The 288,358-nt window shown below is 43.2% G+C and overlaps 1 protein-coding gene across 1 annotated transcript; it reads right to left on the bottom strand.

The window, feature by feature from the left end:
• Positions 1 to 78,395: 78,395 nt before the first annotated feature.
• On the bottom strand, positions 78,396 to 257,142 carry NTF4 (neurotrophin 4). Its single transcript, XM_073602823.1, has 2 exons — positions 256,774 to 257,142; positions 78,396 to 80,330 (listed from the first exon to the last, which is right to left on the bottom strand). The coding sequence occupies exon 2, from the start codon at positions 80,307 to 80,309 to the stop codon at positions 79,602 to 79,604; it is 708 nt and encodes a 235-aa protein (XP_073458924.1). The 5' UTR covers positions 80,310 to 80,330; positions 256,774 to 257,142; the 3' UTR covers positions 78,396 to 79,601.
• Between the last annotated feature and the right edge of the window lie 31,216 nt (positions 257,143 to 288,358).

Below are 288,358 nucleotides of genomic sequence, written 5' to 3'. Positions count from 1 at the left end.
TTCTGTATAAGAAGCTTACTCTGTTCTAAGTAGTCTTCTTTTTTTGTACATGTACGCCTCAAGCGACAAAATTGACCATAGGGGACGTTTTGTATCCACCTTGGATGGCAATTACTTTTGGCATATAGGTACGAATTGCCTCCACTAGGTTTAAAGTGGGTTCTGGAACAGATGTCACCGTCGGGATCTCCCTGGAGTTCTAGATCTTAAAAGACCAAACACTTGCTATCTATAACATGTGTAAATTCTATGCCAAAGGAGTTGTTCTTACAATACTCTAAAAAGTTATTAAGATCATCATCTAACCCGTCCCATATGATTAAGATATCATCAATATACCTGGCACCAAATTGGCCCCAAAAGGATTGTTTTTCCATATATAAGTGTTCTCCCAAAGGCCCATGAAGATATTGGCATAACTAGGGGCAAACCTTGCCCCCATAGCTGTGCCCCTAGTTTGCAGATAGTATTCGCCCAGAAAAGAAAAATAATTATGTGTAAGGGAAAACCTGACACAGTCCAACAAAAATTTGGCTTGTGAGGGATTGAATTTATCATCCTCTAGTAGAAAGTGATTCATGGCTCTAAGGCCATATGTATGGTCAATGGATGTGTACAAGGAAGCCACATCTAGGGAAAGCCATCTATAGCTAGGTTGCATTTTTGTGTGTGCATTTTTTGTATGCGTTTTTTTTTGTGTGTGTTTTTTTTTTTTATATATGTATATGTGTATACAAATGGTTACTATGGTGCTGTGTCAGGGCCCGCCTCTTGACTGCCCACTTTATGGGAGTGGCTCCTAGGTCAGTTTGGTCTGTGCTCCCTTGATGAGCACATTATTTAAGGTACCGTAAGAGATGGATACTGTTAGGCTCTGAAGAAGAAGGTGCTACCTTCGAAACGCGTCAGCCAGCAGCGGTCTGCACGTCTTGTCCATAGGTCTGGAGACTGCTACCATCATTTGACTATTATGCGTGATTTTTATCTACCCTTGTGAGTAGTACTTTTACGTTTTCTGTTTTAATAAACCTTTTTAAAGATAATGCACAAGGCCGGTGCGCCCTCTCTTTTCTGTTTTTTGTCTGTATGTTAGGATTTCCCTATCCTTGAGGGCAGCAAGGCTGAAAGCTACCATCCATCGAGAACTTTGAACTGTCGGGCTTATACATTTATGCGCAAGAGTTTTTGTTTTGTTTTGTTGTATTGAAGAATTAAAGTAACTTCAAGAAAATAAAACCTGGACACTCACAGAGCTCCCTCCTAACCGCAAAACTATAGGAAGTAAGTGGACTTTCAAAGTAAAGTCAGACGCAGAAGGGAATATCCACAAATACAAACCCAGACTAGTTGCCAAGGGTTACTCTCAGAAATTTGGTGAAGATTACGATGAAACTTTCACTCCACCATCAGAGCACTTCTTAGCATTGCAGCCGGAAAGGGCATGCAAGTGAAACACCTAATCGTAAAAACTGCTTTCTTATATGGAGACATTAAGGAAGATCTCTACATGGAGCAACCGCCAGGATTTGAGCAAGGGGACAACCTTGTGTGTAAACATCAGAATAGCATCTACGGTCTTATACAATCTGCAAGGATGTGGAATGAGAAAGTGAACAAAGTACTTACTAAAGAGGGATTCTCAAGAAGTAAAACAGACCCCCGCCTCTACTCCAGGAATCAAGAAGACAGATGGATATACATCCTTATCTATGTTGAAGACATTATAACCTGTTTTGAACAAGAAGGGGATTACAATCAGATAGTACACAAGCTGAAAGAAAATTTTGAAATCACAGAACTTGGAAACATTAGCTACTATCTAGGTATCCAAATATAGAGAGAAAAAGATGGAAGTTATCTTCTCAGAAAATCTCCGAAATCTTGCAACAATTCCATATGCAATATGCAAAGGAAGTGAAAACTCCTATGGAACCAGGCTATCAAAAGAGCAATGAAGGAGAAAACTTGCTACCCAACAATGATACGTATGGCAGAGCAATTGGTAAGCTGCTATATGTTGCCACTGTGACAAGACCAGACATAGCCGCAGCAGTGGGATCCAGTGCCATCCTCACCTCGCCATCCCCAGGTTTTTTCCTCTCTCACTTCAAAGACATTTCTCGCTTTAGTGGTGCAGTGGTGAGCATAGCTGCTTATCCAGTAGCTGACCCGGGTTCGATTCCCGGCCAACGCAATTGCCAACATGGCTGCCTCAAACGCTAACTGCTTTGTGTCCCCAAGGAAAAATCTGCTGTACAAATTAAATGCTGATGGAATAAAATTTAAACCAAAGGGAATGTGTTTATGTATGTATTTTGTTAAGCACTTTTGAATAATATATTTTTTTGCACAAGAATATGATTGTTTTGTATTCTCATTTTCAGCCAGTAGGTGGAGCACTCAGCTCCTTTTCAGGTATTTTCTAGGCTATCCTTAGCAACTTGGCTGAAAAAAAGCTTGCTGTTTACTATATAGTATTTACTATATACTATATAGCTCTCTCTAACACTAACCCTCCCTGTAACCCCAATACTATCCCTCCCTATATCCCCAAGAATAACCCCCTCTGTAACCCCAATACTATCCCTTCCTATATCCCCAAGAATAACCCTCCCTGTAACCCCAATACTATCCCTCCCTATATCCCCAAGAGTAACCCTCCCTGTAACCCCAATTCTTTCCCTCCCTATGTAGCGATGTGAATTGTAACCAGAAAGTTTTGCACCTTCCAGTGTTTTGAATATTGTTGGCCCCGTGATTATTCGACAGCCAATGACCTCATACCTGTACCAGCAGAGTGAGTTTTGGGGCGTATAGTCCTTCTGGAATCTGCTGTTATATATTCCCATACTCTAAGACTACAAATCCCAGGGACCCCTGCAGTGGCCTGAAGGTTGCCTGGGAGGGATTATAAAAGTAGCTTATGAAGCCCGGGCATGCTCTCTTCCTCCTGGGCTTGACGTAAGATGGAAAAAAAATTAGGTTTACAAATATGTTATTATTGCCTGCTCTCTATAATAGTTTTGCACAGAGCGGCCGTGATCCTCCCCTTCTTGGGTTCCCTGCTGGTGCTCCTGGCTCCTCTCCCTTGCCCAGTGCACCCCATAGAAAGCCGCTTGCTATGCGGTCCATTGACGCACGGCTCGGCCCCACACCCTGCTCACTGGCTGTGATTGGCTTCCACTGCTGCCTCTCTGTCCAGTGAGGAGAGAGAGAGCTACTGCTCTCAGGCACAGCGCTGGATCAAGATCGAGTTCAGGTAAGTATGTGGGGGGGGGGGGGCTGGGGGGAGCTGCATATAGGTTCTTTCCACCCACACTCCAAAGACATGACTCGCAGTGGTGAGCATAGCTGTCTGTTCAGCAGCTGACCCAGGTTCGATTCCCGGCCAACGCAATTGTCAAGATGGCTGCGACGACTCGACTGCTAACTGCTTTGTGTTCCCAGGGAGAAATCTGCTGTACAAATTAAATGCTGATGGAATAAAATTGAAACCAAAAGGAATGTGTCATATGTATTTTGTTAAGCACTTTTGTAAAATATATTTTTTTCCACCAGGATATGATTGTTTTGTATTCTCATTTTCAGCCAGTAGGTGGAGCACTTGGCTCCTTTTCAGGTATTTTCTAGGCTATCCTTAGCAACTTGGATGAAAAAAAGCCTGCTGTTTACTATATAGCTCAACAGCTCTCTCTAACGCTAGCCATTCATGTAATCCTAACACTAACCCCCCCTGTAACCCCAATACTATCCCTCCCTATATCCTATCCCCAAGAGTAACCCCCCTGTAACCCCAATACTATCCCTCCCTACATCCCTAAGAATAACCCCCCTGTAACCCCAATACAATCCCTTCTAATATCCCCAAGAATAACCCTCCCTGTAACCCCAATACTATCCCTCCCTTTAGCCCCAAGAATAACCCTCCCTGTAACCCCAATACTAACCCTACCTATAGCCCCAAGAGTAACCCTCCATGTAACCCCAATACTCTCCTTCCCTATGTCCCCAAGAGTAACCTTCCATGTAACCCCAATACTATCCCTTCTTATATCCCCAAGAATAACCCTCCCTATATCCCCAAGAATTACCCTGCATGTAACCCCAATACTCTTCCTCCCTATATCCCCAAGAATAACCCTCCCTGTAACCCCAATACTATCCCTCCTTATATCCCCAAGTGTAACTCTCCCTGTAACCCCAATACTAACCCTCCCTATATCCCCAAGAATAACCCTCCCTGTAACCCTAATACTATCCCTCCCTATATCCCAAAGAATAACCCTCCCTATATCCCCAAGAATAACCCTCCATGTAACCCCAATACTCTCCCTCCCTTTATTCCCAAGAATAACCCTCCCTGTAACCCTAATACTAACCCTCCCTATAGCCCCAAGAATAACCCTCCCTGTAACCCCAATACTATCCCTCCCTATATCCCCAAGAATAACCCTCCCTATATCCCCAAGAATAACCCTTCATGTAACCTCAATACTCTCCCTCCCTATATCCCCAATAATATCCCTCCCTGTAACCCCAATACTATCCCTCCTTATATCCCCAAGTGTAACCCTCCCTGTAACCCCAATACTAACCCTCCCTATATCCCCAAGAATAACCCTCCCTGTAACCCCAATACTATCCCTCCATATATCCCCAAGAATAACCCTCCCCATATCCCCAAGAATAACCCTCCATGTAACCCCAATACTTTCCCTCCCTTTATACCCAAGAATAACCCTCCATGTAACCCCAATACTATCCCTCCCTATATCTCCAATAATAACCCTCCATGTAACCCCAATACTAACCCTCCCTATATCCCCAAGAGTAACCCTCCCTGTAATCCCAATACTAACCCTCCCTATATCCCCAAGAATAACCCTCCATGTAACCCCAATACTCTCCCTCCCTTTATCCCCAAGAATAACCCTCCCTGTAACCCCAATACTATCCCTCCCTATATCCCCAAGTGTAACCCTCCCTGTAACCCCAATACTATCCCTCCTTATATCCCCAAAAGTAACCCTCCCTGTAATCCCAATACTAATCCTCCCTATATCCCCAATAATAACCCTCCATGTAACCCCAATACTCTCCCTCCCTATATCCCCAAGAATAACCCTCCCTGTAACCCCAATACTATCCCTCCTTATATCCCCAAGTGTAACCCTCCCTGTAACCCCAATACTAACCCTCCCTATATCCCCAAGAGTAACCCTCAATGTAATCCCAATACTATCCCTCCCTATATCCCCAAGAATAACCCCCCCTGTAACCCCAATACTATCCCCTCCATGTAACCCCAATACTAACCCTCCCTATATCCCCAAGAACAACCCTCCCTGTAACACCAATACTAACCCTCCCGATATCCCCAAGAATAACCCCCCTGTAACCCCAATACTAACCCTCCCCATATCCCCAATACTAACCCTCCCTATATCCCCAAGAGTAACTCTCCCTGTAATCCCAATACTAACCCTCCCTATATCCCCAAGAATACTCTCCCTCCCTTTATCCCCAAGAATAACCCTCCCTGTAACCCCAATACTATCCCTCCTTATATCCCCAAGAATTAACCTCCATGTAACCCCAATACTAACCCTCCCTATTTCCCCAACAGTAACCCTCCCTGTAATCCCAATACTATCCCTCCCTATATCCCCAAGAATAACCCCCCTTGTAACCCCAATACTATCCCCTCCATGTAACCCCAATACTAACCCTCCCTATATCCCCAAGAATAACCCTCCCTGTAACACCATTACTAACCCTCCATATATTCCCAAGAATAACCCCCCTGTAACTCCAATACTAACCCTCTCTATATCCCCAAGAATAACCCCCCCCGTAACTCCAATACTAACCCTCCCTATATCCCCAAGAATAACCCTCCCTGTAACCCCAATACTAACCCTCCCTATAGCCCCAAGAGTAACCCTCCATGTAACTGAACCCAGTGAATCTGGTGAGAAGGGAGGGTTGAGCCCCGAGTTCGGCTTTAATAAACTGGTTTGTAATGTCGGCATCTATAATTCCTCAATAGCCCTAAAACAAACCAATGGTCACATCATGAAGTGAAAGCTCTCCATGCTTGAAAAGAACTTTCCTGACACAGCATGACAGCATATACGTATGGGTAGGTTCTGCCCCCTGCCCTATCACAGGACCGTTTATACTATAAGATTAGGTCTCCTCTCTACTTGCAGCATTCTCTTTTTTTTTTCCTCACAGCTAACAGCCGGTTATGCTGCTGCTGAAAGAGCAGGATTTTTAATTTTTCCCTCACCTTGTCAGACACTTCTGACCAAACCGCACAGGTTCGAGCCTCTCCTGTGTCGAGGCTCCCCGCTCTAAAGGCTGACATGAACGCCTATATGGGGGAGACCCCCCTTTCAAGATCCAGATAAGGGGGGCGATGGTATCTGGTCTCTAGAGATTGCTCCTTTATCATGACGCCATGGATGGACATTCATTGGACATGAAGCATGCAGGTGGTAAGGCACCACAAGGTGCACAAATCCATACTATTCAGGTACTACTGCAAGTACGTGGTTAAGCTTGCATCTCTGAAGGGTGTTGGTTGTGTCTGCAAACTGCTAATGCTGATAGCAGGTGTGCTGGGCTGAAGCCTTCCTATTAACCGAACAGGCCTGGCCCTACAGTCTTGACTTATTTTCTGCAGGTATGCTGTTAGTTTGCATTTCTGAAAAGCATATATCACACATGCGAATCTTACTGGCTGCCCATATTGCCACTCTGTTGCTAATGTTTCACAGGTTGAAATCTGTGTCTGCAGTATTGCTTGGACTGATAACAGGTGATGCTGAGCCCTTTCCTATTAACGCAGGTCCTGGCCCTGCAGACTATGCTCACTGTGTATTGATGCTTGGTTGTGGTATGATCCTTGGCGGTACATGTGTCTAAGGTAGGTTAACCTGCTAGTGCTAATTGCCAGATGACTATTATCAGCCTTCCTAGAGACCAGCAACTTTAACTAAGGTGAGGGCAAGTAGGTATATGCTATAGCCTAAAAGAGTGCACATTATGGGCATAATGAGTGTAAATATCTCCAGCCCTCAACACCAACACCAGTCAACCTGCCTCTGCAACAAGGGACAGATGCTCTTCAGCCCTGAAGGAACCACTATGTAGTTCACTGCCAGAAGAGGCACATCAAGAGATCTCTACAGTAATCATAGTGGTCTGGTGGTAACTGGTGTGTTGGCCAAAATGCAAAACAGTTACAGGCCAGAAGCAGTGACAAATGGACAGAGACTGAGAAGGCCTACAGCATAGGTGTGCACCCCAAAGCTCAAACACACACGCCTTTCTCTGTAGCCTCCAGCTGCACTGGACAGTGAATGAATGGGAAGTGCTCTGTGCTGAGCAGCTTCCTGTTCATTCACAAACTGAAGCATAGTCAACAATGTTGACTATGCTTCAGTTATGAATGAACTCAGTGAGTGTGTTCACTGTGTTCATTTAGACATGACATATTTATAGGCTCCGGAGGGTTAAATGAAGCTCCTGCTACATTACAGCAGATGATGGATGAGATTATTAGCCCACATCAACACTATTCTGTAGCCTGTATCTAGATGATGTGGTTATTTGGAGCACAGACTGAAGAAAGTCACCTACCCAAAGTTCAGGCTGTCATAAAATTCCATTGGAAATGCCGGCTTAACCGCAAACCCAAAGAAGTGTGCCATAGGGTTAGAAGAGGCTGGGATACACCATTGGGCAAGGGCCTAATCAAACCCAAGTCCATAACGTAGAAGCCATTAAAGACTGACTTGCTCCTGCCACCAAGAAACAAGTGAGAACCTTCCTAGGTATGGTTGGGTATTATCGGAGGTTCATCCCAAACTTTGCTACAATGGAAGCACCCTTAACTGACCTCACCAAAGGCCAAAGCTCCTGTGTAGCGATTAAGTGGAATCCCGAGGCTGAAGCAACTTTCCAAAGTCTGTGTTGGTGGCCCCATACTTCAGAAAAGTTTGTGGTCTGGACCGATGCCTGAAGTATAGGTCTGGGGTTGTCTTGTCACAAGTGGTAGGTGGAAAATAACACCGGTGGTCTATTTGAATCAGAAGCTGCCCCTGGAAGCTGAGGAAAGTTATAGTATTGTGGAGTGAGAGTGTTTGGCCATTCAGTGGGCCTTAGAGACTCTACGGCACTACTTGCTGGGACGCCCCTTCCAACTCGTAACAGACCATGTTCCCTTAAAATGGATGGCCCAGACTAAGGACCATAATGGAAGGGTTACCCTTTTGGTCCCTGGCACTCCAAGATTTCTTTTTTACAGTGCAGCACAAGGCGGGAATGTAATAATCCCCATATTGGTGTCAGTGGAAAGAAATGAGCCCCATCATTGATGTCAGTGTAATAAAATAATTGTCATTGGTGCCATTGGGAGTAAAAATAAGCCCCATTATTGGTGTACGTGTGATAAAATAAACCCTGTGGTTGGTGTCTGATATAAATAAGCTCCATATCATTGGTGTCAGTGGTGGCTTTCCTTATCACGGTGTTTACCTCTTATTGAAGCCGCAATTAAACCTTGGCTACAGTGCCAGGCGCTCTGCATTCCCCTCACCCATCACCCCACTGCCAACTCCATACTCAGGACACCCTGCAGGATGCTGACCTTTTCAAACAGCGTCCACAATCCCTGGACTGTCCGCGTGATCCGGGATGCTTGGCAGCCATGTAGTAACCCATACCAACTAATCACATTTCAGGTTACTATAGAGAACTCAGTATGACTTCATTCTATGAGTTAAGGCCTTTGCCGTGCTTCGGGAGCTTCACAGTGTGCCAGAGGTGCCTATCCCCTTTAAATCAGATGTATGTATCAGATGCAGTGGCGGCTGGTGCTCAACATTTTTTTTTTGGGGGGGGGTGCAAATGAACTTAAAAATACAGAAAAATACTGAAACAAAAACATCAATTGCAGCAAAATGTGCCCATCATATGCAGCCACTGTGCCCATCATATGCAACCACTGTGCCCATCATATGCAGCCAACCGTTCCCAAGATATGCAGCCACTGTGCCCATAATATGCAGCCAACTGTGCCCATCATATGCAGCCACTGTGCCCATCATATGCAGCCAACCGTTCCCATCATATGCAGTCAACTGTACCCATCATATGCAGCCCACTGTGCCCATCATATGCAGCCAACTGTGCCCATCATATGCAGTCAACTGTGCCCATCATATGCAGCCAACTGTGCCCATCATATGCAGCCAACTATTCCCATGATATGCAGCCAACTGTTCCCATGATATGCAGCCACTGTTCCCATGATATGCAGCCAACTGTTCCCATGATATGCAGCCAACTGTGCCCATGATATGCAGCCACTGCGCCATCATATGCAGCCAACTGTTCCCATCATATGCAGCCAACTGTTCCCATCATATGCAGCCACTGTGCCCATCATTTGCAGCCACTGTGCCCATCATTTGCAGCCACTGTGCCCATCATTTGCAGCCACTGTGCCCATCATATGCAGCCAACTGTGCCCATCATATGCAGCCACTGTGCCTATTATATGCAGCCAACTGTTCCCATGATATGCAGCCAACTGTTCCCATGATATGCAGCCAACTGTGCCCATCATATGCAGCCACTGTGCCCATCATATGCAGCCAACTGTGCCCATCACATGCAGCCAACTGTTCCTATGATATGCAGCCAACTGTTCCTATGATATGCAGCCAACTGTGTCCATCATATGCAGCCACTGTTTCCATCATATGCAGCCACTGTGCCTATCATATGCAGCCAACTGTTCCCATGATATGCAGCCAACTGTGTCCATCATATGCAGCCACTGTTCCCATCATATGCAGCCACTGTTCCCATCATATGCAGCCACTGTTCCCATCATATGCAGCCACTGTGCCCATCATATGCAGCCACTGTGCCCATCATATGCAGCCACTGAGCCCATCATATGCAGACTCTGTGCCCAGCAAATGCAGCCAACTGTGCTCCAACAATTGCAGCCTTTGTGCATATGCATAGGGTTGCCACTTTTTATTTAAGCCAAACCCTTTAACACTTTAGCGGCGCACAGTCAATTTATTTTTTTTAACATACACTATAAAATTGTAACAGACCTGGGACACCTTTGGGCGCTCCAAAGAGAATAGTAATGTGGCGTGCATAGTGCCCCTTCACCCTCCTATGGGGCCCTGTTCTGAGCCACATTCCTGCCTGAATATTGTGTCCGGGTTTCAGGTGGACTGAAACCCGAACACATGATTCAAAACCCAAACTGTCCGGAAGAATCCCGGACAGGTGGCAACTCTACATATGCAGACTCTGTGCCCATCATATGCAGCCACTGTGCCCATCATATGCAGCCACTGTGCCCATCATATGCAGCCTCTGTGCCCATCATATGCAGCCAACTGTGCCCATCATATGGAGCCAACTGTACCCATCATATGCAGCCAACTGTGCCCATCATATGCAGTCAACTGTGCCCATCATATGCAGCCTCTATGCCCAGCAAATGCAGCCAACTGTGCTTCAACAATTGCAGCCTTTGTGCCCATAATATGCAGCCACTGTGCCCCCCCTGCCCGCCTGCTGTCTGCCTGGCACTTACCCCATCGTGGTGGTGGGTCAGGCAGCGGGACAGGCGTGTGGGACGGGTAGTGCGGCGATGGCTCTGTGTCCTCCATGCATGCTTCCTGCTTTGCTAGGCGGCCAATGAGCTCGCCTCTACCTTCAGCTAATCAGGTGCCCGGTATTACATCCCGGCCTCCTGATTGGCTGAGAGGTGGTTCTGTGTCAGCAAAGCAAATATTCATTTGCTTTGCTAACACACCTGGGTGCACTGCGAGCGCGATGCTCTGTCACCTTTTTTGATGCCTATTAGAGCCTATGGCTGTAATCAGGTGCTTCAAACCCCCCCCTCCGCCACCATTGTAATTCAAGCGCCCGAAAACAGAGAGGGTGGATGGAGAGAGGGGGCGGAGCCCGAGCGCCCCTAATAGACGAGATGAGAACCTGCGGGCTGTGAAAAACGCACAAAAAAAATCTATCTTCCATTATAGTCAATGTTAACGGCAACAAAAAAAAAAGCAACACGCTTTTTTTTTAGTGCGCTTTTGGCGTCACATGTCCCCCCCCCCTCCCCCCCCCCCTAGGGGACCATGGAGAAAAAAACGCATGAAAAACGCATAATGCGTTCGGTTGAATTTTAACACAACACATAACACAAAAAACGCAGTAAAAAGGCAATGTGCGTCTCACAACACACCGATGTGAACGGCCCCGTAATGCGCTCCGCATTACTGAATAAAACTTATTTGTCTAATTTGGTTGCTGAATTTTTACCAAATAAAAGTGACAAACCTTCTTTTTTTTTTTTGTCTTCCATAAACAATCAAATAACAATCTGTAACCAAATTGATGCAAAATCAGTACTGAATGTGGACAATCAGGGGTTAAAGTGTAAGAGGGCGTGGCTGTGTCAGCTGACAGGTTATCAGGTTGGTTCTGTCACGAATAAAGATGGATGAAAAAAAAAAAAAGTCTGCTTTCCATATGAATCCGCCCACTTGTGGAGCCACCCGCCCTGCTGTCCTCCAGCACGTGACTTGCCGCCATGTTGGTTTGGTAAGTGAAGTCTGGTGAGGTTTACAATGTGGGGTTAGAAGCTCCGGTTTGTGTTTATTTTTCCTGCACTTTGTTTAAATGTAACAAATAAATGTTCCAATCCGAATGTGAAATCTTCTAAGATTTCCTATGAATTGTGTTCTGCTGGGGCGGCCTTAATGCTTTGTGTTCAAACAGGTGATCTACACGACAGAGATCGACTCCAGAGGAACTCCATGAGAAAACCAATCAACTGCTGACCAATGGGAAGCATCCATTCCTCTTATCACTGCTGGTGACCAGGAGACATGACTCGGCTCTTCCCCGCTGGCGATCGATTGAATTTTCTTTAGCGGGGGATTGTTGCATTAATAGCTCAGTGATAATTGGGGCTTATTTAATATCCAGTACGATGTATAATGTCCTCCTAACAATCACATGACTGCTGTAACACGGTATGGGGGGGTCAGTTGCTAATTGGCTGCTCTGGTTATTGCACTTTCCTATAGGACCGGATTTTGTTCCCATCCCCCCCGATGTACAGAGGGATGTCAGACAGACTATAAATAATATTATTGTATCTTTAGCTTCTCAGTTTTTCTACAACTCTTTATATATGACTAAAACATTCTCCATTCTCAGGAGCAGGGATGAGCTTCGCGTTCGACTCAAACATCGGCTGTTCGATCGTTTGAATTGCGAATGATATGGGCCGTTCGCGCATAATTCGGCATCGCAGTGCATTGCTGGCTGATGATTGGCCAAGCATGCACTATGACCCGCATGCTTGGCCAATCACAGCGCCGTCGGTAGAGAGAGCTGTAATTGGCCAAAGCCAAGGTGGCTTTGGCCAATTATGGCTCAGGGGGTTTAGAACACGCCCCACACTATATAAGGGCGCCTGCACGGCGGCCCTGTGTAGTGTGTTCCGGCGTGCTGAGAAATAGAGACAGAGAGAGACAGAGAGAGACAGAGAGAGACAGAGAGAGACAGAGACAGACAGACAGTGTAATTTCATTTGAGTTAGATAGATTAGGCAGGACAGTCAGTGAGTTAGCTGCACTTATAGTGTATTGTGTGTGTGTGTGTGTGTGTGTGTGTGTGTATATATATATATATATATATATATATATGTATACCAAACTGTCAAACCATACAATGGCTGGTGTCATAACGGATCACATGTGCAGCATTATGGCAGTTGAAGATTCACCACATCAATACCGGCACTTCCCCCCCTTCCTGCCCAGGACAATGTTCAGCTTTCAGCGCTGTCGCACTTTGAATGACAATTACGCGGCCATACAACACTGTACCCAAACTACATTTTTATCATTTTCTTCCCACAAACAGAGCTTTCTTTTGGTGGTATTTCATCACCTCTGGGGGGGGGGTATTTTTTGCTAAACAAACTAAAAAAAGACCCAAATTTTTGGGAAAAAAATGTTTTTCTTAGTTTGTCATAAAGTTTTGTTTTCTCCTTCACTGACGGGTGCTGATAAGGCGGCACTGATGAGTTGGCACTAATAAGGTGGCACTGATGAGGAGGCACCGATATGCAGCACTGATGGGCACTAACAGGCGGGCCTGAGGGGCTTTGACAGATGGCACTGATGGACACTAATAGATGGCATTGATGGGCAGCACTGATGATGATGTACTGACAGGTGTTACTGCTAGGCACTGATTGGCACTGTGGTGGGCCCTGAGAGACTTTGAGGGGACACTGCTGGCAGCTGTAGGGCACTGATTGGCACATCTGATGGGCACCTCTCCTGAGGGCTGCGCTGATAATCATGTGCTGCTTATCAGCACAGACCCCCCCCCCCCTCTGACAGTGAGAGCCGCCGATTGTCATTCATTGTCCCCCGTTTCTTTTAAAACTTTGGACTCCAATAAAGATGTTTTTAAAACAAAATAATTTTGTGTGTTTTGGCACCATTAAAATCCCCTTCTGTTCTAAAATTCTTTGAAAACTATTGATAGATACAAGATAACTGAAACCCTTTCATTGGATCCTTCTTTCCCATTGATCAGGGGTCACCCCCCCCATATGTACATATGTATAGGGATTGCTACGACCATTGATGAGGGGCCACCCCCCCATATGTACTCATGTATAGGAATTGCCATGAACATTGATGAGGGGTCACCCCTATTCCTTTACTTTGGGGTGCGGCAGAGTAATCTCTAATGCAGCGGTTCCTGGTCCCGGCTTCTTCTATATTAATCCACTGCAACAATTCAAAGGATTACAATAAAAGAGGCCGGGTGTTTAATAATAAGAAACAGAAGCACTGCAGATTACTCTACCTCACCTGAAAGTGAAGAATCAGTCCCCTTTTTTACTCAATTCATTTTAGTGGGTCGGCATAACTGCCAGGCAACCAAAATTTTTATATGAAGGCCATTAGTCATTCCTGTGTCCCTGTCATGTTGGGATTATTTATTGTCCCTTGCACTGGAATTTTGAACTTTTCTCTCCATAATTTGATGTTGTATACAAATACATATATATATGTAGGTGCTAAATCCGATTCTTATTTTTTTATTGCAGATGTTCACGGTACTACCCCAGTGAGAAAGACAGTATTTGAAAGCTACTTTGACATACCACCAGCATGGTGATGTTCACAAGGAGTCTCCACCAGAAACACAGGTTTCTACACTGGTGGCGGCTGCCACTCCAGTAACGGGAGGGTCCTCTTATCAGGCCTCCATTTTTGTTTTTGGAGCTTCTGAATCACCATCAATGTAGCTTGACAAACCAGACAATTGGTTGTTCCTAGAAAAAGACAACAAAAAGTCTGAGATACCCTCCCAGGGACGAGGTACGACTGTACCAACACAGGTCCCTACTCTGTTGACGGCTGCCACTGCGTACCAGAGGGTCTTCCCATCAGCCCTCCCAGGGACCAGGTACGACTGTATCAAGACAGGTCTTTGCACCAACGCTTCATCTACTGAGCTCACCTAAAAGGTATTTCCAATTTTCAGCCACATTTTTTACACCTACTTTATATTTGTTACGTGTTCCCATTCACATAGCATAGCTGTAAGAAAATTGTAAAAATTGCTGCTCACCATAAAGGCGGAACCCCATGGAAAAAACGAAAAATATAAAAAATAAAAACATGGCCACCCAAAATCCAGACCCCCTCCTGATCATGCATCCTGGCAGGCCAGGAAAGGGGGGGGGGGGGGGGTGAGCATGCACCGCCCTCTTCTCCTAGTCCATACCAGGCCACATGCCCTTGACATGGGGAGGTGGCTCGTCATGGGGGAGGCGGGTCCCCCTTACCACTCCCCATGTTGAGGGCATGTGGTCCAGTATGGCTCAGAAGTGGAGAGGAGTGCATGCTTATCCCCCCTTTCCTGGCCTGCCAGGCTGCATGCTCGGTTGGGGTTCTGGTATCAGATTTGTGATTTGTGGGGCCATGTTTTTTTTTTTTTTCATTGTTCGCATGCGCTTCCCTCTTTGAAGGTGAGCAGCAAACGTTAATTTTTTTTTTCAGTTTTACTCTGTGAATGAAAACATGTAACAGATATAAAGTAGGTGTCATCCCAATATGGCTGCAAACGAGGAAATACCTTTTAGATGAGAGTCAAAGAAGTAGCACTGGTGCCCTATTCAAGTGGTCCCCATTCAAATACCCGTAAAACGGGGGGCGCATGCGCGGCGCGATGCTGGATAGACGCGAGTGCTGAGAGCTCCATCGGTCCGGAACTGCCAGGCACGATTCCCGGGGCTAATATCCTCCAACACGGCCTGAAATACTCCATCACCCCCGGAGAACATAGCGGTGCATGCAATCCGCAAAAAAAAAGAAGGGAAAATGCCGCTCCGGACACTCCATCACTAATTATCTGCTCAGCCTGGAGCTAAAGAAGAGGAAGATGTCCCAAAATGGCGCCGGCACACGTGCGGCCTCCAACAGCTCCACACCACAACAGCAACTCTCCTATAAAGAATGTGAGTACAATCCCCCTTTGTCTAAGGCAGATCTGAACGCTAGCCTGTCAGCTATTTATGATAAACTAGCTAATAAAATACAGCATGAGCTCCACAAATCCACTAATGCTTTGACTCAGGAAATTGCTAATATTGGAAGCCGCACAGATATACTAGAGACTAAGTGTGATGAACTTTCTCTGGCTCACAGTGACCTTAGAAGAGATTATGAAACACGGGCTGATAGCTTTTCCTACATGCAAGCACACGTGGAGGATTTGGACAATCGTAATCGCAGGAATAACATCAGAGTCCGCGGTATTCCAGAGTCTGTCACTGAGCTCTTTCCTGCAGTGTCAAAGGTCTTTCACACGCTTCTACCTGACAGACCCATGTCAGCATTTGCATGCGACAGGATCCACAGAGCCCTTCGCCCTAAACCACCCCCAGATAGACCCCCTCGCGACATCATTATGTGTATGAAGGACTTCCTCACCAATGAGGATATCATGAGGGCTTCCCGAAACACACCAAATATTGAGCTAGATGGCTTCAGATTGCAAATTTACCCTGACATCTCTCCAGCCACCCTGGATCGCAGACGCAGGATGAAAGAAGTCACTACTATCCTGCAAACAGCCAGAATTAAGTATCGATGGAGTTTCCCTTTTAGGCTGTCGGTAATGCATAATGGCTCCACTCACACAGTCTACAACATTATAGAGGGGAAAGAGCTACTCGTCAAACTTGGCCTGCTGGAACCTGAACCCCCAAAGCGTCTCCCTGTAACACCCGGGCCTCTCCTATCTGGTCCACCCCTTCTTCACGTTGTAACTCAAGAGAACAAAGAAGATGGCGCCAACCTTCTCAAGATCCGGCTTAAAGTAACTTTCATTTTTTTCATTTTTCCCTTTTTTAATTTTTTTTGTGTTTTTTTGTTTTTTTTGTTTTGTCAGGAGGGCAGAATCTTGAGCAGGACAACTTGGTCTCATAGACTTTGTATACCCTCACTTCACTTACATTTTTTAGTCTACTGCCCAGGAAACGCTGGACTCTCCTACTTAAATTTTAAGCTGCTAATACGATTTTTTATTTTTGGGGGCTCCACCACTCCTTCTCTCAACTAGTTTAATCAAACTCCAATTCTCCCTGCTAGATAAATTTTTTTTCGATCATCCCCAACATCAGAAAGGGTATATTTGCCCAAACCGTGTTCTGGGGACACATATAAAATGAGGGGCTGCTGTGGGCCCCCCCCCTTTTTTTTTTTTTCCAATTTTATATACAGTACTCTGACCTCTCTTTTTCCAAAGAGAACTTATTAGACATACGATTCACTATTTGGCTTTAGAGCCACCAGTTTTCAATTTGTGCTTAATGTTCAAATTTTTTGTTATTGGTTATGATTTTGTTTAGATCGTTACTATAACCATGCATATTGTTTACTTCATCTATTATATTTGCCTGGCACATCCGCCGCCGCTGGTTTGACCCCGTACTCTCATTCTCAGCTCGATGTGGCCCCCTCAATTTTAGGGGATCCGCACGGGGCCTGGTTTGAGAGTTTTGGACCTTAGTGTCCTTCCTTAAGTTTATATTAGTCAGTAGACTTCCAGTCTTCTGGCTCCTTTATGATATATTATACACTTCAATGTTTTGCCCTTATGGCACTTGTTCTATTTATGCAAAAAATTGATTCACCACAATCTCGCCCCAAGTGAACTCAAAATAGCAGCGCTAAAATAAATCCTAATCATAAATAAAATAAATTAAATAAAAGAGTGATGAAATAAAATAATCCACCTGTGATATACTTATATACTCACTCCTTCCTACTACTGTGCATCAAATTAATATAAATTCACAAATATAGTGCGCATAACCAATTAAGTGAATAATATAACTGTACACAAAAATATATATAATAACTATATATATATATATATATATATATATATATATATATATATATATATATATATATATATATATATATATATAAACACCAGTGAAAATAAGTCCACAAATGTGTAAAAAAAAGTCCAAAAAATATTGATCCGTGACGTGATACAGTGTAGATCTCCACTTTAAGTAACTCTTCCACCACACCTCTGTGACTGTGAATCCACTCCCCTTAGGTTAATACACTCACCAGCTCCTTTCCCCCACACTCTCGTGTTGGGCCACAAAGCTTTATCCCACACAGAAAGGGGAAATAAATGGTCTCCAATGGTTCACCTTTACATATCCAGAGTGTAATGCTAAAGAGCTCTCTCCACATGAAAAAAGAAAATGATCCAATAGTGCAATAACGTAATGATATTTATTAAAATAACACACACTCCTCCACCATTAAACTCACATCTTTAAAATTCACTGCAAGCTCAAAACAGCACAGCACAGCAAGCTGTAACAGCACAACTCCAAACAGCAAAACCAGTGTATGGTGGTCGCGGTACTGCGCTTTCTAATACCCGTCTCACCCGATCCCTGATGCTATGCCCCGACATGTTTCGTCATGAAGACTTAATCATGGGATTGAGACTGTATATGAAGGCTTGTTTTTGAGACGACATTGCGTGGTTGCAAGGGTTTCAGTCTGGTTTGCTGAGACGATATTGCGTGGTCACAAGGGCCTCAGTCTGGTTTGCTGAGACGATATTGCGTGGTTGCAAGGATGAGTATGAGGTTTGTTTTGAGACGGAATTGCGTTGTTGCAAGGGTCTCAGACTGGTTTGCTGAGATGATATTGTGTGATCGCAAGGGTCTCGATGAGTATGAGGCCTTTTGAGATGATATTGCGTGGTTGCAAGGGTCTCAGTGAGTGTCAGGCTGCTGAGACGATATTGCGTGATTGCAAGGGTCTTGATGAGTATGAGGTTTTTTTTTTTTTATGATGATATTGTGTGGTTGCGAGGGTCTCGACGCATGAGGGGTTGCTGAGACAATATTGCGTTTTGCAAGGATCTCAAAAGAGTGTTAGACTGCTGAGATGATTTTGTATGGCTGCAAGGGTCTAAATGGGTGTCATGTTGCTGAGACGAGATTGCGTGGTTGCAAAGGTCTAGACGAGTGTGAGGTTGCTGAGACGATATTGCGTTTTGCAAGGGTCTCAAATGAGTGTCAGGCTGCTGAAACAATATTGCATAACTGCAAGGGTCTCAATGGGTGTCGGGTTTGCAGAGACAATATTGTGTTTGCAAGAGTCTCGGTGAGTGAGGCTGCTGAGACAATATTGCGTTTGCAAGGGTCTCAACAAGAGTGTCAGGCTGCTAAGATGATTTGTCTGGCTGCAAGGGTGTTAATGAATGTCAGGTTTCTCAGGCGAGACTGCGTGGTCACAAAGGTCTTGATGAGTGGGAGGTTGCTCGAGACGGGATTGCGTGGTTGCAAGGGTCTCGATGAGTGTGAGGCTGCTGGGACGGTATTGCGTTTGCAAGGGTTTCAACAAGGGTGTCAGGCTGCTGAGACGATTTTGCATGGTTGCAAGGGGTGTCAGGTTGCTGGGCCGAGATTGCATGGTGACATAGGGGTTATTTATTTATTTTTATTTATTTATTTTTATTTTTTTTGTTTTGTTTTGACAAGTAAGAGGTTGCTGAGATGATGTTGCGTTTCGCAAGGGTCTTAACAAGGGTGTCAGACTGCTGAGATGATTTCCGTGGTTGCAAGGGTATCAACAGGTGTCAGGTTGCTGGGCCGAGATTGCGTGGTGGCAAAGGGTTTATTTATTTTTTTTTGATGAGTGAGAAGTTGCTGAGATATTGCGTTTTGCAAGGGTCTCGACAAGAGGGACAGGCTGCTGAGACGGTTTTGCATAGCTGCAAGGGTCTCAACTAAATAGAATTGGGTTACTGAGAAAAGGATAGAAACACCTGGTTTGTTTGGCGGCTTACCGTACCCTTAAGTGAGCAGTATAAGGGATAAGGACAACGTCCGTTTGATTCGTAGGTTCCGTAGGGGGAACTAACGAACAATTTGGGAGACAACGAATGGTAGGATATAAAGAATATGGTAACAAATCTTACTTGCGACAGTGGGCCATGCGAGTGAGTTTGCGCAGACTGTGGCTGGAGTGCAACATATCGGGAAGGTGTGGCGTGATGCCGTGCACGGGGCAAAACAACAGGGTTTGGTGTCGAAAATAGAACGCGAGAAGTGCGTACGAATGAATTACTGCGAGAACCAAACACATGATATGGGCCACACCGCGAGTGGCCACGAATTTTGACATGACAAAACATGGTAACTAATCCTACCTGTGACAGTGACCGTGCGACTGGGTTCGCATTGGACTGGAGCGGGTGTGCAATACATGTGAAGATTGTGGCGTGGCGCCGTGCATGACGCACAGAAAATAACTTTGGCTTGGTAAATAAATGAGAGAAGAACCGCGTCCAAACGATTCGTTAGATCCACTGCCGGAACTAAAACACACGTCATGGAGGATACGATGAATGGCAGCGGTAGAAGGTATGCATTGTATCTGATACGAATCGGTTGTAAAGAGAAATGACTCCAATACTAATCGGTTGTAAAATGTATGAAATGAATCCGATACGAATCGGTAGTAAGGAGTATTAGATGAATCTGATATGAATTGGTTGTAGAGTGTATGCCACCCCTTACTCTGAAACCGAAACACATACCAACCACCCAGCCCCCCAGGCTAATCAAAGTTCAGACAAGGCACCGGGTGGGTCTAATTACCACCTCAGTCAGCCACAGAACCTGTACAAACAATACATGATCATCTCCAAATGGATGAGACGGCAACCCCATGGACAGTGATCTTATTACCAGTAAAGCCTATGTCGAGTAATATCGGACAACGACAGACATGTACTACGCCTGTGCCGAATGATGTCAGGACATGGCCGATAACAACTCGGAGGCAGGTTTTTTAGGAAAGGGATGCGGGATAGGAAGCATAACGAATCGTAAGATTGCACATGATACGAAAAGGTTCGAATACTACCTGCGACAGTGAGCAGGAACCGCCGATGAAGACCACGAACAGAAAGGCCGAAATGCACTTGTGATCGAATGCACAGACTCACGAACATGAGGTGAGCTGGGAAGAGTCGGCCCAGTGACGTGTAGTATCGCACACTGAACCAACAAAGAACATGGGCTAGTGGGCTGCTTAACCGGTTCAATACAGGGCATTTTCACCCCCTTCCTTCCCAGACCAATTTTTAGTTTTCAGCGCTGTCGCACTTTAAACGACAATTGCACGGTCGTGCGACGTTGTACCCAAAATTGACGTCCTTTTTTTCCCACAAATAGAGCTTTCTTTTGGTGGTATTTGATCACATCTGCGGTTTTTATTTTTTGTGCTATAAACAAAAGAAGAGCGACAATTTTGAAAAAAACACAATATTTTTTACTTTTTGCTATAATAAATATACCAATTTAAAAAAAAAAACACATTTTTTCCTCAGTTTCGGCCGATACGTATTCTTCTACATATTTTTGGTAAAAAAAATCGCAATAAGCGTATATTGATTGGTTTGCGCAAAAGTTATAGCATCTATAAAATACGGGATAGATTTATGGCATTTTTTAAAAAAAAAAAATTTATTTATTTTTTTTACTAGTAATAGCGGCGATCTCGATTTTTTTTTTTTCGTGACTGCGACATTATGGCGGACAAATCGGACACTTTTGACACATTTTTGGGACCATTCACATTTATACAGCGATCAATGCTATAAAATTGCATTGATTACTGTGTAAATGTGACAGGCAGTGAAGGGGTTAACCACTAGGGGGCGGGGAGGGGTTAAATGTGTTTCCTAGGGAATGCTTCTAACTGTAGGGGGCTGGGACGGACAAGGGGAGGAGACCGATCAGTGTTCCTCTGTACTGGGAACACAGATCGCTCTCCTCTGAGCTGACAGGACGTGGATCTGTGTGTTTACACACACAGATCCACGGTCCGGCCCGGTTAACGGGTAATTGCGGCCGCCGGGCACACGCACCGGGTCCCGAGCAACGAGGGGGGCGCGCGCACGCCCCCTAGGCGGCCGGGAACCCGAGGCCGTCATATGACGTCCACCCAGGATGGGAGATCCCATCTGTGGACGTCATTTGACTATAGGCCGGTGCTGAAGTGGTTAAATACCCTCCGGGCTCCTCCCATAAATTAAGGCCACCATACTGGCCGTCTTATATATACTATATTACCAAAAGTATTGGGACAACTGCCTTTACATGCATATGAACTTTAATGGCATTACAGTCTAAGTCCGTAGGGTTCAATATTGAGTTGGCCCACACAGCTTCTGGGAAAGCTGTCCTCAAGGTTTAGGAGTGTGTCAATGGGAATGTTTGACCATTCTTCCAGAAGTACATTTGGGTGGTCAGGCACTGATGTTGGAGAGAAGGCCTGGCTCGCAGTCTCTGCTCGAATTCCTCCCAAAGGTGTTCTATCGGGTTGAGATCAGGACTCTGTGCAGACTAGTCAAGTTCCTCCACCCTAAACTCGCTCATCCATGTCTTTATGGACCTTGCTTTGTGCACTGGTCCAAATGATTTGGTGGAGGGGGGATTATGGTGTTGGGTTGTTTTTTTTCAGGGGTTGGGCTTGGCCCCTTAGTTCCAGTGAAGGAAGCTCTTAAGGCATCAGCATGCCAAGACATTTTGGACAATTTCATGCTCCCAACTTTGTGGGAACAGTTTGGGGATGGCCCCTTCCTGTTCCAACATGACTGCTCACAAACAAGGTCCATAAAGACATGGATGAGCGAGTTTAGGGTGGAGGAACTTACCTCAACCTGATAGAACACCTTTGGGATGAGTTAGAGTGGAGACTGCAAGCCAGGCCTTCTCATCCACATCAGTGCCTAACCTTACAAATGCGCTTCTAAAAAAATGCGCTTCTCAAACATTCCTATAGACACACTCCTAAACCTTGTGGACAGCCTTCCCAGAAGAGTTGAAGCTGTTTTATATACACACACACACACACACACACACACAGTATCTCACAAAAGTGAGTACACCCCTCACATTTTTGTAAATATTTTATTATATCTTTTCATGTGACAACACTGAAGAAATGACACTTTGCTACAATGTAAAGTAGTGAGTGTACAGCTTGTATAACAGTGTAAATTTGCTGTCCCCTCAAAATAACTCAGCCATTAATATCTAAACCGCTGGCAACAAAAGTGAGTACACCCCTAAGTGAAAATGTCCAAATTGGGCCCAATTAGCCATTTTCCCTCCCCGGTGTCATGTGACTCCTTAGTGTTACAAGGTCTCAGGTATGAATGAGGAGCAGGTGTGTTAAATTTGGTGTTATTGGTCTCTCTCTTACTGGTCACTGGAAGTTCAACATGGCACCTCATGGCAAAGAACTCTGAGTATCTGAAAAAAAGAATTGTTGCGCTACATAAAGATGGCCTAGGCCAGTGATGGCCAACCTATGGCACGCGTGCCACAGCCGGCACACCGAGCCCTCTCTGTGGGCACGTGAGAAAATCCTGTATATCATGCACAGCTCCTCTCCCCATAGAACTACATCTCCCACAAGTCTCTGGGACCAGGGGTGATGTGTCTAGGATGGGCGTGGACGAGATGAAGGGTTGCTCTGGGTTGGATGGCAGGCGGTACATGTGGTGGAGATTGAGCCAATAGGGGGCCGTGTCTAGGATGGGCATCGACGAGAAGAAGAGTTGCTCCGGGTTGGATGGCAGGCGGAACATGTGGTGGGGAGATGCCCAATCATAGGCCAGTCTTGTGCCCGGGAACTGAGTCGGCTGATGGGTGTATTATTGCAGTGCTGTGGCAAGCGTTGTTAACCACTTCAGCCCCGGAAGAATTTACCCCCTTCCTGACCAGAGCACTTTTTGCGATTCGGCACTGCGACGCTTTAACTGACAATTGCGCGGTCGTGCGACGTGGCTCCCAAACAAAATTGACGTCCTTTTTTCCCCACAAATAGAGCTTTCTTTTGGTGGTATTTGATCACCTCTGCCGTTTTTATTTTTTGCGCTATAAACAAAAAAATAGCGACAATTTTGAAAAAACCCATTATTTTTTACTTTTTGCTATAATAAATATCCCCAAAAAATAATTAAAAAAACACTTTTTTTCCTCAGTTTAGGCCGATACGTATTCTTCTACATATTTTTGGTTAAAAAAATCGCAATGAGCGTTTATTGATTGGTTTGCGCAAAAGTTATAGCGTTTACAAAATAGGGGATAGTTTTATGGCATTTTTATTAATAATTTTTTTTTTACTAGTAATGGCGGCGATCAGCGATTATTTTTTTTTTTTTTTTTTATTGTGACTGCAACATTATGACGGACATATCGGACATTTTTGACACATATTTGGGACCATTGTCATTTATACAGCAATCAGTGCTATAAAAATGCACTGATTCCTGTGTAAATGACACTGGCAGCGAAGGGGTTAACCACAAAGGGGCGGGAAGGGGTTAAGTCAGTACTAAGGATGTGTTCTAGCTGTACGGGGGATGGGCTAGCTGTGACACGTCACTGATCTCTGCTCCCGATGACAGGGAGCAGAGATCAGTGACACTGTCACTAGGCAGAACGGGGAGATGCTTGTTTACATCAGCATCTCCCCATTCGTCCTCTCCGTGAGGCGATCGCGGGTATCCCCGCGGCAATCGAGTCCGCGGGACCCACGACCCAACTCACAGAGCTCCCGGCCGGTGCGCGTGCCACCGGCGGCGCGCACACAATGGCACGGCGGGGAATTTAATGGGACTTACAGGCATACTTACCAACTGTCACAAATTTCCCAGGACATTCCCGGGATTTAGCCCCCTTTCCCGGATTTAGATATTCCCGGGAAATGTCTTGGGAAATTCTAATTGTACCGATTTTTTTTTTTTTCGCCGCCGCTAGAGGTCTGTGGCTGACAGAGACAATGTCTCCACCGGCCGCTATTTTCCCGGAGGCCAAATTACTATTTAGTAATGGCCGGGTGACTGCCAATAGAATTTGAGCTGTGGCACCGCCCAACTCCCGCCCCGCTGCGACCTGATGTGGGAAGGGGCGGGGGTGGTCGGCGCCGCAGCTCAATTGCTATTGGCAGCCACCTGGCTATTTTGTCCCATTCTGCACTGCTGGGAATGCCTGACTCCATTGGGGGATGCCTGGTGTAAAGACCGGACTCTGCTGGCAGTGCCTGATGTAAGGGGGGACTCCGCTGCAATACCTGATGTAAGAAGGGACTCCGTTGCAATGTCTGATGTAAGGGGGGACTCCGCTGCAATGCCTAATGTAAGGGGGACTCCTCTGCAATGCCTGATGTAAGGGGGACTCCTCTGCAATGCCTGATGTAAGGGGGACTCCGCTGCAATGCCTGATGTAAGGGGGACTCCGCTGCAATGTCTGATGTAAGGGGGGACTCCGCTGCAATGTCTGATGTAAAGGGGACTCCGCTGCAATGTCTGATGTAAGGGGGACTCCGCTGCAATGTCTGATGTAAGGGGGACTCCTCTGCAATGCCTGATGTAAGGGAGGACTCTGCTGGCAATGCCTGATGTAAGGGAGGACTCTGCTGGCAATGCCTGATGTAAGGGAGGAGTCAGCTGGAAATGCCTGATGTAAGGGAGGACTCCACTGGGGACACCTGATGGCATCTGGTGGCAGGCGATGTGGCAGGTGACATGCTCAGGGCTTCCACTGATTCTGCATTATGGTGAGTTAAATAATTTCATTCTATATTACAATGTAATTATAGAAATAATGCACTTCAATCATCCTGACACCATAACAACCATGGTGCCGGGATGATTGAAGCGCCAACACCAGATGTTTGGAGTATCTTTATCTGCTGATTTGTTAAACTTTCTGGAATACAGATTTCTATTGTGGTGTAGGATCTGGGCCTGCTGTCCCTCCATCCCTCTTTCTTTCTCTCTTTTTCTTTCTCTCTTTCTTTTTCTTTCTCTCCCTCTTTCTTTCTTTCTCCCTCCATCCCTCATTCATCTCATACCACACCTCTTTCGAGCCACGCCCATTTAAGACACGCCCACTATTTCGGTCAAGCCACACCCATTTTTTGCCGCAGCGAGCTTCGCGTGCCGCATTTTTCTGTTATATTATGCCCCGCCTACAAATGAATGCCACGCCCCTTAATTATAGCAGGCTCCGCCTGCGTGCAAAAAAGTGTTCTGAATTTTTTTTTTGCAATGTTGGCAACTATGCTTACAGATACGCCCATTTGCCCAGCTGTGCCATTCTGCAGACGTACATCGGCATGCTGTGTGGGGAATAAATGTGTTTAGCTGTGTACACTGTTTCTGTGCCTCTTCAAAAATAATCAATTCCTTGGGGACCTTTTTTTTTCTTCTTGTTCCCAACATTGCCACAAAATATGGAAGGGTATGGTCAGAATAATGTGTATATGCTGTCTGTGTTACTCTCTATCAAAGCTGTCAGAGAAGCATTTTCTGTAGGATATGAGCTTTGATGCCATGATGCTTTGTGTTGGCTATTCAGGTTTATCTGGCTGGGAATGCCTGCTAGATTTAGCAGAGACCACTGCAGTACAGTGAGATGTAAATACATATAGTTTTTGTCCCTGCCATCCTCTTGTATTTCATGACACCAGAGTCACATGACAGACAGTCCAGAATCACTGGCATTATATAGAGAGGAGGTGTAGAGCTGCTGCTGGGAGTTTGCATTCGACATGCAATGAACTGCACAGGCATTGTGAGTGAACCGCATTGGCAAAGCATTGCTACCGTTGTCCTTGAGTGTTCACGTTCAGAAGGATGTTTCCTGGACATATAGGACTGTGAACATAGTCAGGAATGAGAGATTTTACAAGTAGTCTTCTGCTACAGCAATGCAGGGCAACCAGTACGTCTACAGCTGGAGTAGAAGTACAGATCTCAACATACCTTGTCAAACAAAGAGTGCATAATGTGCCCCAGCAGGGCATGGTGGGACTGGAAGTTCTGCTGCAGCTGGAGAGTTGCTGGTTGCATGTCACCCCCTGTAACAGGATTTCTTTATCATCCAGCCGGTGCTTCTACTGAACAACTAGTAATTTAAAGCGCACCTGTCATGCAACTTGATTGTATTGAATATTAATGTATAGTTAGTAGAATAGTGATACTGGAATTTGATTGCACAATGCTAGGACAGCTTCCAAAAAATGTAACTTTTGTCAAAATGTGTTCTAGTTTTAGATCTTCTTGTACAAAACACTATGACTACATAGTGAATACATGATGATTTCGGAAGTGTCCCATGTTCACCCCCAGACATCACAGTACACGCTCATCAAGTTCTGTATATGTTGGCACTTTGAAATGAATACTGTACGTTGGTTTTGTGTTGCAGTTTGGGCACTCAGGCTCAAAAAGGTTCGCTGTCACTGGCCTAGGCTATAAGAAGATTGCCAAGACTCTGAAACTGAGCTGCAGCACGGTGGCCAAGACCATACAGCGGTTTAACAAGACAGGTTCCACTCAGAACAGGCCTTGTCATGGTCGACCAAAGAAGTTGAGTGCATGTGCTCAGCGTCATATCCAGAGGTTGTCTTTGGGAAATAGACGTATGAGTGCTGCCAGCATTGCTGCAGAGGTTGAAGGGGTGGGGGGTGAGCCTGTCAGTGCTTAGACCATACGCCGCACACTGCATCAAATTGGTCTGCATGGCTGTCGTCCCAGAAGGAAGCATCTTCTAAAGATGATGCACAAGAAAGCCCGCAGTTTTCTGAAGACAAGCAGACTAAGGACATGGATTACTGGAACCATGTCCTGTGGTCCGATGAGACCGATAAACTTATTTGGTTTAGATTAGATGGTGTCTAGCGTGTGTGGTGGCAACCAGGTGAGGAGTACAAAGACAAATGTGTCTTGCCTACAGTCAAGCATGGTGGTGGGAGTGTCATGATCTGGGGCTGCATGAGTGCTGCCAGCACTGGGGAGCTACAGTTCATTGAGGGAACCATGAATGCCAACATGTACTGTGACATACTGAGGCAGAGCATGATCCCCTCCCTTTGGAGACTGGGCCACAGGGCAGTATTCCAACATAACGACCCCAAACACACCTCCAAGATGACCACTGCCTTGCTAAAGAAGCTGAGGGTAAAGATGATGAACTGGCCAAGCATGTCTCCAGACCTAAACCTTATTGAGCATCTGTGGGACATCCTCATACGAAAGGTGGAGAAGCGCAAGGTCTCTCTCTAGCATCCACCAGCTTCATGATGTCATCATGGAGTGGAAGAGGACTTCAGTGACAACCTGTGAAGCTCTGGTGAGCTCCATGCCCAAGAGGGTTAAGGCAGTGCTGGAAAATAATGGTGGCCACACAAAATATTGACACTTTGGACCCAATTTGGACATTTTCACTTAGGGGTGTACTCACTGTTGTTGCCGGCGGTTTAGACTTTAATGGCTGTGTGCAGGGGCATTGCTAGGTCTGCAAAAGAACTGGGCCTAGAGCCCAAAGCAGTGGTCACCAACCTTTTTGCAGGCCCGGGGGGGGGCGCACGCTGGTGGTAAGCAATTATTTGCGGGCAAAGGCTGGTGTTGGCGTTGGCATTTCAATCATCATGGCACCATGGTTGATATGGTGTCAGGGTGATCGAAGCGCATTGTTTCTATTGTTACATTCTAATATATAATGAAGTGGTTCAACTCACCATAATGCAGAATCAGTGGGAGTCCTGGGCGTGTCACATGCTACATCTCCTGCCATCAGATGCATCATGTTACTTGCCACCATCGCCTGTCACCAGATGCAGCTTTTTAACTTGTCACCTGCCACTAGGTGTGGATTGTCACTTGCCACATCACCTGCCACCATTTGCAGATTGCCACGTCACCTGCCACCATTTGCAGATTGTCACTTGCCAGGTCACCTGCCATTTGCAGATTGTCACTTGCCACGTCACTTGCCACCATTTGCAGATTGTCACTTGCCACCATTTGCAGATTGTCACTTGCCACGTCACCTGCCACCATTTGCAGACTGTCACTTGCTACGTCACTTGCTACCATTAGCAGATTGTCACTTGCCACGTCACCTGCCACTAGATGTGGGTTGTCACTTGCCATGCCAGCCAGTGCCACCAAATGTGCATTGTCACTGCATTGGTGGCAGGCTGGCAGCACTGGTCCATTTAGTGAGGGCAGGAGAGAGGAGATGCGGGGCGGGTAGTGAGAGATGATGTAATCTCTCTGCTCCCTGCCGCACCTCCGTCATTTAAGAGGCCCGCACTGTCAGGGCGAAAGAGCACTGATGTGTGGTGGGCAGTGAGAGATGATGTCATCTCTCTGCTCCCCGCCGCACATCGCTCCCACATTGAAGTAGCCTGGCTGTGTGGGCGGAGAGAGTTGATGTAATCTCTGCTCGTCCGCCCACTCATCTCTCTTCTCCACTTCTAATGCTGCCCGCCGCAGCCGCGACCCACTGGTTAGGCAGGGATGCAAGAGACTCGGGGCTATGGGCTCCAGATTCGGGGCTCCAGCCTCGATAGCCACCCCCTGGAGATGGCTATGTTGTGTTCAGTTATTTTGAGGGGACAGGAAATGTACACTATTATACAAGCTGTACACTCACTACTTTACATTGTAGCAAAGTGTCATTTCTTCAGTGTTGTCACATGAAAAGATATAATAAAATATTTACAGAAATGTGAGAGGTGTACTCACGTTTGTGAGATACTGTGTATGTATGTATATTATGTATATATATATATATATATATATATATATATATATATATATATATATATATATATATATATGTATATATATATATATATATATATATATATGTGTAGTGCCTTGAGAAAGTATCCACATTTTGTCATGTTACAACCAAAAACTAAATGTTTTTTATTGGGATTTGTATTCAGCCCCCTTTACTCTAATATCCCTAACTAAATTCTAGTGGAACCAATTGCCTTCAGAAGTCACCTGACTAGTAACTAGAGTCCACCTTTGGGTATTGCATCTCAGTATAAATACAGCTTTTCTGTGAAGCCCTCAGAGGTTTGTTAGAGAACCTTAGTTAACAAACAGCATCATGAAGGCCAAGGGACACACCAAAGAGGTCAGGGATACATTTGTGGAGAAGTTTAAAGCAGGGTTAGGTTATAAGAAAATATGCTATGTGTGGCGGAAAACTAACACTGCACATCACCCTGAACACACCATCCCCACCATGAAACATGGTGGTGGCATCATCATGTTGTGGAGATGCTTTTCTTCAGCAGAGATAGGGAAGCTGGTCAGAGTTGATGGGAAGTTGAATGGAGCCAAATACAGGGCAATCCTAGAAGAAAACCTGTTATGCCGCGTACACACGAGCGGAATTTCCGATAGAAAGAGTCCGATGGGAGCTTTTCATCGTATATTCCGACCGCGTGTATGCCCCATCGCACTTTTTCCGTCGAAAATTCAGACGAACTTAGATAGAGAACATGTTCTATATTTTTCCGACGGAACAAATTACTATCGGAAAAAACGCTTGTCTGTATACTGTTCCGCCGCACCAAAAACCATGCATGCTCTGAAGCAAGTACGAGACGGAAGCTATTGGCAATTAAACAGTGCATTGAGATCAGCTTGTAAGTTGGAGACATCTTAAGGATGTTATTCCACTGCATAGCTTGGTGTCATCTGCAAACACTGAAAGGGCACTTTTAATCCCAGACCCTATATCATTTATAAATTTATTAAAAAGTAAGGGTTCCAACACTGAACCTTTGGGTACACCACTAATAACCTTAGACCGTTCAGAGTATAAATCATTAACAACTACTCTCTGAACAAGGTCTTTTAGTCAGTTTGCTATCCATTTACAGTACAAACTGAATTTTCATGCACTCATCAATGTTCAGGACCCGGTGGGCACTGCGGTCATGTGAAAGTCTAACATTAAGGCAGTTACCCGACTTAGAGATGAGCCGTAACACTGTGTGCAGTGGTATAAGTACAGAGTTCTCTGAAAGTGCTGTCCCGTGTCACTACACACTTTAACTTAATGTATGTTGCATTAGGAGGGACATGATGAACCTGCGCCCTCTCCACCAGTCCAACGTACTTTTGTTACCTCACTTCCAGTAACAGAATGGGTCCCGAATTGCACCTAGCGCGGACCTCATACGCGCACTTGTTAACTCCTTCACTCCCATACCATTTGACCAGGTTGTGGATCTCCATAACACGGGTTAGGTTCCTGTTGCTACTGGAAACTGACAGCTAGGGAGGGAGCTAGAACATCCATCCCCTCGCAACCGGAGGACCTGTCACCTTTACCTAAAGATTGGTTGCGTTGTGTCTTGAACTAGTGCTTGGTTACCCATAGAAACTACACTGCTTGTCTTGCTTAAAGTGGAGGGCCACCCTGAAAAAAAAAATCACCAAAAATCCTGAAAAAAAAAAAAAAAAAAAAAAAAATTTAACTTACCTAAACCCTTGTTGCTAGGCAGTCTTCCTAATCTGCCTCTTCCTATTCCACGGTGAGTTCTTCTCCTCGGTGAGCGGCCCCGTTGTCTTCTGGGAAATGTGTGTGTTCCCAGAACACCACTGGGCCATTCACAGAACGGAGCGCCGCTCGCGCAAGTGCAGTAGGAAACTGGCAGTGAAGCCGCAAGGCTCCACTGCCTGTTTCCCTTTCCTAGGATGGCGGTGCCGGGACCCGAGAGCCGAGGGACGGGTCGGCCTCGGGCGGCCGACATCGCGGGCACCCAGGACAGGTAAGTACTTATTTAAAGTCAGCAGCTACAGTGTTAGTAGCTGCTGACTTTAAAATTATTTTTTTTTAGGACGGAATTCCGCTTTAACTTGCCAATTAAATCTTTTGTAGCAGCTGAGCTTCATACCCCACATTTGCTTTACAGACCCAGGTTCTTTTGAATATGCCAGAACCAACATGCACCCCTTGAATGACTTCAGACCAGGCCCAGAACAGTTAATGCAACTTTTTTTTTTAATTAGAAACAAAAGTTTATTGAGTTTTTCATTTTAATACAAAAGAGTGATGCAAGAAAAATTGTACAATGTAACATACATAGTAAATATAGTTGTGCTGCTCAATAAACTTCAAAGTAAAAATAGAAAAATAATTATCAAACCAATAAAATGAGTTCAGCCGGTATTTTTTGGTGTTATTTTTTAATGTACGTAAAGAGACCATATATATTGTATATTTGCATATTGACAGAGCATAATCCAAGCAGTAAATTGTACAGGCATAACATGTATCAGGCACAATTACGAGATGCAAGTTGTAGGGGATTTCAGCCATCTGTCCCAGATTTTATTATATTTGGCTGGGCATCCCCTGTTCGCGTAAACCACTTTTTTATATGGCAGTGTGTTTTTAATCTCTGCGATCCAGGCAGATAACATAGGAGCCGCCGCCTGAATCCAGTTACGAGCTATTATTTTCCTTGCTGTAAACAGAGTTTCATGTAAGAAGTGATGTGTAAATTTATCTATTTTCTCTTCAGGGAATAGACCCAATAGACATTGTTTGGGGTCCAGGGATACAGGTGAACCCATTTGATCATGCAAGAATTTGAACGATTTGAGACCATTATCCCTGGATCCGAGGGCACTGCCAGATGATGTGGTCAAAGGTACCAACAGCAATCAGACATCTGGGGCACCTATCGCTGCGAGATGGGCAGAATTTTGCCATACGTTGTGGGGTTAGGTAGGCTCTATGGGCGATGTAGGTTTGTTTAAGCCTGTCAGACAGTTTAGGAGAAACCAGTTTGGGAGTCTCCAGTATGTCACCCCAGTCCTCGTCTTCTGTTTCACCTGCCCCATCTGTCCATTTCTGTTTAACTGAGTATGCTAGTTTGGTTGTAGAGGGCGTGGTAAGCATATTATAAAAGAGGGCTATTAGCTGGCGTGGTTCTTCGCGAAGAATCACTGTGAGTATGTCTAGGGAAGATAATGCCAGATGCATGGTCATGAACTAGGTGTGGAGGGCATGGCGTAACTGAAAGAAGCGAAATAACATATGATTTGGGAGATTAAATTAAATTTTGAGCTGGTCAAAAGTTTTAATTTCTCCATTATGGAGTACATGTGACAGTAAATATATTCTCCGGGATATCCAGATTGAGGGGTCAGGTACCTGAAAGAGCTCCGGAAGATGTTTGTTGTACCAAAGAGGGGTGTTATCATAAAGCACTGAATAGTCCAGCCTGGAGGTCATCAGGTCCCAAACCCTTTTGTATTGGAATGAGAATTTGGAGCGATGAGGAGATATCATCGCGCCCTTCAGTCCTCTAAGTATATCACAAAAGGGGTGTGGGAAGCGTGAGTCTGTTGGATCAGATACTAAGGCCAAATACCTATATTTATCTGACTTATCTATGTGATAGAAATGTGAGAGTTGTGCGGCCAAATAGTAGGTCCCAACATCTGGGACCACAAAGCCCCCCAATATCGTCGAACACTGTAGTGTTTTCCATGAGAGTTTGTGCCTGCCTGGTCCCCATATGAAGGATTGTAGACGCATGTCCATGATTTTAAAGTATTTGAGGAGGATATATATTGGGGAGTGCCATATCACATATAGGATTTTTGGTAAAAGTATCATTTTGATTAGGCCTATACGACCCATCATCCCCACTGGTAGTCATGCTCATATTTGGATCCTAGACTTAACGAATGGGATTAGGGGTTCCACATTTAGGGGGGTAAAGTCTGTCAAGGACCTGGAGATCTGTATGCCCAGGTGTTTAAGAGTACTCACTCTTACTAGGGGTAAATTAGCCTGTTCTCTCGATGGGGGAATATATCAACGGGAAGGATTTGAGACTTGTCCCAGTTCATTTTGAGCCCTGAGAACCTACCAAAGTTCTTGATAATCTGTAGGGCCGTCTGGAGGGAGGGACCTGAGTCAGAGAGATATAGTATCATGTCATCGGCGTAGACTCCAACATTTTCCTCCACTATGCCTGAGGCTAGGCCATGGACATCCGGACGTTCTCTAAGTGCCACTGCCAGGGGCTCCACTGCCAGTTTGTACAGTAAGCTTGGCGCTTTGGGTAGAGGTGTCGCCAGGTATCCCCTAAGTCAAAACTTGTCATTAGTCTGCTGAACCTAGTGTCATGGTCTGGCATGGGTGTTTGTGAGCCTTGTCCCAGGTGGTCAAGGGAGGGATTGGTTACCATATTAAAATCTCCTAACCATATTGCTGATATACTTGGGTATTTACACCAACGCATATCTGCCCTGGGGATCTAGTACCACAGATTGGACCTCAAAGGGTACTGATTTGGCCACTAGCACTGAGACGCCCGTGGAGTATGAGGTATGGGCAGAATGGTATGCCCAACCAATCCAGGGGCACCGCAGCGCCCGCTGCAGTTGTCCCTGCACATGAGTCTCCACCAGTACCACCACATCAGCCCTCTGATTTTTAAGGAAGGAGAAAACTGCGGTGCGTTTCAGTTTATCACCCAATCCACAAACATTCCATGTCAGGAACTTTAGGCTGACCATAAGTATAGCATGAGATGGCGGTTGAGCCGGGTAGGCTCACATGTCTTGATTTCACATTGTTGTTGTGATGCGCCCGTGCAAGTATATCCATAATGCAATAAATCCTTAAACATTGGCATATCAATGGTCATATTCGTGCAAAGAATATATGTTATAGACACCAAAAACTTGAGTATTAGTAATAACAAAACCCTAACCCTCTAAGCTCTGCACACACCCCAGCTTGTGCGAGCATAAGTCCCAAACAAGGTGTCTAACTTGTAGGAGTGTCGTATTGGACGCCAGCTCAGTGACCACACAGAGGGTGACACTGGCTGGGGCAGCTTACTTAAAAACATGGGTACTGAAGTCATTTGAGGGGGTACTTATTCCAACAGTCTTCCAGGAGCGAGGGGGGCGAAAATCCTCTGGAATTTACCGCCTGCAGTTAGACGCCGGTGACTCACCGGTCGTGCACGGCAGTAGAGTTGGAAAAAAACGCGGGGTATCTCCGAGCCCGCCAGCAGTATTGAGGCAAATGAAAGTCCCAGAATGTATGAGGGCAATGTTCAGGCCTGGGCTGTTATATATTGTTAGTAAGGAAGGTCGCACTAACAAGGGGACATAAGCGAGTCTCAAACTAAAAGGGACAGTCTAAATATTAGTGCAATTCCTCCTAGGGAGTGTCAAGGGCCCAGGCAATGACCAGCGTGGAATGATAAGTTAATGGGGAAAACATCCACATAGTACTCACGGCTTATGCAGGGTTAAGTTGGTCCAGCCAGTCGATGGCAGCCCTTGGTTCCTCAAAGAAGTGAACCCTGTCCTCTCTGACAACCCAGAGGCGAGCAGGGAACAGCATGGCATACTTGAGATGGTGGACTCGCAGGCGCCACTTGATGTCAGTGAATTGGCTGCATTGTCGCTGTACTTCTGCGGAGAAATTGGGGAAGGTCATAATCTGGTGGTTGTGGAGGGGGTATGTTGCCTTTCTCACTTGACAAGCGGAGGATAGCATCAGGATCCTTATAGTTAAGGAATTTGGCAATAAAGATTTGAGAGGGTGCACCCTGGGGTGGTTTCTTCGCAGGCATCGGGTGTGCACGTCCCACAAAAATTGACTGTGAGAAGGCCTCTCGCCCATAGGCAGTAATCAGTAGCTCTTCCAAAAAGGTAGCTGGGTTGTTGCCCTCCGTACCTTCAGGGAGGCCTATGAATCGCAGGTTGTTCCTCCGCATGCAATTCTCAAGGTCGTCTTGCTTCTGTTGCAGTTGTGCGATGAGGCAATTTGCCTGGTCGGATGACTCCTGTAGTGGAGGGATGGTGTCCTCTACCCAGCCCAGGCGCTGTTCTGATTCCCCAACTCTGTCTCTCAAGTGCTGCGTGTCAATCTTTACCTCCTCTATCCTGGTAGTGAGGGATGTTTGACATGCAGCAATGGCCTCCAGGCTCTCACTCCTGTCAGCAGTGCGCGCTGCAGATGAGGAGCACAGGGAGCCGCCATCTTGGGCCTGTGTTTTTCCATCCTGATGGCGGAATTGTGCGAGTTTACTAGCCGCCTCAGCCGTTCTGCGAGGTGGTGACATTATGCAGGGCTGGTGCAAGGATTTTTGACACCCTAGGCGAAACCTCATTTTGCCGCCCCCCCGCCCCCTTTTCCCTGCCCATGTAAATCCCACCTTTTTAATAAAACACCCATCAAATACAGCCTCACCAGCACCCATCAAATGCAGCCTCACCAGCACCCATCAAATGCAGCCTCACCAGCGCCCATCAAATGTAGTCTCACCAGCGCCCATCAAATGCAGCCTCACCAGCGCCCATCAAATGTAGCCTCACCAGCACCATCAAATGCAGCCCCACCCAGCACCCATCAAATGTAGCCTCACCAGCGCCCATCAAATGCAGCCTCACCAGCGCCCATCAAATGTAGCCTCACCAGCGCCCATCAAATGTAGCCTCACCAGCACCCATCAAATGCAGCCTCACCAGCGCCCATCAAATGTAGCCTCACCAGCACCCATCAAATGCAGCCTCACCAGCGCCCATCAAATGCAGCCTCACCAGCGCCCATCAAATGCAGCCTCACCAGCGCCCATCAAATGCAGCCTCACCAGCGCCCATCAAATGCAGCCTCACCAGCGCCCATCAAATGCAGCCTCACCAGCGCCCATCAAATGCAGCCTCACCAGCACCCATCAAATGCAGCCTCACCAGCGCCCATCAAATGTAACCTCACCAGCACCCATCAAATGCAGCCTACCAGCGTCCTTCAATACAGACTACCAGTGCCCATCAATGAATGTTTGCTTGCTGCGGGAGTCGGGACACAGACACAGTCCTCCACCACTGCTGCATCTCTGACACTATGTGTGAACGGAGCTGCGGCTGCCTGCTGATGCTGAGACTTAGTTGCTTGCTGCAGAGAGAAGAGAGTAGGAAAACCAGTGGCCGGGTGCCCCCTAGGCAGCAGGGCGCCCTAGGCGGCCGCCTAGTTTGCCTAGTGGTAGCACCGGCCCTGACATTATGTCGTTGTGCACCGGGACTCTGGTGGTGAGTTACCGGTCCGATGGCTCTGCTTGCTGGGATCAGATTTTAAAGTCACCACCGGCGGAGCTCAGCTCAAGCACGTCTCACCGCATGCAGCTCCAGGCCATGCCCCCTGTTGATGCAACTTTAATGAAAAGCCTCTTAGCACAGTCTAACATGAACAGTAATATAATAATATCATTATGTCCATATCTACCTTTAAGTGGCTGCTCAGGCGTACCTCAAAAAGATAGTCCATTTTGGCATTCTCCAGGCCATAGTTGTCCCCGGAACCCGGTGCCTCTGACAGATTGCAAGGCACAGCCGAACCCAGCCTTCTCCCATATTTATATCACTGGTGGGTAGGCTGGATCCAAAAAGCCCGGGAACTGAATCACACACATTAACTCTTTCCCCCCCACAGCCTGTGCCAGCCACTAACTATCTAATGCACCTGTAGGCAATCTGCCTACACATATACTTTAATTTACACATTAGCAGTGTGTGGGGAACTGTGTCAAGTACTTTGGCAAAATCCAAAGATACTGCGTTCACAGCCACTCCTTTGTCTATGTTCTCCTCCATATCCGTGTCCCCATCAGAGTCTCCCCCATATTTGTGTTACCATCAGAGTCTCTCCCATATCTGTGTCCTCCTCAGAATCCCCTCCATATCTGTGTCCCCATCAGAGCATTGTTCATATCTGTGTTCCCAGGGCTGGTGCAAGGATTTTTGACATCCTGGGCGAAACCTAATTTTGCTGCCCCCCTGGCTCCACCCCTGACTCCACCCCTTTGCCCTGCCCACGTACACCCCACCTTTTTAATGATGCACAAACCGAATTCAGCCCACCAGCGCCCATCAAATGCAGCCTCACCAGCGCTCATCAAATGCAGCCTACAAGCGCCCATCTATGCAGCCTACCAGCGCCTATCAATGCAGCCTCACCAGCGCCCATCAAATGCAGCCTACGAGCACCCATCAATGAATGTTTGCTTGCTTCCATTCATTCGGGAGTCGGGACACAGACACAGTCCTCCACCGCAGCTGCGCCTCTGACACTATGTGCGAACAGAGCGGCGGCTGCCTGCTGATGCTGAGACTTAGTTGCTTGCTGCAGAGAGAAGAGGGTAGGAACACCAGTGGCCGTGCACCCTAGGCAGCAGTGCGCCCTAGGTGGATGCCTCGTTTGCCAAGTGGTAGCACCGGCCCTGTGTGTACCCATTACAGTCCTCCATATCCGTGTCCCCATCAGAGTCTCCTTCCACATCTGTGTCCCTATCAGAGTCTCTGTGCACATCTGTGTCCCCCATCAGAGTGTCTTCCTTATCCGTGACCTTATCAGAGTCTCCTTCCACATCTGTGTTTCCATTAGAGTCTCCTCCATATCTGTGTCCCCATATCTGTGTCCCCATCAGAGTCTCCCCCATATCTGTGTCCCTATCAGAGTCTCCCCCATATCTGTGTCCCTATCAGAGTCTCCCCCATATCTGTGTCCCTATCAGAGTCTCCCCCATATCTGTGTCCCTATCAGAGTCTCCCCCATATCTGTGTCCCTATCAGAGTCTCCCCCATATCTGTGTCCCTATCAGAGTTTTCCCCATATCTGTGTCCCCATCAGAGTGTCTTCCTTATCCGTGACCTTATCAGAGTCTCCTTCCACATCTGTGTCTCCATTAGAGTCTCCTCCATATCTGTGTCCCCACATCTGTGTCCCCCATCAGAGTGTCTTCCTTATCCGTGACCTTATCAGAGTCTCCTTCCACATCTGTGTCTCCATTAGAGTCTCCCCCATATCTGTGGTCCCTATCAGAGTCTCCCCCATATCTGTGGTCCCTATCAGAGTCTCCCCCATATCTGTGGTCCCTATCAGAGTCACCCCCATTTCTGTGTCCCTATCAGAGTCTCTCCCATATCTGTGTCCTCCTCAGAATCTCCTCTGTATCTGTGTCACCATCAGAGTCTCCCCCATATCTGTGTCCCCATCAGAGTCTCCCCCATATCTGTGTCCCCATCAGGGTCTCCCCCCATATCTGTGTCCCCATCAGAGTCTCCCCCCATATCTGTGTCCCCATCAGAGTCTCCTGCATATGTGTGTCCCCATCAGAGTCTCCCCCATATCTGTGTCCCTATCAGAGTCTCCCCCATATCTGTGTCCCCATCAGAGTCTCCCCCATTGCTGTGTCCCCATCAGAGTCTCTCCCATATCTATGTCCTCCTCAGAATCTCCTCCATATCAGTGTCCCCATCAGAGTCTCCTTCATATCTGTGTACCCATCAGAGTCTCCTCCATATCTGTGTACCCATTAGAGTCTCCTCCATATCCGTCTCCCCGTCAGAGTCTCCTTCCACATCTGTGTCCCCATCAGAGTTTCCTTCCACATCTGTGTCCCCATTAGAGCATCCCCCACATCTGTGCCCCCAACAAAGCCTTTCCTCACATCTTTGTCTCAATCAGAGCCTTTCTACACATCTGTGCCCCCAACAAAGCCTTTCCCCACATCTTTGTCTCAATCAGAGCCTTTCTACACATCTGTGTCCCCATCAGAGCCTCCTTGCCCACCTTTGTCCCCATCAGAGTCTCTCCCATAACTGTGCCCAACCACGAGAGTCTCATCAATATCCGTGTCCCTGCCAGAGTCTCCTCCACATCTGTGTCCCCATTAGAGTATTCCCCCACATGTGTGACCCCATCAGAGCCTTTCCACACATCTCTGTCCCTATAAGAGCCTCCTTGCACATCTGTGTCCCCATCAGTCTCCTTGACAACCATCATTGCTTATGCAACTGGGTATTACTGCAGAACTTATTTGGCCTTACTGGTAGGCCCCATGCACACTGGGTTTAGCTGCGGGCAAAAGGCACGGTTGTACTTTCCAGCCCCACTGCTGGCAGCCTTATAGACTTCTTGTGTTCCAGGCATTCATCCCTGGGTGCATACTGCCCTAAGCAGAAGTACTGCTACATGCACCACCCAGCCCTGGCCAGCTGCATCAAATGTCATCCTCTCATAGCATTTCACAGACTGCCAACAGCAGGGCTGGACTGGGCACCTGTGATCTTTACCTATGGCTAAATGCCAGACCCAATCGGAGCTAAATGCAGAGTGTTCATGAGGCCCTAGCAAATGTTTCCTTTTTAGAAAGGTACACATTGCTTGTGCGTGTATCTCTCACTTTTTGGTTAAGGATTTCCTGAATTGATTTCAGAAGCTGTGCTTCCATACTGCTAATGGATACCTTATTACATTCAACATGTCATGTGATATCACTACGGCTACAGAATTAATCTGTCGTCTGCATATGAAACACGTTATTTAAAACTGCTTTCCTACCTAGTTCATGGTGATTTGTTACGATAAGATGTTAACTTGCTAGATAATATTTGTATTTTTTATGGTAGGTCAAAATCATATGTAGCGCTACCCTTGACTAGGGCCGCAGTTTTAAAGTCCCAGGTTCTATCCCTAGTGCGACATCCAGGCCAACAGCATCTTCACGCACTCACTCAGGAAATACGGTCTTTAAGGGTTGCCTTTTTAACATGCATTGCTGTAGCAACTTGGATAGGGTTCAGAGAGCTGTGGGATACTCCACATTACTAACTGGAACAACGAGGACACTCTTCCTTGTAGCAGCTCTGCTGAACAGTAGAGGCAGGGCCGGCCCAAGACAGTGTGCTGCCTGGGCCCAAAAATTAAATGCTGCCCCCCCAAAAAAGATCACACCCACCAAAAGGCCCCCACATCCATTATTTTATATAATGACAATGAAAGCTAAAATTAAATGCATCAGGGAGTTAGATTTACATGCAACAGTGGTGGTGGTGGGGGGGTTCCGTCCAATGCAACTGTAGTGGTGGTGCGGGGTTCAGTCAGAAGAGGCAGTGGTGGTGAGATGTTCAGTCCGAGGCAGCGGTGGTGGAGGGGGTTCAGTCAGAGGCAGCGGTGGTGGTGGGGGGGTTCAGTCAGAGGCAGCGGTGGCGGGGGGTTCAGTCAGAGGCAGCAAAAATGGTGGTGGTGGGGGGGTCAGTCAGAGGCAGATGTGGTGGTGGGGGTTCAGTCAGAGGCAGCGTGTTGGGGGGGTTCAGACAGAGGCAGCGGTGGTGACAGGGGTTCAGTCAGAGGCAGCGGTAGTGGGGGGGGTTTCCAGCAGAGGCAGCAGTGGTGGGGGGGGTTCAGTCAGAGGCAGCGGTGGTGGTGGAGGGGTTCAGTCAGAGGCAGCGGTGGTGGTGAGGGGGTTCAGTCCGAGGCAGATGTGGCGGTGGGGAGGTTCAGTCAGAGGCAGTGGTGGTGGGGAGGTTCAGTCAGAGGCAGTGGTGGTGGGGGGGATTCAGACAGAGGCAGATATGATGGTGGGGAGGGGGGGTTCAGTCAGAGGCAGATGTGGTGGGGAGGGGGGGTTTAGTCAGAGGAAGCGGTGGTGGGGGGGTTTAGTCAGAGGCAGTGGTGGTGGTGGGGGGTTCAGTCAGAGGCCGTGGTGGTGGTGGTGGGGGGGTTCAGTCAGAGGCATCGGTGGTGGGGGGGATTCAGACAGAGGCAGCGGTGGTGGGGGGGTTCAGTCAGAGGCAGATGCGGTGATGGGCAGGGGGGTTCAGTGAGAGGCAGCGGTGGTGGTGGGGGGATCAGTCAGAGGCAGTGGTGGTGGGGATTGGATCAATGGTGCTGGCACTTACTTGCTTACAGTGCCAGTCGTGCCTCCAGCGATGCCTTTTCCAACATGGGGTCTCTGCTCACAGCAGAAAGCTCCTTCTCCTTCATGCTGTCAGGTGGTCAGCTGACTTTCTCCTGCAGTTTCTGCCTCTTGTCCCGACAATGCATTTGTCTGCAGAAATGCATGGGGGAGGGCAGGAGAGAATGGGCGGTGGGTCCGCTGTGTAGGTATGGCAGCAACAGGGGCAGATCCAGAGTCTAGTTTCAGGAGGAGTACTGCCAGAAAATACATTTTTTGCGGGCAGCCACCAGATGCGGATTGTCACTTGCCACGTCACCTGCCGCACATTGCGGATTGTCACTTGCCACTACGTAACCTGCCACACGTTGCGGATTGTCACTTTCCACTACGTCACCTACCACACGTTGCGGATTGTCACTTGCCACAACATCACCTGCCTGCACGCTCACTCACCTGCTGACTGCTCCCCCCTGGGCAGCGAGTATTCTGCCTGCACGCTCCTGTCACCTCGGCGCCGGGCTCCCTCACAGTGGGATAAGCAGCGGAGCGGAAGGAACGAGCTGGCTGGCGGGCAGCAGTTCTGCCACTTTTGATAGTTAAACAAAAAATCAGGAGATAGCCATTACTATTTACTACCAAACGAAAGCCTGATTTGACCTGAAAAAACACAAGGTATAATTAACCAGGATAAATTCAATGATATGTGCAGTTTTACTAGCACATGCCAAAGTTGCAAAACTGGTTTCAGGCATTACATTTATTAAGATTTCCTACATAAGACGTGAATTGAGGAAAATGAAAAAAACATATTATAAAATTGCCCTGCACCTCCACATCAAAATTGGTGGTGTTTTAGGAAGTGGCACCACTGAGGCCAGAGAGTTCTTCCTGGACACTCCATCCTCAGTGCAGTTCAGCATTTGTGAGCTCCCTACCCAGCCTCTGCACCCATCATACAGACAGACAGTATGCCAAGATGTTTTGTAGTGGGGTGTCCTGATGGGAAATTCAAAGATTAGTTTCCCATCGGGCCCACCTTGCTCTTTTAATGACAGCCTTGCAGTCATAGGATTGGGTGGGTGAAGCCTGATGAGGAGTTCTTAGACTAGTTCCTCATCAGGTCTGCCTTCCCTGGGACTTGTCATTGACCAAATATGGACATTGCCATGTTTGGTTAATAATATCTTCCACTATTCCTGGCCCCTATGTTTGCATTCTGCTTTGGCTTGGGAATCTCCCATTTGACAGCTGAATTGGGCCATGGATAGAGCTCTGTGAGGGAAGATGTCACATTCTTGACAGCTTCCTGGCACAGACATGGCCCACACTATACGCCAACTCAGAGTTGGTCTTAATTACTGCCAATTTCCTAATCTGTGAAATGGCAGTATTTCTTGAAGGACTTGTCACTGCCATAGCGACAGGTTCCTAAATTGGCGGTAGTAAGAACTACCTGAATTTGTCACATGTGTTGGCAATGTTACCAAAACTGTTGCAAAGGCTTACCTGAATTAGGTACAGGTTGTTTAAAAGGGATATAGCCCCTGAAAATTGTCATAAAAGGTTTTCGTCCTCTGCAACATAATGGTGGAAATTACTCTGCAGAGCCAGCAGTGTGAGACCAACAGTGAGTACCCAATGATCTCTTTACCTTTCTGTCACTGACCACCAATAAGAGGTGGATTGTCATTGCTGAACATATAGGGCTCATTCATACCAGTGCACATCTGTAATTAGGGATGAGTTAATCTACCAGGGTTTAATGCGTGGGTGGTTCTTCCTGTTTGAAATCCATGAAACATGAAATTTAGTATCAGATCCTATTAATGTCTATGGATATTAAATTCTTCCCATAAGCTATTATCAAAAAGGGCATTGGTAGCTGGACACTGACATGGGGGCCTTTTAACAAAACAAAACAAAAAAATACCCAGGAGGAAAACCAGAGGGAATGTATCACTAATCTCTACCTCATAGCAGCTAAAAAAAAGTGACAATGCACTAACAACTGGGTAGCACAGTGGCTAAGTGGTTAGCATTTCTGCCTAGCAGAACTAGGGTTGCCAGTTCAAATTCCAACAACGCCACTACCTGCTTGAAGTTTGCATGTTTTCCCTGTGCCTGCATGGGTTTCCTCCGGGGACTCTGGTTTCCTCCCACACTCCAAAGACATGCTGATAGATTAATAGGCTCCTGTCTAAATTGCCCCTACTGTGTGAATGTGAGTTAGGGACTTTAGATTGTAAGCTTCTTGAAAGCAGGGACTGATGTGAATGTAAAATATATGTGAAGTGCTGCATAAATTGACAGTGCTATATAAATACCTATAATAAAAGAGCAATTTAAAGTAGAACTATAGACAAAACTTTTTTTTTCCTCTTAGATTGAATAAGGGAGGGTCATAACCCCTGTCAGTTTATTTTTTGCCATTTGTGTCCCATTGGGTAGATTTCCCTTCACTTCCTGCCCCATAGCCAAAACAAGAAATGATAGGAAATCCCTGAAAATTAAGGGAATCCCTTGAGGACCCCTAGATCACCAGAACAAGTGTCCTTATTGGAAGATTTCCCCTCTAATACCCTTCTGGGGACAACCCAAAATTTGGGATTTTCTTTTACTTTTACTTTCAATTATAATGGTAAACAGGACAAATAGAGAGGGTGATTCTCCCTAACAAGGGCACAGACAGCACTAAAACCTTTAAAAAAAGTTTGACCTTTAACCACTTGCCCACTGGGCACTTAAACCCTCTTCCTAGCCAGACCAATTTTCAGCTTTCAGTGCTCTCACATTTTAAATAACAATTACTCAACACTGTATTCATATGAAATTTTTGTCCTTTTTTCACACAAATAGAGCTTTCTTTTGGTGGTATTTAATCAACACTGAGTGTTTTATTTTTTGCGCTATAAATGAAAAAAGAGAACATTTTGTAAAAAATGCATTTTTCTTCGTTTCTGTTATAAAATGTAGCAAATTAGTAATTTTTCTTAATAAATTTTGGGCAAAATTTATACTGCTACATATCTTTGGTAAAATTAACCAAAAACTGTGTATATTATTTGGTCTTTGTGAAAGTTACAGAGTCTACAAACTATGGTGCCAATCACTGGAAATTGATCACACCTGATGTACTGACGGCTCATTTCATGGGACACTAAAAAGCCAGGAAAGTACAAATACCCCCCCAAATTGCCTTTTTTTCCCCCCACTTTTTCCCTACCCCTGATGAAGACTTTGTATAAGTTGACTTGGTGGATATTCAATTTATTTTAAACTATTTTATGTATTCCTGCAGTATATGTGCGTATTGTAGGAATGTTTCAAGATTAGGATGTTAATTGTCTAGACCAGTCAATTTTTAAACTTGTTATTCAATAAAAGTGTTTCTGTGTTTTACATACCAATTTGTAATTGTGTGATTTATATTGCTGCAACAAAGTACCATGGGAGATATCATTTGAATAGTGTATCAGGGATGGAGCAGCTTCTTTCCCATGATATAATTGCTACCTGCTGTTTCCTTTTTGGAAAGTAGACATTCCAAGGTATTTAGTAAGAGGCATGGTTTGAAGTTATTTGAAGTTGTAATTTTTTCCCACAATTCTTTGCAGAATGAAGATTTTTTTTTCTTTTTTTTTTTTTCCTTTCACAAAATTGTCATATTAACAGGTTATTTCTCACACACAGCATATGCATACTTGCAACTACATCCCAAAACACATTCTCCTAGTCCTCCTGAGTATGGCGATACCACCTGTGTGAGGCTTTTACACAGCCTGGCCACATACATGCAAGGAGCACCATCAGGTGTTCTAAGGACATAAATTACACATTTAATTTCTTGACTACCTATTACATTTTTGAAGGCCCTGGAGCACCAGGACAATGGAAACACCCAAAAAATGACCCCATTTTGGAAGGCAAACACCCCAAACACCCCAACATATAATCTATGAGGCATAATAAGTCTTTTGAACATGTCATTTTTTTCCACAAGTTTTTGGAAAATGTGAAAAGAAAATGAAATTACATTTTTTTGTTACACAAAATTGTCCATTTATTAGATATTTCTAACACATAGCATGTACATAGCAAAAATTACCCCCCAAAATATATTCTGCTACTCTTCCTGAGTATGGCGATACCACATGTGTGAGAGTTTTCTATAGCCTGGACACATACAGAGGCCCAACATGCAGGAAGCACCATCAGATGTTCTAGGGGCATACATTTCAAATCTAATTTGACTACCTATTACACTTTTGTGAGGCACTGATGGGCACTATAGTGGCATGATTGTGGCAAGGATGAGTACTGATATGGCATGAATGTGGCACGGATGAGCACTGATGTGGCATGAATGTGGCACGAATGAGTTCTGATGTGGCACAAATAAGCACTGATGTGGCATGGATGTGGCACGGATGAGAACTGATGTGGCACATATGAGCACTGATGTGGCATGAATAAGACATGGATAAGCACAGATGTGGCATGGATGAGCACAGATGTGGCTTGGATGAGGCTCGGATGAGCACAGATGTGGCAAGGATAAGCACTGATGTGGCATGGATGAGCCATGGATGGGTATATATGAGCATGGATGGGCATGTATGAGCCATGGATGAGCATATATGAGCCAAGGATGGGCATGGGTGAGCATGGCTGGGCATGGATGGGCATGAATGGCCATGTATGAGCATGGATGGGCATATATAAGGCACGGATAAGGCATGAATGGGCACAGATCAGCGCTGTGGGCACTTCAGATTCAGCCCACAAGTGCTGCTGCACTGCCCCCCTTCCTCTCGTACTGATCTGTGCGAGGAGAGGGGAGGAGCTGAACCGGACATGCTCCGGTTTGTTAACAAGTGATCGCTCTGTCAGTGGACGGAGCAATCACATGGTAAAGGGCCGCTGTCATCGGCCGTTTACCCCGATCTGTGACGTGCTGGGTCAGGAAGACCAAATGGTCACGGACATTCCTGAGTATGTGCCCCAGGGGGCGCATGGGAAGCGCGATTCTGGGAGGATGTCATAGTACGCCCTCCCAGAATTAGCCGACTGTGCTGTAGTCATCATTCAGCTATGGCCCGGTCGGCAAGTGGTTAATTATACTTTAATACTCAGAATTCTAAAATTTTCAGATACTTTCAGCTTAGACATGCATCAGCAGGAAATTTGGGCCCGTATTACCTGTGCATACAGATAATTGTTTGTTTGCCGCTATAGTTAAAGCTTCTCTCAAATTATTTCAGAATTCTATGCATCTTGCCAGAACCCTACTGCATAAGCTCATGCTTATAAAATAAAGCTTTTTTAGGTGGCTGATTTGAGTTCTATTGAAAATGAGACCTGGGAAGAGTTTCTAAGCAGCCACCGATTAGTCTCCCTAAAATTTACTGATAATCTCACCCATTACTCATTTGTTTATGCTGCACCTCATCTTACCTATATTACCTATTTGACACCTATTCGGTTAGCAATATTTTATATATCCTTTAACCCATTATTCCCTAAATGTCAGGGACCCCTGGCTTCTTTTTCCACCTACTCTGGTCCTACCCACAGATAAGGCTTATTGGAAGCACAAAATAACCTTTTTGCATGATGTCATGATTTCCCTGGTACAGCTGGATTTTTGGATATACCTGCTGGGTCCTTCTGACTGTTTAGAATTAAACATTTGTCTGGGTATCTTTTTTGCATGAGGTATTATTTACTGACCCTAAGCCAAGGTTTCTCAACAGAGATTCCACCACAATCTACCAATCGGTGGCAGGCAGCTGATGGGTACATCGCATCATCCTCTGTCGACACATGCAGAGCTAGGCAGGGAAGTGGCTGTGATAGTGCTAGTTGTGGTTCGCTGTTCCCCGCCCGACCCATCTCCCCTCCTGTCCATCCCATGTGCTTGTATGTGACATTGCATGGGATGGATGTCTAGCTCTGCATATGAAGGAAACCTCTGCAACTGTACTGTACCCTGCTGTGTGCCCCAGGTACTCTGCCTTTTCCATGTAATGTACCCCACTTTCCTGTAATGTGCCCTGCTCCCATGTAGTTTGCCCTGCTGTGTGCCCTATAATGTGCCCTGCCCTCATGTAATTTTCCCTGCTGCCCCTCCATGAACTGTGCCTTGCTGTCTCCCCATGTAATGTGCCTTGCTGTCCCCCATGTAGTGTGCCCTTCTGCTACTGTGGACCATGCTCTCCTGCTCCCCTGTATACTGCTTATCTCAAGTTGGACCCAAAACTCAGCATCTGTGCAGAAAAAAAGCAAGCCCGATTTGCATATTAAATAGGTATGTTGTAATATTGATTCTATTTAATGCTATTTCTAAAAATAATTGTTATATCACCAGTTCACTGTACACACCAATGCTCTGTGAGCTGTAAATGTGAACATTATTTCAGGGGTTCCCCGAGATCTCAAACTTTTTGTCAAGGCTTCCTCCAAGGCAAAAAGGCTGCAAAAACCTGCACTAAGCTAGTAGCTGATATGTGGATCCAAGCTGTGTTGTCTACTTTACAAAAATGGAAAGGGGAGAAATAAAAAATGCTCCCATATATTAAACTGATCTCAGACTACCAAGGTTGCAGGGAGAATCTTCTACTTGTTATCCATTAGACGTAGCTCCTATTTGATTTTGGACAGTAGCTCTTATGTGTATAGGTCCAATCTGTTATGTCTAAAGGTACGACAAAGTTCCAAAAATGCCTATATTTGAGATGGCACACACTTTTAGTTTAGATTTTCATAATTTCTCAACCAATTAAAGTCTAAGTATTTGGGCTTTGCTGTATTATTTTACACCAATTACTGCAAACTGCCTGTGATTAGATCTATCATTTATTTTTGTCCTTAGCAATTTGATAAATTGCCAAATGTCTATGTAATATATTCCTTATGTGTATGCTATATTGCAGAGACTTTGTCTTATCTATTATTTTTACTGAATATGTACAACATAGGTGCATGTCTCTGTCAGCAATGATATTGTTATTTTATGCCCATTTCAATACTGATAGAAAAAACTCTTTTGGATTAACAAAGTGTGCCAAAATGCTGCACAGGTCCTGAATTATGATCCACTTGTAGGCAGGTGCAGATAGCGGGTTAATACTGGGTCTGTCGGTTTCCCGGGTTTTTTTGGGTTCTGCCCCCCAGCCTGTTCAGCATATATATATTAGGGGAAAGGCTTGGCTCAGGGAGCGAGTGGGACTGCATGGGTAAAGGGAAGAGGGTCCAACAAGGAAGATATAACCAGGACCAACCGATGATCACTACTACTCTAAGGAAAACTACCTGCTAAAGGACTTTGCCACTAATGGACTTCTACCTGCAAAGGCACCCTAGGTATAAGTTAATTAGGGACTTAAATGTTCATAGACTGTAGCCTTCAAGTAAAAGTTAGTTAACAGCTCCTGAGCTTGGTCTAAAGTTATTCAAGGGATTGCATAGTGGTACATGGCATATCAGAAGAACAAGAACAGTCCTCAAAGTAACCGTGGGGCATGTGTTAGTTGTTTGAGTTGCACAGCTAAAGATATGAATTGTCTTATCACTAGGTAAAGATGTTAATACAGCATTACAAAGTAACAGATTGCTGGTATGAAGATGTTAAACAGCATTTTATATAGGAGACAGGTTGCTGGGGTAAAAAATGTTAACATGGCATTATTTGTGGGCAGGTAGCTAAGATAAAGATGTTAAAACAACATTATATGTGGGAGCCATTTGAACATGGATGAATGATTACATGTCTTCAATATTTCAATCCAGTTGTAGGTGAATGTGACACACTAATAAGAGCTATTCAATGTAATTATACAGTGCCGCCACTAGATGTCTCTCTTTCACTGTCCACTTTTATATCTTCTTTGTTTGCATTGGTGTATTCATCTTCATTTAGGGCTCATTCATACCATAAGGCCTCATGTACACAGATGTATGAATTAAATGCTCCAAAATTCCGCCAGAAGTTGGTAGAAAAAAAAATTAATCTAACCTCACATTTATAGGCATATGGCTTTTAAAAGAGCTTATTGGCATTGTGTTCTAGTTGCTAGAATAAATGTATGTGCAATTTTATGTGCATTTAGGGGTGTTTATGCATACATTACACTCATACACTCCAAACACAGCTTTAGGGCATTTTTTGTGCCTTTAAATGCTGCTCCCAAGACACAGATCTAAGTGCTCAGTGTGTATGGCCACACAGGCTAACACTGAACTGAGTTTAAGGGCATAAAAAAAAAATATGCTGGATGCCTGTATAAGCAGTTTTTTTTGCTCCCAAGTCCTAGGGTGTGTCGGTGGCTGTGCACTTTTACCATCTATTGGTCATTACATCACTGCTGTGTCCCTGCAGTGCTGTAGAGACAGTCCTTGCTTTGTTGCACTTGGGAGGAAGAATGCCCCTCTATCCGTGTCATTTGGAGCATCCAAGCCCCTGTGCTGGTGTCTTTGGAAAGACTGCCATAGGTACCAGGTGACATGCAGGTACAGTCGGACCAAAAATCACTCAGTGCCAAATGCTGTCATTCTTCAGACCGGGGCACATTAATGGGAAATCACTGTAACATGGTTGTGTTCTGCCGCTGAAATATTTATATCACTGGATTCATGCCAACCACCTCACCATGCCGTTAAGCCATCTCTGCTTAGTAAGCCAATTAATAGAACCAGGTACTGATATGGTGTCCTGCATATCACAGGCCAGTATGAGATAGTACAACTAGGTTGAGTTATGAATATTTATTTTTCTTGCAGTCAGCCCAGGAGGGGGTTTTTAACCACTGGTGCATTCTGGGAGAGGATATATATATATATATATATATATATATATATATATATATATATTTGAGTGAGGCCATGTGCTCGCTTTCTTGCCTCTGGCCCTCCCGGCCTGGGGATGTGCTGCTGAAGTGAGCTCTGCAAGTAGGCCCAGAAGCCTACCTGGGGCCTACTAATCCTGAGGTGGTCCTTAGGCTATCTTGCCTGTCCTGAAAGAAGCCAAGCCAAATTGAGAGATCCAGGGGCAGACCCTTGCTGGGGAGAGCCAGGATGAAGGCTGATCTCCTAGGAGGTCTTAGTGATGCAATTTGGAGGACGCACCTACATCTAAAACGTGCTTACAGAGTTGCTGGGTCGCCTTGAAGGTTCTGGTACTGTTAATCTGTATTTTTCTGGATCCAAGGAGTGTGAGTGATCTGCTGCTTGTATGTGAGACCCCTAATCCTCTTTCCTACTACCTTTTCCAAGTTCTACATTAAGGCTCGGTTCACACTGGGGCAACACGACTTCAGCGCGACTTTGCACGGCGACTTCGACGCGACTTCGACGCGACTTCGACGCGACTTCGACGCGACTTTAGCAAATTACAAGGCGACTTGAAGTCGCCTGCATGACAGGCGACTTCGCCTGTGGCCAATCAGCTCTCTGGGAGGGAGGGGGGGAGGGAGGGGTTTTCCCTGCAAAGTCGCTTGACTTTACAGAGAGATCCGACTTGGAGGCGACTTCCATTGATTTCTATGGTACAGGTCGCCTACCAAGTCGGATCCAAGTAGTACAGGGAGTACGCTCTGAAGTCGGAGCGACTTCAGTAGTGTCATTTAAGACGCTCCCATTCACTCTCATGTGAATCTCTTTCTGGGGCGACTTGGGGCGACTTGAGGGGCGACAAGTCGGATCCCAAGTCGTCCCAGTGTGAACCGAGCCTAAGGCTCGGTTCACACATCGGCGGCACGACTTGCAGGTCGCCTCAGCGAGGCGACCTGCAAACGACTGCCGGGGCGACTTGCGAGACGACTTCTGCATAGAAGTCTATGCAAGTCGCCCCAAGTCGCCCCCAAAGTAATACAGGAACCTTTTTCTAAGTCGGAGCGACTTGCGTCGCTCCGATTAGAACGGTTCCATAGCACAGAACGGGAGGCGACTTGTCAGGCGACTAGGTCGCCTGACAAGTCGCCCCAGTGTGAACCGAGCCTAAAGCTTTGAAAAGATCAAAAGTGACTGGAGCCCAATTCTTATTCAAAACTCCCCATTATAGCCATGGAATCAGCCCTGGGGTAAATGTTAGCTCGCTCCCTGCCTCTGGAGGTTGTGCCCTGCCTTTAGAAGACCCAGGGGGGCGCTACATGATTATTACATGACTACATGATTATACTGGGATTTTTTTTTTGTTTTTTTTATAACTGTACAGTGGGTGAGTATGTGGGTAATACTTACATAGTAAAGCATCTCTTCTACTTATTCTTTCCTTAAAGAATTTCATCTTTCAGATAAAATCAGCTACAGTACCTGACCGCGAGATTGTGTTTCCAGCGCGATACGATCGCGCTGGTTCTCGGCGACAGGGTACTGTGCATGTCGCGCTGGCTCACTCATCGGGAAAGGAAAACTTTGTTTTCCTTCCGCGATGAGTGACAGGCAGTGCTGACAGCTGTCTGGTATGAATCCTGAGGCGGGAACACCGCGCCAAATTTTAAATGAAAAAACCGGCGTGGGTTCCCCCCCAAGGGCATACCAGGCCCTTAGGTCTGGCATGGATTGTAAGGGGAACCCCCTACGCCGAAAGATTGGCGTGGGGGTCCCCCGCAATCCATACCAGACCCTTATCCGAGCACGCAGCCCGGCCGGCCAGGAAAGGGGGTGGGGACGAGCGAGCGCCCCCCCCGAGCCGTACCAGGCCGCATGCCCTCAACATGGGGGGGTGGGTGCCTTGGGGGAGGGGGGCGCCCTGCGGGGGGCCCCCCACCCCAAAGCACCTTGTCCCCATGTTGATGAGGACAAGGGCCTCTTCCCGACAACCCTGGCCGTTGGTTGTCGGGGTCTGCGGGCGGGGGGCTTATCGGAATCCGGGAGCCCCCTTCAATAAGGGGGCCCCCAGATCCCGGCCCCCCCACCCTGTGTGAATGAGTTTGGGGTACATGGTACCCCTACCCATTCACCTAGGGAAAAGTGTCAATATAAAAAAAACAGTACACAGGTTTTAAGAGTAATTTATTAGTCAGCTCCGGGGTCTTCTTCCGACTTCGGGGGGTCTCCTTCTCCCGGTGTTCGGCCTCTTCTCTTCTCCCGGTGTTCGGCCTCTTCTCCCGGGCCCCGCCGCTATCTTCTTCCAGCTCTATTGCCAGCGAGGGGCCCGGTCTGCTGCCGCTGTCTTGTCGCCGCTGTCTTGTCGCCGCTTCTTGTCTTGTCGCCGCTGTCTTGTCACCGCTTCTCGTCTTGTCGCCGCTTCTCTTCTCTTCTCTTCTTCTCCGATGTTGACACGACGCTCTCTCCGGCTCGAATGCTGTGTGCGAGCTGCGGAGCCATTTATATAGGCGGTGACCCCGCCCCCTTACGACGTCATGGTCCCAGCATGCGCAGGGACTCTGGCGTCATAAGGGGGCGTGGCCCCAGAGTCCCTGCGCATGCTGGGACCATGACGTCGTTAGGGGGCGGGGTCACCGCCTATATAAATGGCTCCGCAGCTCGCACACAGCATTTGAGCCAGAGAGAGCGTCGTGTCAACATCGGGGAAGAAGAGAAGCGGCGACGAGACAGCGGCAACGAGACAGCAGCAACAAGACAGCGGCAACAAGACAGCGGCAGCAGACCGGGCCCCTCGTTGGCAATAGAGCTGGAAGAAGATAGCGGCGGGGCCCGGGAGAAGAGGCCGAACACCGGGAGAAGGAGACCCCCCGAAGTTGGAAGAAGACCCCGGAGCTGACTAATAAATTACTCCTAAAACCTGTGTACTGTGTTTTTTATATTGACACTTTTCCCTAGGTGAATGGGTAGGGGTAGCATGTACCCCAAACTCATTCACACAGGGTGGGGGGGGCCGGGATCTGGGGTCCCCTTATTGAAGGGGGCTCCTGGATTCCGATAAGCCTCCTGCCCGCAGACCCCGACAACCAACGGCCAGGGTTGTCGGGAAGAGGCCCTTGTCCTCATCAACATGGGGACAAGGTGCTTTGGGGTGGGGGGGCGCCCCCCTCCCTCAAGGCACCCACCCCCCCATGTTGAGGGCATGCGGCCTGGTACGGCTCAGGAGGGGGGGCGCTCGTTCGTCCCCACCCCCTTTCCTGGCCGGCCGGGCTGCGTGTTCGGATAAGGGTCTGGTATGGATTGGGGGGGGGGACACCCACGCCAATTTTTCAGCGTAGGGGGTTCCCCTTACAATCCATGCCAGACCTAAGGGCCTGTTATGCTCCTGGGGGGGAACCCATGCCGGTTTTTTCATTTAAAATTTGGCGCGGCGTTCCCGCCTCAGGATTCATACCAGACAGCTGTCAGCGCTGCCTGTCACTCATCGCGGAAGGAAAACAAAGTTTTCCTTTCCCGATGAGTGAGCCATCTCGGCGCTGGCTCCTGCGACGGGGCTCGCAGGCGTCAAATCTCGCCGAGAAATGCGGCGAGATTGACACAATATCGCGGTCACCTACTGTAAATACATTCCAGGTGCATCAAAACAAAATGTGTGCAAAGTTTTTACAGCAGGGGTAGGTAACTTTAGAGGTGGAGATCTACAACATGGGAGAAAACAAAGATCACCAGGCACAGTTGTAAGCGGGTTGAAATGATGCCAGTTAGGTGCTGCCCCAGAATGGGAGGGTAAGGGTTAATGCCTTTCCTGATTCTTTGGTTTTGGTGGGTTATCTTTGGATCTGACCCAAATCTGTCCTGTGATATAAAAGAGGGACAGTGGTTCGGAGCAGAGAGCCCATAAAGTGATACTAAAATCGTTTTTTTGCACTTAAAAATAACAAACATGTTATACTTATCTGCTCTGTGTAATGGTTTTGCACAAAGCAGCCCATATCCTCCTCTTCTCTAGTTCGTCGCCGACGCTCCTGGCCTCTCCCTCCTGCCAAGTGCCCCCACAGAAAGCAGCTTGCTATGGGGGCACCTGAGCCAAGCCGCTGCTCTGTGTGTACATTCAGACACGGAGCCGTGGCTCGGCCCCTCCCCCTCTCTCTCCTCATTGGCTCACTGACTTTGATTGACAGCAGCAAGAGCCAATGGCGCCTCGCAGCTGTCTCAGCCAATAAGGAGGGAGAGTCCCGGACAGCTGAGACTCTTGTGCAACATCGCTGGATCGAGATGGGGCTCAGGTAAGTATTAGGTGGGGCTGAGGGGGCTGCTGCACACAGAAGGTTTTTTTTATCCTAAAAACCTTCTGAGTTTAGAACCACTTTAAGAAAGCCCTGAGCACAGAGGCCCAGAGCCCGTAAGAGACCTTATAAAGGGAAAAATGGGAAAAAAACTGCACCCGGGAGGAGTGGAAGCATATCGCTTGCTACTGCTGTGATGTAAAAGATCTTGAGGACCTGGGGTTCGTCCCTGAATAAATCAATACTGGAAAATGCCACTTTTGGATCCCTTATTCGTACATGGACTCTAAATTTTTCAGGTATGCCAGGGCAGCACATAGCCTTAATAGAATAGGGATTAGGGATGTAGGAGAAATAATGTTCTTATGTTGAACCCTGAGATGTCTTTGCACTTTTCTAAGTAAAGCTTTTAAAACTTGTTTCTGACTGGTCTGAAGTTATTCAAGTGGTGTAATGCAAGTAACTGGCACCTTTCTACAGTTTGGGTCACTCAGATATTTTGGTGTATGAAGATATCAGAACTAAAGTTAATGTAGTGTGCAAATAAAAGTCATTACCTGGAGTAATGGAGATTTACCAAGCTGCCTGTCATGAAGTGTGTGCCTGGGGCAGGTGGGAGTTGTTGTTTGGCACTCTCTCCGTGAATGGTCTGTCTCCCATAGCAACAGGAGTGGCCTTGTGCTGCAGAGGTCCCCAGCCTGTAAACAGGTATGGAGGAGTTAAAGGAAGTCAAGTGCACACATGGAGTCTGTGCTAGGTGCACGGCGGGACCCCCTACAGTTACTGGGAGTGAGGTAGTGGTGATCCGCTAAATGGGTGGATGCAGACAAGGTTCAGCATGTCCCTCCTAAATGCAAGTTACAGAGAAAGGGTACATTGTCACAGAGACACAAGAGTTAACTGGAGGACAGTTACAGTGCAAGTGTACATGGTGTATAATCATCTCTAAAAGTAGAGGCTCACATTAGGGTTGAGTTTTCCCCCGTGGCGGCCTTAGCCTTGTCCCTGGGCATTGATGGAAATGGCACAGAGCAAATGTACCTCATGTGTAATAAAGTGACCCTATTCCATGTGCCTAGCATAACCCAGAAGAACCTACCCCAGGGGTAGTCCTCTCATGTGACCCAAACTTGGCGCCCAAGAACTTATTGGGAAAACATTGAGGAAAGGTCCATTTTCAACCCTACCCCACCTACACAGTGCCTATTGTTTAGAGCCGGTTCACAGCAGAATTCAGGCAGGAAAGGCGTATTCCGTGCATGTTTCCCGCTCCCCATTCAAAACACACTGCCTCTGCGATCTATTGCGGGTGTGAATATATTATTAATGGCAACCCAAATGCAGGTGGTGAGGATGTGATACAATGCCTCCTCACCACCTGCTTTAACCCCTTGGTTGCTGTACTGCACAAAGTTGCAGGGTGCTTGCAGAGCAGACCCAGTGAATGGTTCACACTTGGCGTGCACTACACAAGCACAACAGGACGTAAAATTCCTGCTGAGGCTGATGCATGTGTTCACTCCTGGCCACTGCAGCTAAGGAGAGTGTAAATGAGCCATTACTTTGCTTAGCCCTCTATAATACTTACTTTATGCAATGGGTGTACTGCAGTTCAGATTGTGTGTGGGCTTCATTTGTAAATGCACTGACCTGAAAAGATAATAAAGGAGTCCACTGTCAGTATGACACAAACCAGATGCCTCTGTTTTTTTTGCTGCTGCTGCTGGTGCCGCTCAGTCCTAGGCTGGTACAGAGTGTTGGAGTGCAGTTTGTATCAATCCATCATGGTCTGCAGCCGGAACTAGAGAAGCAGCGCTGGCAAATGCTGCCACCAGCGCAGGCCCCACTCCTATGAAAAAATAGTTCCACTGCTTCACTATGCATCCCGCCACTGTTATAGAGAAGGCAGGTCGGCAAGCCCAGGGCACAATCTACCAGGCACTTGGCCGAGTTCAACAGGTTGCCAACGGCCCCTTTACAGTTTTTTTTTTGTTTTTTTTGGAAAGAAGCCGAAGCCTGAGTAGCAAGGCAAACATGCTGCAGAGAAGGACTCTTGCCCTCTGTATAAAAGCAGTGGCATATCTGCAAAGTTCCAACTCATTCCCTGCTTTATTGATTACAGAGCTATAGGTTTGACACTGTAGGGCAGTGGTGGCTGGTAGGTTTTTTTTGGGGGGGGCGGCAAACAGCCACCCATTCCCCCCCCCCAGCAGTACACAACTACCCCACCACTCGAGCAGCACACAACTACAACCCCCCCCCTTTAGAGGCACGTCCGGCACTTACCCCATCGTGGGGGTGACAGGCAGCGTGTAGCGGCTCGGCTGGGCTCCGAGTCCTGTCCTCCATGGCGGCAGGTGGCAGGCAGCGTGTAGTGGCTTGGCTCTGAGTGCTGTCCTCCATGGTGGCTTCCAGCTCCTCCCATCCTCTGGTGTCAAAGCCCGCTTCCTGATTGGCTGGGAGGAGGATCAGTGTTACAACAGTGAATATTCATTCACTGTTGTAACACACCTGGGTGGGATCGGAATGCACTCTTTGCGACCCGAACCCACCCTGTATTGAAGCCTATTGGAGCCTCTGGCTCAAATAGGTGCTTCAAAAAAAACAACTCCTCCACATTGGATTCCATGGTCCAGTGTCCTGAAAGGGGCCGGACGCATGGACAGAGGAGGCAGTGGGGATGACGGGGGACGGGGCTCGTGCACCCTTAATGGACGGGCCGCCCCTGCTGCAGGGAAGGGGGGGCTGTCAGACCTCTATAGAAAGACCATTGCCTCCACACAGCATGCTGGCAGGGAACAGTCTTTTTTACTTCTAGGCTGTTGTTGCTTTTAAAGAAAATTACATGTAAGGCTTTGCAACCTTTTGTTCTAATGTTCTCAGAGTGTATTTAGCTGATTTAAACTGAGAAATCACTTGAGCTTTATTTCATCAAATTCATACAGTATGTCCTCTCCAAACATCAGAAATTTACTAATCGACCTACAAAGAGTTAAGTGTAAATACGGCAATTTTTAAAACCCCAGATGTCCATTTCAGTGACGGTATGGCCACACACGGTGACTGCAACAATAAAACAAACCCTAAAACAGCAGTTAGCAGCCTCTTAGTAAATGCAATGTGAAAAAGGTTTAGTTACAGCAACAGAAAGTATGCAGACACTCGACTGTTCCAAGACAGAAAACACTCCAGGTCTGTCTTTCTTGTTAATCTTTGCTCCATAATTCATTGGAAATATTTCTTGGAATGTCTGGAGCAAGTTCTGAACAACAACACGCCTTCTACACCGTATAAAATCTTGTTTACATATTTACCATCCACTTACTACCTCTGGCTTCATTTTGCTAAGCTATTAAACACCTAATGACGAAACAATCTGCTAAGGGAACAAGAAGGTGTTACGTGCCTGGGGGCTGTTGTGTTTTATTGCCACCAGAGTATATGTTGGTACTTGAAAATGTCGTTTTCAGCACCTAGTAAACTGCATTCTAATAGGTTTTTGCCTTTAACGATTGGTGGGTGCTATATTTTTTTATGCTTCTTGTAAAATATCAATTTGCATTTTTAATTAAGATATATAAAAAGATAGTAATCGTTGTCAAATCAGCACCTTCACTAGAAAAAATGGCAGGTTTGGATATAGGGTAGGCACTTAGTTCCTGTTCTGTCCTTAGAAGAGTTGAGCGCCTGCTTCATTTTGTTTAAAGAAGACCTTAAGCTAATTTTTTTCCACCTGTAGTGATCCTTATCCATAACCCAAATCCCCACTTTATACATTATATCTCTGCAGCCCAGCCAGCATTTTTGGAATGCTACATTTCTGTCCTGATCCGGGTAACAGTTCTTATGGGCTGTAAGTGGCAGCTTCCATTGCCAACAGCACTACAGCTCAAAAGTTTGACCTGAAGATGGCACCCTTTATCAATATCAACACTACGCTCCTCTCTCCTATAAAGGTTTTTTGACAGCATACTTCCTATGTCATGTATACATAAAGTAGAAAAGAGTGGGACTTTAAATGAGGGATGACAAATGCTATAAGCAATGCATAGGGTATAGATAGTTTATTATTTCATCATATATTCACATAAATGATCTAAAATTCATAATATGTATATTCTGAATACGTTACAAAAACGTATGCAAAAAGACTGGCAAATAAAATGACAGAGATACACATATATACAGAAATGGCATACTATAGGTATAAAATACACAAATTCCAAACATGGGCCAGTTGATTGTGGGAATAGGTCAAACTTGTCTGTGCACCCTTAAAACTCTACGCGTTTCATGGCTCACGACCATTCGTCAGGAGTTAGTTGCAAAGATAGGCAAAAAATATCAAAAATATCTGTTGTTAAATCGTACCCTAAAAAAGGGAAACTAATAGGGAGCAAAGGGTCAGGTACTTACAAATAATCTCCAAAACCGTGCCCAGCCTGTAAAAAAGGGAAGCATGAGGACCCCAAACAATATGCTTGGTCCGAGGCAGGAATCATGTCCAAAGCAAGAGAAACACCCAGGTATACATCAGGGCGCCACAACACAATCCATGTATATATTGCATGCTGTGAACGTGTGGCTACCATGTGAATCTAAATATGTAAAAAAACAAAATATGAAAAATAATGAATGAAAAGATATATGAAAATATGTGAAAAATAAATAAATAAAATATATACTTCCGATGTCATACTTACTGGGGAAATCTCCTCCCGGTGTCATGTAATTGCATGATGTTACTTGTTGAGCCTGTGCTGCAAACCTTCTTCCAAGGCTGCATCTACTGAAATTGGAAGCAGGATATTGGGATCATGGAGAAATTAGATTTCTGCAGGAAGAGCCGAAGGGAATTATACATCTTGAGGAGGTGGTTACTTTGGGCCAAGGGGATAGGCCAAAACAGATAACTGAGCTTTCAGAAAAAGTACAGTTATCTTTTAAAGCGTATTTAAACCCCCCAAAAAATGATATTGCAACTTATCAGCCCTTAGATGTGATGACTGCTTTAGTTTTCTCTTTTCCCTTTATTTTAAAATCCTGCTATTAACTCACTTCCTGTCCTAGGGTTACAGTCACCCTAGGGCAGGGAATGTGTCATGACTACATAACACTGTGTTATGTTGTCCTACCTTCCCACTCTGTCAGGACCTGGATCCAAACCTGCAGCTTGTGCTGTATATGGCAGTATTTCTTCTTGCTGAGATGCTGGACAGCTCCCTGCCTGATTCCTTAGACAACCTTGCCTTGTTTCTCTTGAACCCTTTGCTCCTTCCATGATTCCATGAAATTCCTACTTAAGCCATACATTTGCACTTTCTGTGGGCCAGATTATTGTGCTATCTCCAGTCAATATCTTTCTCTAGTCACTCCTGCTGTCTGTATCTTTGTTACTGCTCATTACTTGTTCTGCAACTACGATTCTGCTTGATCCCAACCTGCAACCACTTGTTACTGACTTTTGGCTTGTTTACTGACTACACTTCTGCTTGATCCTTACCTGCTATATCTGCTACTGGGCCCCTGCTTGTTCACCTCCAGGAAGGGCGATCCTAAAGTCTGCAACCTGGTACTAACACGCAGCAAAACCCATGTCCAACATCAGGAGCTCTGGTGAATACCAGTTAGTGCTTAAACCCCACACCTCGAATGAGCTTGTGTCATCCACTAGGGAGACTTACTTGTATACCTATTCTGCTAGTCGGTGGGAGCCTCTCTACTGCAATAGCTACTGGTCAGGCCTGACCCCTGACCGTGACATAATAATCTGGCCCAAACATGGAGGCCACTATAGCAAATGCTGTGGCTCCTTTCGTGGCTTCATTAGTGAAAAGCTATTTAAAGAGGTTCATTTGTCATCATGGTTTTATTTTATCATTCAAATACAAGTTGTCATACAAGTGAACTATATATGGACAATAAACTAATGAGGAAGGGTACTTGGTGGGCAAATTATCAGTGATTGATAAGGGTGCACATTTTATGTTTGTGATTCATTTGATTGTTATATATTATTTATGACCATGCATGGCTCAAACTTTTGCTGATTCCTACTGAATTAGAAAAATCTAGCCAGGTATGGCTAGCTTAAGTTTGAATTAGGTTTTTGTTGCAGACTAATGGTGTTGAAAGCTAAGGAACTGTTTTACTCGTTGTACAGGTAGTTACCCATCCCATTGTGTAATCCCAATTTAGTTACACATTGATTGTGCAGTTGCATGGTGGTGTTTGTAAATCTACTTACAGTGCCCATTTGCCTAACAGAGTTAGTTTGTTATTGTACTTTAACAAATAAAAATATAAAACTTCCTTCGGAGTTGGAACATCCAGTGAAACAGCCTCAAGAATCTAATCAGAAGAAATAACTCAAATTCAGGAATAGGCAGATATACTGTACACCCAATAATCCTGTTACCTTATCATTAAAACCATACTGGGTTTTCCTCTATCTAATATAAATACCTGAATTCTCTCTGTTTTAGTTCCCTGTAATCCTATATACAGTAGCATTCAGGGAGAGAGAGGGCTCATTGTCCAATTAATAGGCTGTGGGTGTGTCCTGAATCAAGATATACTTACCTGCAGAGGAAGTCTTGAGACACTTTCTTACAATTAGTATGAGCCACAATTTGTAAAAGCATAATATTCCATTAACATGTATAGGACATACTCTCACTCATCTGGGTCTGTTACTAGTGCATATATAGTATACCACCTTGGTGTCTGCGATTGTGATAGATCTAGGGGAGAGCAGGGTGATGCACTCCAAAGCCAATAACTAATATAGGTTCATAACACAACCAATCAATAAGACCCTACATCTCTCCTCTACAATGTAGAGCATTATTAGATCAAAAAGAAAAAAACATTGCTCTAATGCTTTAATAAAAAAAATTGGCATGTTTACATCGGGCCGGAACCGTAAGTGATGTCATGGCAACGCTCCGGTCCTCAAAGACCATAGAGATGAGTGAAGGCCATCTTTCCTCCCTAGGAGTCCCTAATCAGCCACTCAGATCACTTTTAGTAGTTAGAGAATCACCAGCTGAAAAAACAATACCGGGGTTTTGACATATTCCACTTCTGACTGAGGACATCATTTGTCTATGGCCTGGTTGAGAAGTGGTTAAACCTGGGCCTCAGGTCGTCTCCAAAGCCACAAGTGGTGCTAAAGCACACAATGGCAAAGGGGGTCAGAAAGAGAGGTGGAAAGACAGGCAATGGGTCCAGGCAGACAGCAAAACAGGATCTAAATACCAGTGATAATTTTGTCAACGAAAACGTTTTCATCAAGGTTTTCGTCAGCGGTATTTTTACAGTGACGAAAACTAAACGAAAAGTACAGCACATTTTCGTCCCCTGACGAAAACCATGACAATAATCAAATCCGTTTTAGTTAACAAACAAAAAAAGGGATGAAAATGTGAGGTAGGGATATTTACCCTTGTGAACTAACATCTGGTTTTCACGGAATTCTGCCTGCTTCCACTCCCAGCAAGCGAGTTCAACTGCATGCACCGCGACAACTGCCAGAGACCAGAGTGAGCAGCACTGTGCATTACAGGCCAGCCTGGCCTCCTAAGTCCCGACGATACTGAGTCTGTCCCACTCCCAAATCATGACTCATGAGATGACTGCCAGGCACCCACGTCCAGAGCAGAGCAGACTGAGTGTGTACACTGTGTAGTACATTACAATTACGAGGCCTCCTCTAAGACCACCATCCGTCCAGAGCACTGTGTGTGCATTACAGGCCTCCTCTGACCACTGGCAGTGGCATCCAGGGCACTGTGCATTACCATTACAGGCCATCCCGCAGACCTAAGATCACTGTGCAGCATTACAACAGGCCTCCTCTGACCACTGGTATCCAGGGAACTGTGCATTACAGGCCATCCCTCAGACCTGCCTGAGACCACCGTCCAGAACACTCTGCAGCATTACAGGCCTCCTCAGACCACTGTCCAAGAGCACTCTGCAGCATTACAGGCCTCTTCACTGTCCTCAGACCGTCCAGAGCTGTGATGTTAAGGACAAGACCCTTTGCGAACCATGTGGAGCGACACTTGCTGGTAAAAATACAACGAATCATCATTTGCGGACGACACATCCCGAAATTCATACAAAGGTAAGCACAGTACACTTATCTCCACTTTTATTGACAACAGTCTTATCTATGTACATTGCAGGGATTTCTTTAACAAACTTTCTTGCGGTCAGATTGCATACCTTTTGTAGTAATAACTGTTTGTCTGTCATGTTGTGCACTTAGTCACTGAATCTTAATGGGAGTGATTTTGCACGGCACAGGGCACCTAAAGGCCTAAGGAAGGGCCATAGATGTAGTATATTATAGAGAGACAACTTAGAGCTGATTGTGTGGGGTGAGAGAGAAAATAAAATTAGAATAACTTGATCCCCCCCCCCTAATTCAACCCCACAGATACATAAAACCTCCAATGATGGGCCAAGTCAAGCCAGTGCACCACCACAGCAAACTGTTTGCACTGCTCTTTTAAGTGAGAAGGCTATAGCAAAATGGATTGTGTGTACTGGATTACCAGTGAGCAGGATCTGCAACTATATGCTGCCTGTTTGGGGAGATGCTCTACCTGGGTCTTCTGCTGCATTTTTAAAGAAACCGAAAGACTGGCTGCTTTGATATGGATGGTGCTTTTTCCACTTTTTCAATATTCTCCTCTTCTTACACATCATCCTCAGAGTCAGACAGATCCTCATCTTGCAAGTGGGTGATGTGGATTTTCTTACGGTACGGGCATACTTCTCTGCATTCTTAAGCAGTTCCTGAATATTCTCATCCGCCACATCAACAAGGGTTTTCACAGACAGCAGAATTTACAAAAAAACAAGCAGCTGCTGCACGCACTGGTGGGAACATTTCATCAGTTACTTGGATCTAAGAATAAATGAAGCAAAACGCTGGTTCACATTTTCTATTTTTCTACGCAATTGTGGCATGGTCTTGGTAGCTAATGTTCTGTTTAAAGTCCTCAAGGTAGCTAAATAGTAGAGAGTAGATCAAAGAGGGCAGGGACATGGACATGGTGTCACTCTGGAGGGTTTTAGTATGTTCCGCTCCGCAAAAGGCAGCAGTATGTCATGCAATGATGTGAGCTTTTTCCATTTACCTAGGGAGCAAGCAAGCTGTGTCCCATACCATGTTGTTTGCGATATGGCAGACAGACTCTTTCAGTTTGAAGAGTTTGAGGAGTCTTTCGATCATGTTGAATGTACTAGTAGTAAGTAGTATTACTTGACCAGCTTGTGGGGCAGTCATTTAAAAGAGTAAGGCCACAATGCTTCAATATCTTCAGTGTTGCAATGGAATGGAAGACTTGAAGACGTTCACTATTGATGTTGCTTTACCTAAGATGCTTTTAACACCAGACAAGACCACACACGGTGTCCGGTCCAACATCTTATGGGAATAGTTTTACTCGAGATACAAATATAGTGCAAAAATAACAAAGATACACCAGTAGAGCAGACAGCCCCAAGATCATTTATTTCATATCCATTTGCTAATTGACTGTAGTGTCATCATGTACAAGAAGAAGAAAAATGGCTCACAGCAGATCATTAATTTTGGACTTAGTCTCAAAGTCACTTTCTGTCATGGGGGAGTCTTCCTCCCTAGAACCGAGTGGTTCTTCTGCTGCTACTGTGGTTTGTTTAAATGCTGCCACCATATTACTCCTATTGTCTAACATTATAACGCTTAGGATCTTCCTCTTTGGTATGCCCCACTTGTGAAAGCATTTGTCCACAGAGTAATTTAATTGTGCAGTGTGTAGGTGGGCTTTGGGCTACTTGTTCTCAACAACAGAAAAGTAGCATGCACTTATAGCAAGGAATGCAGCTGTGACTCAAAAAAGCAATATTTTTGTAACAAAACTTGGTTTTACAGAGTAAAGACATTATATAACGGCTAAATCTGTGTCTGTGTAGTTTGTTCAAACCATAAATAATAACATGATATTAGGTGTGTAAAATGAGTTTTGAAATTCTAGAGAAATGCTTAAATAATGCATTATTTAACTAAACACATTCAATTTTAGTCGACTAAAATGATTTTAGTCAAATAAAATGTACTGGAGATCTTAGTCAACTAAAATGTAGGACATTTTAGTCGAGGAAAATGTACTGGAGATTTAGTTTTAGTCGTATTTAGTTGACTAAAACAATTGCAGAAGACTAAAATGGGACTAAAACTAAAATGCCATTTTAGTCAAAAGACTAAGACTAAAAATAGATTGAAATTTCCTGCCAAAATTAACACTGCTAAATACATGCCTAGGTGGAATATCCAGGAAATGGTTCAAATGCTGAATTACCAGCCATATACCCATGGACAGGACTTGCTAATCTGAAACTTGTTGGGAGTACTGGGTTACACTTATTGTAGTTAAAGCATTTATTAACCACTTGCCGCCTGCCATATAGCAATATGACGGCGGCAAAGTGGTTTAGTTATCCTGATCGTACATCATATGACGTGATCAGGATAACAAGCCGGCGTGCCCGTGGGGGTGCACAGCGCGGCGATCGGAGTTGCGGTGTGTCAGTGGCTTCTTACCACGTAATCAGCTGTGACCAATCACAGCTGATCATCGTGTGAACCAGAAAGTGCCGGTAAACGTCTTTCTTTGGTTCACGCTGACAGGGAGAGCCGACCCATTGGCTCTCCCTGTCAGAGGGGGGGTCTGCGCTGATAATCAGCACATTGATTATCAGTGCAGCCCCCATCAGATGGGCCAATCAGCTGCCAATAAGTGCCCATCACCTGCCAGCTTGTGCCCCATAATAAATGCCTGCCAGTGCCCATAAGAGTGCCAATCAGTGCCCCATCAGTAATACCTGTCAGTGCCCTTCAGATGGCACTCAGTCATGCCTGTCAGTAGCTCCTCATCAGTGCTGCCTATCCAGTGCCACCTATCTATGCCCATCAGTGCCCATCAGTTTTTTTTTCTCAAAATTGTCGGTCTTTTTTTGTTTATAGCGCAAAAAAAAAATGCAGAGGTGATCAAATACCACCAAAAGAAAGCTCTATTTATGGGAAGAAAATTATAAAAATTTAGTTTGGGTACAGTGTTGCATGGCCGCGCAATTGTCATTCAAAGTGCGAAAGTGCTAAAAGCTGGAAATTGTCCTGGGCATGAAGGGAGAAAAGTGCCCGGTATTGAAGTGGTTAAAGGCATTTTTTTTTTTTAAATAATAAACTGACGGATCAAGTGTGTGCTCTTTAGCGCTTCTGTTAATGATTTTCATCTTCTTATTGTTATTTTTTGTTGGAGTCTTTGTCTGAGAGCATTTAAATGCTGAGGTCTTACTACCTGAAAATGTGCATTCTCTCTGTTGGTCTTTTGAAGGAAATATATCTCTGTAATGGCATCGACTTGAGCACCCGTTTGCACCATTGTTCTATTAATGTACTTTATACTATGGTATTATATTACTTCAATAAAAATTATTGAAATCTAAAATAATAAACTCACTAAAATACTCACCTACCACACATACTACTAATGGTTTTGCGCAGAGCTGCCCCACACCTCCTCTTCTGGGGTCCCCCGCTAGCAATCTTCTTCTCTGTCTTCTCTGTCTACACCTGTAGCAAGCGCTTGCTATGGGGGAAGAAGACAGGCTCTGTGCATACATAGATACACACAGCGAGGCTTGGCCCTGCCCCCACCCCCTCACAGGATTTGATTTACAGCAGCAAGAGCAGATGGTTCCTGCTGCTGCCTCTGTGCCTGTGAGGAGAGAAAGAGCAGCAATGCTGCTCTCGGGCACAGCACTGGATCGAAAGAGGAACCAGGTAAGTATTTGAGGCGGGGCTAGGTGGGAGCTGATACTAGAATATTTTTTACCTTAATACATAGAATGCATTAAGCTAAAAAAAACCTTAAGCTCTTAGAATCATTTTAATAAGCGTAAAGTGTGCAGGCTGAGTGGCATGTTGTAGTGCCAGAACATAATGCTATATGGTGATATAGAGCAATTCCAGCAAACATTTCTTACAAATTCTAACCGAAGCAATCTGCAACTCAATTATAGGTGGATAGTGTTGATGCTGCAATCTTCAGCCATCTTGCCAACTCCTGGCTTCACAAACCTGCCTGGATCTTAAAGGGATTGTATAGTGAAATATAGATCACGACTAAAACAATTTTAAAATAAATATTTGGTCAGTTATTTTTTTTATTTATTTATATTCAGCTGGCAGTTGGATCTCTTGGCACCTTTCATGATGATTTCTAGTTTCTCCTTACATCCTGTTTCTTACAGAGCTTAATAGGTCAAGCTGAGATTTACACACACACATGAAAAGGTCAGAGCAATGACCACCCTCCATCTCTGTGCCTCCTTTTGTTTACAGACTATGCAGAATAGGTGGAGGAGGTGGGGGTCAGCATTGTAGGCATACTGTACTTATAATTAGCTTTTATTACCAATTTAAATGTTCGTTTGTAAGCCAATAATTGTAGACCTATAGTAAAAACAGAAAATTGTTTCAAAAAATATAAAACAGATTAATTTGACCCAAAATAATTTTAGAGTACCTTTATGTTTCACTAACAATTTGTGAAAATTCTTTCTCCATGTGTTCACTACAATGCAACATCAAGTAATCTTGTGCTCAGAACATTTTGTTGATTACATGTTTTTTTCCTATCTTTTACCACCTTCTTCATAATTGAAACCTATGAAATGAAATATATTTGTCCAAATCCCCTACCAAATTGAAGCCTTGTCTGTAATAAAAAAAAATGGTGGGGGCTCAAAAACTGGAGTGGTTAACACATGTATCAAAGTATATCAATAAGAAACATGTTTTATTTAGTATTTTATTTAAAACAAGAAAACTCAATTTGCCATCGGAAGTACACACAAAGAACACAAATTGTGCTAGAAATGTTTTCAAAGTCCAATAAAGTACAAACATTTGTGAATAATGTCACTTTGCAGTAAATAAATAAAGCGAAGCCCATATGAGTTATCTTTTACTTTTTCACAGTTTTATCAGCAAATAGTGCATACTAGCACATTATGAAAGACTTACCTTGAAACGTAGAAGAAATAAAGGATCAAAAATGTGGGACTTTAAAGGCACCGTACTAACACAGATATATTAAAATATATAAAGTTTATTTGTCGTTACATTAAAAGCATTATATAAAACCATGACATACCAAAGCCTCAAAAGACATTGATTTGCTGGTGGTACCACCTTCCCTCAGTATTGAGGTAGGGAGCCCCCAAAATACTACATAGAATTTTTCAATAATACTACGGAACCACACACACTTCCAAGACCATATATTAACAAAAAATGATAGCCAATAGGGGGGGGGGGGTGTCCTCCAGTTAAACAAGTAGACTTGTGATACCACCAGCAAATCAATGTCTTTTGAGGCTTTGGTATGTCATGGTTTTATATATTGCTTTTAATGTAACGACAAATAAACTTTATATATTTTAATATACAGGCATACCCCACTTTTAAGTACGCAATGGGGTTTATTTACTAAAGCTAGAAAGTGCAAAATCAGGCTCACTTCTGCATAGAAACCAATAAGCTTCTAACCCCAGCTTGTTCAATTAAGCTTTGGTAATAAAACCTGGAAGCTCATTGGTTTCTCTGCAGAAGTGAGCCGGATTTTGCACTTTCCAGCTTTAGTAAATAAACCCCATTGTGTACTTAAAAGTGGGGTATGCCTGTATTTGAGTGTTAGTATGGTGCCTTTAATGTCTTTTGGTCCTTTATTTTTTCTACATGTCTGTTAGAGATGTGGCAAATTGAACAAGCTGAAGTTAGAAGCTGATTGGCTAGCATGCAAAGCTGCACCAGATGTGGCACTCTCCAGTTTTAGTAAATCAACCCCATAATGTGCTAGTAGTTTTTTTAGTAAAGTTTACTACTACTTTAATGCAAAATCTTATTGCAGAGGGAGCCCTGATGTATTAAACAGACCAGACCTTGCTTGTTAGTGTAAGGTCTGCTTTGGTAAAGCACTAGCATTGTATTGTGATTTCCTTTCTGACCAATATTAATTAAAAAAAGTAATCAATGAAATGTATTATTATATGCAAGGAAGTATTGAAAAAAAATGAATGGTGTGACAATAAATAGACAATAATAAATATGAAAAAATTACCTTAAAGTGAATTTGTACTAAAAGCAAATAGCCTCTTGCACATGGAGCTTACAAAACACTACTTATACAGGCGTTCAGCATTTTTTTTTTTTTTTATGGAACCTTTACAGGCAAAAAACCCCCACCATGTTCTGAGAGGAGCTTTTAAGCAGAAAAACGTGCATGTCTAAACACGCATGTATGTCTATAAATGTATTCCAGTGGCCAGAATAAGTTAATATTCTGGCCAGTAGAATGCATTTACGCTCAAAAGCGTGTAAATAAATACATACATAAACGTGCATACATATTGAAACATTAAGGCTTTTTTTTTTTCTTCCAAATTCTGGCAGAAAAAATGCTGCTCATTTCCATAAGCCCATGTCCATGAGACCAATAAGTGAAGCAATATCCGTAAAGAATGAAAGTCACTTGCAGACAGCAGCATGCACCTTTCCTCTCCTGAAAGGGGATCTTTTCAGTTCTCAGCATCTTGCAATGTGGCAAGGCACAAGGATCCATCATGATCTGGTAAAATAAAGCTTTACATCTGTAGTTCACCTGTAAAGTGCTGGAAAAAAGAACCTTGTAACTGGAATGCATGCCTATGATGGCTGTCATCAGAATACAGATTTCAGAAGCCAGGCACCCGATGCAACTAAAAAAACTGGGGTGAAGCTTTATAAACCTATTCTTTTTTTTATCAGCAGAGGCACTTCTACCCTGGCTCCTAAATTCTTGTCTCATATATTGAAATGAATGGCTCCTAAATTCTGCATAAATTTAAGTAGAAATAACTTACAGTCTTTGCTGCTCCTTACTGTATTCCCTTTTTTATTTCCATGCAACATGAACTTGTCTCCGATCGCTGGCCCTGATATCTGGTGTCCTTCCCGGATCAGACTACAGGTAGATGTATGCACGATGCCTGCATCAACAAACGGGTAGCCAAAGAGAATGGAAAGCACAAAAGACTTGCCTCTGGCCTCTCCTTCAATGGAAAGTGATTGACAGCAAGTCCTGAGGAATGTCCTTAAAATTTTAGCAGTGGGGGGCACTGTGGTTGCCACCTCTTCCCTTTAAACCCAAACACATATTAATTACACAGGTTCTGTGGCTGATTAAGGTGGTAATTAAACTCACTTGGTCCCTTACCTGCATGTAATTAGCCTCAGAACCTGTGTAATTCAAAGGTGTTCGGGTTTAAAGGGATGAGGGGGCAACTCTAGGGGGCACGCATGTGCACTCGCACTGGGCACGATGGGCCATGTATTCCCAATGAATTTAATATTGTGACATTTAAGGGTGCACACTCCATGATTTAGAAATTATGAGAAGTGGTACAAATAAGATGGGGGATGCTGGGGGGAAGGGGGGCAATAATTAATTATTAATGCCACGTACACACGACTGTTTTTTCCGTCAGAATAAACTCTGACGGTTTTTCTGACGGAGTTCTGCTGAAATGGACTTGCGTACACACGATCACACCAAAGTCAGATCATTTAGAATGTGGTGACGTACAACATGTACGATGGGACTAGAAAAAGGAAGTTAAATAGCCAGTAGCCAATAGCTGCCCTTGCGTCGTTTTTGGTCCGTCACAATAGCATACAGACGAACGGTTTTCCCGATAGGAATTGATTCCAACGGAAAGATTTAAAACATGTTCTATTTCTAGGTCCGTCAGAATTTTCGAAAGAAGAAGTCCGATGTAGCCCACACACGATTGGAATATCCGATGAAATGATTCCGTCAGACCTTTTCTGCCGGAAAGTCCGGACGTGTGTACGCGGCATAAGTCTTTTTGTATTATCTAGTAAGGAATTGTTTCATTTAAATGAAGTAAGCAAGTGGTTAATAAGGAGTTGTAAAAAAGAATGCATTTAGTATTACTTTATTTTAAATGCTGGTTGCAAGGAAGCATGATGGGTGGTAGAGGCACATTTGCTTCTTGTTGCGTTTTTTATTTTGTGACAATAATTTTTCATGCATTATAGTGTGGATTTTTTAAGCACATGTACACACGTGTGAAAATGCTTTTAGAATGTAGAATTTGCTTGTGGAGAACGGGACAACTGAAAAAAAAAAAAGGTTTTCACAGCTCATGCATTTTGCCTACATTGTAAAATGCAGAAACCAGCAAACCAACAGAGGTGATATGAATGAGCCCAGAGTGGCAATCCTGGGTCCAGAACAGGCAAGACGCTGTTACAGACAGGAGTTATTTTCATAATGCAGGCCTGAAATTGATTCCTTCCAAACACAAAAGCAGGAACACACATTATACTGTCCATTTGACATATTCAAGTTAAATCTGTAGGTGTAAACATACAATGTTATAGACACTTTCTAATACAGGTATAACTATGCAGGTGCTATCACAGCTGTTGTTTGGTTTATAAGATTATCTTTCTTACCCTTTTTTCAAGAATAAAACATTCTGTCATGTGACCATGCATCTCTTCTTCCTGGTGGCGGTGGTGGGTTTACAGGGTACTGTGTACACACACACATAGGGGTTCATTTACTAAAACTAGAGTGAAATATCTAGTGTAGTTGTGCATGGTAGTTAATCAGGTTTGAATTTCAGCTTGTTCAATTAGCTTTGACAAAAAACCTGGAAGCTGATTGGTTTCTATGCAGAGCTGCACCAAATTGTGCATGCTCTAGTTTTAGCAAATGAACCCACAGTGTACCTGTATTCCATAGGCTGTTCAGCCTGAGGCAAAATGCAGCCTAGTCTTGAGCAGGGGGCATGTTCAAGAGGCAGGCTGTGATTGGTCAGGGGGTGTGGAAGCTGAACAAACCACTTAATGCAGACATGCTATGTGTCTGCACAGTATCCTGTAGCTCTGAATGGCCAAAGAATGAAAACTGACTACACTAAGGCAGGCCATACATTAATCATTTTGTTTCTGTTCAACCAAGGGGTTGAGCAAAAAAAATAAAAATGTTTTCATGCCTGTCTCTTATGCTTTTATTGTGAGTATCTCATTTTACCAGTAAACTTTGATTTTACAGTGCCTTGAAAAAGTATTCATACCCCTTGAATTTTTCCACATTTTGTCATGTTACAACCAAATGTATTTTATTGGGATTTTATGTGATAGACCAACATAAAGTGGCACATAATTGTGAAGTGGAAAGAAAATGATAAATGGTTTTCAATTTTTTTTAAGAATAAACTCTGAAAAGTGTGGTGTGCATTTGTATTCAGCCCCACCAGAGTCAATACTTTGTAGAACTGCCTTTCACTGCAATTACAGCTACAAGTCATTTTAGGTATGTCTCTACCAGCTTTGCACATCTAGAGAGTGACATTTTTGCCCATTTTTCTTTGCAAAATAGCTCAAGCTCTGCCAAATTGGATGGAGAGTGTCTGTGAACAGCAATTTTCAAGTCTTGCCACAGATTCTCAATTGGATTTGGGTCTGGACTTTGATTGGGCCATTCTAACACTTGAGGTGAACGTCCGCCCTAGTCTCAAGTCTTTTGCAGACTCTAATAGGTTTTCTTTTAGGATTGCTCTGTATTTGGCTCCATCCATCTTCCCATCAACACCCTGACCAACTTCTCTGTCCCTGCTGAAAAGCATCCCCACAACATGATACTGCCACCACCATGTTTCACAATGGGGATGGAGTGTTCAGGGTGATGTGCAGTGTTAGTTTTCTGCCACACATAGCGTTTTGCTTTTAGGCCAAAAAGTTAAATTTTGGTCTCATCTGACCAGAGCACTTTCTTCCACATATTTGCTGTGTCCCCCACATGGCTTCTCGCAAACTGCATATGTGACTTCTTTTGGCTTTCAACAATGGCTTTCTTCTTGCCACTCTTCCATAAAGGCCAGATTTGTGGAATGCATGACTAATAGTTGTCCTGTGGACAGATTCTCCCACCTGAGCTGTGGATCTCTGCAGCTCCTAAAAAGTTACCATGGGGCTCTCGGCTGCTTCTCTGATTAATGCTCTCCTTGCCCGGCCTGTCAGTTTAGGTGGATGGCCATGTCTTGGTAGGTTTGCAGTTGTGCCATACGCTTTCTATTTTCGGATGATGGATTGAACAGTGCTCCGTGAGATGTTCAAAGCTTGGGATATTTTTTTATAACCTAACCCTGCTTTAAACTTCTCCACAACTTTATCCCTGACCTGTCTGGTGTGTTCCTTGGCCTTTGTGATGCTGTTTGTTCAGTAAGGGTCTCTAAAAAACTTCTTAGGGCTTCACAGAACAGCTGTATTTATACTGAGATTAAATTACACACAGGTGGACTCTATTTACTAATTAGGTGACTTCTGAAGGCAATTGGTTCCACTGGAGTTTAGTTAAGGGTATCAGAATAAAGGAGGCTGAATACAAATGCACGCCACACTTTTCAGATATTTATTTGTAAAAAAATACATTTACATTTTTGGTTATAACATGACAAAATGTGGAAAATTTCAAGGGGTATGAATACTTTTTCAAGGCACTGTATTTGGCAGTATCACATGATGTGTATCTTGTTCCCTCTACATGTGTGTTGATTTAAGGCGGATTTGCAGGCCATTGAAGGCTTTTCTTGGAACGGTACTGGAGAGCTGTGATACATATAGTACTATTCCATAAACTGAGGACCTCCTATAATTTGGAGGTCCTCTCTTTTTGGTAAGAAGCCTCTGCACTTAGTGGTGTGGGAGCACTGAGGTGTCACATCACTGAAGTGGATTTTATTCACTTCACATTGTTGGCGTGGACTATTAAATAATACACTGGCCTGTTTTATAAGCATGGGTCATTTGTATTTAAAGAATCATTCTGGTTTTATGTTTATGTATTATTTATAGCAATTATTTTGAAAGGATTAATCTAATATTTGGTTCTACATTCATTGGTCACTTTTTATGCTTTTAAGGGGATAGCATGCCTAATTTATTGTCTTTTATTCAGATGGTTTGAGGGCTACTGCCTGAAAAAACACACTAAATGTGAAGTTTTATTTTTATTCTTTATATCTTTTGCTGGGTGTCAGTCTTCGGCCGTCTTCATTGGCTGGCATAGGATGAAGTCACTCCTGTGCATGCGCAGGAGTCATACATCCAGTCTCTGAGCTGCACATATGCAGCTCAGTTTGCATACTGGAGGAGACAGTGAGCAGGCAGGTAGGTGTATTTTATTGCAGAAGATATATCGCATGTTTCTTCTGCAATAAAGAGCCTGCCTGCTCCCAGTTTGTGAGTTCTGCCTTTAATTTGTTAGTCAAGTCCAACTAAATCTGCTAGTTCATCTAACACTAACTTCTTCCAAGATTTGCAATGTGGCTGGCCAAAGTGTCTCTGTTACTCATCTACCCAGAGTGGGGACACCCTAATACAAAAAATTGTGTTAGTCCCCTTTCACACTAGCGAACCAATATTGCCCCCCTTTCTTTCTATGGAGCAGCGGATGTCTCTATGGAGCAGCGGTTATCAACAGACATGTGTCCTGCTGACACGCACCGGCATCCGATCCGATCCAGTCTACTAAAAACAGACGGATGGGGATATGTTCGCCATCCATCTGGTGGATCGGATCGGATAACAGTTGGAAATGGACAGGCAGTCGGTTTTTATCCAACAGCCCCATAGAGAACAGCAGGCTGAGCAGGCGGATCTGCTTGACGGATTCCGCTCCGTGTGAAAGGGGCTTTATTGGCCAGATAACCCGATGAGAATAAAGGAAGGATTTTTTTTTTAAAAAGAACACAAATGCAGCCACCACAATTTAGGATTGGTAAGTTGCAATATATTACATTTATAGGGGTCAATACTGCTTTAAGAGGAATCAAGTAGTATGTGAACCATTCATGTTCATGGAGATCCATTTGATGACCCCATTGTGTTGTCTGCTGCCCGATAACCAGATTTAGCCCGCTAAACATATATTACATCATTTCCACAAACAGGTTTAGGTAAAAGAAATTTTATTCATGTATAAACATGGAATTGTTCCTGTAGGTTATGAGAACAGATAACATTTAACATGACAATAAATCAGGAGGTGATATTTTCCCACTTACAGTTGGTATTTTGGTTCCTCGTTGTGCCTAATATGGCAGCTAACAAAGAGCAATGGGCTGCACAGCAAAGTTACATAAATGCCAAATATTTCAATTCCTGTACAGGTGTTGGTATTTTACATACATAGCTGCCCCTTTCCATATTGTAACTGCTTCTGGTTGTGGTCCTTCAAAAACAGCACAAACTTTTTGTTGGAGATAACAGTGACGCTGGACATAGGTGACATTATAGGAGCATATGATAATGTGTAAAAATAAATCCAAGTATCTTTTTCCAAGTAGTTATATTTAAGAATGATTTACTTCTTTAGTGTGGCAATTCACACAGCATTGGTGGTATGCAAGGTGCAGGGGCGGACTGATAACTCATGGGGCCCCCGGGCAATAGGAGATTATGGGGCCACACAGTATACACACACACAGTATACAATCACACAGTATACACATACATGTACACACAGTATACACAGACAGATGTAAAAAAAAAACACAGATTTATACATACTGTCCCTGGTTTTACTGAGGCTGGCAACCCTGATGGGGCCCCCTAGTGGCCCAGGGCCCTCAGGCAGTGCCCGAGTGGCTCAATGGTCAGTCCGCCCCTGGCAAGGTGCAACAACCCTTAAAAACCAGAGATCAACATACAGTGATCAAAGATGCATTCTGACTGGTGGCCAAGGGACACTTAGCTCTGCCCTATAAGCAACCTCCATTTGGTGATTTCCATTACTGACCAATATTAATAAGGAATAGTATCCAGTGAAATGTATAAGTAAAAGTAAGGAAGTATTGAAGAACAATATGAATGGAAGGAATGATCTGACACTTAATATGGAACAATAAATATGAAAAAAAAGAACCGTAAAGTAAACCTGTACTTAATAAAGGTGAATGAGGTAAACCAATACCAGCACAGAACTGCATTCATCTGAAGGTTCCTGTTTGTACTTTTAGTATCTTCAAGGTCACCAAGACCCTCTATTATGCAAATACTGCCCCGCTCCCTCCTCTATTTACCCAGCAGTCAATATGTAGGCACCTGTAAGAACCCATTCACTCTTTGGCGTTCAGGGCAACGCAGGTCTGTGAAAATGCATCAAAACGCACATCAAGCTTGCGATACAATTATAATGGCACCCCAAATGCAGGTAGGATTCATGCATTTTGTTGTGTGTTTTCTGCGTGTCAAAATGTGCCAAAAAATATGAATGTGGGCTAAGTGCACTAAACTTTGTTTTCCCTGGTTGGGGGGGGGGGGTAGGAAAGACAAAAATGTATTTTAAACCAAGGAGAATCAGCACCAGGGACACATCATATTAAATGTAAGTTATGTCCCTTGTACTGATTTCTATCTTTGTAATTTAGGCTAAACTTAGGCTGGCCATACAACATAAAGAAAGACTATTGTGCAGAGCTCTGTAGGCTGGATCCAAAGTATAGTGATAGTGTAATGCCGCTTACACACGGTCGGAATTTCCGACAACAAATGTTCGATGTGAGCTTGTTGTCGGAAATTCCGACCATGTGTCGGCTCCATCGGACATTTTTTGTCGGAATTTCCGACAAACAAAATTTTTTGAGCTGGTTCTCAAATTTTCCAAGAACAAAATCCATTGTCGTAAATTCCGATCGTGTATACACAATTCCGATGCACAAAATTCCATGCATGCTCGGAATCAAGCAGAAGAGCTGTACTGGCTATTGAACATTTTTCTCGGCTCGTCGTATGTGTTGTACATCACCAGGTTCTTGACGTTCGGCATTTCCGACAACATTTGTGCGACCGTGTGTATGCAAGACAAGTTTGAGCCAACATCCATCGGAAATAAATCCAGGATTTTGTTGTCAGAATGTCCGATCGTCTGTATGCGGCATAAGAGTAGGCAGTGCAGACCATATTGGATGAATAGTCAAGGAAAATGTATTTCATCAAAGGCAAATCAGCTTGAAACAAGTTAAAATAGCAGATGCATAAAATGATGCTATAAATAGTGTGTAAAAAATGTGATAAACCAACATTACCACTGGTGACCTCAGAGCTTGGAGGGCTTAACATCAACCGGAGGGCTCGCTAGTGTAGCATGGGGGGGGCACCAGTAACCATGCTGGGGGGAGATGGAAATCCGGTCCAGGGGGAGGAGTCCCAAAGGCTGCTGGCTGGTGGTGGAAGTGCGGCTACATCCACAGTAGGTGGTGCAGCGGGTGGCAGGAGGACAAGACGCCGATCATACCAGAGCTGGAGAGGGTGTGATAGAGCTCTTGGCCAGGCTAAGCCGGTGGGACAAACCAAGAGATAACCCAGGGAGTCTGAGGAGCCAAGCAGAGCCGAGGAGGTTTGGCATGCCTAAGTGATGTCAGCACCAAGCCGGAGACAGAGGAGGAAGGGGAAGTCTGTGGTCAACTGTGGAACGCAGGATTGTTCTGTTGCCGTGAGGTCTGAGGTCACCAGTGGTAACGTCGGTTTATCACATATTTTACACACTATTTATACCGTCGTTTTATGCATCTGCTATTTTAACCTTGCTTCAACCTCATTTGCCTATGATGAAATACATTTTCCTTGACTATTCATCCAATATGTTCTGAACTGCCTACTCTTACAATATCCCTATACTTTGGATCCAGCCTACAGAGTGCTGCACAATAGTCTTTCTTTGTTCATTCCACATTGTTCCAGTGTTTGCCAGCTGCACTGGGCTTGATCCACCACTAACTATGAATTTCCATTCACGTTTCTATATGACCCCCCCCCCCCCCCCCCTGTTTTTGTAGCGCTTCAGGACTCTTGTGTATGGTCATACATTATTCAATTTTCTTGTTCAAATTCCTTTAGATTTACCTTCAACTATGTAGTACAAGAGCCTACCTGATTGCATGCAATTTGAAAGTGTTTAGGTATGACCTCATATTATGTAGTTTTGATAAATCTAAAGGAAAATTTAACAAGAAAATAGTATAATGTATGGCAGAGCAGGTAAGTATGTCATGTTTGTTATTTTTTTAAATAAAATTAAAGACTTTAAAAATGTAAGTAAAGTGGGGAAGTGTAAGAACATAAAGCAGGCGTTTTACTGTCGTCTATGTCCCCTTTGAGAATACTTCCTCTCATTTCCTATCCTAGTGACACCCTGACACACAGAAATGAGTGGGGATCTACCCTATAGAGACACAGACTAAAATAAAAACTTGACAGAAGTTCTAACCTTTCCACACTCTTATCTAAAAAAATAAAAGCAGTTCAGGATGAATAAGGTTGTAATGCTTTGCCTTGTATGAGACTTTTTTTTAAAATGTTTTTGAATATAATGTTCTTTCGTTTGTAGCCATCTTTTGCTATGTTACCAGTTTACTTAAAGTGTTACTAAACCCAGGACCCTGCATTTACGATATCTGGTCTCCCACAGTACACAGAACATGGAAATGCAATTCTTTTAATAAATATAAACTGCTAAATACATTTTCTCATCAGCAGTAAATAGCAGTCTTGTGACTTCTTTCAGTGTCTGTTTAAAGCTTGTAGGAAGAGTTTTCATTCTACTTTGACTGTCCTATGAGGCTGCAGGACCTCCTACCCTCTGAACAGTGCTGATTGGTCCTGTGCCCTGTGCCAATCTCTAGCAATACACACCAAACTGTGCATGTGCAGAGTGCCCCCAAGGCTATGTTCTTTCAGCAAATGGATTGGGGACAGTAAGAGAAGGGGAGGATCAGGAAAGACAGGATCAAACAGGCTTTTTCCACAATGCAGAGGATTAACCTCTTAGGTTCCACAGTGAGTATAACAAGCATGCTTTACTGCATGTACCAACTTTTTTGATTTTACTGTTTGGGTTTAGTAACACTTTAAAAGGCACATTCATTCTTGTTAACACAGGATACAGCGCAAAACTGCTTGTACTGAGAATATAAGAGCCAAGTCATTGCTCACAAAGGAAATGGATTATTTAGCCTTAACATATCCAATTGTGGCAAAGTATTCAGGAATATAAGAAAGAAAAACAAAATATTTAATAAACATTAAAAAAGGGACTTTACCATGTCATCTCAAAGTGGAAAATACTTTAAAAAAGCAACTCCACCCAAATCTTTCAGTTTTGTTAGGGCGGGATTATATCTCATATTGGGTCTTTTTGTGAAAGCACACCCTCCTCTTCCCCTATCTGGACATGTCCTTTTCACTTGTGCTACCTCTGTTACTGGTTTGATTTCTCTTCATTTATATCTCTTTAGAATTCAATAGGACCATGATACATTATTTCTGTGCCCTGTCCATGCAAATAAACCCTTTACAGAAATAGAACATTTTGGATGGAGCTGCTCTTTAGGCAGAAAGAAGAGAGAGGAAAGAATGTAACATGCAGTCCATGAAAACATAATTACAATAAGTTATATTTCTCAATATATATACACATATATTTATATATTTATAGATATATAAAATTTACAAATAGAATAACCATTTTATAATAGCTTACAACGTGGACTGCTTGGGCGGCAGGAAAAATAAACACATTTTCCAGCAGCCCCATTCTGCACATTTAATAACCAAAGGCAAACAAGTCTTTTATAATAAGCGTCAATACCTAGTGACGTATTATCCTTAGCAGACAAGTAAATTGGATGCTGAGATTGAATAGGTAAAAGGAACACACAGGCTGTTGGTTAGACAGATGCTAAGCCTGCCTGGCCTCTGGAACTTGCCATGAAATTCATACTAACAGTCTACTGTGCAAATTCAAAATGAAAAGGCACTAAATTTAGACAGCACTGAGAGGTGACACTTTTGTCCTGCATGGTCCGGGTAATGCAGTATGCCTGTCTCCGGTTTTGTGCTCCTTCCCAACATGGTAAAGTTAAATGACTCCTGATGGCAGCTGTTGGTGACTTTTCCATCCTCTAAGGCGTTGGGTTTGTGGCGTGACTCCAGGAATGTGTGATGCAGGCTGTAAGGCCCTACTGTAAACAGCTTAAAGAAAAACAACATTAACTCCATCAGCTTCTCCTTACCACAGTAAACCAAGGGGCAGAATATCCTCTGCCCTCTCTAATTCTACGTCCTTCCACTCCTGCTCAACAGGGTGCAGACACAAGCTGTATCAATCCGGATCCAGCGCCAGCCCACCATCTTGTCCAACACAGTTAGTGCCCGTACATATGACTGTTTTGGTTTACACTCTGATATCCACTTTTTTTTTTCCACCCCTCGGCAACCATCGGTTGTGCTACCTTGAGGGTTGCATTTGGTCTCAAAAAAGTATTGCTTTATGGGTCCTGTGAGCGTCTGAATTTCAGACAAGATGGTAACACTCTTCCCCCGAATATCTATTGCCTGTCGTTTATCAGTAACCCAGACGTTTATGCTATCGCACACTGACTGTTCTCCCCTTCTCGAAAGGCTAATGGAATCGGAGCCCTGTGCCCGTTTCACCCGAGAAGTCCTATTTGCTGGCTCTGACTGTGCAATGTTCTCTTCCGCCAAGAACAAAAGGGGAGGTCCAGAGGGCTCCTGAGTGGACAGAGCCACTCTTGAGGAATAAAGGTTCCATTCTTTACCCGTCATTTCAGGATATGTAGGTTCCAAGTCTGGGAAGATCCCTTCATGGAGGCCGTCAGTGAAGTTATAGGGTTCCTGCAATTGGTCTGACGTGAAGGAGGAATTGTTGGGGCCATAATCCCGATCAGTGTTCTGGTTTTTGAAAGGGGCAGCGTTGATGGCACAAACGTATGAGATCACCATGACATAAAGGCGGAGGAGCATTACTTAATCCACCTCAAACAACTGTGAAGAGAAAAAAAAAGACAGTCAAAATGCATGTCTAAAGACAAGCTCCTTTTTCGTACAGTCAGCATATTGAAAATGGACATTTCAGTTATTAGTGGACAAAAATCACTCACTGCTTGCATATACCTTTGGTGAGGCTATGTAAGCCCCCACATTTTTACTTTAGTCTCTAACAAGCATAGGAAACTAGTGGGTGTAGCAGCTTTCATTCCAAAGTAATATACTGAATTTGGATGAAGATACCCTTCTAATCTTAAAAGAAGTACATTCAGGCATACAAACAAAAATAAAAGCACCCGAAACCTCAAATAAAACATCCTACTCACACAATTTTACCATAACTAGATAGAAGTAGAAATCCATATTGTCCATTGTTGTTAAGCTATATATATCCACATATATCCTTATCAGCCAACATTTTGAAATTGAAGAAAGGAAAAAGAATATGATGGAAACATTATGTTTTACACAATGTAATTATGAATACACAGATCAAAAGAAGTGGCATTGTCTATACTGCTTGCAGTTACATCTTAGAATACATAATTATTCCTTTATCAAAGAAGCATAAGGTTAAAGTGGACTATTACTGGATGGAATGAAGTAAAGAGCCTGTACTTACCATAAAGTGCTGTCCTGGCACCTGGCCACCCAATACAGCCTACAGACAACCCTTGAACATATGTGTATGGTGGCCTTGTACAATCCAGAACTCCAAGCCAATGACCAGGCTCAAGAGCTACAATGTGGGTGCAGGGAGGTTCTGAGGCCATACCTTATACAATCTTCTTATTCAATTTTCCTTTAGATTTACCAAAACCTTATAATATGAGGTCAAACCTAAAAACTTTCAATTTATATTCAATCAGGCAAGCCTTCACTACATAGTTGAAGGTAAATCTAAAGGAATTTGAATGGGAGAATTGTATAATGTATGGCCAGCCTTATGTTAGTTTCAATGTGCTAGCAGGGAGTACAATGTAAGGTAAAAACACCCCTGTTACTAGGGCTGATGGACTAAAAAAAATCCTTTAAGGGCAAGGAATTATATATATGGGTTAAAGTTGACCTGTAATGAGAGAAATATGGTCTGCCATTCTAACTTCTTTAAAGCCCATTTTCAACTTCAGATAAATGTTTGGAAATGCAGCCTGAAGGTTTTTCCTTTTAAGCAGCTCTGACAGCAATACTTACCTGCAAACAAAAACTGTCCACTGCAGTATCTCTTCTTTGCTACAAGATGTTCTCAGTCTTCAAAGTGAAATGACTCTTGGTATCACTCAAACTGGAAAGACCAGTGTGCAGGCCATCATAGTCCCACGGCTCCAGCCCCTTGAGCACGACTTCCTACACTCAGTGTATTGATGCAGAAAACAGTGCTAATATCCCATTTTGTGTCCAATTCATCCAGCCTAAACAGCTTTCTGAGTTGGTCAGTTGGTCAGAACAGTAGCAAAACTTACCCAGCATTAGCCTGTTACCAGTCCTTACAAAAAAAAGTTTTATCATCTGTAGAACATTGGTTATAGAACCAGTAGACTTATAATATATGTGCATTTTAAATTAAGTTATCTGTGTTACATCTTCCTAAATGCCAACAGACATGTGGGAAAATCTTGCATCTGCAAATGTGCTGCTTTAGGGTAATAGTACATTGTGAACTGTACTAATTAACCAGCTTTAGAAACACATATTGACCACATACCCTCAGCTCACATCTGTTCATCTGCTTGCAGATGGTTTGCAGAGCAGAAAATACAATTATAAATAGTAAGGATTAAAGGCTTCATTTGAGGGAGAACACAAATGGAATTTAATTATTATTTAACACTTCTTAATGGATATCAGTTTCAGTAACTTTGTAATAAAAAAGAATTATATAAGGAAATTAGCTGGAATTCTTATTTCTGATGAAATTTGCTGGAGACATCCTGGAATGCTAGAGGAGAAATTACAGGCAATTATTGTTTGGATGCCCTAATCAGTGACTAGCTGATTATGCCACATGTAATTCCAGCAAGTCTCCAGCAGATGTCTTCAGTGCAACCAAGTAGATATTGAGTTGTTTCACCGTCACTTCTGCAAAATACTTCAAATTAGTTTGGTACCATAATAACAATGTAGATAGAAAACATCTTAAAGTGGACATTCACTGTGAGAAAGTACTGTATTTTTATTCCTCTGCGATTTAGAAAATGTATTTTTTTTCATCCTTCACTAATATTCTAGTCCAGCTTTGCCCCATGCCTCCATTTACGCCTAGGTGAGAATGACGTCCCCCTGTTCCTGAAGCCTCCTGGGATATTCTGGTCACATATGAAGGGTGAACCTTGCTGCATTTCATCCGAGGTCAGCTGCAAGAAACTGGAAGAGCTGGTTAGCTTCCAGTGATGCAGGAAAGAGAAAGGGCAGCCCGAGACCCAGTGTGGGGCAACAGATCAAAGCAGGCCAACCCTTCTGTGCAAGTATGTTTATTTAGGACACCCCAGCAAGAGGTGAAAAAAAGCCACGAATTTAATTAGCCACAAAGGATTTTTAATCCAATATTGTTTAAGAAGCATTCTCCAATCAGAAGCTGGCACAGTTCGGTACACAATTCAATTAACCAATAATGCTTCAAACTATAGGAGGGGAGAAGGTTTAAGAAGAACAGCCACACAGTCATCCTATCATTAAATAGGAACTCTAGTCTTTAGAAAAACTTGTTTGTACTGAGGACATATAAAGGTTACCATTGAAGACCTTTGGAAAAAAGTAAATTAATTGGGTTCAGTACTTTTGGAACCACTGACAAGATACAAGTTTATAGTTTAAAGTGTATGTCAAGCCAATGGCCATCTTAAAGCAGAAATAAACCCATCGATTTAACAGTTTAAAAAAAGTCACATTGGTTGTGGTCTCAACAAAACTGTCAAACCATCCAATGACTGGTGTCATAACTGATCACATGTGCAGCATCATGACAATTGAAGATCAAACAAAGGCCAGGATGGCAACTTCCTTGGCTGAAAACTATAGGAGGGTTTAGTTCCACTCAGCGCAGAACTTCATGCATAATGGTTCTACCTATATTTGCAGTTACATTACAAAATTCACTTACTTTATCTTCCCTACCCTAATACCATGATCCAAGTGGTCAGTACTAAGGGTATAATTTATGAGGCATATGCTCAACTGTTGGGTACATTTTTATAGAGATGTGAACCGCTACTTATTAAAACATTGTAAAGCCATTATAAATACCTTTTTTCTATTTTTAAAAGCTGCATAAAGGGCTTAGAGAGCTAGGGGTGAAAACTACCTAGGGGCGTGTTGGCAGGAGGCAGAGAAACAACAATTCACAGATCTTTCCAGTGAACTGCTGTGCAGGGTGACCCCTGCATCAACCCTAATATTACTCTCCCTATGAGGACCACCCTTTGGGTCTGGAGGTTAGTTAGTGCTAGGTAAAGGAAAGGTGGAATGCGCGTGATCTGACGCTTTGATCAAATTGATACAGTTTATTTATAAACAGAAACAAATAAATGCATATAAAACATTGCTACGTATTCATAAAAACAGGGTTACAAAATATACATATTAAAATTTTAGAAATTGGACATGCCCATACAAGGGCAAGTGCTAGGCTGTTGTCTCACACAGTTGGAGACAGCTACAATCCTTTTGACAGCACAAGGCAACTCTCTGATAAAAGGTATAAAGAACCCACACTGAAGCAACTGCCTCCTGTTCTTGAATTGATGCATGCAGGCTGCAACATCTTTACACACTTGGATGCAGGTACAACCGACAGACATATATGGAACCATATATATATATATATATATATATATATATATACATATATATATATATATACATATATATATATATATATATATATATACACACACACACACATACAAACCACATTTCTCTACATTATATAGAGCGCTGGGATGTGGACAGCTTTAAAGCTAAGGAGAATCCATCACTTACCATGTGACACACCTCCCAACTAGCCACTCTTTTTTTTATGCTGGTCTACCATATAGTACAGACTTCTCCTGTTGTTCAAGGCTCTGATGAAGAGGGAACCCCTTGAAATGCATCAGCCACCTTTTAGCACTTGCCCTTGTATGGGCATGTCCAATTGCTAAAATTTTAATGTGTATATTTTGTAACCCTGTTTTTATGAATACGTAGCTACTTTTTATATGCATTTATTTGTTCTGTATATGAATAAACTGTATCATTTTGATCAAAGCGTCAGATCATGCGTCTTCCACCTCTTTCCTTTACCTGGCTCTCTTCGGACCACCCCTGGTCAGCTTAGGCAGCGGGACATGCATGATCATCTTTTAATTCCCTTCCTTTAAAAGTACTACCACTCTATACTAGCAACGCCTTCACAAGCGCAGGAGAAATTCTTTCATTGGTTAGTTAGTGCTAAAGTAGCAAAGGCTGACTGCTGGTCACCTTATACCCCTCTATGGGGTAACCCTTCTCTTTCACATTTTAGATCTATTCCAGACCCTGTGGTGTGGGTCCAATTTGGTATAAAAACACTGGGTGATTTTTTTACTCGTGGGAGGTTGATTACCTTTGATGAACTTAAAGTGGTTCTAAAGCTTTAAGGTTTTTCACCTTAATGCATTCTATGTCCCACATCCAACAAGGAATCAAATGGGGGGAGAGGGCAAATATCCCCTGAGGAAGATTACTACTAATATCGAAACGCGTTGGAAATTTGGTGGAATTTCAACTGTTGATGTATAGTGTATGCTATTATTACTCCCTGCTGGGAGAAAAAATTGAGAATTGGGGATTGAGACCAGAACATTTTATATATAGACTGATTTTAATCTTTTTTGTACAATAAACGTTTCACTTTTTTTAAATGCTGTTTGGATCAATATTTCTTGGCTGCAACAAAGTCCCATGGGAGATGCTTATTTTTTCTATATTATCTACAAGCCTATTTTCTTGTCGCTCGAACTGCCCAACTTGCCTACACTACTGCTAAAGGCTCTACACCCCTTTGTATTTCTAATAAAGCACATTCCTGTTATTTCTTTGCCATACAATCATTATTGTGGCTCCCTAGCCATTTATGCCATCCTATACTATGTCCCGCTTTATCACACTCATAGCTGTCTGGGGCAGAGTATGTCACTGGAAATCTTTATCATCCCTGCACACACCGTTAGCTCCTATCTTCTGCAGTTTCCACCTGGGCTAGTACCTAGATTGTTTCAATTGTGGCTTAACAGGGGTTATTAAGAATTGGTGATTACCTTAATGGGGACCAATTATATTCCTTACAACACTTTAAAGACACGATGTAGATGCCTCCTAGCGAAAAATATTCTGATATAATCAAATTACATCCTAGTAAATTTACTGACAGTTTGTAAAAATCTGTGATTTTTTTTTTACAACTGCCAGTAAATATTAGGGGCTGAATAATTTCATGCTGTGTTGCCTTTTAAGTGTAAATCAAGCAAATTACTTTGTTATAGGTATTGTCAGTGTTTCCATATCATGTTTATACTGTTAAAATATTCACTGTGTTAGTTTTCAATAGGAGTTCTGTAATTTCTCAGGTTGGCAGTAAAAAATGTGCCCCGCCAGAAAATTTTCCATGTTTTGCCAGTAAAAAATGCTGCGGGAGGTTGGCAACCCTGCACTTACGGCTTTTGAACTATCTTGCCAAACAAGGGGCCTCGTGAAAAGACGAGTATCTGTGGTGTATGCCTCCCTCACTGAACCAAATTCAAAGCTTTTTTACATGAACCAATGGGAAAACTTTGCTGTTGCTTTTTCCAACACTATTGGGGGTACTTGAGGACTGGGTTGAGAAACATTGCTCTAGAGCAGTCCTTCTCAACGTTTTCAGCCCGGAGGAAACCTTATAAAGATTTCAGGTCTCAGGGAACCTTTACTAAAACCAATTAATGGTTATAAAAGTTCTACCTTACAGACAGCTAAAAAGAACATTGGGGTCATGCAGCTGGTTTTGCCAAGTGGTGTTGTCCCTGGAACAATGTGGGTACCATAAAATGGTATGTAAATTAGCCACTGGTCAAGGAACCCCTAAAAAGCCCTGGAGGAACCCTAGGGTCCCACACTACCCTAGTTGAGAATGGCTGCTCTAGAAGAAACCACCTGAGTTTGTATCCTCATTGTGCTAGGAGTCAAAATTAGATTATCGCCCATAGCCCATCGCCCATAGCCAAAGGAACAGCCAGGACTGTGGTGTGCAGTGGACTAATACAATGGAAAGGTTAGATGTCAGTTCTAATTCAGGCTGTGCATTGCAGGAGAAAGTACCTGAAATTTAGACATCTGAAGATGACATTAGCACAATCTTCTCACTTATCTAGAGACAGCTATTACGTCATTGTGTCCACCTGTGTACTGCTAAATGGCTTTCTCGGCAGTAAATTGTGACATTTTCAAAAGTAACAATCATCAAATAGGACAGAAATTATGTCCTGCTTTTAGCATGTTCACTTGTCACATTCTTTGTGAAGTTGGGCTCTTTCAAGCACAAGAAAGTGAGAGCTGGAGGAGAGAATGGACAGATGGGCGGCATGACTAAGGGAGGAACAGGGTCAGGGAACGGTCAACTAGGTCAGTGTGTTTGGTGGGGGTGTAGCCCTTACCTGATTGGAGGCAGAGGTTAAAGGGGCAGGGTTCAGATGAGAGGGTCTTTGCGGTTAGGTAGTTCTCTCACATTCCAAGGAGTCAGGAGAAGTTTCAGCTTAAGTCGCCCCCCTGCAAAAAAAGTGACATGATGAGTGACTTGGAGGCCTTGTTAGATCAAGTCAGGGCCACTGCGAAGGATCGGGGCCCCGCAGTGACTGCAGCAGCAGCTGCTATCGGACATGCAGGGGGAGATCTGCCTGGATGCTGGAGGAGATCACACGGAGGGGAAGTCCACTTTACTCCCCTGCCCGCCGCCACTGTGGGGAACCCGGAGCCGTTGGCTCTCTGTGGCTTCAGTGCTGAGAGGAGCTCGACCAGCAAATAGATCAGCTACGAGCTGCAGGAGGGTTCTGGCTGATGGTTTTGCTCATGGCTTTTGCGTCCGTGTTCTGTGCTGGTGGCCCAATCTTCACGGCCTTGGTATTTCAAATCGATGCAGCATTTTCCTCAGTTTGTTTCTGACAAATTGGCAAAAGAGGTGGAACTTGGAAAGAATGGCTGGACCATTCGACCTTCCTCTCAGTCCGTCTTTGCATGTATCTCTGTTGGGGGTAGTCCCCAGAAGGAACCCAACATAATTTAGGTTAATACACCATTTGTAGTATCCGAAGGGAGCTTCGGTGAACTATGTCATTTCTCCAGACTTGGCTGCGGTATCGTATACATTGTTCGATGCTACAGTCAGTTGGGTGCAACGTTATGGCCAGGGATCATTGTTGGCGAAGACAGATATCGAATCTGCTTTTTGCCTGCTGCCTGTTCACCCTGGGAGCCAACATTTGCTGGGTTATTTTGGGATGGGCAGTTTTTTCTTGACCGATGTCTCCCAATGGGCTGTTCTATTTCCTGCGCGTCTTTTGAGGTTTTTAGCACCTTCGTTGAATGGGTGGCACGGGAAGAAACGCAGGTAAAATCGGTGATACACTAACTAGATGATTCCCTTTGCATTGCCCCCCCAGATTCCTTGGTTTGTTCTGTATTGTTAAACACTTTGGAATCTTTTGCGACATGGTTTGGGATTCCTCTGGCGCGAAATCAAAGAGGGTCCTGCCACGGTCATACAATTCTGGGGTATTGTCATTGACAGGCGAATGATGGAATGTCGCTTTCTGACAAAAGTGGAAGATCTGCATCTGATGGTTGACGAGGTCAAGACAGCGAAGAAGGTTAGGCTTGAACAATTGCAGTCCTTATTGGGTATGCATAATTTTGCCTGCCACATTATGCCTATGGCTCTAAGTTTTGGGATTGTCAAATTTGTTTTCATTGCGACAACATGGGGGTGGTGGAAGTTTGTGCCCAGCCTGTCTGCCTTCGTCGCTGCCGGTGGTGTGCTTACTGTGTCACGTTGTCTTGCGGTGTTTAAGTTTGAATTGTTTTTGTGCAAGCTGTTCATGTCCCAGGTGTTCTGCATTCCATTGCAGATTCATTGTCTCGTATCCAGTGGGAGAGGTTTCCGAAGGCTGGCACTAGAGCCGGAACAGCGGGGGGGTGTTCCTTGTCACGAACAGCTGAGGAGACTGGTGTTGGAGTAGCAGGGGAGCTGTTGCGTCGATCTGTGGGGGAGAGCACGTGGGCTGCATATTTAACAGTTTGGGGTGAGTGGTCCGCTTTGGTAAGTTTGGTCGGTGGTTGTTTTTCCACTCCAGATCTATTGTCTTTGCTATTGTATTTTATTGGGACGGAATTTGCCAGGGGCACATCAGTTTGGGGGCTTGGCCGCTTTAGCTTTCCTTTTCCGGATGCATGGCTTGAGTGATGTTACCAAAGATTTTATGGTGAGAGAGGCAATGAAGGGTTTTCAGCACGGGAGGGTGAAGCTAGATACCAGGAGCCTGGTCTCGTTTGATTTGCATCAGGAATTAGTGGAGGAGTTGCACTGGACTTTTTTTGGGCATTCTGGACTGGGGAACTGTTTAGCAGGAACAGGTGTGGTGTGGGTGGGCTGCAAGCCTCAGATATGACAGTGGCTGAAGACTGCGTCCAGATTTATATTGGGAAATCTAAAACTGATCAGTTGGGAAAGGGGGTTATTGTGTCCTTGTTTCGGGTGCTACCAGACTCGGTTTGCCCAGTTTCTCCTGTTCAGCAGTTCGTCGAGGCGAGGGGGTCAGCACTTGGTGCCTTTTTGCTGCACAAGGATGGATTGTCCTTGTAGCGATTTCCTTTTTTGGCTGTTTTTCGCCGTTGTTTTGCTGGGGCGGGCAGCAGGGTTTTTCCCCAGTTATACTAATTTCTTTCATGTGGGGGGCGGCTACGATGGCCATATGGGGTTGGGACCCTCAGGTTGTGAGACGCAAAGGGAGGTGGGAGTCCAATCGTTTTAAGATTTATGTTTGCTCTCATTTCTCTGAAGTTGTCAGCTGCATTGTAGGTTTTCGTATGGATCTCTGTTTTCTTTTGTTTTCCTTCAGATGTTCCTCCTGGTTTTGTCTGGATCTTGTGGGATTCCTATGTTTTTGGGGGGCTGTGAGGGCTGACGCTCATTCTGAGGGGAGGCAACATGGCAGTCTAAGGAGTGAAGCCATTCTGACATGGCTGGGTATTCGGGGCATGATGCGGGGCCAGGTTCTCCCTGCATTTCATTACTATTCTAGAGTCAACAGGCCCCCAGATGTTTTAGTGCTGCAGGTTGGGGGTAATGAGTTGGGGGTCTGGGGTGCTAGGGACCTGGTGAGGGAGGTCAAATTTGACAGTTGCGCTTGATGCGTGATTTTCCCGGATGCATCATTGTATGGTCAGATGTTGTGACTAGAAAAGTTGGCATTTTGCTCACTCCATTCATCATCTGAACAAGACAAGAATTAGGTTGAACGTGGAGGTAGGCAGGTTTGTGGCTAAGCTCGGGGGCTTAGTGTTTTGCCACCGGGAGCTGGAGGATTAGCCTGTCCGCTATTGGAGGGACGATGGTGTTCACCTGAATGTGGTAGGGACATATATTTGGTCTTTGGGCCTGCAGGAGGGGGTGCTGAAGGCGCTGCAGGTGTGGAGGGATTCGCTTGAATGAGGTGTCACTCAAGCTCATGTGGTGGGTCAAGGCCTCTTTGGGGGGTCAGTAACTACATGGTTACAAAAGTGCGGGGCCCATCTAAGGTTAGGTGCTTCCACTTGGCTAGCGGTGGTTCTCCCAGGAGCGAGGTCTCCTGGGGGAGGGGCACAGCTGAGGACATGGACGATTCCAGTTAAAATTGTGCCTTAAGGACACCCAAAGACCTCTTATTGTTGAGCATTACATTGTTGAATTTGCACTTATTGGTATGTTTTAATGTTATGATATTTTATTCTTTGGTTAATAAAATTGGCTGCTGTGGCCGTAAGAAACCCATGTCACTCAGTCCGTGTCTTTATTCTAAATTTGTAAGGATCCAGGTTGACGAATCCTTTAGTCAAGGATCTTTCCTTGCAGCTCTCCTCTTCCTGAAATAGTTTGCTTTCTTACACAACAATTAAGTCAAATCCGTACTTGACTGGAGCTGCTGGGTCTCGACCTGCTGTTCTGCTTACCAGTAGGACTCTGTAAGCCTGTTAATCCCAAAACACAGATAAGGAAAGCCTAACAAGTGGGAATTGAGGCTTGTCTAGAAACTCCTTTTCTGGTAACAGGCCAAACAATAAGGTTTAATGTACACGGGACGTTGTTCAACCTCTCCTGAACGATTCAACTTGACAGCTAGAAACAGGCGTCTAAAAACGGTCGTTTAGCTGCCTTTTTTTATGCCGCGTTTAGCCGCGTTTTTTTGTTAAAATGAAAAACATCTGTAAACGAAACACTGCTAAACGCGAGTTACCATGTTTAGCAGCGTTTACAAGCTGTTACAGGCATTTGGCATTTCAAATGCCTCTGAACATCCATTGTTTGCGTTCCAAAAAAAGCTTCTAAACTCAACTGCCTAGAAACGACTATAAACGACCCTGTGTACATGTACAGGCATACCCCACTTTAAGTACATAATAGGGTTTATTTACTAAAGCTGGAAAGTGCAAAATCAGGCTCACTTCTGCATAGAAACCAATGAGCTTCTAACCCCAGCTTGTTCAATTAAGCTTTGGTAATAAAACATGGAAACTCATTGGTTTCTATGCAGAAGTGAGCCTGATTTTGCACTTTCCTGCTTTAGTAAATAAACCCCATTGTGTACTTAAAACTGGGGTATGCCTATACTGATAAGATAACAGAGGAGAGTTCAGGGGCAGCTGGAAAAAATGCCCAACTGCTCCTAAACGTCCGTTTACCAGCAGCAGTGTACATGAGGCCTAACAGTAATATTTCTTTTCACATTTGCCCATGTACATGGGTGTGCTTCTCAGTCTCTTAACCACTTGCCGACCAGCAGCTGTCATTATATTGTGGAGGTTGGCACGATCCCACGAACCGTTGTAGCTGTACGCTGGCTAATTTAAGTGGTATAGCAGGCGTGCGTGCGCACCCGCTGCATTGCAGGGGTGCCGATACTCGTGGCTGGTGGTCGCGATGACCGCCGGCCACACGTGATCGCAGGCACGAGAAGCAGAACAGGGACGTGTGTGTGTGTGTAAACAAACTAATCCCTGTTCTGTGAGGAGAGGCAGATCGTGAGTTCCTAATAGCTAGAATCGCGATCTGCCATCTCCTATAGTCAGTCCCCTCCCCCTACAGTTAGAACACACAGTCAGGGAACACAGTTAACCCTTTGATCGCCCCCTAGTGTTAACCCCTTCCCTGCCAGTGATATTTACACAGTAATCAGCACATTTTTATAGCCCTGATCGCTGTATAATTGTCAATGGATTAAAAAATGTGTCAAAAGTGTCCGCCATAATGTCGCAGTCCCGATAAAATTTGCAGATCGTCGCCATTACTAGTAAAAAATAATAATAATAATAAAAATGCCATAAATCTATCCCCTATTTTGTAGACGCTATAACTTTTGCACAAACCAATCAATATACGCTTATTGCGATTTTTATTACAAAAATATGTAGAATACATATCAGCCTGAACTGAGGAAAAGATTTGCTTTTTTTTAAAAAAAAATGGGGATATTTATTATAGCAAAAAGTACAAAATATTGTGTTTTTTTTTCAAAATTGTCACTCTTTTTTTGTTTATAGCGCAAAAAATAAAAACCGCAGAGAAGATCAAATACCACCAAAAGAAAGCTCTATTTGTGGGAAAAAAAGAACGTCAGTTTTGTTTGGGTACAGCGTCGCACGGCCGTGCAATTGTCAGACAAAGCGACGCAGTGCCTTATCGCAAAAAAATTGCCTGGTCATTAAGCAGCCAAATCTTCCGGGGCTGAAGTGGTTAAAGGAGAACTCAGGCCAAAGAAAAACGTACTAATGGTAGAGGTGTTTAGATCTCCATATAAAACCTACTGCAAATTTTGTCTCAGATTCTGAGGCTGGGAACACCGCTAAGTTAATCTCTATACCATCAAGAAAAATTTATTGTCTAAGCTTTCTTGCTGTCAAATGCGTCCTTTCAAATCCTCCTATCTATGTGCATTTTAGTGCATTTACTATTAATCAATGGAAACACATCACAGCTTGGCAACGTGATTTGATGCACAGAACCATGCATAGTTAATAATACAATGAGTTTGTACATTATGATGACTAGCTGTTGTACATCATGACACAGGCTGATTATGCCTTATAACACACAATATAACACCACATGCACTTTGATGCATTTCAATTTATTTTTACACAGGGACCACTGTCTGTGATCTTTCAGCAGAACCAGGACCAGGCTGTCTAATGAATGAACCCAATGATCTCACTCAGTATACTGTCAACGTGGCAAAGAAGGAAGAACGGACACACTTAAGGTATTTAGATTAAGCAAGTTAGGATGCATCTTAGACGCTTAAGGTCCACATTTAGTTAAACATGTCAACGCTAAGGGTTAAATAAGCCCAAGAATCTGGAAATAATTCTAAGATGGGAATATAACTGTGAATAATGAATACAAATCATGGAAATTTCATAAAAAAACATTACTAGGTTTCTTTGATTAAAAAAAATACCACAGATGTAACAATGTGCTACAGATGTCTTAAGACTGCAAAGACTGCTCAGTCTACTGAGGGGTGTCCAGGTCAATAGCCAAGATGCCAAGAAATTACACAACACACGATCTGATTTTCCGCAGACAAAACATCAGACTTTTGTATGAAGGGCGTTGGCCAGGAACTTGTCTTGCATACAAAGGGCACACAATTGTTGGCCAGCAAACACAAATGTAGTGACGTACTACGTGGCTTTTTAGCTCTTTAGCTCCACCCTTTGGGCACCTTCTGCTAATGTGGTGTTTGGTGAGCATTGATTCCGAGCATGCGTGTTTGTACTTTGGACTTTTGTCTGACGGATTTGTGTACACACGATCAGAAAATTTTACAACAGACCGTTGTCTGTGGAAAATTTTTACGCCTGCCGTCCAACATTTGTCCGTGGAAAATCCGACAACAATTGTCCGATGGAGCATACAAACGGTCAGATTTTAGGCCAACAGTCTTTCAACACACAATTCCCGTCGGAAAATCCGATCGTGTGTACGAGGATTTAGAAATATTATTGTTCTTCTAGGTTTCTTCTAAGCTGATTTAACCACTTGCTTACTGGGCACATAAACCCCCCTCCTGCCCAGACCAATTTTCAGCTTTCAGCCTGATGCACTTTGAATGACAATTGCGCGGTCATACAACACTGTACCCAAAGGAAATTTTTTATCATTTTTTTCCCCCACAAATAGAGCTTTCTTTGGTGGTATTTTATCACCTCTGCGGTTTTTATTTTTTGTAAAAAAAATATAAAAAAAACAAATTTATTTAAAAAAAAAAAAATTATATATTTTTATATTTTGTTATAAAATTTTGCAAACAGGTAATTTTTTCCTTCATTTATGTACGCTGATGAGGCTGCACTGATGGACACCGATAGGCTGCACTGATGGGCACCGATGGGCTGCACTGATGGGCACTGATAATGTGGCACTGGTGGGAACTGATAGGCGGCACTGGTGGGCACTGAGAGGTGGCACTGATGGGTGACACTGAAGGGCATTGATAGGTGGCACTGGTGGGCAATGAGAAGTGGCACTAATAGGTGGCACTGATAGCTGGCAGAGATGGGCACTGATGGGTGGCAGTGATGGGCACCGATCGGCACTGGTAGGTTACACTGATAGGCAGCACTGCTAGGTGGCACTGATTGGCACCACTGGTGATCATTGATAGGTGGCACTTGTGGGCATTGATAGGTGGCACTCATGGGCATTGGTGGGCACTGGCAGGTTGCACTGGCAAGTGGTAATTGTGGGCATAGATGAGGCAGATATGCCTCCCTCCTCTTCGGTCCCTTGCACATAAGCCGGTGATCGGCTTTTTTTTCTCCTCACGCTGTCAGTGTGAGGAAAAAAAAAAACGATTACCAAGCTTTTGTTTACATCACGTGATCAGCTGTCATTGTCTGGCAGCTGATCACGTGGTAAGGGGCAGGGATTGGCCCCTTACTCAGATCTGTGATCACCCGAGTCTCAGTGACTCGGTGATCACAGCACACGCCGGGCGCGCCGGGAGCGTGCAAAGGGGAGGACATCATATGATGGCCTCCCGGAAAGGGGTCTAGGCTACACTAGTCATTTTTAATCACTTGCACAACCACCTCATTTGCAGAACAGTCCTCTGGCTCAGATGTTCACCACATTGGACAATAAATAGTCCTTATTCTAGCTTTAGCTCCTTTGGCCATACATCTCATGTGGATCACAGGTATGCACATACTTGTGCTCTCCTGTGAACCAAAAGTCACAGACTCGCTGCACACTCTGTATATATCCCGACAATAATGTTGGGATCCACCCAGGTGCCTTACAGGCAACTACCTCTGCCTCTCAGAATGCCGCTGAGAGCCTGCACCCAGCTGTAATTGCAGCGAAAGGTGGTTCTACAAAGTGTTGACTCAGGGGGGCTGAATACAAATGCAGGTCACACTTTCAGATATTTATTTGTAAAATATTTTGAAAACCATGTATCATTTTCCTTCCACATTACAATTATGTGCCACTTTGTGTTGGTCTATCACATAACATTCCAATAAAATACATTTACATTTTTGGTTGTAACATGACAAAATGTGGAAAATTTCAAGGGGTATGAATATGTTTTCAAGGCACTGTATTTTATGGTATTATACGAGTGTTTACCTTAAAGTGGAGTTCCACCAAAATATGACTTTTGAGATAAAAATACCCCTAGAATACTCATGCCCCGTCCTATGTAACAAAGGTATGCTGTAAACTATGCCCAGTTTTCTATCTGTGCAGAATTGTTTTCTTAACTCTGTGATAATTCTGCACAGCACCGCCATCTCCAGTGTGGGCATTTAAAGCCACAGTGTCCTTCCTGGATTCCCTACATGCTGGCTACCCAGAATGTACCTGTTGATCTCACGCATGTGCAGTGCGGAACAATTTTGGTCAGCCCAAACATCCCAAGCTGACCAAGATTTTCCATAGACACCCACGTTAAATGTTACTGGAGCCATGCAATGCCAAGAATTTCCATAGACGCCATGCCAAGCTGACCAAGATCACCCAGGAGCCAATGCAAAACTGGAAATGACGTCTGCGGCCGCAGCCCCCTAGAGGAGGAAGTGAAATTAGATATAGGCATAAATCAGGAAAGTGAACAGAAAAAAAAAAAATTGCCAACTCATTTTAAGGATGCACATTAATGCTGCATGGTGAGGGGTATAAAATGTGGGTGGAACTCTGTTGACTTGTAACTTACATCACTTTTGTAAATGAGCCACTAAAGAAAGCACTGTATCTGACTCAGTCTCATTAAACTTCCCTACCTAGCAACTGCTGAGATATCAGCCTCATAGGGAGTGCATTGTTGGCAGGCTCATATAGTGTACTTGTATTGTGAGGAGAATGAGAAAAAATTAAAAAAATTAAAAATTATTCTCTATGGAGTTGGTTCACATCTCCACTATTAGTCGCCTAAAATCAAATGCCTGAAGCTCAAAAAAGTTCTGGAGCTCAAATCGGGCAGATTGATGCATTTTTGAAGCGTTTTTTTTCCATAGAAATGCATGGAAACGATTGATTCAAATGTATTTTTTTTAGCATTGTAGTGCGTTTTGTCACAAGTTTTTGAGTGTTTTTCTACTCAAATGCAATAATTACATGAAAATAAATAATAAATACATAATAAATAAAATAAATAATAAAAAAATAAAAACCTAATCCTAACCCTTAACCCTAATATTCACCCCTAACCCCTTACCCTAACATTAATATTAACCCTTAACCCTAATCCTAAATCCTAATATTAACCCCTAACCCTAATATTAACCCCTAATCCTAAACCCAAACACTAATATTAAAGAGGAAGTAAACCTTCCTGTATACTTTGTACCTATAGGTAAGCCTATAATAAGGCTTACCTATAGGTACTGTAAATATCTTCTAAACATGCGCCGTTTAGAAGATATTTACTGTATACTGCGCCAATGACGACATCGACGCATACGCTCTGAAGAAACGTCCGCCCGTGCCGTTTCTTCAAAAGCGTGTGCCATGACCGGCGGCTCCCACGTGCATGCACGGGAGTGACGTCACGCAGCTCCGGCCAGTCACACAGACGGAGTCCATAAACCCGGAAAGAAGACGGGTGAGGATGGATGCGGGGAAGAAGTGGGCTTCGTTTGCAGGTGTCACACAATGCGATTCATACTAGCACATTATGCCGAACCTTAATCCCTAAACTAACAACATAAATAAATAAATAAGTAAATAAATAAATAAACCCCTTACCCTAACATTTAAACCCTAACCATTAATGCCTTACAAAAAAGTAAAAAAATTGATTTAACCTCAAATCACAGTTGAAAGTTGAAAAACATAGCAACAAATGATGAAAGAGATGATATTTTTCTCTTTTGGCTAATTAAAACACCAAAGTTCAAAAACGCTTAAAAAACTCCATACAAAAATGCGCAAAAAATGCAGCAACAAAAAAAACAAAAACATTTAAAAACGCGACGCTGAGGTGTGAATGTGTTAGTGAGTTGTGACTAAAAAGAAGAGCAATGGGGAGAACATCAACGTAGATATTGCAATTAGAAATGACACAGCTCTGGAAATACATATGCCTGCTAAACTCATAAACAACATTATCTTTCAAGAGTCTCTTCCTGTGATGCTGCATGATGATGACAAGTAGCTGGAAAAATTACTAAGCTGATTGCACTAGCAAGAAGCTGACATTAAACGTTATAAGCATATTCTATGTCTGTTAAGTTCTGTATACCCCCCCAACACTGGCCAAACCTCCACTCTCTATACAACAGTAAAATTTAGTGTCTATAGAAATAGACAGTAAACACACCATGGGGAATAGCACCATCCACATCTAATATGATCCAAAGGGAAATATACTGCACTTCTGTATTAAGATACAATATGGCAGAATGCCCACATGATCTAAGGGCCCACACAGCCTTCAAAGAGGCAGTCTAACCATCAAACACTAATACCTCTTCACATGGGTCTCTTGAGCTTTTTGGTGACTGCAGTTTTGTGAAAACTCTATAATTTTGAGAGTCTCCCAAATTGGAGCACATTAATAGAAGTTGGATAGATTAAGGGCAGGTGTGCCTGGAGGGAGCCCACCCCTCCTTAAAGGTATAGGGAAGCACAGGACACCAAGCAAGAGCACAATGGTAGCTGAAGGTATCCCGTGTGTACCCGCACCAATTCACAAACTTTCAGTGAGTCGACCAACTCCTCGTGATGAGGAGCAGTGCCACAACCATTGTATAGCACTTTAAAGCAGGAAGCCAAGCTTGCATCTGTAATATACACAAATACTATCCGTTAGAGGTGGTAAAGTACAGTGGGGTAAAAAAGTATTTAGTCAGCCACCAATTGTGCAAGTTCTCCCACTTAAAAAGATAAGAGAGGCCTGTAATTGTCATCATAGGTATACCTCAACTATGAGAAACAAAATGTGGAAACAAATCCAGACAATCACATTGTCTGATTTTTGAAAGAATTTATTTGCAAATTATGGTGGAAAATAAGTATTTGGTCACCTACAAACAAGCAAGATTTCTGGCTCTCACAGACTTGTATCTTCTTCTTTAAGAGGCTCGTCTGTCCTCCACTCATTACCTGTATTAATGGCACCTGTTTGAACTTGTTATCAGTATAAAAGACATCTGTCCACAACCTCAAACAGTCACACTCCAAACTCCACTATGGTGAAGACCAAAGAGCTGTCGAAGGACACCAGAAACAAAATTGTAGACCTGCACCAGGCTGGGAAGACTGAATCTGTAATAGGCAAGCAGCTTGGTGAAATCAACTGTGGGAGCAATAATTAGAAAATGGAAGACATACAAGACCACTGATAATCTCCCTCGATCTGGTGCTCCACGCAAGATCTCACCCCATGGGGTCAAAATGATCACAAGAACGGTGAGCAAAAATCCTAGAACCACATGGGGGGGCCTAGTGAAGGCTACCATCAGTAACACACTACGCCGCCAGGGACTCAGATTCTGCAGGGCCAGACATGTCCCCCAGCTTAAGCCAGTACATGTCCCCATCTGAGGTTTGCTAGAGAGCATTTGGATGATCCAGAAGAGGATTGGGAGAATGTCATATGGTCAGATGAAACCAAAGTAGAACTGTTTGGTAGAAACACAACTCGTCGTGTTTGGAGGAGATGCTGAGTTGCAGCCAAAGAACACCATACCTACTGTGAAGCATGGGGGTGGCAACATCATGCTTTGGGGCTGTTTCTCTGCAAAGGGAACAGGACGACTGATCCGTGTACATGAAAGAATGAATGGGGCCATGTTTCGTGAGATTTTGAGTGCAAACCTCCTCCCATCAGCAAGGGCATTGAAGATGAAACGTGGCTGGGTCTTTCAGCATGACAATGATCCCAAACACACCGCCCGGGCAACGAAGGAGTGGCTTCGTAAGAAGAATTTCAAGGTCCTGGAGTGGCCTAGCCAGTCTCCAGATCTCAATTAGACATGTGCATTCGTTTTCGTCCGAATGCATTTTCGTCCGAATTTCAGGTATTTTCGTTATCGTTTTAACAAACGATAACGAAAGTGTAGAGTCCGAAAAACGAAAGATCCGACATAAACAAATGCTTTATTTTCGTTTTCGTTACTACAACAGTTCGATATAAATAGGAGATTCGACATGATGATGACAATAACAATCTATGTCCATCAAACCTGTGGTCGAATGTGCCTAACCTTAACTCTATTAGTCCAAGATTATTCTACATAGAGAGAAAAGATTCGACGTAGGGGAGAAAAGATTCGACGTAGGGGAGAAAAGATTCGACGTAGGGGAGAAAAGATAAATAAAAATAATGATGATGATGAATGTTATTGGCTGGTTGTAACCAAAGTGGAGGAGCAGTAAAATAGCTAGAACTAAGTACACAGTACTTTGGCTTATGGTGTCTGTTGAAAGTTCCAAGAAGATTCGACAGAGCAGGTAAACTATACGGCGTTGTACAGTTTAGCTGCTCCGTCGAATCTTCTTTGAACATTCGACAGACACCATAAGCCTTCAATGACAGATTCAACCTTAATTTGGATTTTCGGACGAATGCAATTTTTAACGAAAACGAAATAAATAAAAACGAATTTCGGGAGTAACTAAATAAATGTATTTTTTGGACGAAAACGAAATTCCGAAATGAAATATTTCAGTGTGCACATGTCTAATCTCAACCCCATAGAAAACCTTTGGAGGGAGTTGAAAGTCCGTGTTGAACATCACTGCTCTAGAGGAGATCTGCATGGAGGAATGGGCCAACATACCAGTAACAGTGTGTGACAACCTTGTGAAGACTTACAGAAAACGTTTGACCTCTGTCATTGCCAACAAATGATATATAACAAAGTATTGAGATGAACTTTTGATATTGACCAAATACTTATTTTCCACCATAAATTGCAAAAAAAATCCTTTCAAAAATCAGACAATGTGATTGTCTGGATTTGTTTCCACATTTTGTCTCTCATAGTTGAGGTATACCTATGATGACAATTACAGGCCTCTCATCTTTTTAAGTGGGAGAACTTGCACAATTGGTGGCTGACGAAATATTTTTTTGCCCCACTGTATATCTCAATATATTTTACCATCAGGCATTTACCAACCACCTGCGGGTAAATCCAAGAGCTCAAAGTTCTTAGCATGCTTTAAAAGATCTTTACGTTTTTTTTTTTTCATTTGAACAATATCCCTAAGGCTGTACTAGAGCAGTTCAAAAGGAAGTACCCATATGTGTGTTGAAGACAATAATGTCAAATTTTGGGTTCAATCCTTACTGAAGACAACTGCAAGATAAACACTGCAAAACCACATAATAAAAAACAGATACCCAGTGTAAAAATAGCTTAATATTAGACTGCCAAGAGAGATTTCTCACTGTTTGCAGGCTGTCCGCCGCTTCCTGTGCCAGACCTTCAGAAACCTTTGTTCCTCTGTAGATACTAAGTACCTGATCTCAAGACCAATGCCTCCCACTCTTTACCAGTTGTATATCACAATCATGACCTTTTATATCAAAGCAGAGATCCTGACCTCTGACTCCACAAAATACAAATTAAAAAAAAGTTAATTTGGCCATAAGCTTATAGGTTTTGACTGAATGAAACAAACAAAAAAAAACTGATTCCCCAATCCATACTATAAAGCGGGGTTTGACAACCTGTCAATTGCGATCTACTGGTCGACTATGGGCAGGTGACTGGTAGATCACGATCTCGTCTGTGCCTTGCTAACCCGCAACTGGCAGACCTGTTGTGAGCTGTCGGGAAACGATCAAAAGCCAAGCTAAGGCATTCCCCGCCCTGCAGCATACACTTTGCTTATTTGCGGCTGTTTAAAACTGAAGTTTAAGCTGCTTATATTTTCCCTTCCCCTGCTCCCCTTCTGCTCCATCATCAACATGGTAATGACATTTTAAAATAAAAACTGCCAATTTTATTGCATATCTTATTTTAGACCCAGTGATATTATTACTTTTACTTTTTTATGCAATGAAGGCAAGTCATAACTGGTGGGAGAGGCCAGCAGGGTGCTAAACCTGGATTCCTGAAAACATCCAAGCACCCTGACTCAGTATTCTTTTCAAGAGACCTCAGCCCTGCTGCAAGAATTGGACAGGGTGTTGGCAGCAGTTATGCAAATATTAAAATGCCTTGACAATCGCATGTCAGTCTGCAGAAGTGAGAGATAGACTGTATTTGCAAATAGACCACCCTTGGCAATGCCAACATGTAATGCTGAGTAGGGATGAGGTTCAGGTTCAACATAACCATAGTTTCCCGTAGATTCTTGTGTGTTCGCAGACCCAGCAAATTATTGCAAGAATTTGCCACAGTAGCCATAATGTACTGCCTGGTCTTCAAACTTAAAGTGATACTAAACACACACTGTTTAGTTTACATTGTCCCTTCTATTTCTGTATATGGATGATGCCACTGTATTTATATAAAAAAAAAAAACAAAAAAAAATCTAAGTACCTTTTTCCTAATCGATATACAGTTGTGACATGACCCAGATCTTTCCCAGCCTGTCTGCAGTGAAACTTATGCAGAAGGAGCTTCTAGTCCTCTGCTGCTGGTCACGTTAAAAAAAAAAAAAAAATGGAATACAGAGTAAAATAAATAATTAATATCAATAAACTGTTATAAATTGTTGTACAAATATATACAGTATTTGAAATCAAATATTTATTATTTTTGGGCAATAACACGGTTTGGGAGTATTTGTGCCAGTCGCAGGGTGTGTCACGACCCTCCAACCTGTGTCTTAGAATACCAGGGAGGTGAAGCCTCCATTAATCTACATGTAATATCTGCCCCACATGTGTTTAGCTGGTTAGTAGGCATGGAGGAGGCAGGGAGTGGGCTGTCATTTACCACTGTGTATACACCCAGATGTGTGACTCTATAGCCACATGGGCTGCTCAGATGTAACAGGGAGAAAATGCTCCGCATAGAAACTCACTGAAAACTGAGCATGTGCAGATTAGCCACCACAGCTGAAAAAATCCATAGCAGAATCGGGGACATAGACAGAAGGTAAAAATAAAGAACAGCAGGATCTAGCAGGGTTTTTTTTGCAGAAAACAGAAAGCGGATCTCATAGTGACTGAGTGAGTATGAACAGCATGTAATACACCATTTATTGATTGTTTTTTATGATGTGGGTTTAGTGACACTTTAAGGAGAAATATCGCCAAAGCTATGTTGGCCAGACTTCTATGGGTCACAGAAGTGAGAGTGTTGAAGACAAAAATGTCAAATGTTTGGGTTCAATCCTCACTGAAGACTGCAAATCCCTAGCTGAATTGTATTCTCCAGTTTTAGTAAATCAATCCCAAAGTGTCCAAACAAGGACCTTTATATCTGTATTAAAAGTTCTTAAAATAAAAATAGGCTTTCCAAGTGATATGATCAAGTTAAAGCTTTTACAGGTTTTAGTGCTTAGGTTTACATCTACTTGAACAAATCATGCTTAAATTCTTTGAATTGCAGTGCTAGGGTATGTTGCTGGGGTACATGTGCCCAACCCGTGTGCACAGATCTGTACACCAAAAAAATCTTTTTAAAGGATAAGTTCACCTTTGGGAACATGTTACATGTTCCATCCGTTTTTAGGGTGGAACATGTAACATGTTCCTGCTCCTGAAGCTCTCCCTATCCCTCCCCGTGACAGTGAGATGGGGGTCTTCTCCCTGCACCCGTTGATAATAGTTCTCTGATCAAATGCCTTCAAGTCCCATCAGCCTTTGCGGCTGATGGCTTGTAGTTCTTCTTAATGAACTGCAAAAGTGCCGGTGAGCGCTCTCATAGTCCACTGAGCTTCCTGGACTGAAGTAACTGCTTGCCTGTATCTGAGGTATGGGCAGACAGCTATACAGTTTACAGAGGAGCCTGACGTAATCTGCTGATCGTGGGTGCAATGCTTTACAGGCTCCTAAGACAGAAAAATAGTAAATGCACATTTTTTACCTACAAAAAAATTTGCTTTTTTTTTTTAAAAAAGGTGAACTTATCCTTTAAGGACCAATATCTGTCCATAATGAATGATTAATAGTTAGCTTTTCAATTGTCAAAACCTTAGCTACTTTTATTCTATTAACTGGGGTCTAACAGCTGCCTTTAAAAGCTGCTTTTTTTCCCAGCACCTCACTGTGTCCTTTAAAAAAAAAAAAAAGGAAAAACACTGTGCACTCAAATCACTGCACACCCTCACCCCATGTGCACTGCAATCCCTTGCCTTTTAACCCCAAAAAGTGTTTGGTCTTTTTTCAGTTAAACGTACAGTATATAAAATGAATGTATTAATTTTAGTAGTAACATCTGCAGTGGGTGTCAGCTTCTCGCTCACAAATTCTCCACACTGCACTGAAGACCATCTGACATTACATATGCAGCAGTGATATATCTTCAACACACAGTAGTTCATGGATATGATCATGTTAGTCCCAGCCTTGTCACCCCTGCCAATGTTTGCTTGACCAGAGCAGGTATGGTCTTCCAAGGAAAAAATAAAACAGTGAAAATGAAAAAAAAATGTAAATTTGTAAATAATGTGTTTTTTTTTTTTTTTTAAATACATAAAATAATTATTATAGCAAGTGGGAAAATGTTATTGTGGGACATGCCTGGGCCAGAGGAAGGTGACCGGTTTTGCCAGCTGGTATGAAAGCAGTTGAAATGTTAAGCTGGCATACAGGCGCAGTGCATGACAACATTTTTTTCTTTTGCTCTAGCAAAAACCTGACATGGAAAGGTTGTCACATAAAGTAAATGCTACTTTGAGTTTCAAGGCTTCACTGCGAGGAAGGGAGAGCAGCCTATAGCCATAGGATTGTATGCTTAAGTTTTACTGCAATCTGTTCTTCTCTTCTTGTCCCTGGAGAAGGTCAATGAGAGCCAAGGGGAATTGAAATGAGTCGCTCACAAAATGTGGCATCCCCACAAATTTCAATTTGGTCACCTCACCTGCCATAATTTTTACCCAGTTTGCATTGTCGCCCCTGGCTGTGTTTGTTTCACCAGGGCAGGGGCAGCCTTACATGGGAAAGTAAGTTAAAATAATTGTGGGACCACCCAGGCCATAAACTGTGAGGAAGGGGGCTGTTTTCACCAGTTCTTCACCATGTGTGATTCAGTAAGCACTTTTCTCCCCATATAATAACCCTAGCTCTCCAGAGCCTATCCTCATGCTATAATCACATAGAAAGAGGAAGATGAGGAAGGGGAAGACTAGAGCTCAAAGGAGGTGAACGATGGGGAGGAAGAGATACAGGCAGAAGAGAAGGAGGAGAAGGGGAAGGAAGAGGTCACATTATGTAGGCTAGCCATCTACCACCCCCAATGTGGCAGCACCGCTATCTCTTCTTTTAGACTTTTCTTGGATGGCCTTGATTCGGAAAAGGGCCTTACAAGGAAAAACAAATATAACTTTAAATAAAAAATCTAAAAAAAGGTGTACATAATAAAATATGTATATAATATATATTATATGTTTTGTTGTGGGTGGCCTTGTAAAGCAACTCCACAAAATAACAAACATACTAAGGAAAAACACAAATTCAAAGAAGTGAAATAAACTAAATTATCCTAATGCATCCTTTCTCAAACTAAGCCTTTTTTTCAAGCAATTTTTGCCTAAGCACCTTAATAAGTGAAATCGAGAGTTTCGATAAAGCTATATCTATCTGTACACCTGTATATGTTGCTAAGCAACATGACGTAAAGGCAAAGGGTGGCACTGAAAAAGTCTGTGCTGAATCTTGGCCTTTAAGGAGGCAAAAGTGTTGGCTATAATTATTAATCAACATTCTAAAACCATAGTCTGACTTAAGTTAGACTTAAAAGTTCTTTAACGGTGGAGTTCTACATAGAAATATTTACACTGTGTGGAAAAGAGGCACGTGGCTGTACGTACAAATGTTTCGGATGTGGTTTCTGAAGGTCTCTGGAGTCCATCAGACTTGGTGAAAACAGCATGTATGTTTCACATTATCCTCCCTCCTGTGATATTAAGAAACCGATACACGCTTGCTCACAGACTCGGAAGAGATCACATTGCTTTCATCCACACCAGCTTGGGCTCCAGCCAAGAAACTGAGCACGTTCCTCCGGCACAGATCAAATAGACTTCTGTAATTTCACCTCCGGCTCAGGTTAATCCTCACACGGGGACAGAAGAGCACATCGGAACCCGCCCATCTCTATTCTAATGCTTATATGGCTGATAAGGGCCATGCCACCCAGCTGCTGCTTCGCTGACATGGAGCGGCTCCCTCCGGGGACAGGCTCCTCTTGTAGCTGGGCCTCCAGCTGTTTTTACTGGCACAGTGAGCTGAGTGCGAGCTGTCGTACCCATCATGGCTCAGTCCTTCTAAGTCAGGCAGGTCTGTCTGTCATTTGCTCGGCTCTTGCTGTGAATGTTAACTATTTGCTTACTCTGTAAGTTTATTTTATGTTCTAGCATGCAAGGACCTCACATTCTGTCACTGTGCATGCTCTTGAGGATGTCTAAATCATTTGATTATATAACAAAGTAGTGCCAAGAGCAACAATAATGTACAGAGTGAATAACCCCTAGGAATGAATCAGGATGAAAAAACAAATCTAGCTGACCATACCACAGTAAATTAAAATATGATTGGTTACTGGGGGGTTTCTGCATTTTGCAGTCGTCCTTTAAAAAAAAAAAATGTACAAAAGCAACCAAAGTTTCCTTTTTAAGGACAAGCAGACCTATAATAAGTGTATTCTTTAAAGTGATATCAAGGTATTTTTTTTTTTTGCTTAAAAATAACAAACATGTTAACAGTGGTTTTGCACAGAGCAGCCCAGATCCTCCTCTTCTGAGGTTGCCCCGCCGGTTCTCCTAGCCCCTCCTTTCTGCCGAATGCCCCCACAACAAGCAGCTTGCTATAGGGGCACCCAAGCTGAGCCGCTGCTCTGTCTGTCTATTCAGACACAACTCGGCTCTGCCCCCACTTTCTCCTCATTGTCTCACTGACTTTGACATTGATTGGCTCCCGCTGCTATCTTAGCCAAAGAAGAGGGAGAGTCCTGGACAGCCGAGCCTCCCATGCAACATCACTGGATAGAGATGGGCTCAGGTAAGTATAAGGGGGGCTGAGGAGGGTTGCTGCACCAAGAAGGTTTTTTATCTTAATGAATACAATGCATAAAGATAGAAAACCTTCTGCCTTTAGAACCACTTTAAGTCACATGTGTCAAACACAAGGCCCACAGGCCAAATCTGTCCCAGCTGGCCATTTCATGTGGCTCTCTTACCCAGGGCTTTATTCCAGGGAGGATGAGGGCTGTGGAAGGAGATATGTGCAGAGGTGGGGAATGCGAAGAGTGGTGCAGAGGTCAGAGCTGAGGAAGGGTGGAAGTGAAATTTTGACAGCTTGTGAAAGAGAGCACACTGAGCATAGCACACCCTTAAAAGAGAAATATGTTTTTTTTTCTTTTAAACAAAGATTCATACTTACCTAGGTGGATGCAGCATCGGTCTGTCCCCTGCCGTCTCTGTACTGAGAACCGAGCCACCAAACATTGCCGATGACTCGGTTTTCACAGATCCCCAAGAGGAGAGCTGCTGACTGTCAGTCAGTGTCTCTCCTCTCTGCTTCTTCACGTTCCCTGGAACGCTGGGCTGTGGAGGGGCGGGAGCGGCCGTATCAGCGGCTCGCTGAGATGCTGAGACTGCCATCAATCAAGGCAGCTGGCAGATCCAGACTTGGAAGTCAGGATGACGCGCTGCCTCGACTGATGGCAGTGACGTCAGTGGAGAGCGGACTTCAGACCGCTCTTCGTTGAAATCCGGTCACAAGAGTGCAAAACGAATTGCCCCAATTGACCCAGAGGAGAAGCCCAGCCTAAAAAGCTCAGGCTGGACTTCTCCTTTAATGCTTGCACTCTGTATGTAGTGCACTCCTCAACCCTGCACTTTGTACACAGCGCACCTCTGAACTTTGCACTCTGTACGTAGTGCACCCCTGACACTGCACTCTGTATGTAGTGCACCCCTGAAACTGCACTCAGTGCATAGGGCACCCCTGAAACTGCATTCAGTGCATAAGGCACCCCTGAACTCTGCAGTCTATACATACAGCATCCCTGAACTCCATACATAATGCACTTCTGGCATTGGGGGAGATGTGGATATTACAGTGGGGGAGATGTGGATATTACAGTGGGGGAGATGTGGATATTACAGTGGGGGAGATGTGGATATTACAGTGGGGGAGATGTGGACATTACAGTGGGGAGATGTGGACATTACAGTGGGGGGGGTGGACATTACAGTGGGGGAGATGTGGATATTACAGTGGGGGAGATGTGGACATTACAGTGGGGGAGATGTGGACATTACAGTGGGGGGAGGTGGACATTACAGTGGGGGGGGGAGGTGGACATTACAGTGGGGGAGATGTGGACATTACAGTGGGGGAGATGTGGATATTACAGTGGGGGAGTTGTGAACATTACTGTGGAGGGGGGTGATATAAAGGAGGACCTGAGGACACTCATCAAGAGGGAGAGGACTCTGATGTGCACTGCGGACTGAGGATGCTGATGTAAGAATGGGTTCAGATCTGTACATGTGCATTAGGTGCACATGTCGTGGGTAGGTCAGCCCATTTTAATGGGCTGCACTACCCACAAGAAACACGGAGAAAGACGTCTTTGAGGTCTTTTCCAAAATAGTGCGGCAGCAACATTCGGTTTGGCACATGTGAAAAGGCGCCACGGGTAACGACATGATGTTCAGACCTCTGTTGGAAGAAAATTTTGCTGACCGGACCTCTGTGAGTTTTAATTCATTACCCCTAATATATATGGTATCTATATAAAAGACATGATTCCACAGTATCATCAGCACCACGACAACCCATATTTAGATTTGTACATGTACTACTTTACCCTACCCAACCGGGAATACACCTAAATAAATCCTGTATTTTGGAAGGCTGCCATACAGGGTTAGAAAATCTGTCAGTTTTTTCCTGCTGCCTGTGTCCAATTTGGGAAGAATCTCCCCTATTTGTGTCCCATGATCACAAAAAAACAAAGATACAGACAGCAATAAGAAATTAACATTTTTTGGAAGACCTTATTTGCAGTGTGGCTTAGTGGTTAGCACATCTGCCTTGCAGCACTGGTGTCCTTGGGTTGAATTCCAACCAAGAGACTACCTGTACAGAGTTTGCATCTTATTCCCTTATTCACATTTTTTTTTCCCACACTCCAGAGATATGCTGGTATGCTCAATTGAGTGCACCCAAGATGGCTGCCTCACCTCATAAATGCTTTGAGTCCCCAGGAAGAAAAGCACTATAGAAATACAAATTAGTAATAAAAAATACATTCATCCATTAGGGACAAAAGCTGTAGCTTTGTTTATATTTTATTTTTTATGTACGCTTTATAAAGCTTGAGTTGGCAGAAAACAGGTTAACGAATCGCTCATGTTTCTGAGCTCTTGCAGGGTGTGTATGCCTGGAGAAAGCATGGACCAGCAGGAAGCTAGGATCTTGATATAATTATGCTTTGTTATAGCACTGGCTCACTTCTTTTTCATGTTTAGTAAAATACATCATTAACGTAAACCATGTGTGTAAGAATATCCCAGCAGGTTTCTTTTGTTTAAACCATTTGCCTTGGCCTTGTCTGGAAGTGCTAGATTGAGGACGATGAAATGTTAAAACTGTCTGACCAAAATCACCTAGAGCAATTCAAGTTTGCATTAGAAACGATATGTCCTGCCACTGATCTGCCCACTGATCTGCCCACTGATCCAACCACAGGTTTACCATATTTGGACAAATTAGGGTTGATTAACTAGATTTGATTGTAGCAGTATTAGTGCAATTGTGACAGAGATTAACTAAACTTGATTAACTAAAAACAACTAGACTGTTTACTATGCAAGTTGTACCTCGCAAGGGAATTTTCCCCAGAGATTAGTAAATTAGGTCAAATTTAACTTTGCAAAGAACACCCAATCAAGTGCAAGGAAAAAAAATGCATTTTTTGCTTCAACAGGACTGGATGATGGAAGTCAGCATAGCTTCAACTCATTCACTAAGCTCTGGGGAAATATTCCCTTGCAAAGTGAACAGCCTATTTGCTTTTTTTTAAATCAACCTTGATGTATCCACTCCTGACAGTCTGCACTTCATAAATGACAATCAGGAAAGACAACATGAAAATCAGCAATGTAGACAAGTATAACATGACAATCCACTATGTCCCCACAGCTCTTGTGATGGGCCAGAGCACTTCAGACTACTCAGCAATTTCTCTCAGCCCAAGGCTGGTCACACACTGTGTGCATTTTGGCTGGTTCCTAAAGAACCATCCGAAATTGGCATTGTGGGTGGCCTGTCGGCCTCCTCCAGACCATCATTCTTCAATTGAAACATCAAAAGAGTCAGGTGGAAAATTGCAGTGCTGTTTGAGTATTCTGACAGCCATTGCTGGCGACTATTAGAATACAACAACCCGGTGTCTGTGTACGTGTGTGTGTGTGTGGGGGGGGGTAAAGTCCCTCTGCGCTATCAGCATGGATGGAGGAATCTGTTATGTTTCTATCAGTGCATAGCCAGCATTGTAATGGAGGCAGCCTTGTGCCAAAAATTCTCATTCCTTCTGCAACATTCTCAATAATGTAAAACAAAGAAATGATCCAACAAGGCAAGAATGATACTATTTTAATGGTCACAACAGGTGGGAGGACCTGTGATTTCAAGTGCAAGAGGTAAAATAGAGTACCAAGTTAGACTATGCCAAGTAGAAATCAAAGGCACCAGTCCCATTAATAATTAACCATTTAGAAATGGAATATAAACAAACAGAGTCATAAACAGAAAAATATAAAAATATGCACATTTTATTACATAATAGTCATTGTTAAAAAACACAAATCCACACTATTGAATATAAAAAAATGTACAGTACTTCAACTCAACATATTTCGCCATTCACTGGCTTTCTCAGGAGATTTCTAAAGCACTGCATAAAGTGCAACAGGGATGCCCAGGATCATTTAATGGACAAAAAAAGAGAGAAATAATTGCACCAATAGGATTGCCACAAGGAAATCAGTAAGCCATAGGAGGGATACCACCCACATATGCATCAATCAATCTGTTCATGATGAGTAGGAGACCACAAGATAGCTGAGAACCCCTGAGTAGCAGTAAATCTTTAGGCTGTCAGTAGATCAGCCTCTAGTGGCTCTGATATTCATCACAATGCCAAAAATGTGGAGCAACTGAGCATGTGCAGTGCAGGGTGAGCCAGTGCATTAGTGCATTTTAAACAGTATAGGCCCTCGTTTTTAACCACTTCACGCCGCTGCCTCCTGGCCGTTAGAGAGCTTCTAAATGCCAGGAGGCAGAGACAGGTATTCAGGTCATGTGACCTCTGTGATTGGCTGTCACAGCAGTCACATGATTGAAAAGCTCATGATCACACGTGTGCATCAGGAGCTGTGACGGCTGGGAGCTTGCAGGGTGCGCACTCTCAGCACAGAAACGTTTTTACATAGGGCCACATTTATGCGACCTTTTGGCGTTAAAGCCCACCCCCTAAGAGGCTGCATATATGCGTAGCATTGGCTAGAAGAGGTTAATGTTTTACATAGCTTTACTTGCAAAAGAGACCACCATGATTCGATCTAGCAGGATTAATTTTCTGACTAAAGTTCCACTTTAACCACCTTATAGGTGATTCATCTTAATAGCATCTACCAAATATTTAAAAGTGGAAGTAAAGGTTATTAATATAGTTTAGGTTTAAGACATTAATTCCCCTCTCCTCATATCCATACTGCATACTATTTGTAACATAGATCTATGTAAATACCTTTTTAATGTGATCATGCGATCGCTAAGCTGCGGCTGCCCTGTGTAGGTAAGCGGCTCTACAACAGGTCTGAATTCCCACAGCAATGACATTACTTGCCGGTAAGGATGAGCTCCGGCGCGTTCGCATGCTGCACGTGCCGAGCCCGCCAGGAAGTCAGCCCGGCGCAGCACTAATCACAAGATGTGCGACTGCAGAGATCGCGAAATGTCTCCCTACCCGTGATTAGCGCTGCACCGTGCCGACTTCCTGGCGGGCTCGGCACGCGCAGCATGCGAACACGCGGGAGCTCATCCTTACCTGCTGGCTTCGATTGCACCTCCTCCCCGCAATTGTCAGCACTCCCTTCCATCAGCTGCAGCAGCAGATCACAGCCACAGGGTGACAACAGCACAGAATCTGATTGTGCAGAAAGCAATTTAAATCCAGCAGAGGTTCTAACCCCTCCTTACTGTACCCAATACTAAATTCCAAAAATTCTGGCTGGAGTTAGGCTTTAAAAATAGTGGTTGACTGAGGCTGCTTGTAAAGTCAGTGAATTACCAGTAAATGTCAGTAAAAGTATTGAATGTTTTTCTGCTTCAGCAAATAGGAGCTAAGTATGACACTCAACCTAGACATTGCTACCATCACACAACGTGATTAACATAAAGTGTTAAGCCCATGTCTAGGAAAAATGAACCTTCTCAGCCTTCCCATCATCCACCACCCTCTCACTATCACCATTCAGCAATGTTTTTTGATGCTTCCTTCCAAAGCAGTTTTTCACTCACCGAGTCCACCCTTATGTGTTCCTTGCCAACACCTCTTTTTGAAAGTGATCCAATTCTGCAACCTAGGCCCACGGGGCAACCAGTCCTGCTGCTGTCCTTTGCTGTGACATCATTATGCCATAGATCACCCAGACAGTGACAATGACACCAGAAGAAAGACCCTCCTACACTACAGTCCAGAAGACCCAAGACTCAGCACCCAATGCATCATGTGCCTACAGATTCTGGGAAATATTTGAGGCTTTTAAAGTATTTTTTTAAAATATAATTAGGCAATTGGCTAAAGAGGGGTAAACGAGTGCGGGGGGGGGGGGGGGTATGGGCAAAGTTTCAATACAGACCATATTTATTAACTACCGTATTTATCAGCGTATAACACGCACTTTTTTCCCCTGAACATAGGGGGCAAATCATGGGTGCGTGTTGTACACCAATAGTTTACCTTGAAGGGGAAGGATGGGGACGAGCACCATCGGAATTCACAGAGCTGTCATCTCCCGTTTACTCTGCTCTAACTCGGCTCTCACGTTACACACACAGTCCCGCCTCTGTCACCGGCATTGGATCAGTGTTCTATCTATCACAGGAGCTGGTCCAATCCCGATGGCGGAGGTGGGACTGTGTAATTGACTGCCAACTGAGAGCTGAGTAAACAGGAGATGACAGCTCGGTGTTTTCCTGCACTGCATTGATGAGAGATGGTTAGGCTGCAGATGGGCATTAATCAGGCAGCTGCATTGATGAGAGATGGGCTGCAGATGGACACAGATCAGGCTGCAGATGGGCACAGATCAGGCTGCAGATGGGCACAGATCAGGCTGCATTGAAGCTGCAGATGGGCACAGATCAGGCTGCATTGAAGCTGCAGATGGGCACAGATCAGGCTGCATTGAAGCTGCAGATGGGCACAGATCAGGCTGCATTGAAGCTGCAGATGGGCACAGATCAGGCTGCATTGAAGCTGCAGATGGGCACATATCAGGCTGCATTGAAGCTGCAGATGGGCACAGATCAGGCTGCAGATGGGCGCAGATCAGCCTGCAGATGGGCACAGATCAGGCTGCAGATGCGCACAGATCAGGCTGCATTGAAGCTGCAGATGGGCACAGATCAGGCTGCATTGAAGCTGCAGATGGGCACGGATCAGGCTGCATTGAAGCTGCAGATCGGCACAGATCAGGCTGCACTGAAGCTGCAGATGGGCACAGAGCAGGCTGCATTGAAGCTGCAGATGGGCACAGATCAGGCTGCATTGAAGCTGCAGATGGGCACAGATCAGGCTGCATTGAAGCTGCAGATGGGCACAGATCAGGCTGCACTGAAGCTGCAGATAGGCACAGATCAGGTTGCATTGAAGCTGCAGATGGGCACAGATCAGGCTGCAGATGGGCGCAGATCAGGCTGCAGATGGGCACAGATCAGGCTGCAGATGCACACAGATCAGGCTGCATTGAAGCTGCAGATGGGCACAGATCAGGCTGCATTGAAGCTGCAGATGGGCACAGATCAGGCTGCATTGAAGCTGCAGATCGGCACAGATCAGGCTGCACTGAAGCTGCAGATGGGCACAGAGCAGGCTGCATTGAAGCTGCAGATGGGCACAGATCAGGCTGCATTGAAGCTGCAGATGGGCACAGATCAGGCTGCACTGAAGCTGCAGATGGGCACAGATCAGGCTGCACTGAAGCTGCAGATGGGCGCCGATCAGGCTGCACTGAGGTTGCAGATGAGCACTAATCAGGCTGCATTAAGGGGCACTGACCATTATTTTGCTTCAAAGTAGTTTATTTAAAAAAAAAATTCCAGAAACTTCCCTCTTAAATTGAAGGTGCGTGTTATAAGCCGATAAATACGGTAAAAGTATAGCATAACTGTTACTGTTGTTTTTGTGCTCATGCGAAAAGGTGCAAAAAACACCACTATCAGATCCATAAAGCGTTTTGTTGTTTTTTTCTTATAGACTCTATTATAGCTAATGTGTCTGTGTACATAGCTGTGTTTAGTGCCTTCATTTGGACCAGTGTTCAGCAACATAAAAGAAAATGCCCAAATCCTACATTTAGAATGAGTACTTTGGAGCATTTTATGCCTAGCGTCTGTAAACATGTATAAGTGCGTGTACATGCATACTCGAGTACATGTATTCTAGTGAATAAAATGGAGTGCATGAAGAATTATATGCTTCTAGATGCTGTATGGACATACACGTGTCTAAACATGAATAAACCCAAGTAGTTTATTAGCCATTACATGGATTTATTTATGCTGGATGTTTGTGATAGCAAGACCCAGCATATGATATGAGTATTTTATTTACACCCATGTGTCTGAGCCCTTATGCAGTTATGGTGGCGATTCTGTAAACTCTTTGGAACTGTCTATAATTTTTTTAATGCTGCTATCTTGAAAATAAAAATGAGTTGCCAGGCACGATACAGAGAGTGCCAACCTCTTCTTCTAGAGATAATACCCACCCTGACATTTAACAGTAAATACTGAACATGTACTGACCACTGAAACTACTGAAGGACTCTTCTGACTCCCCAAAGGCAAGACAGTTCTTCCAAAAGCAGGGACAGGCTAGCATTTCACCCCAGCTGAATCCATGGCTAAAATGGCAGGACCCATAAAGGATATTGGGCGCCAGTCACTTTTACAGTCTTTTTACAGTTTTTTGCAGAAAAGTTAAGAAGGTGAGGGTTAGGAGTCCCAGATACCATGGCAGAACACTTACAGACTCTCCAGATCAATGTCCAGCTTCACGGTGTCTGAAACTCTAAGCCAGTGATGGCGAACCTTAGCACCCCAGATGTTTTGGAACTACATTTCCCATGATGCTCATGCACTTTGCAATGTAGTTGAGCATCATGGGAAATGTAGTTCCAAAACATCTGGGGTGCCAAGGTTCGCCATCACTGCTCTAAGCTGACCCAGCAACACTAAAAGCACATTTTAGTGTGTTCTCCAAGTGAGTCACTGGGCCCTTTTGTGAGACCAGCCCTCTTCTTTGCTCTCTCCAGCAAGGAGGCTATTGGTCCTTACAGCAGAGCTCCATCCAGCAGCACCTCCTTAGGCCTCCACCCAGGGAGAGCGAGCACATGGCCTGTCCTAAATATTTCTATCACCCCCAGCATGCATCAGTGACCTCAAGATCCTACTGGATTGGGTGAAAATAATATAAATATTCATAACTTAGTTTTGTTTGTGAAATTTCATACTATGACAAGTAATATCAGTGACATCTATCTATGACAGTGAGAAATCACAAGCCAACGTAAGCTTAGGGAAAAACCAAGTTAAAACCATACAATCAGTCTGAGCTAACTACAGTCCATCCAAAAACTAAATTGACATAGTAGGCGCAGCCCCTGTTTAGGAGAAGGAGATTTGTTTCAATCGCCCTAAAGCTTAAGCCCTATACGATCACTACAGTATTTTCTCCAACACTGGGGGTGTCTATACGCAGCTTCCCTTCCCTCCTCTACTGCTATAAGCAGCAGCATGCACCTTCAACCCTCCTCTAATGTCTATGGACCAGCACCAGTTTAAGTACACTGATAAACCTGAAAGGATTGTGTTAAATGTGATAACCTGTATTATTTATTCATATTTCACATAACTGGAAGAAGTATTTTACAAAGTAAGGCTGTAAAAGTGTTGCCTAGGGGCCCACATATTAACTGTAAACCTAAAACCAGTGACTGGTGGGATATGCACATGATACTCCAACACTATATTACAAGGATATGTAAGCTTGTTTTGATTAAACTATGTGAGAAAGGCAATTGTCCATGACTGATTGTTTCACTTATGTGGAAGTGGTAAACATTCCAGCAGCCTTTGTACACCATTTCTAATAGCTATATAAAGGAAATGTACAGTATTTATGTATTCTCCTTTACATACTCTTTCCAGGAATTAAAAATGATTATTTTTTTTAAAGTTACAGAAAGTATTGCATATGAATATTTAATATTTACCACATGCAGCCAGCAGTTGGTGCACTTGAGTCAGTTAGCCATCCCCTCTGCTGAATTTAACTACTATGCTGTGAACAGGAATAAATTGAATTTGTTGTTTAAGACAAATTCATAGCTGAATTCAACAGCTCAAATTTTGTATAAGACTGTAGAAGACGATTGGGCGCCAGTAATTGTCTTCTGCAGTCTGGCCTTATACAGGCATTATACAAAATGTACATTGAATATCATTTTCTATATGTATAACTATGGGCTATGGCTTAGCAGAGTGAGCACCTTTCTTAGGGATCCTCCTACATGGAATATGTAACTGCATTGAAATATTTTTCTGGATATTGATATTTTTAAGGAATTTTTGTAACAAATGACATTATTTTTGTATTTTAAATCAACCGAGTGCTCACTTCTTTGGGGTGAAGAATGGCACCTTCAAAATCCTTTTTTCGTTATCTTTGCTTTTCTCATATGCCTATGGATGTGGTGCCATGTTGGTGAATTGTGCTCTATTTTTTTTCAAACATGTTTCTGTATGCAGTCGTTTATCATTTTCTGTTCTATCAGTTACTTTTTTACTTTGTCTTTATTGCACAGTAGAAACGTCTACAGTATATAGCCAAGATTTCCCACAGTACCTTACTTCCTATAATTGGCCCACTTCTCTCTTTTCTATTTTTTTTTTAATTCTTTACTTTTACAATAGGTAAACCACAAGGGTCGGGACACATAACATGACATAAACCAGCTTTGAAAGAGGCACAGATATATGCAAGAGCTGCAATGACAATACGGCTTAAGGAATCAGCCCTATAGACATGTGTCAACATGGCAGTGCAAGTCAACAATAACTGTATCATCCTGCTTGCCCCAACTCTAAACATCCAGAACAATAGCATACACATAGAAAGAGACAAGCAGATAGAGAACAGAAGCAAGGGAAAAAAATAAAAAGGGGGGACGGGGGTTGAAGGGAAAGGGATGGGCAAAGAGGAGGATGAGAGGAATAGGGATAGGGAGAGTCAGAGCCACCATGTCCACGGTGCCAAGACAGCCGAACAGAGGACCCTGGAATATTGAACAGTTTCACAGATCTGCCACCATAAAAGAATCATAGTCCCAAAAACACGTATAGAGATTCCAAAGGAACCAGGTGTTCCTGATTTTTCCCTCAGTGCTCTTGAGTGTCTCCATGAGGCTTTCCCTGCAGTGAATTTCAGCTACTATGGAGAGCGATAGCACAGGTGAGGGAGGAGCTTCCCGCTTTCAGAGGGCTGGAATACAGGCCCTAGCCCTAGCGGCATTCACCAGGTGTGACCTGGTTAGTTAAGCACAAGGAATGAGGTCTAAGGCTCGGTTCACACCTAATGCCGAAGCGGCTCCAAGCAGGGGTCCTGTGCGTCATGGTTCACTGTTTCAGGTCCGATTTCAGCCTGAATTTTGGGCTGAATTCGGAGCTGAATCTGACCAAAAGACACACAGGGCTCCTGTGCAAATTCGCATCGGAGCTGCATCGAAGATATGTGAATGGGCTCCATAGAGAGCCGATTACAATCTCCTGCTATTGGGAATTGGATGCAGGGATCCTGCATCCATTTCGCAATAGTGTGAACCCGGCCTCAGGCCTTGTTCATAGAAGCTCTATAAAGGTCCCCTACCTAGTTAGCTCGCAAACCAAAACATTAAACCTACTCTTAGTCAAATATTGTAGGTCCATTGCTTTATGGTTAAAGTGAAACTTTAGGCAAATGGTAAGACACACACATCTCTGTAGGTCAGGCAACTCTGCTACTTTCTGGTTTACCATTAGCATTTTTTGGATCACTTTGGAGCACTTTTTACCTAAAAAATTTCCTTGGACAGTGATAATAATGTTCATTCACCATGCAATGAGGAGGCTGAAAGCAGCAGAGTGATACAGGAAGCCGAATTGCTGTAACAGAAATGATGTATGATACCTGTCTGGCTGTGCAATGTGGAGAATGTGAGTAAATCGCAAGATTGGCTGTGTAGAATTACAAATCACTTGAAAGGTAGACACTAAACATATATGTATTTCAACTGTGGATTAGCCGTTTGCCTGGAGTTTCAATTTCATGAAGACTAAAGCCAGTCATACACCAGTAGATTTTCCTTCCGATTTTCTAATGGGGTTTGAACTGATGATTGCTTTCAACTGTGGCTAAAAAATTCAAAGCGACAGGGTAGAATTTTTTTTTTTCAATGAAAGAATTCTGTGAATGTGATTTTCATTCAAGATAAATTGTACATATTGCCCATAAGAAATCCAATTAATACATCTAGAATTGTATTCAAGTAGCAGGTCTGGATGACATTTTATGGGCTTTTGAACAAAATGATGGCAAGATCAAATGCTCTGATCAGGGGCCGTAGGGGTTGCAATTGCGACTCGGTCTAATTCTGCAAGCTGGATAGAAGTAGTGGTGGGGGAAGGCTACATATAGAGCAACTGATTTCTCCATTTTCCCCCTGCAGCCACTGAATGCCCACTTCTCCTCCTCCATTTCCTCTATATTTTGACACCCCACTGCTTCTCCTATCCAGCTTCTTTGCTGCCCCTGTGCTCCTGTGCTCTTTCCCTCCACACCTCCCAACTTTTTGAGATGGAAACGATGGACACCTATTAGCAAAAGTATGTAGGCATAGGACAGACCCCCTGCCACGCCCCCTTAAAGGAGATTTATGAAAAAAATGATTAGCTAAACCCACAAGTGTTTTTTTTATCACTACTACTATTTCTTTTTCCTGGCTTTTGAAATTTACACATGCAGCAATTTAAAAATTGGATGAAAGGTTTACCACCGGGAAACACTTTTTGAAAGATAAAAAGTGCATTTTATACAAACTAAATAGAGAATGAGGGACAAATGAGGAGGAAAGAGGGACAAAGGAACTTTGTTTCAAATCAGGCACAGTCCCTCGAAATCAAGGACCGTTGAGAGCTACGGTAAGCTGTTTACTATGCTTCAGTTTATGAATGGACAGGAAGCTCTGCCCAGCAGGGCGCCTAAAATTAAAAAAAAAAATATTGTATAAAAAAACTAAATGGTAAAAAATAATTTAAAAAAATAAAATAACAAAAATGAAAAACTATTGACAACAGTGGCGAAACCACCAGGGTAACAAAGGTCTCACTTGCTATTGGGCCCTGGCGTTCTACCACCAGGCTCAGGGGGGAAGGGCCCTGGATGGGGATCAGGGGGGTATGGTTTCTTGAAAAGGGGCCCTGGAGGTTCTAGTTATGCCACTGGCTCTGATTAATGTTTTTTTCAGAAACAAAATTCTACTGTTGTATGGCTAGCGTAAGACGGCTGGCAAGAGTGCACAAGGGGCCACAGTAACCACTTCAGTATGCCACGGATGACCTAGGGGTTACATGCAGTCTTTTATATTAAAGACTTGTACAGGGCAAAAGCCTTTCTGGTCTGAATGATCCTTACCTCTATTTACACACCTCTCATTCACTTGTTATCATGGGGCAGCAAATCCGTCTAATAGTAAACTGAGCAAACAGAATTCTCCTTTCATCTCCAATGCATTAAATGCTCCTTACAACCTTGGAACAAAATCTGTTGAAAGATCATAGCCAAGTGTCAGACAATGGGAGATTTCTTTATTCTTTTTTACTTATTCAGTTACCTTGCAGGTGCTTCAATGACATGAGCACAGTCAAGTACTGCCTAGCATAAGGCGGCTTCCCTGGGCTGTACTAATCTACAGGGTCTTGCTCCGATCTGATCTCTAGTCAATGAATAGGACAAACTGAGGGCAGAACAACATTCTGAACACTGAGTCACACAGGACAATAGACAGGTAAAAGCTGTCAAACAAACCAGGTATTTCATGCTTATTAAACCATGGTCAGAGCAGGTGATTCCAAAGTGGAGGAGAAAAACAAGGACAGTACCTCAAAAAGCGCGCTGATTCAGTGCAAATATTTACCTGCGCAGCAAGATCTAAATATTTACATGTGGCAAATACAATGTGTGAGGCTGGGTTCGTACAGCCATGGTTGTAGAACAGAATCTAACACCTGTGTTATTGGGGTGAATGGGGCACAATGCATATAATAGGCAGTTATTGCAAAATATAGCATCCGAAGTTGGACCGACACATCGCAGGAACCTGATTGCCCACCATAAATGTGTCTACCAAGCTGTTCAGCTCACTGCACAGTTTTAGACCTGTCATCATGTAAACAAAGCGGTCTTGCACACGATGAGAACAGTGGACTAATGATCATCCGTTTTTTATTTTGCATGCTAGTCGAAAAATTAAGAGGTTTTGTCAATTTTTGAAAATTCTCATACAACAGAATACAAATTCGGACGTGATGTAATATATTGTATTGAATTTTTGGACGAAAACTGTACTGATTAAGCGAAAATTGTACTATCTGGTATCGTATGAGAAAAATGTTTGTGTTTGTCCCTTTGGATAATTTCGGATGAACTGTCATAATCGAAAGCTTGTACTAAAAATCAGATTAGCATACAATCAATAACGTTATTTTTTTGTACGATTTTCTGATCGTGTGTACTAGGCTTTATAGTAATGACTGGGAAAACTATGACTCCAACATGCATTTAAAAAAAAAACTGTACTGAGAAAATACATAGGTTGCTATTGCTGAGATTTCCCTTTTTCCCTTTTTCCAAAGGCTTCAATACTGATTGAGTGGCGCACAGTTTAACGGGGTCTGACTTTGCTCTGCCTTCACCAGACATTGGTGGAAGTTCAATAAAGCTGCTGCGCCACTTTATTGCTCTTGTTAATATATTGCGCCAAATTCATGAAGCATTTGCAACAATTTTGGTTATGCCAGCAAATCGTGCACCAAATTCGGGTAGTTCTTAAATGTGCCACCCTTACATTATGTCACATTTAAAGAGCCAAATGTAAAAGTGGCGCTAATTAAGACCAGCTCTGTTTTGGCATACAGAGAGAAAATCTGGCGCAGACAGATTCTGCAAAAGTGTCTCTCATGCATTCTTTAACCACTTACGGTCTGCCCGCTGTCGTCATACGTTGGCTCTTTGAAATGGAATATAGTTGTCGTGGCAGCAGCCAGCTGCCATAACCCCGGAATCCACTTCTTCAGCGGGCAGTCCGCTTTAAGATAAAAGTGGTCTTAGCAGAGGATTTTCCACATGATCACTTTTATCGGTGGCGGGAGAGAGCCCACCCTTCCCCCCGCTCTCCGGTGCCCTCCGCCACTTACCAGAGCCGCCGGCGGAGCCGATCAGATTCTGTCCCCTGCTTGGCATGTGAGTGAAGATGGCACCAACCTGGCTCCATACCATTGCAGGGCAGAAGCAACGTCAAAATGTCACATCCGCCCATAGCTCTTAAAGGGACATTTAAAAAAAAAAATTTTTATTGCATTTTAGTGTAAATATGAGATTGGGGGTCTTGTTAACCCCAGATCTCATATTTAAGAGGTCCTGTCATGCTTTTTTTCTATTACAAGGGATGTTTACATCCCTTGTAATAGGAATGAAAGTGACACAAGTTTTTTTTTAAAAGAACAGTGTAAAAATAAAAAATAAAAAGTAAAATAAATAAGAAAAAAAAAATGTTTTAAAGTGCCCCGTCTTGCCGAGCTTGCATGCAGAAGCGAACGCATACGTGAGTAGTGCCTGCATATGAAAACGGTTGTCAAACCACACATGTAAGGTATCACCATGATCGTTAGAGTGAGAGCAATAATTCTATCCCTAGACATCCTCTGTAACTCAAAACTGGTAACCTGTAGAAGTTTTTAAACGTCGCCTATGGAGATTTTTAAGGGGTAAAGTTTGTCGCCATTCCACGAGCGGGAGCAATTTTGAACCGTGACACGTTAAGTATCAACATCATCTTTCACAATATAAAAAAAAAAAAAAAAGGCTAACTTTATATATATATATATATATATATATATATAATGTTTGGGGGTTCTAAGTGATTTTCTAGCAAAAAAAAATATTTTAACTTGTAAACAGAAAGTTTTAAAAATAGGCCTGTTCCTTAAGTGGATAAGTGGCGCAGCAAAAGCCAAATTCAAGTTCTAGACAGGTATATGAATTTGGCGCATTCTTCACCACTTTTGGAATGCATTAAAGACACTTTTGCAAAACGTGTCTGCGCCAGTCTTCATGAATTCCAGCGACTGACTTTTTCCAAGTCAGTGATTGAGAAAATTAAAACAGTTTAATAATAGTAGATCTGTTTAGATGTCTAAATATAATCTATTTTCTTTTATTAATTTCTGAAGGTAGCAGAGAAATATGTCAGCAGTGGCATGCTTTAAAGTGAACCTTTATCTCCAAAATGTACTATACCTTAAATGCATTCACTTGAACAATGCATTGCCTTACAAAACTGTGACAGACCCAACAGGGCTTTTGGAGAGGACTGCAGGTTACCCTCTTGCCTACTGACTATAGGCCCTGCATTTGAGGGGGCTTTATTCTTTGGGAGGTGTGTACCTGGGGGACCTTTGGAGTAGTTTTACTTCAGATTCAAGTCCATCTCTCCCCGAAACACACAGACTCTGAGAACTGGAGGACCCGGATACAGATTTGGGGCCTTTGTGTTTTGTGGGGTATAGAATCAACAGCCCAAACCAGCATTGACTGCTTCAACACTCTCTTAGACTCAGGGACTCAAAGCAGAGGATTATAATCATCTCAAAACAACCTGATGCTGAGGTCTCCTGCTGTCCTCCTACCTCAACATTTTGTCTGTGTACGATGCTTGGGGTAAAGGGCTGGTATTAGCTATCGGTCTGCTGGAAGGGTTTGGAAGGCAGGAGGCACCATTTGGCAGAGACATCCAGTTGGGGGGGCCAGGCATCCATCACAAATACAAATGTAATGTTTATGAAGCGCACACCCCCCCCATAGGAGCTGCTGGGTAGTTCCTGAAGTGTGTTCCCGTTACCCTTTCCCTCAAGGATTGACACAGCAGATAGTCCATAAACATTTAAACTTTAAACTTTATTTCGCTTCTGGTTTTCGTTGCGGTATTGCATTAAAGAGCCACTCTGAATAACTTCCAAAGATTTATGCAATGAGAACACAACACTCAATCCAGAACATGTAGAGCCTCTGTGAATAATTTCCATCTTGCACTGGTTCCAAATGTGTAATGCAGCTTTCCTTCCTCCTGTTAGTTACTATTTCCTGACTGTACAGCACTTCCAATTTAAACTCTAAGGACGATACTCTGAATAAAGTCCAGAGAGATGACTTTTTGGATTCCTCCAGGGTGTTAGTTCTTTAAGGCCCACTTCTATACCTTTTATACCTTTTCCTCCTGGACCCGCACTCTAACCCCTTTAAAGTCTCTTAGAAGTACTGTTCCCCTGGGTTACACCTACGTGTGCTCCCGAGCGACCGTCCATGCTTGCCACATAGGGTCCTCTCCCAGTCCTTGTATATGTCAGTAGTAGCAAACTTCTCATTAAATCTCCTCTTGAAGTCTCCTCTCCACATGGCCTATCCCCCTCCCTCGAAGGGGAGAGCACCCAAGATGCACCAGTTTCTACATCCTTCTTCTCTGGTTCTCCAAACTCCAACCCTTTGAAAGCATGTGACCTTGTCTTTTATAGAAGTCCCGCCTCCACCCAAGCAAAACAATGATTGGCTCAGAGGGGTCTCCAGAAGACTACCTGCCATTCTATTCCTTTATTCCTCCCACTTTCCAGAACATTTCATAGAAAGGGGTGGAAATTACACAGGCAGAGTGTTGGTGGCCACACCTTCCTCTACTCTAACTAACCTCCCAACCAAATTAAACCCACCAGTTTACACCACAGGGTAAAACACTGGCAATTTTGGCCTAGCTTTAATCCTAACTATCTAATCCAGCACACACCTAAGTAGGTGGGCGCTACATTTGTTACTGAGTAGTTCTATTCTCGTTCTTAGGGAGATATTGGAACGAGGACTTCAGAATGCTGAGGTGATATCATGGTCGCTTTATTGACGCCAGCACGTTAATGATGCTTACACTACCAGGATTAGAACTGCAGGAAGACCACAATGTGCACAAGTTTTTGCTGTCAAATAAAAAAAAAAAAAAAAAAAAAAATACTATGTGTTCTATTCACACAGCATACCTCAAAATAATAGACAAAAATACGTGTCACTTATCTACAGTGCCTTGAAAAAGTATTCAATCCTGTTTTTTTCCACATTTTTTTACAACCAAAAACGTATATGTATTTTGTTGGAATTTTATGTAATAGACCAACACAAAGTGATACATAATTGTAGAGTGGATGGAAAATGATAAATGGTTTTCAACATTTTTTACAAATAAATATCTGAAAAGTGTGGTGTGCATTTGCATTCAGCCCCCTTCAGTCAAACTCTGTAATGCCCTGTACACACGATAGGATTTTCCAACAACAAAATCCATGGATTTTTTCAGACGGATGTTGGCTCAAACTTGTCTTGCATACACACGGTCACACAAATCTTGTTGGTAATTCCGAACGTCAAGAACGCGGTGACGTGCAACACGTACGACAAGCCGAGAAAAATGAAGTTTAATAACCAGTGCGGCTCTTCTGCTTGATTCCGAGCATGCATGGAACTGTGCGTCGGAATTGTGTACACACTATCAGAATTTAGGACAACGGATTTTGTTGTTGGAAAATTTGAGAACCAGCTCTCAAATTTTGTGTGACAGAAATTCCGATGGAAAATGTCCGATGGAGCCTACACACGGTCGGAATTTCCGACAACAAGCTCCTATAGAACATTTTCCGTCGGAAAATACTATCGTGTGCACGGGGCATAAGTGTTTATTTGGAGCAGGCCTCAAGCAGACTTTCAAGTTACTATGAACAATTTGAACTGAGAGGAAAGTAAAACTGTCCCCAGTGACAAAGAGGAACACACTGAGTTTCCCTTTCTTAAGATAAAATGGAGAAGCTCAGCTTCTAGATCGCTAACCCTTTGTTAGGACATATAGAGGTTTATTTACTGGCGAACACCGAACAATATGCAGAAAATTTGAAAGCCGCCAGAACACCGTTAAAGTCTATGGGACAAGAACATGAAAAATCAAAAGTGCTCATTTTAAAGGCTTAAATGCAAGTTGTTGTCATAAAAAGAGTTTGGGGACCTGGGTCCTGCCCCAGGGGACATGTTTTAATGCAAATTTTTTCTTTTAAATGGCCGTTTTTTTGAGAGCAGTGATTTTTTTTAATGCTTAAAGTGAAACAATAAAAATGAAATATTCCTTTAAATATCGTGCCTGGGGGTGTCTATAGTATGCCTGCAAAGTGGCGCATTTTTCCCGTGTTTAGAACAGTACCACAGCAAAATGACATTTCTAAAGGAAAAATTGTCATTTAAAACTGATCACGGCTGTAATGAATTATCGGGTCTTGGCAATATAGCTAAAACTCATTGAAAAAAAGAGCATAGGATCCCGCCCCAGTCCAAGGGCCTCATCCTCACAACCATTGCCCGGTGGTTGTGGGGGTCTGTGGGCGGGGGACTTATCAGAATCTGGAGGCCCCCCTTTAACAAGGGGACCCCCAGATCCCGGCCTCCCCCCCTGTGTGAAATGATAACGGGGTACAAATGTACCCCCTACCATTTCACAAAAAAAATGTCAAAATGTTTAAAAAAAACAAGACACAGCTTGGGGACAAGTCCTTTATTAAAAAATAAAAATGTCCCACGATGTTCCGCCGACGGACTGAAAAAGCAAAAAAAAAATCCACCACCGACCCACCTCCATGGGAGGCTCCCGCCGTATGATGGTTCATCGCCTTTGACAGTTCTTATATAACTGAGGATGGGGCCACACGGTGACGTACCCAGGTGACCCCTCCCCCTCTTACGCACGGGGACTTTCCCATGGCTTCCCCGTGGCGTCAGAGGGGGGCGGTGCCACCCGGTTACGTAAATAATTTTGTGCAGGGTTCCCCTTAATTTCCATATCAGACCCGAAGGGCCTGGTATGGATTTTAGGGGGACCCCCACGCAATTTTCTTTTAAAATTTTGGTTCGGGGTTTCCCTTAATATTCATACCAGACCCAAAGGGCCTGGTAATGGACTGGGGGAGGATCCCATGCTCTTTTTTTCAATGAGTTTCATCTATATTGCCGAGACCCGACAATTCATTACAGCCGCGATCAGTTTTACGTGACAATTTTTCCTTTAGAAATATAATTTTGCTGTGGCATTGTTCTAAACATGGGAAAAATGTGCCACTTTACAGTCATACTATAGACACCCCCCAGGCACGATATTTAAAGGAATACTTCATTTTTATTGTTTCACTTTAAGCATTAAAAAAATTACTGCTCCCGAAAAAACAGACGTTTTAAAAAAAAAAAATTTGCATTGATACATGTCCCCTGGGGCAGGACCCAGGTCCCCAAACATTTTTTATGACAATAACTTGCATATAAGCCTTTAAAAGGAACACTTTTGATTATTCATGTTTGTGTCCCATAGACTTTTATGGTGTTCGTGTGTTCTTGCAAATTTTTTGCCTGTCATCTGGGACCCCAGATGACGGCTTATTAACAGAAACGCGTTGGGTGGACCTACCTACATACCGCTTTTGTTTTCTATCAACGCCTTTGATGACCGTTACCATGTGAGTTTATCCCTTTGTTTATTTAATAATTTTTTTACACATACGGTCCGGTATCATGCTATGCAAGCATTTCATTCTTCTTTGCATGGTTTGTGAATATCGATTTGGAGCTCCCTATTGGGATATTTCTTATGAACTGCTGTCCGAGAACGTCTGCATCATGTCTTCGTGGCTGTTCAAGCAGATGCATCTTCCTAGCCACCTGGTTATAAGCCTTCTTTGACTTGGGCGGCATAAGCCTTTCCAAGTCAACAACATCTGGTAAGCCTCCTTATGATCACTGGTGGTGGCTTGCCTTTTTTCTCCAACTTTCTTCCAAATGATGTCTGTCAAACACGTCTCTGGATTTGTGGGATCATCCTTTATAATCTTCGGACTCCATTTTCTTATTTGCTGACATCCTCTTGGACTTTTGTACGATTTTTTGTGTCCTTCAGCGTGACAAACCTCTATATTCATATGGTTTTTTATTTATAATATCTTTCATGTATTTGTTTCCCCTTTTCGGTTTAGGATATTAGAGTCACTTACTGTGTACTTGTGTATTGACATAAGGCCAGACATCCTATTCCTTTTGGGCACGTTTGAGTCTTTACACCATTTGTAACTTAATGGTTAATTTATTTATTGATGTATAGCGCTATTCAGGGTTTCCTGAGCTGAGAATTTGATTTCTTCCACCTTCCTCTGAAAGAAGTTTCCAGAGTATGGGGCAGGGAGATTCAAATGATCAGTGTGAATTTTTATCATGCCCCAGCCAATCCCTGGAAGGAGGCATCCAGAAGGTGGCTGGGGAGGTGATACATGTTTAGGAAGCCTTGCCAGAGTGTTCTTTCTCCTCCAGGAAGGGTTCCACTTCTCTTGGGGCTGCTGCCCCTGGAGGCAGCATTACCGAGACAAGAACTTGCAGACTGGGTTTCAGCAGCTGCTGGGCTGAGAGCCTGGAGAAGATCCCCATAGGATTACATTTGCTGGAGGGCACTGCCTTGAAGTCCTGGTCTGGAGAAGGATCATGTTATCTCCCTCACTGAGGATCAACTGAGGATCAACTGCGGATGCTGGATGGCAGACAGCTCCTGAGACACTGTGTGGAAAGACCTTGCTGCGGACTATTAGTTATGCAAGTGCTAGAAGCTGCTATAAGGACTGAGGCTGTTACTCTAGGGTCCTAGATTTACTGTCAATTCCCTGTCACCTCAAGGAAAGGCTACTATTTTAGCAGATGAAAAGTTTGGTCTCCCATTATTGCAATTGATTGTTTTGTATCCTGTGATCCAAAACCCCTCTCCTGTCAAAGGTATTCAGCAATAAATATGAAAAAGACATCCCCTAGACAGAGCCAGAATTGTTGGTGTGCATGGAACTGTGGCTGCGTGACTGGCAGCCTCTGTACTACATTAGGAGACCTGGTTACTTTCTCAGTAGCCCCTTGGAGGGATAAATGCTACAGAATTTTTTAAATTTCCATTTATCCTTTAAAGAGGAAGTAAAGTTCCATGTATTGTTTGTACCTATAGGTACTGTAAATATCTCCTAAAGGTGCGCCGTTTAGGAGATATTTAATGTATATGCAGCCAATTACATCATCAGCACATGCGTTCTGAAGGAACAGCCAGCACACGCATGCGTGGGAGTGATGTCATGCGGCTCCGGCCAGTCACACAGCCGTACCCGGAAGGAAGACTGGCGAAGATGGATGCGGCCTCCAGCGGTGACAACGAGGGCTTTGTTTGCAGGTAAATTTCACATAATGTGCTAGTATGTGATGCACATTATGCCTTTACTTGCAGGTCAGAAAAAAAAAAAGCGGCGCTTTACTTCCTCTTTAAATTGCTCTATCAGTTTAGATGTGTCCAACAGAGATCTTTACATTGACAACATTTAACCACTCACTAAAGCCTTCATAATCTTTCCAAAAAATTATACTTTAAAGTGTCAGCTTGTTTTTCTCCACCTTTTTAGCATTGCCAGCTTTATATTCCATGGTAATAACATGCAGTCTGGAGATCAATGCATTATAGTCTATAATAACTTAGTGTTGGTGAGAATGTGTGGGTGACAGGTTTACATTATAAGTTTTATCCAGATTTCATGGTGGCGGAGGAAGTGTGAACTCTGGGTGGAGGACACAAAACTATGACAGGCGTTACACTTCCCCTGTCAAAGAAACATGTTTGCACTGCGGGGGAAGAAAAACAAAAAGATGACAGCTATGATTTAAAGATAATTAATTTTTACGCATTTTGGAACTATTTCACAGTGTAGCCGACAGAGACTTAAAGCATCACTTTAAATGACAAATTATCTGATGAAGAAACAAAACATATAAGATAATATATCACCTGCACTTTAAGCCCCATTCAGACATGAGTGTTTTTCAGCTTGTTTCTCTACGCTTCACTGCTCACAGAATACAGAATTCTACTCTTTCTTTCTTTCCCTGTTCACACTTGTACGCTCAGTTGCCTAATGCTCTATGCTCAAAAAAGTACATGCGCTTTTTTTCCAAGACATTTTTGGCCCCATAGACTCCAATGGGAGCACCTTTAAAGTTCACTTTTTAAGAAAAAAATAATAAATGCACATTTTTTTTTCCTTAAGCCTCATACACACGATCGGATTTTCCGCAGACAAAACCGCTGACTTTTGTCCGAAGGGCGTTGGCCCCAAACTTGTCTTGCATAAAAACGGCACACAATTGTCAGCCAACAAACACGAACGTAGTGATGTACTACGTGGTTTTTAAGGTCTTTAGCGCCACCCTTTGGGCTCCTTCTGCTTTCATATTAGTAGAAGTTTGGTGAGTGTTGATTCGCGCTTTTTATTTTGCGCTTTTCAGTTCGTTTCTGAACGGCTGTTCGTCAACCAGCCATGTTGCGGAATCGGAGGAGATAACGTGTTATTTATTATTGGCCTTGGAGATATTGCTTTGACCCAAGTCCAGTCCAGGAACAGGAGGAGGAGGATTTCTTGGACCAAAAATGAGTTGCTTTATTAATCGTGACCAATTATGTCATATGCCTTTGCTGCGGGAGCTCCAGGAGAATAATCCAGATGATTTTCGGAATTATCTCCGGATGACGGACCCCTGCTTTCACCAACTCTTGGCATTGTTGACCCCCTATATTAAGAAGCAGGACACATGCATTAGGTTTTTATTTTATTTTTTGGTTGACTAATGATTTGATTTGGTATATTTTCTATATTTTTGGATGCATAGAATGCACTTTTTGTTTAGGTTCTATTGGCAGATAGCATGTCTGATTTTATTTGTTTTCTTTTTTTAATGCACAATAAAAAAAATGTGGAGAATAATACTTGGCTATGTGTTTTACTTCAAATGACAGTTTGGGAGTAGGCAGTTACATTTTAAAAAATACAATGTAAAATTAACAAGGGACACCAACATAGTTGTATCTTTGATCTTAAAAACTATGGGATAATGGTGTTGTGGTAACTTGCACCAAAAAACCCCCCAAAAAACAAGCATAATAATATTATTATTGATATCACTAGAAAAAAAAAGCCTTTGCAATAACTCCATCAGTATCACCAGCAAAGCAGCTTCATTATTATCCCATTAAAGAAGAGAATGTGCGCTGCATTTCGAGATTTCATAATTTGCCACGTCACGAATGTTAATTCTCCATTACGAATGCTAGTTTACAAGACCGACCACTTCTGGCTCGTCCTTGCTTCCGAGCATGCGTGTTTGTACTTTGGACTTTTGTCTGATGGACTTGTGTACACACGCTTGGTAAATACGACAACAGACATTTGTCCACGGAAAATTTTAAAGTCTGCCATCCAACATTTGTCCGTGGAAAATCCGACAAAAATTGTCCGATGGAGCATACACACGGTCGGATTTTCCACCAACAGCCTGTCATCATACATTTCCCGTCGACAAATCTGATCGTGTACACGGCTTAAGGAGCTTGCAGAGCATTGCGGATGCAATGTCAGACTCCTGCAGACACTTAGTACAGCTGTCTGCCTATACCTTTCTTACGGCATACAGTTACTGAAGTCAAGGAAGATGAATGAACACCAGCACCCTTGCAGTTCATTAAGAACTACAACATGTCTACTGCAGTGACAGACGGTAGTTGTAGTTCACTCATTCACAGAACTCCGTGAATGAATGATGCGCAGGTGTGGGCGGAGCCCTGTACAGCCTCACTGTTTTTGAATTGTGACTCACGGTGAATCACTCACTGTAGTTAAAAACACTTGCATCAAGAAGGTACGCCTGCAGTGAATGTTTGGTAAATGTTACATTCACTGCTTTATAAATATGCCCCAAAGCTTGTTGTATGCTATCTACGAAATCTACCAAACACTGAATTTGCATTGATGGGTGGAGTGATTCTTTAAAGCAAGCATAATGAGTGAAATATGGAGATGGTCTATGCCAGCCTTTTTCAACCGAGGTGCTGTCTAGGTTTGTCAAAGGTGCCGCAGCATCCCAGGTGAGAAAGGTTAGATTACAGAGTGGAGTCAGAGAAGTACAGAACTGTATGTCAGCACAGAGTGGGAGCTAGATTTAGACAGCAGTAATGGACAGAGCCACAACATTTGTCTGCCAATCAAACCCAGAACAGGGACAAGGGGGTGGGGGAATGCTGCCCTCTGAGTTTTGACCTGTTCCACCTCCCAACCTCCACCATGCAGTACTGTGTAAACACATATTGCACCCGGCAGTGGGTGTGCCGCCCGCCACAAACCTTACACTGGCAGTAAAGTTTTAGGAGGTTTATTTTGAATTTGAAAATGAAAGTCAGTTAAACAGAGAAGATGCCTGGGTCAGGCAGGTACAGTAAATCTGTGGTTTGTCATAAGGCTATATACTGTATATGTGATGTGAGTGTATATACAGTATCTCACAATAATAAGTACACCCCTCACATTTTTGTAAATATTTTATTATATCTTTTCATGACACTGAAGAAATGACACTTTGCTACAATGTAAAGTAGTGAGTGTACAGCCTGTATAACAGTGTAAATTTGCTGTCCCCTCAAAATAACTCAACACACAGCCATTAATGTCTAAACGGCTGGCAACAAAAGTGAGTACACCCCTAAGTGAAAATGTCCAAATTGGGCCAAAAGTGTATACATTTTGTGTGGCTGCCATTATTTTCCAGCACTGGGAGGGAGTTCACCAGAGGTTCACAGTTTGCTACTGGAGTCCTCTTCCACTCCTCCATGACGACATCACAGAGCTGGTGGATGTTAGAGACCTTGCTCTCCTCCACCTTCCATTTGAGGATGCCCCACAGATGCTCAATAGGGTTTAGGACTGGGGACATGCTTGGCCAGTCCATCACCTTTACCCTCAGCTTCTTTAGCAAGGCAGTGGTCGTCTTGCAGGTGTGTTTGGGGTTGTTATCATGCTGGAACACTGCCCTGCGGCCCAGTCTCCGAAGGGGGGGTTCATGCTCGGCTTCAGTATGTCACAGTACATGTTGGCATTCATGGTTCCTCAATGAACTGTAGCTCTCCAGTGCCGGCAGCACTCATGCAGCCCCAGACCATGACACTCCCACCACCATGCTTGACTGTAGGCAAGACACACTTGTCTTTGTACTCCTCACCTGGTTGCCGCCACACATGCTTTACACCATCTGAACCAAATAAGTTTACCTTGGTCTCATCAGATCACAAGACATGGTTCTAGTAATCCATGTCCTTAGTCTGCTTGTCTTCAGCAAACTGCAGGCTTTCTTGTGCATCATCTTTAGAAGAGGCTTCCTTCTGGGATGACAGCCATGCAGACCAATTTGATGCAGTGTGTGGCGTATGGTCTGAGAACTGACAGGTAGACCCCCCACCCCTTTAACCTCTGCAGCAATGCTGGCAGCACTCATACGTCTATTTACCAAAGACAACCTCTGGATATGACACTGAGCATGTGCACTCAACTTCTTTGGTCGACCGTGGCCAAGCCTGTTCTGAGTGGAACCTGTCCTGTTAAACCACTGTATGGTCTTGGCCACCGTGCTGCAGCTCAGTTTCAGGGTCTTGGCAATCTTCTAGCCTAGGCCATCTTTATGTAGAGCAACAATTCTTTTTTTCAGATCCTCAGAGAGATCTTTGACATGAGGTGCCATGTTGAACTTCCAGTGACCAGTATGAGAGACTGAGAGCGATAACACCAAATTTAACACACCTGCTCCCCAGTCACACCTGAGACCTTGTAACACTAATGAATCACATGACACATGGGAGGGAAAATGGCTAATTTTGCCCAATTTGGACATTTTCACTTAGGGGTGTACTCACATTTGTTGCCAGCGGTTTAGGCATTAATGGCTTTGTGTTGAGTTATTTTGAGGGGACAACAAATTTACACTATTATACAAGCTGTACACTTACTACTTTACATTGTAGCAAAGTGTCAATTCTTCAGTGTTGTCACATGAAAAGATATAATAAAATATTTACAAAAATGTGAGGGGTGTACTCACTTTTATGAGATACTGTATGTTTGTGTGTACTGTATATATGTATGCATGTGAGTGTATGTATGTGTGTGTGTGTGTGTATATATGTATACATGTGAGTGTATATGTATGTATACATGTGAGTGTATGCATGTGTGTGTGTATGTATGTATACATGTGAGTGCATGTATGTGAGTATATATATATATATATATATATGTGGGTTTGAGCGTGTGTATGTATGTGAGTGTATGTACAGTATGTATAGATGTGTTCTTGAAAGGTCTCAAAGAGAGTACTGCTGTGCTATGAATAAAGAAGGTAAAATGAATCATTTTGGGTGTTGTTCACTAGCCAAGGGCTAGAACGTATATATGCCTGACCAATGAACTCTGTTTGCTGGGATGTATGTTACGTTTACTCCTGACCTCTGCACTATGAACATAAGTTTTACTCCTGACCACTGCACTCTGTACATAACTTTTCCCCTGCATTATGTATGTTATACACTTCTGGCCCCTTCATTCTGTATGTTACATATTTGACCCCTGCACTCTATACAGCCATAAGCATAGAAGAACATAATGGGTTCATAGGCCTAGCGCATTATCCTCAATATATGTTTTTATTGAATAAAAAAGAGGTGAATATACACACAAACCAGTACTTGTGTCATAGCATTATCATAAAATCATCAGCTTATGTCCATATGTGAAAAAATCACAACATTTGTAGTCACATTGGCTAACGCATTTCAAGGTTTCCCTCTTCTTCAGAGCCTTGTTTAGATGTCTCTTATGCCCTGTACACACGGTCGGACATTGATCGGACATTCCGACAACAAAATCCATGGATTTTTTCTGACGGATGTTGGCTCAAACTTGTTTTTCATACACACGGTCACACAAAGTTGTCGGAAAATCCGATCGTTCTGAACGCAGTGACGTAAAACACGTACGTCGGGACTATAAACGGGGCAGTAGCCAATAGCTTTTGTCTCTTAATTTATTCTGAGCATGCGTGGCACTTTGTGCGTCGGATTTGTGTACATACGATCGGAATTTCCGACAACGGATTTTGTTGTCGGAAAATTTTATAGCAAGCTCTCAAACTTTGTGTGTTGGAAATTCCGATGGAAAATGTGTGATGGAGCCCACACACGGTCGGAATTTCTGACAAAAGGGTCCTATCACACATTTTCCGTCGGAAAATCCGACTGTGTGTACAGGGCATTAGTGTTGACAAGGAACTTTTCAGTCAGGATCAGTGCTTCTCTGTTTAGTGCTGCTGTATATAGCTTCCTTGGAGGAAGCTATATAGGAACACGGACGCTATATACAGCAACACTAAATGGAGAAGCACTGATCCTGACTGAAAAGTTCCTTGTCAGCACTAAGAGACAGCTAAATAAGGCTCTAAAGAAGAGGGAAACCTTGAAACACATTAGGCGATGTGACTACACGTGTTGTGAATTTTCGCATATGGACATAAATGGATGATTGATGATTTGATATTACTATGACACAAGTACAGGTTTGTGAGTATTTTCACCTCTTTTTTTATTCAATAAAAACATGTATTGAGCATAATGCACTAGGCCTACACACCCTCTGTGTTCTTATATGCTTTAAGTTTATTTGGACTTACCTAGTCTTTGGAAGGCAGCAAGGTGGGCATTATCCACATATAATAACATGCCAAGATAAGAGTCCGATAACACGTTGGGACCTACCGCACAGCGCAGGAGAGTGAACATTGTGATATGCTTGGACTCTATACAGCCGTGTTTGATATAGGGAGTAGATAATTTAAAGGCGACATAGCTTACTTGAAGACCAGAAAAGGGTAATGAGGAGGATCTGAAAGAGATATAGAAGAGGTATATGGCCCTGTCTTGTAACCATCAGGAGTTTGTCACAAGGAAATAAGAGACCATTCCTCCTAAGTACCTTAAACCTTAAATTGGTCATACATTTATAATGTAGTCATTCTCAAGGTAAGAAATGTTTAGAATGCTCAAGCTTGCAGGGTTAATTATGCTTGCTGTCACAACAATTTTATTTCAATGCAGGGTGCATAGGAGAGGAAGCAAGGCAGACACTAGAGGCATTGATTTTCTCTTGGTAGAACAACAGTGATCAAGACTGGTTTTCTAATCCAGCGAGACTGTTTTTGTAGACTGGGGTTCCATGGGATTTTGCATACTTTTAAAGGGTGCCATGACTGAAAAAAGTTGTTGAAAGACTGGTCTATATAAGATGGCTAAGCGATGCCCTCCTTAACATATCTTTAAAGTAGAAGTTCAGACTATTACTAACTAAGCTAGCCAGAAGCTTGGGGAGATCATGTGATCGCACTGGAGAAGTCTGTGAATAGGTAAGTATAAGAATCTTCCTTTTACAGGGTAGTTAGAATAGGATTAAGAAGGGGGCAGTAGAAGGTTTCAGCTTAGTTAGTAATAGCCTAAACTTCCACTTTAAAGTAAACCAGTCACAAATTTGAGCAAGCCATGCCTGGGGTATTGCCCAAGTACCAGCTGTATGCCATATAACCAATACCCTTATTTAAATAAGCTTTACTTAATTAAATAAATCAGACCAGACATACAGACTGGGTTTAAATGGCCATAGCAACCCTACGACCTCTGCCTGCTGCTATGACATCCTTCAATCTCCATCCACCAAATAACACTAAAGAACGGAAATAAAATAAAACCACCCATGGCCTATAATCAACAAAGGGTAGGGAGGGCGGGAAAATCCTGTCCGGCGCTGTCCCCTGGGCCATCTGAAGCTTGGAGGGTCGCCTCCCACCAAGGAACCCCTAGGACCCCACCCTGCTCCACCCTAACCTCCTCCAATAAGATAATACCTCTAATTCCCCTCCTATTGACCAAACCTTAAATTAACCCCTAACTGACCATAGCCTCTCTGGACAAACCCCATCATGTAGTCCCTACGCTTATGCTGCACATGAGCTCCTGGCCTGTACTAACTAAGCATTTGTTGAATTTTTTTTAAATAAAGTGTTACCATTGGTAATACATGTCATAATGATCAATAGATACAGTCATAGGCAACTAAAGTTCTACTATTCCGAGCTTAGCCACACCCCCCCCCCCCAAGCCTTCCTATTAGTCATTCATGCTGCCTATGATATTAGTGGGGTGGTTCTAGTGGTAGGAGCAGTTACAATGGAAGTTGAGATTTGCTGATAACTTTAGCTGTGTATATCTCTGAATCTTCTAATTGTTTTGACATGTGCTTTCACCCAAAGATTACTTACAGTGGACCATCGCTCGCGAAATCATTTTCCATCATCCCAATCCTCCCTTTTCACAACATCAAACACTGCACATTTAAAAAAAAATTATTTTTTTTACTTTTTTTAAAATTCTGATTGACCCACCCCTGCCACTATTCTCACATATGAGTGAATGACCTGAAACTTCCTCCTGCAGCCTTCTGAGATGCCAACATTGCATATCTCAGGAGGCTGCGGTTGCAGGAGGTTTCACCACAACACCAGTAGAATCAGAATTAATTTGGCTCTGCATCTTCAGGGGGCCAAATGCAATATACTGGAATAGACAGCTGCCTCCTGACATGGGTCAGCACATGCAACAGAAGAACAGCGGGGGAGAAAAAGCCAATGCAGAATTGGTTGCCCTTGTAAATTTTTCCTTAATAAAAGATCAATAAAGGTAAATGGCATATTATGGATTAATGTAATGGGAATTTGGGAAGCTCATTTTTAATGGTCATCCCTGCTCATGATCAGCAGTTCAAATTACTCACCTAGTGATTTACACCCTAAATATGTATTGCAGGTGAACAACTTGGCAGCTTCTAACTACCAAGCACCAAGCCATTACCCCAGCTGCAAATGTTTTATATGGATAATCAAATAATCTTGGTATGAATAATACCTCTCCATAAACACACAAAGAAAAGTTAAACATGAGGATCAATATTCTCTCTGCACGTGATCATAAAGCAAGCTCAAAGCACATTTCCCCATATGGAATATGAAGATCTTTAAATACTGGCTCTGGATTTAATTCTACATCTATTAATCTATGCAAGGCTGCAAGCCAAATAATGGCAGATTGTTTCAAAGCCAGATGCTATTGACCTGCTCTCAAGGCAGACACTGAAGCTCTGCATTACCAACCTATTGGCCAGTGGCCCCATGTAAGAAGAATCAATAGCTGCCAATTTATGACATCAACAATCAAAAACTTGAATCTTATTTTTCATAAAGCTTGAATACTGGTAGTAGCAGAACAGCAGATGTGTGCTGTAGATGATTGGTGACAGCAGAATGATTGATTAGATATTTACAGAGTTTTTGAGATTTGCATTACTGAATAAAACGAAAAAAATATATACTTTCTTTTTTCATGTAATCGTTTGAAGCTGCTTCTGGGGATTTACAGAAAATCTTTGATGGCTGCAAGCCAAAGATATTTTTGCATGGTTTCTGGCTTGCTTTCCCTAGCTGTGTATATGTCCTGTTGTTAAAGAGGTTCTTTAGCTGGTAAAAAAAAATGAAAAGTCAGCTGCTACAAATATTGTAGCTGCTGACATTTTTTATAAAAAGACACTTACCTGCCCAGGGATCCAACGCTTTCCTCACCCGAGCTGGTTCTTTACCGGCCTTTGAGTTCCGGGTGCTTCCATCTTGGATGTGGGAAGCCGGCTGTGACTCCTGGGGCTTCACAGCCAACTTCCCACTGCACTTGAACGAGTCGCGCTGCGCTTTGTGAATGGATCTGCAGCCTCCTGGGATGTGTCCCAGGAGGTTGCAGCCAGGGAGGGGGTGAACTGTGCTTCCATTGTGGGCAGAGCAGAAATGGGAGTAGGTACCTGCCAGAAATGGGTACTCACCCCCCCCCCCCCAAACAAAGTGCCACAAATATTAGATTAGGTGTGGAGGAAAAAAAAAACTACTTTCTTTTAGGGGTGAAATTCCACTTTAAGCACTTGTATAATTATTAAAGGGGTCGAAGGGGAGTCCAAATGGCAAACAAAAAACTATAGGCCAGCCCCAGGTATAACTTCTCCTACTACAAGCATGCTGCAGTTTTGTAGTAAAGCAGTATTAAAAGCAAAAATCCTATATTGTATCTCATCCATTGAGGGAAACAGAAATCCTTGAACCTTTGCATTGTCCAGAAGTAGTACAACTGAGGGGTGGACAACCCAGCAAACAACTCCCAACAGACCCAAGGACAAGAACAAGGGACTGCATACTGTCATGGCAGGGGTTATATCCAAGGCTGGCCTACTTTATTTTGTTTGCCAGTGTCTACTCCTCCTTTAGGTGACAGTATAACCTGAATGTTCATCAATGGATGAGAAATAAATATTTTGCAACACATTTTTGTGCATTTAAAAAATATATAAAAAGACAGAGCAGAGTTTTTATTAAAACATTATGCCAAATAAAAGTCTTAAATGTCCTTAAAAATATATAAAAACTATTTAGGTATATAAATTACTCATAGAGCTATTTTCATGCATGCTGGCATGCTAGGTCATGAAAAGGTAAATTGACCTCAGTCATGAAATGGTTCAATACGAAAAAGAAAAAAAGAAAAAAAGGTCAAACAAACATCATATGCAGAGAGAAATATTCAAACATGAAGAAAAAGCATTCTGACTGATATTTCCTGTTTTGATTTGTCACAAATGGTTGTTTCCATCAATTCCGTGATTGCTCTCAATTTCTGCTCCTACATTTACAGCAAAAACAAAAAAAAATCCTTTAACAAGGAAATCCATTTATAAAAATTCCAAATAGTTTACAGTTTTCATTTCGTTTTGTGCCATTTTGTGAATCAGATTGTTTGTCCCATGTATGCCTATGCTGATTGCATTAGATTTGCACTTTGAGATTCCATCATCCACGATTCCCCCAACGAATTCTACTGGAAAATGCCATCGAAAAACAAGAGAAAAAGAAAAAAAAAAAAAGCAAAACAGTCTAATTCCCAAAATAAGTTTGTCCCAGTCTGCCACAATTTTTCAAAGATTTGTCAATTTTATTCTGAACTTTTGAAAACCAGCTCACTTTTTGTAGTTCGCTTTTAATTCAATGTGTTTTTTCAAAAAACCCTCGCTGAAAGACACTTGAAACTGATTCCACTTGGAACATCTTCATAAATCACTGCAAAGTGATTTTCAAAGTGTTTGTTTCATTGTGCAAAGTACAAAACTAGAATCATTACTGGGCACAGTTTTTATTTGTAATCATATCCCATTATAGTGCTTAATAATCTTTGTTCACAAAGCTAACACTGCTGGAACTCGGCATCTGCGCCAAGAGACTTTGCCAGGCTACTTTCCAGGGCCAAGAGCTTGTTTGAGCCCCACAGAGACAGAAAGTTAATGGGAAAGTCGTTTATCTTCCGAAAGGAAATCAGACTATAATATAAAAGTATTTAACATTTCCTTTCTTCCTAATGATAATAAACTTCAAAAAACTGTAATTACTTTCAGAAAGACTTGATGAAATATCAGCAGACAATTACCAACAAAGCTCACTCATTTAGTTGGTATTTTGGTTCCAGGATATTTTTCAGGAGGAATCAAATGCCTTTCAGTTTGCTGTGAACACAAGAAGAACCTTTGACAGACTATGTAATTTCTGACAATACCTCCTGGTGTAAGGGGACATACTCCATGCTGTCAGATGATGTCAATGATTGTGGTGTATTTAATGGCCTGTGACATTAGAGAGAGCAGGAATTTCTGCGGAGACCCCAAAGAAAGTCAAATGAACACTTCAAAGGATTGACACTTCTTAAAATTTTAAATATGACGTTTTCTGAGGAACAAATTCTTTCCTGCATTTTAAACAACTGTCACCAAGCATCCCTAACGACAGCTTTCTATCACCAAGATTTCCATATATCTAGGTTTGAGCAGACTTCGCATCCCACTGTTACTTCCCGGTAGGGTTATTTGACTCATGACATTACTACACTGGGGCACCTGCTCTCTGCGGTAACAGTATAGGCCTGAGATACTAGGTGTAGGAACTAACTTCTACTCTTACAGCATTAGCAGCTCGTAGTAAGTCTATTGTAGCCAATAGTAAGAGAACACATCACTAGACATGATAAAATTTTTCCCAGCCACTGAAAAGAGTGCAGAAAATGGAAATGAAAAAATAGGGACAGTAGGGCACCTCAGATATAAGGAAAAATTAACTAAGTTGAATGTATTTTATTTTTCAGAAACAGAAAAGTAACGGCAGAAAAAGTCCATCGAGTCTGCCAGTTTCTTGTTTTGTTTTTTTGTTTTTTTTGTCTGAGTATAGAACGATGTTTGTCCCAGGCATGTTTGAAGCCAAATAATACTTTCTAGAATTCATTTTGAACTTTCCTCCAGTTAGGCCCCTTTCACACGGGACGGATCCGTGTTGATCCGCCCCGTGTTTATCCGCTGCTCAGCGGGGATCGCTCCGCTTTCCCCAGCTGAGCAAGCAGATGACAGGGCGGGACCCGCACACTGTGCAGGGACCGCCCTGTCAGATCTCCGCTCTCTCCTATGGGGGATCGGAGGAACACGGACCGTCTGTCCGTGTTCCTCCGATCCGCTCTGCAGACGGATAGAAAAATAGGATTTTCTTCCGTCCGCAGAATCGGACGAGAGCGGAGGCGGACGACATCGGGTGTTAGCGGATGTACATCCGCTGACACCCGCTGTCCCATAGGGATGCATGTATGTCCGTATTTCATCCGAAAACGGATGGATGAAATACGGACATACTGTCCGCATGTGTGAAAGGGGCCTAAGTTTGAGGTCATGTCCCCGTGTTTATGATTTTGATGTCATATTAAAAAAAACTGCCCTCCTGAACCCTATTTAGCCCTTGATGTATTTACAGGTGTCAGTCATATCTCCCCATTTCCCTGCTTTCCTCCAGAATGTACATATTAAGTTCCTGAAGTCGCTCTCGATATGTTTTATCCCTCAGACCTTTCACCATTTTTGTTACCTGTCTATGGACTCGTTCTATTTTATTAATATTTTTTGTAAGTGAGGTCTCCAGAACTGGACACAGTATTCTAAATGAGGTCTCACTAAAGATCTATATAGAGGAATCAGAACCTCCTTCCTCCTGCTGGTGGTCCCTCTAGTGATGCATCCTAGAATTCTATCCACTTCTCCCACTGCCTGACCACACTGTTTGCTCATTTTGCAATAATCTGAAATAGGTACCCCCAAATCTTTTTCTTCTGTAGTGCTGGCTAACACTGAAACCCCAATGTTGTACTCTCTCAAGGGATTTTTTTTCCCTAGGTGCATTTTTTTACTTTTACAAACACTAAACTGCAGTTTCCACTGCATTGGCCAATCCTCCAGCAATGCCAAATCATGTCCCATGTTACAGACACCTCCAGGGATATCAACCCTATTGCGCACCTATGTATCATCAGGAAAAAGACATACCTTGCCCAACAAATCTTTAAGGCAATTAAGGGAGAATATGGTACATGAATTGTCCAAATGATAAGTTAATAACTTTCAGATCACTGTAAAAGACATGTTGGTATTCTATACAACTGAAGGAAAATTGGTTCTTTGTGTGGAAGGGGATCTTTTCAGTAAGGGCCCATTGACACCACTGTGTTGTGGTAACATGCATGTTTACATGTATGGGCATGCTGCTCTAACTTTTTTCTGTGAAACAAGACATAAACGAACCACAACAAACTACTCTGGTGTGAATAAGCCCTAAAAGCTGCTCAGCTCTCAGCAAAATCCATCATAGGGGAGTCTTACCTTTCAAGATTGTTTACTTCATATATTGCAGAACGCTGCAAACATTTGCTACTAGTAGAAATTCTGCTGAGAATCTTGCAGTGCTGACGCCAATGAGATATACAGTAAGAGATGACTACTCCAACCGGAGTACTTTCAAAATGGATGGACCAGTAGCAATGTAGCAGCAGGCAATATAATATGTCTGCATGTATCTTTCCAGAGTTGCCCCACTGCTGAACTGTATTAAAATCTTTGGGCAACTATCATTTTTCTGTCAAAAATTCTGGGCTTTCTTTTAAGTTGTATCTCAAAATTGTCAACTCAGCACGCCAACCAGGCAACTAATATAGAGTATAGAGTAAACTCTTTAATATCATGTTGTTATAAACTAGGGATGAATCTCAATATAACAAGCATTTATCCTAATAAACAGTTCTATGTAAAAGTTTCTAAAATGTCACGTATAAAATTTTCCTTGAAACACGAGCACCGGGCTGAAGCTTTGATGAAAGGTAAAAGGCATGTACCTGGGGGGGAAATGCACACAACTCGGGTGCATGACCTTCAAATACAGAGTGATAGTGTTACAAAAAGCATGACCTCGGTGGTGGGATTCATATTAAATATGTCATTTATCACAAAGAGATACATATGGGAAAAGCTTACCCAGGTGCAGACATCCCTGCTTTGTTTCAAATAAGTGAAAAAGTTTACTTAGATCTGAAAAGATTGACACGTGCAATACATTCCAGGGGTACATAGCCCTAGCCTGTATTCCCTTATTTTAACAATGGTGTGATCAGACATGCATTGCAATAAACTAAATAAGGCATGCTGGTACTTGTAGTTTCAGCCATGTGCATGGACTTATTCTATAAAATATTGAAAAAGTAAAGGTCAAGGTTGGATTTTTCATCACTTGAATTTGTAGGAACACAACTTTTGCTATCCAAAACAACACCCCTCTGCTAGGACCACTTCTGTTACACAAGCTACTGTATTACTGTATTATTGTATTAATACTGGCGCTATACAGCAAACAAGTTTTGCCTTGGCTGCTTATCAGCACAGGTATAATTTTATTAATGGCTAATTCAGCCCTGGGGAAGGTATTCAAACATGGTCTAATAATCCAGCTATTTTAGGCATGAAATGGACTATCAGATAAATTAGTCAAACTGTATAAAGTTAAAGCACAACACCAGGTAAAATTCAAATTTTAATAGTGAATTGTGCATGAATTACTGGGGTTGGGCAAAAATATGGAAACACTACATGATTTGTAGGTGTGAAAGGTACATCATGTTTCATACTGAAAGGGGAAGTGATGTAACATTCTTTTACTTGTGCTGTGTGATTAGACACCTAGCTAAACAGGTGGGAAACCTCCGTTTCATCATTCACTGCGTGTGCTGCTAGTAATACGGAGTCATGTCAGAGCCTACTGAGTTTCAAAGAGGGCAAATTGTTGGTGCCCGCTTAGCTGGTGCCTCTGTAACTGAAGTTGCCAATTTATTTACAGTGTCGCAAGGTTCAGTATCAAAGGTTATGGCAGCAAATACAGTTTCAGAAAAACGTCGTCTGATAAGCATAAGCACGGTCGACATGGTCAACTGACTGAAAGAGACAAAAGGACATTGTGCAGGATTGTGACTCAGATTTTTGCATGAAGAGTGGTATCAGATGCCATTATCCAACATCCAAGACTTATATTTGTCAATTCCCAGGAAATTCAGGCCATTTTGGATGACAAAGGCAGTCCAACACCATATTAGGTAATGTTTTTGTTCTTTTACCATATTTGTTTCCATAATTTTGTCAAACCCCTGTACCTTACTCTTCAGTCTTGCTTGAAAATATAACTTCTCAACCCTTCTTGAGCTATTGCTCAGAGTCATAATTCCCTCTATATGCACAGCTAATTTCAAGCCCTGAAGGCCAGGCAATTTTTGTTATCTCTTTGGAAACCAGTCCTCTTTTTGCCCTGTGTAGTTTTTCAGGCTTCCTCAGTTGCAGACAACAGGGGGCGCTGACGTGACACAGCTGCACAAACCCTCCTCCAGCCTTAACTGCACAGCTATAAAAAGGGCCAGTGCAGTGATGATGTTAAATATAGATTGATTCTAGATTTACTGTTTTTGGAGCTATCAAACTAAATGTTTTTTAATAGAGGGATTTCAGGATAGAGAGAAGTACTAAACTAGTTAGAAATACTATAGAACCAGAGTTGGGTTTTAAGACAGCCTACCAGGATTCGTCACGTCTTCCCTAGGCATAGTGACAAATTAATCTTCAAAAACAACAGCAGATGTGCCATGACTCTAGACCTGAAAAACACTACTTCTAATGCCCCGTACACACCGCTCAAGCTTAGCTTGCATACACACATTCTCTGAACTTTCGACCGTCAAGAACGCGGTGACGTACAACACTACGACGAGCCGAGAAAATGAAGTTCAATGCTTCCGAGCATGCGTCGAATTGTTTCCGAGCATGCATGGTTTTTTGCGCATCCGAATTGCATACAGACGAACGCATTTTCAGATAGGAACTTTTTACGAACGAAAAATAGAGAACCTGCCGTCAATCTTTTGCTGGCTGGAATTCTGCCAGCAAAAGTCCGATAGAGCATACACACGATCGCAATTTCCGACCAAAAGCTCTCATCGGACTTTTGCTGGTGGAATTTCCGCAGTGTAATGTTATATCTGATATCTGGGAATCACCATAAGCCCTGCCAATTGTTCAAGGGTCACATTGCAAGCAGGCTAACAAATCTCAATCCAACAGGGTCTGGATATGGCCCCTGAGGCAGCACCCAAGATTAGCCGCTCTAGACTGCTGCTGAAGACCAGTGTTTCATAAACTGTAAACAAAGAGAAAAAGTGTATCTATGGAAAATGTGTTGAAAGAAGAAAAAAAAAAAAAAAACATATAGGGGCTTAGTCAGCAAAGCTGAAGAAATAGCCTCCAACCTCCTAGGACACTAGTAAAAAACATATGCATGACAGTTGGAGTTACACAGTGGGCTGGCTTAATGTTTTTGTGTTTTGCCATTGTTCTACTGAAGGCAGCAGTATAATACTATTGTCTATGATTATTTACTTTTCCTGTGTCCATTAATAGGCCATAAATAAATAATCCTTTCCAAATGAACTATATACTTTGCAAGGATTTTTGGCAAACTTTACATGCTTTTCCCTGCCCCTCCTCAAACTGAACACTATGTTGGGTGATCTGCCATCACTAAAACATCTGATCACTCTCAGCTTCTGCATCAATTTAATCTTTAGTCTTAGGCTGGGTTCACACTGGTGCGACACGACAGCCGCCCTACTTTGGATCCGACTTTGCCCTGCGACATGAAGCCGGCATGTGTCCGACTTTCAATGAACGGGGATCCGACTTGTATCCCCGCCAATGCCCGGCACTGTGTTTGGTATGAATCTTTAGGGGGAACTCTGTGCCAAATTTTAAATAAAAAACTGGCATGGGTTCCCCCTCCAAGAGCATACCAGGCCCTTGGGTCTGGTATGGACCTTAAGGGGAACCCCCTACGCCGAAAAAAACGGCGTGGGGGTCCCCCCCAATCCATACCAGACCCTTATCCGAGCACGCAGCCCGGCCGGACAGGAATGGGGGTGGGGACGAGCGAGCGCCCCCCCCCCTCCTGAACCGTACCAGGCCGCATGCCCTCAACATGGGGGGGTTGGTGCCTTGGGGGAGAGGGGCGCGCTGCGGGCCCCCCACCCCAAAGCACCTTGTCCCCATGTTGATGAGGACAAGGGCCTCTTCCCGACAATCCTGGCCGTTGGTTGTCGGGGTCTGCGGGCGGAGGGCTTATCGGAATCCGGGAGCCCCCTTTAATAAGGGGGCCCCCAGATCCCGGCCCCCCACCCTATGTGAATGAGTATGGGGTACATGGTACCCCTACCCATTCACCTAGGGAAAAGTGTCAATAAAAAAAAACACAGTACACAAGTTTCAAGATTAACTTATTGGGCAGCTCCGGTATCTTCTTCCGACTTCGGGGGGTGTCTTCTTCCGACTTCTCCCGGTGTTCCGCCTCTTCTCCCGGGCCCCGCCGCTATCTTCTTCCAGCTCTATTGTCAGCGAGGGGCCCGGTCTGCTGCCGCTGTCTTGTCGCCGCTGTCACGCCGCTTCTTCTCTTCATCTCTACTTCCGATGTTGACACGACGCTCTCTCCGGCTAGAATGCTCTCTGTGCGCTCTGCTCTGACTTATATAGGCGGTGACCCCGCCCCCTTATGCCGTCACAGTCCCTGGGCATGCTGGGACTGTGACGGCATAAGGGGGCGTGGTCATCGGATGATGACCACGCCCCCTAAAACGTCACAGTCCCAGCATGCCCAGGGACTGTGACGGCATAAGGGGGCGGGGTCACCGCCTATATAAGTCAGAGCGGAGCTCCCAGAGTGCATTCCAGCCCGGGAGAGCGTTGTGTCAACATCAGGAGAAGAGGGCAGAAAGCAGAAGATTGAAGACCGGGCTCCTCCGCTATAGCAAAAGAGCGGCAAAAGAGCAGAAAATAGCGGAGGAGCCCGGCAGAAGATCCGGAGAGCGCGGAGAAGAACCGGAGAGACCCCCAAAGTCGGAAGAAGACCCTCGGAGCTGTCTAATAAAGTACTTTAAAAATCAGTGTAGTGTTTTTTTTTAATTGACACTTTTTCCCTAGGTGAATGGGTAGGGGTACGATGTACCCTATACTCATTCACATAGGGTGGGGGGCCGGGATCTGGGGGCCCCCTTATTAAAGGGGGCTCCCGGATTCCGATAAGCCCCCGCAGACCCCGACAACCAACGGCCAGGGTTGTCGGGAAGAGGCCCTTGTCCTCATCAACATGGGGACAAGGTGCTTTGGGGTGGGGGGGCCCGCAGCGCGCCCCCCTCTCCCCCAAGGCACTAACCCCCCCATGTTGAGGGCATGCGGCCTGGTACGGTTCAGGAGGGGGGGTGCTCGCTCGTCCCCACCCCCATTGCTGTCCGGCCAGGCTGCGTGCTCGGATAAGGGTCTGGTATGGATTGGGGGGGACCCCACGCCGTTTTTTCGGCTTAGGGGGTTCCCCTCAAGGTCCATACCAGACCTAAGGGCCTGGTATGCTCTTGGGGGAACCCATGCCAGTTTTTTATTTAAAATTTGGCGCGGAGTTCCCCCTCAAGATCATCTGAGCAAAAGTCGCGTGCCGAAGTCGGATCAAGCGAGACGGCGATCCGACTTAGATCCGACTTCAATGATAGTCAATAGGCTGAAGTAGGATCAAAGTCGGATCAAAGTAGTACAGGGAGCATTTCTAAAGTCGGAACGACTTGTGTCGGACCAGTTAGGACGGCTCCCATAGGGAAACATTGGATTTCACATGTCATGCGACATGAGCTCCCAATGTCGGAGCGTTTGTCGGACCAGTGTGAACCCAGCCTTAGGGCCTCGTTTTTTGTATCTCACCAATAAAGAAACTCCCATTGTCTAAAATGTATGTCTAAAATTCTATTTCAAGTGCAGAACTTTGGGGAAACAGCTAATCAAACAGTAAGTGGGATTTTTGCAAGCATGATATACACTAGTAAGAGTAAACTAAGAAGGCTATTATATAGAAAGTTATATCTTAATTTTTGCAAGTTTCAGAAAATAGCTGGTTGTAGGCTGAATGCAGTTGTCATTTTTATAACTCCAAAAAGTCAATAATGTATTGAAACGCATCAGGGTGAACCATAAATAATAAATAAACCCCCATCAGAATCAATAAATCCCCCAACAGCAACAATAAATCCCGGAGCAGCATCAATATACCCCCCCAGCAGCGGTACTACATACCCCTAGCAAAAAAAATAAATCCCCCAGCAGCATTAATAAATTTGCCAGCAGCAACAATAAAATCTCCCAGCAGCAACAATATACCCCCAGCAAAAATAATGGACCCCCTGTAGCAAAATAGATCCCTGCTGCAGCAACAACAGAAAGCTTTTAAGTTAATATAAACATGCACATTCTGCCAGTCAGTGGGGGTAAGGGTAGTAAATAAAGCTATAGTATTTGCTGTAGTGAAGAATACAGACAGTCAGGAGTCAGGACTAAGGAGTAGCCATTGGCACACTCGTTTTCCCTTCTTTGTGTCAATTTACTGAGAGGTGGAGACAGATCCGCTCTCCAGAGTGTCAGAGACGGAGAGCCTTTCACTCACCGGGGACTGAATGAGCTTGGCTGCAGGCTGGAACTATAAAAACCTTTTTGGGAAATGTGGTCGTGGGATTACTCCATGGCCCAACTGCAGAAAAATCGTCCCAATATTTCACTGCAGTTGAATATATTGTAATGCAGTAAAAAAAAAAATGGTAACTGCGATTTGGGGCCTGAAGAATTCTTAGGGGTGCTTTATCATACCCAAGCTCCCACTCTTATGCCCCGTACACACGGTCGGACTTTGTTCGGACATTCCGACAACAAAATCCTAGGATTTTTTCCGACGGATGTTGGCTCAAACTTGTCTTGCATACACACGGTCACACAAAGTTGTCGGAAAATCCGATCGTTCTAAACGCGGTGACGTAAAACACGTACGTCCGGACTATAAACGGGGCAGTGGCCAATAGCTTTCATCTCTTTATTTATTCTGAGCATGCGTGGCACTTTGTCCGTCGGATTTGTGTACACACGATCGGAATTTCCGACAACGGATTTTGTTGTCGGAAAATTTTATCTCCTGCTCTCCAACTTTGTGTGTCGGAAAATCCGATGGAAAATGTCCGATGGAGCCCACACACGGTCGGAATTTCCGACAACACGCTCCGATCGGACATTTTCCATCGGAAAATCCGACCGTGTGTACGGGGCATTAGGGGTGTATCTATGGTAAATAGAGCTCATGCCAAGCGCTGAACTTGTATGCTTTTCCAAACATCTGACACCCAAATTCTGGTAAACCCAGACACACACATGCACACACATTCTCACTCTTCCACTGGCTCCAAAGAACAGTTTAGGGGTTTCTTTTTTGGGGTTTTTACTGGAACGGTAAACTGGGATAGGGAGAGGGAGCATGGGATACCCCAATATACTCTAGAGGTGACCAACTTGAGGACTCTTCAACTGCATAGTACAAAAAGGAAAGTCCCTCACTATCTCTATGCTGATAGTGACTAGTACTTCTTCCAGAGTTTAAAAGCTACACACAGTCACTAACTCTTTAGCACTGGAGTCGCTTACTTATATAGGATCATCAGCGGCCCCCTTTTGATATCCACCAGTATCCAAGTAGGGGAGATGTAGACTCGCACCACCACAGGACAGCTGGACTCTTTCCCATCAACCTCCTCCTGGCTCTCTCCAGTGAGCTTCCCCACACCCAACTTGATTCCTGGTCTCAAGCTTGCAAATAGGCCTCCATCTTAGCCTAGCTGTGACCCCAGTGTCTTCCTAATGGCATTTTCTAGAAATCTGCCCCAGGGGCAGAGCCCCTGCAAAAGGGCCTTCTTCAGCAGGACTGGACCCAGGAACTCTGTTCCCTGCTGCTCAGGTCTCAGACTATTTATGGGCTCTCTCACCACCAACTGGACACACCACCCCAGGGATTGCCAGGCTGTATACCCTTCCTATGATATACTCTTCTCTTAATTCTAACAGTGCCTCTGCCTCTCTATCCTATGCACTGAAGTGTAAGCGAGACATGTCCCCAATAGACCTTGCAGTTTGGAGCAAAGCCTGGTCCAGCATAGTGAAGTGCTCCTTTAACAGGGCCATGCTGGTGACAGCCTATAAGGTCCTACTTCGCTGGTACTGGGTCCCGGCCCGCATAGCTAAATCCAACCCATCCTATAGTGACAGATGCTTCTGGGGCTGTAGTCAGCGTGGAGACGAAATACATATTTGGTGGTCCTACCCCCGCTTTGTAGGATTTTGGTCAAGGGTTTTTGGACTCCTGTTCACTCTTTTCCACATATCTATCCGCAAGGACGCCAAACTCGCCTTGCTCCATTGCCCGATCTCAGGCCTCTTCTCTTACCAGCAGAAACTAGCCACTTATCTATCTATCACAGATAAACATGCAATAGCCAGGGCCTGAAAAAAGCTGACTGTTCCGTTTGCGGAGGTGAAGAGCACCCTGATGACCCTTAAGATTCATAAAAAAATGATGAGTATCCTCCACGACACCCATGCTAGATTTCTCAAAGTGTGGGCCCTTGGTGGTCTTATGCTCTTTCAAACTGACCAGCCTAGGCCTCTCAAATTGACCTACCATTATCAACAGCCAGGGGGAATATTCCTCCTTCCTTTTCCTTACTCTTTGCCTATGCCCCTCTTTCCCCTTCTACTACCCTTTCTTTCTACCTGTTCCCCCAATCTCCTTCCCGTTCTCTCCCTCTACTATTTCCTCACAGCCATAGTTCACACCCTATGACACATTATTTTCAGTGTTTTTTGTGTGAAATTTTGCACTGTGTCTAATGCTCACATCCTCTGCTTGGGAACTTTGCATTTGTTCTTTTTGAATTGCAATAAAAAACATTGTACCGGAAGGCACACAGCTTAACTAAAAGGGCAAACACCGCCATTGTGTCTGAGTAGCACCCACCCCCTAGCCAAGACCCGTGCCTGCAAGAGGTGTCAGTACAGAGTACAGGTGCATACTGACTTAGAAGCAGAAAAAAGAGCTCACCTCTCTGTCACTCTGTCAATCAGCATGTTCATTGCACTGTGGCACAAATAATTGGCTCCTTGTGTTGTTTTCTTCTCTCCCAGGCTTAGCTCTGCTGTACAGTGACTGCAATTGGCTTACGTCACGTCCAATTCAGGTAACTTACACTGCTTGCATTTAAGTATACATCTAATCATGTATTAATAAACAGAGCTGCATTCAAGCACATGAATATAAAAAAAATTGCCTTTCCAATGAGGCCCCCTTGTTAGAGAAGGAGTTGAGAAATAAAAGAATCAATTCGGATGTGGACAATGCTGGATCCTTGGACAGGTAAGTGTCCTTATATTAAAAATCAGCAGCTACAGTATTTGAGGGAAGACTGGAGCTCCTCTTTAACACAAACAAAATCATTAAGATTTAAAGTCCTGTGTACGTGGAAAACAAAGATTACAAGATGAAATTACCATTATGTTATTGAAAATATAACATTTTACAATGACACTGGTTGAGAGTTGCATGTATCATATCAACAAATGAATAGGGGGCATGGGGCATCAAAATGGTTAAGAGACGAAGAATCTGGGATTTTTATCTGGTCAGAGTTGCTCCTAAAGCCTGATTAATGCAGATCGCCCACAGAAGTAAACAGATTTCAGAGTTTGAAAAAAGAAAATGTCACCTTTCTCACCTCATTTTCTTTGTATGAGTGGTATGCACATGTTGGTATGCAAAGCATGTTAAACCACATAGGCAAGTTCTGCAGAGATCTGATAGGTAGACAGCTTTTCATGTATAGTTGTAACTGTAGACTGCAGCACCTCAGGGGATTCAAGCAGCTTAAAGCTGGCCATATACTGAGCGAATTTTGCTTGGTGCCTTATGAACTGAATTACTTTAGGAGTGGCCCTGTCATCACCCTCCTGCCTGACACCCTTCAACTGAAAGTGGAAGGAGCCAGGTGGAAGATTGTCAGCCGAACAGAAGCTGAATCCAATTGATGCAGCCACTGTTTGGGTATTCTGACAGCCACCAGAAAATTAGGAATGGGGCCAATCCTAAGGCTTCATATACACAGGCTTTAAAAGGGACATGATTCCAGACCTTTCAGTTCCTTTTCCCTGCAGGAAAAGAAGGATGTTGCTCTCATCCTTGTACAGGAATATATAAATAATGTGCAAGGCTGAAGGTACACACACTAAGCAGAAAACATCAGGTAAAACATTAACTTCCTGAAAGATCTGCTGCAGGCTACTTCAAGTAGGCGTGTTTTGCACCCTTTAGTACCTTCCTTCCACAAAATTAAAGCAGTCATCGGAAAGCTGTCAGTTCTGCCTGGGTGCAGCTTGTGGGACTCCTGATGATGCGCTCACTGCCCCCCCCCCCCCTCCTCCTTCGTCAATGAAGGACTATGCCTCCTGGGGCTGGACACAAAATAAAAGGTAAGCAAAAAAAAAAAGTGCTATTTGCATAGTAGAGTAGAGGATAGATGGAGAGGAGGGAACATCAAAATACGGGTGAAGATCCACTTTAAGATTGTTTTTTCTTTGAATATTTTCCTGATAATTTAGATATTGGTGAAACGTTCTGTTTCCAATTTGTTTTCAAGCAGCTTTACCAACCTTCCATGTTACAAAGTCTCATCTTAGCCTCTGACGAACACACACTTCAATATTCTAATGGTCTTGTCAGAACAAAGGGAACGTAATTGCCTGCAGGACTTTCACTGTCTCAGCTCTTGTCTATAGGAGCTTGTTATGGTGCTTACTGGCAGGTGGCACAGGCTCACCTGAGGTGCAGAGTCTAAAGCCTGGTACACACAGGCCGAACCCCCTGTCAGAACACAACAGCTCAGCGGGGACATTGGATAGTTAGTACAGGGAGCTCCTTCTGAGCTTCTCAGTTTTTTATTCATTCAGCCCGCTGAGTTGAACAAAAAAAAAATGATATTGTGTACCTAGCATAAGTGATAGTTGGTCTTTACCAGAGCTCTGAAGGTGGAGAAGAACCTAAGACCCTAAGGGTTCCGGTCTACTTCACTGCATATTGTCATCACATTGTGATCTACAAGGGTAGCTGGCAGTAGCCACTAATGCCCTTTTGGTCATACCCAGCATTGTTTCAGGTAACTTCTGGCAGGGATTCTATAACGATCATTGGACATCCTGACAGGGATTTTGTGTGTAGGAGTTCTGGAAATCTTGGCAGGGATTCTGAAAGCACCGTAACAGAGCCTCAGCCAGAGAAGGGTTCACATTTAGTTTACACTAAGAGCATTACAATGCAACGTACCAACCCAAGCCTAGATATCTTTAACACTTTGTTATGACAGTGTGATTGATTGGTTCAAAAAAGACAATCTGCTTAAATGTGGTTCAACAATCAATATAAAGGAAGAAAAAGAAAAAATGACTTATAACAGCTGAGGTCACACTTATGCCCCGTACACACGGTCGGACTTTGTTCGGACATTCCGACAACAAAATCCTAGGATTTTTTCAGACGGATGTTGGCTCAAACTTGTCTTGCATACACACGGTCACACAAAGTTGTCGGAAAATCTGATCATTCTGAACGCGGTGACGTAAAACACGTACGTCGGGACTATAAACGGGACAGTGGCCAATAGCTTTCATCTCTTTATTTATTCTGAGCATGCGTGGCACTTTGTCCGTCGGATTTGTGTACACACGATCGGAATTTCCGACAACTGATTTTGTTGTCGGAAAATTTTATATCCTGCTCTCAAACTTTGTGTGTCGGAAAATCCGATGGAAAATGTGTGATGGAGCCTACACACGGTCGGAATTTCCGACAACAAGGTCCTATCACACATTTTCCATCGGAAAATCTGACCGTGTGTACGGGGCATAAGGGGGTAGAGTCACACAACCTTCCAGGTGCACAGGTAGAGAAAACCTGCCTCAATGCAGGATGAAGGTGGTTGCTCTCTATGCCATGAGGATCCCAATTCTGGGTCCTCTATGAGGTTCTTAAGCAACAACAGCTGGCCACCCTACTCCTAGGGCTCTAGCCAGACCTAGAACTGGCCAAAAAAATTAGCCGTGTATAGGAGCCTTAGGAATTTCCACTGATGAACTGATTGTGCCAGGTTTGGGGGCTTCTAGGGTGGCACAGGTATATGCAGGCAGTACATACATATATACGCATATATATCTAAGTGCTTGCTATTCTCTACTTAGCTTGGCTTAACCATTTTACAGCTAGTATAGGTTCAGTTTAAATGTTGTGTTTTTTTAATGTGATTCCATACAGGTTCCATAGGGAGTAACAAGTCACTGAGGCTTGGGTCACAAAACCAAAGTCTGGCTAAAAGGGGCAGGCATGGTGCAGGTAGGCGGTGTACTTTGTTTGTAAATGACAAATTCTTAGGTTATACTGGAGAGTACCTTACACCCAGTATCATACACCTCACACTCTGCACTCACATTGCATAAATACTTCCCCTGTAACATGGAACATGCTTTTCTGAGAGAAAACAGGACTCCACAATGAAGAATTAATCAGAAAATGAGTCTTGAAAGATGTCAGAAACCTCACAAGGTGATGAAGTGGTGAAATACCTTCTGGATAAGGTCAAGGGTTGGAACAAGTCATTTGTAAGACACAACAGAGCTGTTCATAGCAATTCTTTCTCTAGGACAGAACACTAGATCCAATAAATCATGGGGGGAAGCTTGAGACAGAGCCATTGCTTGAAAGCATAGAAAACAGCAGACAACAGTTTGGGCCTAAAGCTGGGTTAACAGCAGTCATCAGTAAACCATGAAAACTTTATATCCATGCCTTGGCAATGTATGAAATGGCAAATTTCACACATTGCCTGATACAATATCTCACAGAAGTGAGTGACAGCATATTGACACTGTTATACAAGCTGTACACTCACTACTTTACATTGTAGCAAAGTGTCATTTCTTCAGTGTTGTCACATGAAAAAGATATAATAAAATATTTACAAAAATGTGAGGGGTGTACTTGTACTATGTGAGATACTGTATATGTGGTATATATATATATATATATATATATATATATATATACAGTATCTAACAAAAGTGAGTACACCCTTCACATTTTTGTAAATATTTTATTATATCTTTTCATGTGACAACACTGAAGAAATTACACTTTGCTACAATGTAAAGTAGTGAGCAGGGGCAGCCCGTCCATTAAGGGCGTACGGGCGCTGCCCCCTCTCTCCAGCCACCCCCCCCATGACTAATGGATAGATTCATGCATTGCATGAATATACCCGTGGCCACCGCTGCCACCCCTATTCAGGCGTCCGGCCCCTTTTCGGATGCCTGAATTCCAGCAGCAGGGGTGTTTTTTTGAAGCAGCTCATTAGAGCCATAGGCTCTAATGGGTTTAAAAAAAGGTGGACTTGGAGCGCAGGGCATTGCGCTCGCAGTCCACCCAGATATTCATTTGCTTTTCTAACACTGAACTGCCTCTCCGCCAGTCAGGTAGAGTCTAATACCTGTCACTTGATTGGCTGAAGGCACAGGCGCCCCGATTGGACGCCTAGCAGATCAAAGAACAGAAGAGGGGGAAGCATGAAGGACACAAGAGCCGACCCACAGGTCACCGCCGTCACCTGCTGCCTGACCCACCATTAAGATGGGGTAAGTGCTGGGCAGACAGTGGGCGGGCCGGGGTCACAGTGGCGGCATTTGATGGGCATGAGTGGTTGCATTTGATGGGACAAGTGGCTGCATATGATGGGCTGCATTTGATGAGCACAAGTGGCTGCATATGATGGGCACAGCGGCTGCATTTGATGGGCACAATGGCTGCAATTGATGACACAGTGGCTGCATTTGATGGGCACAATGGCTGCAATTGATGAGCACAGTGAGGCTGCAATTGATGGGTTTTTTTTTCAGTATTTTTCGGTTTGTTTGTGCCCCCCCAAAAATTTTAAGCACCAGCCGCCACTGGTAGTGAGTGTACAGCTTGTTAATTTGCCAACTCCAGACAGAATAGAAAATTACCATCCCCGAAGAAGACTTGTGACATTCCCTTCCTGCCGCCACATCTTTCCAGTGGTTCTCAACTCCAGTCCTCAGGACCCACCAACAGGCCAGGTTTGCAAGATAGCTGAAATACATCACAGGTGATATCACTTGCTGCTCAGTGATTGCAGGATTCTAGTCTGCAACTCCCCAAGGTAATACTTAAAATCTGGCCTGTTGGTGGGTCCCGAGGACTGGAGTTGAGAACCACTGATGTAGACGGTTGACATTTCAATAAAGTTCTGTGAAAAAGGAGGGATCGGCGCATTGGCTCTGTGTCTCACAGTACATGCGTTCATACGTTCAGCATGGCTCACCGGTGTGAACAAGCCCTTAGTTTGTTACTGATGCTTGGTTTTTCTTGACTTTATGGCTAAGCTCTGCCACATGATCATTTTAAAAGGTGCTGTGCAACCAAACTGATGCTCTAAATTAATCCCAAAAACCTTGATTTTAACTTGTTAACTACTGCATTGAGTGAACATTAAATTAGCATAGTTACAGTATTTCCAGGATAGTCTAAAGCCTGGTATATACTGCTATTTTTTTTGTTCAACCCTGACTCAGGTCAGAGCTGCTGTATAATGATCCAATGTTAGTACAGCAATCTCCCCTGCTGTTCTATTGTGCTATGACAGGGGGACGGCCCCTCACCAGAACACTCCAGTCAGCGCTCTCAGCCAATGGCTGAGAACGCAGATCTGGAGCTGGCGGGCAGACCTTTTTTGGTCATGCCCCTTCGAAAGAATGCTTCTGTTGGACTGGCTGCAGTACACATGGGCCGAATGTGGACCGGCTGATGCCACCCAACATTCTGCCCGTGTGTACAGAGCTTAAGAAGTTCAGTTAAGAACTTTCAGTTGATGTCAGAACATATATGCAATCTTTCCTAACAATGGCTGTGACAGTATCATATTTCATGCACTGATGCTGGTTGGAACAGATGTATGAGTATTATTACAGGTATTTATTTAGCATGGACAATTTATGCATCATTTTACATATTACACATTCACATCAGTCACTGCCCTCAAGGATCTTACAATGTAAGCTCCCTATTTCACATGCATACATACGCACACGCTAGAGACAATTGACCTACCAGTATGTGTGGAGAGAGTAAGGAAACCCGGGGAGAACATGCACACTCCATTTTTAGCACAATTGCAGCTTTTGCTGGAAGATAAGTGCTTTAAACTACTACCACCTGCTCCAAACAGAATAATCTGTTGGAAAGAAAACATGAGCTCATAAAATCACAAACTGTACCTTTTTTAAAGGAAAAGTATGTTTTAATCGGTTATATTTTTGAAGGTTTACACGTTTATAAACTGATGTTTCATATAATTATTTTAATGACTGATAGTAAATGTTCATGATTGAAAAGTATTCTGTGCTTTCTAATAAAAAGCTCCTCCATGCTTCTTGGCAGCCTATGTATAACTGACTAGACCAGATGGCCCACTCCCTACTAAAAAAGCAGAAAGCACAGCACATTAAAAGTCATACACAGTTGGAATGTTTGTTATTACCTTTTTGTTTGTTTATGAAATTTTTCAATAAAAAGTATTGTTAAAAAAAAAAAAAAGTAATACACAGTTTTCCATGAAAAATAATGTAGCAGAAAAACCAACCAAGGCATACAAATATAATGGTGCAGGGTCTATTTGCTGCAAAAGTGGTAACCCCTACTTAATACACCGAGGCACCTGATGAGGAAAAAAAGCAAAAGTTCCCTGCAATGAAAAACAAATGTCAAAACAATCAGTAGATCCAGAGATATAGGCTGTGTCAAAAGTAAATTTGTTTTCTATAAAAGGCTAGTTTACTCCCCCCCCCCCCTCCAAGCACTGCCTATTGGTACATGCATGTGACTGACAGTGCCAAACTTGATTTTAGAGGAAAAGTTGAAGTCTGCTATAACCTCAGCTGACTAAATGTTTGTACCAACTGATCATTGTGACAAATGTTTTTACTGAAGGTATCTACTGTACATTACAACCCCTATTGCACTGTGGTAAGTTTAAAAACATGTGCACTTTGCTTCGAGTTTGCTTATAATAGAAAATTGCATCTTTGGTAAACTGAAGAAAAATTCAAAGGAAGAAAGCTGCAGGCTGCAATTTACCAGGATCAACCCACAGAACCACACAATTAAAAAAAATTATGCCGTTAAAGGAGAAGTCCAGCCTGGGCTCATTTGGTTTTGCACCTCTATGACCCGTTTTCAGCAGAGAGCGGTCTGAAGTCTGCTCTCTGCAGGTCTGAAGTCCGCTCTCTGCTGGTCTAAAGTCCCCTCTCTGCTGGTCTAAAGTCCCCTCTCTGCTGGTCTGAAGTCCGCTCTCTGCTGGTCTGAAGTCCGCTCTCTGCTGGTCTGAAGTCCGCTCTCTGCTGGTCTGAAGTCCGCTCTCTGCTGGTCTGAAGTCCGCTCTCTGCTGGTCTGAAGTCCGCTCTCTGCTGGTCTGAAGTCCCCTCTCTGCTGGTCTGATGTCCCCTCTCTGCTGGTCTGAAGTCTGCTCTCTGCTGGTCTGAAGTTCCCTCTCTGCTGGTCTGAAGTCCCCTCTCTGCTGGTTTGAAGTCCCCTCTCTGCTGGTCTGAAGTCCGCTCTCTGCTGGTCTGAAGTCCGCTCTCTGCTGGTCTGAAGTCCCCTCTCTGCTGGTCTGAAGTCCGCTCTCTGCTGGTCTGAAGTCCGCTCTCTGCTGGTCTGAAGTCCCCTCTCTGCTGGTCTGAAGTCCTCTCTCTGCTGGTCTTAAGTTCGCTCTCTGCTGGTCTGAAGTCCACTCTCTGCTGGTCTGAAGTCCGCTTTCTGCTGGTCTGAAGTCTGCTCTCTGCTGGTCTGAAGTCCGCTCTCTGCTGGTCTGAAGTCCGCTCTCTGCTGGTCTGAAGTCCGCTCTCTGCTGGTCTGAAGTCCGCTCTCTGCTGACATCACCAAGATCAGTCCAGGCACCGCGTCATCCCGACTTCTGAAGTCTGGATCTGCCAGGTGCCTGGACTGATGGCAGTTTCATCGGGTCACTCCCCGAACCTCCACAGTTCAGCGCTCGAAAGAGCGTGGAGGAGCAGAGAAGGAGAGCTGCTGACTGACAGGCAACAGCTCTCTGCTCGGGGAGATGAGAGAAACGAGCCATTGGCGGTGTTCGGTGGCTCGGTTCTCAGTGAAGAGCCGTGGGGGACAGATGCAGCATCTGACCAATGCTGTATCTACCTAGGTAAGTATGAATATGGGATAAAAAAAAAAAAAAAAAACATAACAAACCCATACTTCTCTTTCAAATAGTAGTACACTTTTTCTTGCTTGCTAGTAACTGACATATAAAAACGTCTGTTGTGCCACGTTTACACGCTGCGTTTGCCTTTAGAAGCGTTTTTTTGCATTGCAAATGGTCAGAAATTCATCGCCATTAAAAACGCCTATAAACAAAATGCAGCTAAACGCGAGTTACCGCATTTACACGCGTTTACAAGCTGTTACAGGCATTTGGCATTTCAAATGCCTCTGAACATCCATCCTGAACGCAATTTTTTGCTTTCCAAAAAATGATTCTAACCTCAACTGCCTAGAAATTACTATAAACGATTAAAGTTGTTTTACTGCTGGTGAGAATATGTAAATACTTTAAAGTCTATGGCCTGGAACACCTTTTTTCAACCAGAGTGCTGTGGTATATAGGTAAGGAACGCACCACTCCAGGAAACCCCTGCAAGATCCTATGCTGCTATGTAAACCTGGGTGCCTGCCTGGTCTGCAGCCATGTCCATAAATGTGAGAAGAAGAAAAGCGGCGGCACTTCGAGAGAATAAAAACAACTTCTTCATTGTAGACAATCCATTAAAAGTGAAGACATGCCAAACACACACCATCCATGGAAGATCAGCAAATCTGTTTCACACTTCCGTGCTTAATCATTGCTGTGGCACCCTGGGGAATACAAGCAATATACCACACAGAACTGGCAGGTAGTGTGTGAGTCAGCGCTCACTGGCAGCTATAAGGTGGACCATAAGGGATCAATAACAAGGAGGGGGGGAAACAACAAGATATACCAAAAATGAATTAACAAGAATTAGTCCATACAGTCCATAGTAGTAAGGAATATCAAGGATATCAAGGATAATTCCACAGGCGGATGGGGATTGCACACACAGTCACCAGCATCTTCTCAGCAGGATATGGGAGTTCCCTCACACACAAACAAAAACAGCAGAAAGAGGGTGCCTGGGTCAGTGAGATAGTAAAAGCAAGTAACACTTTATTCAGATACACTTATATAAAAGTATCTTGCAAACGGGGTGGATGTGGATCACCAATCAAGCAGTCAGCCATCACGAGGGTTGAGAAGACCGCTGTAGGGATAAGCTCAGACCTGCCATATGGGGGTATATAACCAGCAGCGTCTCCAGCTCTCACAGGGGTAGCAAGAGACCAAATCAGGACGGGGCGGGCCACAACGCATTTCCGAGGTGCCGCCTCCTTCTTCAGGCCTTTTATGTAAGTGCATCCAGGTGCCCTCTTTCTGCTGTTTTTGTTTGTGGCACCCTGGGGTGTCTTCTGTCTTCTTTAGGGGTGCCTAAGCAAAATGCCTACAAATTGCCCAAAAATTGTCAATAAGCTGGCGGGTGGATCAGGCCTTCCTTTTTTTGTTACATAAAGCCACGTTTTTTTTTCTTTGTGTAGCATTACAACAGTGAGCACAATGCGGGGCCAGCCACTGGCTTTCTAACAAGTGATGACATCAAAGGTTGATATGGGGGACGTCAGGCACCTAAGGACGTCCTTGTTTGCACCTCCTCTGTCCCTCTCCATCAGCACTGGGGTCACATTAGCTGAATTAGGACGAAAAACTAAGAGAGAAGAGAAATGCTGGAATACTAGTCAGTACCAGTGTGCAAAGGTATATTGCTTTGTAAAAACCACCTCTAAAAGGTATCCCTGGAGTTGAGAAAGGAACGAAATAGGCAGAGGGCATACATGACTGGGTGGAAGGGGAACCAGGCAGAAGGAGTTAACTATATTAAGTGGTCAGTACTGATGCTTACCTGATTGGTCAAGTAGATGAGGTGATTGGGAGAAGCAGGAGAATATAGTGCTAGGGAGGAGTGGTTTAGATTCACTTGCAGAGAAGAAATCGTCAGAAGAATGTCCCTCCCTCTCGCCATATTTTTTCAGGTAGTACTGTTAGACTTCTTTTGTTGTTCTTTGGCAGTTTGGGGTCCTTGATGGGGGTTTAAACCTTCTGTTATTGGTAAAACGGTGGGGACCCATCTTACGTATGGCATCCTCTAGTTGGTACGGTTCAATTCATAGTGACTGGGTAGTGGTAAGGCCAGTGGGTGTCTGAGGTAAGCTGGGTCAGTTCCCGAGGCGGTGTCTGGCGACTGGGGTCATAACTAAGTTAACTGGTACCACAAACACAATGTGTTAGTTTATATGGTACCGTCAAGGACCTGCAACCATTGATACCTAGATTGATATGTTTATTGTTATATTTTGTTATTTATAAGGTTTAATAAAAGGCTGATTTGGCTATTTAACCCCAATTACTAGTAGTATGGCTTTTACTAGGGGTTATAGGAAGGTTTAGTTGTGTGCAGTTTTGGGTAAGAGGTTAAGTATGGGCGTGAGCGCTGATCTACCCTGGTCATGTTGGGTTTCCTTTATTAGTATGAGGCATTTCATTATGTAAAACTATTTGTTTTGTTTTTTTTTACGTATTAGAATGGGGTGCCTCGAATTTTTGTACATCATTTCAAAGGGTGCCTTCACTGAAAAAAGGTTGAGAAACACTGGCCTAGAAAAAGGATGAGCAAAGCTGTGTGCTCAGGGCTGATCCATAAATGAATAATTACTAATTGATGAAAGTCCAAGCGGTGAAGCTGAACAATTCCTTTGACGTTTAAAAAAGAATATGAAAGAAATAACCCATATAAACCATGAAAAATTATTTAATAACAGTAAACCAAACTCCAAAAGTTTCAGTAAACTAAAAGCAGACAGAAAATTTGCAGTTTATTAAAGAGAATTTCAGATTTCAAAAGCAAAAAAAAAAAGATTTCCTCACGGGAAAAAGAAAGCAAGATGAATGAAATATGCAGAAAGTGCTTCCCCCCCCCCCCTTAACTTGTGGAATGTGTTTTAATCAAACAGAGAGGAAGTGTGCTGTCCACTGTGTATGATTAAACTGTCACAAGGTGTTTAGATCAATCAAAACCCTCCCTACAAGGGAACGTCAAAAACACTTTAGAAAGTCCAAAGAGAACCTTCCAATGTGCATGCATGTACGCAGACATTTCAAATATAAGACTGTCCACAGATAAAGATGCTGCAGCTTGCTCAATTTATATAAAAATCATTCTATTTAATCAGCATTTGATACAAATACCTCACAGTCTAATGACTTTACAACAGTTGCATATGCACACCCTCTATGACCAATATAGTCTGAAGATAATCAACCTACTAGTATGGTTTGCATAGAAATCAAGATTCCCCCTCCAAAATAAAAATAAAAAAACATGGATAAAATATACACATTTCAAACAGAAACATCAGCACTGTAAAACAAGTGCATTAGACACTTAGCCATAGATTACGCACTAACATGAGAATGCGTTTATGTAAAAGTATATAGCAATCTGTGGAGCCAGGCTCCCTTAATAGAGACTGATCCTCTACTGTACTTTACCCTCCACCTTTTTTTTTTACTTCTCTTTTTTCTTTTCTACTTCCTTAATACTTCTCCTCCTTTTCTCCGCTTCCCCAGCATATTTTCTCTTGCTTCATTGGGTTCCCTGCACCTCCTCTGTATTGCTACCTAAGCTGGCAGAGATGAATAACAATTCGGCCAGTTCAGCGGGGACAGGACAAATTTCGATACATCTTTGGGCAGGTTGGTTGTACAGAAGTCAATCCCCCATCCACCTCAAATTAGTGGATGGGGAAACCGAACAATTTTTTTTTTTGTTCAACCCACTGGTTGAACAAAAGAAAATGATCATGTATGGCCTGCCTAAAAAAGTTTGTTTGGTTTTGGGTCAAATTAACATTCATTTTCGAGAAAATTCCAAGGAGCAGGATGGAAATTTTGTCTTGCATGAGCAAAGAGTATATGAGGTTTTTCATTCAATAAAGTCCATTCATTCCAAAATGTTAAAAGCAAACAAAACCTTTTAAACGACATTCAGATATTCTGAGAATGTTCCGAGAGTTTTCGTATGAATTTTCCTAAGATTTTTCATTTGAAATTCTCTCTATCTATGGCCAGCTTAAGCATATGGGGAAATGAACTTGATTGATTGTCTCTTATTATATTGTTTTTCTACCATACTGTTCACTTGACCTTTACTAGGGAGTCCTGTTTCCCTTTTGGTTTTCTTGTTTAAAAGTGGTTCTAAAGGTCGATTTTTTTTTAACTTAATGCATTTTATGCATTAAGATAAAACCTTCTGTGTGCAGCTCCTTCTGCTGCCAATCAGGAGGACAGAGCGGACGGCAGGGGCTGAGCTGCGCTGTATGTGTGCCAATGGACACACACAGTGCAGCTCAGGACTGAGCCCACACGGGTACCCCCATAGCAAGAGGACCCCAGAACTGGAGAATCAGGGCTGCTCTGTGCAAAACCATTGCACAGAGCAGGTAAGTATGACGTGTTATTGAAAAAAAATCCTCTAGGTTTTGGCAGCGATTCAGGCCATGGACAGTGGCAAAGCCCCGGGACCTGACAGTTTCCCACTAACCTATTACCGAACATTTGCGGATCAACTGGTCCCACATTTGGTCAGCTTGTAATGCTCTGCTGGATGGAGCAAGTCTCCCGGTCGATTCCCTTCATGCTCACATAGCTTTGGTACCAAAAGAAGGTAGAGATGGGACGGACTGTGCAAATTATCATCCTATATCGCTACTGAATGTCGACCTTAAGATATTCACGAAGGTCCTGGCTACACATCTTATCTCAGTCATTCCTGCATTGGTTCATTGTGACCAAGTAGGCTTCATTCCAAACAGAGAGGCCAGAGACGACACTTGCCGTACTCTGAATTTAATTCACACGGCTCTGTCGGGGGCCTTACCATTGGTGCTGATTTCAGCAAATGCAGAGGTCTTCGACCATGTCAACTGGCACTTCATGCAACGGACGCTTTGATATGTAGGTTTGGGTCCCAATATGTGCAAGTGGATTGATGCCATATATTCTCATCCAACAGCAGCAGTGAGAGCCAATGAAGCTGTTTCCTCGACCTTTAGTTTGAGCAATGGGACCCGGCAGGGATGCCCCCTTTTGCCTCTGATCTATGTATTAGTTCTAGAACCTTTACTTTGCCATATCAGGTTCAATGCAGACATAAGGGGCATACAGATTGGGAGGGTCCATCATAAAGTTGCGGCTTTTGCCGACAACTTATTGTTCTTTGTCACTAATCCTGAAATTACCATCCCTAACCTGCAGACATTCAGCCCTCTCTAATTACAAAATAAACGTGCAAATGTCAGAGGCAATGAATGTGAACCTACCCCTCAAAAGGCTTCAGAACATAAGACACAACTTCCCATTAACAATGGGCCAACAATAAGCTCAAATACCTGGGTAGTTACCTTACCCTGTCATTATCCGAAATAATTAAGGAAAACTTACTACCGTGGTTGGCGAGGACTAAGGGTGACCTGAAACGTTGGCACCAACTTTCCTTTACCTGGTTTGGGAGGCACAGCATATTAAAGATGACATGTTCTCCAGAGCCTGTTATATCTTCTGCAGACGCTCCCAGTTCTGCTCCCATGCTCTTTTCTCTGAGCAGTAAAGGGGGAATTTCTACACTTTCCTTGGGGCACTAAAATTAAACAAATTTCCTATCGTCTCTTAGCCCTCCCGAAGGTACATGTGGCATTGGATTTCCAGACTCAACTAAATATTATTATGCTGTCCATCTGACAAGAACTGGATCAAACATTTCAAGGAGAAGGGCTGGGTAGGGTTGGAACAGGATGTATCCCCGGTGCGGCTGAAAAACCCTCCCTTGGCAAAAGGCACAGATTCCAACAAATGTCAAATCCCACCCCATAATAGGAACCATGCTTCTGCTCCTAAATAAGACTGGATGTCTCTTCACATTTACTCCTCTATCCCCAGTCATAGGGGCCCTAGATTTCACCTCAGGCTTGACGGATCCCAAGTTCAAAGCTTGCTTCATACCAACCAATTTGGAGTCTGCCATTTCACCAGGGAAATGCATTGGAGCACTTTAGAAGACATCAGAAAAATGGTATCACCCCCTTTAGACCACTGGAGGGCTCTGCAATTTGCCATTATCTGACATCCTCCTCGGGTGGAGGAGTCCCAAGAGGCCTGATCACTGATTTTGAAGAATACTATCTAAACTCATCCACTCTACGCCATGCTCTCTCCAAAACTGACTCTATCCTATCGAAACCCTCGGAAGGTCACCCTTTATACAAAAATGGGAAAGGGATATGGAGTTGACATTCACTGATAAACAACGCAAATTTATTCTGTATTTTGCCCATCGCTCCTCTTTAGCTAGTAGGCTTCAAGAATCAGGCTATAAAGTGTTGACGCTATGGTACAGGGTACCTACCCCTTTGCACAGAATCTGCCCCACAGTCTCACCGATCTGTTGGCGTTGCCAACAAGATAGGGATACCATGCTACATATTTTCTGGACATGCCCTCGTATCCACCCCCTCTGGGACTTGATTCATGATCTAGCCTTCAAGCTGACTAATATACGCTTGGAGGACAGTCTGGAAATATGCCTATTTCAGTTAACTCAGCTCTCATAGCATCGATGCAAGAGATCTCCCTTGATACACCTACTGAATGCAGCAAAAATCAGCATTCCTCAAAAATGGAAAAGCTTAGATGCCCTGACGGTGGGCCAGTGGATCGCTGTGGTGAACGAAATAGCTGAAATGGAAGGTTTAATGGCAGTCATGAGACGGAAAGAGGAGCAACTCTGCAAAACATGGTATTACTGGCACAATTTCCAATATTCCAGTGATTACAACACCTGTGTGTCCTCAACGCTTACCTAGTTGATTCCACTGGATGATGCGCGTCAAAAGTGATGCAGGAGTGGTATGTGTGAGCCAGGAAGCGATGGTTCGCCCTCTGGTGCCCCAGCTGTATTAATGTTTTGATATATTTTATCTCTGTTTTGCCTACATCCCTCATTTCACCCCCCCTCACTTTTTTTTTCTCTCTCTCTCTCTCCTGACTAATGTTTACTCATATAATGTAGGACACGCTAAGTGATGTGTGACAGTTGATAATATTTTAATAGAAATTTAGGATGCTATTGTAGTGTTACCGACTTGTGTTATTTGTTGAGCTTTTCCTTTTTTTTTTAATACATTTTAAGTTCTAACCTGGAAAATACTAAGTACGTAAACAAGGTCTTGTTTAAAAGGTACTGAAATCTTTACACAGCATACTGTTATAGCAGGCATTTACGTTAAAGGGGTTCCTCCCCCCAATAGTATGCTGTGACTCACCCTGTTCTGATTATACAGTGATAAAGGCTACACCTCTGAGTATTGTATCATGGTTGCCTTTTTTGTAACATTTCTTGTCTTGCTGAAGTACACAATAAAAGTGTAACAAAAAAAAAAAAAAACTCAATAAAATCATTATGGAATGAAACAATCATTTGAAAATCTGTTGTTATTATAAAGCTTGTTTCTATTGCACACATTTGTACATCTGGATAAAATGCCACTATAAAATACATTTGAATGCTTTTAGGACAATTTTGCGATTTGAGATTTCATGTGTACAATGCAATATCTGCAACCAATTAGATTACAGTTGTCATTTTTAACGACCTGTGCTAGAACATGAAACTGGATACCTGATTGGTTCCTAAACAAACAGTTCAATTTTTAAGCTCTCAATTTACCACATTATTTAATCTAAATGCTGCCCTTTCCTGGGTCAGAAGATCAGGAGTAGAGACATATCATTTTCTAAAATTAAAACAAGGGACCACCTCGTCAAAAGTTCGTAAGCTTATGACACCCCTTGAAGAGTAAATGCCCCAGAATGATCTGTTAAACTCAATAAAAATGACAAATGCAATAATTAGGAGGATGAAGGGAAAAAAACACTTGGTGGGTAAATAGCATTAAATCATAGAGGTCTACACAACACACATAAAGAGGGACAATTAAGGAGGAAAGCGGCAGAGAGGGATTTGCTTTCAAAGAAACAGTGGACCCTTAAAAGGTGCAACAGGTGGGGATTACAAGTAAAAATGAGCAAATCGAGTTGCTAGTTGATGCCGGTCTGATGGTTATGCTAAATCTAATATTTTTTTGCTAAAAAGGTGTAATTTATGAATGACAGTTGTGAGATGGGTTGTCAATGAAGGCACAGCTGGAAGATATGCACTTGATTGAAAAAAAATAAAAATAAATATATATATATATATATATATATATATATATATATATATGAACTAGAGGTGACTAAAAATGTGGCTACTGGACATCCCTTCCCACTATAATTGTTGCTGGTACAGTCCCTGTTCTCAAGGAGCTCTAACCCACATTCATATTAGGGCCAATTCAGATAGGCTCCAACTAACCTACCAGCATGTATTTGGAGTATGGGAGGAAACCAGAGTACCTAGAGGAAACCCACACAGGGAGAACATGCAAACTCCAGGCAGGTAGTGTCATGGTTAGGATTTGAACTGGCAAACCTAGCATTGCTAATCAGAAGTGTTAACCACTACACCACTTTGCTGCCCTTGTTGAGCTATAATCACATGACTGAGATCTTGGTTATGGTTAAAAATAATTTATGTGGTTTAATGGTTTGGTGATTTTAATAAAGGAATTTTTTGTTGGTGGTTTATGGAGATTTAGCAATGGATATAAAGCTAACCTTCACTTAAAAGTGAAAGTACTACTCATCCTCCCCCTCGCTTCCACCTTTTCAAGTATTGGGTACCTTTTTTGACAGGTGGCCACTACCACTTCCTCAAGTCTTGCCTAGGTGAGAATGATGTCCACTTGGGTCACTCCCTTTCCCATCTGCAGCCTCTTGGGGCAAGTCAAATGTCCCAGGAGGCTGCAGGACTAGTCCCACAATGCTGTCACGCCTCATGCTTGCGCAGTGGGCAGTCTGTGAGACCTCATGTTCTTTTTCTCTAGACAACATTCTCCATATTTTACAGGGGAATGGTGACACCATAATGACAAAAGTCACACAGTGAAAAATGCAACTAAATGGTGTCAACCTGAAGTACAATAATACCAAATAAATTAAGCTTTAGAGGCAAATCTAAATTGTGTCTTGAATTGGGTTCAGATTAATTCAGGTTCTGCAGTTTCTATAGCGCAACTGAAAACTCGCCTTAATTCAAAAGCCTGTACAAATATAATGAAACAAAATTAGCAAATGCCACTTTGAGAAAACCTTGAGAAGCCTTGAGAAAGTCTGCGCCAATACAGAAGAAATGCATTGGTGGTTACCACTCTTTCACCTGTTTCTCTTTACCCTGGTCTAACCGGGTCCACGATCTCATGATGTTTCCAGTGACCAGCATAGTGGAGCAGCTTAAAGCGGGGTTGCACTCAAATTTTTAACTTAATCTTACCCCCTTCAGTTAATTGCATAGATGTTCAAATGCCGCACGAAAATTTTTTTTATCGCTGTAATTACTTTTATATTGTACTTTATTGTGGCACTTCCTGTCTCTCCTCCCATGGGAGTAGGCATGTTTATTGCCTTTCCCCGGCCCTGCACTGTCTCCTGGGAGCTTAGTGTCAGGCTTCCCAAGATTCAGTGCGGAAAGAATGATCATGCGTGTGAACAAGCTGTGAATGAACAGCATTCACCGCATCCCGGAAATCAATGCTTGTGGGCTTCATATGCCCACAAGCAAGATGGAAACAGCCAGCATCACATTTTTAAAGTTATTCTTCAGAAAGAAAACAGACAGAGGCGGAAATATTACAGCCAAACTGTGAGTATTATTTTGGGATTAGCAAAGTGTCTCAATTACCTAAAAAAAAAAAAAAAAAAAAGATTGATCGCCGGACTCCCGCTTTAATCAAGGCATCAAGGCAGCCCTTCCTAAACATGCAAGACTGGGTGAGCCACGCTTGAAGAGAAAGCGTGTGTGTGATTGCTGTCAGAGACACTATTGCATCCTGCTTGGTGCTTCTACAGCTGATTGTCCTGCTCTGTTGCTCACCCTGTGGTGCTATTCTGTTCACTTAGCCTCTGCTGCATCACTGTACCTTCTGCTTTGCATTTCTGAGGAACTATTGTTTGGATTGTCATTAGCTTTCTGCTTTGGTGACAAGCAAGTTACATTTTTGCATTACCTTAAATGCACTGTATCCCACCAAAAGCTTTTTGGTTTCCTCATCATGGAAGTTGTTACCACTTCATATAGTGGCCTTGGGTTGCACTTAGATTTGCACTTTGCTTCCAGTACTGTTGTGGTTTATGTGTGTTGTATGCATGAGGGAAGGTTGGATGACAGCGTTGTCATGTTTCATATGGGAGCCTTTTTCAAATATTTTACTTCAATACTGTGCAACATTAGATTTTTGTTTTACCCCTTCTTGCTTTTTTTGTGCTTAACAATTACCACTGACTACTGTCACTGCCCTGCTCATTTGGCTGTACTTATCCTGTTGATCACAGGTGTGCAGTTTCTTCTGCACTCCTGTGACCCGTTTTCAGCAGACAGCAGGCTGAAGTCCGTTCTCTGCTGATGTCACAGAGCCAGTCCAGGCTCGGGCAAGATTGTGACAATGGAGTCGGGATCTGCCCGTATGCCTGGACTGGAAACCAGGCTCAGCTTCTCAGCGAGCCGCTGCGAGCCTAAACTAGCCACTTTGCCCCCTCCATCACCCAGCACCCAAGTGAGTGAGGAGAGGACAGAGCAGAGATGTTAGATCGCTCGGTTCTCAGTATTACAGGCCGGTCTCAGTTGGACCAATGCTGCATCCAGCTTAGGTAAGTATAATCCTGGAAATCCTGGAAAAAGACATAACCCCATACTTCTCTTTTATGCCCCACACACACGGGCCGAAATGTCTTGTGGCATTGGCCAGTTCAATAGAAACCGGCTGACATTCGGTCCGACAGAATCCGGAAAAGGAGAGCGCTGACTGGAGTGTTCTGGCTGGCCGCCCCCCTGTCACAGCACAACAGAACAGCAGGGTAGATCGCTGTACGGACACTGAATTGTTAATACAGCGGCTCCAACCTGAGCTGTGAGGTTTCTTTTTTCATTCAACCCACTGGGTTGAATAGAAAAAAGAAAAAACTAGCAGTGTGTACTGGGCTTTACAAGATGACACTTTCTAAAAATGTATAGGTGACTGAAGTGATATAAATGAATATACAATTGGCTAGTCTATTCTGACCAGACTGTCTGCTTGCTTTCCCTCTTTAGTAATTATGTGTCTGCCTAGGTAATTCTTGCTCTTTTTTAGGGCACACCTGCCTGTGAGATACTCATGGCCTTTTACCTTGTTTGCTATTTACTGCTTGTTTCTGCTCTAATAAACCACTTAAATCAAGCTTGAGGGCACCAGACACCTATAAAGGGCTCTCCCTGTAACGCAGGTGAAAAGCTCTTCATTAACATGTTATTAAATAAGCATTTGTCCTCCTAAGTGTTAAGGAAGGGGTTGTAAGTACTGTCTTATGCTTCATCTGAAAACTACAAAGAGGAAGGTTGTCGCTCTCATTACAGATATTTTATATTGTATGGTAATCTATGCACATCTGTACACTAGAAATTCAGAAGCATTTACAAGCTCATTGGTTAAATACATTTAAAACAAAACAAATTTGCATTTATGTTCCAGTCGTTTCATGTTGGTTTTGCGGAGCTGATCATAGATGAACACATATATATGTATGCAAGGACTCAATTTGAGCCACTGTCTGCTGCATGTGAATCCACTGTGTGGCATTCAGGCTACCTCCTGAATGTCTGCTTATTTTTTTTTTTAATCTGAAGGTGGCTTTTGTATTTAAAATAAAAGGTATCTCCCTGTTTTACACCCTCCTTAAAGTGATTGTAAGGGTTTGTTTAAAAAAAAAAAATAACATAACATATCATACTTACCTCCACTGTGCAACTTGTTTTGCACAGCGTGGCCCCAAACCTGCTCTTCTGGGGTCCCTCGGTGGCTCTTGCAGCTTCTCCCCACATCAGATAACCCCCTGGGAGAAGCGCTCTCCCAGGGGGTTACCTTGCGGGCGCGCTCCTGAGTCCAGCATTCGGCGTTCATAGAGGCTGAATGCAGGACTTGGCCCCGCCCCCTGGCGCCCTCGTTATTGGATTTGATTGACAGCAGTGTGAGCCAATGGCTGTGCTGCTATCAATCTATTCAATCAAGAGCCGAGAACCCCGGGCAGAGAGACAGCGCGTCCCCGTGGGTCAAGTTCTAGGGCTCAGGTAAGTAAAACGGGGGGCTGGGGGGCCGGTCACTGCCAGGTGTTTTTACACCTTAATGCATAGGATGCATTAAAGTGAAAAAACACGAGGGTTTACAACACCTTTAATTCTAAAACTGAGATTGTTAAAACCCTGTCCATGATAAAGTGGGAAAAAGATCTTCAAGGTAACTTCACTGACCCGCAATGGAGAGCAGCCATTCAAAGTAACTACAAGTTTACCAAAAATGCGACTTACTGGGAAATATCTTAAAAACATTATGTACAGATGGTACTTGACCCCATCCCGAATAGCCACATTTTCCCTTATACTCTACCATGCACAGTGGAAATGTCCCAATATAAAAAGTTTCTTGAATTCAGTCTTGAATTTAGACTCATCCCCTCTACTTTGGGTTGCATACAAAAATCAGATCCTAGATTAGCACTAGTGAGCATTAATGTGGATAACATACCTGCCATGTATAGGGCATTAACTATGCACATATTGTATGCTGCTAGGCTCATCATCCTGAGAAAATGTTAGAAAAACATAACGTCTAATAGTGAGGCTAATAAGCAAGTTGACTTAGTCGCCACCTATGAACAATACCTGGCATATAGTACCGAGAAACATTCTCAATTTCACACTTAATGGGAAATTTGGCTAAATAGACATAAAAGCTGAGGATGAATATTATATAATAGCACAGACAACTTGATATATTGCTGTTTAACATTTCTCTCTATTGATCCTGAGGAAAGATGCAATACACTGACTACTGAGCAAAATTTTTTTCTGCTATTTTCTTTTCAGTTTTGTATTCCTGTTTTGTTATCTTCTCTTTATCACTCTCGGATCTGTTGTCCCCTTATTGGATGTACTCGATAATGCATTATAGTGAGTAATTGAAACTCTCTAGAGGAGCTTCAATTAATGATGGCTAAATGAACTCTGTATTTGTAGTACATTCCTTTTCTTGTGTAGCACCCTCTAGTAGTGTGCTAGAGAGAGTAGGTAAATTCGGGCAGGTCTGGCTGATTGCTATGCCTGTTTGTTTTCATTCTGGCCTGGGAGCGGCTCAGGGTAGCAGCTGGTGACTCACAGGCAGTATCACTGTGACCTCACTCTTCTTTACAGAGTTTGCTAGAAAGATCTGGAGGGAGTGGAGGAGAGAAGTGGAGCTGCCTGGGATGTTTTAGGGAGCCTTGACCAATCCCCAACCTGGATTGACAGGGGGCAGGCCTCCTTAAATACCTAGGGTCAGCCCAGCTGGGGAGGAGTTGTCGAGTGGAAGAGCTGGAGTGAGTGTGGAGGCTGGGGCCCACAGGGAGCTCCCCAGTCCGGGGGGGGGGGTGACCTTGGGATGGGGCTCAGGTGCCTCCAGGAGGAGAAAAGAGATCCTGGAAGAAAGGCAAATGAGAGAACAAGGAGAGGACAGCGGGAGAGAACACTGCTAAGAGACTCCAGAGGACAACTGGTCGCAGCCCAGAGGGCTGGTGAGTGAAGCACAGTCTGGAGGACTGGGGAGGCATGCCTGAGAGAACTGGGAGTTTGCAGTTTGAGAGGGTGCAGAACCAGAAGAGTGGACTGTGGGAAAGGCAATGGAGAGAGGTCATTGCAGCCAGACTGGCTGGCAGGGCCTGAAGAGAGCTATCTGGGATTGGTAGCTGAGTAGAAGACAGTTAGCAGCACCTGAACTATTTCTACACCATAGGGACCCGAGACCCCTGCCTGCAAAAGGCAATCCACTGAGGCCTGGCTGAGTTAGTGTCAGGCCTAACCATGCGGTGCCAGCTAGTCTGGAGGAGTAACAATCTGCAGTAAGTGAAGTGCTGGAGGATGGAAGGAAAAGAGGTCTTAAGCAAGTGTTTGTGCTGGAGAGAAGACTTGAGTGTATATACTGGAGTGTATAAAATAGTCCCAAGCAAGTTACACTGAATCTTCTTGGCATCCCATAATTTCCCTTTCCCATCCAAGTTCAATCCCCCTCAAATAAAACTGATTATTATTTAGGGTACTTATATAGTCAATTTAAACAGCACTTTACATATACATTGCACATCAGTCCCTACCCTCAAGGAGCTTACAATCCAAGGTCCCTAACTCACATTGATATACTAGGGCCAATTTAGACAGAAGCCAATTAACCTAACAGCATGTCTTTGGAGTGTGGGAGGAAACCAACACAGGCACAGGGAGAACATACAAACTCCAGGCAGGTAGTGTCATGGTTGGGATTTGAACCAGTGACCCTTTTTACTCCCAGGCGAGAGTGCTACCCACTACACCACTATGCCGCTTATGGACTGTTCCGTGTCTCTGAGTGCCTGAGAGATGGATGCCGGGCTGGGCAGGGTGACAGGTGAACCACAACATTCAGCAATCCCTATGGGGGATGGTTACATTTGTATTGTACGTTTTGAAACTGAATAAAGAATGTTAAAAAAAGAAAGATAAAAAATGTACCACAATAGCAAACCAAGTTTTGACTCGCAGTTGTGGTGAGCTCCTATTGACTTCAATGGGCAAGTTTGACAAGCAGCACTGCCTGTCAAATTCTGCAGGTCAAGTTAAAATTGCCTTGGCAGCAAAGCAAAGCATCGTGGTCACGACATGTGTACAGCTCTAACTGGCTGCATGGTTAGAATTTAAGGGTGCAGCGGTGACCCACGGTAGACTGCAGCTCAGCTGCCTATTTTTGCTGCCCCCTGGCTGCCCGTGTGAAACAGTCCTTAGCCAAAATTCTATCCAGCCGAGTAACAGTTTAAAAATAGTTGTCATCACTGCACTGGAATCTGTTAGCTAACAAACTCTGGATTTCTAACAGAGATGTATCCTCTCCCTGTCTGTGTTAGGCAGATGAAAGATCAATAAAGGAAACAGACACAGGCTGGTTTGGTACGATGATTGATGAGTTCTGCACTGACCTTGTCTTCTCTACATCATAATCTTTTCTAATTCTGATAAAGTATCAATGTAATTTATTTACCACTGAAGAAGCAGGGAAGAACCTGAAATAATTTGCTAAAACCCTTGATATATACAAAGCGTACGCAAGGGTGTTTTGTAACAAAACTAGATCAAATAAATACTTTTTTGTCTCAGACTTGAATAAACCTAGAACACAACTTATCTGAGGAACAGACATTGTAATGTTAGATACACTTTGTTCTATACACATCTTAAAAACAGCTGCCACTTTTTATTACTCCGGTATATCACGAGGCACAAAGGCCCGGTACAAACCATACTAGGTGCGGTGTGGAGAATGCGTACTACAAAACTTTTATGTGCTTCTGCTTTGCTTAACATTTGGCATATCAATTCCTACAAAGTCCTGGCCAGCCTATTATTTCAGGTTATACAACTCAAACTGACTGATGAATTGCACCATAATTATGGCCATTTATCATTAGCTCTCAAGGCTATCATTTCCATGCAGACCTCCCCCTGGATCAGCCATCTCAAATTACTTTTGCAGAAACAAGTATTGAACACAAACGCGCAATGCGGAGCCTTAACTGAGCATCCAATAGCCTCAGGATCTGCTGAAAACCTTTATAATTGAAGTAAAAGCTATTATTATTCTTATTATTAAGCAATATTTTGGGAAAAGGCTTTTCACCTAGCCAAACTGTTGTCCAAATGATGAGTGATTGCAATCATTTTCTCCATGCTGGATTTCCCGTTAATGCTAAGTAAGGTTAATATGTACAGAGGCCAAATTAAACCCGGTTTCCAATTGCTGGGAAGACTCTTACCTTATAAGAAACCGTTACTGCAAGAAACATGGAAGCCCCTACTGCTGCCTTCTCATTCTGCAAATGTTAGTTGCCTGGATGTTATGCTGACCCTCTTGATTCAACACTTTAGGTCGCCAAGCAAGAAGAGGTATACTTATGCCTTTTCCAATGTCCATACTTGTTTTGGGTCAGTGACTCTGGAAATATTAAATCTGGAGGGTGAACATAACAGTCAGGCAGCAATCACGGTAGCCTCCATAGTTCTTATAGCATATGTGTCAAACACAAGGCCTATGGGCCAAATCCAGCCCAACAGGCAATTTCATATGGCCCTTGCACCTCTCCTACAGCTGCGGCACCCCCTCGTCTCTGCCCCCACCTTTTCTCAGCAGTCGGCAGCAAACAGGAGAACAGAACCTCTCCACCAGATCCTGACCTTCTCCATGCAGCCACAGAGAGGCTCGTCTCTGCCCCCTGTCCCAGCAATCAGCAGCAGAGAGGAGGACAGAACTCCTCCTACAGATTCTGCACCTCTCTGTGCAGCTGCAGCACCCCCTTGTCTCGGCCTCCTCTGGTCTCAGTATTCAGCAGACTCAGGCAGCTGACTCCAGCCCTCCTCTGGTCCTCCTCTAGACCCTGCACTTTCTGCTTCCAAACTCTGCCCACAGCTTCTTCCTGGCAGCAGCACAAGGTAAGGGGGTTGCACCATGATGTAAGGGAGGGTGGGGGACTCTTAACTTCTGATAGTTGTGGTGGGGGCGCTCTTGACATCTGATGTAAGAGGGGTGGGGTGTTCTGGACATACAACCGGCCCTCTGAAGGCAACCATAATCCTGATGTGGCCCGTAAATAAATTGGATTTGACACCCGTCTCATAGGAAGAACTTAAAGGGCCCGTTTGTGTGGATTCTTTTCTCTGGTGCAGAGTATCGGAAAGGCATACTTCAAGAGGAAAGTCAGGCAACAAGCAAAATCCATAAGCAAACATTAATGCTATCCAGAAAACATTGTAAATATTACACATTTTAGCTACTTTCAGTTAATTCTAAACTATGGAAATATGAAAAAACTGCCCTTGCAGTGGGGCATCCACAATCTGCTTTACTTCTACTAAGCATGCCACGCTACCTTTATTTGTGGTCTCTATGATCCACCTCTCAAACACAATGGGGCTGATTAACTAATGGATTTGAGAATGTTCACATAATCAAATGTGTGAAAATTCACTTCATTTATCCTGTTATTTCATTTGCACATGCTCTATAATTTAAGTGAATATTAACACAATTTATAATCTGGAAATTCTCAAATCCTTTAGTAAGCCAGCCTTGATGTCTTCACGTGGCCACTTATGCTTGGTCAATATCAAAAGGCTCTGTCAACATATGCAGAGTGTGGCTTGAGGTACTATCCCGTGAAGGAGGACGAGTAACACAAACAGACTGGGTTCAAACAGTTTGCCCTGCATTTTATTGCCCTTTTATTGCCTGCATATTTTCATGATTGCCTTTTTGATGCTCAAGTATTATCATAAATGTGCATTTGTTGCCTGCATACTGCCACAACTACTTGTTTGTTGCTAACATGTTGCAACAATTGCCTGTTTGTTTCCTGTGCTTTGCCACAATTGCCTATTTGTTGCCCGCATATTATCACAATTGCCAGTTTGTTGTCCACATTTGTTGCCCCACCTATTGTCAGAATTGCAAGTGTGTATTACCTGTGTTGATTATCCACATATTGTCATAACTGATTACCCACAGTCTTGTTATGGTGCCTAAGAACTTTACTATTCTGGCCAGGCTCATAATTTACCATGCTACAGGCACCAGAGTACAAGAATTTCAGACCCACAGGGGCCCAAATGTTCCCAGGTGTGGTAATGTCTTATAAATTAAACTAAGGGATCATTCACATGGGTGCAGAGGCCTGTACAGAGTGTGACAGACTGAGTCTGGAGTTGTCAGAGTTTTGCATCTGTCTCTGTATGGATGTAAACAGTGTGGGATAATGTGTACAGCTGCTTCCGTCATTGACTTTTAACAGGCTGCTGGTGGTGGCTTCAGGGAACATCTGTCACTCATGGGCACATAAACACATGCTGTACATGCCTATGCAACTGCGTCCAAGACTGTAGGCAGCCATGCAATACAGGTACATAGATAGAGCTCCCTGGAGGTCCTGAAGCCTTGGAGGCACTTATATATAAACAGCAGCTTCAGTTCCTAAACTCATTGAGGTTGATTTAGTAAAACTGGAGAGAGCAGAATCTGCTGCAGCTCTGGATGGTAGCCAATCAGCTTCTGACTTCAGCTTGTTCAATTAAGCTTTCACCAAAAAAAAACTGAAAGCTGATTGGTTTCTATGCAGAGCTGCACCATATTTTGCACTCTCCAGTTTTAGTAAATAACCCCCATTGCGTCTCACTACTGATCCATTCCTGTCATAGACAGCCTCACTCATCAATAGTGAGGTTCGGGATTGCATGGGGTCAAGAACAATTTTAAGAACTGAAGGTGCTAGTTTCATATCAATGTTTCTTGGGGTTCCTGCAGAAAGCTACCAAGTGCATTTGGTGATGTGTTCCCAAACTACTACAAGAAGCAGTTTAGATGTGCTTTCTATAATGTCTAACAATCAGACTTTCTAAGGGCTCTAAGGCTTGGTTCACAGTGCCGCGACTTGGGATCCAACTTGTGAGACCCCAAGTCGCGTGACATATGAAATCCCATGTCAGTCAATGAGAGATATCTTAACTAGCACTACTGACGTCGCTCCAACTTTAGAAAAGGTTCCAGTACTACTTTAAGGTGACTGCTATCCGACTTGTACCCATAGACATTAATGGAAGTAGCCTCCAAGTCGGATCCTCATCTATACTGATGTGCTTTGGATCCGACATTACAGGATGAGTACCCAAGCAGTGAATGGCACCTTCCCGTATGCCATCTCTGCATACCGGCACAAGACAAAGTCACTTTAATGTCGCTTCAAAGTAGTACTCAAGTCACATCAAGCTGCCAGCAAATCGCCAGGAAGTTGCCTGTAGGTCTTGCAACTTTCAGGTCGCAGTAGTGTGAATTGAGCCTTACCCTTTCCCCTACACTATATTCTAAAAACCATGGGTGTTTTTAGCCTGCCATTTTCTTTGCAAAGATTTACCGGTATTTGTTATTATAAAGTGAAATGTCTATTTTAATTTTCTAAGTGCACTAAGATGGACAAAATCATCACCCTCAGGGGTGACACCACGCACAAAATCTATTTTTAGAAGGAGCCTAATTTTCCCAAGCACAGTGTTAAGTAACAAGACATGCCACAGTGTAAATGTAAAACATCATCATACATACAGTCCAGATTTCCCTGCAAGAGAGGACACAGACAATGTATAAAGCAGTTACATGCACATTTCTCGGCATAGAAATCACATGAAGCATTTAAAGTAGAACTCCAGCCAAATACAACACAATAAAATGATTAGCCAATTAAAAGATAAAATTAAAAACAGCTTGTGCTGCAATATTTATTTTGAATCTACAGATTTCCACCAAAGTACTTTATTCCTGCTGCTAGATGTCTTCAGTCTGATATTGAGCATCATTCAACCCATTTCCCCTGAGCCCTGGTTGTCCTGAACCCACTGCAGCCTGAATTTGGACAGTGAAGAAGAAGCAGCGCAGACTTAAGACCTCATCTCTCTATCATCTCTGCCTTCTCTTCCTATCAGCATGCTTCTTGTCAGCATAGGAACCGATTGGCTCCTTGTACTGCTTCCTCCTCTTACACTTCAGCCCTGCTATACAGAGGCTGCAAGGTGCTGATACCAGGTATATTCAGATACTTAAGATGCTTGCATTAAAAAAAATACTTTTAAAGATGTATTAAAGAGCTGCATTAATTTGTGTGTTTTTATATCTGCCTAGAGTTCAGCTTTAAACCTTGGTCCCTGGAATGTTTCTCTTTACTTGTCAGTACAAGGCTTGACCACACAGAACTGATTCAATGGCAAAAACGAACCAATGGATTGAATTAGATATACCATAATGTGACAATTAATGCAAGGGATTCCCCGAAGAAGTCACATGACCGTGACGACACGTGTAGGGCAGAGGCGGGTGACGTGATTGACAACTGAGACTGGAAGTGATGTGGCAGAAGCGGTCCCGCTGTCAGTTTGACATGCCATGTTATTTTATACTGATGGAAGTGCAATTTTAACATAATAAAAGTGGTTTTAAGCAATATTACACTATGAGGGGTCCTTATGGCCTGTGAGCTTGGTTGCAGAGTTGGGGAAGTTATAAGGCCGAACGCTTAAAGAGACCAGCCACGTTTTTGACCTTAATGACCCATATACCACCATCTGGGGGTGTATAAGGAGGAATACCACTAGTGATAACACCAGAGTGTGAGCCGGATTGAAGGCGTTTGTGACCTGAATTTAACACAGATCCACATCTGGAGGTGAGCGCGCAGGCACAAAGGTAGTGGGGATCACTTAGCACAATTTGAAGGATTAATGCATTCTAAGACTTTCATTTACACATGTGGTGAACTGTGAATGAAATTGATTCTTATGTAATAAGAACAACACAAGAGATTTTTTTGCACGTGGAAATGCTTTACTTTATTTTGGTTTGTATAAGTTTATCAGCACGAATTATAACATATGTAATAGGTGGCACAGCATTTATCATTTGTATTATAATTATAGTGGAGTTCCACCCACTTTTACAACTCTTCAGCCTCCCTCACTAAACTGTGCACTGTAAACGAATTGGATATTTAAAAAAAAATTTTCTCAGCACTTACTGTATATCTGCTATATTCATTTTTCACTTCCTCCTCCCTGGCCGCGGCCCATCGCATCATTTCCTGCTTGCAATGCCTTCTGGGAAGGGGGGGCAACTTCCTCTGACACTGCCGTTGCTATGGAAACCTGACCTGAAACCTATTACACTGCTTGTGCTGCACTGAGCATGTGCGAGATCTGCAAGGATGAGATCCAGGAAGAAATACAGTCTGGCTTCAGATGCCCAGACTTAAGATGGCCACGGCCTGCTGTAAGTTTATAAAATAACAAACTACTGCTATAAACTAACAAAACAGACCTTAGTTTACAGACTAACGTTACTAGAGTACATTAAGCTTGTGTATTATAGGAGTATTTTTATTTAAAAAGTATAATTTCGGCTGGAACACCACTTTAATGCAAGGGAAATAACAGATTCAAGAGAAAAGCCAAGAAATAAGTTAAACAATCATCGAACAAAAACACTGCAACTATCATGACGTCAGAAGGCTCTCTGAATTTACTTCGCAAAGTCACTTCAAAGAATACTATTAATACCTACTCGTCCTGCTGCCCATGCCTCAAACCTACACTCTCTAGAAGAACAATGCTGTAAAAGGAATGACGCCTGATCCCCCCACAGGGCTTTTTGGATTCATCTGCTAGCTGCTACATCACAACATGACACAGTAGTGACAAGATAGGGGCCATCACATAGAATCAGTGTGCATTGGTGAGTTGGATGCTGAAAAATATTTCAGTATCCGTATAGCACTTCAAAAGATTAAAGCTTTATATTCTCTAGATTAAAGCTCTATGCCATGGGTGGCAGGAAAGGTAGTAGTTAGTATAGATAAAACAAATTTGCAGTGCCAAGAATAGCGCAATAAAATTTGGCACCAACAAAAATATTTATACCATATACTCCAGCGCTAACAAGTATGTGCCGAGTAAAAGTATATGACCATAAAATACTGCTACTTTACCTGTGTATTGCAACATAAAGAATATAAAAACTGTGTCTGCGCAATAAAACGTTGCTTATTATGATCTTCAAAGTGCCATTATTAAATCAATAAAGTGCAATTAGTGTAAATACCAACAAACTTGTGCAATCTTAACTTGTATAACTCAAGTTCTCAATAAGGTAATTTTTGTGCCATGAATAAAATACATGCAATTCATAAGAGTTGAATGTATATAAAAAAATAATCAAAAAACGTTTTAAAAAAAAAGTTTAAAAAAATTCATTCATATATATATATATATATATATATATATATATATATATATATATATTATTCAGTGCTCTGAGTCCATTTTCATAAATGTGCTATCTTCTAGGAGCAAAATAAAATGTGCATATATAGAGTTTTTATGGGGTTGCTTATCCCCCCACCAGAATTATATTGCTCTCACCTCACAAGATGGACCCAATATATATTAGGTCAATTGTACTTTTTCCTTTTAATATAGGGTTATTATGCTCTTTTGTGTGATCCTTCAGGTTAGTGTGGATCTTTTAATATTAATCCATAGGATTCTTCAATGTTAATCCATTGCCATCCTGGCTCCTCTAAGGTTTTTCTCCCGTATGGGACCTGTGCCACTTCTCTTTTCTTGGTGAAAGGGATTGTCCTCTCAGGAATGTTCTTTTCTTATTTGTATAGTCTCAGATGTGGGTGTGGTCACACTCATACGCATATAATAAAAAAGTCACAAAGCCGGCAGGGCCCTCTAGTTTCGGGACAAGATGACGTCGGCACGAGGCTTTTTTCAATGCATTTCATCATCAGGGCTACTGGGTTGGTGACTTTTTTATACATATGCATGTGGTTTTATGTTCATGTTAGTGTATTTACTTATTAAATAAATACAGTACAAATATTGTATTGCACTATGGAGAGGCGTTTTTCTTCTTTCTTTACATGAATACTTCTTTTTGGAGTTCTGGCTGGTTTACCTAGTGGCGGAATCTCAGGTGATGAGAGAGTGCTGGGGTAAGTAAAGTGGCGGTATGGATGGATTCTATATGCGTTATATGACTTCTCTTGAAAAGAGAGGTTCATGGAAATCTGGTAAGCAAGCACCTTTTCACACTTCCGGTGACAGTGGTCTCTGGTGACACTTTTGGTGTGGAATCTATTAAAGGAGCACTTTATCATAGTCCAGTTGGACCTAATTATTGGACTTTTTGTGGACTCTATTAGATCTATCTATAGTTTTTTATTTATTTATTTATTTTATTTTACATGTTTAACTCTTTCATGACTAAGCCTATTTTTGAAATTTGGTGTTTACAAGTTAAAATCCGTATTTTTTGCTAGAAAATTACTTAGAACCCCCATACATTATATATATATTTTTTAGCAGAGAATCTAGAGAATGAAATGGAGATTGTTGCAATATTTTTTATCACACAGTATATGTGAAAGATGATGTTACACCAAGTAAATAGATACCAAACATGTCACGCTTTATAATTGCACGCACTCGTGGAATGACGACAAACTACGGTACCTAAGAATTTCCATAGGTGACGCTTTAAATTTTTTTTACGGTTGCCAGGTTAGAGTTACAGAGGAGGTCTAGTGGTAGAGTTATTGCTCTCGCTCTTACGATCGCGGCGATACCTCACATGTGTGATTTGAACACCGTTTACATATGCGGGCACGACTTCCGTATGCGTTTTCTTTGCTGCGCGAGCTCGCGGGAGGGGGGCACTTGAAAAAAAATTTTTTTTTCTTATTTATTTTTATATTTTTAAATTGTGTTTTAAAAAAGAAAAATGTTTTTGATGACTTTTATTGCTGTCACAAGGAATGTAAACATCCCTTGTGACAGTAATAGGTGGTGACAGGTACTCTTTATGGAGGAATCTAAAAGACCCCTGATCCCTCCTTTGCACTTCAAAGTATTCAAAAACTGTGTATTTTTTTAAAACCAGCGCCATTGGTAGCCGAGTAAACGGGAAGTGACGTCATGACATCGCTTCCTTGTTTACGATTAGGAGGCTGGAACGAAGCTGTCCACGGCTTCGTTCCAGCCCACCCCCAGCCGCCGGAGGCAGCCGATTGGTCACCGGGCCTCCCGATCGAACGGGAGGCCCGGTAAGAGCCGTGGGAGGCGGCAGGAGGGGGAGACATCCCCTCCTGCTCCTCCAGTATAACAGCCGAGCGGCTTTTAGCCGATCGCCCGCTCTAAACAACGGTACCAGGATGATGCCTGCAGCTGTGGGCATCATCTCGGTATAACCCCGGAATGCCTGCGTACGCTCGGCGGGAAGGGGTTTAATATATCAGTTTTGTCACATTTTACTGATACTTAGAATTTGGTTGTTGCGCAACACTTTTTTATATTTATGTTCACTAGAAGGGATACCTTCTCTTATGTGTTTGCAGCTTAACTTTTTTGTCTTTGCACAAGTGCGCAGTTATTCTTTCTTTTTTTTAATACAAGTGGATGGCTGGATGACGCTGTATTTGTGTAAACACTAACGTCTCTTTGCATCTGTGATTGTCCACGCATGCGTATTTTCCGAATGCAAAACATCTGCTGGTTACTACATGCAGCGTTGTAAGACTTGCAGCTGTCACATTGCAATGGGATCCTGTCATTTACCCTCCCTTTACTTCCTCCTGGTTCATTCACAAAAAGTGAATAGAATACAAGATGTTCTGTAAATGGACAAGAGCTACATCTCTCACACAGCGAAGGGATCCTGTCATTTATCCACCCTTCTTCCCTTGTCCAATCACAGAGTCATCTTTTATACTGTTCACAGAATACAAGGCTTTTTAGAAATGGCCAAGGTGAGAGGAAAAGGAAGGTAAACAACAGGATCTCTTCACTGTATGAAGAGCTCTCATTCAGCACTCATAGACACAGCTCTGGAAGTGCAGTGCTGCAGACACTGCTAGTATTATCCAGCAGGTACAAATCAATGCATTCTATAGTAAACAGACCCAAGGTGAGCATGTAACACCTTACAAGAGGTAACGTTTTTTCTCTTGAATTCTTATAAATGTCTGTGGCTAGAGTTTCGCTTTAAACGCTCATCAAAGCTCAAAAGCGTTACATTTGGATTAAAGTGAAACGAGTCACATGTAAAAAACAAGAACTCATTAACCTCTTCCCTGCCAGTGAGGTCACTATGCTGTTAAGAAAAGACTAAGATGCTAACATCTTTAGTCTATTATGCTCTTAGTAATAGTATAGGACCCTTCAATGCTTTAGGCAATGTGGAAAAGGGTGGGAGTCCCAGGGCTGCAACATGGTATGTGCAGCTTATATAGGGACAAGCTCTGACCTGCATCCTCCCACTGCAGGGCAAGTATCACTGCTTACAGGAAATTCCTTGGAGACCAGAACCTAGCAGCCTCTTTTTTCTAATTATTATCACAGTAATTTAGCCATGTACAGGATTTCTATTAGTAATACATATGACTTTATTTTAAGAAAAATGAAAATGTAACAAAAAATACTGTATTATTTTAACATAAGAAGCTGTAAATAATTAGGATGAATGTGAAGAAAAGTAATCTGAAGCCAACAATCAACAATATAAACATGTCAATGGAAATATCATTTAGTTCCGGGGTCGGCAAGCCATTGATCACGATCTACCTGTCTATCGCGGGAAGCTCACAGGTAGATCACGAGCAGGGTTGTGCCGATGCTTCACACCAGCCTCTGCCACTCTCCTTTTAATAGAAGAGCGGAGTGAGAGGCAAAACAGAGCTGGATGGATGGCGGGAGCTGCTTTAGTTAAAGGAGTTGTAAAGTCTCAAAATTTTTCACCTTGAAAAACCTTCTGTGCTGCAGCAGCCCCCCAGAGCCCCCTTTTTCTTACCTGAGCCCGATCGTTCCAGAGACAAGAACGAGCCCAGCAGCTCCAGCCGCTGTCTTGGGTCCTCATTGGATAGATTGATAGCAACAAGAGCCTTCGGCTCCCGCTGCTGTCAATCAAATCCAGTGACACGTGAGCCAGGGGTGGGGGCCGAGTCCTGCTGTCTGTGTCAATGGACGCAGCAGCAGGACTCGGGAGCGCGCACGCAAATGTGCCCACATGGAAAGCAGCTCTCCGTGGGGGCACTCGATAAAGAGGAGGAGCCAGGAGCGCTGCCGCAGGGACCCCAGAAAAGGAGGATCAGGCCACTCTGTGCAAAACCCTTGCACAGAGCAGGCAACAAAACAAAAAACAAACCTTTACAATCACTTTAACTTTGCAAATTAACAAGCAAGTGATTGGTTTCTAGGTGGTCCTAGCAATCAATTAGCTTGTTAACATGAAAAGTTAACTCTGGCAGCTCCCGCTCCCACCCCCTGCCCTCCATCCGGCACTATGCTGCCTCTCACTTCGCTCTGATGTACAGCTGGTGTAAGGTAGGAGAGAGCTACCTACACAAGTCTGTATGTTGTAAAGGGGGCAAATGCCTCTACTTGTGGTTGATAGAGAACACTTCTTTTGGGGAGGGGCAGAGGAAACAGCTGTGAGGAAGCAGAGAGGCAGAGGATGCCACTGTGAAGGGGGGGTGGCAGAGGACACTGCTATGGGGGGCATAGAACACTTCCATGGGGAGGCAGAGAACACTGCTATTGGGGGGGCAAAGGGCACTATAGTAGAGGGGGAGCACGGGACACTGCTTTGGGGGGGCACAGGACACTTCCATGGGGAGGCAGAGAACACTGCTATGGGGGGGGGGGCAGGGGACACTACAGTGTGGGGGGGGGCAGAGTCAATTACTGTCAGGGGGATGATGTGTAATGCCCTGTATACACGGTCGGACTTTGTTCGGACATTCCGACAACAAAATCCTAGGATGTTGGCTCAAACTTGTCTTGCATACACACGGTCACACAAAGTTTTGTCGGAAAATCCGATCGTTCTAAACGCGGTGATGTAAAACACATATGTCGGGACTATAAACGGGGCAGTGGCCAATAGCTTTCATCTCTTTATTTATTCTGAGCATGCGGGGCACTTTGTCCGTCGGATTTGTGTACACACGATCGGAATTTCCGACAACGGATTTTGTTGTCGGAAAATTTTATAGCAAGCTCTCAAACTTTGTGTGTCGGAAAATCCGATGGAAAATGTGTGATAGAGCCCACACACGGTCGGAATTTCCGACAACAAGGTCCTATCACACATTTTCCGTCGGAAAATCCGGCCGTGTGTACGGGGCATCAGGGTGAAAGGGGGCAGAGCACACCACTGGGGGGGGCATAGAATACTACTGTGGGGGGTGATATGAAGAGGGGCAGAAGACACTGCTGTGAAGCAGTGTACTTCATGCCTTCCTTTTGTTGGGGGCTTTGATTTCCTCCATGTTGTCCTGGTAGATCACAACCTCTGAAAGGTTGCCTACCCCTGATTTAGTTCATGTACGTATTATTAAATCTGTTCTACGGCTCCCTTTGTGAGAACCAGCACATCTCAGTTTCAGAATATAGAGTGGCTTTCCACCAAATCATTACCTGACCGGTTTTCCCTTAGCCAATCAGCAGCTATGTTGACCCTGTACAGTGTCCACACCCCACTTTAGGAATGAAGAAGTAGCAGCTCTTTGGCAGTCCCATGGTCAGATAAGACAGAATCAATGTAGGTGCACACCTCCCAACATTTTGAGATGGGACTGAGGGACACCTACTAACAAATGTATGTAGGCTTAGGACACGCCCCCTGCCACACCCCCTTAAAGGAGAATTAACCAAAAAAAGGTTAATTAAATCCACAAGGACTTTTTCTTACCACTATTATTCCTTTATATTGGCTTTTAAAATGTACAAATGCAGCAATTTAGAAATTGGATGAAAGGTTTAGCACTGGGAAACACTTTTTGAAAGATTAAAAGTGCATTTTATATATAGCTATATGGATCAGACCAAAATGAGAGACAAATGAGGGGGAAAGAGGGACAGAGGGACACTGCTCCAAATCAGGGACAGTCCCTCGAAATCAGGGACACTCAGGATCTATGTAGGTGTACTGTGATTGATAGCAAGCTCTCACTTACCCTAGCAGCATCATGATGGTGGGCCCCACAGTGGACAACTGAGGGGTTCTATCCACAGTGGGTCGCACCTGAGGGGCTCTGTCCAGCTGATTAACATATTTCAGCTATTGTATGCCTGTATGTACAGTGGGTCATGTAAGCTTCACTGGTTACCTGGATCAGTCAGTAAAAAGCAAACTCAAACGCAAACTTTTTTTGTTCAGTCCAACGGGCCTGAACAGATCCAGAGGTGGGCAGATATGGGCGAATGCAAGTCTGTTTATAATTACTCACCTGCAGGCATGTATTGCTATCTGTTTTAATCTAAGTAAGTATGGGTCAAAAGATGGGCAGACCACCTGTGTGAAAGGTCCCTAAAGTCAGTTTCTAACCATATAGAAACACCAGCGGTGTGTTTATTTCAGGGCTGGCAGGCTGGTTTCTATAAAAAAAACGAAACGTGTCTAAAGCTTTTAGAAGCTTTTAGAAACTTTTACAGTCGTCAAGCTTTTGGGCATTAATTCATTTCATATTCTGGCCATTCAAATTAATTAAGTGCTGGTTTAGCAGCTTTTAGTAGCGTCAACTGTTTGTTTTTCTGCCCAAACTCTGCCGCTCCTGGACGCACTGGCGGTGTTTTTTTTACTGCCTCGAAACTCTACTGCCACTAAGCCAAGTGTCCAAAAGTCTATGTGTGCATGGACACATAGGCTAACATGCAGGGAAATTTAGAGGCAGAAAAAAAATGCCAGGCACCCCTGGGAGCAGCTGTAAAAACGTACTATGTACAGGAGGCCATCAATATCTGTTTTGCAAAACTTGAAAACAAATTTCTCCACAATGTTTAAAGATACAGAGATGAATGAGGACTTGTTTTAAACTTGTACTGCTTGATTAAAATATGTTAGTGTGCAAATTCTAGTTACAGGTTCACTTTAAATATAAACTATTTCAACTTTTGGATTCTATCATTGCAACACTAAAGCTATGTACACACGATAGGATTTTCCGACAACAAAACTGTGGATTTTTTCCCGAAGGATGTTGGCTCAAACTTGTCTTGCATACACACGGTCTTGTTGTCGGAAAATTTGAGAACCTGCTCTCAAACATTTGTTTCGAGAAATTTCGACAACAAATGTTCTATAGAGTATACTCATGGTTGGACTTTCCGACAACATAAGTCTATCAATTGGATCACAGAACAAAATTTTGGACTTTCATATCATATTATGAGAGCTAAGATTTTTAACACTTTAGGTAAAACAAAAAAAAAAGTGTGGTGCTATACGGCTCAGGATACCTATGCAGCAATGCCCTTTTGGAGAATATGCCATGTTTAGTCTAGGGAAATCTAATGTCAGATAACACAGCGAGCATGATAACACAGTTTGTATGTATGTGATGTAATAGTATATAGAGTATCACAGGTTGTCTTTATGAAGACACCAATGGTCTATTACGATTACGGGAAGCATAGAAGTGGTCAGGTGGTTTTACAGCTGCCCCATCACTTCAAAATTGTAGTACAGAGGCTGCTATGTCAAAACAAGCTTATTGAAGCCCTGAGCTTGTTGCAACCCTTTGACTGTCAGGACACATTCTCAGCAGTCAAAGGGTTAAAAGTAAGATTCTTTAACATAAAGAATCCCAAAATTGCAAAAGGGTTACGTTATCTGACATAAAAAGAAATAGAGCTTAGTGGGGATCTTTAAAGTTTCTCTTTAATCCTAATTGAAAATGAAGCTTTCACTGTGTTGGTCACAAACCTGAAGCAGAGTTCTGCCAGGTAGTACTGCACAGGTTCAAATGCTGTGACTCTTTCTTATTCACTTGTTCACATGATATCACATTTACATGATCAAGTATAGGTGATTCATAGTAAAGTTTTAATGCCCTTCAATCTGACTCAGCACTACTTCCCTGCACAATCCTTCCCTGGATTAGATGGCAGACATTACTCTGATATTAGAAGTGTAGAAGATTTGCCTGTAGAGTAGAGGCCCTCTTTATTAGGGGGCTAGTCACTCTTGAAACTGCTTTCACTCCTATTTTTTATTCAGTGTCACACAATTTATCCTTCTTAAATATTTAAATAACAAACATGTCATACTTACCTGCTCTGTGCAAAGGATTTTGCACAGAGAGGCCCCGATCCTCCCTTTCTGGGGTTCCCCTGCAGGGCTCCTGGCTCCTCCTCCGCACCTAGTGTCCCCTATGGAAAGCCGCATTCCATGTGGCACTCATATGGGCGCGCCCAAGTCCTTCTGCTGCGTCCATTGACACAGACAGCAGGATTTGGCCCCACCCCCCGTGTCACTGGATGTGATTGACAGCAGCGGGGGCCATTGGCTCCTGCTGCTATCAATCTATCAAATGAGGACTCAAGACAGCGGCTGGAGCTGCTGGGCTCTTTCTCGTCGCTGGAAAGATCGAGTCCAAGTAAGTAAAAGGGGAGCTCTGGGGGGCAGCTGCGCCACAAAAGGTTTTTCACCTTAATGCATTAAGGTGAAAAACCTTGAGACTTTACAACCATTTAAGGATCGGAAGACTCCCCCCCCCCAATGACCAGGCCATTTTTTGCGATACGGCACTGTGTCACTTTAACTAACAATTGTGCGGACGTGTGACATTGTACCCAAACAAAATTGGTCTTTCTTTTTTCACAAATAGAGCTTTCTTTTGGTGGTATTTGATCACCTCTGCGTTTTTTATTTTTTGCGCTATAAACAAAAAAAGAGCGACAATTTTGAAAGAAAAAAACAATATTTTTGACTTTTTGCTAAAATAAAGATCCAAAAAAATGTAAAAAAAAAAAAACAATTTCTTCATCAGTTTAGGCCAATATGTATTCTTCTACATAATTTTGGTAAAAACTCGCAATAAGCATATATTGATTGGTTTGCGCAAAAGTTATAGCGTCTACGAAAATGGGGATAGATTTAGAGCATCTTTATAATGTAATAATAATAATAATTGTTTTTTTTTTTTTTTTACTAGGAATGGCGGTGATCAGCGATTTTTAGCGACATTGCAGCGGACAGATCGGACACCTAACACATTTTTTGACACTTTTTGGGAACCAGTGACATTATTACAGTAATCAGTGCTAAAAATATGCACTGTTATTGTACGAATGACACTGGCAGGGAAGGGGTTAACACTAGGGGCGATCTGGGTGTTAAATGTGTTCCCTGGGTGTGTTTACTAACTGTATGGGGGACTGTGTGACTGGGGAAATGCACAGATCCGTCTTCCTGCATAGTAGAAAGACAAGATCTACCCTGTCAGAACAGGGATTTGCTTTGTTTACATAGGCAGATCCCTGTTCTGTCACTGCTGGCAACGATTGCGGGTGGCCGGCGGACATCGAGTCCGTCCAAACCACTAATTGGCTCCCCCGCTAGCAAGTGGACGTGCGTGCGCGCCGCGTGATTGAGCCACATTGCCGCAGTACAACTGCGGCAGCTGGTCCTTAAGTAGTTAAAGCTGAGCTCCACCCAAAAGGGGAAGCTCCACTTGTTTGCATCTTCCACTGCCATATTAAGCATTAATTCAGGGGGGGAGAGGGGAGCAGGTACCTGATTTTGACAGACACCCGCTCCCACTTCCTGGTAAGATTGCCACAGTGATCTACGAAGATGTCCGGCCCTTCCTCCGGAAACCTTCTGGGACACACATAGGTCCCAGTAGACTCTGGAACCATTCTCAAAGTGCAGCGCAAGTCACGCAGTAAAAAATCGGCTGTGAAGCCAGAAGGCTTTACTGCCGGTTTTCCATAGTGAAGATGCCAGTGCCTGCACCGAAAGCCAATTGAAGAATAGGCTCAGGTGCCAACATCGCTGGATCTCTGGAGAGGTAAGTGTCCTTATATTAAAAGTCAGCAGCTACAGTATTTGTAGCTGCTGACTTTTAATTTTTGGGGGAAAAACTGGAGCTCCTTTTTAACACAAATTATTAGCATTAGGGGGCCAAGGGGATTTCCGTCATTGTAAAAATAATATGCTTTTTTATTGTATATTTTATTTATTGCCAACAGTGCTGTGTACTGTATACTTTATTTTTGTATATGCTTGAATTTCCACTTTACACCAAGCTCACTGCATGAAACGACTTACAGCACAATATAAAGAAACACAATAGGGGCAACACAATAAGGGCAGAAGTGTGAATTAATTCCAGTAAAATACACGTTTAAAAACAAATGCAGGGATGTAAACTATTTAATAGAGAAAAACATACAATAACAGCAAACTGCATATAAACTGGGAGAGTAAAGTCTGTTCAATAGCAGAATAATACAGATGTCCGCATGGAAAGTATGATAAGGAATCGTTCTGGCATACAACAGCAGAGGTATGTGGGAAGGAGACAAGCCAGAGAGGTGAATGGAGGAATCTAGACAAAAGGCAGAAGACAAATGAAGTAAGAGAGAAGAAAATGAGAGCAGATGCAGAGTGACGGAATCAGGCCTGTATTCAATGCTCAGTGCACAGGATAAGAACACAGATATAAAATGTTCCCCACAGATAATACAGAAAATATACCTGATATGCTAGCTTCAGTAAGACAGCCTTATCTACCAGCTGCTTTTCCAAATTTGTATTTTTCCAGGAAAAAAAGACAATTCTGGAAAGTTGCCGGACTGCACAAAGGAAGCATCCCTTGTTTATAAATTACCACGTTGATTGGAGGATTGATCATGAATTGGCACCCCAATTTACTCTCTAGCATCTTATCAGCCAAGTGCAGTTTTTTTTTAAAAACCCTGCACCTGATTTACTAAAGAGGAACTCCTGTGTAATGAATAATATACTTTCTTATGGTAGAGTAACATATCTAAGCATCAATCGAGCCAGTTAGAATGGTAGGATTTGAAGCGTATCTAAACCAAAAAACAAAATAATCAATATATTGCAGCTCACAAAGCCTTAAATGAGGCGGGTACATTATTTTGCCTTTTTTTCAGGATTTTTCCTTTATTTAGACTTAGTAACTATGCAAATAGCGCACATCCTGTCCTAGGGAGGCTACGCTCCCTCCACCACTGTATCTTTGGAGACAGTCATGGTTACCACCCTGGTCAGACTTTAAACTTGTCCACATTTGTTCATTTGCATTACATGGAGGGTGATTGGATTAATAGTTTAAAGAAGATACTGTAGATAACTATACTATCTAGCCACTGTATCTAAAGACTGGTATGCTGCAATTTAAAAAAAAAAAAAAATTGTGTGTTTGGTTAAATATGCTTTAACAAAAGAGCAATAAATGCTTACAATCATTGGGAATATTAATTGTAAAATATAAAGGTTTTCTGGCAAGTAATAAATATCTGCAAGACCTGACATCAGTTATTTCCTTTCCTATAAGGCTGCATTCACACCTGGTATCCCTGAAACCACGGGCAGAATAGTGAGTTTCTGCCCATGTTTTCAGAAACATGACAAAATGCATGACATGCTTTTGGTGGCACTTTTTCTTAATAAGACCAAAAGCGGTGCAATTTTGGTGTGTTTGTTGAGTGACAAAATGTGCAGAAATAATGGCAAATTTCATGTCACCAACTGCACCTAGCTCAGTGCCAAAATTTGGTACATGAACTTCTTTGGCACATTTGTGGCACAAAGGGTAGCCCATGACCAGGGTAGATAAAAGCTCATCTCCATACTTAACCTCCTACCCAAAAACTGCACACAACTACACCTCCCTATAACCCCAAGGAAAAAAAACACTACTCGTAATTGAAATGAAACATCCGAATTGGCCTTTTATTAAACATAACCTTATAAATAACAAAATATAACAATAAACATATCAAGCCAGGTAACAATGGTTGCAGGTCTTTGACGGTACCATATAACTAAAAATTTGTGTCTGTGGCACCAGTTAGCTAAGTTATGACCCCAGCCACCAAACACCGCCTCGAGGACTAACCCAGCTGATCTCAGACACCCATCGGTCTTACCATACCCAGTCACTATTAATTGAACCCTACCAACTAGAGAACGCCATACCAAAGTTGGGTCCCCACAATTTAACCAATAACAATGGATTTAAACCCCCATCAAGGACCCCAAACCACCAAAGAATAACAAAGGAAGTATAACAGTACTACCCAAAAAATAGGACTGAAGGGGTAGATGTTCTTCTTAGGATTTCTCCTCTGCAAGTGAACCTAAACCACTCTTCCCTAGCATTATATTCTCCCGCTCCTCCCAATCAGTTTAGCATAGGTACTGACCGAAACACTTAATATAGTTAACCACTTCTGCATGGTTCCCCTTTCACCCTGTCATGTATGACCTCTGACTATTTTATTCCTTCTCAGCTCTGGGCATACCTTTCAAATAAATGTGCTGCCCTATGTGTGCAATGTGGAAATGTGTGAAAAATGTGCAAAAAAAGCACATAGTAACGTGCATTCCCGCTACGCCTAGTGTGAATGGGGCCTAAAGGAAGGAGAAGCTTTCAGGACATCTGTCTGTCGGGCAGGTTTGGAAGAGAACCCTAGCATGTCCAGGCAGTGTACAATGACAGATGTTTCATAGATCACTTTCCCTGGAAAGATACGTATGTGCCCATCTATGCAAAGTCTTGAGGTGTCTTACAAGGCCTAATAGTTGCCTAACTGCCATTATGGGCTAATGCCCAATTTACGATTTCGCTGTGTACAGGTTTTCTACAGGTTGACAACCAGAACTAAATGTCTTTGGAAAATCTGTGGGAAAGCAAGTGCCAACTGTTTTCAATTGTTTGCACAGTGCGTGCAGCATTCTCCGGATAATTGGTTAATAGAGAAATTTAGGACCAGTGGTCCTAGTGCTCCTTTACTCATACAAGGACAAGCAGATGTGCTTGCCAACAGTCATTCTCAGTGAGACATTGACCATTTGACCCTGGGTGAATACAGGTACAATCACATGCCTGGCTTCTCTTGTATATATGCTAGTAGCATTCATCTGTTTACAAAGCTGGCTGGAAAGTTTTGCTGATAGAAAATGCTAAAGAAGATACTGGGTGAATCTCTGGCAAAGCTTTTTCCAATTAAAGTTGAAGGCCACATAAGCATTCTCCAACTGTGCAACTGGAAATTCTCCAACTGTGCAACTGGAAATATTTAGGTATATGGAGAGAGGCAGGGAAGGTGGCTAGCTTATTGGGGGAATATAGAAATTATGCAAAAGTTGCCAATAGATTTTTTTATTACTATATTCAATGTGGCTTTTGGAAGGTTTCTGGGTGGAACTACACCCCTTGCCAGTCATAGGCCTCATCCCCCTACTGGGACTTTAAAGGCCCACAGAGTAATTTCAATCCGTAATGTTGGTATAGATTAATAAGAGAATATTTAAAAAATCTCAAGTACAAATTTTATTAAACAACATTGTTAAAAACTATTTACGGCTGGTGTATTTCTTTATCAACATAGCACACAGTATATATGTGTATAATGTTCTACATTTTCTGATAACTTCACAATAAACACATCGTGACTCAACATTAACAGAAGTACCCAACGCATTTCAGAAGTTTATTCTTTCTTCAGGGGTGTATATCAGTAGAACACAACACTTATGTTATCAAAAATGGAGGTTTTTATACAGCTGCCCAAATAATTTAAAAGCAAACAGTGATATCCATTCTATTACCGTGGAAGAAAATGGTAGAACAGGCACAATGCCCCTGGGGAAGTCAAACAAGGACTGCCTGGGGTGCACACCAAGAGGAGGCAAGGGTATCACAGCGATGGATCAAGTCAGTAACCAATTAGCTGCTTCCAGTGGGGAGGTCACCACAGCCTGTCCCACTGATGTGTAGCATGGATCAGCAGGATCAGAATGAGGGTGCAATCAGGAAAGATTCACCCATCTATGTTGTTGCTTTTAACCACACCAACAAAATCTTGCTGCTCTATTTGTAGCCACACCCACAAATCACTTAAAATCAAAATGGCCAATCAGTGTGCAGGAAAGCTGGCCTGGGAGACAGTTGTCACACATGCGCAACTGACCCCAGCAGGGCCAGGCATAATTAACACACAGAATGCAAGTGTAACACAATAGGTGCATAGGTGCCTGAAAAATGTCTGAAAAACGCCCCAGTGTGAAAGGGGTCTAATAAGCAAAAATTACCCCCTATTCCAAATACAACCCAGCCACCCCCACCCCACATGACAAAATCACCTCCAACACAAACCCCCCCCCCTCCCTAAATTGCACTCACAGAACTTTGCATTGCACTGCATCTACAACTCTGGTGAGAGTTATGGATCTTGATGCCACAACCGCCCATGTTTCTTTTCTTCTATATGTTAACTGAGCAACTACCAGCTTCTGTTCCTGCCTTCTGCCTGTCAGACCTATAGCAAAGAGACAAGGGGGTTATTTTACTAAAACTGGAGAGTGCAAAATCTGGTGCAGTTCTGCATAGAAACCAATCAGCTTCCAGTTTTTTCTGTCCAAGCTTAACTGAACAAGCTAAAGTTAGCTGATTGGCTACCATACACAGCTGCCCCAGATTTAGCATTCCCCAATTGTAGTAAATGAACACCAAGGGAGCTCTGGAACTGCTCCTCGGCTCTGTGCTACAGGTCTAACATGTGGCAGGTGGGCCAGCGGGTGGGGATAGAATCCAGCAGCTGCATAATTTATATATTGCAGAATTAAAACAAGTGTGGTCTCAGCATCAGGATTCAGGACACCCGTTGGAACATCGCCAGGACTGTTTGTTTGCTGGCCCCTAAAAAACATTTGGTGTATTCTTTTAAGCTTGTCCAATATTTCAATACAGTATACTGTAGATCACATTAATTGCCATAAACATGTCTATCATATCCTACAGTGGGAAGGAAGTTAGGCAAGCAGACATGTAAAACAGCTTAAATCAAAACGCTTTGAGAGAAAGTATGGATGTGACTTTTTTATCCATAAATCACAATTCATAACCTGTGTAACCGACAAATAGGTGTGTGTGGTTTTTTGTAGCGTTAGGTAGATGCGCTTTTATGCGTAAAATGTATGTACATTTCCTTTGTGTGTTGACATGCATGCATGTGGGCAGGGTCTGGCTGCAACTGCGCACATGGGGTAGCACCTCATCCGAAGGCATGCTCACTAATGCCCAAGACCTGACAGAGGCTATGGTCATGTGAAGAATCAAACATTAAGGCAATCTCAGAGAAGAGCCACTTGTGTGCAGTGAATGTGCGGAGTTCCTGCTTAACCACTTCACACGAAATGATGTACCTGTACGTCGTTTTAAGGAAGTGGTTGTACCGGGGTGAAGCCGTTTTTTAGAGCTGGCGGTCGGCTTTCTTGTGATAACAACCGATGCCGCTCAGCAGTCACTCTGCCGTTATCACAAGGAGCGAGAGAGGAGGGAGAGGACTCCCCCCCTCTCCCGCCGCATTCCACCACTCCACCCAGGTCTCCCGTTCCACCGGGAGACCCGGGCAACCAGCCGGCATGTCCATGCCAGCTGGCAGGAGTCCCGAACAAAGCCCAAATCAGCTTCGATCGGGTCTCTGATGTAGTAACCCGGAAGCAACATCACAACGTCACTTCCGGATTACTCGGCTGTCAATGGCGCCAATTTTAAGAAATCCCTAGTGTTCCAAAATGCAGATTTTGGCATTTGAATACTTTTAAGTTCAAAGGAGGAATCTGGGGTCTTTTAGACCCCAGATCCCTCCATAAAGAATACCTGTCACCGCCTATTACTGTCACAGGGGATGTTTGCATTTCTTGTGACAGCAATAAAAGTGATCAGATTTTTTTTTTTTTAAAGAGACAAGTGTAAAAAAAAATTAATAAAATAAGTTTTTTTTTTTTTTTTAAAGCACCCCTATCCCCGCATGCTTGCACACCAAAGAAAATGCATATGTAAGTCAAGCCCTTATGTAAACAAGCCCAAATGTAAACAGTGTTTAAATCACACATGTGAGGTATCGCTGTGATTGTCAGAGCAAGAGCAATAATTCTAGCAAAAGCCCTCCTCTGTAACTCTAAACTGGTAACCGTTAACATTTTTTCAAGCGTCGCCTATGGAGATTTTTAAGTACATAAATTTGTCGCCATTCCATGGGTGTGCGCAATTTTTAATAGTAAAGTTAGGTATCTATTTACTCAGCGTAACATCATCTTTCACAATATACAAAAAAATTGGGCTAACTTTACTGTTTACTTTTTTTTATTTAGTAAAGTGTATTTTTTCCCAAAAAATTGCGTTTGAAAGACCGCCGCGCAAATACCGTGTGACATAAAATACTGCAACAACCACCATTTTATTCTCCAGAGAGTCTTTGCTGATATATATACACACACACACATATATATATATATATATATATATATATATATATATATATATATATAGCTTTTTTTCTTAAAGACTAGCTGCAGGAACTCCCCTTTCAGAGTCACCCCTTGTCTCTGCCCTCTACCCACCCCTGAGTACTGTCCCTTGGTTCCAGTCCCCTACCCACCTCCCAGCACGACCCCTTTTAGAGAATACAGAACTAAGTAACATGCATTTTGTATGGAATTTGTCAATGATAACAAGAAAAGCAGTAAAACAGATCTCCTGCAGGCAGAAACAATAGACCCCCTCATTAACAACCCCCCCCCCCCCAGCAACAATAGACTGCGTGCAAAAATATACCCCCCCCCAGCAACAACAAATCTCCTCGCAGCCAGCATCAATAGACCCTCCAGCAGCCAGCAACAATAGGCCCCTCCCTCAACAGTATATCCCTCCTAGCAACAACTGACCTCCCAGCAACAATAGACCTCCCCAGCAACATTAGACCCACTGCAAAAATAGGTCCTTTCCAACAACAATGGATCTCCCAGCAGCCAGTATCAACAGACCCTGCAGCACTCCCCAACACCCCTTGCCATTACATACATTCAGTCCTGGAGGTGCCGGGACTGCGTTCCCCCACGTTCCAGCTGAAAAAAAGCCCTGTATATAATGTTTGGGGATTCAAGGTAATTTTCTAGCAAAAAATACTGATTTTAACTTGTAAACAAGCGTCAAAAATAGGCTTGGTCCAAAAGTGGTTAAGATGTTTGGTTGCATAACACTACATACTTGTACTGATGTATGTGATGCTGAGCACAAAGTGGACCCCATGCATACTCGTTAACTCTCTCCTTCCCATACCTAGTGATCAGGCCTTACATCTCCATAATGCTAGTCTGCTCCCGATGTCCGGATGAGGCAGACAGCTATGGAGGGAGTCAGTGCACTGACTCCCCATTTATGGGGGGACCTGTCACCTCACCAGGTACCACGCCAAATGACTGGTTGCTGTAGCTGTTCTTCATTTCATTTAACCATGGCAACTACCTCCTCTTCTTTGCCTTGTGAGGTAACCTTCTGTAGTGGTGTTACACATACCCCATTGTGCCTTTACAGACCGAAGTTCTTTAGGAATATGCCAAGACCTGACATGCTCCCCTTGAATAACTTTGGATCAGGCTCAAAGCAGTTGAAGCAACTTTACTAAAAGTTCAGTAGAACATGTGTAACATGCAAAAATGTCCTCATCCTAACTACACCTAATTGTGGCTGCCCCAAGTTACCTGAATAGGTGAAGTAATATTGGGAACAGTCCATGCTTGGAAAGACTTGAATGGAGATATCCATGTCCTTGAGGTATCCTGATGAATCGGCGTCCTAAGCTGGACCACAGGTCCCAGAAAGCTATTGTAAGTGTCCCATCTTCGCTTAAGTCCCGAGCCCCCGGGATCCAAACCTCTTCCCTTTTATAGCACACGGGAGGGAGGCTGGACCCCAGAAAAAGCCTGTGAACACACACAGAGAAGGCGGTAAAACAATAACCCCTTCCCATACCTGGGCAGCCAAGCATACCTAAACATTCCATAGGCCACCTGCCTGCATGGATTTGGATGTTCGTTGACATGTGTCTTCAATGTGTTTTTGAATTTCAATTTTGAAATTGAAAAAGTTAACAACCACTGACCAAGGCTTGTTAATACCTGTTTCTTGTGCATTCCAATGTATGTTTTATGTGATCAGATGTGTTGACATCAATAAGCCTCCCAATATACTAAGATGCAGAAGAAAACAGACATGTATTTTTTATAGTAGTTTGGTCCGGTTGGTGAAAACACCCATTCTAAAGACACCTCATCCCAATGAACATTAGATCAAAAAGAGACAGGGAGATAAGGGATTTTTGCGGTGTCTAACATATACTTATACACTAGACTTGTAGATAAAAAATATAATTTTTATTAACATAATAGTTTTAAAAGAAAAGACAAAAAATGCAAACTTTTAGGTTGGCAATAAATCTTAGATCTTAAATCTTTTATTGCCAACCTAAAAGTTTGCATTTTTTGTCTTTTCTTTTAAAACTATTATGTTAATAAAAATTATATTTTTTATCTACAACAAGTCTAGTGTATAAGTATATGTTAGACACCGCAAAAATCCCTTATCTCCCTGTCTCTTTTTAGAGATATGTATTTTGCAAAATGCATTGCACTGCAGCAACTAAGATGGGAAGAGACACTTTATTTTGAACATTTATTCAAAACATGTGTGTTAAACATTAGTGTAAATAGGCTTTAAGACATAGATAACTGGTCTGTACACTTGTACAGGGGAGTAAAGCTGAAGCTCTTCAAAGCTGCACTGCAAGTAACAGCACCATCCCAAAACTAATAGGCAGCCTAAAATGCAGTGGCGGCCCGTCCATAGGGGGCGCCTGGGCGACACCCCCCCCCCCTCCAGGCAGCAAAAAAAAAAAAAGTAAAAAAAAAAAAAAAAAAATGTTTTTATTACTGGCCCTTTAAAAAAAAAAAAAAGGAAAAAAAAGGTCCTTAAGTGCACTGTGTTCGGACGCCGGACACAGTGCACTTATAGGAAGCGCCACGTCTATGCAATCATGAGATTGCAGATGTGGCGTTTTCTGAAACGCCGAGTAGCTTCCGCCCGGCCATAGTAATAGATACTACAGGCACCGGGCGGAAGCTACTCGGCACTTCAGATTTGATTAACATCTGCCCTGAGTCAGATGTCACTTCCTGATTCTCTCTCTCATTGCGCCCGTGAGAGGAAACAGGAAGAATGCTGGTGCCAGTGAGAGGAGGACACCGCAGGAGACCCAAGGTAAGTACCGCTGGGACTCTGATGGGGACATCTGCTGTGGGGGGGCTCTGATGGGGACACCTGCTGTGGGGGGCTTTGATGGGGACACCTCTGATGGGCGACTCCTGTTTAGGGGGGACTCTGATGTGGACACCTGCTGTGGGGGGCTCTGATGGGGAACACCTGCTTTGGGGGACACCTGCTGTGGGGGACTCTGATGGGGAACACCTGCTTTGGGGGACACCTGCTGTGGGGGGCTCTGATGGGGAACACCTGCTTTGGGGGGCTCTGATGGGGGACACCTGCTGTGGGGGACTCTGATGGGGGACACCTGCTGTGAGGGGACTCTGATGGGGACACCTGCTGTGGGGGAGCTCTGATGGGGACACCTGCTGTGGGGGGGCTCTGATGGGGAACACCTGCTTTGGGGGGCTCTGATGGGGGACACCTGCTGTGGGGGACTCTGATGGGGGACACCTGCTGTGAGGGGACTCTGATGGGGACACCTGCTGTGGGGGAGCTCTGATGGGGACACCTGCTGTGGGGGGGCTCTGATGGGGGACACATGCTGTGGGGGGTTCTGATGGGGGACACCTGCTGTGGGGGGACTCTGATTGAGACACCTGCTGTGGGGGCTCTGATGGGGAACACCTGCTGTAGGGGGCTCTGATGGGGGACACCTGCTGTGGGGGGCTTTGATAGGGGACACCTGCTGTGAGGGGGCTCTGATGGGGACACCTGCTGTGGGGGAGCTCTGATGGGGACACCTGCTGTGGGGGGGCTCTGATGGGGGACACGTGCTGTGGGGGGTTCTGATGGGGACACCTGCTGTGGGGGGACTCTGATTGAGACACCTGCTGTGGGGGGCTCTGATGGGGAACACCTGCTGTAGGGGGCTCTGATGGGGGACACCTGCTGTGGGGGGCTTTGATAGGGGACACCTGCTGTGGGGGGCTCTGGTGGGGGGCTCTGATGGGGGACACCTGCTGTGGGGGGACTTTGATGGGGACACCTGCTGTTGGGGGGCTCTGATGGGGACACCTGCTGTGGGGGGGGGCTCTGATGGGGGACACCTGCTGTGGGGGGCTCTGATGGGTGACTCCTGTTTTGGGGGGACTCTGATGGGGACACCTGCTGTGGGGGGACTCTGATTGAGACACCTGCTGTGAGGGGCTCTGATGGGGAACACCTGCTGTAGGGGGCTCTGATGGGGGACACCTGCTGTGGGGGGCTTTGATAGGGGACACCTACTGTGGGGGGCTCTGGTGGGGGGCTCTGATGGGGGACTCTGATGGGGGACACCTGCTGTGGGGGGACTTTGATGGGGACACCTGCTGTGGGGGGACTCTGATGGGGACACCTGCTGTGGGGGGACTCTGATGGAGACACCCTGCTGTGGGGGACACCTGCTGTGGGGGGCTCTGATGGGGGACACCTGCTGTGGGGGGCTCTGATGGGGGACACCTGCTGTGGGGGACACATGCTGTGGGGGGCTCTGATGGGGACACATGCTGTGGGGGGACACTGATGTCAACTCTGATGTAAGGGGACAGAGGCTGTATTTGGGGGGGGGGGACAGTAGCTGTATTTGGGGGGGGGCAGAGGCTGCAATTTGGGGGGGGGCAGAGGCTGCATTTTGGGGGGGCAGAGGCTGCATGTTGGGGGGGACAGAGGCTGTATTTGGGGGGGACAGAAGCTGCATTTTGGGGGGGACAGAGGCTGCATTTTGGGGGGGCAGAGGCTGCATTTGGGGGGGAACAGAGGCTGCATTTGGGGGGGGACAGAGGCTGCATTTGGGGGGGACAGAGGCTGCATTGGGGGGGACAGAGGCTGCATTTGGGGGAACAGAGGCTGCATTTAATGGGACACAGGCATGCTGCATTTGGGGGGGACAGAGGCTGCATTTGGGGGGGACAGAGGCTGCATTGGGGGGGCAGAGGCTGCATTTGGGGGGGCACAGGCATGCTGCATTGGGGGGGGGGACAGAGGCTGCATTTGGGGGGACAGAGGCTGCATTTGGGGGAACAGAGGCTGCATTTAATGGGACACAGGCATGCTGCATTTGGGGGGAACAGAGGCTGCATTTGGGGGGACAGAGGCTGCATTTGGGGGAACAGAGGCTGCATTTAATGGGACACAGGCATGCTGCATTTGGGGGGGACAGAGGCTGCATTTTGGAGAACAGAGGCTGCATTTAATGGGAACAGAGGCTGCATTTAATGGGACACAGGCATGCTGCATGTAATGGGACACAGGCATGCTGCATTTGGGGGGGGAGGGGGGACAGAGGCTGCATTTGGAGGGGGCAGAGGCTGCATTTGGGGGGGGACAGAGGCTGCATTTGGGGAGACAGAGGCTGCATTTGGGGAGACAGAGGCTGCATTTTATGTGACAGAGGCTGCATGTAAGGACGGACTGCTGGGGACACCTGATGGCATCTGGTTGTAGGTGACGTGGCTAGTGACACACTCGGGGCTCCCACTGATTCTGCTGAGCTGAATGATTTCATTTTATATTACAATGTAATAATAGTAATAATGCGTTTCAATCATCCTGACACCATAACAACCATGGTGCCGGGATGATTGAAGCGCCAACACCAGGTGTTTGGAGTATCTTTATCTGCTGATTGTTAAACTTTCTAGAATACACATTTCTATTGTTGTGTAGGATCTAGGCCTGCTGTCCCTCTCTCCCTCTCCCTCCATCCCTCGTTCATCTCAGACGCTAACCACACCACCTTAGAGCCACGCCCCCTATTTCGCTGAAACCATGCCCATTTTCACCAAGTGGGAGGGGTCAAAAAGGAAGGGCGGGGTCTGGCACCCCCCCATCCTAAAACTTCACCAGCCGCCACTGCTAAAATGTCAACTTCTATTTACGGGGTAGCCATACACTGAACAATTTATATACTGTAGGGTCGCATTTTTAACAGATTTACTATTTGTTTTCAATCTCTTTTTTTAGTAAAAACATTTATACAAATACATACATATAGAATCTACACAAGCAAAGAATTTTATCTCAGTCTATACATCCATCTTAAAATTGTTCATATCTTATTCATCTTGTTTTTTGCTCTTCATATCTATTTCTTTATCTTTTCTTTATTTTATCCATATTTACTCACATTCATACCTCAATCATCTACCCTTTCACACAAAGGATATGGTCCCATCTATAAAATATCGTTTGATATATAATGAGGCCTGAAATTTTTCAGATTGTTGCCATGTTTTTAAATTTGAATTACCATATCTGTTGGCGTATAACACACACCGGCGTATAACACGCACCCCAAGTTTAGGAGGGAAGTTTAAGGAAAAAAAACTTTTAGGTGGGAAGTTTAAGGAAATAAACTTACATTTTAAATGCCCATCAATGCAGCCTTATCAGTGTCCATCTGCAGCCTTGCCCATCATTGCAGAATGATCAGTGTCCATCTGCAGCCTTGCCCAACAGTGTCCATCTGCAGCCTTGTCCAAAATTGCAGCATGATCGGTTTTACATTTTTATTGGTACTCAATTTAGGAGGGAACGAGCGCCGCCGAGATAGACAGAGCTGGATGTCCTGTGTACTCGGCTCCTCTCGGCTCGTCTTGCAGTCCCGCCCCTTGGCCCGGCTCCTATGATGGACACAACACCGGTCCAACGGCGTGACATAAATGCTAGGAGGCGGGACTGGGCGTGACTGCTAGCAGAGCCAAGCCTAGCCGAGTACACAGTACACTCGGCTCTGTCTATTTCTGCGGCGTTCGTTCCCTCCTTCCCCTCCGAGGCAGCGTTTCGGTGTATAACACGCACCCACGATTTTCCCCTGATTTTAAGGGGAAAAAAGTGCATGTTATATGCCGATAAATACAGTATTTAGGCTCTTCGAAGTTTTACATTTGTTCCATGAATTGCATTTCATTCATCTCGCATACCCATTCTATAATTGTTGGACATTTTGCTTTTCTCCAGTAACAAGCTACTTTAGTTCTAGCAGCTATCATCATATGGCGAAGAATATCTGCTCCCATACCTTTAATTGACCCAGGAAAAATTGATAATAATGAAATGCCTATACATGGTTGTACCTCTTTTCCTGATACCCGCTGGTATATATTAAATACTTTAAACTAGAAGTCCTTCACCAATGGACACTCATACCATATATGTATCATTGTTCCTATTTCTTTAAGACATCTCCAAGGAAGTAGGAGTTTGTATATAGCTGATAAATTATGTACCGATTTCTGTTCCTGTATTAGAATTTGCTCAAAATCCGTCAATGGTCTAACCATTAAGGGAATTTGTAGCCTTGTTCCAATATATTTATACAGTTGATAGTATTGTATCCATTTTTTTTCCTGCCCATAACCCAGTTCAGATAATCGAGGAATCTTGCCCTCTATTAAAGTCTGCACTATCCTTATATTATCTGACCTCTTCCATTTAATATAATGAATGGCTTTGAATGCAGGTGTAAAATCGGGATTAGAAAATAATGGGATCATTGGCCCATCCAATGTGGGCAGACCCTTCTTTTTCATCACAATGTCCCATATCTCTAGTGTTGATGCAACAAAAATTGTTAGTTCTTTTTTCCCCGGTCGGTACTGAGATTTAATCCATGGACGTGATCTAAGCTGTAAAGTAATAATATCTTCTTCAAGGTTTACCCACTGTTTATATTTTGCATTATGAAACCAGTCAATAAGAGCCCTTTCACACAGGGGTGGTAAAACGGTGCTATTTTTAGCGTCACTTTACCGTCGTTTTAGCGACAGCATTCGGCCGCTAGCGGGGCGGTTTTACCCCCCTGCTAGCACCCGAGAAAGGGTTAAAACCACTGCAAAGCGCTGCTACAGCAGCGCTTTGCCAGCGGTATAGCCGCGCTGCCCCATTGATTTCAATGGGCAGGAGTGGTGAAGGAGCGGTGTATACACCGCTCCTTCACTGCTCCAAAGATGCTGCTAGCAGAACTTTTTTTACCGTCCTGCCAGCGCACCGCTCCAGTGTGGAAGCCCTCGGGGCTTTCACACTGGAGACACAGCAGCGGCTCTTTCAGGGCGCTTTGCAGGCGCTATTTTTAGCGCTGTAGTGCCTGCAAAGTGCCCTAGTGTGAAAGGGGTCTTATCCTATTTATAGACACTGCCCTCAAGTATGGTATAAAATCCTTTGTTAACATTGTTAACAGATTTACTGTCTGATTGGAAATATGATCGGAAAATCAGAAAGAACGTTCAATGCACCATACACTTAACGATCATATCAAATTATCTACTTTCCTACAATTAGATTTTCTGTCCAGTCCGATCATAAATCAATTGTTGAGACATTATGTATCTTTGTTATAATTCAATCTCTATTATAATTCACAGATGCGATCACCCAATTCTGTGAAGAATCGTTTCAACAGATCCTTGTGTGTGGCAAGATAAGACTTTACCTTTTCTTTTTTGTACCTAATGAAAGATCTCCCATCATCAGCTGACTGACCCAGCAACGACAGCTCCTGGGTTTGGAGAAACTGGGCTTCGGACCAAGCTCATCACTACTGCAGATCACAAATACAATTTTCAAAGTGCTTCTATTGACACCGAAGGACTACGATCTACGATCAGCCCTATGCAAGCTTGGATTTACAGAAAGTTGAAACCTAGCACAGCACAAGCCTTCCCCACAATGCAATGCATGCAAATCTTGATTAACCACAGAAAGACCTGCATGCCTGCTGAGAAGCATGGACTCATTCATGATCAACGACTAAGACAATACCTTGATCCCCCAAAAAAGTCCCAGAGGCCGATTAAGTTGGAAAATAGGCACATCTTTATTGAAGTTTCCAAATGTAACAAATAACCAATGCTTTTCTAAGCCATACTGTGAGCACATGTAAACCATAAACTGACATTGTCTAAGAATCCTGTCCTTACCATCAGTGCCAGACAGGCTAATATTAGATTGACCCAACATGCAGCTTGAGGTATACCTATTAAAGCAACATCAATTGCTGGCAAGGTCAAAACTGCCAATAAAACAAAACATCACAAAAGGTGGGTGGGTGGGCAACTCTTGTGAAAGCTGAATCTCTTTAAATCAGTGGGATGGGTCTCAGAGTAGCCTTTTTCTAGAGTTCATGCTCCACCTCAGATCTTTGTAGCCAATCCTAACAGAGCCACCAAACCTCCCTGCGTTAGGTTAACGACCATGGTGTGCCATGCTTCCAGGAGTCAAGGTTCCCTGCCTCTAAAAGAGGGGATCAATGGGCATTCATTGCAGTCTCTCCCCAGAAATGGTTTGGAAATATTTGCAGGCCCTGGGGAGCAGTTGAGGCATTTTGAAGATTGTAGCTGTGCACAGGTTTGCATTAAAGGCTTAATAAAAGGGGTTCACTTTAGAGAATTCATGAAATCATTTCTTGACCCTGTCACAAATAGACAGGTGTGTCTGCTGTCACATAATTAAACTGACATGACAGAATATTCTCTAGTCTACAGCTGACAACAAAGTCAGACTCCTCAGTGCCAGCTGCTCACTGGATGTTTCGCCAGACCATAAATGGAGCTGCCTGCCACGGTGGCAATCGGATCTGAGACTCTATGGCTGTAAACCACCAGCAATAACCCCCACAACCACCTATCTGCTCTGTCCCTGTTGGTGCACTACTCCAAGATCACAAGTGGCCTTCACAAAAACGAATAAGTCAACTGCTAATGCCATCTAGAAATTATTGTACCTTTGCTAAATACAGAGCCCACTAAGTACACCTGTGGATATAACCCAGCTAGATCAGAAACCTTCTCACAGTACATATAAGTGTACAGTCCGGAACATAAGGCTAAATTCACACTGGCATTAAAAGCAGGCGTTTGAGAGGGCGTTTGAGAGTCGTTAAAACCGCCTTTCACATGCCTCTGCAAATGATAAAATAGACAGAACACAGTGCTGTTCACACTATCGAAACATGAAACGTTAGCGTTGCGTCGCTTCAAGATTGAAGCCTCATGTCGAGTCAGGAGGCGTTTGAAGCCTTTCAACGCCTCCCATTTAAGTCTATAGTAACACTTCCTAAATGCTCTGGCAGGCAGTTGCGGGGCGTTAAGACTAGTTTATTAACTGTAATGGAATAGGCATTTGTGGAGCAGTTTTAGCGCACCTTAACGCTCATCAAACGCTTCAAAACTGACCATAGGGTGTTTGAGGAGCATTTTTAACTTGTCAATAACGCTTGTAAAATGCCAGTTTAACGCCCGTACTAAAGCTCATTAAAGCGAGTCTAATGCCCATACTAACACTATAGGAGCGTTTGTTAAACGTTAGAAATGTAGTCAAGTGTGAACAAGCCCTTACAGGGAAAATAACTGTATTCAAATCCACTCTACATTCTGAATAGTTGCAGGCAGGTCATATTGCAAGCCAGTGTCTTACAGGATGAGAGGTGCTACTGTCCATATATACAATTTAGGAAAATATACTGAGAGTTACACCCAACATACAGGAAAAGGAAAGCTTTTCTGCAAGGTCCATACAGACAGAATGAGAACAGAAACTGGGAATTTCACCCAGGACACGGGAGCAGGGGTGCTATTATGCAGGGCATCTACCTACAGAATAAGAGCAGGTGCTAAGAATAATGCCAGCATACAGGACGGGGGTGCTACTGTGCAATGTCCATACATACAGATTAAGAACAGATACTGAGAATTACACCAAGCATACAGGATGAGGGGGTGCTACTATGCAGAGTCCATACATACAGAACTGGAACACATACTCGGCTTTACATCCAACACAGGATGAGAGGTATTACAGTATTGTGAATGTCTGCACATACAGATCACATACACGAATTACACCCAGCATACAGGATGAAAAGGTGCTACTTTGCAGAGTCCACTCTTTTTTGGGGAGATCTTTACCCCAAACCATCTGACCTGCCAAACTGCCACAACCATTGCAATGTTAAACCATGCTCCATATTTCATATTTTTTTTTACACGAATTAGGAGCAAAGGGTCCTCCTATTTTGGTAGCACATTTGAGGCTCCATACTGAAGACAAGATGTACCAGGGCCAGCAACACAGGAGCAGGTCGGTGCTTACATATCAGTGTTCTTACTGTTTGGTGCTCCAAGGAGGTCTGTAAGGAGCCTAAATTGTGCTTGCTTTAGTGGCAGTTTGTAGAACCTGAATCATGAGTGAATTAATAACAGGTTTGAATTTATGTTATAGACAGATACACTTCACGTTTACTATAGCCATACGAGTAGAGCTAATATTTAAAGTTGCTATGGGTTACTGCACTTTGCATACTTTTACTATTTGCATTGCCTTAAAGCATAATCCTACATGGTTGGATAAATCAGGGAGTCTCAGTGTTCATACTATCACACCTCATTACTGAAGGTAAATATACAAGACTAAGAAAGAGGCAGCTTATGGATTCAGAGACAGGATCTTGCTGGTACATAGCTTCTCAGATATACAAGGATATAGGAAAAGCCTCACATTTCAACAGATGGCTAACATCATCTTCATCATAATGTTAGGCTACCCACACATGAACAGGAGAACCTTTCACTCAACTACAAGCACAGCTTGCCTAAAGCACAAGTTACAATAAAAAAATGAATGTGTAATTAGTCTGTTGAATCCAAATTTAGACTTTTTTTGGATACCTTAGATCAGGGGTAGGCAACCTTTTAAACACACTGTGTGCCGAAAAATGTTTTCCAAGAAATTGGAGCGTGCCAATTTTATAACAAAAAATGTCAACTTCATCAGCCCCAATTCATGCACCTTCATGCCTCAGATCACTGCCCCTCCCTGCAAATCTGTCCCACCACTGTACCCCCCTGCTCATCTGTCCCACCACTGTAACACCCTGCACATCTGCCCCACCACTGTACCCCCCTGCTCATCTGTCCCACCACTGTAACACCCTGCACATCTGCCCCACCACTGTACCCCCCTGCTCATCTGCCCCACCACTGTAACCCCCTGCTCATCTGTCCAACCACTGTAACCCCCTGCTCATCTGTCCCACGACTGTAACCTCCTTGTACATCTGCCCCACCACTGTACCACCCTGCTCATCTGCCCCACCAATGTACCCCCTTTTTCATCTGCCCCACCAATGTACCCCCTTTCTCATCTGCCCCACCACTGTAACCTCCTGCACATCTGCCCCACCACTATAACCCCCTGTACATCTGCCCCAACTCTGTACCCCCCTGCACCACCCTGCTCTTCTGTCCCACTACTGTAACCCCTGCTCATCTGCCCCATCAATGGTCCCCCTTTCTCATCTGCCCCACCACTGTACCTCCCTGCACATCTGCTCCACAGCCGTACCCCCATGCTCTTCTGTCTCACCGCTGAACCATCTTCTCATCTGTCCTAACACTGAACTTATCTGCTCATCTGCCCCACCACTGTAACCCCCTTTCTCATCTACCCCACGACTGTACCTCCTGCACATCTGTCCCACCACTGTACCCCCTGCTGTTCTGCCCCACCACTGTAACCCCCTGCTCATGTGTTCCACTGATGTACCTTCTTTTCTCCTCTGCCCCACCGCTGTAACCCCCTGCTCATCTGTCCCACCAATGTACCTCCTTTCTCCTCTGCCCCAACACTGAACCCCCCTACACATCTGTCCCCATCAATGTACCCCCTTTTCTCATCTGCCCCACCACTGTACCTCCCTGCACATCTGCTCCACTGCGGTATCCCCATGCCCTTCTGTCTCACTACTGAATCACCTTCTTATCTGTCCTAACACTGAACCCATCTGCTCATATGCCCCACCACTCTAACCCACTTTCTCATCTGCCCCACCAATGTACCTCCTGCACATCTGTCTAACCTCTGTACCCCCCTGCTCTTCTGCCCCACCTCTCTTCCCCCTGCTCTCCTGCCCCACCACTGTAACCCCCTGTTTATCTGTGCAACCACTACACCTCCTTTCACATCTGCCCCACTGCTCTACCCCCCTGCTTTTCTGTCCTACCATTGAACCCCCTTCTCTTCTGCCCCAACACTAAACCTCCTGCTCATCTGGCCCCACACTGAAACCCCCCTGGTCATCTGGCCCAACACTGAACCCCCCCTGCTCATCTGCCCCGACACTGTACCCCCCTGCTCTTCTGTCCCACTGCTGTACCCCCTTCTCATCTCTTCCACCACTGTACCTCCCTGCGCATCTGCCCCACCACTGTACCCTCCTGCTCATCTGTCCCACCTCTGAACCCCTCCTGCGCTTTTTCCTCACCGCTGTACCCTCCTGCTCATCTGCTCCACTGCTGTACCCTCTTCTCATCTATGATATATGTGATATACAGAGTGGTGAAAGGAAGAAGAGATGAGACACATCTACCTGTCCTGGCACACTCATCCTGCTGATCCACCTCTCGCATCCAGCCCACGTGCTTGTTTGTGATGTATGGGATGTATGTGATGTCACATACAAGTATCTGGAATGGATGTGCAACGATGAGCTCAGGTCAGGGGCATTTTCTGAAAGCAGTGGGGCTGTGTGCAGGATCATAAGTTGGGCCTCTGCAGCTGAGAAAAATTGTGACCACAGGAAAAATTGGGTGTGATTTTCATTGCGCTAAATACTGGCTGTGGCTTAAAGGGAAACAGAGTGCAGGGGTTCAGTAGTAAGTGATGCAAAGGTTCAGGAATAATTTCAACAAAGTTCCCAGAAGCTCAACAGTAATACCACAAACTGTCACCTGATTGTGATTTTCTCAATCACAGTGAAATCCCTTCTGTCTGTGATTGGTAGTGGCAACCAAGCAAGTCATCTTCCTCCAGATGGTGGGCGGGGCTAGCAGGACTGTGATTGGCTTTACCAGTGGCCAATGACCGTCCTCCTCCTGGAAACAGGGACCCCCCCCAAGCAGAACTGCACCCAATCTCTTCCCCATCACAAAAGCTGACGATCGCAGCTATAGCAAAGTTAGAGAACCAAACAATGTTTCCCATCTTTTACAATGTGTGGGGGCACAGTGCCTCTCCCTCAGTGCAGGTGCGGCGTGGGGAACTCTGAAATTGGAATGTATTATTGTCTCACTGACACTTCCCTGCGCTGCTCTGCTGATGGGTAGGGAGTCGATTGCAGGCAAAAGAGGCTTTGTGTGCCGCTTGCGGCACTAGTGCCGGGGGTTGCCTACCCCTGCCTTAGGTCAAAATTCTAATTGGACACATAGGCATTTTTAATAAACTGCTAGGAAAGTATAATATCCGTATTTATTACCATAAAAGTAAAATGTTGTCATGACATATAAAACTATTCGCAACAAAAAAAGATTAGACATGGATACTGTATTGATGACATTAATGGAAACCCATCTGCTACATATCCTCCAGTCTTTATTATTTTACAGTTCTTGGTGAGAGCTATCATAATCTTATATGTAATGATGGAGAGAGTTTATCCAGATGGTAGATATGAGTGTTTTACACATTTTGCGGATCAACACCCACTTCTTTAGATACAGTAGATACTTTAGATACAGTAATCTGGAAATATTTTGGTTTCCAATATGTCAAAAAACATCATACATTTCTAGTCTCCTGTCCGGTTTCAATGTACCCACAGGCGGACTTGTGTGGCTGAGTTAAAGGATTAAATGTGAAGGAAAGACAATCTCTCACATGGTAGGTTAACCACAGACCGCAATAAAGAGAGTGGTAAAGGAGACATTTTTATGTTAGCATTTTAACTTTTGTGATTAAAAAAATAAGAATATTAGGGCTCATGCACACTGCAGCTCAAAGAATTATCTCCTACAGGCATTTGACCTTTTTTGAGCGTTCAAATTTTCTCTGCCTGGAAACTCCTCTCTATATTAACCAATGTGTCCGTGCACACTATAGGCATTTTCAGGAGTTTACATGCATATGAGCTTACAGGCAGGAAAAACCCCCAAACTCGTGTTTTTGAGAAGAGCTTTCAAGCAGAAAAGACGCATAAGTGCACAAAAAGGTATTTTTGTTAGCGTTCCAGCCTCCTGTTTTTCCATATACAGTGGTTAAGAAAATACTGTCTATTCGTTGGAAGTCCTGGGAGGTACAGGAAGTTCCCAGTGGCCCTGCCTCATATTGTTCATCAGACTACATGTGCTCGAGAGCTGGTCACACTGCTGCTGTTTTGTTCTTGCAAAATGGCTAAGGATGTTATCCAAATGCAGCTAATCATCAACATGCAGCAATATCCACAATTGTGGGGCACAGGGCATGAACTGCATGCTGACTGGTTGCAGACATGGCATTCCTGGGAACTCGTGGCTGCAGAGGAGATGCCTTGGTAGGCTCAGATAACCAAAGGAAGAAATATTTGGCCACAAAAACTGGCCAAAGTAATGGCAATTGCTGTGGCCAATTTTTGTGGCCAGAATAATAAACTACATTTGGCCACAACAATTGGCCACAAACATTGGACAAAGTCATACACAGGAAATGCTATGGTCAATTGTTGTACTTTGGCCATTTTAAAATGAGGGAATCCATGATGAATGCAGTAAAAAATGTATTTTTTTCTCACCTCTCAGTGATCTCTCTCAATGAAAATGACGACTGGAACCAATTCATTGTGATCATTTGGGAATAAAAAATTAGCTGAGGGGGAGTGTTTGTGGAAAAAAAAAACGCTTATACTAAAAACATGCAAAAGCGTGCAAAAAATGCGCAAGCTTCTTCAAGCTTTTAGGCAAAGAAAAAAAAGTAGCTTTTTGAGCTGCAGCATGTATGAGCACTTTATGATCTTTTTGTAGCACTTTGTCAAATATGCACTTGTGTTCATTTTCAATTTTCATTTTAGGTGTCAAAAAAGTCCCAATTTGGATTATTAGACTAACTATATGTTAATATTAGTGAGCGTTCCCCCAACCCAAGAGCAGCTATTGCAGGGTATTAAGGATATACGCAGAATGGAACATCTGACGGCTATGGTGGAGGATACGACAGATAGGTTTGATAGGATTTGGGCCCCTTGGGATAGTTCGCCCTTTGGTTCACCTCTTTAGTCTATACGAGGCCTTTAACAGGCCAAAAGTCGATTAACACTATGATCCCCATACAGACCTGCTCTCGTTTGATATATCGCTCCCATACCATTAAGTCCATGCTCTAAATTATCTGCTATGATTATCCACATGCTTTTATATGATACTGCCTTGTTTCCTGTTTATTTTTTATTTTTTTATTTTATTTTGATTTTATTTTGATTATTATTTGTTAAAATTTTGGATACCTCTGTTTTTTACTTACTTCTACCTCTGCTTATGTAATCTTCATGTCATAGCATATTCATACCGTTGGATATGTATCTGTTTTCTCTGAATAATTTCTCAATTAAAATACAATTAAAAAAAAAAAAAAATATTAGTGAGTGTGACACCATTATTAAAAAAAAAAAAGAAATACCCGCTTACAAATTCCAATATTTTTTACCAATAAAAATGTTCTTTACTTGTAAATCATTGCTTTTTTATAGTTACTAAAAACTCCAGCTTGTGTCCAAATAGCAGGTAGTCTTTTAACCTGAAGTGCAAAAATGAAATAAAGCCTGTGTCTATTCCTCTTCCATGTATATTTGTAGTCCTGTGGGTCAATGTAAGAATAAAAAGGGCTTGTTTGTGGTAAAGTGGTATTTAGGGGATATTCTGCACATTGTAGGCATCTTAGATTAATCACTAAAGGGAGATTAGATGCTAGCCCCTTAGGGAATGCATTGTTTTCCATGAGTCAGCTGACTCATACATTTTATGAGAAGATGCAGTAACGAAAAAGTCACTGCAAAGCAGAAAACTGAGGCTGTAATGACCAGACATGGCTGAGCAAATGCTCATACAGTATATAATTAAAAATTATACACGGTATTTACATGTTAACACATTTTTACATTCAGCTGGTCTGTTTTACAAGTTTATCTAAAAACATTGAAAAGACTGTACAATTTCTTTAAATTGGTTAGGACAGCAAGAATGGATGAAAGAAACTTAAAGTGACAAATACAGGAATAGAGAAAAGTCTGAAAAGTTTGAATTAGAGTAAATTTTGGCGCCGAAACCGAAAACACAGTATTCACTTGGCCGAAAACCAAAAATGACAGACTTTAAAAATATATATATTTTTATATTTAATTGTATTATAATCGACTTTTTAATTAATATTATGAATTTAAATGAATATGAATTTATTGGCACCTTTACGTAAGAAAAGCTCAAGAAAAATGTATCCCTTCAAATTCTTATGCTGCGAACACACGATCGGAATTTACAACAACAAATGTTCGATGTCAGCTTGTTGTTGGAAATTCCGACCGCGTGTAGGCTCCATCGGAGATTTTTTGTCGGAATTTCCGACCAACAAAATTTGAGAGCTGGTTCTCAAATTTTCCGACAACAAAATCCGTTGTCGTAAATTCAGATCGTGTGTACACAATTACAAAAGCTGACCATTGTAAGCACCCCTGTCAGAGTTAAATGGTTTGTGTCAATCCTCTAACTGTGACCTTTGCAGGACAGCTTGGTCTGTATAAGAAAGTTAAAAATTTCACAATTACTGACCAGATCAACAGTTGAAAATAAGGGAAAAAAGCCTAATAAAGGAAAAAAAATGCAGTCACCACATTTAAGAATTGGCAAGTTGCAATATATATATATATATATATATATATATATATATATATATATATATATATATATATATATATATAGGTTTAATACTGCATTAAGCCATGATGGTGCCTAACAGAAAAGAATATGCAGACAATATAGAGACCATGCCAAGGACTGATTTCCAGAGAAATGCAAATGGCATGCTGATAGCTACTAAACAACATTCTATAGCTATTCAAAGTAAAAGCAGATACACATTTGAATGAAATGTAAAATATTCAGAAATTGCCTTCATGACACATATTTCGTAACATGCATTTTGACATCAGATATACAATGCCAAAACTTTCACAGTGATCTATTTGGAATGAATTGATGCAAATGCCTGATGCAAATAGATCTGCTGAATACTGGAATAGCAAATACACACACACCACATATATATATATATATATATATATATATATATATATATATATATATTTATTTATTTATTTATGGTCGTGGCCCTAAGACCGAGATAAATGTGGATCACATAAACACGCGACAAGACTTACAACATAAATAGACCTGGGGTGTGGCTTTTGGTCGTCTGGTAGGTATGGCAAGAAAAGGGGCCATACCCAAGATAAGTAATGGATGATTGTGGAGGAGAATTTGCTGAGAAGTGCTGTAAAAAGGGGAATGGGAGGGAGGGTATCATGCACTGGAACTGACAAAGAGGAAGGGGAAGTGGTCAGCTTAAATACCCTCTGTGCCCCTCCCATAAACTCAGGCCAGCATACTGGCCTTCTAATATATATATATATATATATATATATATATATATATATATATATATATATATATACATGGCTTTTTTTCTGCCGGAACGCGGCGGAACGGCATTCCGCCACCTCTGGCAGCCCTGTCCTCTCCATCCAGGACACTTTTATATGTCAGTCAGTGCCCCGAGTCCCACGCCGCGACCGCTGCTTTTTTTTCCTGAGCTTCGGGAATTGTTGTTCCCGTCCAGCCCTGCCCAGCAGTGCATGTCCCGCCCAGCGGCTCACGTCCTGCCCTGCCCAGCGGCTTACGTCCCGCCCAGCGGCTCACGTCCTGCCCTGCCCAGCGGCTCATGTCCTGTCCAGCGGATCCCGTCCCGCCCAGCCCCGCGGCTCTCGTCCCGGCCTGCACTACCTCCCTGTCAGACTTGTGCAGCTCGTGAAGTGTTCCGCCGGAACTGCACTGTGGAAAAAAGCCTGGAGAGGAGGTGAGTGCACTGGAAACTATGGAGGGGAGCGGAGGGGTGGAGGGGGGGGCGGGGCGAGTGGCACCTGCAGGGGAAGGTGACAGCTGTGGACCGCAGTGGGGGTGAATTTGTGAAAAGGGGGGTGAAGTTGTTAGAGCTGGAAAGGGGGACAGTTTGTGCAAAGTGCTGAGTAGTGGGGAGGGGGGGCAGGTGGTACAATAGCAAGAGCAGGTAAGGGGGAGTTGGCAGGTTGTTTGAAGGTGACAGGGGGTGAGGAGGTGAAAGTTGGAGAGCTGAAGAGATTAAATGTGGAAGGGGGGTAGAGGCAAGCTGTAGTTGTGGACTGGGGGTGTAAGCTGTAGATGTGGGGGCTGCAGAGTTGAGTTGTTGACAAGGGGTACAACGGTGAGTTGTGGGGGGTGCTAAGATGACATCTGGACAGGGGTGCGGAATTGAGGAGGGACAGGGGAAAGAAGCGGTGAGCCGTGGACAGGAGGGAAGAAGTGGCGAGCCATGGACAGGAGGGAAGAAGTGGCGAGCCATGGACAGGAGGGAAGAAGTGGTGAGCCATGAACAGGAGGGAAGAAGTGGTGAGCCGTGGACAGGAGGGAAGAAGTGGTGAGCCGTGGACAGGAGGGAAGAAGTGGCGAGCCGTGGACAGGAGGGAAGAAGAGGCGAGCCGTGGATAGGAGGGAAGAAGTGGCGAGCCGTGGACAGGAGGGAAGAAGAGGTGAGCCGTGGACAGGAGGGAAGAAGTGGTGAGCCGTGGACAGGAGGGAAGAAGAGGTGAGCCGTGGACAGGAGGGAAGAAGAGGTGAGCCGTGGACAGGAGGGAAGAAGAGGTGAGCCGTGGACAGGAGGGAAGAAGAGGTGAGCCGTGAACAGGAAGGAAGAAGAGGTGAGCCGTGGACAGGAGGGAAGAAGAGGTGAGCTGTGGACAGGAGGGAAGAAGAGGTGAGCTGTGGACAGGAGGAAAGAAGTGACCTACGGACAGGGGAAAGAAGAAGTGAGCTGTGGACAGGGGAAAGAGCTGAGCTGTGGACAGGGGAAAGAAGAAGTGAGCTGTGGATAGGGGAAAGAGCTGAGCTGTGGACAGGGGAAAGAAGAAGTGAGCTGTGGACAGGGGAAAGAGCTGAGCTGTGGACAGGGGAAAGAAGAAGTGAGCTGTGGGCAGGGGAAAGAGCTGAGCTGTGGACAGGGGAAAGAAGAAGTTAGCTGCAGACGGGGGGAAAAAGAAGTGAGCTGTGGAAGGGGGCATAGGTCATCTGTGGACAAGGTGAAGATTGAATGGGGGGCACAAAGGTGAGCAATAGATGGTTACATTGGGGGAGATATGTAAGTGCTGACGATTTTTCTTTTTTCTGTGTGATACACACACCTAATCACTGCAGAGTACACTTTTTTGAGCCCTGTGTGTTATACACTCCTAAGTGACGCACTCTGTGCCTTTTGGGCCTACACGGATTTGGCGCCGCTTTACTTCTCTCCCCATGGAACGACAGAATTGGGGGTGGAGAGTTGGCTGGGGAGGGTGGCCTCTGTCTCCTGTTCATTCATCTTTAGTGCAGAGAAAGGGACTGGGGAATGTGTATCCTCAGTCACTTTGTCTGTCTCAAAGGGGAGATGCCAGGGGCCTGTTTAGACCCCTGACATCTCACCAAAGCCCTCTAAAAAATATATAAAAAAATATTGTAAAAAAATTTTTAAAAAATTAAAAAGTGTGAAAAAATAAATAAAAAACTACTGACACCACTCTCCCCTGCCCTACCAACACTGTCCACTGTCCCAACCCCCTCCCCCCCAAAAAGCATTGTGAAAAAAAATTAAAAACAAATTAAATTGTAAAATAATCAATTATTAAAAATAAAAAAACTACTGACACTGTCCACATACCACCCACCCCCACCATTTCCCCAGAAGCACTGCGAAAAAATATTGAAAACACAGCAAGAATGCATCAATAACGCACCTGTGTTACGTTTTTGATGCAGTTTTTGAGTCACATGACCTATAAAAAACACACCATAAGCACAGTAAAATCCTGGCAAAATGGAATGCATTTTCGGCACAATTATCGGCAAAATTCTGATGACACCATTTTGGCTCGATATGTTTCGGAGGCCGAAATTTCAGTGCATCTCTAGCTTGAATTTATAAAATGGAAAAAAATATAGTCAGCAAAAAAGAAAGGAGAGAAATCCTAAGGTTCAATGTATACTAGCAGCTCCTAAACTTAAGTTTAGGAGCTTTTGGTGTTTTTTTGCCAAAGCTCCTAAACTCAACCTTATAAAAGCCTATGGGGGTTCTTTACTAAAGGCAACCCAATCATATGCAAGGCAACCCAATCATATGCAAGGGAAATTAAAAAAACATAATTTTTGCTTGCACATGATTGGTTGATGGAAGTCAGCAGGGCTTCTGCTCATTTACTAAGCTATGGAGCAACTGTGCTTGCAGAGTGCAATTGCACTTTGCAAAGTGCATAGTCTATTTGCCTTTGGTAAATCAACCCCTATGTGTCAATGTACACATAGGCTTTTAGGATCGTTTAGGAGCTGCTGCAGTTGGGGGAGGTTCAACCAGAAGAATCACGTTCAGGATAGGAGTGTTTTGACCACTGGCCACAAAACGTGCAAAAAATTGCGGCAAAATTGCGTATTGCGTTTTCCCGTGGCCAAAGGTCAAAGTGGTTCAAGAAGTAGTACATGAAGCCTAGAGAAGGCCAAGAACCTACAAGAGCTATAGCATCATGAGATAAGTAATAAGATAATCATTGGCAATTGGTATACCTCTAAGACAAGTGCCAGCAATTATTATGTTGAGTTGACACATACGGTTGAGAGGAACGGACAATTGACAGAGATGGATTTTTTTGATGTCTTCAAGATAAAGTTTGAAGGAAACCTGCAATTTCCCTGACCAGTGCATGACCATTAATCTCACTCTTGTTTCATCCAGTCAATAAAGTAATATCTGAAAATATTAATTACTGTGAGAGAAGCACCTTTGGCAACATAAGTGTATATATTTAAAACTGGGTTTCCTGAAAACTGTTATGCAACTGCTGTGACTGTCCTTTTAGTTGGTCCTGGCTGTTCACATAGATCTCTTGGTACTTGGGGAAGAATCCTGGAGAGAGAGAGCACCATGAGCTGGCAGCCTTGTAAATAGAACAAGCTATTGTTCCGTGATTTGGACAGACTTCCATTTTAATATTAGAGAGGGACTGTAACTGTATTGGTATTGCTAGACAAACATTTTTTTTTAAAAGCGGGGGTCCACCTATCTATCGTTTTTTTTTTTTTTGAGTTCATTCACAAACTTTTCTTCTCAGCATTACATACTCACATATTGTGTGTAATATGTCCGCCTGTGTCAGATTTCGTCGGAAAGAATAACTTATATTATTCACTGCAGGCGGTTTCCATCTTCATTGTGGGCATTTGAAGCCCACAAGCATTTATTTCCTGGATGTGGTGAATGCTGTGCTCCCAGCATTCACCGCTCATTCCCGCACATGCTCAGTGGCATCCTGGGAAGCCTGAGACTAGCACCCAGGAGTCTGGGAGAGGCTAGAAACACACCTACTCGCACGGGAGGAGAACCAGGAAGTGCAAAGAAGAATAGAAAAATAAAAGGTAATTACGGCGATTTAAATTTTTTTTAAACGGCATGTCAGCATCTAGGCAAGGAAGAGAATACATACAGATATTGTTCAAAATTTGGGTGGAACCCCGCTTTAACAGGCTGCCTGAATGGTTTGACACTACAAATGCTGACTTCATTTCATGTTGGAAACATTATAGAACTGCTTGTGGTGAGTTAGAAATTTGAACCGCTGTGTGGACTCTCCCTTCTAGTACAAAGAGAGTGAAAGCAGAGCTGCTATCATCACAGTATATAATAAAGTGGTGGTAAAGTCACACGTTTGATTCTTACCTATAAGCAAGGCTATATTAAGGCTTACCTGTAGGTACAGTAAATATCTCCTACACGTGTACCGTTTAGGAGATATTTACTTTAGATGCAGCCGGTGACGTCACTACCGCATGTGTTCTGAGCTCTGAAAGGATGCTGCCGTCCATTCAGAGTTGGGCCCCATGCACATACTAGCACATTATGATATTATCCTGCAGGGACCCAATTTTTTTTTTTTTTTTTGTGGTTTACCAACGCTTTAAAGCAGTATTGAATCCTACAATAAAAATGCAATATATTGCAGCTTACCAATCCTTAAATGTGGTGGCTGCATTCATTTTCTTTTTTGAGGCTTTCCCCTATATTTTCCCATGGATATTCAGCCAGTAACACACTTCCTGTCTTTGGTTGTCGCCACTCTGGATGGAGGAGCAACAGAGACACCCTTGGACAGAAGCATTGTCAAACTGAGGAGAGGGTAGTGTTACATCCAATAGAAGATCAAAGCTGAACTCCAGCTAACATTTTATAAGCAGTTATAGTAGCCATTTTTTCCTTTTTAGAAGTTTACATAAATTACAAAAGCTGACCATTGTAAACACCCCTGTCAGAGTTAAATGGTTTGTGTCAATCCTTTTGCAGGACAGCTTGGTCTGTATAAGGAAGTTAAAAAATACAGAATTATAGACCAGATTAACAGTTGAAAATAAAGGGAAAAAGCCTAATAAAGGAAAATAATGCAGTCACCACATTTAAGAATTGGCAAGCTGCAATATATATATATATATATATATATATATATATATATATATATATATATATATATATATATATATATGGGTTTAATACTGCATTAAGCCATGATGGTGCCTAACAGTAAAGAACATGCAGACAATATGCAACATAGAGACCATGCCAAGGACTGATTTCCAGAGAAATGCAAATGGCATGCTGGTAGCTACTAAACAACATTCTATAGATATTCAAAGTAAAAGCAGATACACATTTGAATGAAATGTAAAATATTCAGAAATTGCCTTCATGGCACATATTTCGTAACATGCATTTTGACATCAGATATACAATGCCGAAACTTTCACAGTGATCTATTTGGAATGAATTGATGCAAATGCCGACCATAGATCTGCTGAATACTAGAATAGCAAATACACACACACACACACACACACACACACATAAATATATATATATATATATATATATATATATATATATATATATATATATATATATATATTTCAGAGCTGTAATTTCCAGTGGCTACCCTACAACAAGACATTACCATGATCTGTAGATTAAAAGATATTAAATCATAGCTTTGTGTTTACAACACGTCCTTTTATAAAGATCTTGGTTTTTTCTAGAGTAAACTGTAATATTACAATACTATAACAGATTTAAAAAAAAAAAAAAAAAACATTTAGGAAGCTACTTATTCAGTCCAAGCCAGGCAAGATGCAATACAAATGTCCTATAATTTTTCAGCTGCATTACCTATTTCGAAATATTAGAAAGACATTTGTATAGTCATTTCTGTTGTCAACAGAAGTACATGTTCCTTGGTTCCTGCCAGTTCTAGACTGGACTAAGGTTGGCCATACATTATACACTTTTCTTGTACAATTTTCCTTTAGATTTACCAAAACCATATAATATGAGGTCAAACCTAACTTTTTCAATTGGTATGCAATCAGGCAGGCCCTTGCACTGACAGCTGAAGGTAAATCTAAAGGCAATTGAACAAGAAAATTCTATAATGTATGATCAGCTTCAAGGCCCGTACGCTTTGATTTTTGGACATCCATTGTGTTACGACGACCGATCGTCCGCAAAGCTTACCATTAGTACGGTGCTTTCGACAGCTTGTTTCACTTTTTCATCAGACAAAAGCTGAATGTGCAGACTATAAAGTTTTTGTCGGATGTGAACTCAACGTCTGATTTTTGTTTCATTAGTATGGTTTTCGTACGAAAAAAATCGTAAGAGCAAGACTATGCATGCTGAGAAACGAAAGAATATATAAAAAACTTTTCAACACGTTACGTCACTTCTGATGTTGTATTCTGTCAAACGAAAATTCTCGTATTATTAGTAACCTCTTCACATTCAGCTAGCATGCCACAAAAATCGGATGTTCTGTCGTCCGAAAATCAAAGCGTGTGTATGAGGCTTGCTTGAAACAGATTGGAGATAAGGGCGCTCTGGTGGAGGTGGGTAGCTGATCAGAGGGATGACAGTGATGAGGTGGCACTTCTGGCAGCACTTTGGTTAGAGGAGAAGCAACTCTGAAGATATAAAAAAGGAAAAGAAAGGCGCCTCTAAGTGCAGTATGCAAAATTTAATAAAGTGCACAAAGGGTTAAAAGCACTTACAAGATTGATGAGTGTTAAAAGACATGATAAAATCAGGAGTCCTCATCTGTGGCATGTGTTCATCCTCAGCACGGTGGTAGAGAGCAGTGTAGAGCCGTCCAGCAGCTGTAAAGCGTTCTCATGCGTGTTGGAAAGAGGAGGCAGCAGGGAAGCCTGTATTCACTGCGGGACACACAAGGCTGATGGTGTCAGTGTAGAGAAGGGGGTGGTAACGCGTTTCGGAGCATGTGCAGCTCCTTCGTCTGCCTCCTCTTTCCAACACGCATGAGAACTCTTTACAGCTGCTGGACGGCTCTACACTGCTCTCTACCACCATGCTGAGGATGGACACATGCCACAGATGAGGACTCCTGATTTTATCATGTCTTTTAACACTCAACAATCTTGTAAGTGCTTTTAATCCTTTGTGCACTTTATTAAATTTTGCATACTGCACTTAGAGGCGCCTTTCTTTTCCTTTTTTATATCTTCATGAGGCTTGCTTGAACTGCACTAAGGCAATTAAAAAAACTTTTTTTCAGAAAGTTCTGAGGGACCTAGAAATAGAACATGTTCTAAATATTTCAGAGAGAACCAATTCCTATTGGGAAAACCGCTCGTCTGTATGCTGTTCCGACAGACCAAAAACGACGCATGCTCTGAAACAAGTACGAGACGGAAGCTATTGGCTACTGGCTATTGCACTTCCTTTTTCTAGTCCCGTCGTACGTGTTGTACGTCACCGCGTTCTGGACGGTCGGACTTTGGTCGGACTTTGGTTTGACCGTGTGTAGGCAAGACCACTTGAATGAAATTTGGTCTGAGTTCCGTCAGAGAAACCTTTGGAGTTTATTCTGACGGCAAAACCGGTCTTGTGTACAGGGCATAAGAGAAACCTGCACTAGAGCCGGCGATCATCTACAGCTGATATCCTGCAAGGCACTCCTGGCAAGTCTGTGCCAAGGGAAACCATACTGAAGATTCGGACATATAACCCTCACAAATAGCCTAGCACACTCAGACAGCTGCATTACCTAAGCCTTGCAAGTTGTTCTACACAACTGCTTTCATAATGGGTGAGAAGATTTCTACTTTTATGTTTTTAATCAGTTTATTAGCTACTCTGAGAGATGTTCCCCCCTTTTTTCCATTTTCTATTTGTCAAAGAAAAGCACTACCTATTCTTTAACCACTTCAGCCCCGGAAGGATTTACCCCCTTCCTGACCAGAACACTTTTTGCGATTCGGCACTGCGGCGCTCTGATAATTGCGCGGTCGTGGGACGTTACACCAAAACAAAATTGACGTCTTTTTTTCCCCACAAACAGAGCTCTCTTTTGGTGGTATTTGATCACCTCTGCGGTTTTTATTTTTTGCGCTATAAACAAAAAAAAAGAGCGTCAATTTTGGGAAAAAAAACAATATTTACTTTTTGCTATAATAAATATCCCAAAAAAATATATTAAAAAAATAATTTTTTTCCTCAGTTTAGGCTGAAATGTATTCTTCTACATATTTTTGGTAAAACCGCAATAAGCGTATATTGATTGGTTTGCGCAAAATTTACAGCGTCTACAAAATAGGGGATAGATTTGTGGCATTTTTATTATAATTTTTTTTTTTTTTTTATTAGTAATGGCGGCGATCTACCCATTTGCCCACCGCTGGCATTGTGTCGGCGTATATCAACGTACGGCGGTTGGCAAGTGGCTAAAGCAAAGCTCTGACCAAGCTTGACTTTTAGGGCTAGTTTACACTAGTGTTGCACTCCAAACATTTGGCAGGTGGTAAGGAGGCATTGCATCACCTACTCACTGCTTGCTTTAACCCCTTGAATTGCATACTAGCGCACTGCAATGTATGCCTTGCACACAGTTGCAAGCGCCCACATTAACTGGTTATTTCACACATCTGGCTTCCAGTAAAGGGAACCTCTGTTTATGTTTTTGTTTTTTTATATATTCAGTTTGAATCCCACAGGTTTACTTCAGGTTTATTTCAAGCAAATGTATCACTGGTAAAAAAAACATTGTTTGAAAAATAGATCTTTAAGAATCTTAGAGATATATAGACTATGTGTAACAATTCTCTCAAGTGCAATTAAAAATTATAAATACAATAAAATATTGTTTGAATGCATAAGGAATATGCTAACAAAGAATCCTACTGAATACAACTACTCCTCTTAACTCTACAACTCCCGTGCTTTTCTAACAAGTTTTTGTTCAGACAGATCTCCTAAATCAATACATATGGTGATCTATAGGGAAAGTGTTCTGCTTGACACATTTCACAAAAGCTTCCTCAGTAGGTCAAAGAATAATTCATTTATTCATAGTATCCTCTTACAGCAAAAAATGAGGCCCAGAAAAACCCACCACTACACGGATGAGAGAGGAACCACCAAGGATATCCCAAAAAAGCCTGCACTCATGCAGCCCCCCAATATTTGCAGAAATACTTTCCCTTAAAATGTTGAGGTTTTTCCATGTGCCAAGTGTAGCTATTTGTTAGTGGGGAACAGTGCCTATTCTTTAGAGGACCAATCAAAGCTCAGTAGATGGGGCCCAGCTTGACTTTGAGGCCAGACTCACATCTATCTGTGTCTGCTTTTGTCTGTTTTTTTGTGCATTTTTTAGTGTCCCTTGTAGTGAATCTTCATGCATTTTCATTATTCTATTGAGCATCACAGTTCAAGAAAATGCAAGAAAAATGGGTTTGCCTAATTTTTCAAACCACACTAAGCTGAACAGCCTCGGGAGAACTGAGAAATAAAGGTATTAATCTCATAACCTATTTATTTTGTATCTCAACTTACAGTATTTATGTATGGCAGAATGAAAGTTATTTATTTCAGGAGGCCAATATTTTGTGATAGCATTAAGTACAGTAGAGAATATGTCATCATATGCCTAGTTTCCACTGAGCGGATCGGTTCGGTACGGTACGCTATTTTGGGTGATTCCATTATGAAAGCAGCCCATGCAACCGAACCGTACCGCTCCATTCAGGGTCCTGCTTCAGATGTGGGGCCATAAAAAATGGAACGGTTCGGTTCGAGCTACTGGCGAGCTACTGGCGTCACAAGATACATTCCACTGATTGGCTGACAGAAAACCCTCTGCTGTGCTATGCTGAGACATTTTTTCTAAACCCTGTATGGCCCCTTGTGGTCCCACTTGCAGTGGAAACGCTCACCAGAATAGACCGGACCATTCTAGGCCATTCAAACTGTACCGACCCGAACCGATTCGCTCAGTGGAAACGAGGCAATAGTTGTGTTTCTGCCTCCATGGGAATTCTGCAAAGTACAACTCCATATAATGTCTTTCAGTCTCTTGTTCTAATTTTTTCCTCCATTTCAAACTGTCTCATAGTCTTTCAACAGTTTGGGTATGAACTCTTTTTTCTGGACCACTAAAGCGGTATTTATGATTGACCTTGAAATGGTTGAATCTGCTCTCCTCTAGTTCGCCAAAGCAGTATGCCCTCCATGAATTAGAAAAGAAAGGGGACCTCACTTTATATGAAGTAGGAGGTTAGTCAGCATTCCCCTGACTCCCTGCAATTTAACTTGCATACAGCAAACAAGGCTAGAAATGTTGAGCTTTGTTTACAGAACTTGGTTATGTAGGGGTCAACAAGTAGAGGGGGAAAAATGGGAATGGGGCAATTACTGATTGTGCATTTTCATCAACACTATGGCCAGTAGGTATATCAGATTTTTAGATTCCCCACCACTTTCAGTCTAAGTGACAATGGGCACTTGAAGAGAGTAAATTCCCCCATTGGGGACACAGAAATAAAAAATTGACAGGGATATAACCTCTTAACACACCAGCACAAAAGTTTAGCCTTTAGATACATATAAAGAATATGTATACATCTAACCATCTGTTGCCACCCATAGATATCAGATGAAAGTCAATCAACCTTGCCCCCGAGGGTTGTCTGTGGGTAGAAAACAGGAATGTGTATGTACATCTGATGTCTTTGGAAGGGCATATTAATGCAGGTTAGCGATGTAAAATCCAAACTTAAAGCGGAGTTCCAGACTTTTTTTTGTTTATTAACAGTCAGCAGCTACAAAAAGTGTAGCTCCTGACTTTTATAAACAGACACTCACCTGTCCCACCGTCCAGCGATGAGGCCGCACAGACCCTCACTCCTTTCCCCCTCCTCTCCACGGCACCTCCATTGAAACTGTGGGCGAGCGGCCGTGACAGCTTGCGGCTTCACGGCTGGGCACGCACTGTGCATGCACGAGTCGCGCTGCACTCTCCGAGTGGAGGGGGAGGGTGAACTAGAATTACATCAAGAAGACAGGTCAGTTAGGGGTCAGACATTAATGGAGGGTGGAATGGGGACAGATGCGGGGAGGGTTATGGCAGGTGTCAAGAAATTTCCCATGTTGCAAACAGCCATTGGAAACTGTAGTGCCATTTGTACTACTAAAAAATATATGAAAAACACCAGACCAAAATGTAATAATGCATTAAAGTGTTTGTTCACCAATGCCAGAAGTCTGCCAAGCAAAATAGGTGAGTTGGAAGCTCTAGTGCATGAAGTGAACTATGATGTAATCGGTATTGCTGAAACTTGGCTTCAATCCTCACATGACTGGGCTATTAATATTCCTGGCTATGCACTCTTTCGGAGAGACAGGGTAAAAAGGAAAGGTGGCGGGGTCTGTCTCTATGTGAGAAGTGATCTCAAAGCAAGTGTGAAAGAGGACCTGATTGATGGAGAGTGTGATGAGTCTGAAGCATTATGGGTGGAACTGCATATAGATGGGCGTAGTTCAAAGTTAATCATTGGAGTTTGTTATAGACCACCCAATGTTAACGAGGAGGTGGAGACTCAGCTCCTTGCACAGATGGAAAGGGCTGCAAGGGCTGGGACAGTGATAATAATGGGAGATTTTAACTACCCAGAAATTGACTGGAGTAATGGCACTGCTGGGACAGTTAAAGGGCAAAAATTTATAAACCTAGTACAGGACAATTTTATGGTCCAGTTTATTGAGGCCCCAACTAGGAATGAAGCTCTGTTGGACCTGGTAATCTCAAACCATGCAGAGCTTATTACTAATGTGCAGATAAAGGAACACCTGGGTAGCAGTGACCATAACATGATTTCATTTGATGTTAGCTGTAAACAAGAAATACATAAGGGAAAGATAAAAACACTTAACTTCAAGAGAGCAAATTTTCCAAGGATGAGGGCTGCTCTCGAGGACTTAGACTGGGAGGGAATATTGGCAGCGATAAACACAGAACAGAAATGGGAATTCTTCAAAAAGACTGTTTGGGACCTCACTGCAAAGTATATTCCCATGGGCAATAAGTTTAAAAGGCTAAAAAGAAAACCTATGTGGCTCACGGTCAAAGTTAGAAAAGCTATAAACAATAAGAAAAGAGCTTTTAAAAAATATAAAAATGAAGGAACACTAGTGTCATTTAAATGCTACAAAGAATTTAACAGAATATGTAAAAAGGAAATCAAGGGTGCAAAAATTCAAAACGAACGACAGATCGCAAAAAATAGTAGGACAAACCCCAAAAAATTCTTCAAATATATTAATAGTAAAAAGGTCAGGTCTGAGCATGTAGGCCCTTTACAAAATAATCTAGAGTGGGTGACTGGGGACAAGGAGAAGGCTAATTTATTAAATACTTTCTTCAGCTCTGTGTATACAAAAGAGCATGGGGAAGTTCATGTGCATAATGGGGGTGGTATTGACACAGCCCCCAATGATCCACAATGGCTCAAAAGGGATATGGTCCAGAAATATTTAGACAGAATAAAGGTGGATAAAGCACCTGGACCTGATGGCATCCACCCACGGATCCTAAAAGAAGTGAGCTCTGTAATTTCAAAGCCATTGTATCTAATTTTTAGGGACTCATTAATGACGGGAATAGTACCACTGGATTGGCGCAGGGCGAACGTGGTGCCTATATTTAAAAAGGGATCAAAGTCTTTACCAAGTAACTATAGACCTGTTAGTTTAACTTCTATAGTCGGGAAGATACTGGAGCGTTTAATAAAAGACCACATAGACGAGTTCTTGCTGGAAAAAAACATTTTAAGCAACAGACAGCATGGGTTCATGAAAGACAGAAGTTGTCAGACAAACCTGATTTCTTTTTATGAAGAGGTAAGTAAAACCTTGGACAGAGGGGTGGCTGTGGACGTGGTTTATTTGGATTTTGCAAAAGCGTTTGATACAGTTCCGCACACACGGCTCATGTGTAAGTTAAAGTCTACAGGCTTGGAAATATCAGTTTGTAAATGGATAGAAAACTGGCTAAAAGACAGAATTCAGAGAGTAGTGGTTAATGATTCTTACTCTGACTGGTCTAAGGTTATCAGTGGTGTACCCCAAGGTTCAGTGCTGGGACCCTTACTCTTTAATATCTTTATAAATGATATTGGGTCTGGGATCAAAAGTAACATTTCTGTCTTTGCAGAGGACACCAAGCTATGCAGTGGAATAACGTCCTTACAGGATGTCTCCAATTTACAAGCCGACCTCAATGCACTGTCTAATTGGGCGACTATGTGGCAGATGAGGTTTAATGTTGAGAAATGTAAAGTTATGCACTTGGGGGCTAAGAATATGCATGCATCATACATGCTAGGGGGAGTACAACTGGGGGAATCTGTAGTGGAGAAGGATCTGGGGGTTTTGGTAGATCATAAGCTCAATAATAGCATGCAATGCCAAGCTGCGGTTTCCAAAGCGAGCAAAGTTCTTTCTTGTATTAAGAGAGGTATGGACTCCAGAGAGAGAGATATCATTTTGCCCCTGTTCAAATCATTAGTAAGACCTCATCTGGAATATGCAGTTCAGTTTTGGACACCAGTTCTCAAAAAGGATATCGGGGAACTGGAGAAAGTGCAGAGAAGGGCAACCAAACTGATAAGAGGCATGGGGGAGCTCAGCTATGAGGAAAGATTAGAGGAACTGAATTTGTTCACTCTTGAGAAGAGGAGAATAAGGGGGGATATGATCAACATGTTTAAATATATAAGGGGTCCATATAGTGAACTTGGTGTTGAGTTATTCACTTTACGGTCAACACAGAGGACAAGGGGGCACTCTTTACGACTGGAGGAAAAGAGAGTTCATCTTCAAATACGGAAAGGTTTCTTCACAGTAAGAGCTGTGAAAATGTGGAATAGACTCCCTCCAGGGGTGGTTCTGGCCAGCTCAGTAGATTGCTTTAAGAAAGGCCTGGATACTTTCCTAAATGTACATAATATAACTGGGTACTGACATTTATAGGTAAAGTTGATCCAGGGAAAATCCGATTGCCTCTCTGGGATCAGGAAGGAATTTTTTCCCCTGCTGTAGCAAATTGGAGCATGCTCTGCTGGGGTTTTTTGCCTTCCTCTGGATCAACTGTGGGTATAGTATTGGGTATATTGAATTGTACGTTTTTTTTTTTTTTTTTTTTTTTTTTTTTTTATGGTTGGACTGGATGGACTTGTGTCTTTTTTCAACCTGACTAACTATGTAACTATGTAACTATGTAACTATGATAGGCAATCTTCGGGGACCTGTGACATGTCCCAGAAGATTGCCGAGAGGGAGGGGCCACCTAGGGGGAGAGGAGGAGTCGCCCAGGCGGCCCGTAGTCGGAAGTAGGAAGTGGGACAGGAAGTTCCACTCAAAACTATTAACCCACTCGCCCCCCAAAAAAATTACATGCCAAATGTGGCATGTAAGGGGGCAAAGAGTGCTTAAAGCGGAAGTTCCACTTTTGGGTGGAACTCCGCTTTAATGTTTTTCTTATCCAAGCAAGTTTGAGATTATAAGATTGCCATCATCAATGTCTCAAAGGCACACAGCAGAAACCTGGTTAAGAAAAAAATGGAAAAAGTTTGTCTGTTCTTTGTGTTCCTAGTCATTTTATCTGCATGCTAGGGGACAAACATGTTTTAATCATGAGGCGGTATTTGTTATGCTCATACGCGAGTAGATTGGTAATACCACTTTTACCTTAGATAAAATTCCTTATGGTTCAATTTGCACAGCGATCAGGCGTTCCTCTGCTAAAAGACACACTGATAAATGAAATGCTGTAACCCAGCCTCCATCAGTTAAAACGAGAAGATAACAAGAGCTTTGGACTGAACAAACTTGGCACCTGCAGTAGAGTTCCCCAGTGAATCAGGTGCTTGTGTGAACCGGGCATTTCCAAGCATTTGTGCCTTGTAGAAATGGGGCCACCTAGTCCCAGAAATGCAATGCTCCCACTGTGTAGAATGCTTTCATGATGCCTCACTGTCATCTCCTTGCAGTTCCTTTCATTGTAACAAAGGCTGAAATTTACCATCTGAAAGCAGAAAAGGAAAAACTTCCCGGACTGCACACAGTAAACAGAATAGGTATGGGAAACAAAGCGTTCAAAAGGCTGGATAATTTAACTTTCCGTAATTTAGAGGAAAGATTCACTAAGAAAATATTGAAGCTTGAAGTTTTGCTGTAAGATAATATACAAACTCAATGGATACTTAAAAGCACAATGTACCCTTTATCAAAATTGTCCACCCTTCTGTATGCAGCACACTTGGTCCAATATTTACCTCTGTCCCCATTCTACCAATCTTCACTGTGCTCCCCTACCCACAGCCGTACAGCCTTTATTTTAGAAGTATCTCCAATGGACTTTCTTCATCCTGTGCATGCACACTATGAAACCATGCATTCCTATGGGGAAGCAACTGGAGGCCTCCATGTGTACAGCTCCCCATAGAAATTAATGTGGTGGTAGTAGAAAAAGACAGTGTGGTGGTTTCTAATGAAGCTTACAGCACTGGAAAAAACGTAGTGCATTAAGTACGTTTTTTCAGTGCACATCACGGCAACGCATTTGTGTGAACTGACACCATAGGAAACAAGGCAATTTGCCTTGTCTTTGTATTGTGACTGCGCTAGGCAAGGTTTACAAGTGTATCCCAAAGCAAATCATGTAGGCCTTATAGTCTGTGAAGTATCAGGCTAATAACTTATGCTCAAAATACAAAGCATAAAATCTCATGATATGTCTGCCTATTCTTGGCCCAGTTATTTTAGGAACATACCATTATACTTTAAATAAAACACTTAGGATTAAATACATCAATCTTAGCACACATGTTTAAAGTGTAATTCATAGTAAATTTTGCTGCACCTCAAAATAATAAAACTATCAATACACAAACTGGATATAATTCCTGCAGAAAATAGCTAAAAATGGATCTAAAAGAGTGTTGAAGCTGTACAAAATGATGAAAGCGAACAGATTAAACATCAGACTTCCACCCCACTAAAAGAGGAACAAGAAACCTCAAAAATCTGCTCACGAACATGTCCTTTGAGCATCAGCAACACAAGAGAATGCAACTGGTGAACTACATATCTCTGTGGATCATCAGGTAAACAAATTAGATATGTAATTACCATATTGTTTATTTTAAAAAGATGTCTTTGCAGAATAATTATTTTGACATAAACTTAACTAACTCCACATATTTTGTTTGAAATGGGCTCTCAGGGCTAGATATAGTGTAATAATCCTTTGAAGCCATAATAGACACAAGTAGCATCTTAAATGCACTGTCTATCAGATATTCCAACAATATGCATATAAGACAGACCCACTGAGTTAATTCAAGTGTAAATGTTATTGATAGGTCGAGTTTAGAGTAAACCTGTCAAAAACCTGGAAAACTCAAAGTAACCATGCGATAAAAAAAAAAGAGGATACAGTTGGTGAAAACCACATGCTATGTTAGTACATTGAGAGATTTAGGAAGGTGATGTTATACATAAACCTTGATGTAATCTTTTAAAAGTTTAATTTGGTTGTCTCCCACCTTTTGAGCCTCCTTACTACTCTACTACGGTAAATGGCGGCTCTACTGACCAATAGGTAAACAGAATGGGACTGAATAAGTTCTGAAATATCTGGATCTATATTTTCTCATGTGCGCATAGTTTCTTATTCTGTATGTGTGGTTTGAATAGCCCAGATTAGTGACAGGCTTTACTTTCAATGTCTAACAATCAACTAATATCCAGAATGTGATGGCCCCAGTAAAACCTCTCACAAAAGGTCTGAAAATCTAGCAGATGGATCGTAAAATTCTAAAATAAAAAGGCAATATCCAAGAACCTACTCTTTACATGTTAAACTCCAGTGGATGTTAGATAAAGAGTACAAATGGAGCCACTGCTCCTCACCTCCATGCAGACCATTTTGTGTCCCTATTGAAAGGAACAGGTGGACAAATTATTGTAGATGTTTAACAAGTTGCTTTTATAACATCAGAAGGCGTGCAAATGAATGAGCCTTTATGTTTGCAATACACACACGGCGGCTGCCCATGGAAACAGAATATATTACAAACTAGACAAATGCAAAAATGCAAAAACAGAGCACTGCATAAACAATAGAAGACAAATTGTGCCATCATTTTTTTCAAATGCATATATCTGGTTAAAAAGTTTTGTGATTTTTACACCCACACTCCTTGCCCCCTTATGAAATCATCTCAGAAAAAAAACAGGTACACAATAGAAATGTGTAGAAAATGTCCAAGATTCAGCCCTGTCTTCTGTTTTCTTTAACCACAAGCATTAAGCGTTTAAAGCAGAAGATATTTTAGTTTTACAGGGATGCAATTTGTTGTCTTGCTTACCAGTTTCATGTATTTATTGAGCGTCATGGTTGCAAGATGGACCCATAAAAACACCCATCCTCTTTGACCAATTTTGGGATCCCTGAGGACTAAATCCTTACTTCATTTTAAATTTTGGCTAATATATTTGGAGAACAGAGACTCACATTGAGTCTTAGGCCACTGGAGTCCATACATAACATAATCTAGTAAGACCACTCAAATGCCATCTGTATTGTACATCAAATCAAAAATTAAGAAAAAATTATTGGACTTTACCAGCACAAATGGGAGTACAAATTGTTTTACTATAAAAACATAAACAAAAAAAACAAACAAAATTTAACAATGCAACAATAAGCAGCCAGGATACAAGTTCTTTCATAAGGAAGAATAAAAAGGGCTCACAAATATTAGAAAATGGCTTCTTCCCTAGCTATTTGGCTGCTGGGATCCATCTGAGCTGGTTATAAATGAACAGCAATTCAGAAGAAAACTAACTGCTTAAAATGCATCATTGGTCTTACTAAAAAAACCTTAATAGTCTTCATTGGGACAGTACCTTGTATCGTAATGTTTCTGATCTCTAGGAAGGCTCTCTTGTCTTCCTGGTCCACAAGTCACCTTGTAGATGCATCCCACCAGATAGATTGACAAATGGAATTCTCTTTGGTTGATTCCGTGGTTTGAAGACCTCTTCAAATTATGAAGCAAGAAAAGTATCTTCAAACACTAAGCTACAGGCAATAAGAGCAGAGAGCTGGTCAGGTACAGTTAGGAATTAAATATAAGCCTCATAGCAGTGTACCTGCAGGCTGCTACACCAACATCAAACTGGAGTGCTGGATGAATAGAGATTTCCCCCCCTCTATCTCTTTTCTTTCTCTTGCCTATTCTGCTATCACCAAAGAGTAAAATAGAGGGCGTTTCATCTTTCACATGAAAACTTAATAATGCTGTAACAGGAGTGAGATCGACTTTCCTACTGCTATTCAAACACAAGGGGGGCAAGAGGGGGATAAAGACGGGAGCAAAATAGTTTACTATGTAGCAAGGGAGAAGGAGAAGGCACTTTACGCTCTCTCGTCCTTTGATGTTGGAGACTGTAAGACCTGAGTTTGTGTAAAATCTGAGAAATGCCGACAAAAAGGAGAAGAAAAAAGATTGTAAGGCAGATCAGGTAACATGGCACCTTAACCCAAGTCTTTCAGTAACACAATCTATAGATAAAGGAGATCTAGGGTTACTTGTACATATAGACTTTAAGCCTTTTCTTACTTGATTAGTCCAGGTTGTTTATTTTATATCATCTAATAGTCTTACTTTACACCATTTGAAGATGGGAAAGGCAAGCAATGTCTTACTTTTCCCTTCTATCTGAGAGTGAAGAAGTAGACACAGATATACAATTCACTGAAAGATCATTTCATTGCCATGGCAAATTAAACATGCCCTCAGTTGGCCACAGAATACTAGGCTGTTTGCAAGCAATACACTTGCAAATGAAAGTTTAAATCGATTCATTATTCATCCAAAACCACTGTACTCTACTGAAATCCACAGACTTTACTGGTGATATAACAATGTGTGATCTCCATTTGGAAGTCATTTTCCCGAGTGATAAAGAATACTATTTGTTTTTTAGCATTTGTATGAAGGTTCCAAAACTTTATACTATAATTTCATTGAAATGTACCGGTATTTGCAAAATGCTATTGTTATTTCCATAAATCTCTGTGTAGCCAGTTAAGCCCCCCCCCGCCCCCCTGTTTCTGGGCTTCAGAGCAGTTGCATGGTCTGCTACGCTTAAAGGTATGCCTTTGGACCTAGTTTTCAACAGTTACCTTTGGGATTCAAACTGTTGTATTTCTATAATGAACCTTTCCAAGTCACCTGTGTTGCAGCGCACCACAATGTACAGTAACGCACTAACGCGCATTGTGGGGTGCTACACTGCTAAAAATGGTGCATGCATCTTTTTTGTCCATTTTGGAGCATACAGCAGACCATTTAGGTAAATGGGATACCTAATACAGCGCATATTAACAAGCGATGTAACACATGAGCATTAGCATGCCCACAAATGTAAATGGACCCTTAAAGAATGAAAAAACATAGCTTGCAAAAGTTACGCACTAAAAGTCCCCAACGACTCCTGATGTTAAGCTCTAGTCTACCCTTGCCCATTCTTGACACATTCAATCCTCAATCTAAGTCCAGAATTATAATGGGTGGCCACTGACCTATAGGAGGTGGGCCCATGTTCATATTCAGAAGCTGCATTTCCCTCTGTTTCCAGGATTCTGCAAGAGGTTAGAGCTTGCATACAAGCATCTGCATAGTTGGTCTGCATTCACTTACATATGTTCAGTTCAATAAAACTTTTAAATCAAACTCCTCACTATTCAATAATGACTTAAAGAATTTATAGTCAATGAAAAAATGAATGTGTTAGGTATTTGCAGATGTTTTCTAGCATACATCAAATCTCTCAGTAGGTATGTTTCAAACCTAGGTAAATGGCGTCTCTACTGACCAATAGGTAAACAGAATGGGACTGAATAAGTTCTGAAATATCTGGATCTATATTTTCTCATGTGCTTTTGCATAGTTTCTTATTCTGTATGTGTGGTTTGAATAGCCCAGATTAGTGACAGGCTTTACTTCCAATGTCTAACAATCAACTAATATCCAGAATGTGATGGCCCCAGTAAAACCTCTCACAAAAGGCCTGAAAATCTAGCAGATGGATCGTAAAATTCTAAAATAAAAAGGCAATATCCAAGAACCTACTCTTTACATGCTAAACTCCAGTGGATGTTAGATAAAGAGTACAAATGGAGCCACTGCTCCTCACCTCCATGCAGACCATTTTGTGTCCCTATTGAAAGGAACAGGTGGACAAATTATTGTAGATGTTTAACAAGTTGCTTTTATAACATCAGAAGGCGTGCAAATAAATGAGCCTTTATGTTTGCAATACACACACGGCGGCTGCCCATGGAAACAGAATATATTACAAACTAGACAAATGCAAAAATGCAAAAACAGAGCACTGCATAAACAATAGAAGACAAATTGTGCCATCATTTTTTTCAAATGCATATATCTGCTTAAAAAGTTTTAAAAAGGGCCCAAATCTTTCAGTAGGTATGTTTCAAACCTAATTTTTCAACTTTTTTAGTGTGCCAGATCAGCCAGGATCTGAGAGAGGTATGTCTCTCCACTTTGCTTGAAACAAACCTGTGGAAGGGAAACAAATTACAAAGCACTACTTGGATTGGTTATCAGACACCTCCAGTGCCTTTTTGAGCACTCCAAGATGCACAAAATGTGAGGTGCTCTGTAATGCAAAATCAGCCTCCTGGTTGCTGGTTCTGGCCCACAACTTCCAACCAAATGCACCATTCAACTAGTTTCTCATTTTGAAAGGCGCATTACAAACCAAAAGATGGGAAGGGGCATGCCACAGCTATAGACCAGTATAGCAGGCCAGTTTTCTGGATTACAGAGCAAAGTGGGTTTCTGTGGTCTTGGCGTGTTCTACAAGGGATCAAAATAACACATTCAGAAAGCAACAATATCTCTATATAGCAGCCACCTTCTTCATCCCATGATACCTCAACAGTGCTTTCACCACAACACACTTAAAACCACCATCAAAGCCGTTATGAGGTCCCCCATCTCCCACAATGCAGCTCTTAGAGCCTGGGTGATAAATCCCTTGCTCCAAACACTGTCATGTGGGAATCATCCCTAGCTTTATGCGAATACTGACATTTACATTCCCAGTGTTTGCATAAGGGCAACAAGGGGAGCAATAGGAGGGTATGCTATACTATAGAGGAAGTAAAAATGGCCTTTTCTCCAAATGCTGACAGCTTTACTTTATACAGTACTTCATTTTAAAATAAAAATGCTTCACTCACACCACAGTTTATACTCAGCTCTATCAAACAGCAGCCAGGAGGTGGAAGCTACTGCAAGCTGACTCCTGTTAGCAATAAAATACTCAGTCATCCCAATAGCAAATGAGCCATTAAAAAACCCAAGCAGTATAAGCTCTAGATAAACATACAAGAAACCTATGAAAGAAAGGAAAAAGAAAACAAAAACAGATGGTCAGCTACAAAGGACAGCCATGTGCTGAGATCTCCCATGCGACAGCTTCTAAAGAAAGCCTCATAACCTCTTAGCCATCAAAAGCTGTGAGATTTATATTAGGTTAAGCACCGGTTTACTTCTAGTGTTTTCAGTGCAAAGTAAAAATACATCCGCACTAATGGTTTTTACAGGCTGAAACTTTTCGAATACTCAAAAGAAAAAAAAAAACTAGAAAATTCAGTATTGGGAGCCAGGTTGACAATTACCTCAAACAAAATGAAATTAAATAAAAGTACCTGTCTTTCATAGGAGATAAACTGAACTTTCCTAAGGTTAATCTTTAAAAGGAAACATTTGATTGGTATGGTCATAAGCGCTCCTAAAATGCTTAGGTCAGTGATTAGGCCTACCCCTCCTGTGTCTGGTTTTCCTAGCATCGAAATGGAGAAAATTGTGCTTCATTTCACATGTGTTCCACAGTGAATTTCTTTCTCTAAGATGAAATGTATTAATATGGTATCAAGAAAAAGGTGCCTCCTTCCTGCTGTCCTGCTCATCTTTCCTGAGACTCTGCAGTCACTGCGCAATCACCAGTGCTGCCTTGGCATTGGCTTCCTCTTTTGACCGTTGTGCAATCCCAGGGAGATTGGGAGAGCAGATGCCTGCAAAATCAATATTCTGATGACTGCAATGTTCAAACAAATCCAGCTGATCACTTTATTTCTTGGAAAACCTGTCAAAAGTAGGCAGCCAATCAGAACACAGAACCAACAAATGTGTGACTGTCAAGTCCCAGCAGGGAGGAGTCATATAACACACATACGGTGAATGCCATGTACAGTGGATATAAAAAGTCCACACACCCGTTAAAATGTCAGGTTTCTGTGATGTAAAAAAATGAGACACAGATAAATAATTTCAGAACTTTTTCCACCTTTAACCACTTAAAGACCAGCTGCCGTCATTGTACGTCGGCCGCTTTAAGACCTCTAGGGGGAGCGCACGTGGCCGGCGACCGGGATGTGCTTCACAGTGGGGATGGTGTTCTTTTGGTGATGTGCAGTGTTGTTTTTGCTCTAAATATATCTCTTGGAATTATGGCCAAAAAGTTCAACCTTGGTTTCATCAGATCATAACACATTTTCCCACTTGCTTTTGGGAGACTTCAGATGTGTTTTTGCAATATTTAGCCGGGCTTGGACGTCTTTCTTCATAATATAAGTCTTCTGTCTTGCCACTCTACCCCATACCCCAGACATATGAAGAATACGGGAGATTGTTGTGACATGTACCACACAGCCAGTACTTGCCACATATTCCTGCAGCTCCTTTAATGTTGCTGTAGGCCTTTTGGCAGCCTCCCTGACCAGTTTTCTTCTCGTTTTTTCATAAATTTTGGAAGGACGTCCAGTTCTTGGTAATGTCACTGTTGTGCCATATTTTCTCCACTTGATCTTATATCTAATGCCTTGAAAATTCTTTTGTACCCTTCTCCTGACTGATACCTTTAACAATGAGATCCCTCTGATGCTTTGGAAGCTCTCTGTGGACCATGGCTTTTGCTGTAGAATTCAACTAAGAAAATGCCAGGAAAGACCTACTAGAACAAATTACCATATTTATCAGCGTATAACACGCACCCCAAGTTTAGGAGGGCATTTTAAGGAAAAAAAAACTTTTAGGAGGGAAGTTTAAGGAACAAAAAACTTACATTTAAATGCCCATCAATGCAGCCTTATCAGTGTCCATCTGTAGCCTTATCCATCATTGCAGAATGATCAGTGTCGTTTTTTTTCGGCGGCATTCTGTCTTTTTCGGTGGCACTCGCTCTTTTTTGGCTCACAGACAGTGGGGATCGGCGTATAATACGCACCCGCGATTTTCCCCTGATTTTAAGGGGAAAAAAGTGCGTGTTATAAGCCGATAAATAAGGTAACTTTATTAATCAGAGGCACTTTAAATGACTTTAGGTGTGTACTGACTCCTATTTAACATGAGTTTGAATGTTATTGCTTAATTCTGAACACAGCTACATCCCCAGTTATAAGAGGGTGTGCACATTTATGCGACCACATTATTTTAGCTTTTTATTTTTACCCCCCCTAAAAGATTTTATTTTTATTAGGTCACATTAAAGGTGGAAAAAGTTCTGAAATGATTTATCTTAGTCTAATTTTTTACATCACAGAAACCTGACATTTTAACAGGGGTGTGCAGACTTTTTATATTCACTGTATTTTAATTGGGGGGTAACCCTAGCAGACAAATTTTCACAGGCAACAGTAATGAGCAAAAATGAGGCGGGAGATGCTAATTAAGAAGAGAGCATATTAGCAAGCTTCTAGGCCAAGTGCAACAAGATCATTGGGAAATATCTGTACAGAGCAATACACCCAGGGAGCTTTATGTCACATGGTCTGTAAAAACTTGATTTGTAGTTGTTATATATCACAGTTGCAGTCTTTACTCTTGTCCTGGTTAACCAGAATCCACACACTCCCGAAATTTTGTGCATCCTAAAATATGAGATACAGTAAAGAAACAACACACTCTGGTCTTTATACTAGCAAAAGCTGCTGAGAGACATCTGTACAAATCATAAACCAGTAGAGAACGGGTGTCAAACGCAAGGCCTGCAGGCCGAATGCTGCCTGCCAGACCACTTCATGTGGCCCTTGCAACTCTCCTGCAGCTGTGGCACCCCCTCCCCCCCATCTTCACCCCCACCTTGTCTCAGCAGTCGGCAACAGAGAGGGGTACAGAACTCCTCCTACAAATCCTGCACAACTCTGTGCAGCTGTAGTACCCCCATGTATCCGCCTTCCCTGATTTCAGCATTTAACAGACTCCAGCAGCTGACTCCTGCCCTCCTCTGGTCCTCCTCCAGACCCTGCTCTGGACATCTGCTTATAATTATTATGAGAATAATACAATTCTATGCCAGTTGAAAAGGAGGATTGTACACCGCTGGTATCATCCACAAGAAACCGTTTGCAGTCTGCTCAGACACAACTTTGATCTGCCATAGTGTTCTGTCCTAGCAGTCTCCAATAAAGTTTCCTGTGGATGATACCAGTGGTGTGCAACTCTCCTTTTTAGACTTGCATCATCTGCTACAGGAGTGTGAGAGGGCTCTGCTCCATCTGCATCTGACCTTCACAGCTTAAGTCTTAAATTATTAATAGAACCAGTAATAACCAAATGCAGAGGCAATTATTTAATATGATAAAAAGTAGATACATTTATATAGTTTTACAGATACAACTGTCCCTATAAAGGCAACCATAATGCTGACGTGGCCTGCAATGTAATTGAGTTTGACATCCCTGCAATAGAGTGTCATTTGAAATTTTTTGTCTTCAGAATGTTTATTCAAAGTTTCTAATGGTTAGTGGGGTTAAATTGATATTAGTTTTTCACTGCAGTGACAAGAAATTTCCAAGGCACATGATTTAAAATATATCCTTAATTCATGAAATTATAACTATGAATGTGGTTTTCGTTTGGGAAAAATCGCACATATTGTAATGGAACCTGTTTAATATGTCTAGGACTCCAATCAAATAGCAAGTCTAGACAAATTTTTAAGGGCTTTCAAACAAAATTAGTTGACTCAATGCTGGCAAGAACAAATAAAATGTGGTATAATCTTGCGAGCTGCTATGTGTGTATTTTATAACCCACAAAATTGTTATGTATATTGCTCACACTCTCCACACACTCATATGTGCTCTTGTTAATATTTGTAACTTATTAGTGCCGCGCTACACAATATGCTATGATATAATGACACTTGACAACACAAAAAAAACTTAAACACAAAAATATAAAAAAATCAAAATAAAACCACCAAAATTGTGCCAACAAATATTAATAATAATCAATAATCAATAGTCCATAAAAAGTCCCATCAATAGAATCTGTGTTCTGTGGTACATCACTGTGCTAGCATCATGACGTCATCCAACCCCTCCCCTATGCGTTACGCCGCAGGGTTACGTGGTTTCATCAGGAGGATATGATTCATCAATCATATCCCCCTGATGAAGCCACATAACCCTGTGGGGTAACGCATGGGGGAGGGGTTGGATGACGTCATGATGCTAGCACAGTGATGTACCACAGAACACAGATTCTATTGATGGGACTTTTTATGGACTATTGATTATTGATTATTATTAATATTTGTTGGCACAATTTTGATGGTTTTATTTTGATTTTTTTATATTTTTGTGTTTAAGTTTTTTTTGTGTTGTCAAGTGTCATTATATCATAGCATATTGTGTAGCGCGGCACTAATAAGTTACATCATGACACTAGCACAGTGAGGTACCGCGGTTAATACGAATACAGAGGGATATACACACCGGATGTTGGATTTTATATATATATATATATATATATATATATATATATATATATATATATGCAGGTTACAGTGTGGTGTGCTGGAAGCACCCTCATCATTGGTTTCTCTACATATACAATCGAGGCATAATCGGGAGTAACAGCAAGTAAAATTGACCAGACATATTGTAAACCCAGGAACAGGATACAAGCTATCTAAGTCCCCAAAGGAGGGACACAAGCGCATTGTGACCCAACTTAGGTGGGGGGGACATAATCCTAGGGTGAGAGTCCATCTAGAGGGGGGAGCACTCAATTGCATGCAGTTTGTGCACAACGTGGAGGATATACAGTATATAGAAAGTTGAAAATTGAAGAATGGAGACACCCATTCTAAGGCTTCAAAGAGAACTAAAAAGAATAATAAACTGACGAGCGGGACAACCTTGTGGACCATACCTCTGCCTTTCTACCCTTTTTCTTCTTTCTCTTTCCTTTTCTCCACCTTACGATTAAAGCTCATTATCAGAATTTATTTGACCTATATACACTCTACTTGTAAACAATATGTATAGTAGGTATAAATCATTTAAATACCTACAAAAGTAACTAAGGAAATTATATATATCTTTAATTTAATTTAGGTTTACGTGAACCCAATGTTTAATATTTGAAATTTCATGATATTTACCTATATAAACCCTACTGTAAAACAATGAGCTTACTTTATAGATCCTTGTAAACTTACTTTATGTATCTTTATAACATTGTATACTCAATAAACTTCTTTTGACAAGGAAAATTGAAGAATGAAGTATCCTCATGAATGGTATTTCACAACAAGAACATGGATTCTATTGATGGGACTTTTTTTATTGACTATTGATTACTATTCATATTTGTTGGCAAACTTTTAGTGGTTTTATTTATTTTTATATATTTTTTTATATTTATTTGTGCTAAAATATTTTTTGTGTTGTCAAGTGTAATTATATAATAGATATTGTGTAGTGCGGAACTAATAAGGTACAAATATTGGCGAGAAAGAATGTTCTGAGAAATGATTTTTCTAAATTTTTGTACAAATGTTCGAACAAAAATTCTAACTGTGTATGGCCAGCTTAAGGACTTATGCCCCGTACACACGGCCGGACAATGATCGGACATTCCGACAACAAAATCCTAGGATTTTTTCCGATGGATGTTGGCTCAAACTTGTCTTGCATACACGCGGTCACACATAGTTGTCGGAAAATCCGATCGTTCTGAACGCGGTGACGTAAAACACGTATGTCGGGACTCTAAACGGGGCAGTAGCCAATAGCTTTCATCTCTTTATTTATTCTGAGCATGCGTGGCACTTTGTGCGTCGGATTTGTGTACACACGATCGGAAATTCCGACAACGGATTTTGTTGTCGGAAAATTTTATAGCCTGCTCTCAAACTTTGTGTGTTGGAAAATCCGATGGAAAATGTGTGATGGAGCCCACACACGGTCGGAATTTCCGACAACAAGGTCCTATCACACATTTTCCTTCGGAAAATCCAACCGTGTGTACGGGGCATTAACGTGCTGACTATGTGGATGCAACTGGTGAACAGATGGATGGATATGCTTGATGTATGATGTGTGTGTGATGGACATGGAACTCGTGCAAAGACCTCAATACGAGAGTTCATCAGTATCTATCTAAAACTGAAATATCATGACCCTATTACAGTGATTGATTACTGTTGGTCCAAATTATGAATCATCAAGCTAGCAAAAAGCAATAGGCGATACTAACCCATCTTTTTTTTTTTTTTACTTAAAAAGTAAAATCATCTCTGAAGGGCCTTTCTTAGTGTCTTGATTCTGTATGTTTTTGATGAAAGTTACACTTCTCTTCCCTTCCCTTCTTTTATTCTGTACCCACAAAATTGTTTTGCTATAAGCTGACATTTAACAATAAAAATATATTCAACCTAAAAAATAAAATTGTCTGGTTGTAATTGTTTAGTTGCGTACTTGCACATCCTCACTTATTTTGCATGTAAACTTACTCAGTGAACACGAATTGTAGTACATGCTAAACAACTTTAGTCTTCATCATGACATTTATCTGTCTGTTGACTAGTTATATCCATCCCATTGCTGACACCAGATCCAGAGAGTCCCTGCATAAACCATTTTGAAAAGGAAACAATGACACTAGGGCTCATTGACACTTGCGTTGCCTTTTAAAAAATGTGATCCACAGTGGACTGATTTTCAGGGGGCAGTAGACAGGCAGCTGGGAAGCAATATGTTGCCTCCTGGGTGCCTATTTAACCCTTTAACTGCACCTAAGCCATGTGCATTTCACACATTAGGAGCACGGCCCCCATTTACTTGAATTGATCACGCTTGGTGGCAGTGCTGCCTGCTGAACGTGAGGTGGGATAGAATTTTAGCCGTGGCATGTGTACCATCCTATTCTGCCACCATGTTAGCTTAAAGCGGAGTTCCAGGCTTTTTATGTTTATTAAAAGTCAGCAGCTACAAAAAGTGTAGTTGCTGACTTTTAATAAATAGACATTTACCTGTTCTACGGTCCAGCGATGTGGCCGAACGGAGCGTCGCTCCTCTCCCACTCCTCTCCATCGGCGCCTCCATTGCCACTCTGGGCACCCGGCCGTGACAGCTTTCGGCTTCACGGCCGGGCACGCACGGCGCATGCGCAAGGCACGCTGCGCTCCCGGAGTGGACAGGCGATCTCCTGGGACCTGTCACATGTCCCAGGAGATCGCCTGGAGGGAGGGGCCGCCTAAGGCGAAAGGAGGAGTCGCCTCGGCGGTCCTTGGGCGGAAGAAGGATGTGGGACAGGAAGTCCCCCTCCTAACGAAGCCCCCACTCCCCCCCAAAAAAATGACATGCCAAATGTGGCATGTAAGGGGGCGAGGAGTGCTTAAAGCGGAAGTTTCATTTTTGGGTGGAACTCCGCTTTAAAGTGATTCTAAAAGCAAAACTTTTTTTAACTTAAAGCATTCCTTGCATTAAAGTAGAACTATAGGCAATTTTTTTTTTCATTTTGGATAGTACAAGGGAGGGTTAAAAACCCTCTATGAAGATCTTGCGAGCTACTGTACCTGTTTTAAACGTGACAAAATATATAGAAAACAAAATATACTAGACGAGTAATAATCATCGACAGCTGCTAGCACTGATCGCGTCCCATAAAGCTGTGTGAAAACAATAGAAAATGACTATGTTGTCATAGTTATCTCCTATCTCCTAACATTAGTTCCAACAAATACTTTTAAAGTGCCAACTTTCCAATAATAAAAATACATTATTGATAATAATAAAGGAACCGTGATAAATTAACAAAAATGTAAATATATTCCAAAGTTGCATATAGGGTTTTGATTGCTGTAATGATAAATTCTGTGTTAAGTGTCACATTCCACAGACAAAATAATATAATAATAAGCAAACTAATAAAAGTTATATATATGGTGCCACAAACGGGAATCATAAAGTGCTATAGTGCATATAACAGTGACACTCTAATTGTTTGATTAGATTTGATTCCCTTGCATGTGCTTCAACTGGAACAGGGCACAGACTTAACTTGGCTGTCAGAGGGGCCCTAAATTTCTATCTCTGTGATCTACCAGCCCTACGACTTGAGCACAGTGGTAACATTTCATACATAACATTAGAAATTCCCTGATTTTACTCATTGCTTAGGCTTTCTGAAAGACAGACTGAATTCTACTAGTCTAGAGACTACTGGAGGGGTAGAAAAGCTCCGGAATGTATCAAGTCTCTGATTCATCATGTTGTTACAGATCCCAGCCTCTGCCGTAAACCAGCCTGCCCAATAACCTGCGAGATCACTCCCGGCTTTCCCAAATGCAAAACAGCTGGCATGGAAAATGAACAGAGGACGTCTTGCTGTAGTCTAATCACACACCCTTGTTGGATTCTCCGCATGGTTTTATGAATGAAAGAACACGAAATAGCCAAAGTGTACTTTTAAGCTGGAATACTTCGCATAAGCACTATTATGCAAGACTGATCTCTGATATATTACAAAATAAAAACAGCTCTTGCCTTACAGAAAAGCACGATTAAGATTTTTCAAGGACCTGCTATTACCACTAAATATGAGTAATTTTTAATCCTTTCTTTACAAAGAAAGATAGAGAAGTATATGCCACCAGTATTTGACACCATTGTGTCTTTGCCCGCTGCTCCATTACATTATGCTGAATGAAACCACCATTGCATGGACAAAAATACAGGGAGCTCCTGCTGCAGAATGGGAGTTGACTTTTCCAGGTTACGACTTGCTAAGAAGGACAGATTAATAAATACTAAATGTAAATGTTCCATGCTATTAGAATTAGGCCTCATGCACACAGGCATAAAAAAAAAAAAAAAAAAATAGCTTTTACCGGCATGCAGCATATATTTTTTTAATGCCTCTATCTACAGTTTTCTGTTAGCCTATGTGGCCATGCACATCAGGCATTTAGATCAGTATTTTTGGAGAAGTATTTGGAGGCAAAAAAATGCACCAAACCTGTGTTTGGAGAGGAGCTTACAAGCATAATGTATGCATATACATAAACATGCATAATGTATATGCAGGCGTATGAGCATAAATATATTCCAATGGCCAGAATAAATTAATATTATAGGCAGTAGAATGCATTTATGCGCAATACCATATGCACATAAAGACATGTATATATGCTAAAAATGTTAAGTTTTGGCAGGAAAAAATGCAGCATATTTGGAGCGTGTGTGCATGAGGTCTAAAATGAAATAAAAAACATCTGTATAAATACCTATAAAAGATATTAAAGTAGAACTGAAGGCAACATTTGTTTTCATTTTGGATAGAGTAAGGGGGGGTTAATAACCTCTGTAAGTTTTTTTGCCATCTGTATCCTGATGGGGAACTTCTCTTCACTTCTTGTCTCATAGCCACAACAGGAAATAAGAGAACTAGTGTCCCTATTGGAAGATTTTGTCTCTTTTCCTGTTCCGATGACCACTCAAAATTTGGTGTTTCCTTTTACTTTCACTTTCAGTGATAACGGTCCCCAGGACAAATAGAGAGGGTGAATCTCCCTAACGGGGGCTCAGGCAGCAATAAAAACTGACAGGGGCTTTAATTCATCTCAGGTTTTGCTTCAAGCAGGCAGCACTGTGGTTAAATGGTTAGCAAATCCGCCTAGTAGCACTTGAGTTGTTGGTTTAAATTCCAAGCATGGCACAACCTGCCTGGAGTTTTCATGTTCTGCCTGTGCCTGCGTGGGTTTCCTCCCAGTACTCCGGTTTCCTCCCACACTCCAAAGACATGCTGGTAGGTTCATTTGCTCCTTTCTAAATTGGCCCTAGTATGTATGAATGTGAGCTTAGATTGTAAGCTCCTTGAGAGCAGGGACTGATGTAAATGTAGATGGAGCGTAAAATTGATGGAGCTATATAAGTACTTGTAATAATAAGTTATACTTTAAAGGCATTATAAACCTTACTACCTGCACTTTGTGTTTTTCACCTGCATAAGATGTGCATTGATCATGTAGTTTCATGGTGTCATTTGTCGGTATGTACAGTATCTCACAAAAGTGAATACACCCCTCACATTTGTGTAAATATTTTATTATATCTTTTCATGTGATAACACTGAAGAAATGACACTTTGCTACAATGTAAAGTAGTGAGTGCACAGCTTGTACACTCATTACTTTAGTGAGTGTACAATGTAAGTTTGCTGTCCCCTCAAAATAACTCAGCACACAGCCATTAATGTCTAAACCACTGGCAAAAAAAGTGAGTACACCCCTAAGTGAAAATGCCCAAAGTGTCAATATTTTGTATAGCCACCATTATTTTCCAGCACTTCCTTAACCCTCTTGGGCATGGAGTTCACCAGAGCTTCACAGGTTGCCACTGGAGTCTTCTTCCACTCCTCCATGATGACATCACAGAGCTGGTGGATGTTAGAGACCTTGTGCTCCTCCACCTTCCATTTGAGGATGCCCCACAGATGCTCAGTAGGGTTTAGGTCTGTTGACATGCTTGGCCAGTCCATCACCTTTACCCTCAGCTTTTTTAGCAAGGCTGTGGTCATCTTGGAGGTGTGTTTGGGGTCATCATCACGTTGGAATACTGCCCTGCAGCCCAGTCTCTGAAGGGAGGGGATCATGCTCTGCTTCAGTATGTCACAGTAAATGTTGGCATTCATGGTTCCTCAATGAACTGTAGCTCCCCAGTGGCGGCAGCACTCATGCAGCCCCCAGACAATGACACTCCAACCACCATGCTTGACTGTAGGCAAGACACACTTGTCTCTGTACTCCTCACCTGGTTGCCGCCACACACGCTTGACACCATCTGAACCAAATAAGTTTACCTTAGTCTCATCAGACCACAGGATATGGTTCCACTAATCCATGTCCTTAGACTGCTTGTCTTCAGCAAACTGTTTGCGGGCTTTCTTGTGCATCATCTTTAGAAGAGGCTTCCTTCTGGGACGACAGCCACGCAGACCAATTTGATGCAGTGTGCGGCGTATGGTCTGAGAACTGACAGGCTGACCCCTCACTCCTTCAACCTCTGCAGCAATGCTGGCAACACTCATATTTCTATTTCCCAAAGACAACCTCTGGATATGACGCTGAGCATGTGCAATCAACTTCTTTGGTCGACCATGGTGAGGCCTGTTCTAAGTGGAACCTGTCCTGTTAAACCACTGTATGGTCTTGGCCACCGTGCTGCAGCTCAGTTTCAGGGTCTTGACAATCTTCTTATAGCCTAGGCCACCTTTATGTAGAGCGACAATTCTTTTTTTCAGATCCTCAGAGAGTTCATTGCCAGGAGATGCCATGTTGAAGTTCCAGTGACCAGTATGAGAGAGTGAGAGCGATAACACCAAATTTAACACACCTGCTCCCTATTCACACCTGAGACCTTGTAACACTAACGAGACACCGGGGAGGGAAAATGGCTAACTGGGCCCAATTTGGACATTTTAACTTAGGGGTATACTCACTTTTGTTGCCAGCGGTTTAGACATTAATGGCTGTGTATTGAGTTATTTTGCGGGGACAGCAAATTTACACTGTTATACAAGCTGTATACTCACTACTTTACATTGTAGCAAAGTGTCATTTCTTCAGTGTTGTCACATGAAAAATATAATAAAATATTTACAAAAATGTGAGCAGTGTACTCATTTCTGTGAGATACTGTACGTACAGTCTATAGTAATGTAAGTTTTCACATTCCTATGCCAGAAATTTCTGTTTGTTTGAAACATAAGGCATTGACACTGCATAGGTTAGTGCATGACCTCTGTCTGTAGTCTGAGAACTGACACTTCCTGTGAACAAAAAAACAAAATATCCCACAACCCTGAGGCCTCTCAGTCTAGTGCTGCTGCAGGGGGAAGCAACTAACATATAGTAGCTTACTATGCTGGCTGTGACTGTTTTATAAAATATTTGTGAAGCAATACAGAGAAATGGCCAAGAATGCATGTGACCCGGAACAAGTAGCTACTTATCCTGCTGTTGAATAGGGACAAGGTAGGTGGATTGATGAATGAACATTGGGAAATAGATCAGCCATGACAGTGCAAACTGCAGCCACAATATGTGAGCTCATTATTATGGTAAGGCAAGGCAAACAACACAGGGACTATAACTTCACTAATACCTATTTAAAATAACAAAAGCATTTGAAAGTGTACAATGTTTTTAACTTTACATAACTAAAAATACAGTGCTAACAATGTAAATAAATATACAATAAAAGAAAAAAATGTGCTTCAAAATTCATCAATCTGTAGCCATATAATTCATAAACAACTGTGCAAATAAAGTGCAAATTTCTCTTGTCATCAATAAAAAGCTTAAATATGTAATCCCCAAATAATCCATGAAATGTAATACTTAAAGTGGTTGTAAAGGCAGAAGGTTTTTTATCTTAATGCATTTTATGCATTAAGATAAAAAGCCTTCTGTGTGCAGCAGCCCCCCTCAGACCTCTAATACTTACCTGAGGTCCCTCTCTGTCCAGCGCTGTCCATGAGTGTCTCAGCCATCCGAGATTCTTCCTCCTGATTGGCTAAGACACAGCAGGGTGCCATTGGCTGTCGCTGCTGTCAATCAAAGTCAGCAAGACAATCAGGGGAGAGAGAGGGCGGGGCCGGGTCAGGGCTCTGTGTCTGAATGGACGCAGGGAGCTGTGACTCAGCTCGGGTGTCCCCATAGCAAGCTGCTTGCTGTGGGGGCACTGAACAGGAGGGAGGGGCCAGGAACACAGAAGAGGCCCCAGAGAAGAGGAGGATCTGGGCTGCTCTGTGCAAAACCACTGCAGCAGAGCAGGTAAGTATAACATGTTTATTATTTTTATGGGGAAAAAACAAGACTTTACAATCACTTTAATGGTGCAGATAAAACCACTTTTCATATAGATGTATTGTGTATTTATTGATTTTTTTTATATGTAGGTGATGTGTAAGAAGAACAAGTGTTTACAAACAAAAAAAAGCTTGAAGAAGTATTTAGGTTAGGTTCACATCTGTGCTGGTGGTGCCGCTGCGGGACCCGCACAAATACCCGCAGCCGCAACCACCTGCACACAGAAATGCGGGACCCGCACAAATACCGGCAGCTGCCCACCTTGGTTCCCATGCAGGCTGCAGGGACTTCTTTCCTGTGTGTCACGTCAACCCGTTCAAGTGGATGGGCTCTTGTGCCTGTGCAAACTGTGGCCTGCATGGCCACACAGGTGTGAACCTAGTCTTAATCAAAAATGTAACATATTGGAGCTTACCAAAGGTTAGATATGGTGGCTGCATTAGCTTTCTTTAATAGACATTTTTTCCTTTATTTTGAACTGGTTGTCCAGACACTAAAATCTCATACACACGATCAGACTTTCCAACGGAAAAATGTTCGATGTGAGCCTGTTGGTGGTAAATCCGACCGTGTGTATGCTCCATCTGACAATTGTTGACGGACTTTCCACCAACAAATGTTGGCTAGCAGGTTTTCAAATTTTCCATTGACAAATGTCTGTTGTTGGATGTTCTGAGCATATGTACAGACGTCTGTCGGACAAAAGTCCAAAGTACAAACATGCATGCTCGGAAGCAAGGACGAGCCAGAAGCAGTCGGTCTTGTAAACTAGCGTTCGTAATGGAGAATTAACATTTGTGACGTGGCAAATTATGAAATCTCGAAATGCAGCACACATTCTCTTCTTCTTTAATGGGATAATATTGAAGCTGCTTTGCTGGTCATACTGATGGAGTTATTGCAAACCAATTTTCAAAGGCTTTTTTTTCTAGTGATATCAAGAATAATATTATTGTGCTTTTTTTTTTTTTTTTTTGGGCAAGTTACCACAACATCATTATCCCCTAGTTTTTAAGATCAAAGATACAACTATGTTGGTGTCCCTTGTCAATTTTACATTGTATTTTTTTAAAAGTAACTGCCTACTCCCAAACTGTCATTTGAATTAAAACACATAGCCAAGTATTATTCTACACAATTTTTTTTTGTGCATTAAAAAAAGAAAACAAATACAATTAGACATGCTATCTGCCAATAGAACTAAAAATTGCATTCTATGCATCCAAAAATATAGAAAATATACCAAATCAAATCATTATTATTCAACCAAAAAAATAACGTCAAAGCAATAACTCCAAGGCCAATAATAAATAACATGTTATCTCCTCCGATTCCACAACATGTCTGGTTGACGAACGGCCGTTCAGAAACAAACTGAAAAGCGCAAAATGAAAAGTGCGAAATGAAAAGTGTGAAATGAAAAGCGCGAATAAACACTCACCAAACTTCTACTAACACAAAATTAGCAGAAGCAGCCCAAAGGGTGGAAGCCAAAAGAGCTGAAAAACAACATAGTACATCACTACGTTCGTATTTGTTGGCCAACAATTGTGTGCCGTGTGTATGCAAGACAAGTTTGGGCCAACACCATTCGGACAAAATTCTACGGTTTTGTTTGCCAACAATCCGATGGTGTGTACGAGGCTTAAGTCTGTTCATTTGTAACTTACTTTTTCAGGCCAAGCTTTCCAGCAAAAGTGGCAGTAAGAGTTGAGACAAACCATTTAACAGTGATGGGGCTTACGATGGTCCACTTTTATTCGTTTATTTAATCCCTTTATCCCAAATGGAACAACTGTTGCTGTAACTTCTAAAAAGTGTTATTGGAGTTTGGCTTCAATTTGTTAATCTAAATCTGCTAGTGCGGCCATAGCAGGTGCGATTTTCTTTCCTGCAACCACAGGTTGCCATCACTACCAGGAAAACACAGTGATTATTGCAAGCGGCTATAACAGCATCTAACAACAATAGCATATAAAATACAACAGATCGATCAACTTGGGAACATTCAGCCTGCCCATTAATGGTTCGAATCTCCACCAGTCCCCGCTGAACCAGCTGAGATTTGAACCATCTATGGCCAGCTGAGCATTACTGAATATGAAACTACTACTTGAAAATGCTGATGTCCAAATGCATTTACTGGCCAGATCACCAGGTGAAAATAAAGGAAAAAATTCTACAAATAATAAGGAAGCCACTACAATTAGGAATTGGTAAGCTGCAATACATAACATTTTTGTTTTGGGGTTTAATACTGCTTGCATGGGATGCCCATTTCCATGAAACAGACAACCTGTTATAATATAACCTCAAGCTCTGTGAAGACTTTGGAAAGTGCGGGTAGAAAATATTTTGGAAAAACCAGTCTAAAAACTTAGAAACAAGTAAGGTTACCATGGATGAGAATTTCGGTTTCATTGGACAGGAGATTGGAATGGAGGGTCAGTTTTAACAACACAAAATTATAGAATCGCAAGTATACTATTTCCAATAATGTAAGAGCAAATTTATAGCAAAACTGGACTTTTCCATGAAGCTCAATTAAGGTGGTACAGATTGGAGATTGGACTTCTACATGGCTGACATGAATAGGCTACTGTAAAGTAATTCATCTATATGATGATCTCAGGTGCAAACACATCCAAATGGTACTATGGTGTGCTTGCAATTATTGCATACTGCAACGATGGCCACAACTACAAAAAAAGAAAAAAATGCACAATAAACTGCAGTAAACACACATTCTAGAACATGAAAAACTTTATGATCACCCATTTTACAAATCTTTCATCCCATATCATACTAGTGACTCAACATCAGAATGGATAAGATTCACCTTACATTCTCCTATGAGGTCTCTCTACCTGCCTGCACCAGGAATGTGATGCTCTATTACTTCTTCCTCACTTGTGATTGAAATACTGCATTTCAACCAGCAACGTCCATTAGGTAGTATTTTCCATGAAGTGTCATCAGCAGCACAATCACGAATGTGTCCTGCTGTTTAATGAAAAACCTGCAATGTGTCTAACCCTTCCGAACTAAAGAAGAGCATCTTATGGGATTGGGACAAATGTCTACAACAGTCTCCTTTGTAACAGAGTGAGCTGACCTTATCATAAGCAAATTCATGACTTTGCAATTTGACAAATTCAAGCTCTTGCTTGGTGTCTACAAAACCACATGCTTCCTTTGACTTGGCCTGTCATCAACAATTATATCTACAGGAAACCACCAAGTGAAGGTCCTGTCATTCTCCTGTCAACATGTTTCATGAACTCTCTTCTCCTATACATTGTCCCTTTCAATCAAACATGCTGGAACCATTGTTAGATGCCTCTCGTAGAAGTGCTGGAGCAGTTCAGTGTTCTGTGCTTTGCCTGTCCTGCATTGCCTCACATAACCTCTTCTACAACTCTGTTTACATAACACAGTAAGCCATATAGGCAATGGGCAGGATATTTCTGACACCATGAGACATTTGTCTTGGGTTTTACAAGGCAGAAGTATATCAACCGGCTCATAACTAATAAATCTCTTTCATTTCCGTGCATTCTCCCATGTGATATATTACAGGTTATTTTTTTTCAAATAGAGTTCAGATAAAACAAATGTTTAGTATATCTTTTCCAAAGCTGCTGTGACGTTCATAGCGCTTCCATTTATTTCCCTTTCGTCTAATCCTTCGCATTTCTTACAATCCAGAAAAGAAGTACAACATAAATAAGGGGATAGACTCTGTTTTTATCCAACGTACTTAAATGTACGTAATGGTAAAATCATTTCAAAGTCATTTTTTTTCCCTGTTTAGTCAGTTAGCTTATGAAAACTGTAGAACGGAGTTAGGAAGACTCCATACTAACGTACTAGTAATAGGGCGTACACACGGTCGGACTTTGTTCGGACATTCCGACAACAAAATCCTAGGATTTTTTCCGACGGATGTTGGCTCAAACTTGTCTTGCATACACACGGTCACACAATGTTGTCGGAAAATCCGATCGTTCTGAACGCGGTGACGTAAAACACGTACGTCGGGACTATAAACGGGGCAGTGGCCAATAGTTTTCATCTCTTTATTTATTCTGAGCATGCGTGGCACTTTGTCCGTGGATTTGTGTACACACGATCGGAATTTCCGACAACGGATTCTGTTGTCGGAAAATTTTATCTCCTGCTCTCCAACTTTGTGTGTCGGAAAATCCGATGGAAAATGTCCGATGGAGCCCACACACGGTCGGAATTTCCGACAACGCGCTCCGATCGGACGTTTTCCATCGGAAAATCCGACCGTGTGTACGGGGCATAAGGCTTATTTTTGAAAAGGAAAACCATTTTGGAACAATTTGCTACAAGAAGCAGCTCCGGTTTTGCTACAGTTTTCAAAAAACGTTGAAATTGGGCAATTAACTATTGTTCTCAATCTTTGTGGGATATCCAAATGAAGGGCTTATTTGCTGGGATATTACACAATTAGGGAGATTTACTAAAACAAGTGCAAAATGTGGTGCAGCTGTGCGTGGCAACCAATCAGCTACTAACTTCAGCTTGTTTAATTAAGCATAGACACATAAAACCTGGAAATGTGTATTGATTGCATGCTTTTTTAGGCTCATCTACTGCCAACAAGCAGCTAAGGATCAGATGATGGGAGGTCAGATCACCCACTGCTTAGGTCTATTGGGGACTCTACACCTGACTTCCCACCACCACCTGCTGCAGCCATTAGAAAGGAGTCACTCCGCCTGTTATTTCATATGAAAGCTCCATTTCACACCTAGGCGATTTGAAACACGGGCGATTCCGCTTGTGATTCAAATCACCTAGGAGTGAATGGAGCCTAAAGAGAATGCAGCAAGCGGAGTTGAACAGCAGAAGGAGTGAGATTCCACAGCTGATTTAAGGGAATCACAAGGGATCTGACCAACTAGATTTAACATTGTTTACAAACGCAGATTTGCACGGTCATTGTCAAACACTTTTTACTCATTCACCTGCAATTTCAAATGTCACTTCACACTAGTTATATAATACACAAGAAGCCCTTTGTGGAGTATAACAAATCCACCAGTCCATAAAAATCCATGGTAGCATTTGCTACATCTAACTCCATGGCCTTCTCTTCTACCAATCCAATCTCACCATTTAGGCTGGGTTCACACTATTGCCGCATGCAGCTCACAGCAGGGATCTGGTGTGTCCCCGTTCACCGTTTCAGGTCCGATTTCAGCCTGAATTTTTGGGCTGAATTCAGACCTGAAATGGACCAAAAGATGCACAGGGCTCCTGTGCAAATTCGCAACAGAGCCGCAGTGGAGGTATGTGAACTGGCTCCATAGAGAGCCGGTGTTCTGCCGAGAAAGTTCCTCTCGGCGGATAAGGACCCCCATCTACTGCGCAGGCGCAGCGCCTGCGCAGTAGGAGCCGGCGGAAATAGCCGAAGCAAAATACAGAAGAAATCAGCTGTACACGGCGCCTGTAAGAGGGCCCCTCGCGGGCTTGCTTCGCTCGCCACGCTTCGGTCACGGCCTCGCTTCGCTCGGCACTTTTTTATTCCCCCTCCAGGTCCACTTGGATGGTGGGGCTTCAGCCTGGACCTAGGGCGCAGGCGCCGTGTACAGCTGATTGAAGATTTTCATCTTTGGCTATTTTCGGCAGCTCCTGGTCATTCGTACTGCGCAAGCGCAGCGCTTGCGCAGTACAGGGGGTAACTTATCCGCCGAGGGAACTTTCTCGGCAAGACACCGGTCATTATCTCCTACCATGCGAATTGGATGCGGTGTATGCGCATGCAATTTGCATAGGTGTAAACCCAGCCTTACACTCCAAGACACATCTCTGTATGCTGGAAAATAGATATGATCCCACAGATTTTTGATCCCTTAATCAATACACCTCCACGTCCCTTTAACCAAATGTCACTATGGCGTTGATTTACTAAATCTGGAGAGTGCAAAATCTGTTGCAGCTCTGTATAGAAACCAATCAGCTTCCAGTTTTTTGGGCAATGCTTAATTGAACAAGCTGAAGTTAGAAGCTGATTGGCTACCATGCACAGCTGCACCAGATTTTGCGCTTGCCAGTTTTAATAAATCACCCCCTATGCTTCTATGGCTAATGACACACAGGCATTTTCTTTTTCTTAGATTAACCATTGCTACAAATCCCTATAGCCAGCAATTAAAAGTGATTTGTAACTAATGATTTCATTGTTAGAGTCGCTGGTGATTTTCTACAGCATTGGGTTGTTCTCCGCTACAAATCTCTATCCTTCAGTGATTTGCAGCTAAGCATAGCTGTGGCTGCAACATTTCATTTCATAGAAAAGCATTAAGAGTGAATGTCGTTGGTGATTTTGCAAATGAGCCGAAATGCTAATATTCGCTGAGTATCAATAATATCACTGTTAGTGATCCCATAGAAAATCATTAGGCAACAAAATGCTGTAACAAAATAAGGGGTAATTGATACAAAAACATCAATTGGGAGATTTACTAAAACTGGAGCCCTCAGAATCCGATGCAGCTGTGCATAGTAACCAATCAGCTTCTAACTTGAGCTTGTTCAATTAAGCTTTATTAATAAATCCTGGAAACTAATTGATTACTATGTAGAGCTGCACCAGATTTTGCACTCTCCACTTTTAGTAAATCCCCCTACAAGTGTCATCAGTCTAATGGTGGCCATGCATGCTTCGATAAATGATCGATTTTCTTTTCTGAATAAAATCTCCTGATAGGAATAACTATAGTCAACAGCCCAATTAATCAATATGCCACATGCAAGGAAAATGATTTATATTGATAGAAGTTATGATCGTAAGTTATTAATCGTATCTCTTTTTCCAGCACGCAATCTCATAATCTAATTGAAATACAATCAAACTCGTAATCAAAGCATCTCAGTAAACAAGTAAAGTCACTGGATGGCCACCAAAATGCCAGGCAGCCATTCAGAATGAAGAACGGGCATAGAGGAAGAGCTTGGTGGATGCAGATCAGATCCAGAATGCAGGAATTCCGCTGCTTTACATGTATGAATTGATTATACACAGAAGAATTACATCTTTATTATACACATATGTATTTATTATTTGCTATAAACATGCGTATTTGCTATACACATGCTTACTTATTTACTATTTATTATACATATACTGAATTTATTGCTGGTTATACAGATACTTATTTTTTTACTTGTTATATACATTTTTTTTTTTACTTCTTGTTATACACATACTTGTTACTTGCTATATACATACTTATTTACATTTTGTTATACACATACTTATTTTTTACTTGTTGTAAACATACTTATTTACGTTTTGTTATACACATACTTATTTTTTACTTGTTGTATAAGTACTTATTTACTTTTTGCTATACACATACTTATTTTTTTACTTGTTGTATACATACTTATTTACGTTTTGTTATACACAAAGGTATTTTTTACTTGTTATAAACATACTTATTTACGTTTTGTTATACACATACTTATTTTACTATTTGTTATACACATACTTGTTGTTTGTTATACACATACTTATTATTTGTTATACACACACTTATTTATACACATACTTATTTATACTTTGTTATACATATATTTATTATACACATACTTATTTATACTTTGTTATACACATATTTATTATTTGTTATACACATACTTTGTTTTATTGTTATACCTATACTGGTTATTTGTGATAGACACAAGTGTAGAGAAAGTTTGCAGAGCTCTCCCCCTCTTTCTTTTCTTACCTTGCTCCAGCAGAGAGTAGGCAGTCGGCTCCTCCAGCACACATGTGATCGGAGAAGAGATCTCAGGGACTTTTGTTTGTGGTAATCCAGGGATGAGATGGGACAGATCAGGGCCGGTGGGGTCACCTCTCCCTCTTTCTCTGGTCTCAGGACACCTTGCTGACAATCCTGGCAGGCAGAGTTGGTGTCAGCAGGCAGGACAGAGCAGTCATTCTTGCCGATCTCCTCCAGGAGAGGTCCCAGCACTGAGCTGCCTCCCTCCCTCCCAGGGACTGATCTCTATACTCCGCACACAGGAGAGAGAGGTCCCAACACAGGCAGGAGGCAGAGACACACTCCACTCACACACACAGATTGTCTTCTGGTGACGTGTCTGCTTCTCCACTCCCCTTTCTGGAGATAATTTCACCCTGATAATAACACCCAGGCCAGTGGGCAAAATACCTGGGTGGGTCTAGTTGTGCTCAGAGGTCCCTGCCTGGGACTTGTGTTCAGTCCTGCCTAGGACTTCCATATTCTTCTTTATCAGCAACCCAGCTCAATGTCTTTATGTAAACTTTACAGTTCATCCAAAAGGTGCTCCTTGGTGTACAACGTGTTGGTTTTATCTGACCCCCCTTTCTGAAAATGTTTCTTACCAATTGCTGAACCTGTGACTTTAATCACTTCAGCCCCGGAAGGATTTGCCCCCTTAATGACTAGGCCATTTTTTGCGATACGGCACTGCATCGCTTTAACTGACAATTGCGCGGTCGTGCGACACTGTACCTAAACTAATGTCATTTTTTTCCCACAAATAGAGCTTTCCTTTGGTGGTGTTTGATCACCTCTGCCGTTTTCATTTTTTTGCACTATAAACAAAAATAGAGCGACAATTTTGAAAAAAAAAGTTAATAAATTTTTTACTTTCTGCTTTAAAACATTTCCAAAAAAAAATTGTAAAAAACCGAATTTATTCATCATCAGTTTAGGCCGATATGTATTCTGCTACATATTTTTGGTTAAAAAAAAATCCCAACAAGCGTATATTGATTCGTTTGCGCAAAAGTTATCGCGTCTACAAAATAGGGGATAGATTTATGGAATTTTTATTATTATTTTTTTTTTCACTAGTACAGTAAAACCTTGGATTGCGAGCATAATTTGTTCCGGAAACATGCTTGTAATCCAAAGCACTTGTATATCAAAGCAAATTTCCCCATAAGAAATCATGGAAAGTCAGATGATTTGTTCCACAACCATTTATTCATAGGTCCTTTAGTTTATAGTCCATATAAAAAGATTATAGCAATGTGATAGGTTGTGTAACCATAAAATGTCCATCCACAAATGGCAGCCTCCACAAGGATTAGAAGCAAAATTCAGCAGGAGCTACAGAGTATAAAAGAGAAGAGATGCGCATCTAAGTGTAGTAATATGGTTACATTTAATGAAGATACAACATTTAGCAACTCACATGGTTCATGATTAACGGCTTCCCGACGGCTCACGCAGATATACTGTGGCAGAAGGGCAAGTACTGGCAGATTAAGGTACCTACAAGAAGCGGCTTGCGGGCGCGCGCACGCCCGCCGGGAGCTCTGTGACCGTGATCGTGGGTCCCGCGGACCCGATGTCCGCAGGGATACCCGCGATTGTCTCACGGTGAGGAAGAACGGGGAGATGCTAATGTAAACAAGCATCTCCCCGTTCTGCCTAATGACACTGTCACTGATCTCTGCTCCCTGTGATCGGGAGTGGCGATCAATGTAGTGTCATACACAGCCCCTCCCCCCACAGTTAGAAACACTCCCTAGGACACACGTAACCTCTACAGCGCCACCCAGAGGTTAACCCCTTCACTGCCAGTGACATTTTTACAGTAATCAATGCAATTTTTTAGCATTGATTGCTGTATTAATGCCAATGGTCCCAAAAATGTGTCAGAATTGTCTGATGTGTCCGCCGTAATGTTGCAGTCACGATAAAAATCGCTAATTGCCGCCATTACTAGTAAAAAAAAATTATTAATAAAAATGCCATAAAACTATCCCCTATTTTGTAGACGCTATAACTTTTGCGCAAACCAATCAATAAACGCTTATTGCGATTTTTTTACCAAAAATATGTAGAAGAATACGTATCGGCCTAAACTGAGGAAAAAAAATGTTTTTTTAATATATTTTTGGGGGATATTTATTATAGCAAAAATTAAAAAACAATGCGTTTTTTTTCTAAATTGTCACTCTTGTTTTGTTTATAGTGCAAGAAATAAAAACCGCAAAGGTGATCAAATACCACCTAAAGAAAGTTCTATTTGTGGGAAAAAAAGGATGTCAATTTTGTTTGGGAGCCACATCGCACGACCGCACAATTGTCAGTTAAAGCCACGCAGTGCCGAAACGCAAAAAGTGCTCTGGTCTTTGGCCAGCAAAATGGTCCGCCTCTCACCGCTGTCAGTCTGCAGTGGTGACCGGGAAGATTACCCTTGCAGTAGAGCGATCTGAGAGCGAGGCTTGGAGAGCTCATGGAGCGCAGCGTGGAAGGGATGACATTGATGGCGGTGCGGAGGATGGTCTATGTGGACAGCTTTACCCCGGATGCCTTCATACTTAGATATGCCTGTTTTAATCATCAACCATGTGAGTTTCTTGTGTTTCTTTTTAATGGCCATCGAAATGTTCTAAATGTTGTACCTTCATTAAATGTAACCATATTGCTACACAAATGCCTCGTTTCCACTGAGCGGATCGGTTCGGTTTGGTTCGGTACGGTACGCTATTTTGGGTGTTTCCATTATGAAAGTGGCCCATACAACCGAACCGAACCGTTCCATTCAGGGTCCTGCTTCAGATGTGAGGCCATAGAAAATGGAACGGTTCGGTTAGGGCGGAGCTACGATACATTCCACTGATTGGCTGACAGAAAACCCTCTGCTGTGCTATGCTGAGGCATTTTTTCTAAACCCTGTATGGCCCCTTGTGGTCTCACTTGCGGTGGAAATGCTCACCAGAATAGACCGGACCATTCTAGGCCATTCAAACTGTACCGACCCGAACCGATCCGCTCAGTGGAAACGAGGCATTAGAGGCGCCTCTCTTCTGATTTTATACTCAGTTGTGACGTGACGCTACTTGTATATCAAGACATCACTTGTTTATCAAGTCAATATTTATAAAGAAATTTTGCTTACCTTGCAAAATACTCTCAAACCAAGTCAGGGTTTTACTGTAATGGCGGCGATCAGTGATTTTTAGCGGGACTGCGACATTGCAACGGACAGATTAGACACCTAACTGACATTTTTGACACTTTCTTGGGAACCAGTGACATTATTACAGTAATCAGTGCTAAAAATACGCACTGTTATTGTACTAATGACACTGGCAGGGAAGGGGTTAACATCAGGGGCGATCAATGAGTTAAATGTGTTCCCTCAGTAAGTTTCTTAACTGTATGGGGGACTGTGTGACTGGGGAAACACACAAATCCGTCTTCATGCATAGCAGAAAGATAGGATCTGTGTGATCTCCCCTGTCAGAACAGAGATTTGCCTTGTTTACACAGGCAGATCCCTATTCTGTCACTGCGGGGAACGATCACGGGTGCCTGGACCCACTGATTGGCTCCCCGCACACGCAGCCACAAAAGTGAGTTCCCGAGCTGATGTATATCTATGGCGATTCGCAGGATCGTGCTACCTTGCCGCAGTATAACGACGGCGGCTGATCGGCAAGCGGTTAAAGCCCAACTCTGGGCAAAACAGAAAAAAAAATACCCTTTCACTTTTTTGCGATTTCAGGTGCAACGTGCATAGACATGTGTGCATAAAGTCACACAGATGTCAGGCAAGTTGCACCTGAAATCACAGTGACCTGCGGCTTTGAAATCGTGCTAGTTCAAGTGAAGTTGCATTCAGAGCCAGTTCACACTGGCTTTTTCTGCCTCAAAAATGCATGGAAAGTAGGTCATTTGATTTTCAATTTCATAGTTCACACCAGTGCTTGCAGTTCCAGTGCGTTCCAGAAAAAAAGTAGAACATGCTGCATTTTTCCTGCACTGGACTGTACTGGAATCCTCAGAAAACGCATCAAAAATTGCACTGAAACGCACGTGTCCTTTTTTAAGGTTGAGAAAAAAGAAGGGGAAAAATGCACTGGACTGTATCAAAAATGCACCAAAAACGCGCATGCAGAAAAGCACCTGGATCACATCTGGACTGCGTTTCTATGGTATGAACTGGCCCTCTTACAGAGATTGTACAATTAGATTGTATAGTGTATGGGCAGGTTAAGTCTAGGTGTGCAGAAATATAGGGATTGATTTACTAAAGGCAAATAGACTGTGCACTTTGCAAAGTTTTGCAGTTGCCCTCCGCAAGTGCAGTTGCTCCAGAGTTTAGTAAATGAGGTAAAGCTTCACTTGCAAAGAATACCCAATCACATGCACGGAAAATAAAAAAAAACAGCATTTTTGCTTGCACATGATTGGATGATGGAAGTCAGCAGAGCTCCTGCTCATTTACTAAGCTCCTGAGCAACTGCTCTTGCAGAGTGCAACTAGACTTTGCAAAGTGCACAGTCTATTTGTCTTTAGTAAATCAACCCCAAAGTGTAATACCTTATTCTTTAAAAAAAGTAAAGATGGCTAGATGGTACCAGAGGATACAGCACCTCATCCCCTAAATAATCAAACGTTAAATGGGTGTGTGGACAAGGGATTATAGCGGTGCTAATCTTCCTGACCCTAGCACCGCTATAATCCCTTGTCCACACACCCATTTAACACCTTATTCTTTACTCCAGCAAGGTCCCTCCAGCTATGCAATCAACCCCAAAAAGCCTTCTATGTGAGGGCGTACCTACAGGGGTCGTAATTGCAATCCAGTCCCATGCTGCAGGGTGCCTGTGTGCCCCCCCTGTAGACCTGAATAGGAAGAGTGGCGGAGGTGGCATATTGAGGAACCAATCACTTGATTTTCCTCCTGCAGCCACTGAATTCCTGCGGGAGGGAGAAGAGGAGAAGCGGGCATTCAGCGGCTGCAGACGGAAAATGGAGAGATCAGTTTCTATGAAGCCACCTCTGCTGCTCCTCCTGTCCAGCTTCTTTCTGCTGCCGCCGCTGCCTGTACTCCAGGGGAGGAGGAGAGGACACCACAGCCCCGCTACACGAGTGGGTGAGTACCGTTCGCCCACACGTGGGGGGGTGCTGTCAGTGCTTAGTGCCACGCCGCCACTGGGGGGGGTGTTGTTTGTTTCCCGTCCCCCCAAAAAGAAGAACCCATCAACCACCACTGGACAGAGTCATTCATTTTGGCCCCGCTAGACCCTAGTGGGAGTGCCTATAAATCACGCTGAAAAAGTGAATTAAAAAACAAAATAAAAATCAATCAAACCTAAAATACCTGTACAAACACTAAAGAACATCCTGAACAAAGACACTCAGCTCAAGTATGAATGGGGCCGTATACTTTGAGTCACTGACACACAACAAGTATGAACATATAGGACCCCATAAACCAGGGGTGTCCAAACTTTTTTCAAAGAGGGCCAGATTTGATCAAGTGAACATCTGTGAGGGCTGACCATTTTGCTTGACATTCTTTGAACCATTAAAATTAAATGCAAATAAACTAATACACTGCCCAACAAGAATTTTCTTGCCTTTGTGGCTGTGTGTAGTGAAGAGTCTAAGGATGAGCTCGGGCGTGGTATTTGGATATACCGTATTGATCGCTGTATAACACTCACTTTCACTTTAAGTTTCGGAATATTTTTTTAATTTTAACCACTTCCCGCCCGCCCTATAGCGGATTGACGTCCGGGAAGTGGTTGTGTTATCCTGACTGGACGTCATATGACGTCCAGCAGGATAACATGCCGCAGCGCGCCCCCGGGGGCGCGCATCGCGGCGATCGGTGGAGCGGTGTGTCAGTCTGACACACCGCTACACTGATCTTGGTAAAAAGCCTCCGGCGGAGGCTCTTTACCACGTGATCAGCCGTGTCCAATCACGGCTGATCACGCTGTCAATAGGAAGAGCCGTTGATCGGCTCTTCCTCACTCGCGTCTGACAGACGCAAGTAGAGGAGAGACGATCGGCGGCTCTCCTGGCAGGGGGGGTCTGCGCTGATTGTTTATCAGCGCAGCCCCCCCTCAGATCACCCCACTGGACTACCAGGGATGCCACTAGGACCACCAGGGAAGGGGCCCACAAATGGGCACTGATTGGCACTATTATGTCCATGATATGCCCAGATCTGCCCAGCAATGCTCTATCAGTGCCACCTGTCATTGCCCATCTGTGCCACCTGTCATTGCCCATCTGTGCCACCTGTCATTGCCCATCTGTGCCACCTGTCATTGCCCATCAGTGCCACCTGTCAGTGCCCATCTGTGCCCATCAGTGCCCACCTATCAGTGCCCATCAGTGCCACACATCAGTGCCACACATACGTACCCATCAGTACCACCCATATATACCAATCAATGCCACCTACGAGTGCCCATCAGTGCCGCCTATGTGTGCCCATCGGTGCCACCTATGAGTGCCCATCAGTGCCGCATACCAGTGCCACCTATCAGTGCCCATCAGTGCCACCTATCAGTGCCCATCAGTGCCGCCTATCAGTGCCCATCATCAGTGCCCGTTAGTGCCACCTCATCAGTGCCACCTCATTGGTGCCACCTCATCGGTGCCCATCAGTGCCGCCGTATCAGTGCCCATCTGTGCCGCCGTATCAGTGCCCACTATTGAAGGAGAAAGCGTACTTATTTACAAAAAAATTTAACAGAAACAAAGAAAAACTTGTTTTTTTTCGAAATTTTCGGTCTTTTTTTATTTGTTGCGCAAAAAATAAAAACCGCAGAGGTGATCAAATACCACCAAAAGAAAGCTCTATTTGTGGGAACAAAATGATAAAAAATTTGTTTGGGTACAGTGTAGCATGACCGCGCAATTGTCATTCAAATTGCAACAGCGCCGAAAGGTGAAAATTGGGCTGGGCGGGAAGGTGTCTAAGTGCCTGGTATTGAAGTGGTTAAATAAAGGACTGTGAAGCAAAATAGGGGTCAGTGCCCATCAATGCAGCCTCAATGCAATACTCAATGCAAATAGACTGTGTACTTTGAAGGTGCAGTTGAACTCATTTTCGTTAGTAAGTGTAATGAGGTAAAGCTTCACTTTGTAAATACTACCCAAACAAGTGCAAGGTAAAAAAAAAACATTTCCACTTGCACATGATTGGATGATAGAAAGCAGCAGAGCTTTTCCACATTTACATGAGCTCTGTTGAAAATGAGTGCAACTGCACTTTCAAAGTGCACAATCTATTTGCCTTTTGTAAATCCACCCTAAAATGTTTACACAGGACTGGGTTAAGAAAACAAAAATGGAATGGGAAAGGGTGTATGAAAAACAAGCTTAAAGTGGAGTTCCACCCACTTTTACAACTCTTCAGCATACCTCGTTAAACTGCGCACTGTAAACGAATTGGATATTTTTAAATTTTTTTTCTCAGCACCTACTGTATATCTGCTGTATTCATTTTTTACTTCCTCCTCCCTGGCCGTGGCCCATTGCATCATTTCCTGTTTGCAATGCCTTCTGGGAAGGGGCGGCAACTTCCTCTGACACTGCCGTTGCTATAGAAACCTGACCTGAAACCTTTTACACTGCTTGTGCTGCACTGAGCATGTGTGAGATCTGCAAGTATGAGATCCAGGAAGAAATACAGTCTGGCTTCAGATGCCCAGACTTAAGATGGCCACGGCCTGCTGTAAGTTTATAAAATAACAAACTACTGCTATAAACTAACAAAACAGACCTTAGTTTATAGACTAACTTTACTAGAATACATTAAGCTTGTGTATTATAGGGGTATTTTTATTTAAAAAGTATAATTTCGGCCGGAACACCACTTTAAGTAATTACATCAACTGATGTCTGCTATTCAACCTAACAACCTATTAGGCAGCTTTATTACCTTATCGTAAAATAGTTTAGCCTGTAGAAAACAGAATACGCATTCCTGGTTGAAACTCTGTGCCAGTTGAGTCAAATTTAAGGCCTCATACACACAGGACATAAAAAATTTGGTATTTGACTTTTTTTTCAGCCTCTAAATGCCCCTCTATGTTAAAGTGATTGTAAACCCTTTACAACCACTTTTTGCTACAGGTAGGCCTATCATTAGGCTTACCTGTAGCTACCCCGGATATCTCCTAAACCTGCACGGTTTAGGAGATATCCCCTGTATTTGCATGTGCCAACGTCATTGGCACATGCGCACTGAAGCATTGGTAGTACGTGCCACTGCTTCAGTTAGACTGTGCTGTTACTGGCGGCTTCCGCGCGCATGCGCGGGAGTGACGTCATCGCAGCTCCAGCCAATCACAGCGCCGCAGCCCGCGATACCCGGAAGTAACTCTGGGAGCGATGTTGCCGGCCGGAGTGGGGTACAAGGACGGCTGCAGGGGCTTCGATCTCAGGTAAGTAATTCATGATGAGCTGGTATGCTATACATACTAGCTCATTATGCCTTTGTCTTGCAGGTTTTTTTTTTCTTTTTTACTAGGGTTTACAACCACTTTAACCTATTTACAGGTGTATTATAAGAGGATCGTTTAGAGGCTGAGAAACAAAAAAGGCACCACTGAATCCTGGAGGTCAATATAACGGCCAGACAAATAGCATTTTCAGAACAAAAAAAACCCACAGTAGGATCCCACAAATTACTCTCATGATGTTTAGAATCCTTCACTGATGTTTTGTTGCAGATCCCAGTCTCATTTAGCAAAATTTTGTTACGAAAAATTGGATGTACACAGGACATGCAATTTGTCTATCTATTGTATGTGATATGACATACCTTAGGATATCTGATTATACATATTTTAGAACTCACAACCTCCACGGAAGCAGACTTGTTCTGCAAAACACTAAATAGGTGTACTAATTTACTAAGTTACTAAAATAGGAGAGTGCAGGAGAGTGCAAAATCTAGTGCAGTTCTGCATAGAAACCAATCAGCTTCCAATTTTTTTGGTAAAGCTTAAAGCAGTATTAAACCCTCGTTTTTTTTTCCACTTAAAATAACAAACATGCCTATACTTACCTGCTCTGTGCAACGCTTTTTGCAAAATGCCTCGATCCTCTTCTTTTGGGGTCCCCCACCGACGCTCCAGGCCCCTCATCTTCAGGAGGGTTCCCTCCCATGGAAAGCTGCATTCCTTGGGGGCACCCATGTGTTCCGCTGCTGCATCCATTGACACAGACAGCAGGACTCGCCCCCCCCCCCCCTCACACACCCATGTCAAAGATTTTGATCGACAGGAGTGGGAGCCAATGGCAGGAGGGAGACAGCGGCGGGAGCCTGTGCTCTCATGCACATTGCTGGATCCGACTAAGGTAAGAAAAAGGGAGGGCTGCAGCATCGAAGGTTTTTCACCTTAATGCATAGAATGCATTAACCACTTCAGCCCCAGAAGGATTTACCCCCTTAATGACCAGGCCATTTTTTGTGATACGGCACGGCGTCGCTTTAACTGACAGTTGACTCCAAAGACATGCTGGTAGATTAATTGGCTCCTGTCTAAATTGGCCCTAGTATATGTGAGTTAGGGACCTTAGATTGTAAGCTCCTTGAGGGTAGGGACCAATGTGAAAGTACAATGTATATGTGAAAGCGCTGTGTAAATTGATGGCGCTATATAAGTACCTTAAATAATAATAAAAATAATAATAATTGCGTGGTCGTGCAATGTCATACCCAAACAAAATGTATGTCCTTTTTTCCCCACAAATAGAGCTTTCTTTTGGTGATATTTGATCACCTCACCTCTTTTATGCTATAACCAAAAAAAGACCGACAATTTTGAAATGAAAAAATAATATTTTTTACTTTTTGCTATGATAAATATCCAAAAAAATAAAAAAAAATAAAAAAATTTCTTAATCAGTTTAGGCCAATATGTATTCTTCTACATCTTTTTGGTAAAAAAAATCACAATAAGCGTATATTGATTGGTTTGCGCAAAAGTTATAGCGTCTACAAAATAGGGAATAGATTTATGGCATTTTTTTGTGTTTTTTTTTTTTTTTATACTAGTAATGGCGGTGATCAGCGATTTTTAGTGGGACTGTGACATTGCGGCGGACAGATCAGACACTTTTGACACTTTTTTGGGACCAGTGACATTTATACAGCGATCAGTGCTATAAAAATGCACTAATTACTGTATACATGACACTGGCAGGGAAGGGGTTAACACTAGGGGGCGATCAATGGGTTAAATGTGTTCCCTAGGGAGTGATTCTAACTGTGGGGGGAGGGGACTGACTGGTAGTACAGAGATTGCTGTCCCTGATCACTAGGAACAGACGATCACTCGGGATCTGTTTGTTTACATTGATGACCTGCCGTAGTATAACTGCGGCGGCTGGTCGGCAAGTGGTTAAGGTGAAAAACCTTAAGGCTTTAGAACCACTTTAACCACTTGACATCCGCGCTATAGCCGAATGACGGCTACAACGCGGACCTGAATTCCCGGGAGGCCGTCATATGACAGCCTCCCCTGTGCACGCGCCAGGGTGCGTGTGGAGCGCGCTGTGATCACCGAGTCACTGAGACTCAGGTGATCACCGATCCGACTAAGGGGCCGGTCCCGGCCCCTTACCATGTGATCAGCTGTCAGCTAATGACACTAATGACAGCTAATGACTCCTCACGCTGAGAAAAAAAAGCCGATCACCGACCTATCAGCAAGGGACATCAGTCCTGAAGAGGAAGAGGCAATTCTGCCTCATATGTGCCACCAGTACCCCCTGCCAGTGCCACCTGCCATTGCCACCTGACAGTGCCCAAGGTGCCCACCAGTGCCACCTATCAAGGCCCATGAGTGCCACCGATCAATGCCTACAAGTGCCACCTATCAATGCCCACAAGTGCCACCTATCAATGCCCACCAGTGGTGCCAGTTAGTGCCACCTAGCAGTGCTGCCTATCAGTGTAACTGATCAGTGCCCATTATTGCCACCCATCAGTGCCCATCACTGCTACCCATCAGTGCCCATCACTGCCACCTATCGGTGCCCATCAGAGGCCGCCTCATCAGCGTACATCAATGAAGGAGAAAAATTACCTTTTTAAAAATTTTATAACAAAATATAAAAAAAAAAATGTTTTATTTTTTTAAATTCGGTCCTTTTACATTTTTTTAACAAAAAATAAAAACCGCAAAGGTGATCAAATACCACCAAAAGAAAAGCTCTACTTGTGGGAAAAAAAATTATAAAAATGTCATTACGGTGTTGTATGACCGCGCAATTGTCATTCAAAGTGCGTCAGCACTGAAAGCTGAAAATTGGTCTGGGCAGGAGGGGGGTTTAAGTGCCCAGTAAGCAAGTGGTTAATTGAACAAATTGAAGTTAGAAGCTGATTGGCCACTTGGTTGATTCATTAAAACTGGAGAGTGCAAAATTTGGTGCAGCTGTGCATGGTAGCCAATCAGCTTCCAACTTCAGCTTGTTCAATCAAGCTTTGACAAATAACTTGGAAGCTGATTGGTTTCACTGCAGAGCTGCACCAGATGTTGCACTCTGGTTTTAGTAAATTAATCCCATAGTTTATTATATCCCAGCAGCAAAGATGTAAAAATGATTCAACAGTGGACTATTGGATAGAAAAATCTTTATCAACATGGTTGATTGCTGGTGATATGATGATGAGATATTACCAGGAGGTTATATGAACAAAAATAGGGTTGGTGTGTTGTACAACAGTTTCTATTAGTTTGATTTTATTCTGAATTGCTAATACATATAAATAGTAGTCATTGGATATTTTGTTTAGACATCGGTACCATATTATCATTGGTATCCTTTATGTCCTCAGATTGTGCTAATAAATTCTCTGTACAACTGGAATGGTAATGCGAACACATTAATATTTATTTTTGAATATGATTTCTTTAATGACCCAATCACACCATTCTGCTGCCGTAATACACTTTTACCACAACGCAGGGTAACACATGTGATGTGTGTTGGGGCGTTCTGATGCCATTCAGTGTGACTGGATTCATTCTGAACATTTGTGTGCATTGCACCTAACACATGGTAACGTAATACTATGCTCTGCGCTGCATTGACCACATTTACTGCTGCTCCAATTTTCAGTCTGCATTGTCAGCCCATTGACATGAATGGGCTGCTTTAACAAAATTCAAGTACTTTTAACTGAGGTGCGTTTAAAGAACCACAGCAGACTGCCCCTTAGAGTTACATTTCAGGGTTAGCGATTAGGAATTAATTTTGGGATTAGGATTTAGACTGGATTCACATATTTCTGTGCATGGTTTCCTGTGTTTTTACATGCGTTGTCATGCATTCAGTAGCCAAAAAGAATACAAATGCTATTTTTTCATGTGTTAAGCCACATTGATAGTCCATTTAAACTTAATACGCTGCCTTAATGCTCCTCTATTTAAATTTTGGGGGTGTAAATAAACCGTAAGGGTCAGTTTAAGGTTAAGGGTCAGTTTTCTATCACCACTTATTTCTGCAATGCGCCAAGAGCTACCTGGTGCCAGGATGTCTGTTGTGGTTGTAATGTATCCATGAAGATACTGTAATCAACTCTAAAATTGGCTGAATTGAGTGGACAGTTTAATCCTTCCTTACCGGTCCTACTATATGGCCAAATTCATAATTATGTGTGACATAGTTGCGCTGTTTAATGACCACAAGTAATTGTGGTCATTGTAATAAATGGCAATGCAAGTGCACAGTTGCCAAATTAAAAAAATAAATAAATAGGAGGGTCATCTTTAACGATGGCATGGCCAAAAGTGAGTGTGACCAATAAAGTGGGGGCAACTCCGCAGCATTTGGCTTATAGAATGCCACCTATTAAAAGAAAGTGGAGTAAAACAAGTCCCACCATTGATGTCAGTAGAATGAACCCATCAGTATCAGCAGAATAAAATAAGTTCCATATTGCTGGCGTCACTTGGAGGAAAATATACCCCATAGTTAGTGTGTGGGGGAAATAAATTAAGTCCCGTCATGGACTGAAATACAAGACGCCAATCTGGAACCTATCATTATACATGGGATAGGATTCACACCAGTTTTAGCTTGAATCATTTAATATTGAAAGCATATGTCAACGCTTGATTAAGATGTATCTCAAGGAGATGAGCGTCAACCTGCATTGGCACTGGATCTGTGTAAAAATGTGACTTTAGCCAATGCTTTATAAAAAAATTTGAATAAAAAAAGGGGAGAAGTTTTGTCAAGTAATTGCTGCTTGTGTCACTATTAAGCCAGCCATACATGTATCGAAATTCAGCTGGTTCAGGACCGGCCAAATTTCAAAACATATATGGTCAGACTGATTGTACCTAAGCCGATCCAATGACTGACTTTGGTACAACTAGCCTGTCGGATTTTTCTACGTGTGAATACTGCCAGTGGTTATAGCCGCTAGCAGTCATTTTTGTATTCTGCTGGCCAAGAAGACTCCCCGAACTCCCCTGTCAGCAGAATATAATAGTGCTGCAGGAGTCAGGTTGGGACCATTGCTTTTTAATATATTAAATGATAAAAATGGGATTAAAAGTACAATTTAAGTCTTTGCAGATGACACTATGCTATGCGGTGGAATAACATCCTTACAGGATGTCTACAACTTACAAGCCGGCCTCAATGGACTGTTTAATTGGGCAGCTAGGTGGCAAATGAGGTTTAAATGTTAATAAAGTAAAGTAAAGTTATGCACTTGGAGGCCAATCAAGAGATATGGGCAAATCAAGGGATTTTCTTTCTTTTACCCGTGGCAGAAGGAAAGAAAATCGATTCATCTATGGGCTGCCTGAGGGGAGTTCTTATTGTTTCCTGTCCTGCTTAACCTCACAAAAACTGAGGTTAAAATTTAGTGTTCATAGTCTTTCAACGTACACTATAATCTGCCAACATGCAATCTGACAAGGAATAATCATGTTTAAAACCTTTGTCTGATCTTCTAATGCTTAGTAGGGTCAAATCAACAATTGTTTTCGACCATAGTGACAAGAAAATTTGAAGGAGCAGGATGGAAAGTTTTATTTAAATGTTTGAAAGTCTAACTGTGAAAGTGATTTTCGTTTGGGGGAAATTGCACATAATGTAATGCACAGGTTTTAGACTCCTGTTTAATGTGTGGAATTCCATTCAAGTAACAGGTCTGGAAAAAATGTTCAGGACTTTCGAGTGAAATTAGTTGATTCAATGATGGCAAGATCATATGCTCTGACAAACAATGTTTCAGAATTTCTCTTTGAGTACTGAAATTCTACTGAAGTATACATAAGAGGAGTCAGTGCAAGAAAAGCCTGTTGGTGGTCTGATCAGCAGAGGCGCCCAAAATGGTTAATTCAAACAACAGGCATGAGTTATCTAGTATCAGCTGGTAGTGTGCTCTACTTGGGAAATACTCTTTACCAGCCACTAGGTGGGGTATAGATTTGTGGCAGTAATGTCATCTAGGTGCATCACATGTGGCTGTGGAATGGCTGTGAACGTGATATACTTGGATTTTGCACAGTTCCTCACACACGGCTAATGTGTAAGCTAAAGTCTACAGGCTTGGAAAAATCAGTTTGTAAATGGATAGAAAACTGGCTAAAAGACAGAATTCAGAGAGTTGTGGTTAATGATTCTTACTCTGAATGGTCTAAGGTTACTAGTAGCGTATCCCAAGGTTCAGTGATGGGACCATTACTTTTTAATATATTAAATGATAAAAATGGGATTAAAAGTACCATTTCAGTCTTTGCAGATGACACCAAGCTATGCAGTGGAATAACATCCTTACAGGATGTCTACAACTTACAAGCCGGCATTAATATACTGATTAATTGGGCAGCTAGGTGGCAAATGAGGTTTAAATGTTAATAAATGTAAAGTTATGCATTTGGGGGCCATAAATATATGTGCATCATATATACTAGGGGGAGTACAACTGGGGGAATCAATGGTGGAGAAGGATCTGGTTTTGGTAGATCATAAGCTTAAGAATAGCATGCAATGTTAAGCTATTGTTTCCAAAGAGAGAAAAACCCTTTTTGTATTAAGAGAGGTATGAACTCCAGAGAGAGAGATATCATTTTGTCCCTGTACGAATCATTAGTAAAACCTCATCTGGAATATGCAGTTCAGTTTTGGGCACCAGTTCTCAAAAAGGATATCGGGGAACTGGAGAAAGTGCAGAGAAGGGCAACCAAACTAATAAGAGCCATAGAGGAGCTCAGCTATGAGGAAAGATTAGAGGAACCAAACTTATTTTCCCTTGAGAAGAGGAGATTAAGGGGGGGATATGATCACCATGTATAAATACATAAGTTGTCCAAATAGTGAACTTGGTGTAGAGTTATTCACTTTGAAGTATAACTATAGGTAAGTATTTTTTGGATAAATTGGAGAGGGATTAGAACACCTGTCAGTTTTTATTGCTGTCTGTGCCCTTGGTAAGGAGATTAACCCTCTCTGTTTGTCTTGTTTACCATTATCATTGAAAGTGAAAGCAAAAGAAAATCCAAAATTTTGGGTTGTTCCCAAAAAAGTAATAGAGGGCAAATCTTCCAATGGGGACACTTGTTCTGAAGACCTGGGGGTCCTCAAGGAATTCCCTGTTAGGCTATGTGAAGGTAAGTTTCCCCAATCAGACACAGATGACGAAAACAAATCTGACAGGACCCTCCCTTACTCCATACAAAATAAAAAAAAAAAGTTTTGCCTATAGTTCTACTTTAGGTCATCTCAGAGGACAAAGGGCACGCTTTACGTCTGGAGGAAAAGAGCTTTAACCTGCAAATACATAGTTACATAGTTAGTCAGGTTGAAAAAAGACACAAGTCCATCCAGTCCAACCAATAAAAAAAAAAAAAAATCATACAATCCCATATATACACAACAATCTTTCACCCACAGTTGATCCAAAGGAAGGTGAAAAACTCCAGCAAAGCATGATCCAATTTGCTACAGCAGGGGAAAAAATGTCTTCCTAATCCCCCGAGAGGCAATCATATTTTCCCTGGATCAACTTTACCTATAAATGTCAGTATCCAGTTATATCATGTACATTAAGTAAAGAATCCAGGACTTTTTTAAAGCAATCTACTGAGCTGGTCAGACCCACCTCTGGAGGGAGTCCATTCCACATTTTCACAGCTCTTACTGTGGACGAACCTTTCCATATTTGGAGATGAAATATTTTTTCCTCTAGACGTAAAGAGTGCCTCCTTTTCCTCTGACCTTAAAGTGAATAACTCTACACCAATTTCACTATATGGACCACTTATGTATTTATAAATGTTGATCATATCCCTCCTTAATCTCCTCTTCTCAAGAGAGAATAAATTCAGTTCCTCTAATCTTTCCTCATAGCTGAGCTCCTCCATGCCTCTTATCAGTTTGGTTGCCCTTCTCTGCACTTTACTTTCTCCAGTTCCCCGATATTCTTTTTGAGAACTGGCGCCCAAAACTGAACTGCATATTCCAGATGAGGTTTTACTAATGATTTGTATAGGGGCAAAATGAGATCTCTCTCTCTCTGGAGTCCATACATCTCTTAAAACAAAACAGAAATACAAAAAGGTTTCTTCACAGTAAGAGCTGTGAAAATGTGGAATAGACTCCCTCAAGAGCTGGTTCTGGCCACCATGTACATAATATAACCGAATACTAACATTTATATGTAAAGTTGACCCAGGGAATATCCTATTACCGTTGCAGACTTGTTCCTTGTCATGCTTATACTATTTCTTGCAGCCTCTGCAGCCACTGCATGTCTACATGTGGTTCAGCGACAGCTACATGCCAAGCAAATTATCAAGGCAAGTTTCCTGAGGATGACAATAGTGGACCATGTTTTAGTAATGTGTGTTTAAATGCTACTTCTAGTCACCATTTAGAGCCCGTGTGACAGGGTGACCATGCAGGAGCACAATTGGGAGACAGAACAGGAGCTGAACAAGGACCTTCATGTCAAGATCCCCAAGTATTATAATAATAAAAGCTGCAGATTTAAAAATACTGGAACCTACTCTGGAAATGACAACGACATCTTAAATCTTATGTAGCGAACCCCACATAGGAGCCGCAAGTGAAAAGGATCCCCCACCCTACACAGCCAGGCTCACACTGAATTTCCACAGGCTCCCAGAGTCAGAGAACAGTCCAGTACTTTGTTTCGTATTTTTATTGAGGGGATACAACTTGGATGGGGATAAGGGTATTATGGGATGCCCACTTGACTTCTGATAACTTTAGGGACAACTCTTCTATATACAGTATATATACACTTCTTTCCCTTCCTCCATCACTTCACTTGCTTTCAAAAAAGACAGGCTTAGCTGGGACACTATTAGTGAATCTGACAACGCACTCAGCCAGTTCAAAGCAAACACCCTTTACAGGCAGGGACCCCGGGCCCCTTTGGTTGTGTAGCAAAGTCAGTGTCCAGGATACATCCCTGTGGCTACTGATCCCAGCACCACTTCTCAGGCACTGCCAGCCCGCCAGGCTGCAGCTGCCCCTTTTCACTAGCCTTCCTGTCTACTTCTCCTCAGTCCGCTGAGACTGACACCACAGTCCTCCCAGACTGCACACTTACCAGCCCACCTGGCTGACTCTCCTGGAGAACTCTTGGACGTGCTGACTCTCTCCCGCTGTCCTCACACTTTCTCCCAGGTTCCAGACTAGGGGGCATTCTCAAGGGCCATGACAGCCTCCTCAGCACTCCTTCTCCATCTTCCACCCGACTGCCCCTGCTGGCCTGACCCAAGAGTATTTATGAGGAACCCGCCCCCGACCACTGTATGCAGGGGTTCGTTAGATTAGCACCTAGAGCTACGCCATTCAGAGAATGTCTGGTATTTTTTTCAATGAATACAAGGCATTTTATAATTGGATGAGGTGGAGAGGTTCTCTGCTTCATCCAATTAGCTTTTAATTACTATAGAAAATGCTTTCTGAACGGTGCCAAAAGATGACGAGTGAGTGACCCTGTGTGTTCAGTATACAGATGGAAATTCACTTGAACAGCTCCTGGAAGAGACCAGCACTGACCGTATGTAACACAGGCTACTGGAGTGAATTTCTGCATCTCCGGAGTCCCTCTGGATCTGAGATATGAAAAATTAGATTTAACCCACCTGCACCAAAGTAAGTTAAAAAAAAGTTAATTTCTGGAGTTCAGCTTTACGAATGTCTGATTTTGCTAGCTGCTTGCTAATTCTGTGTCAGTGGGGTTAATGTAGTAAAGGCAAATAGACTGCAAACTTTGCAAGGTGAAGTTGTACTCTGCAAGTGCAGTTGCTCCAGACAGAGGCGTATCTAGTGAAAATGGCGCCTATGGCAAGCACTGAAACTGCGCCCCTGTCAAAACATTTGAAACTCATCTTTCAGATAACCTTAACAAAAAAAAAGCTAACAAAACTACAACTCAAGCTCTTTAATCTTTCAATTAACAAATTATGGATTGGCACTGATGAGCTGCACTAATGGGCACTGATAGGAAGCACTGATGGGCACTGATAGGAAACACTGATGGGCAATGATAGGCAGTACTGATGGGCTGCACTGATTTGTGGCATTTATGGGCACTGATAAGGCAGCACTGATGAGGCAGCACTAACACTGATAGGCGGCACTGATGAGCTGCACTGATGGGCACTAATAGGTGACACTGCACTGACAGGTGGTGCTGATGAGCTGTACTGATAGGTGACACTGGCACTGACAGGTGGCACTGATGAGCTACACTGATAAGTGGCACTGTCTGATAGGTGACACTGATAGGTGGCGCTGATGAGCTGCACTGATGTAGGTAGCAATAATAGGTGATACTGGCATTGATGAGCTGCACTGATATAGGTGGCACTGATGAGCTGCACTGATATAGGTGGCACTAATAGGTGACACTGGCACTGATAGGTGACACTGATGAGCTTCACTGATATAGGTGGCACTGATAGGTGGCACTGATGAGCTGCACTGATATAGGTGGCACTGACAGGTGACAGTGCCACTGACAGGTGACAGTGCCACTGATAGGTGGCACTGATGAGCTTCACTGATATAGTGGCACTGATAGGTGGCACTGTCTAGCCCTGTTGGGGGGGGGGGCCTTGGTAACATATCAGGGTTCTAAACAGACCCCTAATATCTCACTTTTGAAACAGAAAAAGAACAGGCCCGTAACTAAAGGGAACCTGGGTGAAGGGCCAGCATGACTGGTGGGACAGCTGTGGGGTGAGCACAGGGAGGTTCCTGTAGGATAGGTTAAAGGGGGGGGGGAGTTATGGGGAGGAGTGGCCGTAGTTAAATTTGTCCCCTGCAGAGGGAGGGGTCAACTCATTTGTGGGCAGCAGAGGAAGGGATAGGACATAGGTAGGGAATTTTTCCCACCCACTCTCCCTGTTTGGCTGTATGGGGTGTACGGTTGTGTGTATTTGGGGTTATGTGGGCATGGGTCTCTGGTTCATGAAGATTGGAATGGTGGAAGGTAAACAGGATATGGTGTGGGGACGGGTTGGACCTATCTCGGTATGGGTACCCTCCCTACCTGGAAATAATGGGCTACTGGTCATCGGGCTGCAGTGGCAAGAAGGTGGCAATAGTTTGTCCCTGAGCTGGTGGGATCACGGCTAGGTGCCAGGATGCTGAGGTGGTAGTGGTGGGGTTTTATATATGTGGTATATATATATTTCAGATATATATATATATATATATATATATAGATCTATCTATCTATATATATATATAGATAGATATAGATATCTATCTATATATATATATAGATAGATATCTATATCTATCTATATATATATATATAGATAGATATAGATATATATCTATCTATATATTTAAATGTAGTTATTTTTATAAAATTTGTTATTTTTTAATAAAGGGGCCGGATGGCCATTTAATCCAGAAGGTGTGGTGTACTTATTTTATTAAGTAAGGTAAGGTAAATAGTTGGGGGGTTATGGTTTTAGGTGGAGCATACAGAACATCAGCTATACACCAGTCAAGGGACTGAGGACAGAGATTCCCCAGTCCCCTACTCTGCAGCCTCAGCTGCCCTGGACAGTGAATGAATGCAAAGTGCTCTGTGCTGAGCAGCTTACCATTCGCTCACAAACTGAATCATAACAACCCCCCCCCTTTTCCCCCCGCAGCAGCTGACGGGAGAGGGAAGCTATCAGTGCTGCAGGGAGCCATCACAGAGTGAAACAAGACACTGGCAACCCTGTCTCCAGCGCGCCAACTCCGGGCGACTTCTCCTACCTGGGGCCCGGAACTGAGTGCGGTGCTCCTTCTGCAGCATTCTCCTGAGTGAGCCAAGAGCCAGGGACTGGTGGTGTCCCTTCCACTTGAGAACCGAGCTGGACAACGGGCCGCGCAGTGTGGGACACTATCACTTTCAAGTGAAGGTGGAGTGATCTACCACACTGTGGCTCCCGACAATTAAATTAAAGCCCTAACCTGCCTCAGCGTATTGATATAGAAGGGGCCGGGACTTTAATTTAATTGTCGGAAGCCGCAGTGCGGTGGATCACTCTGCCTGCACCCGAAAGTGGTGATATAATCCTTATTTCTGCCCATTATTGGCCCCGAGTTGCAGACGCCAATGCTCCCAGTGTCAGTTTAATTTAATTGGGGGGTATATGGGGGGGTACAGCATAATGTTGGGGGGGTCCAGTTACTCACGAGCGCCCCCTTCATATGGTGCCCATGGCACTTGCCATATGTGCCATACCCTGGATACGCCACTGGCTCCAGAGCTTAGTTATTGAGCAAAAAAGCTCTGCTGACTTCCATCATCCAATCATGTGCAAGCAAAAATTCATTTTTTAATTTTTTTCCTTGCACCGAATTAGGTAATCTTTGTAAAGTGAAGCTTTACCTCATTTACTATGTTCTGGAGAAACTGCACTTGCAGAATGCAGCTGCACTTTGTAAAGTATACAGTCTATTTGCATTTAGTAAATCAACCCCTGTGTGTCACTATATGATGAAGCAGTAGGATGAGAGTGACAGCTAGGAAACTTGATTTCAAAAAAAGAATTTGGCAAAGGAGGTTGAACCGAAACAATGCTAGACATGAGAGAGATTTACTATGAGATCACAGCTTCCTATTTGTGTGTCTTGAGAAAATCTGCCCCAGATCTTTATATAATAGTTCCAGTTGTCTAAACATGATTGCAGAGGCTGCAAATACAGTAAAGTGTGATGTAAGTATATTCCTAAATGTGGGGGAAGACTAACTTCCACTAGAAATGGGCCTCATTCTGTCAGTACCTTGCTTGATAAATCTCAGTGTAATTTACTACAATGGAGGATTCTGGGTAGTGACAGAAACATGAACTTTATATAGTATATACAGTGTGAATTGTTTCCAAATCTCTCTTTTTTTTTTTAAATTACCATAAGAGCTCCCAGATAGATCACAACTATAAAACAGACATAGATAACCCTAATATGTCAGCAGTCTTATATGGAAAAAAGAAACACACACTATGCGGTTGCTCCAGAGTTTAGTAAATGAGGCAAACCTTCACTTTACAACGAATACCCAATCACAAGCAAGGTAAAATGAAAAAAAAGAAAAACAGCATTTTTACTTGCACATGATTGGATGATGGCAGTCAGCAGAGCTTCACCACATTGACTAAGCTCTGGAGCAGCTGCACTTGCAAAGTAAATCAATTCCTATAAGTGATGTATACAAACTAAACTAGCAGCAGGCCTGGAGAGCGGACATACAATGTACCATGCTACTTATCTGACATTCAGTCAGTATTGCCTGGAGTCCAGCCATGTCCAGTTCTGTTTCTTGGCCTAGGCCTTGGCCCAGGCCTAGGGCGGCACTTTGCGGGGGGGGCAGCAAAAAAGCTGCACCCCGCACGAAACCCCCCCCGACCCGTCCTCTTGAGTCCTCGCTCCCGCAGCTGCCTCCCACTCAAATAAAGCCCCCGGCTGGCCTGCTGTATCACGGCACTTGCTAGTACTACAGGCATTTTTTGGGGCGTACTTGGCCAGGGTAGGGGAGCGATTGGCGCCCCATAAGACAGCCGATGACTGGCCAGGCCAGGTACACATAAGTTAACTGCTTAATGCTCAGCCTACCCTCCTCTGCGTGGCATCAACTTTGCATCTACTCCCCGGCCTGGAGTGGGGTCTGTGACATCAGGAGGAGGAGAGAGAGCTGGGTGACAGGAACCCCCAGATAGCGGCCAGAATAACAGGTACTAATACTGTCATCATGTGGATGTGCCAAGCATCCAAAAATAGTAGTGGCAGTGCTCAATAATATGAATTAAAAGAATATGCAGCAGATCATATTGTAATAAAGTGATTTGTGCAACAAGCTCATTAAACAGTCCACATTCAGTGAAAGTTCACGTATTACAAACTTTGCAGTACATGAACTTTCACTGAATGTGGACTGCTTAATGAGCAGGGGTGGACAGACCCAGCGGGCACTCGAGCCCTGTCCAAGGGCCTGGGGCCATTAGGGGGGCCCCATGAGAGGCTCCGCAAGACTGCAACACAGTCTAGCACGGACAGCGGCTGTAATAAGACCTCTCATGGCACGCTGCCCCCCGCCAACCCCATCCTACCTTCCCGTCCCCCCCAGGTGCTTGTACATGACATCACCTGGGCCAGACGAGAAGAGAGGAGAGGTCGGCGTGGAGCAGCACACCGTGAGAGGGCTTATTATTACAGGCATCTGGTGAGGCTGTGTACTTATTGTAGCCAGCCTGGGCCCCAACAGGACCGCAGGAGGCCCCATGATACTCTCTTGGTTCCCCCCCACGGTGTCCCCCTGTGTCCCCACCCCCACACAGTGTTCCCCCCAGTGTCCCCTTGTGTCCCCTGTCCACACTGCATTCCTCTCGGTCCTCATTGCACTGCGTCCCTCTGTCTGTCCCCAGCGTCCCTCTCTGTGCCTGGTGTCCTCCTCCGTCCCCACTGTGTCCCTCTCTGTCCCCGGTGTCCCTCTCTGTCCTCATTGCATTGCATCCCTCTCTGTCTGTCCCCAGGGTCCCTCTCTGTCCCCGGCGTCCCTCTCTATCCTCGTCGCACTGCGTCCCTCTCTGTCTGTCCCCAGCGTCCTTCTCTGTCCCTGGTGTCCCTCTTTGTCCCCACTGCGTCCCTCTCTGTCCCCAGTGTCCCTCTCTGTCCTCATTGTCAGTTTCATGATGGATTGATTGCAATTTGCACTTATTTCAGTTTAAAATATCTATATATTATGTTAATTAAAGTTATCCAAGTTATTAAAAATATCATCATGTCAGTTTCATGATGGAGTGATTAATGTAAGTATGGAATGAATGGTGTGTGATTATGTACAGAGAGGAAGAGGTGGAGCTCTAAGATGAAAAGGTGGAGCCTAAATATGAAGGGGTGTGGTTTACAGATGATAGGACGGGTCTTAAATGGGAAGGGGTATGGCCTTGATGGGAAGGGGTGGGTCGTGTTTCAATTAGGGGCGCATACCCGGGTCCAGAAGGGCTGTCCAACTCATACTATAAATCCTTTGCTAACACACTTGTGCAGCATTTAGTCAAATTTTTCAATGCCATGAACCGGGGAGACCCTCTAGAGGCCCAGCTCAACTCCGCTTTTATTGCTTTGATTCCCAAACCAGATCAAAATCAGAAGAAATCAATAATTATCGTCCAATATCTCTGATTAACTGTGACCTTAAAATTTTAACCAAAACTCTTGCCAACCGGGTCGCTTCCTAACCAAATACATACACAAAAACCAAGAGGGCTTCATACCAGGCAGACAGGGCCCAGATCAAATTAGAAGAGCTATAGATATAATATCTATTCTGCAATCTAACTGGGAAGGGGGAACCAAACAGGAAGGTATTTTACGCTCCTTAGATTTGAAAAAAGCCTTTGACTCGGTTTCCTGGCCATATATATTCACTTTGCTGCAAAAATGGGGGTTTGGAGATAAATTCTTGGGTCTTATCAAATCTCTTTATTCTAAGCCTCAAGCGAGAATACGACTCCAGGGACACTATTCTAATCCCATTCATATAGCAAAAGGCACCAGGCAAGGCTGTCCACTATCACCCCTAATCTTCGCTTTGGCAATTGAAACCCTTGCGATCTCGATTAGAGAAAACCCCAACATAACAGGAGTTACTTGCATATTCACAAATGCGGACTATACGCGGATGACATCCTCTTATTCATCACCTCACCCATAACGACTTTACCAAACTTAAGACACTCCCTAGAACAGTGGTTCTCAACTCCTCTCCTCGGGAGCCACCAACAAGCCAGGTTCGCAAGATAACTGAAATACATCACAGGTGATATAATTTGTTGCTCAGTGATTGCAGTATTCTAATCTGCATCTCCCCAAGGTAATACTTAAAATCTGGCCTGTTAGTGGGTCCTTAGGACAGGAGTTGAGAACCACTGCCCTAGAAGAATTCTCTAATATTTAAGAGCTTTAAGTCAATTACTCTAAGACTCGGTTCACACAGGGACGACTTGTCAGGCGACCTAGTCGCCTGACAAGTCGCCTCCTGTTCTGTACAATGGAACCGTTCTAATCGGAGCGACGCAAGTCGCTCCGACTTAGAAAAAGGTTCATGTACGACTTTGGGGGCGACTTGGGGCGACTTGCATAGACTTCTATACAGAAGTCGTTTTGCAAGTCGCCGCGGAAGTCGTTTGCAGGTCGCCATGTCTCTAGCCATGAATATTTCCCTCCCACTACAAACTGTCTCCCTACTTCAAATGTCCTTCCCTTTTAAATGGAATGATAAATCTATTAAATATTTTGGAATTAACTTAACACCCAAGATAGAATCTCTTTACAATACTAATTATCCTCCCATGTTCAGGAAATTAGAAACGGAACTTAAATTATGGGCTAGCTACAATTTCTCATTGATAGGGAAGATAAACTTGATTAAGATGACTCTACTTCCCAAACTCCTATACTTGTTCCGCTCCCTCCCCGTACCAATTGATAGGAGTCACATCAAATCTTTCAAGGCAAAATATTGCAATTCATATGGGGCAAAGCGGGATACAGGTTACCACAAAATTCCCTGTACGCTCATAGAAAGAAAGGGGGTTTGGGGCTTCCCAATCTCCTTCAGTATTACTTTGCTGCCAGATTAGCTCAAATCTCAATCATATACTCGAGATATGAAAAACCAGATTGGGTCCAAATTGAAAGACAAGCAGTCCCACGCCACACTATAGACTTCTTAATGTGGGCTTCCCCAAAATCCTATCCGCCGATAATGGCTCCGACTCTTTCCCACTCCCTAGCACTGTGGGACAAGTTAGGCAAGTTCAGTCAGCAAACCTTTAGCCCATCTATTAAACAATCCTGACTTTCCTCCAGGCCAGAACATTGTGGCATTTAAGTGGTGGCTGGACAAGGGACTGTACCGAATTGGGCACTTTTTCTCTCCTGTAGGTCCTCTCTCCCTCAAGCACTGCATCGACAAGCTGGAGCTACCCACAACAGAACATTTTAGATTTCAACAAATCTCACATTATTTTTACACCATTTGGTTAGAAAAACCACTTCCACCCAGAATTACAGCATACGAACTATGGTGTGGGCCGGGACCGGAGTAGAGGGGGGGGGATATCGATCATTTACTCATCACTGGTAACCCCAGCCTCTAAATCTCCATTCATGTTGAAGTGGGAGGAGGAGCTGCAGTTCAATTGGGATCTGGAGGTATGGCAATCAACCTGCTTTAAATCATTAAGGGGATCCTTAACACATCACTCATGGAGGATAGTATAAAAGTAATCTTGAGGTGGTATTATACACCCTGTAGATTAGCATCCATGTTTGCCTCAGCAGACCCTCTGTGCTTCAGAGAATGCCAACTTTTGGGCACAATGGCCCACATTTGGTGGGAATGCCCAAGGATATGATCATTCTGGAGAAAAGTATTTAATATAATTGACAGGCTGGTTGGTCGCCAGATACCCAGATCTCCAACAATAGCTCTTCTCAATGAATAGATTCCAAAAACCCCTACTCACACTAGGAAGCTAATTAACTTTATACTAGTGGGTGCTAAAATTACAATAGCTAAGGCGTGGAAACAGCCAAACATCCATTACAGCTGCTAAGAGGAAAATCTCTTGGATTATGTCCAAAGAAAAATTATCCAGTATACTGTCAGATACCCGCACTAAATTTGAAGCCACGTGGGATCCATGGGCTCAGTATATGGGCATTTCTCTCCTCCCAGTCAGTGGGCCAACTTGAAATTTCTCAACCATATTGTATAAAATATTATTGGTAGACAATAACTAGCTACTGCCTTTTCTTTCCTTTCTTCTCTTCTGTCCTTTCCCTTCTCAATGCTCTTCTTTCCAATCTCTTCTTCTTCCCCTGTCTGTACGGGAAGGCAGTGGAGCTCACATTGCTCCCTAGCTCTAGGGTCTTGGAAGCTGGTCAGAGACCCAGGGTAGCTTCGAGTCAAACCGGTGTTGTCTGGCGGAAGAGGGAGGGGTCCTGAAGTAGAGAACTCCACCCAGCACAGTCTGATCCCCTTGGGGGTGCTGGGAGTATAATAAGATCACCCTTGGCCCTTCCTATCCCCACCAGAGCTGTGTTAGCAAGGCATACTCCTTACTTTCACAAACCATCCTTCAAGTGTTATGTTATATTTGTTCAGGGGGGTGCTCATACTTTTATGTGCTACTGGGATATGACCCCGAACGAAGCAAATCATTTTTCTGTTATGCTGTTTTGTAACGAAGTTCAACTATACATTGATATTTAAGGATTGTATTATGCTTGGATTCTACTTCGTAACGTATGTTTACTTATTTACAAAATAAAACTTTTGAAGTAAATTAGGGGCGCATGAGTTTAGTCAAGCCTAGGGCAGCACATAACCTAAATACACCACTGACCATGTCTATACATCCTGGCAGTGATAAATTTGCATCGCCTGGCCCAACCCAACATAATTATTATTATATATAATTGTAAAAATACTATTAGTTTAAACACAAACGTAGCTCAGCCACTACAGCTTGAGCTAACCAATTGAAAGAACAGAAATTAAATATACTGCCCCTTTCTTTGATGAAGAGACCCAAACTACATAAAATAAGCCACAACAAAAGGAGGGAGAGTGGGGTGATCTTGTTGATGTTCAATCTGTTGTCTGTGTAGTGACGCAGTTCTTTTCTCTATTATAGGTCTTCTGGATGATGCGTGAAGGACCCATTACTAATGGACATCTACAAGGAGTTAGCTGTCAACTGCTGGGTGATTAAGGTTTGGTTCACACTAATATGACCTGAATGTGACTTACGGAGCGACTTTGCTAGATGACTTCCTTGCGACTTGATGCAAATTAGGTACTGCTTTGATGCAACTTTGTAAACGACTTTCAGGGAATTCCTGGGTAATGTGATCCAAATCACTTCAATATAGATGAGGATCTGACTTGGAGGTGACTTCCATTAAAGTCCATGGGCACAAGTCGGATAGAAGTCCGACTGAAATAGTACTGGATTTCACATGTCATGTGACTTGGGGTCTCACAAGCCAGATCCCAAGTCGCAGTAGAGTGAACCGAGCCTAAACAGTTTCTACAGGTGTCACTACTGAGCAAACTCAACCTCATTTCACCATACTTCTCATGGTGCTCCACACTGTTCATTCTTTGGACCTTGTGAACCTCTTTTATTCATTTTTCAACAATTCCTGATGAGCTATCAGGTCACTGGTCTTCAGGGGCAGCTGTGACACAAGGAAACTAAGCCTTGCCTATACAAGATGGCCGCTACCACACAGAGGCACAGTGCAGAACAAGAACCGGGGCTTAAATGATTGTTATACAGGTGATACTCGAAAAATTAGAATATCTTGCAAAAGTTCATTTATTTCACTAATGCAACTTAAAAGGTGAAACTAATATATGTGATAGACTCATTACATGCAAAGCAAGATAGTTCACGCTGTGATTTGTCATATTTGTGATGATTATGGCTTACAGTTCATGAAAACCCCAAATCCACAATCTCAGAAAATTAGAATATTACATGCAATCAATAAAACAAGGATTGTACATAGAACAATATCGGACCTCTGAAAAGTATAAGCATTCATATGTACTCAGTACTTGGTTTGGGCCCATTTTGCAGCAATTACTGCCTCAATGCGGCGTGGCATGGAAGCTATCAGTCTGTGGCACTGCTGAGGTATTATGGAAGACCAGGATGCTTCAATAGCGGCCTTCAGCTCTTCTGCATTGTTTGGTCTTATGTCTCTCATCTTTCTCTTTGCAATGCCCCATAGATTCTCTATGGGGTTCAGGTCAGGCGAGTTTGCTGGCCAATCAAGCACAGTAATCCCACGGTGATTGAACCAGGTTTTGGTGCTTTTCGCAGTGTGAGCAGGCACCTGCTGGAAAATGAAGTCAGCATCCCCATAGAGTTCGTCTGCGGAAGGAAGCATGAAGTGCTCCAAAATCTCATGGTAGATGGCTGCGTTGACCCTGGACTTGAAGCACAGTGGACCAACACCAGCAGATGACATGGCTCCCCAAATCAACACAGACTGTGGAAACTTCACACTGGACTTCAAGCATCTTGCAGTGTGTGCCTCTCCATTCTTCCTCCATACTCTGGGTCCTTGGTTTCCAAAGGAGATGCAAAATTTGCTCTCATCAGAAAAGAGGACTTTGGACCACTGAGCAACAGACCAGGTCTGTTTTTCTTTAGCCCAGGTAAGATGCTTCTGACATTGTTTGTTGTTCAGGAGTGGCTTGACAAGAGGAATACGACATTTGAAGCCCTTGTCCAGGATCCGTCTGTGTGTGGTGGTTCTTGATGCACTGACTCCAGCCTCAGGTCCACTCCTTGTGAAAGTCCCCAACACTTTTGAATGGCCTTTTCCTAACAACCATTTTAACCCTTTTTCGACCGCTAGCGGGGGGTTAAAACCGCCCCGCTAGAGTCGCTAAAATGACGGTAAAGTGGCGCTATATTTAGCGCCACTGTACCGCCAGCTCCCGCACGCCTCAGTGTGAAAATAGCCTTTGAGCCTAGAATATTGCACCTTTTCACAATATTCTAATTTTCTGAGATTGTGGATTTGGGGTTTTCATGAGCTGTAAGCCATAATCATCACAATTATGACAAATCACGGCTTGAACTATCTTGCTTTGCATGTAATGAGTCTATCTCATATATTAGTTTCACCTTTTAAGTTGCATTAGTGAAATAAATTAACTTTTGCATGATATTCTAATTTTTCGAGTATCACCTGTACAGTGTATATATATATATATATATATATATATATATATATATATATATATATATATATATATATATATATATATATATATATATTCTGTAAAGCTTTGCGTAATAAGAAAGAGATATAAATAATAACACTGGATGCATATTCAATTTGATTAGCTAAGAAGCAACACACAAGTTTTGCTTTTATTGAAAGATCGAATGCTAAGCAGTTCATTTTGATACAATATTTCCTCGGCTGCCTTCGCAGTTTATTTATGTTGGTAGCTGGTGCTGCCTGACATGTTTAGAGGTCATACAAAGCTGACGCCTCTGTTTAAGGCCTGTGAGAGGTGACTTCAGCACACGGACACTTCATTAATGTCAGGGTCGACATATGGCTTTACCATTAGCTCCTCAGCTTAACGTTACCAGGTGCCAGAATCTCTCAATGACATCCATGTGAGCTCAGCCATCTTTCCCGACTGTCTCATTCAGTTATCTATCTAACTGTGTTGGCCAAAACAGTGTTATGAAATATGAACCTTAAAGACTGCTGACAGTAAGCCCTATTTCATAATACATTTTCCCTAAGGGGGTACCCTATTTTTCCTAATGTCTATAATGCTGTTACAGTACTAACAGGATACCTCTGGTTCTTCCAGGATTCCTTGCAGGATCTCTGCCAGGACTTCCAGGATTCTTTGCAGCATCCCTGCTGGGATTTCCAGGATTACCAAGATGTCCACTGCCTCTAGGACTTCCAGACTTCCCAGTAAGGACACATGTCCTCTGATCAGAAGGGTATTTTAGCTCCATCCTTTGAAGTGGTGGTCATGAGACCTATTGTCAGCTGTCTGAGAGCTAAAGAGCTATAATACTTACCTGCCAGTTGCCTGTTTGTTGCCAACCCAGATTGACATGACTAATCTCTTGCCTGCTTCCTGCCATGACCCCTGGCAGGGCAGCCCCCACGAGCCTGACCACTAACATTCCCCAGGGCCTGCCCATGGACCATCTCACCGAATACGCACTCAGCCCCCCTCACACCTGTACGTACTCGGCCCCCCTCATACCTGTACACACTCAGCACCCCCCCACACCTGTACGCACCCTCACACCTGTACGCACTCAGCCCCCTTACACCTGTACACACTCAGCCCCCTTACACCTGTACACACTCAGCTCCCCTCACAGCTGTATGCACTCAGCCCCCTTACACCTGTACACACTCAGCCCCCTTACACCTGTACACACTCAGCCCCCCTCACACCTGTACGCACTCAGCCCCCCTCATACCTGTACACACCCAGCACCCCCCCACACCTGTACGCACCCTCAGCACCCTCACACCTGTACGCACTCAGCCCCCTTACACCTGTACACACTCAGCCCCCTTACACCTGTACACACTCAGCTCCCCTCACACCTGTACGCACTCAGCCCCCTTACACCTGTACACACTCTGCCCCCTTACACCTGTACACACTCAGCTCCCCTCACAGCTGTACGCACTCAGCCCCCCCTCACACTTGTACGCCCTCAGCACCCTCCTCACACCTGTACACACTCAGCACCCTCCTCACACCTGTACACACTCAGCACCCCCCTCACACCTGTACACACTCAGCTCCCCTCACAGCTGTACACACTCAGAACCCCCCACACCTGTATGCACTCTGCACCCCCCTCACACCTGTACGCACTCAGCACCCCCTCACACCTGTATGCACTCAGAACCCCCCCCACATCTGTACGCACTCTGCACCCCCCTCACACCTGTACGCACTCAGCATCCCCCTCACACCTGTACGCACTCAGCACCCCTCCTCACACCTGCATATATGTCAGCTCACCCTTACACCTGTATATGTCAGCCCGCCTCACTCCTGTACACACTGTATGCTTCCTCCCACCTGTACGCACTCAGCCCCTCCCTAAATGCTGTATATATGTCAGCCCCCCTCACACCAGTATATATGTCAGCCCCCCTCACTTTTGTATATAGATCAGCCCCCTTCACTCCTGTATATATGTCAGCCCCCTTCACCCCTGTATATATGTCATCCCCCCTCACCCCTGTATATATGTCAGCCCCCCCTCACCCCTGTATATATGTCAGCCCCCTCGATCCTGTATATATGTCAGCCCAGCCTCCTGTATATATGTTAGCCCCCCCCTCATATCGGTATATATGTCAGCGCCCCTCACACCTGTATATATGTCAGCCCCCCACATTTACAAATCTGTAAACACACAAAGCTCTGGCCCCTCCCTGTACACAAACAGCC

This window comes from Aquarana catesbeiana, linkage group LG10 (assembly GCF_042186555.1).
Source record: "Aquarana catesbeiana isolate 2022-GZ linkage group LG10, ASM4218655v1, whole genome shotgun sequence".
In the NCBI taxonomy this organism is placed as follows: domain Eukaryota; kingdom Metazoa; phylum Chordata; class Amphibia; order Anura; family Ranidae; genus Aquarana; species Aquarana catesbeiana.
Note: the sequence above shows the minus strand (reverse complement) of the source record. Positions and strands in the feature narration are given on the sequence as shown.

Coding starts and splice junctions, on each gene's coding strand:
- NTF4 (XM_073602823.1), bottom strand. CDS start 80,309: ATGCTCCTCCGCCTTTATGTCATGGTGATCTCATACGTTTGTGCCATC.